Source organism: Canis lupus, chromosome X (assembly GCF_011100685.1).
Source record: "Canis lupus familiaris isolate Mischka breed German Shepherd chromosome X, alternate assembly UU_Cfam_GSD_1.0, whole genome shotgun sequence".
NCBI classification, from domain to species: domain Eukaryota; kingdom Metazoa; phylum Chordata; class Mammalia; order Carnivora; family Canidae; genus Canis; species Canis lupus.
This window is the reverse complement of record NC_049260.1, coordinates 38,297,424-38,556,076: the sequence shown is the minus strand read 5'-3', so window position 1 is coordinate 38,556,076 and position 258,653 is coordinate 38,297,424. Positions and strand designations below refer to the sequence as shown.

At 40.4% G+C, this 258,653-nt stretch overlaps 2 protein-coding genes and 2 pseudogenes across 3 annotated transcripts; 1 reads left to right on the top strand and 3 right to left on the bottom strand.

Annotated features, from left to right (window-relative positions):
- Positions 1-19,529: 19,529 nt before the first annotated feature.
- On the top strand, positions 19,530-214,837 carry EFHC2 (EF-hand domain containing 2). Of its 2 annotated transcripts, XM_038587226.1 has the most exons (15): positions 19,530-19,639; positions 51,409-51,597; positions 93,495-93,645; positions 104,791-105,014; positions 109,286-109,537; positions 112,451-112,564; positions 112,932-113,070; positions 119,737-119,902; positions 128,181-128,323; positions 130,965-131,161; positions 134,338-134,468; positions 181,647-181,844; positions 183,691-183,783; positions 197,187-197,292; positions 213,807-214,837. In XM_038587226.1, exons 1-15 carry the CDS (start codon positions 19,598-19,600, stop codon positions 213,906-213,908), a joined length of 2,247 nt encoding a protein of 748 aa, XP_038443154.1. In that variant the 5' UTR covers positions 19,530-19,597; the 3' UTR covers positions 213,909-214,837. The 2 variants fall into 2 exon arrangements, with proteins under 2 accessions (XP_038443154.1, XP_038443155.1); XM_038587227.1 differs by lacking the exons at positions 19,530-19,639; positions 51,409-51,597 and adding an exon at positions 82,657-82,850.
- LOC111094789 (putative deoxyribonuclease TATDN2) lies at positions 75,725-82,560 on the bottom strand. Its single transcript, XM_038587228.1, has one exon. It carries the CDS (start codon positions 81,991-81,993, stop codon positions 80,143-80,145), a length of 1,851 nt encoding a protein of 616 aa, XP_038443156.1. The 5' UTR covers positions 81,994-82,560; the 3' UTR covers positions 75,725-80,142.
- LOC119868636 lies at positions 120,915-121,008 on the bottom strand (annotated as a pseudogene).
- A 12,805-nt stretch (positions 214,838-227,642) lies between the features above and the next one.
- LOC100683689 lies at positions 227,643-228,299 on the bottom strand (annotated as a pseudogene).
- Between the last annotated feature and the right edge of the window lie 30,354 nt (positions 228,300-258,653).

Genomic DNA, 258,653 nt, shown 5'->3' with positions numbered 1-258,653 from the left:
CCCAGGGTCCTGGTCCTGGGATTGAGCCCCATGTCCTGGTCTCTGCTCAGGGGGGAGCCTCCTTCTCCCTCTCGCTCTGCCTGCTGCTACCCCTGTTTGTGCTCTCTCTCTGTCAAATAAACAAAATCTTAAAAAAAAAAAAAAGATCATGTTTTGAAGCAGCAGGTCCAGGTCACTTTGTACAGAGAATTTTCTTATGTTCAATAAATCTGGTCAGAGGAAAAAAATACACTGCATGTAACAGACTATTTCCTTAGCTCCAAAGCTTTCTTATTTTGTTATTGTATTGCCTTATCTTTTTTAAAAATAAATTTTAATTTTAACTCCAGTTACTTAACATACAGTGTTATATTAGTTTCAGGTTTATCACCTTATCTCGAGCTTTTTGTTTTATAAAGCTCTTCTAAAACACTCTTTGGGGTTGTGTGTGTTTCTCATGAATAAATAAAATCTTTAAAAAGTAAAAATAAAAAATAAAGCGCTCTTTGGGACTTCTCTCCTATTCCTTGTCATGTATCATTTATTTGCTGTGATGCTAAGTTCGATTTTCTAATATTTCATTTAAGATTTTAGCATCTATGTTCATATGTAAGATTGACCTGTAATTGATTCTTATTCTCTTTTCCTTTCTCTTCCTCACTCCCTGCTTCCCTTCTTTGTTTCATAGCGCTCATTTTGTCTGGTCTTGTCAGTTTTAGGTTATACTAGTTAGCATTACAGAAAGAAAACTGGCAATTTTTTTTTTTAAGATTTTAAAGATTTAACTAAAAAAAAAAAAAAAAAAAAAAAAAAAAGATTTTAAAGATTTATTCATTTGCAGAGAGAGGGAGAGAATCCTCAAGCAGACATCCTGCTGATCTCAGAGCCTGATGTGGGGCTCAGTTTCAGGACCCTGAGATCATGACCTGAGCCGAAATCAAGAGTCAGACACTCAACTGACTGAATTTCCCAGGCACCCCAAGAATTGGTAACTTATTAAGTTCATTAACAGTATAACAAGGGGGGGCACCTGCGTGGTTCACCTGCGTCTGCCTTCGGCTCTGAGCGTGATCCCAGGGTCCTGGGAACATCTGTTCTTTGAAAGTTTCTCTCTTTGGGCAGCCCTGGTGGCACAGCAGTTTAGCGCCGCCTGCAGTCTGGGGTGTGATCCTGGGGACCTTGGATCGAGTCCCACATCGGGCTCCCTGCATGGAGCCTGCTTCTCCCTCTGCCTGTTCCTCTGCCCCTCTCTCTCTCTCTGTGTCTCTATGAATAAATAAGTAAAATTTAAAAAAAAAAAAAAGAAAGTTTATCTCCTTGAAGAGATATCTTTTTTTTTTTTTTAAGAGATATCTTTTATTAAACTCTTGGGGCTTGGTGACTTTTGAGCAGTAGATCTTGATTATTTTTTACATTTCTTCAATGGTAGTTCGTTTATTCAGGTTTTCCACTTTTTAATTTTATAATTATCATCAAGTAAAATTGACTGTTTTTCTTTTGATGTATGGTTCTAGGAATTTTAATACGTGTAGATTTGTGTTAGTCTTACCATAATCAGCATACAAAACACTTGTAACACCCTCAACCTTTCTTATACTCCCTTTTACAGTCACACACTGCCCCCACCTCTAACACACACACACACACACACACACACACACACACACACACACCCGGCAGAACATAACTATTGTTATGTCTTTTCAAAAATGTCATAAAGGGACGCCTGGGTGGCTCAGCAGTTGAGCGTCTGCCTTTGGCTGAGGGCGTGATCCTGGGATCTGGGGATGAAGTCCTGTATCGGGCTCCCTGCGAGGAGCCTGCTTCTCCCTCTGCCTATGTCTCTGCCTCTCTCTCTGTGTCTCTCATGAATAAATAAAATCTTTTTTTAAAATGTCATGTAAATGTCATCATACAGTATAGAACCTTAAATCAGGCTTTCTCCACTTAGCACAATGCTTTTAAGGAACACCCAAGGTGTTGCATGGGTTGGTAGTTCATTTTTATAGGTGAGAAGTATTCAATTTTATGAATATAACACCATTAGTTTATCCATTCACTCGTTGCAGAACATTTCTGGTGATTTCAAATTTTAGCTATCCTGGCTAAAGCTGTTACGGACATTTGTACACAGGTTTTTAGCCATGTAAGTGTTCATTTCTTTAAGGTAAATGCCCAGGAATGGAGTTTCAGGGTCATATTATATGTTTAATTTTACAAGTAACTTTATAAGACATTTTCCAGAACAGCTATACCATTTTGCAGAGAGGGAGGACAAATGAAAGGGCACCTCTCTTTAGGAAGAAAATCAAAGTAATGAGCAAAGTGCTCCATAATTTGGTAGCTGGGAGCCAAGGGAGGGATTAGCTTGACAGTCTGCTCCTACCATTTTCTCTCCTGGAGCTTGCCAGTAATCATAGGTGAAATTGTTTTCTAATTGCATGTACCAAACCTTGGCTCTCTTTTTCCTTTTTCTTTTCTTTTTTTCTCAGATGCCAAAGTTGGTAGAGCATTGGAAATGGAGAACTTTTAGAAAAATATTAGGACAAAGAACATTTATTGTTTTAACACGTATGGTTATATATCCAAATATTACTCTCTCAGCCTCTGATCTTTCTGTTTGTAATACAAAAATTTAAGAATAAAGTGTCATTTTCCAGCAACAGTTATGTGCCTGCTACAATACTAAGCACCTTATGTATATATCTCATGTACTGCTCATGACGATCTTGTTTACTGATGAAAAACTAGAGCACAGAGAGGTTAAGTGGTTTCCCCAAGATCACTCAGCTAGTAATACTAGTAGCGGAGCTGGGGTTTGAACATATGTCGTTCTCTAAATCTTGCCATTTATATCAAGTCATTTGTCTTTATAAGATAGTAGCACTAGTAAAAGGGGCTGTTTTCCAAGATTTATTCCTCACTTCTCTGCTTTGCAACATTATTTCCCATCAGAGAACTCGTTTTCCATTTTAATAGTCATCTCCATGTAGCCTACTCCTAAACATTCTGTCTTCAATCCTAACATCTGCTTTAAATTTCTTTAAAAGTTAATATCAAAGATGTGGAACCGGATGTTGCTAATAGATATCAGCAGGCAGGGTTGCATAGTAGCCAAATGTAAAGGCCTTGGATGTGGACTGCCAGGATTTAAATGCTGTTTCTACCACTTGCCAGCTGAGTAACTGAGGTAAGCTACTCAAACTCTCTGTGCCTGTATTCTCCTGTATAAAAAGAGAGTAAGATAAGTTTGCTTTTATGTCTCAAGTACTTCATTTTTTCTTTCAAGCACATCTTCCCTCTTTTTAACCCCCCCGCCCCCCGCCATAAAAATTCGATCTGGGCTCTTTCTTGTTTCATCAGCCTCCAGAGCTCTTCCATGATGTGTTTTGAATCTATCCCTTTGTTTCCAATTTCTCTGCCACCACACTTTACCCTGTGTCTGAATGACTTCAAGAACCTTTGTTTTTTCTCTTCTTTCAGATTTTTCTCTTTTAATCCAGCCAGTCTTTTATTAATATAGCACACTTTGACTATTTCCTGCTTATCTGTGATTTTTTATTAAACTTTTTTTTCTGATGATGAATTATCAAAAATCCGACTTCTATACAACAGAAAAAATTAAAGACTCCCAAACTTCCTCTAGGACATGTTCATGATTTGATGCACATGTTATTTATTTATTTATTTATTTATTTATTTATTTATTTATTTATTTATCTATCTATTTATTTTTGAATGCAAATTTTAAATGCAATTTTTAAAAAAGATTTTATTTATTCATTCATGACACACAGAGAGAGAGACAGGCAGAAGGAGAAGCAGGCTCTGTGCAGGGAGCGTGATGTGGGGACTCGATCCAGGGTCTTCAGGATCACGCCCTGGGCCGAAGGCAGCACTAAACTGCTGAGCCACCCGGGCTGCCCAATGCACATGTTACTTAATACTGTACAGAACCATTATTAAAATTAGGGGCATATTTTCTTTACTATTATACATAACCACCGGTAACATTTTGGTGCATATTTCCACTGTTAACAATTTGTGCATATTGCATGTAGTATTTTCCATAATCGGTATTACTGTTTTGGTGCATATCCTATTTAATATGATACAGAAAGCTTTTCGACGTTATCTCTTAACCAAATGCATTGTTGATATATTCCCATGGTAGCGATATAGATGAGTATCATTGTTTTTAAAAAATGGATTTTATTAAATATTGTTTGAACACAAAATATTTATGAAGCACGTGTAAGGTATAAAGAATTTTCATACAGTGAATACTCATATTTATACCACCCTGTTTATGAAATATTCTCATTACCTTTGAATGCCTGTTGCCTTCCTTCTCAAATGTAAACCTTATTATATATTTCCATTTATCATATTCTTGCTTTTCATTTTATAGTGCATATATGTTTGTGTAGCTAAACAATATGTTTGCTTTTGCATGGTTTTGAAATTTATATAAACAAATCATTCAGCATACTGTCTTCTGCAACTTGATTACCCCCTCCCCCACCTCCCTTCACTCTATGTCTCTTTTGGGATCCTGTGAATGACAGTAAGGAGAATTGATATCTTCATGATATTGAGTCTTCCAGCCTATGAATGTAATGTATATCCCCATTTATTTGGGTCTTAAGGAATGCCTTCCAGTGTCATTTATCATTTTCTCCCTAAATGTCTTGCTCATCTTTTGTTAGATTTATTCCTAGATATAGATTATTTTTTGGTGTTATTCTAAATGGCTTTAAAAAGTTAGTTTTCTAACTGTTTGCTATTAGTAGATAGAATAGCAATTAATTTTTTAAAAATGAAACTGCTTATTTAAAATCTGGAAACAAAAAAACTTGGAAACAGGAAAGCAATACATTTATTGTTTATGTGACATAACTGTAGTGAAATTCTATAAATTTGATTGGGAATGATGGACACAAACTTCAGGATAGTATTATTTGGGGAAGCAGAAAGAATAGGATCAGGAGAGGCATAAAGAGGACATTAGTGGTATTTATAACATTTTATTTTTTTGGAGCAAATATGGCTAAATATTAAGATTCGTTTAGGCTGCATAGCAAGTATATGAGTGATTGTTTTATTATCTTCTGTGCCTTTTTGAAATATGTTATAATTTTAAAAATAAAATATACAATGTTGACTATATGCTTGAGATAAATCACTTTTATGACAGATGACCTCAGAATATATTACTTCCATTGATTATTCTAAATTGGACGTTGTAAAGTGGAGGCTGTGTGCTGAGTCCAACCTCCAGATGTGATTGTTTTTTGTGCTGAATGATCAAACTAATGAACCAGCCATGAAACACCAAAGATTTTACATTAGAATCTGGACTTCAGAATTCCCATAAAAAGTTAGAAAATCTGACAATGCTATATTTCCATGTGGCAAGAGTCAATTAGATATGAATAAGTAGTGGCTGTCTGTTTATTGACTGTTATGAAAAATTTCAAACATTCTCAAAGAGAGAGGAGCATAATGTGCTCCCAGACACCCATTGTTGAAATTTAATCATTATTGACTCATGGCCAATTTTGTTATATCTGTTTTCCTTGATCTTCTGACCCTTGGATTATATTGAAGCCAATCCCAGACACTTTATTATTTCATGTATTTCATGTATAAGAATTTTAGTATTTATTTCTAAAACGGAAATAATTTTAAAAAACATAACCACACTGTTATTGTCATACTTGTAAATATGTAACAGTAATTCCTTAATATAATCAAATATCCAGTTAACTTTCAAATTTTCCCCATTTTGTCAACTTTATTTTACAGTTTGTTCACCTGAGAACTCAATTCTTATAAATACATTGCATGTGCTTGAAATTTTATTTTTTTTAGAGAGAGAGAGAGAGCAGCAGCAGAGGGAGAGAGAGAGAGAATCTTAAGCAGACTCCATGCCCAGTGTGGAGCCAGATGTGGAGCTCAACCTCACAACCTTGAGATCATGACCTGCACTGAAATCAAGAGTCAGATACTTACCGAATGACCCACCCAAGTGCCCCATGCTTAACATATTTCTTAGATCTCTGTGATCTGGTAGTGAGATCTAGACCAGCACTGTCCAATAAAATCTTCTGCGATGACCAAATGTTCTACATCTGTGCTATCCAATGTGATAGTTACTAGTGATATTATGGCTATTGAGCACTTGAAATGTGACTAGTGCAACTGAGGAAACACATTTTTAATTTTATTTAATTTTAATAGTTAAAAATGTTTGCTAACAGCTTCATTGAGAAAAAATTTACGTACCTTAAAGTTCACCTTTTTTTTTTTTAAAGATTTTATTTATTTATTCATGAGAGACACACAGAGAGAGGCAGAGACATGAACAGAGGGAGAGGCAGGCTCCCTGCATGGAGCCTGATGTGGGACTCAATCCCAGGACCTCAGAGATCAAGACCTGACCCAAAGGCAGATGGTCAACCATTGAGCCACCCAGATGCCCCAAAGTTCACCTTTTAAAGTGTATAATTCAGTGACTTTTAATATATTCATAAGTTGTACATTGATCACCATTTATTCCAAAACATTTACATGACCACTCAAAGAAACTCATTAGCATTCACTTCCCATTCTTCTTGCCTCCAACTCTCGGCACCCACTAATCTACTATTTTTTTCTGTGGATTTGTATATTTTAGATATTTCACATGAGAAAATCATATAATACATAGCCTTTTGTGTCTCATATTTTTCACTTCACATAATGTTTTCAAGGTTCATCAACTGATACATTAATAATATGTATCAGTTGATTCATTCAATTTTATGGCTGAATAATGCTTCATTGTATGCATACGCCATAGTTTGGTTATCCACTCATCCATTGATAGACATTTGGGTTCTTGCTACTTTTTTTTCTTTTTTAAAAATATTTTATTTATTTATTTGAGAGAGAGAAAGTAGGGGGAGGAGGAGAGGGAGAGAGGGAGAGAGAAAATCAAGCAACTTCATGCTGAGCATAGAGCCCACACTGGGCTCAGTCTCACGATCTTGAGATAATGACCTGGGCCAAAACCAGTTACTATGAACATTCATGTTTAAGTTTCTTTGTGGACATATGTTTTCCGTTCTCTTGAGTTTATATCCAGGGATGGAATTTCTGGGTCATATGGTAACTCTGTGTTTAGCTTCTTGAGAAACTGCCAAATGGCTTTCCAGAGCAGATGTAATATTTTACATTCCCATTAGCAGCATATGCAGGTTCCAGATTTTCCACATCCTCACCAACACTTCTTATTGTCCATCTTTTTAGTGTAACTCATCTAGTGGGCCTGAAGTGATATCCCCTTATGGTTTTCATGTGCATTTCCTTAATAACTAATGATACTAAACATCCTTTCATATGTTTACTGGCCAGCTTCTTTGGATAAATATCTATTCAAATCCTTTGCCCATGTAAAAATTAGGTTATTCTTTTTTGTTGAATTGTAAGCATTCTTTATGTGTTCTCAATGCAAGTCTCCTATCATATATATGGTTTGCAAATATCTTCTCCATTCCTTTGAGTTGCCTTTTCACTTTCTTGATGATGTCCTCTGAAGCACAAAAGTGTTTAATTGTCCAATTTATCTATTTTTCTTTTGTTGGTCGTGCTTTAGATCTCATAGCAAAAAACAAAAACAATGACAGAAAGGAAGAAAAGGAAAAAAAAAAACTCGAAAGCTGAAAAATATTGCTTAAACTAAGTTGAAGATTTGCTTCTATATTTCCTTCCAAAAGTTTCATAGTTTTAGCTCTTACATGCAGGTCTCTGGTCCATTTCAACTTAATTTTTGAATATAGTGCAATGTCCATATATTGTACAGAGTATGATGTGCGGCATGTGTACAAATTCATTCTTGTGCACATGGTTATCCAGTTATTTCAGCATGATTTGGTGAAAAGATTATTCTTTCCCCCATTTAATTATCCTGACCCCCTTCTCAAAAATCAGTTGGTCATAAGTGTAAGAATTTAATTCTGGACTCTCAATTTTACTTTGTTAATCTGTTGTATAACTTTATACCAGTACCACACTGTCTTGATCATTGTAGCTTTGCAGTAAGTTTTGAAATTGGGAAGTCTGAGTTCTTCAACTTTGTTCTTTTCTTTTCTTTTCTTTTTAATTTTATTGATTTATTCATGAGAGACACAGAGAGAGAGAGAGAGAGAGAGAGAGAGGTAGAGACACAGGAAGAGGGAGAAGCAGGCTCCATGCAGGGAGCCCAATGTGGGACTCGATCCAGGATCCCCAGGATCACGCTCTGAGCCAAAGACAGACACTCAATTGCTGAGCCACCGAGGCATCCCTGTTCTTCTTTTTCAAGATGGTTTTGGCTATTCTAGGTCCCTAGCACTTCCATATGAATTTTCAAATCAGCTTGCCCATTTCCACAAACACAAAAATGGAATTATGATAGCAATTGCACTGAATTTTTTGATGAATTTGGAGACTATTGCAATCTTAACAATATTAAGCTTTGCAGTCCTTGAAGTATGTAACTTTCCATTTATTCAGGTTCTCTTTACTTCGTTTCACTGATGTTTTGTAGTTTCCAGTGTACATATCTTGCATTCATTTTGTTAAATTTATTCCTAAGTATTTTAGTCTTTTGGATGCTATTACATATGGAATTGTTTTCTTAACTTCATTTTGAAATTAGTCATTATTAATATATCAAAATATAATTGATTTCTTTTTTTTAAGATTTTTAAAAAACTTATTCATTCATGAGAGATACAGACAGAGAGGAAGAAACATAGGCAGAAGGAGACGCAAGCTCCCTGCAGGGAGCCTGATGTGGGACTCAATCAAGAGACCCTGGATCATGACCTGAGCTGCAGGCAGATGCTCAACCACTGAGCCACCCAGGCACCTCATGATTTCTATATGTTGATCATATATCCTGTAACCTGACTAAACTTGTTTGTTATTTCTAATAGTTGTGTATTCCTCTAATGTGTGTGTATTCCTTGTGATTTTTCTGTACACAAGATCACATCTATGAGTAAGGATAATTTAATTTTTCATTTCCAATCTGGATGCCTTTTATTTTATTTTATTTTAACCTAAATGCCTTGGTTAAAAACTCCAGAACAATGTTGAATAGGAGTGGAGAGAGTGAACGTCCTTTTCTTATTTCTGATCTTAAGGAGAGAGCATCTAGTATTTCACTATCAGTTGTGATGTTAACTGTGGTTTTTAATATATGGCTTTTGTTAGGTTGAGGAAGTTCCCTTCTTTTCCTAGTTTGTTGAATGTTTTTTATCAAAAAAGGGTGCTGGATTTTGTCAAATGTTTTTTTCTGTGTCTATTGAGATGATCATATGGTTTTTATCCTTCATTCTATTAATATGGTATATTACATTGATTGGTTTTCAGATGCTAAGCCAACATTGCATTCGTGGAATAAATCCCATTTGGTCATGTGTATAATCCTTTTTATAGATTGCTGGATTTGGTTTCCCAGTATTTTGTTAAGGATTTCTGTGTGTCTATTTGTAAGATATTCCTAAGTTTCTTTTCTTCTGATGCCTTTGTCTGATTTTGGTATTAGGGTAATACTGACCTAATAGAATGGGTTAGGAAGTGTCTCCTTTTCCTTTATTTTTTGGAAGAGTTTGTGGATTGGTGCTAATTCTCCTTTAAATGCTCAGGATGAGGACCTGAAATGTGGAAGTAACCCAAGTAAGCACAAAATAATGAAGAGTGTCAGCTTTCAGGAGCTCAGAAGAATGGGGCAATGCTATTTATGAGGACATCAGGACAAGGGACACCTGAGAGGCAAAGCTTCAATGAGGAGAAAAGGAAGTTCCCGCAGAAATACTGTAAAAGGCATTCCCTCCTGCTGCCAAGGGCTCTTGCATCTTGTAGAAAGGCTCTAGATTGCAGGGTGACCTCATTCCTCAAAAGAACTTCTCCAACTGGGCAACTATTTCCCTGTTCATAGGCCAGTTTGAGCTTGCTCAGAAATGTTAGCTCTGCTGGCCTCCCCTGTGCTTTCTTCATCCACGGGTGTGTGTAACACAGATTCTTTGAACATCAGTAACAGTTGCTGCCCAGCGCTGTTCCTGACATGCCCCAAAGTGTCTTAGGTTATTTCGGGGGGTGTCTTGCAATTCTAGGAACTAGTTTACTTTCAATTTATTTTAAAAAGTGATATCTGCCATTTCAGATGTTACTTTGTGGTAGATGTGTCAGGGGAGGCAGAATGGGAAGATAAATGTCATGGAAAGAAAACAAAGCAAAAAGAAAAAAAAGTTGCAAGATATAAAATATCGAGGCTATCAGGACTGGGGTGTTTAGAAGTGTTCACTTTGTCCTAACCACAGAGTTATACCAGTGTTTGGGAGAAGTTTTGCTACCCCGGAATAGATGCTCAACAAATATTTTTATTTTTTTAAGGGTTTTATTTATTTATTCATGAGAGACACAGAGAGACAGGAAGGCAGAAACATAGGCAGAGGGAGAAGCAGGCTCCTCCTGGGGAGCCCAATACAGAACTCAATCCCAGGACCCCGGGATCACAACCTGAGCTGAAGGCAGATGCTCAACCATCCAGGTGGCCCTCAATAAATATTTTTAAATGAAAAACTATTGAATCAATGAATGTAAGACTCAATGGGTATATGGGAGTGAAGGCAGTATTTGTGGAGTATCTAGAGAAATACAAAGGTGCAGGTATCAGTATGTCCCAAAGAAGAGGCATGTGTGAATGGCAGGGCAACAGATGGATGTGTGTGACAGACTCAGGAGTTAGATTTTTCAGACAGCTTTAATTTAACATATTTTGTTCTGTTACTCCCTTGAGAAGTCATTCATAATGGAGCTACTTTTCTGTTTGGAAAATATCCTCCTTGTTGAAGGCAGACACCTCTAGTGTGTGGAATGTGGCTGTGACCGGGCAGTGGTCAATGTGTGAGCTGTGCCATAATATAAGGGACACAACTTGGAATCAGTAGGTAGGAGTATCAGTTCTACAACTTGGCACATAGCTGGGATCACCAGAAACATTTATAAACACGTGAGGGAACTCTTTGCTGTGAAGGAAACTCAGCCAACACAAGAAAGAGAAGTAGCACCCCATGAATGTATAAGAGCAGAACTGTTGGTCAAGGACTCTAAACTAAGCATGTTTAAACTGATCAAAGGGATAAAGATAAGCAAAATAAGTCAAAAGTACAAAACAGAATTCCATTTAAAAGAAAGAACATGGGGGATCCCTGGGTGGCTCAGCAGTTTAGTGCCTGCCTTCAGCCCAGGGCGTGATCCTGGAGTCCTGGGATCGAGTCCCACATCAGGCTCCCTGCTACATGGAGCGTGCTTCTCCCTCTGCCTGTGTCTCTGCCTCTCTCTCTCTCTCTGTGTGTGTCTCATTAATAAATAAATAAAATCTTAAAAAAATAAACATACAGATTTAGAAAGAACAAATGAAACTTCTAGAAATAAAAAGTATACTTACTGAAGTTAAAATTTCAACGTATTGGTTATAATCACTGTAACGGGCACCTGGGTGGCTCAGTTGGTTATGATCTCAGGGTTGTGAGATTGAGCCCCACTTGGGCTCCCCACCCAGCATGGAGTGTCCTTGAGATTGTCTTTCCCTCTCCTTTTGCCCCTCCCACTGCTTGCATACTCTCTCACACACACACTCTCTCTCTTTCAAATAAATAAATAAATCTTTTAAAAATTTAATATTAGTTGGTAAAATGGAAGATGTTCAATTCTCTTAAAGAAATTGTAAGTATAAAAATAAATACTAGAAGATACAAGCCTTCCTAGATATCAAAAGTAATTTATTGATTACAATAGCAAAGAAAACATATCAGAAGTTACAAGAAACAGTAAATACACATGAAAACATGTGATTACCATGTGTATAAATATACAATAATATAAAATATAAAATAATGTATCAGAATTGAGATAAAAATGTCTTATTAGTAAATGTGACTGGGTTTAACCACCTACTAAAGGGAAAATATTCTTTTTTAAAGATTTTATTTATTTATTCATGAGAGAGAGAGAGAGAGAGGAGAGAGAAAGAGAGGCAGAGAGGCAGAGACACAAGCAGAGGGAGAGGCAGGCTCCGTGCAGGAGCCTGATGTGGGACTTTTTTTTTTTAAGATTTTATTTATTTATTCATGAGACAGATACAGAGAGAGAGAGAGAGAGAGAGAGAGAGAGAGAGGCAGAGACACAGGCAGAAGGAGAAGCAGGCTCCATGCAGGGAGCCTAACGTGGGACTCTATCCTGGGTCTTCAGAATCAGGCCCTGGGCTGAAGGCGGCGCTAAACCGCTGAGCCACCCGGGCTGCCGGGAAAATATTTTTATTGTGGTTCACAAAGTAACACTCACTTAAATGTGGTGTATAGAAGATACATCAAAATCAAAATGCTTCGGACAGGCTAAAAATAAAGGCATGGGCAAATGGAAATAACAAGTACTCACTTGGAGCCTGTGCTCCTTGATACCAGACAAAGTAGAAGTCAGGCCAAAAAATATATATATATATAAAAAAGGATACTTCATAATACTAAAAGCCAATTTCACATTGTAGGTATAATAGCTATGAGAATCTATGCACTAAATAACCATGTTTGAAAAGCCGCAAGTACAGATGCAAGGAGATATGGATAGAGACACATTAGTAAGAGGAGACTAACATGCCACTCCTAGTGCAGAATAGATCAAGTGACAGAAATATAAATAAGGATATAGCAATAAACAATATAATCAGTATAATAGATCTTATTCATCTATACTGAACTTTAGGACCTAATAATAGAGAGTATTACTTTTCTTCTTGATTGTTCATGGAATAGTCTCAAAAATTGATCAAATATTAGGTCACAAAGAAAGCATCAATATGTTCTATACTATGAAATATTATCATCAACATGTTCTTATCACAGCGCAGTAAAACTAGAATTTTAATTCTAGCCACAAGTACAAAAAGCTGTAGTTATAAGTACAAAAATCAAAAAGCTCATCCAACTAGAAATTTAAAAATCTTGCATCAAACAACTGTTGGGTGAAAGGAAAAATAAGCTCAAATTACAAATATAGAAAGAAAACCCAAAACTCTCAAACAAACAAGTAATGAAGACCCTACATATTAGAGTCTAATGGATACATTTAAAGTAGAGATCAGAGGAAAACTTAGAGCCCTAAACAGTAACATCAATAAAAATAAAAGAATAAAAATGAGTGAATTATATCAATCTAAAACACCTGAGAAAGAACAACAAATGAACCAAAAGAAAACACAAGGAAGAAAACAATAAAGGTAAGAGCTGAAAAATATGGAAGATTAGGAAGAGAAAGCAGTAGGGTCATATCTATCTATCTATCTATCTATCTATCTATCTATCTATCTATCTAGATATCTATTTATCAGAGGCTCCACATCCAATCTGGGGCTTGAACACACAACCCTGAGATCAGGAGCTGCATGTTTTCCCAACTGAGCCAGTCAGGTACTCTAAAAGCAGTAGATCAAAGTAATAAATCAAAATTTTGGTTCTTTGGAAAAAGTAACAAAACATGTAACTGCTAGTGAAATTAATCAAAAGAAAAAGTGGCAAAAACAACTTCAAAAGAAGAAAGAGAAAGAAGAAATAGACAAGAATGGCTGCCTTTGGCCCATGGCGTGATCCTGGAGTCCCAGGATCGAGTCCCACGTTGGGCTCCCAACATGGAGCCTGCTTCTTCCTCCTCCTGTGTCTCTGCCTCTCTCTCTCTCTCTTTCTGTCTATCATAAATAAATAAATAAATAAATCTTAAAAAAAAGAAATAGACAAGAATGGAGCAAGCAACTTAATGAGGAATAGGAATGGAACTGGAAACAGAATGAACCGAACTGTCTTTCAAGTAAGTAACATAACAGCAGGGGGAGGAGAGATGAAGGATTATCAAGCCTAAATCGTATTGGAACAGAATTTTGGCTAAATCCAGGAAAGTTAAAGAAAAAAAACCCCTAAAAACAGATGTTGAACTTTAGCTAATAGGTTTGTTTTTTTCACAATGACATCAGTTAGATATTCCGAAACTGCTTTTGAGGTCTTTTAGTATGAGCACATAAGTATACATTTTGAGGGTAATTGGAATCAGGTTTCTGACTGTGTGAGATAATCCTTACAGATGTGGAAAGGGGAACTCCAGCATGAACTCTGTTGCATTGATTGGAATTGGATGTATCAGTATAAATTCATGGGTTTTATTTTTTAATTTGTATTTTATTTATTTATTAGTGAGAGACACCCAGAGGGAGGCAGAGACATAGGCAGAGGGGGAAGCAACCTCCCTGCAAGGAGCCTAATTCTGGACTTGATCCCAGGACCCCGAGAGATCACAACCTGAGTTGAAGGCAGACACTCAACCACTGAGCCACCCAGGTGCCCCACTCATGGGTTTTAATACATCTTTTTATCAGAAACATCTTATGGAACATCCTTCTTTGCCAGTGTCAAGATAACTTAAAATTTGCAGTTTTGGGTAATAATTTGGAGGTTCTTTATTTGCATGTCAAAATGTTAATGCATGATTGCTAAAATTGGAACTGATAGTTCATGTGTATATGAGATTAATTTTCTTTGACTATATAATTTCTGTCTGTGATTTATCTTAGTTAATTGGGAGATACTCTGCTTTTAAAACACTTCAACTTTTTCATATTCTTATTTTAATTTCTGTATCAACTATGACTCTTCCAAACACTGCCAAAGATACTCCATGGCTATTGTTTATTAAATTAAATGTTATTTGTCTTAAATATATATATATACATATATATATTTTTTATCTATCAACAGAAATGGTAAGAAGTATAGCTAATGTGCATATCTATATCTACCTATATTTATAGATATCTCGAATATCTTGTAGTGACAGAGCACAGAGAAGTACTTGAAAAATGATGGTGATGTAGGAACAAGTTAGGGGCAAATGGGGCTAGGCAGGGAAAGATAAGGGAAAGGCCGAGAGTCAGGCCCCCAGAAATCTGTGGCCTCCTCTAAACCCCAAGGACACCAAAAGGCCCAGAGTCAGACTCCTACCCATCCCAAGAAAACAGAGATAAGACAGTAAAAACAGAGAAAAATAATAAACCTGGCTCCTTAGCTCCAAAATGTTAGGGAGTACCTCCCTTTAATGGCCACTAAGTAATAACAGAAACTCATCAGACCACAAGGAAATAATATATCATTAAGGTGCTATCAATAGTCCCTGCTCAAACCACGGCTGCACAAGAATCTCAAGGCCAGGGGATCCCTGGGTGGCTCAGCGGTTTGGCGCCTGTCTTCTGCTCAGGGTGTGATCCTGGAGACCTGGGATGGGGTCCCACATCGGGCTCCCTGCATGGAGCCTGCTTCTCCCTCTTCCTGTGTCTCTGCCTCTCTTTGTCTCTCATGAATTAATGAATAAATAAAATCTTAAAAAAAAAAAATCTCAAGGCTATGGACTCCCTGGTTAGGTTCTCGATAAAAGACTGCCACTGAAAGCCCTCAGTGGCATCCCTCAGTGACCCCTCTCACTTCTTTTTTTTTTTTTTAAAGATTTATTTTTATTTATAGAGAGGCAGAGACACAGGCCTGAGTCACCCAGGGATCCCCCACCCCTCTCACTTCTGAGAGTTTTCTCTGTATCTGTGCTTAATGAACTTTTATCACTTTGCTCGCTCTCCATTGTCCATGAGATTCAGTCTTCGACTCCGTGAGACAAGAACCAAGCTCTCCAGTATCAGTGGGACAGTTAAAAGGAAGGAGGAGTCAGCTTAGAGAGACGTCCACTGACCAAATGTAGGGCAATTTTCGCATCAAAATAAACAACAATAGGAACAGTTTATAATCCACAAAATAAAATAAGTATCTGTAGATCATTCTGATATAAATGAATGAAGAAATAAACGGAGAGGAAGGAAAAGTTCTTCCTTGTAGTAGATTGCCAAATGATATGTGCTGTATGGATGATGGAGTTAAGAAGTCACCATTTGGCAGCATCATGGTAATAAATACTGCAATAAATAAATAAATAAATAAATAAATGTAATAAATGATTTGGGCAAAATCCTCAACTGATGCTAGTAGTTTTTTTTTTTTAAGATTTTATTTATTTATGAGAGACAGAGAGGCAGAGTGAGAAGCAGGCTCCACGCAGGGAGCCCAACGTGGGACTCGATCCCAGGTCCCCAGGATCATGCCCCGGGCTGATGGTAGCGCTAAACCGCTGAGCCACCGGGGCTGCCCTGATGCCAGTAGTTTAATGAAGAACTTGGTATTGACATAGTTGAAAGTATCTCACAAAATTATCATTTGGGAAGGAAGAATAGTAACTACAGTGGAGAGACTTGGCATATACCACCGTAACCAAGTGATCACAATTAACCTCACCATTGATGGTTAAAATACTCATTATGTACCTGCTCTTTTGATGAATGAGAAGAACACAGCGTTTCTCTCTCTTTTAAGATTTTATTTTACAGAAAGTGAGAGAGAGAGAGAGGGAGCCAGGAGACAGCATGAGCAGAGGGGAGGGGCAGAGGCAGAACTTTCTTTTTTTTTTTTTTAAAGATTTATTTATTCATTCAGAGAGAGCAAAGAGAGAGGCAGAGGGAAAAGCAGGCTCCATGCAGGAAGCCCGACGTGGGACTCGATCCTGGGTCTCCAGGATCACACCCCGGGCTGCAGGCGGCGCTAAACCACTGCGCCACCAGGGCTGCCCCGAGGCAGAACTTTCTTAACTGTTTCAACAATTCTGGAAATTGTTTAGCAAGATCTAGTGAAGTTGGAGATGTGAACAATTCCACATTTAAACATGTTTGATAATCTCCAAACGGGCAGCCTGGGTGGCTCAGCGGTTTAGTGCCTCCTTCAGCCCAGGGCGTGATCCTGGGGTCCTGGGATGGAGTCCCGCATCAGGCTCCCTGCACGGAGCCTGCTTTTCCTTCTGCCTGTGTCTCTGCGCCCCCGCCCTCTGTATCTCTCATTGATAAATAAATAAAATCTTAAAAAAAAAGATAATCTCCAAAAGAACAGAAGAAGGTTGTTCATTGCAGCTAGTTCGTTTTACTAGGTCATTGATAACGGGTGAAAAATTGGAAGCAACTTAATTCTATTAACAGATGACATCAACAGATGACAACAGATGGATCAATAGATTGTGGTATAATCATACAATGCATTTAAAATGAATAAAATATATCCACACGTGTTAATACGTAGAAATCTCAAAAAAATCTTAGGTGCTGGTCAAGGCCGGTAGCAGAAATTTATAGTGTAAAATTTATAAACAGAACAATAATGTCTGTTGTAACAAAGAAAACAATGACCTATGTTGTGGAAATTAGTAAAGGGAAACCTCACTAAAGTGGCATTGGGAGGCTGGAAGAGAGAGGTGGTACCACTGGATGTCAATTACAGGAAGCATTGTCAATTACAGACCCTGCCAGAAGTCTCAGCAGAAAGAATGATCAATTACAGGCTCCAACAGCGAAAAGATACACATTGCATCTCCTGCAAGAAATCAACTACTCTGCAACGCAGCCACTGAGAAACCCTAAGCGCCCTGAGCTCTTGTTTTTCTGCAATGGCCTTTTTGTTCAGAACAACCCTCCCAACTTCTTCCTTCTTCCCCATAAAGTAACATTTCTCTCCTTTGTTAGACTTCCGGTTTTGCCATAGCCAGAATGTTCCAAAGTGCAATTCTCTGTGGATCCCGAATAAACCCGCTCTCGGTGATAAAGTAACTGCTTTATTTTTAAGTTTAACATGGTCTGTGAGTAAAAAAGGAGATGGAGTTCCTGCCCTGGAATAATGTGGTACTTGAAGAAAGTCAAGTGGGCATGATTACAATGATTACAGTGCAGTACCACTGAAAGCCATAATGAGACAGCCCTTAATACACCGGAGAAGGTGAAGGAATATTTTTCAGAAATGGCAAAGCCTTTTATGCCTCTTTCCCACATGGAACCAAGTCCTTAAAAATAAGGGGTTACCCAGGTGAAAGGGAGGAAGAGTGTTTCCAGCAGATAGTGACATTTGCAAAATCCACGGGGAGAAACCACAGAGCCCAGTTTGGAAACTACCAGTAGTTTCTCAGAACTGGAGGTGGGTAAAGAAAGCAATACCAGGAATTGGTAGGCAACCCCGGACATAGGTTCTGATGGCACTAAGGAGTCTGACTGCCTTTTAAAGGCTGTGGGGAGGGGCAGCCCGGGTGGCTCAGCGGTTTAGCGCTGCCTTCAGCTCACAGCGGTGATCCTGGAGACCTGGGTTCGAGTCCCACGTCGGGCTCCCTGCATGGAGCCTGCTTCTGAACCCTTTGTCTCCGCCTCTCTCTGTGTCTCTCATGAATAAAATCTTAAAAAAAAAAAAAGGCCGTGGGAAGGGTAGGAGACTGTTGAAGCAGGAGAGTAACAGGTGCATCACCGATTATAAATAAGAAGATGGCTTGGGAGGGAAGATCAGTTAGTTGAGTGGTTTGTTATCTTTCTTTTCTTTCTATCCTTTTCTTTTTTCTTTCTGTTGTGTTTTTTTTAAAGATTTATTTATTTATTTTATGATAGACAGAGAGAGAGAGAGAGAGGCAGAGACTCAGGAGGAGGGAGAAGCAGGCTCCATGCCGGGAGCCCGACTCGGGTCTCGATCCCAGGACTCCAGGATCGCGCCCTGGGCCAAAGGCAGGTGCCAAATCGCTGAGCCACCCAGGGATTCCCTCTGTTGTGGTTTTAAAGAAAACCAGGCAGGAAATAATGGGGCCTCAACTGAGCCAGAGGAGGTGGTGGCTGAGAGATACCAATGTGTCCACCTAGGACTCAGGGAGGGATTGGCTGTAGGTGCAGGGAGAGGATTCCAGGAAGCTCCTGGCCTGGGCATCTTGGATGCATGATGGAATGAAAGGGGTTGCATTTTGTGCCACTGACTCCTGCCCATGGCCTCCCTGATTAGACCAGGAACGAGCCCCTCACAAATGTTTATAAAGTTGAAGTATAAAAATGTACAGAGGAAGGGCTGGGGACGCTGGTTAGACCGAATGGGTTTTCACAGGGTGGGGGTGGGGACGTGTGGTTTTGGATTCATCTCCAACGTTTTAACTACAAAATAAAAGCTGAGGTAAATGTAGCAGTAGGCGAGGTTTCATTTCTGAGAGCACACGAATGTCACATTGTTTTCTGCACTTGCAGTTTTGGAACTAAATGTAAAAGGCAAATGGCCAAAGAATATGCTTAGAAGCAGAGGAGCTTGAGCTCTATAAAGGGGTTAAACCAGAAAGCGGCGGGGGCGGGGAGCGGTGCGGTTGTCAGTGTTTGTGTGCACGGCGGGTGTGCAGAGCGGAGCCTCCGGAGACCTGCACCCGGCTGGGTGGGTGAGGCTGGGCGGGGGAGGGGCGCGCGGGGAGCTTCCAGCCTGGCCCCGCCCCCGGCCCCGGCCCCGGCCCTCCGGCCCCGCCCCCTCCGGCCCGCCGCAGCTCCTCCTACTTCCGTGACGCCGCCTCCCGTTTCTAGGTAACCTGGGGGGGGGGGGTTTAAACAACGCGGCCGCAAGGCGGGCGCTGCTTGTGGGTCCTCTTCTCCGCCCTTGACCCTCGGACGCTGAGAGCCATGGCCCTGCCGCTGCTGCCTGGCAACAGCTTCAACCGCAACGTGAGTAGCGAGGGCGCCCGAGGTCAGAGGTGCTGGCCAGAATCTGGGGTCCGGCCGTGGCCACGTCCCCTGACCATACTCGGGCATCCTGTTGCTTCACCTCCTGTGCATTGGGAACAACTTGGACCAAACTTTGTGGGCCAGTGAAACCCTCACTTTCTGTCTCCCCTTTCCCTGTCTCTCCAACTGCACCTCCTACCTTAGCTACATTAGATAATGTAAGTAGCCTTTAGTAGGTGGCAGGACCTGGACAGGTAGCCGGCGGTGGTGACGCTGATAGCAATCATCGTTGAGCGTGTAAGGTGGGCCAGGTGCTGTGTTGTCGCCCTACCCGGTATTTGCTGTTTAGGTACTATTTTTATTCCCATTTTAGAGTTGAGGAAACTGAGGCACGGAGCGATGAGTCACTCCCTCACTGGCCAGAGCTACACAGCTTCTGTGTGAAATGGGGTTTCTTCCAGGCAACCAGGTGCCTAGTCCTTGTCCTTCATACATAGTATGAAAGAGAAATGTAGTTACTGTTACCTGGCGCTCTCGAAGCTGCAGGAGGCAGATAGGGAAGGGTTCCACCAGCCCCGAAAGTTTGATCCTAAACTTCCTAGGGCGAAGTGTCCGAACTTGGGAGTTTTTTTTCTTCGTTGAGGCTTTGGAGGCGTTCGTTTCAAAACAAGATGAAAGCACAAAACACACCACCCGACGACGCCAAAAACCCAGAGCACGAGAGAATTTTGCCAATAACAAGTAGCCCCTTATTTAAACACCAGCCGAAAAGCGATTTGTGCTTTTCCTTACAATGGTCTTCACTCTACTTGGGTTTGCCAGTTTCGGCTCCGGGAAGAAGGCCGGTGATACACTGGTGGGATTTAACTAGAGGGATGCCCTCGACGTGTTTGTGCGTGCGTGTTTGTGCGATCGTCGGGTACATTTAGAAAGCAGGAAGCGGATTGAATGAAGCATTTGACTTTGTGGATTCAAAAGTGTTCCCAAGTTGTTGGCCCAAAAGTCCCGATTTCCTCTGCAGCTTTTGGCCGCTGGATTCCGACCTCCACGGAGCAGCTGGCCGGACCAAGTTGCTTTGCTGAACACTGGTTTGTGCATTTTTCAGCTCATGGGTTAGAGGCGGGCCTTCCAGCCTAGCATTGCCCCTTGCTAAGATTAAGGCAGCCACACAAATAAGAAAGACCCCAGAGAGGCCTAGGACGTGAACAAAGATTGCAGAAGTAACGAAGTATGCTACATAAGAGTAATTTTGGGAAAAATCGAAAGTATAGCCTGCAGCATTCGGCCCAAACACTTCAGATTTACTGATGTCTGCCTCCTGCAGAAGTACCACAGCTCCCACATGCAGTGATTAAGAGCAGGAAGGAAAAGCAGTGCTTTGATGAGATCTTTACAATCTGCAAAGCTGTACAGAGTATACCTTTTTTTTTATCGTGAAGTACACATGTGCAGAAAAATGCATAATGGATGATCACAAAACGAACATCAAGAAACACACTCCAAAAACATCTCCCTTGTCTGGGGTTGCCAGGTTTAGCAAATAAAAATATATGTCCCAAATACTGCATGGGACCTACTTACACTAAAAGATTATTTGTTGTTGTTCTCAAATTCAAATTTAACTGAACATCTTGGTATATTATGTGGCAACCCTGCCTATCACTCTTTCCCCCTCTGTTCCTGTCCAGAGTTAACTACACCATTGAGGTTTTGCTTGCTTTTGAACTTTGTGCCCATGTAAATGTCTGGTGTTCTTTTGTGACTGGCTTCTGTTTAGCTCAGTATTATATTTGTGAGATTTGTCCTTGTGGCTGTCTGCAGAGGTAGTTTGTGCATTTTCCTTGCTCTGTAGTATTCCATTGCATGAGTATGACATTTATATATGCTTGTTTGGGGTTATTAAGAATAGTTTGCTGTGACTATGCTTGTTTATGTCTGCTGGTGGAATTGCTCCATCATAGGGTTTTTATACATTCAGCTTTAGTAGACACCATCAAAGTGCTTATACCAGTTTAAATCCCCAGCAGCATGTTCTAGGTTCCTGTCGCTGTGCATCCTAAGAGTTGATAAGGTTGGTCTTTTAAATTGTAGTTCTTTTGATCAGCCAGTATAGTGAAACTCTAGTTTCAATCTGTGCTTACCTGATTCCTAGTGATCTTGAGCATGATTTACACATTTATTGATCACTTGGATATTCTCTTTTGTGTAGTAATTGTTGGTCTCTTGTCTACTCTTTTCTACTGGGTTATCTGCCTTTTTTTACTTAGTGATATGTGGGAATTCTATATAGATTTTGGATATAACTCTTCTGTCTGGCATCTGTGTTGGTAAATATCTTCTAGTCTGTGACTGGCCTTTTTACTTTCTTAATGGTGTTTTTGATGAGTAATTGTTCTTTTAGATTAGTGGTTTTTTTAATTCCTTTTTAAGAAATTGGTCCTTAACACCAAGTTCATGATGATATTTTTCTGTTATCTTCTGGAAATTTTGTTATTTTTATCTTTCACATTTAGGTTTCTAATCTAGTATAAATTTGTGTGTGTGTATGAAAAGAAGTAGGGGTCAGGTTATATTTTTTCCCATATGGATATTCAGTTGACCCAGAAGCATTTTTTAAAGAATACAATTTAGCTGAGTAAATTTTAAAGATCCCACTGGCTTTATGCCACAGTTCATGAATTGACAGCATCTAGTTTAGCGGAAAAGAGCTCTGGACAGTTCTTACAGCAAGACATTTTATAGGCATGGGGGGGGCATTATACTAGGCAAAAAAAAAATCAAATTGGATTGATCACTATAAGGTTACTTTCCTTATGGGATATGGCAGGGGCTTTTTAGGCAGTTTACCAAACTAATGCTTATCAGGCAATTCATGATTGGCGATTCATGATTGGGACAGCCAAAACTCTTAAGTTTCAGTTTGTGACATGGGGCTTAGCATGATCAACTGCATTTAGAGCCTGTTGTCTTCTAAGTCGAGTATCCAATAGACGTGGGTCTGCTTCTAGATTTGTGTATGTATGTATGTATGTATTTATTTATTTATTAAGATTTTATTTATTGCTGAGAGACAGAGGTGGAAACCTTGGCAGAGGGAGAAGCAGGCTCCCTGCAGGGAGCCTGATGTGGGACTTGATCCTAGGACCCAGGGATCATGACCTGGGCCAAAGGTAGATGCTTAACCACTGAGCCACCCAGGTGTACCTTGTGACTGTATTTAAAAATATTTATTTACTTTATGCCTCAGACCAGTAGGAGTGTGTGTGTGCATGCGTGAGTGTGTGTATGAATTAGGGAATGACAGTATACTTATTAGATACCTCGGGCTGTCATTTAACAAACTATATATTGAGTGTCCTTTTATGTGCCTAAATCAGCTGCATTTAGAAAATTTTGTGGCACTAACTTTGGTACTGTGTTGCCAAAAAATTAATATTCTTTTAAAACCTTGTACTTAGTTAAAAGTGTGTTCTCTGGTGCACAGAGTAGTCAAAAAGTCAGTAGAGCCAAATCTGGCTTTTTTTTTTTAATTACCCTCCCCCCACTACCTCCTGCTATTAGAGAACCTTGCTTGCTGAATTAAATTATCAAGTGAAAAACCTTGGCCTCCTGGAGATAGCATAATTACTGGCTGTTTGGGTTTAAAATTATAACACAAGCTAACTTTTACTGCTTTTCTTAGAAATTAAAAAGGAACTGGTTTCTCCCTTAATTAGCTGCTGGTAGTCCATCATGAGCAATAGATTGATTTCTGCCCACAGCTAGGTGATGTGCAGCCTATACTTCTAGCTCTGAAATACAAGAAGTATTGTGCTTTCTAAAATATTAGCATTTGTACCAATGATGACATTAAAATTATGTTGATGTGAATTAATTGAAAACCTTAGGGAAAAAGGTCACAGCTAAATTCCAGACACATGGTATCTTTTTCCAACAATTTACATGCTGGATTTATTTTGAGCTTAAAGAATCTGAGGCATATTGTCAAAAATAATAGGATATTAAAGTTAAAAGGGACATTTCTAGCCAAAGCTGAAAATCTTTTCTACAGCATTTTGGACAGATGGTTGTGTAGCTGGTCCTGAATGCCCCTGATGAATAATGAGTACACTTTGTTATTTATGCCTTGCCACCATCTTAGGAGGGCTTGTTGTAAATAGTCCATCTCTAATTTATAGTGAAGCAACTGTTTCCTTAAGAAAAAACATTATTTGAATTCACAGCAGTAGGATAAAACAAATTCAGAACCTCTCTGCCTCTCTTACAAAAGAGTGTGGGCAATACCTTGACATTTATTTTTATCTAGACCAGTATAAGCCTCCTTACTAATATATAAAGAAATAACATTCTTTGGGAAATTTACCAGCAATTTAAATGATAAACAGCTGAAGGACATACTATGAGTAATACATAGGTGACATATTGACTTCATCAGGTGATGGTGGATAAATCAATTTAAATTTAGTTCAGTGACAAAGATAATGGTAAAACAATCACTTTATTCACAGGTTAGAGGTTTTTCCCAATCTTAAAATTCTGCTTACAGATTCTTGGTTATGTCCATAGTGGTTAATTCCATTGCCTTAAAATAACCTGCATTAGGTGCAAACCCCTCAACCCAACACCTGAGTCCATTAGAGTTTGCGAGTCACGGTAGGAGATCAATTTAATGAATCATGGTCAGCATAAAAAAAAAATAGTAAGAAACAAGATGGACTAGAAAAGAATAAAAAAATCAGAGTAATGTATGATGGCATGGGAACGGTAAGTGTTCTTCCAGGAACTTTTGTTTCTGTCACCTGTGCATGTGAACTGGGTTGCAGTAAAACCTGTTTGTTATCGTGGTTGCAGAGTGTGAAACACGTTCTCATTAGAGTCGTCTCCACCAGTTCGTGCCTTGGTTTTAAATTCAGAACTTTAGTTTCCTCCCAGGCCAGATCTCCTCTCTTACCCTTCCAGCAAATAGTCTCAACCGATCCTAGTAAGGTTTTTTTTTGTTTTTTGTTTTTTTTTTTAGTTGCTGTAAAATTCACAACATAAAATATACCACTAGCCATTTCAAAGTGTACCATTTGGTGGCATTTGGTACCTCCACAGTGTTTTGCAACCATCATGTCTCGAAGTAGTTTGGAGACCTTGATTGTCTTCATCCCAAGTCTCAGTCTTTTTATCCCAGAGGGACCTTTGAAATGCTTTTCAGCTCTTGGGGACCTCCTGTGTACAAGTGATTTCTACAGCCCATGGTACATTAGCATGATCCATGAGCTGTAGATGTAATGATCCAGTAAGAATTGTCTCTTCTGAGTAAAGACTAATAGGTTTCTGTGGATTTGTTAATTTTGCTTACCTGTTCTGTGTGGTTTTCCTTTCCTGTAAAGGATATCAACTTGGGGGGAGGGATGGGGGGGGGCGGCGAGTGGTGCATAGTTTTTTCCCCTTACTATAACATTTCCTACTTGATTTTTCCCCCCCTTTTCTTCTTATCCAAGTAGGCCTAAAAATCCTCTCATAGTCTCTACTATTGAGGGCCCTAGTAAGGTATGAAACATGGTATGTGGTATGAGCAAAAGGAGTTTTCACCCCTATTTAAAACTAAAAATGGTTTTTAGCCAGTTTTTCTTGAAAAGCAAAGAGGCAATCAAGCTTAGCTTACCTTTCTTTCCTTTTTATACATTTAAAAAATTCATAAGGCAGCAGAATGCAGTTCTGTTCAATAAATGTTTTAATCTAAGATGGGATTTACTTTTATAAAGTAGGCTCAGGTGATTTCATTTAAATAAAAGGTAAATTCATTTTAATTGATGCTGTTTACAACATGAAAATACATTGACAATGTTAAATAAGTTACTAAAACCATGTGGCAAAGCAATATGAATAAAAATATAGCCTAAGACTTAATTTTTCTTTTTTTATGTATATTTTTTATTGGAGTTCAATTTACCAACATATAGCATAACACCCAGTGGTCATCACCCAGTCACCCCCCCCCCCCCCACCTCCCTTTCCACTACCGCTTGTTCGTTTCCCAGAGTTAGGTGTCTCTCATGTTTTGTCACCCTCTCTGATTTTTCCCACTCATTTTCTCTCCTTTCCCCTATAATCCCTTTCATTATTTTTTATATTCCCTGTATGAGTGAAACCATATAATGATTGTCCTTCTCCAATTGACTTACTTCACTCAACAAAATATCCTCCATTTCCATCCACGTCAAAGCAAATGGTGGGTATTCATAGTTTCTGATGGCTGAGGAATATTCCATTGTATACATAGACCACAGCTTCTTTATCCATTCATCTTTCGATTGACACCGAGGCTCCTTCCACAGTTTGGCTATTGTGGACATTGCTGCTAGAAACATTGGGGTGCAGGTGTTCTGGTGTTTCACTGCATAAGACTTAATTTCATATGAGACTTAAAAGTTAAGCTTTATGGAGTGTCAGGGTGGCTTAGTAGGTTCAGCATCTGACTCTTGGTTTCCGCTCAGGCCATGACCTCATGGGTAGTGAGATGGAGCCCTGTGTGGGGCTCTGTGCTCAGTGAGGAGTCTCAATACCCAGTTAAATTCATTCATTTCATTTTGCTTTTGCTTTTTTCTCTTCTTTAAAAAATTTTTTTAACTTAAAAGTTAAGATTTTTATTTTATTTGAGATAGAGAACTCTCTCAAGAGGGAATTACAGGGAGGAGGATGCAGGTGGAAGAAACAGACCCCTTGCTGAGCAGGGACCCCATGTAGGACTTGATCCCAGGACCCCGAGATCAGATGCTTAACGTTTGGGAATAGCAATGGAATATTATGTCATTTCCAAAGTATGAATGGCAGCTTCAAGAAGTGGCCCAGTCTGAAATAACGGGATTTCAAGGACATTTCAATAGTTACTGGAAACAAATAACAAAATACTTTATTATTATTATTATTTTTAAAGATTTTATTTATGAAAGAGAGAGAGGGAGAGGGAGGGAGAGGGAGGCAGAGACACAGGCAGAGGGAGAAGCAGGCTCCATGCAGGGAGCCCGACATGGGACTCCATCCTGGGTCTCCAGGGTCACGCCCTGGGCTGAAGGCGGCGCTAAATGGCTGAGCCACCCGGGCTGCCCAGCAAAATACTTTAAATCAAAATCATCCCATGATGTGGCACCAGTAGACCCTTATTTCTGTCCTGTGATTCCTCACCACCAACTCCTTTCCTTGGCTGTTTATTTTCTAACAGTTTTATTGAGGTATAACTTATATATCATAAAGTTCACCCATTTACAATACACAGTTCAGCGGAGTTTACTATAATTACAAAGATGTGCAACTACAATCTAACTTTAGAACACTTTCATCATCCCAAAAAGAAGCCTCATACCCCATTAGCAACCACTCCTCATTTCATTGCCTCCCCAATATGGGCCTAGGCAACCATCATCTTTCCATGTCTCTAGATTTGCCTGTTCTGCACGTTTCACACAAATGGGCTCATACACTGTGCAGTCTTTTACATATTGTTTTTAGTACCTTCTTGAAGTTCGTCCATGTAGTAGCATGTAACATGAGCCGAAGGCAGATGTTTAATGGACTGAGCTACACAGGTTCCCCTAATTTAAAATTTAGGTAGTTAACATGCAGGGCAATATTGGTTTCTGGAGTGGAATTCACTGATTCATCACATATATCTTTTAGAACTTCTATTATAGTATAAAAATAAAACACGTATGTGGTTTCAAAGTCAAATTTACAAAGTGAGGTGCATTCAGATAAGTATAGCTTTTATCCCTATCCTTCAATCTTGTTATCTCTCCCCCTTTCTTCTATAAGTAGCTTAACCTCAAACTTTTTTTTTTATCTTTTCTTTCTCTGGTTCTGAAACAGCTAATTTTAAAATGTTTTCACATGACCTCTTATTAAACAAATGGCAGCATACTCCAGACATTCTCTTATATCTTCCATTTTTTCTTGTAACAGTGTATCTTGGAGATCTCTTCATTGTAGTGTACAGTTTTCCTCATGCCTTTGAATGTGTGATCCATTCACAGCTCCATAGTACTCCATTGTGTGGATATACCATAGTTTGTTCAACCCATCCCCCTTTGATATATAGTTGTGTTATTTCCTTTTTTTTTTAAAGATTTTATTTATTTATTAGAGACACACAGAGAGAGCGAGAGAGAGAGAGAGGCAGAGACACAGGCAGAGGGAGAAGCAGGCTCCATGCAGGGAGCCTGACGTGGGATTTGATCCCGGGTCTCCAGGATCAGGCCCTGGGCCAAAGATGGCACTAAACCGCTGAGCCACCGGGGATGCCCTAGTTGTGTTATTTCCATTCTTTTGTTCTTACAGATATTGCTGCAACAGATAGCCAAAGTTGTGCTTCAGAAGAAACTATTGAAAAAGTAAAAAGGCAGCCTATGGTATGGGAGACGATATCTGCAAAGTGTATTATCTGATGAGGGAGTTATATCCAGTATATATAAAAGTGAGCAAAGGATCTGAATAGACATTGCTCCAGAAAACCTTTACAGATAGCCACAAATACATGAAAAGATGCTCATGTCATTATTTGTTAGGAAAGTGCAAATCAAAACTCTATAGTCCATAGGATGGCTGTAACAACAACAACAACAAAAAAACCAGTAACAGGGGCACCTGGGTGCCATGTGCGTTCATTCCTTTATTGATTTAACAACTATTTCCTGAGCACCTCCCGGTGCCTGTGCCTGTTCCAGCTCTGGGGTGGAGCAGTGAACCACAGCAGACACGAGTCTCTGCTCTCCTGGGAGCTTACATTCTCATAGGCGAAAATAGGGTAAAGTCACAAACCAGATGCTAAGCAAAATAAATAAAATCACGTGGAACGTCTGGGTGGCTCAGTGGTTGAGTGTCTGCCTTTGGCTCAGGGCATGATCTCGGAGTCCTAGGATTCAGTCCCACGTAGGGCTCCCTTTTGGGAACCTGATTCTCCCCTCTGCCTATATCTCTGCCTCTCTCTCTGGATCTCTCATGAATAAATAAATGAAATCTTAAAAGAAAATAACAGGTGTTGACAAGGATATGGAGAAATTGGATCCCTCATGCATCACTGGTAGGGATATTAAACAGTGCTGCTATGGAAAGTTTGCAGGTTCACAAAAGTTTAAACGTAGAGTTACTATATGATGCAGCACCCCCAGGTATATACCCAAGGGAAAACATACATCCACAAAGAAACACAAATGTGAATGTTTTTAACAACATTATTCATATTAGCTGAAAAATAGAAAAAACCAAACTGTCCATCAACTGATGAATGGATAAATAAAATGTAGTATATCCATACAATGGAATATTATTTGGCCATAAAAATACTGATACATGGGGCACCTAGGTGGCTCAGTTGGTTAGGCTTCTGCCCTCAGCTCAGGTCATGATCTCAGGGTCCTGGGTTCAAGTCCTTTATCAGGCTTCCTGCTCAGCAGGAGAGTCTGCTTCTCCCTCTCCCTCTGTCCCTGCTTGTTCTTGGTCACTTGCTTGCTCACTTGCTTGCGTGCTATCTCTCTCTCTGAAATCTTAAAAAAGTGATACATGCTACAAAATGGGTGGACTTCAAAAAGATACTAAAAACAATATATAAAAGACTGCACAGTGTATGAGCCCATTTGTGTGAAATGTACAGAACAGGCAAATCTAGAGACATGGAAAGTAGATGATGGTTGCCTAGACCCATATTGGGGAGGCAATGAAATGAGGAGTGATTGCTAATGGGGTATGAGGCTTCTTTTTGGGATGATGAAAGTGTTCTAAAGTTAGATCGTAGTTGTACATCTTTGTAATTACAGTAAACTCTGCTGAATTGTGTATTGTAAATGGGTGAACTTTATGATGTATAAGTTATACCTCAATAAAACTGTTAGAAAATAGCCAAAGAAAGGAGTTGGTGGGGGATCCCTGGGTGGCTCAGAGGTTTAGTGCCTGCCTTGGCCCAGGGCGTGGTCCTGGAGTCTGAGGATTGAGTCCCGCGTTGGGCTCCTGACATGGAGCCTGCTTCTCCCTCCTCCTGTGTCTCTGCCTCTCTCTCTATGTCTATCATAAATCAATCAATCAATCTTTTAAAAAAAAAGAAAGGAGTTGGTGGTGAGGAATCACAGGACAGAAATAAGTGTCTATTGGTGCCACATCATGGGATGATTTTGATTTAAAGTATTTTGTTATTTGTTTCCAGAACTATTGAAATGTCCTTGAAATCCCATTATTTCAGACTGGGCCACTTCTTAAAGCTGCCATACATACTTTGGAAATGACATAATATTCTATTGCTAATCCCAGATGTTAATTTGGGGTTCAGAAATTAGAGTCCCTTGCCTATTCAGGGATCAAACACCTAACTTTGGTTGCTTTTGTAGTCTTAAATTTTATAGCTATGTCCTATAGGATAGACTTTTGGCTTTTAGTAACAGAATACCTGACTAATGGTGGCTTAAGCCAAATTGATTTTCTCATCAGAAGAACTGTAGAGGTGTGTGGCAGTTTCAGGTTTAGGCAGTGGCTGATGAATGTCATAAAGGACTCAAACTCTTTTGATATCTCCATTCTGCCATCATTAGAATGTTGGCTTTTCATCCTTAGGTCTGTGGCCTCATGGTTGCAAGGTGGTTGCCTCAGTTCCAGACATCACAACGTCTCATAACCATGTTCAAGACCAGTAGAAAGGAGAGGGGGGAAAAGGCTTTTGTATGAGAAGGTGAAGTGTTTTTCAGCACCCCCAGATTTCCCTCTTACATCTTACTGGCTAAAGTTGGGTCATGTGGCTCTCCTTTGCTAGAGGGGTATTGGGAACTTGATTTTTCACCATCTATTTTTGGAGCTGGGAAAGAGATAAGGCAGTAAATAATGGCTTTTGGGAGTTAAAGACTTGGCCACACCAGCCACAGACTTGATACCTGTGAGTCTAGATGCCTCCTCAGCATTTCTTTTGTTCCTTCTTCCTTTTTTGTGTGTGTGGGGGAGGGGCAGAGAGAGAGGAAGAGAGAATCAATCCTAAGCAGGCTACACTTGGCATGGGCCCTGACTGGGGGCTCAATGAGATCATGACCTGAGCTGAAAGCAGGAGTCCCATGCTTAGCCTACTGAGCCACCAGGTGCCCCAGCATCTCTTCCTTTAAAACATTTTTGTTTCTGTTTTTTTTTTTTTTTAAGATTTTATTTATTCATGAGAGACACACAGAGAGAGAGGCAGAGACAGGCAGAGGGAGAAGCAGGCCCCCTGCAGGGAGCCCGATGGGGAACTCAGGGGCACAGGATCACGCCCTGAGCCAAAGGCAGACGCTCAACCACTGAGCCACCCAGGCGTCCCTGTTTCTGTTTTTTAATATACAGACAACACATGAATATACCACCATTGTAAAAAAAAAAAAAAAAAAAAAAAAGGAAAGAAAGAAAGAAACTCAAATGACACTATTCTTTTTTACCAGTTTTCTTTTCCATAATGGAAAACAAGCTTAATACTCCAGTTAGGGATCCCTGGGTGGCGCAATGGTTTAGTGACTGCCTTTGGCCCAGGGCACGATCCTGGAGACCCGGGATCGAATCCCACGTCGGGTTCCGGGTGCATGGAGCCTGCTTCTCCCTCTGCCTTTGTCTCTGCCTCTCTCTCTCTCTCTCTCTCTCTCTGTGTGTGTGTGACTATCATAAAAAAAAAATACTCCAGTTAAACTGGCATACTCACTGCTGCCCTTTGAATATATTGTGGACTCTATTATTAAACCAGTCAATTATTGATTTACTTGCCTTCTTCCTGACAGCATTCTCCTGCTTCTCCCTGTTCCCAGCTAGATCTTAGCCTTCCTTTGAAGGGTGCCTCTACTCCCTCCTTCTCATTAAAGCCTTCCCCAATCATTTCAGCAGGAGCCTCTCTCTGTCTGCACATAACCCTGAACACACCTACATTGTCCACACCACCCATTGATTGGCTTATATTGCCTGTGCTGTGTTTTTGCGTTCTTTATGTGTGATTTTCTTTTTTAAAGATTTTATTTATTCATGAGAGAGAGAGAGAGAGAGAGAGAGAGAGGCAGAGACACAGGCAGAGGCAGAAGCAGGCTCCATGCAGGGAGCCCGACGAGGGACTCGATCCCGGGTCTCCAGGATCAGGCCCTGGGCTGCAGGCTGCGCTAAACCGCTGAGGCACCGGGGCTGCCCTTTTTGTGTGATTGTGACACTCCTCTGCCGACTGAGACACTGTGATTGATTGCCCTTTGGGTTGCTATCCCTGACCCCTGACAGGCCCTTAATAGGTGCCTCTTGGGTGCCGCTGTCCACCTGTGGCAGCTATCCCTAAAAACTAGGGGGGGGGGGGATAAACATAGTTCAGGAGAATCATCTCTGGAATTAATTTCTCGCTTGTATCTTCCACTGCCACGGTGGAGCAGAGTATTTCTTATTTTAGCAACAGTGAACATAAGAGAGGAAAAAAGTCATTTGCTTTTGTGGCTTAAATAGGTTATAAGCCTCTCAGGATGCATGGCTTACGTAAAGCATCTAGGATAGCATGAAGATGTCACATACAAGTTGTGACTCAAAGCCTCTTCTGTGGCCTTTTGTGCCATGCGGAGGGACATTTCTCTTTTCCTTGTTGGCATCCAGTTTGGCTCTTTCTGGAAGCAGCACATTTTTCTCTGAGCATTCATTAGGCAGGAGCCCCTTAAGAGACCAGTCTCCTGAGAACAGGATTCCAGATATGCACCAGTGCAAACGTAAGGGGATTTCTTGGGCCATTTCCTGAGAAGTTTATCCTCTTACTATAGTTGTAGAAAGGGCAGAGCCAACTCAGAGGGGGAGGGGGTCACCAAAGCAAAAGGAAGGGGGGAAATAGGCATTTTCACTCTCTCATTAGCCAGGCCCCAGGATGCCTGAATTCGATCTGTGACATAGTGACCAGACTGGCCAGCTGAAGGCCAAACAACCTTTTTACTTTCCTGACTATGCACTTGGCATCTGCAAAGAGGGGGAATGGTCACAATTGCTGGAGTTTGGGGGGGGGGGGTAGGGGGAACAGGTCCATGCACTTGGCTTACAATTAATTTAGACTACTTTTTCTTCACCACATGGATTTGGCAATTGAAACAGAGATGTTTGGTTTATCATTTATGCGACTGTTTCCATCTCATTTTTGTGACTCATTTATTGCTCATCTGTGTTCACATTTGTACTTCAGACTTTATAAAAAGCACCTGTGTGGAATGTCTCCTAGTTACCAAGGAAAGTAGACCCTCTCTTTCATTTTATCGTTAATTGAAATTTTTATTGAGAAAATGATAGATTCACATGGAGTTCTAAGAAATAATATAGAAATGCATGCCCTTTACTCCATTTCTCATTGGTACCATTTTGCAAAACTGTAGTATAATAGCACAACCAGGATATTATCATCAATATTATCCACTGATTCTATTAAGATTTCCCCAGCTTTACTTATACTCATTTGTGTGTGTGCATTTAGTCTGTATGGTTCAAGTGTGTAGGTTGCTGTGATCCACCCTGACAGTGAAGATGCCGACCAGTTTCAGCATCACAAGGATCCGTCCTGTTGCTCTTTTATAACCCCACCCACCTCCTTCCTAACAACTGCCCCCCTAAACATCTCTGACCTCTGGCAACCACTAATCTGTACTCCACTTATAAGTGTTTTAAAACCAATTTTACTTGTTTGCTTGCTTGCAAGAGTGAGAACATGCACAGGGAGCAGCGCAGGGAGAGGGACAAGCAGACTCCCCACTGAGCAGGAAGTCCACCTTGGGGCTCCATCCCAGGATCCTGAGATCATGACCTGAGCTGAAATCAGGAGTCAGACACTTAACCAACTGAGCCACCCAGGTGCCCCCTAAAATTTCATTACTTTGGAAAAGTTACACAAATGGAATTACATACAGTATGTACCTCTTGGGATTATTATTATTTTTCACTGGGCTTAATTTTTTTTTAAATTTTTATTTATTTATGATAGTCACACAGAGGGAGAGAGAGAGAGAGAGGCAGAGACACAGGCAGAGGGAGAAGCAGGCTCCATGCACCGGGAGCCCGACGTGGGATTCGATCCTGGGTCTCCAGGATTGCACCCTGGGCCAAAGGCAGGCGCTAAACCGCTGCGCCACCCAGGGATCCCTGGGCTTAATTTTTTGATGACTTGTCTAGCTAGTTGCATATATTAGTTGTTCATTTTTATTGCTAAGTAGTATTCCATGTATGTACCAGTTTCTCTCACTGTTTACTTGCTGGAGAACATCTGAGTGATGACTAGTTTTTGGCTGTTAGGGATACAGCTGCTTGGGCATTTCTATGTGGACATGTGTTTTCATTTTCTGAGATAATTATCCAAGATGGCAATTTTTGGATCATATGGGAATTACATGTTTAGATTTTTTTTTAAGATTTTATTTATTTATTTGAAAGAGAGCAAAAGGGCAAGAAAGCGTGAGAGGGGAGGGGCGGGGCAAAGAGAGAATCTCAAGCAGACTCCATGCTGAGTGCAAGGGCTCAACGAGGAGTTCAGTCCCATGACCCATAAGATCATGACCTGAGCCAAAACCAAGAGTTGGATGCTCAACTGACTGAGGCACCCTTGCATGTTTAGTTTTACAAAAAACGTACCAAACTACTTTTGAGAGCGAATGTACCATTTTACATTCCCCAGAGCCGCGTATGAGTGATCTAGTTTGTCCACCCTAGTCAGCATTTAGTGTTGCCACCATTTTTTATTTTAGCTGATAGGTGTATAGTGATATCACATTGTGGGTTTACTTGGCATTTCTCTGATGTCTTATGTATGAGTTGAATATCTTTTCATGTGCTTATTTGCCATCTGTATTTTCACCTTGGTGAAATGTCTGGTTATATCTTTTGCCTGTTTTTAGTTGGATTGTGGTGTTACCATTGAGCTTTGAGAATTCTTCATATATTCTAGATACTAGCGCCCTTTGGCTAAGATGTTGTTTGCACATATTTTCTCCCAGTCTGTAGCTTGTCTTTTCATCCTATTAACTGTTTTTTGCATAGCAAAAAAGTTTCTAATTTTGATGAGGTCCAGTTTATCAATTTTTCCTTTTATGGATCGTGCTTTTGATGTTAAGTCTAAGAACTCTTCTGCCCAGGTCTAGATACTGAAGATTTTTTTCCTCTGTTTTTTCCTAAAATTTTCATAGTTTCACATTTTATGTTCAAGCCTGTGATTCATTTTGAGTTGATTGTTATATAAGGTATGAGATTTAGGCCAGGATCCATTTTGTCTATCGATATCCAATTACTCCAGCACCATTTGTTGAAACAGCTATCCTTCCTCTATTGAATTGCTTTTGCACCTTTTTAAAAACTTATTTGAGCATTTGGATGGTCTTTTTTGTTGTCTTCTGTTCTGTTGGTCTACATGTCTGTCCTTCTGCCAGTGCCACACTTTTTATTACTATAGTAATACTGTAAACCTTAATATCTGGTATAGTGGTTTCTTCCACTTTACTTTTTGTTCTCAAGATTCTTCTCTGTCTAGAGCCTGTGCCTTCCATGTGAATTTTATTTTATTTTATTTTATTTTATTTATTATTTATTTATTCATTTATTTATTTTTCCATGTGAATTTTAGAATCTGCTTGTCTCTGTCTACAAATAACTTTGCTGGGGTATTGATGGGGTCACACTAAACCTCTAGATCATTTGGGGGGAGAATTGGCATCTTTATTATGTAGAGTCTTCCAACCCATGAGCATGATCTGTCTCTCCATTTCTTTAGGCCTTTTTTGATTTTTTTTTTCATCAACATTGTGTAATTTTTAGCTCACAGATCCTGTACCTTTGCAGTGATTGTAAATGATACCGTGCTTTAAATTTCAGTCTCACATGTTCATTGTTAGCATATAGAAGTGTGATTTGACTTTTATTTGTTGATCTTGCATCCTGTGACCCTGTTGAACTCAATTATTAGTTGTAGGAATTTTTTTTTGTGAATGATTTTACATAAACAACCCTGTCACCTACAAATAGAGGTAGTTCTTTTTCTTCCCTTCCAATTTGTATCCCTTTTATTTATTTTTCTTGCCTTACTGTAGTTAGTAGGACTTCTAATAATGTGTTGAATAAGAGTAGAACAGACATTCTTGCTTTGTTCCTGATTTTGGGAGAACATTTAGTTTTTCACTATTAAGTGTGATGTTAGCTATAGATTTTTTGTAGATGTTCTTTACCAAGTAACTCTCCTATATTCTTTTTGTGGGTCTTTATCATGAATGGGTGTTGTGTTTAACAAATGTGTTTAACCTGTATTAACTGATAGAATGATTTGAATTTTCTCCATCTGTTGATAGGGTAGATTACATCGATTTTGAAATGTTGACCCAGCCTTGCATAATAAATCCCATGTGGTCATAGTGTATAATTCTTTGTATATAGTGCCAGACTCAACTTCTTCATTTTTTTTTTTTTTTTTTTTTTTTTGGTGGAGGATTTTTGCATCTATGGTCATGAGAAATTTTGGTCTGTAGTTCTCTGTTTTTGTTTTTTCTTTTAAAGATTTCATTTATTTATTCATGAGAGAGAGAGAGAGAGAGAGAGAGAGAGAGAGGCAGAGAGGCAGAGATACAGGCAGAGGGAGAAGCAGGCTTCCTGCAAGGAGCCGGATGCGGAACTTGATCCTGGATCCCAGGATCATGCCCTGAGCCTAAGGCAGACTCTCAACTGCTGAGCCACCCAGGCGTCCCTGTAGGTTTCTGTTTTTGAATTGTCCTCTCTGATTTTGGTATCAAGATAATACTGACAATAAAATGAGTTGGGAAGGGGAGCCAGGGTGGCTCAGCGGTTTAACACCTGCCTTCGGCCCAGGGCGGGATCCTGGAGACCCGGGATCGAGTCCCACGTTGGGCTCCCTGCGTGGAGCCTGCTTCTCCCTCTGCCTATGTCTCTGCCTTTCTCTGTCTCTCTCATGAATAAATAAATAAAATCATGAATAAATAAATAAAACCTTAAAAAAATGGTTGGGAAGAGTTCCCTCTGTTTTATTTTCAGGAAGAGATTGCATAAAATTGGCATTAATTCTTGTTTAAATATTTGGTAAAATTCTTCAGTAAAGCCAGCTGGGCATACGGATTTCTTTTTGGCTTTTAGTTATAAATTGAGGTTCTTTAAAGGTTACTATTCAGATTATTTCATCTTGGCTGAGTTTGGGTAGTTTGTGGTTTTGAGAAATTGGTTCACTTTTTTTAAGTTGTTGAATTTGTGTGTTGTCAAGTTGGTCAAAGTGTTCCCTTATTATCCTTCTAATGGCTATGGCATCTATAAAGATACTCCGTTTCATTTCTGATATTGATGGTTTGTATCTTAACTCTTTTTAGAAGTTTTTCCAGGGACCCTTGGGTGGCTCAGTGGTTGAGCATCTGCCTTCAGCTCAGGTCGTGATCCCACAGTCCCCGGATGAGTCCTGCATCAGGCTCCTCTGCAGGGAACCTGCTTCTTCCTCTGCCTGTGTCTCTGCCCCTCTTTTTGTCGCTCTCATGAATAAATAAATAAATAAAATCTTAAAGAAAAATAAAAGCTTTTTCAGTCTTACTAGAGATTAATTTTATTAGTATATTTTTTGAAGAACAAGCTTTGTATTTGATATTTCTCTATTTTCCTGTGTTTATCAATTTTGCTGATCTCTAAATTTTATTATTTCCTCCCTTACGCTTATTTCTAGTGTATTTTACTCTTTTTCTAATTTCTTGAAGTAGAAACTTAGGATATTGATTTGAGACCTTTGCTCCTTTTTAAAAAAGATTTGTTTATTTGAAAGAGAGAAAGTGAGTGAGAGAGCAGGTAGTGGGGAGGGCAAAGGGTGAGGGCGAGAGAACCTTACTTAAGCAGATTCTGCTCAACATGGAGTCTGATGCAGGGCTGGATCCCACAACGCTGAGATCAGGACTTGAGCTGAAACCAAGAGTTGGTCACTTAACTGTGCCACCCAGGTGCCCCCTTTCCTCATTTCTCGTGTAAAGTATTTAGTGCTAAATTTCCCCCTCAACACTGCTTTAGCTCACACATATTTTTTTTTAAAATTTATTTATTTATTTATTTATGATAGACATAGAGAGAAAGAGAGGCAGAGACACAGGAGGAGGGAGAAGCAGGCTCTATGCCAGGAGCCCGACGTGGGACTCGATCCTGGGACTCCAGGATCGCTCCCTGGGCCAAAGGCAGGCACTAAACCGCTGAGCCACCCAGGGATCCCCTGCATCACACATATTTTGATACATTGTATTTTCATTTTCTTTCACGTCCACCTATTTTTTAAAATTTCTGAGATTTCCTCTTTGACCCATATATAATTTAAAAGTGTGTTGTTTCATTTCCAAGCATTTGGAGGTTTTTTTCCTGTTGTCTTTCTGTTACTGATTTCTAGTTTGATTCCATTATCTTTTTTAAAAAAGAATTTATTTATTTATTCATGAGAAACACACAGAGAGAGGCAGAGACATAGGCAGAGGGAGAAGCAGGCTCCTGTGGGGAGCTGCATGCGGGACTTGATCCCAGGATCCTGGGATCATGACCTGAGCTGAAGGCAGATGCTCAACCACTGAGCCACCCAGGTGCCGCTTGATTCCATTAACAGAGAATATAATCTGTATGATTTTAATTCTTTTAAATTTGCCAAAGCTGCTTTTTTATGGTGTACAGTATGGTGTAGCCTGGTGAATGTTCTATGCACACTTGAAGAGAATATGTATTCTGATGCTGTTGGGTGGAGGGTTGTATATAGGTCAATTAGGTTCTTTTGGTTACATGTGTTCATTGTGGAGAGGATTGTTGAAGTCCCCAACTATAATTGTGGATCTATTTCTTCTTTAACTTTATTTTCTTTGCTTCATATATTTTGAGGTTTTTTTGTTTGGTAATACACATTTAAGTTTGTTGTGTCTTTCTGGTGTATTGATTCTTTTATCATTATATAATGTCTCTATATGCTCTAGTAATTTCCTTTGCTCTGAGTCTAGTGTATTAGATACTCACAGAGCCACTTTTGCTTTTTTAAAATTAGTATTTGCCTGGTATATATTTTTCCATATCTTTACTTTCAACGGACTTCTATCCTTAAATTCGAAGTGAATTTCCTGTGAATAGCATGTAGTTCCTGTGAATCACCAATAAGGTGATTTTTGGTGTGTTAATGCTTGCATCTGATATAGTACTTCTGTTTTCTGTTTCTTTCCTCTGTTTCTCTTTTCTTCTTTTCCCATGGATGCTGGAACATTTTTTTTAAGAGTCCATCTTGATTTACTTATAGTGTTTTTGAATTTATATGGTTTTTTAAAAAAAGATTTTATTATTTATTTGAGACAGAGTAAGAGCACAAGTGGAGGGGAGGGGCAGAGGGAGAGGAAGAAGCAGACTCCCCTGATGAGCAGGGAGCCTGACACCGGGCTCCATCCCAGGACCTTGGGATCATGACCTGAGCCAAAGGCAGATGCTTAACTGACTGAGCCATCCAGGTGCCCCGAGTATATATACTTTAAAAAAATTTTTTTTATTTTGGAAGTATAGTTGATGCATAATGTTATATTAGTTTCTGGTGTACAATATAGTGACTAAGAGGTATAAACTTCCAGTTGCAAAATAAGGCACAGGGATGAAAAAGTATAGTATAGGGAATAGAGTAAATAATATTGTGATAACCTTGTATGGTGACCACACTTCTTGTGGTGACAGTTACATAACATATAGGATTGTCAAGTCACTATGTTGAGTGTTTGCCTTAGTATAGCTTTCATAGTGGTTCTGGATATTACAGCGTGTGTGTGTGTGTGTGTGTGTGTGTGTGTGTGTGTATGACTTATATAGACTGGGCTGTAGCTTTCAGTGTTTTACTATAAATGAAGCCTGGAAACCTCTTTTCCATTTAGGTCCCTATACCTTTCCCACTATTAAATATTATTGTCACAAGTATCAGATCTTGTTATAATTTTTGTTTCAGTCTTTGCTTTTGTGGGATCAGGGACTGTTGATGCACATTTTCAGATTCAAGTCCTATGACACACTCAGCACAATTGCACAATCATCATCCCCTCCCACCTTTGGGCTTCTGTCACCCACTGTCCTCACAGCTATGAGACAAAGCTGCCTCTGTCCCTGTAAGTCTTAAGCAATTCACCAAGTATAACTGGAAGCTATGCTGCCCTTGTATCTCACCCCTCTACTCTGACCTAAGATTTTTGAACCCACGGGTATTCCCCTGAGTGGCCCATAGTCCTAAAGCCCACAGATTGCTGAGGGGAGAAGGAAGTCAGATGTGACTCTTGTGCTGTGCTTTATTTTTTGTTGCCATCTTCTTTGACCCTTTGCTTGCATTGAATACTATTCTAGCTGGTGTGTTATTATAGGAGTGCTGAACTTGGGGGTTAGGAGCTCATGTTCACTACCTACCCCTAGCATGCAGGCGCAGGCACACAGCCACACACACATTCATGAACCCCCATTCTGTAAACAACTCCCTGGTTTTAGCTTGAGGTAGACTTTCCTCCATAATATCCTTAAAGAAGGTACTGGTCCAGGCCATGGACTCCTGGTTTCCATCTCCAGAGACATTGACTATATGGTATACCACTCACAGTTGCCTTTAGCTTTTCTATTCTGGTCTTATCTGTAGAACCAGTTGCTGCTCTTCATAAATTCTAGAATTAATCTCAGGTTTCTTAAGTCAGTGGAGGTGATAAATTTTACTAGTATTTGTTGTGCTTGAGAGGAAATTTATTTTTGTCAGTGTATAAAGAAAATTACCCATTAGATCACTTAATCATCTTATTCTGTTTTTTTTTTAAAGCATTCAAGCACAGTTTTTAGAAACTAAATGCATTAGTAGAAAACTGTGAATAATGGAATATGTGACCAGTAGAGGCTTAAATAAGCAGGGATTTATTATTTTCACAAAACAGGAAATCTGGAACTGGGTGGCTACTGGCATACATTTAAAGGCTCAGCTTTGAGCCAGCATCTATGGGATCCTCCCCACCTTTCTGCTCACGATCTCAAGGTGGCTGCTGCAGCTCTAGGCATCACATATGCATCTCAGGGCAAGAAGAGGTGAGCTACGGGCAGCGTCACTTGCACTTGTCCCTTGGCTGAAGTGGACAAAAGCCTTTTCCAGAATCCCAGAACAGACTTCTGAAAGGAGACAGAGAAACAAGTGGAGTGTTTGCCGTTTTTGGCTTCTAAATGGAGACCGGCAAGGGAGAAGCAATTTGGAAATGGATGTACTGATCAACCACAATGAGCCAGTCATTTTAACTGACTTTGGGGGAGGAAGTCTTTAGACTTGTTTTCATTGATGGGTGCTTTGAACTGAATTATTTAGAGAAAAAAATTCAGTTTTTTGAGGAAGGGGCTGTGCATCTCTTTAGATCTTATTGACTTAAATTATATTTCCCACTCTACTGATTTAAATGCGTTACTAAATATATAAAACCAATCTTATTGTTACATTGAGCTGATGGCTGAGAATCATGAGCACAATTTTCCAAGTTATGTTTGGAAAGAGAATTAGCTGAAAAAATGTTTGAAGGTTTCTTTGACTTGGCTTTTTTATTTTTACATCTGGGCTTTCTTTTTGAGTGGTTTAGTTTTATTAATAAGTAATGATAGCTTTCATGCTCTTAGAGTCCTGCACTTTAAGATCCCACTATATCTGAGGCAATTTTGTTGTTATTTTCTCTGGGAGGTTCATAGCATCTACTGAGTGACTTCTTTTTACTCTATAAAAGTACAGAAAAGAAGAAAAGAGAAAGTGATTCCTAAAATAAATATGATATGAAGGGAGAAAAGAAAAACTATTCAGGGAACAGAAGCCGGCTAGTCCCAAACTTGGTCAAGCAGGAATATCTGCGAATGATAGTTTTAGGTAATTCTATAATCATTATTTTCCATTAACCTCATAATGTAGTTCGAAAAGTCAGTTGTCATGAATGTCCATGGAAATATTAAATACAAACTGACTCTCTTTCATCCTCAGGTTTCCAGTAATTGCTGGTAACTGGGAAGAGCTTTCTACAGCACTAATAGCTGTCCTGCTTTTAAGGAAGGGGTGGTGGTATCAGCTATTAATATTTTTTTAAAGATTTTATTTATTTTATTCATAGAGACAGAGAGAGAGAGAGAGGCAGAGACACAGGCAGAAGGAGAAGCAGGCTCCATGCAGCGAGCCTGATGTGGGACTCGATCCCGGGTCTCCAGGATCACACCCCGGGCTGCAGGTGGCGCTAAACTGCTGCGCCACCAGGGCTGCCCTCAGCTATTAATTTTTAGGCCCCTTTATCTACTCTGTTCATGGTCATGGTGATCATTTGCATTAGTATATTTGTCCAAAGTAAAAGTATTAATTCAACCTTGGTGATGTAAACAGGGGGGAGGGGAATCTAGCACTTTTCTCTAAGAGATGCAAACAACACAAGGCCCCATGTTTAAAGACACACATTTGAGTGTGCATCCTGGATTAAGCAGTTAACACTAGCTGAGTGACCTTGGGCAAATGACTTAAACCACCTGTCTGAGCATCCTCATCTACAATATGGGAATGATGACAAAGCATACTCTGAGATTTGCCTTGAAATGAAAAGGATTGTAGCCAGAACAGCTAACATGCCCAGTACCATCTTACATACTTTGAAAGCATCTGGGCTTTACCTGGCAGACTAAAAAGAAATGATGAGGGCGCCTGGGTGGCTCAGTTGGTTGGGCGTCTGCCTTCAGCTCAGGTCATGGTCTCAGAGTCCTGGGATGGAGCCCTGTGTTGGATTCCGTGCTCGGTGGCGAGTCTGCTTCTCCCTCTTCCTCTCCCTCTGTGATCTCTCCGGCTCTTGCTCTCTGTCAAATAAATAAAATCTTTAAAAAAAAAAAGAAAGAAAGAAAAGAAAGAAAAGAAAGAAAGAAAGGATGAGATTGATGTACTGGAGCTCTGAAGGAGAGATTAGGATAAACAACTCTCGGTGCTGAGGAGTAGAGCCTGCTTCTCAGTTCGACTTAGCTTTACTTATGGCTTCTGTAGTGGCCCTGACAATTGACTGATTATTCAGTAATCAATCTGAGCATGTGATAAAATTACTCTTCCAATTTTTAGCAACAAGGAGAGGGTGGTGGTATCAGTGATTAATTTGATGTAAAACATCAAGTGGAGTCTGGAACTGGCTGCCACCTTTCCACCTGTTCTTATAAGGGTGATGGGACCCAGGGAGTTGAGACACCGAGGAGCACTGGTTCTGGGGATAGTATATCCTCACTGTGTCATTCACTGAGATGTTTGCCTAATTTGGAACTGTGATGGAGTGCCATGTCACAGTCACTAGGGAAAGGGACAGGTCGTCATGTGGTCCTAAGGGATTACAAAGGCAAATCTCAACTGTGTCTATATGTGTGTCAGGAGGGGTGAACACTGGAGACAAGTGCCCTGTGGACTTTTTACCTCATATGGAACAAATCCTCAAGCAATTAGTTTCTAAGGTATACAAGTCTGAATTGAAATTTCAAACTAACACTCCTAGTGCAGAAATGGAATTTCACGTGCTATGCTGATGAGAATAATAATAGAAAGCAGCATTACTAGGGGTGCCTGGGTGGCTCAGTGGTTGAGCAGCTTCCTTCGGCTCAGGTCGTGATCCCAGGGTCCTGGGATCAAGTCCTGCATCAGGTTTCCCACAGGGAGCCTGCTTCTCCCTCTGCTTATGTCTCTGCCTCTCTTTGTGTATCTCTCACGAGTAAATAAATAAATAGAATCTTTAAAGCAACAACAACAAAAAGAAATCGGCATTACTGAACTTTAAGGAGGTGTGTGTTTCATTCTTTTGGATTTGAATGTATGAATTCACAACCCACAAGCCAAGACTTCTGGAAAAATTTTAGTAATAGTTCTTTTCATACTAGAAGTATTCTTTTTAAGAATTACATCTGGCTGATTTAATTGTATTTAGCAAAAGAATTGGAAGTATTTAACAGGTATCTAGCTGCTACTCTTTGTCAATTTATCAGGAACTTGATTGACTGAATTTATGTATTGTAGTTCCTCAGTTTTCACAGCATTGGTAGATCTTATGTATAAATAAAAGGCTTTTGGGGCACCTGGGTGGTGCAGTCAGTAAGGCATCAGACTCTTGGTTTCAGCTCAAGTTGTGATCTCAGGGTCATGGGATCAAGCCCTGCCTCAGGCTCTCCACTCAGCATGGAGTCCCACATAAGTTTCTGCCTCTCCCTCTGCTCCTAGCCCCCAAGAGCACTCACTCTCTCAAATACGAAAATATACCTATAAAATAAAAGGCTCTGTTTTTTGGTATTTTTAGTTATTGTCACTAGCTGGACAGGAACACACTAGCAAGAGTTCATAGCAGTTGTGTATGTGTATGTGTCTGAGGGTAGGTAGCAGGTGCACCTCCTCTGCCCTTCCTCCTTCCAGCTCATTTCTTCCCCTTGTTGTTGTGGTGGTGACTGGGAAAGGAAGGACTAGACTCATTGAAAGTGCTTCAAATTTAATCCACTGGTTTAGTTTCCTCCAGAAATGTCAGAAATGAGAAAACCAGCCTATGCAGTTATAACCATGCTTGAGAGTGGCAGCAGTGTGTAAGCTAAGAGAAGTACTTCATCCTCTTTAGTGCTTTTCCTCTCCCATCTTCTGCTCCCCACCCCTTCTAAAGTGGAAGTGAGGCTGGCATGAAATTCTCAAGTCACCTCCCCTCGCTCTTCCTTCCTTAATACATCCAATCACAGATGCTGGTTTCTTTACCCGATGCCTGCTGTGGCAGTGCTCCTTAAAGTATGGTGCCCATTTGTTGCACTGGGAATCTTCAGAAGTTTATATAACAATTTGACATTGCTATGACATCCAAGGCTGTGATCAGTGGGCTTGTAAGGTCTTATGTCTTTGTATTTATTTTAATTTCTTAGAATTAATTTTATTGTATATTGCAAAAGTATCAGTCTGAAATGATTTTGGGAAAACAGTCAAACTTGCCCTTCCTCAAAGATAGTTTGAGGGTCCTTGTCCTATCTAAATATAGGATGTCCCTTCATTCCTATTCCCCTTGTCCTTACCCTTGTGAGGTCCTTTCTCACCTTTGTGGCTGCTCTGTGCTTGAGCAGCTTACTGTGTCTGCCTGCCTCTCACACCTCATTCCAATCCATTTTTGTTTTCTTGTTTGTTTTTTAACATGACCTAAGCCAAAAGCAGACGCTCAACTGACTGAGCCACCCAGGTGCCCCTGTTTGTTTTTAATGTCCAGTGCAAAGAAGTGAATTCATTACATTCCTCCAATTTTTAGTATATGTGCTGCCAAAGCGAGTACTCATTATATTTCTCCATTTCTGGCACAATATCATCATTGACTTGTGCAAGGTGTCTCTCTGGTGTTATGTATTTTTATTTCTCATTGTTCTTGATCCTTAATCTCATTCCTTCTCCACTTTATATAGGCTTACCTATAAATATCTCTGATGTGCATTCTGGAATCTAGATGTGTCCTTGCAAAATATGTAACACTATTTGTATGTGTATTTTAAAAAATACAAATATAATTGTGTATTATGGGTAATAATTTTTAAAGATTTTATTTGAAAGAGACAAAGGGAGAGCATGAGCATGGTGTGAGGAGCAGAGGGAGAAGAGGCTCCTGTGCTGAGCAGGGAGCCCCATGTGGGGCTCCATCCTAGGACTCTAGGATCATAACCTGAGCAAAAGGCAGAGGTTTAACCAACTGAGCCAGCCAGGTGACCCTAGATAATAACTTTTTCAATCAACAGTGTTTTTAAGGATCTGCATTGCTGTATGTACATTTGGTGTTATGGACTGAAATATGCCCCAACCCTTAGTGTGATGGCATTTGGAGATGGGGCCTTGGAAGGTAATTAGGTTTACAGATTTAATTTAATTTATTTATTTGAGAGAGAGAGAAAGAGAGCACGAACAGGGGGAGAGGCAGAGAGAGAGGGAGAAGCAGACTCCCTGCTGAGCAAGGAGGGCCCCAGTTGCAGGGCTCCATCCCAGGCTCCTGGGATCATGACCTGAGCAGAAGGCAGACGCTTAACCAGCTGAGCCACCCAGGCGCCCAGGTAATTAGGTTTAGAGGTGGTCATGAGGGTGGAGCCCTCATGATAAGATTAGTGTCCTTTTAAGTAAGAGACACCAGAGAGCTATCAGTCTCTTTCACTGCTGTGTGAGGACACAGTGAGAAGTCAGCAATCTGTAAGCCAAGAAGAGAACCCTCTATGGGTAACCAAATTGGCTTAGCAGGCTTGGACTTCCGAGCCTCTAGAACTGAGAAATAAATTTCTGTTTAAACCATGCAGTCTCTGGTATTTTGTTATGGGAGCCTGAGCTAATGCATCTGGTTTATTGCTTGGTTTATTGCTTTAAGCACTGAGGTAAAATTAACATCCACCAAAGTATACTTATCCATTAAACAATATTTTGTTGCTGAGTCCATAAATATAGATATCTAGGTTGCCTGCCCACTTTCCCAAAATACCATGACACCTTCTTAACACTTATTGACTGCTGTGAGAATTTTTCTGAGATACGTATCCAGGGGTGAGATTCTGGATTCTTTTTTTTTAAAGTTTTAATTTAAATTCCAGTTAGTTAGCATGCAGTGTTATGTTAGTTTCAGGTGTACAATATAGTGATTCAGCACTTCTTTACAACACCCAGTGCTCATCACAAGTGCCCTCCTTAATCCCCCTCACCTATTCCCCCCCCCCCAGCCCCCCTCCCCTCTGGTGGTAACCACCTGTTCTTTATAGTTAGGAGTTGGTTTCTTGATTCATGTCTCATTTTTCTCCTTTGCTGCTTTGTTTCTTAAATTCCACATATGACTGAAATCATATGGTATTTGTCTTTCTCTAACTTACTTTGCTTAGCATAATACTCTCTAGTTCTATCCATGTTATTGCAAATGGGAGATTCTTGATTCTTAAATCAAATCCCATTGCTTCCCAGAATGACCGTTTACTCTCTCATCTGAACAATATTAAGGTTGCTTTTTTCCCACCTCCTCTACAAACTTTGATATTATTCGACTTTGTTTTTTTAAATTTTTATTTAAATTCAATTTGCTGGCATATAGTATAGCACCCAGTGCTCATTCCATCACGTGCCCTCCTTAATGCCCGTCACCCAGTTACCCATTCTCCCCCACCTCCCCTTTTGTAATCCTTTGTTTCCCAGAGTTAGGAGTCTCTCATGGTTTATCTTCCTCTCTCATTTCCCCCCACTCAGTTTCCGCCCTTCCCTTATGGTCCCTTTCACTATTTCTTATATTCCACATATGAGTGAAACCATATGATTATCCAGCTTTCTAATTCTTGCCATTCTGATGGCTATAAAATGGTTTTCAGTCCATCTGGACCATTGCCACCCCAGTCTTTGATTATATTTCATCCTTGCTCAAGGAGAGTTTCAGACGTATACAGTAGTTAAACGTGAGGCTTTCCATAATATAGATCTCCTTACATACTCTGCTGTCTTACTGTCCTTCCAAACTTGAACTTCTCTTTTTTTTTTTTTTTTATTAGACTAACCACTTTCTTGCCCCTCCCACTAGGCACTGTCAGCTCAGCTGCAGTGCATTACTTACTACCCTTGCCTGTCTGCTACTGTCTGTCCTGAGCCTCTCTGCCAGGACAGGATCTGTTTACCTGCAGGACCTCAACGCTACTCCTCCAGCCTGGCTGACCAGAGCTTGAGGTCACATGAACTTAAGTTCAGATGTAGGTTGCACTAGCTCCAGCGTAACTGTGAGTGTGCTAGTCTTCCTCTCTCTACTTTGGTTTCCTCCTATGTTTTATCACCTCCATTTTTACCAATCAGATAGTTTGGTGGTGGTAATGTATATAAAGCCCTTCGTAGTCTATCTCATAGTAAGTGGTTAGAAATGGTATCTGCATTGCTTTCTAGTTCTCTGTTTGCTTTACGGATCTAAATCTTAATCTCATCAGCAAGATTGTGGATTTCTTCTTCAGGGCAGGGGCTGAATCTCTCTCTCTCTCTCTCTCTCTCTCTCTTTTAAAAAGATTTTATTTATTCATGAGAGACACAGAGAGAGGCAGAGACACAGGCAGAGGGAGAAGCAGGCTCCGTGTGTGGAGCCTGATGTGGGACTCGATCCCAGGACCCAGGGATCACATCCTGAGCCAAAGGCAGATGCTCAACCACTGAGCCACCCAGGTGCCCCTTGGAGTGGCTGAATGTTATGCTGATTTTTAACTAGTACATTTGGCACACAGCTAGGAATATAGTAGATGCTTAAGAAACATTTGTTGGTTTGACCTGAGGTGAGTTTGTGATTGCCTGAGATTACTTGCTTAATTTTATTTATTGTTGTCTTTTTCTTTTTTTCAAAGAGCAAAGGGACAACCAGTTGTAATACACAATTCAAGGCAGAATGGTATAAGAGCTGAAAGGGGGTTGTACAAACATGGAGTGGCCACAGGAACTCAGAGCCAGCTGAGATTTCTTTTCTTTTCTTTCTTTTCTTTTCTTTTCTTTTCTTTTCTTTTCTTTTCTTTTCTTTTCTTTTCTTTTCTTTTTTTTCTTTTCTTTTCTTTCTTTTCTTTTTCTCTTCTCTTCTCTTTTTTTTTTCTTTTTCTTTTTTCTTTCGAGACACACACAGAGAGAGAGGCAGAGACACAGGCAGAGGGAGAAGCTGGCTCCTCACAGGGAGCCTGATGTGGAACTTGATCCTGGGATCAGTCCCTGAGCTGAAGGCAGACGCTCAACCGCTGAGCCACCCAGGCATCCTGATTATTTGGTTTCAGTGAGAGAACAGTGTTAGACAATTCTGTTACTCCACCATTCATTTTAGCCAATCCAACTTTTGCTTTGCTTTGGTGATTTGGGATTGACTTGTGGTAACCTGAATGTGTATAAGTGTCAGGAGGGATTGGGAGCTTGGTGGCGGTGGTGACATTGGATTCCCTAAGGGACAGAGCCAGGCTGTGGCCCACCATCTTAACCACTGCCTCTGGCCTTCTTCTCGTAGCCTTTGAGTTGGGCTGCTCATCTGCCCAGGACAGCTGTTGGGACCTTGGCTCCCCTGGGTAGGGCTGCTCAGGCCATTCTGGATTCTTCTAGGCTGCCTTCATTATAAGAGGAAACGAGGTATTTTCTTTTCCTTTTAATATTGAGCCTTTTATATTTTTATTGAGGTATAATTGACATACTACTTTTGGGTGTACAAATGATTCTGTATTCGTATATATTGTAAAATGATTACCACAATAAGTCTAGTTAGCATCTGTCACCACACATAGATAAAAAATTTTTTTCTTGTGATGAGAACTTTTAAGATTTACTCTCTTAGCCACTTTTGAATGAACAGTACAATATAGTCACCATGTTGTACATTGTATCCTAGGACTTAATTATAACTAGATATTTACACATTTTGACCCTCTTCACTCATTCCCCCTCCCACTCGCACCCCCACCCCACCTCTGACAACCACCAATCTGTTCTCTGTATCTATGAGCCTGTGTTTTTTTTTATGTTCTTAAGATTCTGCATGTAAGTGAGATCAGATGATATTCGTCTTTCTCTGTCTTGTTTCCCTTAGCATAATGCCCTCAGGATCCATCTCTATTGTCACAAATGGCAAGATTTCATTCTTTTTTTACAGCTGAATAATACTCCACATGTGCATGCGTGCGTATCCTGATTTCTCTATCCATTGATTCATTGGTGGACACATAGGTTTTTATGTCTTAGAGGCTATTTTAAATAATGCAGTGAACATAGAGGTGCATATATTGTTTTGAGTTGTGTCTTCTTAGGGTAAATACCCAGAGGAATTGCTAGATTGTGTGGTAGTTCTATTTTTAATGTTTTCAAGAACCTCTATACTGTTTTCCACAGTGGCTGCACCAATTTACATTACCACCAACAGTGCACGAGGCTTCCCTTTTCTTCACATCCTTGCCAGCACTTTGCTATTTCTTGTCCTTTTGAACAGTAGCTGTTCTAGCAGGTGTGAAGTAATACCTCATTGTGCTTTTGATTTGCATTTCCCCAATGATGAGCCATTTGTGGGTCTTCTTTAGAAAAATACCTGTTTAGATCCTCTGCCCATTTTTTCATTGTATTGTTTGTTGGTTTTTGTGTTCTTGAGGTATAGTTCTTCATATATTTTGGATATTAACCCCTTATCAGATATAAGATTGGCAAATATTTTCTCCTGTTCAGTAGGTTGCCTTGAAATTGAGGTCTTTTCAAACCTCTTCTCAGACTTCCTGACCAAGGCGTTATGCTTTTGCAAAAGGCTACTCCCCTGGCTATATAGAATCCTGGCAAAATGTTAGAGCTCAAGCAACAAATTCAGGGTAATGGTTACCTTTGGAGAGGCAGGGAGGGCACAAGAGAGGTCTCATTGTCATCTTGAGTTGTTTTATCTTTTATTCAGGGCTGTGGATGGATGTTCATTCTGTGATATGATATACACAAATATTTGCATTTATTATATATTTATTTATTATTTATATTTAGCTCCTGGTGCACAGGGGCAAAGGATATTTGGAAATGGACTTGCTAGGCCATAGGGCATACATACTTCTCACTTTCCTAGGTATTGCTAGATTTCTCTCTTTTTTTAAAATTTAAATTCAATTAGCCAACATATAGTACATCATTAGTTTCTGATGTAGTGTTCAGTAATTTCTCAGTTGTGTATAACTTCTCCCTCTTCTCAGATGACCTGGTACTTTATGTGGAAGAACCCAAAAGACTCCACCCCTAAATTGCTAGAACTCATATAGCAATTCAGCAATGAGGCAGGATATACAATCAATGCATAGAAATCCGTTGCATTTCTATACACTAACAATGAGACAGTAGAAAGAGAAATTAAGGATTCAATCCCATTTACAATTGCACCCAAAAGCATAAGATACCTAGGAATAAACCTAACCAAAGAGTCAAAGGATCTTTCTCCAAAAACTACAGAAATCGAGGGAGATGCAAAGAGATGGAGAAACATTCCATGTTCATGGATTACAGGAACAAACATTGTGAAAATGTCTATGCAACCCAGAGCAATCTACACATTCAGTGCAATCCCTGTCAAAATATCATTGACACTTTTCACAGAGCTTGGAACAAATAATTCTAAAATTTGTATGGATGTCTCTTCAGAGACATCATCTCCTTTACTTTTCTGTAGCATTGCACACAAGCAGCCACATCTTTGCCAACCCTTGGTAGTATCATCCAGGCTTTTCTCTCTCTGCCCAGATCCCAGAAAAGATGGGAGAGGAGTGAGGGAAAGGAATGGCAAGGTTTTAAAATTAGGATGAGAATGTCAGCTCTGAGGAATTTTCTGTTACATTGATTTTTAACGAGGAAAAGATTTTATTTTCTGTGTTGGTGCAAATAACATTTAGGCTTATGTGGGAAAACTGTTAAATTTTTACTCCGAAGGAGAGGACTCTCCCTCCCCCCACCTCCCATTTGCGTTCTTGGCAAATAAGTAGAATAGGCTAATTAGCAAGCTAATGTTCTAAACGTTCACTTGCAGTAATAGTTATTTTTAACCGTTTTCAATAGCATGGAGCTTTGGGTTTCTTCTTGCTTTTCAAAGTTGTGAATTTGCTAAAATGAATGGAATTTAAAATGTGACACCACTTTATGGATAAAGGTTGATCGTAATCGTTTGCCACTCAAATGTGCATTTTGTAATGGGAAAAATAAACGATGGGGATGTGTTGCCCTTTTTTAAAAAACCAGTAAGACACAAAGAGCAACTTCAGCCATCTTACGTGGTCTCCTGTGTTTGTAGGTGGGAAAAGAGAAGTTCCACAAATCTCAACATTGGGGCTTTTGCAACAACGTTGGCATGCTGGTGAGTGAGGACAAACCTGGAATTGGTGGAGAGCTGCTTCTCGGGCAAAAGACAAAGCCTAAATACAGTGCGTTTCCTAAAGGAATGGGAAGCGATGCACCATCCTGGGTAGCTTTTGATAAGCAGGTAAGTTGCATGTTGTTGGGGAAAAATGCGATCTTCAAATGTTACCTGTATGATATAGTAAGCATTTGAGAAAATTAAGAGTCCTCAGTGTAAATGTTAAGGCAGGTTCTTTTGAAAAGACACATTCAAGGGCACCTGGGTGGCTCAGTGGTTGGGCGTCTGCCTTTGGCTTGGGTCATGGTCCCGGGGTCTGGGGATCAAGTCTCACATCAGGCTCCCTGTGAAGAGCCTGCTTCTCCCTCTGCCTATGTCTCTGCCTCTCTCTCTCTGTGTTTCTCATGAATAAATAAAGTCTAAAGAAAAAAAAACAAATTCAAGAAGAAAAGTATCCTGACACTCCTGTTTTTGATCAGGCCCATTGGTTGCAGGACACCACATGTTTATCTTTCTTGGCTAATGCTTATCAACCGTTCTCTCCTCTCCTCCCCTGGACAGGATAATCTGTCCTCCTCTAGACACGTAGAGTCTGGGCAGTGTCATTTTTTTGCTTAGAGAGTTGCCATTAATGAGATCATTTTGTTTGATTTGGAATGTGCCATTAAATAGCAACAGAAAGACATCTTCTCTTTTCTGTGTACTGATTATGGTTCCCTATCCCTGAGAACCAAAGGGTGACATGGCATGAATAGTAGAAGTAAAGGAAAGAGGCACCATTATTAGACAAGAGCCTGAACTTGACATATATATTTGTATACCTAACACACACATATCATGACATATTGATAATTGAAAAAAGTAATCCATTTTAATCTTTTTTTTTAAGATTTTATTTATCCATTCATGAGAGACACACACACACACACACACACACACACACACACACACACACACACACACACAGAGGCAGAGGCAGAGGCAGAAGCAGGCTCCATGCAGGGAGCCCGATGTGGGACTCGATCCTAGGTCTCCAGGATTATGCCCTGGGCCGAAGGCGGCGCCAAACCGCTGAACCACCGGGACTGCCCCATTTTAATATCTTAAAAAGGGACAAAGATCAAAGTGAAAAAACCCAGCAAGGTGACCAGTTATTTCCTGTAACACAGCAGAAGGGATATGTTGTGTTTATGAGACAACCCTGTGTCATGGCCTCATGTTCTGTTCTCCAAAAAGGAACCTATTAATAAATTACTTAGATTCTGTAATTAAAACATAATTCAGGACTACGGGGTACCTGGGTATCTTAGTTGAGCATCCAACTCTTGGTTTTGGCTCAGTTCGTGATCTCAGGGTCATAGGATCAAGCCCTGCGTTGGGCTTTGTGCTGAGCGAGGAGTCTGCTTGGGATTCTCTCTTTCTGTGCACCTCCCCCACCTTCCAACTCGAGCACACGCATGCTCTCTCTCAAATAAGTAAGTAAATCTTAAAAAATAATCCAGGACTAGATAAAGCATTCAAACCTTAATACCCTTAAGTTTACCAGGTGGTTTCTAGCAGCCTTAGCATGGATTAGTTGGCAATGCTTTGATTCCAATTAAAATATCTTCAAATTTGGTAGAAGTGACATATTCTGTGTCATCTGTGTTAGGGTTGATCAATTAGAGCACATTTTTTTTTTTTGAAGCCCAGTTCTGACGCTTATGGAGATCTAACAGACTGCAGGGAAGCTTCTTTCCAGGGAAACCATAACTACTTTGAACATGGACCGTTATTTCTTTCTCTTCAAAAAAATTTTTTTAAAAAATTATTTTCAGTACATGGCCCAGTGCTGGACCCAGAGTTCAGAAGCAATTTCTGGGCTAGCTTACTTGGATGGATCATGCATGGTTTCCTGTTAATATCAATCTTATAGGTGCACATCATCATTCTAGAATATTTAATTTGCAAGGGACAAAGAAAATATTCTATTTTTACTTCTTGTGTCAAAAAGAGGGTATTGACAATAGTTTAAACTAATCCACTACTGAATAAGTAATGTTGGAGGTGACAATATATTAAACTATTCTCTTGCACTGAAAGCTGAAAATTCATTTTATTTCATGTTTTTCTCAATATTTAATATGTGCCTTTCAAACCCATTTTGCAGCCCTTTAATTACTTATAATATTTTGTAGAATATTTCATGAAGTTGGAATAATTTTAGCTTCCAACTACTTGAGAAAATGAAGAGCTTGCTCATTTTAGGCCTAACTAAATGCAACATAATTCTTTCAGTTATTTTGTTGGTCAACTTCAATTAAATATTCATTGAGCTTTAAATGAGACACTAAGACTATGAAATATTTACATGCTCTGATGAGATTGTGAACTACAGACTGGGTCCTGGTTAATACCCAGAGCCAATTATAAAACGCTTTCTCCATTCGTGGTGCAAACAAAACAAGTCAACACCTGTTAATCATTTTTCCTAAAAATGAAACATCTTTAAACTCATTGCCAGTTCTCTAATAGCTTTTAAATCATAGCAGTATATCTAGGGTTATGGTCTCAAACGGTACAAAATAGAAATAAAGGCAGTTCTCTGGAAAGTGTATCAAAATCTGATGTTTGTAATAGATGCCCCTGCTGCCCACCCAGATCCACATTTAGGGGTGGGGCACCCAGCCCCCTCCCGCCCCCCACACTGGAGCATGTGCTTTGGCAAACCACTCACACCTGTGACCCTCTATGACATGTTGCTCTTGGCTGATGGACATTGCACTACCTAGAGAACCCTGGGCGGTTGCACTGGTCCCATCAGCACGAAAGGAGGCAGCAAATGGCCAACTGATTTGTCAAGGGTAAAGAGCTGAGCTGCTTCAAGGCTGGACAACTCTGTATTGTGGATTTAGGCTAATAGCCGCTTGAGTGTCTGGCCCAGACAAAAACTTTACGGGAGATTGTGTCCTTGCGTCTCTCATTCTTCTTCCCTTGGGTGCTCCCCTCAGTCCTTGCAAGCTTCTCCTAGGAGTGTGCCCTTAATAAATCATACGCACCCAAGTCTCTGTTTCAGGCCCTGCTTCTATGGAGCCCAACCTAGGACCACATTCTGGATTTTATCCGTAATTTTAAAAGTGACCATAAAAATGCTCTGCCCAGGCAGACCATCAGATTACAAGCAGAGAAGATGCTATTTGCAATCACCAAAGAAGAGCCAGCATTTGTGATCCTGCATGGCCCCCACGGCAGCCAGTTCTAGCTGCTTGTCTTTTATTCACTCTCCCCCTCCATTCTTACTGTGGGGTGGAACACCATTTTTATTTTGGCAGGAGATGTGCCCACTGAAAAGGTGTTCAGCTGCCTGGGCTCCTTGCAGCTAGGGTGGCCAGGTGATTTGCTTCTGGCCTGTGATATATGGTGAAGGTTTATTGTATGAGGCTCCCGGGGAAAGGTTCTGTTTTTTGTTTTTTTTTTTTTCTCTTTAGTTGATAATGTGGGTTTGTTTGTTTGTTTTGTTTTTGCCCTTTGCCCTACTTTTGTTTTTCTTTCTGGAACTAGGACCTAATTCTGCAGCCGTCTTGTGAGCACAGCAGGGCTCAAAGGAACCTGGGGCCCTGCTGGCATCTTAGAGCCACTTGTTTTAGGCTGGGCTGCCTCTCTCTGGACCTCTTGTTTTTTTTTTTTTTTTTTTTTTTTTTTTTTTTTTTTTTTTTTTTTTTGGACTTCTTGTTAAAGGAGAAAAATCAGGTCCCATTTCAGAGAGTCTCTGAACCCAGAGAGGCCTTTGGAAATGTGTGCAGGTGTTTTGGGTTGTCACAGTGACTGGGAGCAGCACCTGCTTAGGTTGAAGGGCGTGAGGGCCTTAAACTTCTGTGCAGAATTTACAGGGCACCCCAAAACTTCCGTAATCAAGCAAGATAGTGTTTTAATGAACTCTCTTAAAAGAATGAAAATTAGGGATGCCTGGGTGGCTCAGTGGTTGAGTGTCTGCCTTTGGCTCAGGTTGTGAACCCCTGGGGGTCCCAGGATGGAGTCCTGCATCGGGCTTCCGGCAGGGAAGCCTGTTTCTCTCTGTGGCTCTCATAAATAAATAAATAAAATCTTTAAAAAATATCAAGATTAATGCTGACATTGATGATGAACACAATATCAATATTTTAAATAAGGACAGAATCATTGAACTGCCATGCTGGGCCATATTGGAGGCTGAGGCAAAAGGAAAAAATCAGTGATACTGATTCCATCTTTATTTAACATCTTGGAATTTTGATGTTTTGTTTCTCATAGGTTTTTTTTTCTTTTTTGCATTCATTTGGATGCTTCCAATTGCTCTGCCCTTGGGCAGTCCCCGGTCTGGAGGAGGTGCTGCTCCTCCTGAGTAAATGGGGGCCAGCTGTGTATTTTTACATCCTGCAGTGTGGGGAGGCCCCCCCCCCCCCCCAGATTGGGGAGAACATCCTCCCTAAAATGCCAGCCCTGCTGCTCTGGAGAAACACAGCCCTTCTGGCACACACTGGGAGAATTTACGCAAACGGCCATTTCGTGTGGTACTGCATCCACCTCTCCCCACAAAGACTAGTTATTTCATCAAACTCAATTGAATACAAGCAAGCACATACTCATTCAACACCAGTTAGTTCCAGTGACCATCCCAGCACCTCCATGAGGAAGAAGCAAGCGTGGGTGATTGTTCTCACTCTAGAAATGAGTCATTGGTAAGAAGTGCGGCCGGGACCAGGGTTCAGAGGCTGTGTGCTGGGAGGCTCTGGAACTAACTTGCTGTGTGGCTGTGGCTTTAGTCGCTTTCCCTCTCGGAGTCTGTTACCTGGACCTCAGCTGGCTGATCAAAGTATATGCTTTGACCTTTTACCTCTAGCAGTTTATGATTCAGACTGTAGTCTTAGCATATGATCTTTAGTCTGTGACTAAAGGCAAATTCCGCTTGTTCATCCTGGAACTGAGACCAGATCCTGGATCTCCTGGACTGGGATTCTTTCTAATTGCGCCAGGTGCCTACAGTACTAATTGATACTTGGCATTTAGTAGTTTATGATATGCTGCTGTTGTTATTATATATAATCTATTATTAGCCGCTTTTATAAAAAGACTAGTTAGAAATACCCAAATAACTGAATGTTTTTATATGACTTTTATCTGGATGTTAAGTACCATTTGCATTGACTCTATAATTATGCTCTCTTTTCATTTGGCAGTGGCTCCTAGTTAGCCTAATTTGTTTCCTATTTTGCAAATGACTCTGTTCCAGTAAATGGCAGGATAAAGGTTGATCCTATGGGGTATATGCATGCATTTAAAACTATTATTTCATTTTTTTCCATCTTTTGTAAACATAATTACAATCAGAGCTACTGGCCACAGAATTAGAATTTTTTTTTCAGAATTAGAATTTTAATAACTTTGTATTCATTTACATTGGGTTTGTGGTAACCTGATTATATAGTACTCTGTGAATCTTTATGCTTTGGACAATATAAATACACATTTTTAAAACATAATTTGATCTCTTGGGTCACCTTGATTTTTTTAAAAGAGTTTAAAGATTTTTATTTATATTTTATTGATGTGTAGTTGACATACTAAGTTTTGTTAGTTTCAGGTTGACAGCATAGTGATTTAACAGTTACATATATTAGGAAGTGATCACCATAATAGATGTAGCTACCATCTGTCACCATACAGAATGTTGTAATATTATTAATGCTGTTATACATTGCATCCCTGTATCTTATTTATTTTATAACTGGGAGTTCATACCTTTTAACCCATATTCTTTATTTTGCCCATCCCTCTACCCCACCCCTCCTCTCTGGCAACCCACCAGAATGTTCTTTGTATCTATGAGTGTATTTCTGTTTTGTATTGTTTGTTCATGTGTTTTGTTTTTTATTTTTATTTTTGTTTTGTTTTTTAGATTCCACATATAAATGAAGTCATGTAGTAATTATCTTTCTCTGACTTATTTCACTTAGCATAATGCCCTCTAGGTTCATCCCTGTTGTTGCAGATAGCAAGATCTCCTCCTTTTGTATGGCCGAGTAGTATTTCAGTCTTTATATACACGGGCATCTTCTTTATCCATTCATCCATTGATAGATACTCAAGTTGCTTCCATATCTTGACTATTCTGAATAATGCTGCATTGAACATAGGGGTGCATATATCTTTTTAAATTAGTGTTTTCATTTTCTTCAGATTAATATGTAGGAGTGGAATTGCTGGATCATATGGTAGTTCTATTTTTAATTTTATGAGACTCCTCCGTGTTTTTTTTTTTCATAGTGGCTGTACCATTTTGCACACCCACCAATGGTGCACAAGGATTCCCTTTTCTCCACCTGCTCACTGGCACTCCTAATGTGGGACTTGATCATAGGACCCTGGGATCATGACCTGAGCCAAAGGCAGACACTCAACCACTGACCACCCAGGTGCCCCTGAAGTGATTATCTCATTGTGGTTTTGATTGGTGTCTCCCTGATGATTAAATTGAGGATTTTTTTTCATTTGTCTGTTGGCCATCTCTATGTCTTCTTTGGAGAAGTCTATTCAGGTCCTCTACCCATTTTTACATTGAATTATTTTTTATGTTGAGTTATCTGATTTTTTTTTTTTGTACTTTGGATGTTAACTCCTTATCAGTTACATTATTTGCAAATATTTTCTCTCATTCGGTAGTTTGCCTTTTTGTTTTGTCAGTGGTTTCCTTCACTATGCAAAAGCTTTTTAGTTTTATGTGATTCTATTTATTTTTGCTTTTGTTGCCTTTGCCTGAGGAAACTCATTCAAAAAAATGTTGCCCAGGCTGATGCCTAAGATTACTGCCTATGTTTTTTTCTAGGAGTTTTACGGTTTCTTGTCTCACATTTAAGTCTTTTGTTTACTTTGTTTTGTTATTCTTTATCAAGATTGCTTTGGCTATTCAGGGTCTTTTGTGGTTCCAAACATATTTTAGGATTATTCTTTTTCTGTCAAAAATGTATGATTGGTATTTTGATAGGGATTGCATTGAATCTCTAGATTGCTTTGGGTAGTATGGACATTTAACAATATTTATTCTTCTAATCCATGCCATAGTATGTCTTTCCATTTATTTGTGTCATCTTAATTTTCTTTCATCAGTGTCTTACAGTTTTTAGGCTATAGGTCTTTTACCTCCTAGGTTAAATTTATTCCTAAGTATTTTTCTTTTTTTTAAATTAAGCTTTTAATTTTAATTCCAGTATAGTTTTGACATACAGTGGTATATTCATTTCAGGTGTACAATGTAGTGATTCAACAATTCTATATATTACTCAGGGCTCATCATGAGGAGTGTGCTTTTTTTTTTTTTTTTTTTTTTTTTTTTTTAAAGTAGGCTCCATGCCCAGCATGGGGCCCAGTGTGGGGCTTGAACTCATGACTGAGATCAAGACCTGAGCTGAGATCAAGAGTCAGATACTTAACTGACCAAGCCACCCAGGCGCCCCATAATGAGTATACTCTTTAATCTCCATCACCTAGTTCATCTATTCCCCTACCCCCTTCCCTCTGGTAATAATCTGTTTGTTCTCTGTAATTAAGAGTTTGCTTCTTGTTTTTTTTTTCTCTCTCTCTTTTCCTTTGCTCATTTGTTTTATTTCTTGAATTCCACATATGAGTGAAATCATAGGGTATTTGTCTTTCTCTGACTTATTTCACTTAACATTATATTCTCTAGCTCCATCCATGTCATTGCAGGTATTTTTTTCTTTTTGATGCAATTATAACTGGGACTGTTTTCTTAATTTCTCTTTCTGGTAGTTCATTACTAGGGTACAGAATGTAACAGATTTCTATGTATTTTATATCCTGCAACTTTACTGAATTATTAGTTGTAATAGTTTTTTTGGTGGAATCTTTAGGGTTTTCTATGTAAAGTAATATGTCATCTGTAAATAGTAGCACTTTTAATTTTTCCTTTCCCATTTGTTTGCCTTTTCTTTCTTTTTCTTGCCCAATTGCTCCAGCTAGGATTTCCAATACTCTGCTGAATAGAAGAGGTGAGAGTGAGCATCCTTGTGTTGCTACTTATCTTAGAGGAAAAGCTTTCAGCTTGTCACCATTGACTGTGATATTAGCTGTGGGTTTGTCATATGCCGCCTTTTATGTGGTATATCACGTTGATTGATTTGTGGATATTGAAGTATCCTTGCATCCCTGGACTAAATCCCACTTGATCACAGTGTGTGATCCTTTTTTTTTTCCCAAGATTTTATTTATTCATTCATGAGCAAGACAGAAACATAAACAGAAAAGCAGGCTCCTTACTTGCAGGGAGCCTGATTCGGGATTTGATCCTAGGACCCAGGGATTACAACCTGAGCCAAAGGCAGATGCTTAACCACTGAGCCACCCAGGTGCCCCAGTGTATGATCCTTTTAATGTATAGTTGATTCAGTTTGCGGATATTTTGTTGAAAATTTTTGCATTTATGGTTATCAGGGATATTGACCTGCAGTTTTCTTTTTCTTTTTCTTTCTTTTTTTAAGATTTTATTTATTTATTCATGAGACAGAGAGAGAGAAAGAGAGAGGGGCAGAGACACAGGCAGAGGGAGAAGCAGGCTCCGTGCAGGGGAGACTGATGTGGGACTCGATCCTGGGTCTCCAGGATCACGCCCTGGGCTGAAGGCAGCGCTAAACTGCTGAGCCACCTGGGCTGCCCCAATTTTCTTTCTTTCTTTTTTTTTTAAATTTTTTAAAAAAATTTATTTATGATAGTCACAGAGAGAGAGAGAGAGAGAGAGAGAGAGAGAGAGAGAGAGGCAGAGACACAGGCAGAGGGAGAAGTAGGCTCCATGCACCGGGAGCCCGACGTGGGATTCGATCCGGGGTCTCCAGGATCACGCCCTGGGCCAAAGGCAGGCGCCAAACCGCTGCGCTACCCAGGGATCCCCCCAATTTTCTTTTTTTATGGTGTTTTTGGTTTTGGTATTAGGGTAATGCTGGCCTAATGGAATGAGTTTAGAAGTGTTTCTTCAAATTTTTTTGAATAGTTTGAGAAGGGTAGGTATAAACTCTTCTTTTAAATGTTTGGTAGAATTAACCTGGGAAGCCATGTGGTCCTGGACTTGTGTTTGTGGGGCATTTTTTTTTAAATTACTGATTCAATTTTATTACTAGTAATTGGTCTGCTCACATATTCTAGTTCTTGATTCAGTGTTAGAAGACTGTACATTTTAGGAATTTATCTGTTTCTTCTAGATTGTCCCATTTGCTGGCATGAAATTGTAGTAGTCTTACCCTTTGTATTTCTATGTTATACTTCTCTTTTGTTTTATTTATTTGTGTCCTCCTTTTTTTTTCTTGATGAGTCTGGTTAAAGATTTATCAATTTTGGTTCTCTTTTCAATGAACCAGCTTGTAGTTTCATTGATCTTTTCTATTCTTTTTAGTGTCTATTTCATTTATTGCAGCTCTGACCTTTATTCTTTATTTTTACTAACTTTGTTTCCTGCCTACTTTGTCTCCTGTTAGTCTTTGTTTTAAAGTCTATTTTGTCTGATAAGTGTTGTTACCCCAGCTTTCTTTATGTTTCCACTTGCATGGAATATCTTTTTCTATCCCTTTACTTTTAGTGTCTTTAGATCTGAAGTCTGTCTCTTGTAGGCAGCATGTATATGGGTCTTTTTAAATTCATTTAGCCACCTTATGTCTCCTGATTGGAACATTTAGTCCATTTACATTTAAAGTAATTACTGATAGGTATGTACTTACTGCTATTTTGTTGATTATTTTTCTTGTTCTTTTCTATCCTTTTCTTCTTTTAGTCTCTTTCCTTGTGGTTTGGTGACTTTCCTTACAGTTATGTTTGAATTCCTTTCTTTTTATTTCTTGTGTATCTATGATAGGTATTTGGTTCGTGGTTGCCATGAAGTTCATACCTAACCATTCTATGTATATAGCCATCTGCTTTAAGTTGAGGCGAATAAGTTTAAGCATGTTCTAAAAGCACTATATTTTGATGACTCTTGTGTTCTATTTTTTTTTAAGATTTTATTTATTCATGAGAGACAGAGAGAGAGAGAGAGAGAGAGAGAGAGAGAGAGAGAGGCAGAGACACAGGCAGAGGGAGAAGCAGGCTCCATGCAGGATCCGGTCCCCAGGATCATGCCCTGGGCTGAAGGCAGGCACTAAACCACTGAGCCACCCAGGGATCCCCCCTGTGTTATATTTCTGATGTCAAATGTGTCCCTTGACTAATTATTGTAGGTTTAAATGATTTTACTATTTTTGTCCTTTAACCTTTATACTAGGTATATAGTTGGTAAATCTACTACTTTTACTATATGTTTACCATAATCAGATTTTTTTCTTTCATAATTTTCTTATTTCTAGTTATGACCTCTCCTTTTCTATTTAAAGACATTCCTTGGGACACTTGGGTGGCTCAGTGGTTGAGCGTCTGCCCTCAGCTTAGGGCGTGAATCCCAGGGTCCTGGGATCAAGTCCCACATTGGGCTCCCTGCAGCGAGCCTGCTTATGTCTGCCTTTGTCTTTGCCTCTCTCTCCGTGTCTCTCATGAATAAATAAATAAAATCTTTACAAAAAAAAAAAAAAAGTTCCTTTAACATTTCTTGTAAGACTGGTTTGATGTTGATGCACTCATTTAGCTTTTGCTTGTCCAAGAAACTCCTTATCGCCTTTAATTCTGAGTGGTAACCTCGCTGGGTATAGAGTATTCTTAACTGTAAATTTTTTCCTTTCTCCAGTTTGAGTATATCATGCCACTGTTGTCTTCCGTGTAAAGTTTCTGCTAAAAAAAAAATCAGTTGAGGGATCCCTGGGTGGCGCAGCGGTTTGGCGCCTGCCTTTGGCCCAGGGCGCGATCCTGGAGACCCGGGATCGAATCCCACGTCGGGCTCCCGGTGCATGGAGCCTGCTTCTCCCTCTGCCTGTGTCTCTGCCTCTCTCTCTCTCTCTCTCTCTGTGACTATCATAAATAAAATAAAAAAAAAATCAGTTGATGGTCTTCTGGAGGTTTCTTTATGTGTAATTTGTTTTCTCTTGTTGCTTTTAAGATTCTCACTTTAACTGCTCACATTTTGATTATAATATTATAATCAAATTTGGATCTCTTTGAGTTCGTTTTGTCTGGGACTGTGCTTTCTGGACTTGGATATTTATTTCTGGCACCAGGTTCGGGAAGTTTGCAGCCATTATTTCTTCAAATAGGATTTTTGTCCCTTTCTTTCTCTTTTCTCTTTCTGGGACTCCTAGAATGTGAATGTTAGTACACTTGATGTCATCCCAGAGGCCTGTTTAAACTATCCTCATTTAAATTAATTAATGGGCTGTTCTGCTTGGGAGTTTTCTACTACTCTGTCTTCCAGATTGCTAATCCATTCTTCATCCTCTAATCTGTTGATTCCGTTGAGTGTTTTTGTGTGCTTTGTGCACCCTCTTGGTGGTGCTGGGTTGTGATTATTTGAGGCTTGCTGGTGTGTGGGGCTAGCTATGAGGCCCATCTGGGATAGCTGTGGGAACACTGCTGTAAGGGGCAGGCCCCCTGAGGTGGAGGCACTTGGGAATGGCTCCATAGCCTGCCAACTGTGCCTGCTGAGTGTGATGGGTTGAGGAACCTGTTGGGAGGAGCTTTGATATTGGCAGAGTGCATCCATAGAGAGTGACAGGGAGGGGAGCTGCTTGGGATGGACTCTTAGCCAGGGCAGGCCTCTCGGATGGGGTGAGTCTGCAGTGGAATGTGGTGGAGGGAGTGGTGCTAGCACAGTAGATGGAGAGGTAAAGAAAAAAAAAAATAGCACCTGCCAGTGCCTGGCCTGCTAGATAGAAGGGGATTAAAAAAAATATATGGTGCTTGCCAGTGCTTGTGTTCCCAGGGAACATTCCAACAGATCCCTGCCCCTTCAGGACACACCCTACGATTAGTCAGTGACTCTTCATGGGTCACCCTGGTGCTTTTTTTTCCTTTTTTTTTTTATAAGATTTTTTTTATTTGTTTATTTATTAGAGCAGAGACAGAGCAAGAGAGAGGGAACAGGAGCAGTGGGGAGAGGCAGAAGGAGAGGGAAAAGCTGACTCCCTGCTGAGCAGAGCGTGCCATGCGGGGCTCGATCCCAGGACCCTGAGATCATGACCTGAACCTAAGGGAGACACTTAACCGACTGAGCCTCCCAGGTGCCACTACCCTGGTGCTTTTCAAACTACCGCCTCTGTACTGGGACATGGAGTCAGTGAGCTTGTACATTCCCCTTTAAGAGGAGAGTCTCAATTTACTTCTACCCTCTAGGCTCTCCTGGACAGAAGCCCCACTGGTTTTCAAAGCCAAATATAATGGGGGCTCATCTTCCAGGCCAGGTCCCCAGGACTGTGGAGCTTAATGAGAGGCTTGGACTCTTGGTTCCTGGGGGCAGGCCTCTATGGTTGTGAAAATGCTCCTGCTCATGGGCCACTGCACTGGCAGTGTGGGTTCTGACTGACCTGCATCTCTGCCCCCTCACCTTTTTTGATGTGGCTTTTTCTTTATATCTTTTGTTGTGTATGATCTATTACACTTGTCATCAGTTGGTTCACAGGGACAGCTGTGCTGTGTGTAGTTGCAGATTTTGGTGTGTCTGTGGGAGGAGGTGAGCTCAGAATCTTCCTACTTTGCCATCTTGATACGGTCTCTTGATTTTGCTTTTAATTGAACAAGTTCCTTTATTACTCATGGCAGTGAAGGAAAACACATACCCCGAGTCACCGTGGGATGTCTAAGTAAGCAGGTGTTGGAAAAGATTTACTATAGGATTTGGGTTTGTATTAGTTACTTTTGGGGAGGGCTTAAGGAAATGGAGTCTTGTTCTGGATTGGGTGCTATCAGGAAGCCAGGGTACTTTTATGAGTGTGTAGCTTAATAAATTTGATTTATAATGACAGCAGGCTATACTGAGGCTACAGATGTAATTGGGAGAGAAGCCGCCATCACTCCTATGATCGAGAGGAGGATGGTTGGCATTTTGTAGTTTAGATGATGTTCACGTTCTGGCCGTGTTCGGATGTAATTATAGAGTGGGCTTGCTTTTGTCTTGATCCATCACAGACAGAGTGGCCTTGTCTGAGGTTGGTGTTCTCTGAAAATTGTTCTCTGGAAGTGTTCATGTTCAACAGGATGACACAAGGCCTAGCTGTGGCTGCCAGCCCAGCTTGTAGCAGCACCAAAGCCAGCTGACAGTGCCAAGCTCGCTCCTGGATGTCAGGGGCTGCTTTTTCCTTCTCACCCAGTGCCAGCCAAAATTTTTAGTTTTCCTGCAGGGTGATCAAGGAGCGATCAAGCCCATTAGAATTTCATATGATTAGCAAAGAACAACACATGAATACAGATTCTCGAAGTTTTGCCTAAAGTCAATTAGGAACGTTAAAACCTAGAATTAGAGTCTATAAAAATAAAACACCGTTTTAAAAAATACCTGGAAAATGTGTCAGATATTATACATTTTAACCATGCCCCAAATTTCAAAGGAAATTTTTCAATAGGTGTATGTAATTTTCAGAGTATCTGAATCCTGTTAGAATCGTTGCAAAAAAGACATCAATATGTATAATTATAGCACAATGTAATTATAATACATTGCAACTTAAATCCCATGCTTTACATCACAATTACATTAATCTTCAGCCATTCTTCGGAAAGAAATTAAAAGGCTCACCTGACATCAAACATGTCCTACCCCAAATTCCCAAGTATGTATTCTGCATTTATCATTAAGTGTAAAACAAAAAATTACAGTCTTTAAATTTATGTTAAAGTGATAGTTACTAATTTCATCATACAATATGGGTTTCTCTAATCTTTTGAAATGCAAAAGACATTTAATAGCCCCCCCCCCCCCCCCCCCCCCCCCCCCCCCCCCGCCAAGTTTAGAATAAATGGTTTGGGAATAAAATCAATGAGATTCACAAATGTTTCTCTTACTAAAGAAGAGAGTTCTTTTTCCCGTCTTTTCTAAAACCTAGAGTAATAATTATTATTTATAACAAAAATTATTTATAATAATTTAGTTATTAGATAAAATTTTAAGACCATCCCTCAGGTCTAAACTTTTTATCAGTAATGAGGCCTATGGCTTATTCTCATTAGCCCAAAGTTAAAATTGTCTTTTTGAGCTTAAACTTGCAGTAACTACCCACACATTATTTAGGCTATAGTCTAAAGGGACCAACAGTACCAAGTGTTGGCAAGAATGTGGAGAAATTGGCACTTTCATATATTCCTAGGAGGAACGTAAAATGATACTGCCATTTTGAAACACAGCCTGGCAGTTTCTTAAATTGTTAAACACACACTTACTATGGTACTCCATAATTCTCCTATGTATCTATCTTTCTAAGAGATATTAAAACATAATTAAACAGTATGTGAATGATTATAGCATTATTTTTTAAAGATTTTATTTATTTATTCATGAGAGAGAGAGACAGGCAGAGGGAGAAGCAGGCTCCACACGGGGAGCCCGATGCGGGACTCGATCCCAAGACCCCAGGATCACAACCTGAGCCAAAGGCAGACACCCAACCACTGAGCCACCCAGGTGCCCCTGATTATAGCATTATTATTAATAATAGCCCCAAACAGGGAATAACCCAAATGTTTGTTAACTGGTGAATGGATAAACAAAATATGGTATAGCCATTTGGTGGAAACTGTTCAGTAATAAGGAGAAACCACTGATAGATATTACAACATAGATGAACCCCAAGAACATACTAAGTGAAAGAAAGTAGATACAAGACTTTATATTGTATGGTTTCATCTATCTGAAATCCTAGAAAAGGCAAATATCTCAGAGAAAGCAGATGAGAGGTTGCTGGGACTGGCGGTGGGGGAGGGAACTTTTGGTGACAGATACGTCCTGAACTAGGTGGTGATGATGATTAATTATACGACTCTGTCAGTTTACAAAAAAATATACAACTGTATACCCGCAAGAAGTAGATTTTATGGTATATAAATTATAGTGTAATATATTAGTTTGCTAGGATAGGACTGCCATGACAAAATACTATAGACTTGGTGCTTTAAACCACAGAAGTTTATGGTCTCTCAGTTCTGGAGGTTAGAAATCCAAAATCAAGGTGCCATCAGTGTTGGTTCCTCTTAAGGCTTTCTCTTTACCTTCAGATGACTGCACTCCCTTGCTGCCTCTTCAGTGTGATTATCTTTTGTGCATGCCAATTTTTTTTAAACATACAATCTTAGTTATATGTAATATTTTACTTCACAAATTAGGAACTGATAATTTCCTATTTGGTTTGTTGATTTATATTTTTTGCTGATTTTTATTTTGTTCCGATTTTTCAATCTGTTGAAAAATCTCCATTTATGTACTTTCTCCCTCTGAATACAGACTAGCTGCAGGTATATTGGAAACATTCATGAAATTACTTACCTCCTGCATTTTTGTATTTGCAAGATTATGCCCTATAGTAGGATCACTCTTTTGGAACACTGATGGTGGGTTATAGTCGAAAATACAACTATATAATTTGTGTTCTTTTTTAAGAAAATTTTTTTGAAATAATTTTTGACTTAGAAGATATTACAGAAATGAAAATAATTCTTCTGTTCTCTCTTCCCAATGATAATATTTTATATAGCCATAGTACATTATCAAAACCAAGAAATCGACATTGGTATAATACTAAACTTATGGACCTTATTTTGAATTTCACCAGTTTTTACATGCACTCATATTTTCTTCTTATTTTTTTAAAGATGTTATTTATTTATTCATGAGAGATGGGGAGAGAGAGAGAGAGAGAGAGACAGAGACATAGGCAGAGGGAGAAGCAGGCTCCATGCAGGGTGCCTGATGTGGGACTTGATCCCGGAATTCCAGGATCACACCCTGAGCTAAAAGGCAGACGCTTAACTGCTGAGCCACCCAGGCGTCCCTCATATTTTCTTCCTAGTTTTTAATTCTCTGAAGTTTCATCACATGTATAGATTCGTGTAACAGCCACCATAGTCAGGATACAGAATAACTGTATTTCTTTAAGATTTGTTGTTTGAGTCTTCATTTTAATCAACTTTATTGAGGTAAACTTTAATTTTTAAAAATCAACTTATTAAGGGAAGTATAATTTATATGTGATATAATGTGCCCATTTTTAAGCGTAAAGTTCCAGGAATTCTGACAAATGTGTGTATCTGTGTAACCCCAGATACCTTATAGAATATCTCTATAACTTCTGAGTGTTTCCTCATGTTTCCTTCCCTTGAGCCCTCATCTATTGCTCTGACTTCCATGAGCATAGATTAGTTTTGTCTGTTCTTAAACTTCATATAAATGGAGTCTTACTGTATTTCCTCTTTGGAGTTTGACTCACTGTTTGGGATTTAAGATTTGAGGGACAGCTTTGAAAATATAACGTATGTAAACAAAGTGCTGCCAATTCATGTCATCATCCACCTTGATGATCCCTGGATGTTTGTATAATCATTTCTCATCGTCTAGATTGATGGGCCTTTATTTTTAACCATGCTGGTTTTATATTTTCAAATAAATTACTCTTCCTAACCCCCTTCAGAGGTTTTTAAACATTTTGAGGATTTAGGATTGTCCATATCCTTCTATTTATTTTAATTACACTCCTCCATTTAAATTCTTGTTCCGTCTATGAAATTCACTATGCTGTTTAGTGTGGTAATAGTTCTTTTAATAAAGAGGATTCTCCAGGGACACATGTCATTATCATAAACCTTTTATCAGAGGGTTAAGTAACTGGGGAAGCATGGTGGTTTCCAGGACATCAGAAATGGGGAGGTGGCAGGGAGGGCCTGAATGCCACATTATGCAAAAGGAGGCGGGGATGCTTATCTCCATTCTTTTTTCAATGTTGTCTGATTTGCTTTTCTTTTGTCTCCTCTCTCAACGTTTTCATTCCTTTCTCTTCCATTCTTTTGATCTTTTCTCTTTCTTTTATAGGAGTTTATCTCTTCCTTCTCATTCTCTTTACTTTGATTTATTTTGATTTCTCTTACCTTGTGAGGGTTCCATGTAACCTTCTTCCCTATCCCTACCTTGTCTTCCTTTGTTTCAGCCTTGCAATTGCTGACTTCTTCCCTTAGGAGAGTATAACCAGTCACTGTTGTCATTGTCGTCATCATCCTTGTTATGCCAGGTCTCTTCCCTCCCTTTACCCCTTGGATTGGCCCCAGGGGGTGTATGTCACCCCAAATGGAGTGTCTGAAATGAACTCTGTGTATGGGTAATGTATCCCTTGGGAACATGGTGTTCCTGCAACCCTTCTCCCCCACCCCCCCGTTTTTTAAGATTTTATTTATTGATTCATAAGAGACAGAGGCAGAGCCATATGCAGTGGGAGAAGCAGGCACTCTGTGGGGAGCCCAATGCGACACTTGATCCCAGAACCCTGGGATCACGACCTGAGCCAAAGGCAGATGCTCAGCCACCGAGCCACCCAGGTGCCCCCTGCAACACCCCCATAATGAGAGGCTCTTTGGTGTAGTGGAGAGAGCAAGGCTTTTCAGTCAGACAGATGAGTTCGGAACTTGGATTTATCATTTATTACCTATTTCTTCTTGGCTATGTTTTTAACCCCTCTCGGTTGCAGTTCCCTTATCTGTTAAGGAAGACTTAACAGTCTCACCTTAGAGTTGCTGTGAGCATCAGATGGACAATGCATGTCAAGTGCCCAGCTCATAGTAGACAGTCCAGAAAATTTAAGTCCCCTCCTTTGCCAAGATTTGGCTTCTTTTCTTTCCTTTCCTTAAAAAAAAAAAAAAAAAAAAAAAGATTTATTTATTTTTATTTATTTATTTTAGAGCATGTGCATAGAGGTGGAGAGTGAAAGGGGAGAGGGAGAGAGAATTCAAGCAGACTCTTCTGCTGAGCATGGAGCTTGATGGGGGCTTTGTCTCATGAGCCTGAGATCGTGACCTGAGCTGAAATCAAGAGCCAGATGTTTAACCAACTGAGCCACCCAGGCACCACTGCTTATTTTCTTAACATGGGATAGAGGAGATGATGTTCCAAGGGGAATGGAAGCATAAACTGGAACTATGCCAGTCATCACCTGTGGTGTAGGATTCTTGCATTTTTATTTGGCACAAATTCTGGTGTATTCCAGAAGAATGAGTTTGGAGTTGCTGCCAATGAGACCAGGGAGTTCTAAAAAGTGACAGTTAAGCTATTGGTACATTGCTCTTCTCATTTGTATCCTAGTGTTCATTTATGTTCTGGGTATTAGGATAGTTTTATTGAAATATAGAAGACTTTTTAAGAGATTTTATCATGTCTGTTCTATTTTATCAAATTTACTTCATGGTCTTTTAGGAGAAAGGTGATAAATAGCTACCTTTATTATTTATTTTTTCATTATTCAGAACTAAAGCAGTCAATCCACTACAACTGTGTTACATTATGACTATTCTGAATTTATACTTAGAGATCTTAAAACCATCATCATCTAGGTTGTAGAAACTTCCTACAGGCCCTTTATTTCTCTTGCAGTCTACCCTGTTCTTTTCTAGCTTAAAATATGAAACCTGTTTTGAGTGTATGTTAATTTTTCCTCTCTTTCTCTCTCTCTTTCTTTCCCTCTCTCTCTCTAGTTCTACATGTTGATTTTTTTTTTCCTCTAGTATTTCTGGGAATTTACTTTTGCATTTGTGTTTGAGTATCAAAAAATAAAACTATTTTCAGTTCTGATCTAGTTGACTTTCACAGTCAGGTTTATTTTTTATTTTTTTAAACATATTTTTATTTATTTATTCATGAGAGACACACAGAGAGAGAGAGAGAGAGAGAGAGAGGCAGAGACACAGGCAGAGGGAGAAGCAGGCCCCATGCAGGGAGCCCGACATGGGACTCGATCCCAGGTCTCCAGGATTACTCCCGGGGCCAAAGGCGGTGCTAAACCGCTGAGCCACCAGGGCTGCCCTATAGTCAGATTTATTAATTGAAGCTTTGTTTCTCACCAGTATGTAATGAGGATAATACTCTTTTTTTAAAAAAAGGTTTTATTTATTTGAGAGAGAGAGCATGTGAGTGTGAGTGGGAGGAGGGGGTAGAGGGAGAGAATCTCAAGGCGACTCTGCCCGATGCAGGCCTGATTCCATGACCCCAAGATCATGACCTGAGTTGAAACCTAGAGTAGTCGGACGTTTAACTGACTGAGCCACCCAGGTTCCCTGGGATAATATTCTTAATGTGTGCTCCCAGGTTTCTCTTTTTTCCCTCACACTTTGCATGCTGAACAAAACTTTGTCTTTGCTCATTCTTATTTCCCCCTTCCTCCATCCTCTGAGGAGTCTTCTGAGTTTTTCAGTTAGATTCTCAGGCTTTGGGGGATGTAAGAAAGGAAGAATCCTGGAGTTGAAGGTGGAGGGAGAGAAATCATAGAGCTACTGGTGAGGAAGTGGGAGACTATTGATAATTACAAAAGAAGAGAAAAAAAATTACAAAAGAAGAGGAAAGGCATTTTTAGGGAAATCTTAGAGGTAGAGCATAAATTGTATCACCTGTAGAATTTCTTTAGAGTTTCTTTAGAGTTCTAAGATGAGATGGACTTTCCAATAGCTAGTGTTTGCCCAGTCTTTGAATATACTACCGTGCTAAGAGTGGTGCACATTTGGCTTCTTATTTGAGTTCCATCTAAATGTTAACTCACTATGTTATGTATTTTTGTTTATGTTTAAACAAATAAGTGAATCACCATTATGCTCCCTTTGTCACTGTTGACCTAAGTCCCTTCTCGTCTCCCTCTGAAATCCTGATTCCATCAGCCTCTTTTCCAAGGCCACTGCTGCTGTCTTAGTTCATGTCTCTCACCTTAGAGCATAGCCTCTCCAGTAGCATCCCTGCCTTCCAGTCTGATCCTCTTTATCCACTGCCCATGCTGCTGCAGAGTTAACTTGTCAAAATGTTTACAGTCCTTTGACCTAACTTTGTGTGACCCAGGGACCACCTGTTTTTGGCTTTTGTGCTTTGCCAATCTCCTCTCTAGTGCTCTTCCTTTCCCATTCAGCTTCCGGCCACACAGAATAACTTGGACCCCATGTATGGAGCACTACCATGCTCCCATAACTTTGCACATGCTTTTCCCTCTGCAGAGAATGCCCTTACCCACTTGTTCATATATATGGGCAGTTTTCCCATCTTTCAAACTTGAAGACCCATTTCAGATGCCACCTGTACTGTGATGCCTTCCTCTTGATGCTCCTAGGTGTTTTGGCACCTCCTTCTCCTAGTGGAGCATTTTTTAAAAAAGATTTTATTTATTTATTCATGAGAGACACAGGGGTGGGGGGCAGAGACACAGGTAGAGGGACAGGCAGGCTCCATGCAGGGAGCTCGATGTGGGACTTGATCCCAGGTCTCCAGGATCACGCCCTGGGCTGAAGGCGGCGTTAAACCACTGAGCCACCTGGGCTGCCCAAGTAGAGCATTTTGAAACTCCTGTTAGAATAGCCCTGTTATGCTTCTCTGGGTCCTCCACCAAGCTGGAGTGTGGTGGGGATTTTATAGCAGCTTGGGAGATAATGGTTAGTTGGTGGCCTCTGAAGCTAGGCAGTTTGAGCTCTGATCCCGACTGTCCATTTCTCTTACCTTGAGACCTTTGGTAAATTACTTAACATTCTGACCCTTGATTTCTGCAAAACCATAATCATGATATCACCTATTTTGTAGCTGTGTTGTGAGGGGTAAATGAGGTAGAGCGTAAAAGCATATAACACATTGTCTGACTCCTTTCAACTATTTGGCCAATGTTGGCTATTTTCATGTATCTTTGACTCTCTGAGTCTAGCACAGTGCCTGACACATAGCAGTGTACACCGATTGGGATTTTAAAAATATTGTTGAATCTTTCCTAATGGTTTTTAGCTTTATATCCAGTGCATTATAATTATTTGGAGATACCATACCCCATTTTTGGAATTGTTTGCATATAGTCTAATTGTCCTTACTTGACTATACAACCCTTGCAGCTAGAGAGATTATCTTTGCGTGTTGTATGCTTCACACCCAGCTTTGAATTTGGGAGGTGCTTTGTAACTGGGTTGGTCTGTACTACTTCACTGTTGATAAAGGAAACTTTCTGTACTGAATGTGCATTTTGTGGTCTCAGCTGTTGATGTATTTGTGGCAGTAAATGACCAACCTTGAAGCCAGGAGGGCAAAACAGTGTATTGGGGAGTCCAGTTTACTGGGCAAATCCTAGAATTAGAGAATGGATTATTGTGATTGGAAGAAAATCTACAAGTCATCTTATCTAAGCATCTTCTGACTCTTTCAGGTAGAATCCAGCCTTTAAAATAGTATCTCAAAATGGTGGCATGAGGGAGTGTGTTTGCCTTGGTTCTCATATTATTCTCTCTGGAAAAAAATACATATTTGATAATACATATATTTGGTAAATTACATATATATGTTTTTTTACCAAATATATTTTTTCTTTATCGCTTATATTATAGGTGTTTTTCTTTTGTATCTTTTATACTGAATATTTCAATATTCAGTTTTTTTCTGTTCAGTTTATGAAACTCCATGATTCACAAAATGATTTCTGTTGGATGAGGTGATCCCTTCTAGTTCTAATTATTTTTTCAGGAAGTCTGATTTTAAGCAGTGGGTCTGAACCTATTCTCTTAGTAATGTCAAGTGTTTTTTTTAATTGCCTTGCTCAATAGATTCCATAAGGATGTGAAAAGACTATTTTAGATGTGGTTTTGACAGTATTTTTAAGCTTCCAGCTTTGCATCCTACACTGATTTATATGTTATTCAGTATTTTTATACATTCATTTTCTCTCCAGAGCTCTGTTATATATACATAATTTTCTTAGTCCTTTAAATAGTGCTGTACTGTCCTGTAGTTAGCAAGTATTGATTTTCTAATTTTTTTTGTTGAAAGGTTAACTAGCAAGCAAAAGCGTTTCAGTGGTGTGCACCAGTTATATGGTTAATTAGTGATAAAGCTACCAGAAGAATGTTCTAACATTTTAGCCACATCTTTTTTCCCTTTTATATATCATAAAATCAGGTCTTAAGCAGCGGCAGATCAGTAAAAATAAATTAGATGGATGCTTACGCTGTCCATATAGGTGTGTTTCATCTTAAACCCTAGATTTTGTAATGAAACATGTGAGCACCAATTATAAATAGATTTATGATGGTAATATTTTTTTTTTGATGGTAATATTTTTGTAATAAATTCTTTGGAAGTCATCCCTATTTTGTATTTTTTTGTTATCCATTTATTCAACTTACCTTTATTGACCCTCTCCTATGTTCAGCAAGCTAAATGAGATTCAGATTTGTAGAAGTTGAATTTTCTTAAAATAAGATAGGCCTATTTAAACACAGTATCCATAGGAACATAAATTTATCAAAAAAAAGTGAGAGGAAAAAAATGGGAATTTGGAGTGAGAGTTTAACTTGAGCATTGATAATTTAGATGGACCTCTTCACCTTCACAATCCCAATTAAAATGACTGCAGAATTTTCAAATACGGAGAAACCATTTATTGGTGCTAGAGGCCAAGGTGAGGTCCATTTTTATGCTGAGAACTTGGGTGAATCTCCACTAGGTGTAGTGCAGATGGGATCATATTGAAGGAATGTACTAAAGCCAACAACTTGAAATTTCACTTCCTAAAAAAGTGACAAGAAATGAATTGGGGGAGTGCTGTTAGGACAACCTGTAAGGGCTTCCACGTGGCTTACTTTTCCAGCTCTTGATGGCTTCTGAGCATCACGAGGAGGCCCAGGAATCGTTGCACCAAAAGAAATGCAGCAGGCCCTGCGTTGGGGCATCGCTCTGCCACTGCAGGCAGTGTATAGGAAAGACTGGCTGCATAAGCCCTGTTCCTGGAGAGTAGACGTTGGGTCAATTTAAAAAATATTTATATGGAAAAGGGTGAAGTTCTTCCTGCAGGGAACTCTCCATGGCCCTACCCCCCCCCTCCTCACTTCTCTTAACATGATCCATAGGACTTTCTCTCAACCAGCCTCCCAGTGAGAAGAGGAATCAACACATCAGAATGGCTGGGGAAGGAAGGGAAAGGGAACCTCCCAACCCTATTTTGGGGAACACAGCAGCCCGGATAGACGGCTTTTTGTTCAAGGATGAACAAAGAAAGCCAACACAGGGTTTCTGAAAAGACTGCAACATAAATGGAGAGCAGAGCATTTAAGAGGCAGAGGAAGATAAATATTTTCTGTAGGAAAATGAATGCTTTCGATAACAATTTGTTCTGTGCTTTCTATTGAGTGCAAGGAAGTAACAAAATGAAGTAAGCAGTGAAAGCCAAACTCTGTGAAGTGAAAGCTGGAGGGAGAAAATAGAGCAAGAGAATAAATTTAAAATATTGCTGAACGAGACTCTAGGCAGAAAGGCAAAGGGAGCTCGCTGGAGAAGGAAGAAATGTGAGGGAACTCAAAAATGCATTACATTAGTAAAGGAAACAGTGGAAGTTGGATAAAATGAGATGAATGTTGGGAAAGGCAAACCTGAGAAATTCTCTCAAAATGTGGAGCCAGAAGGTCAGCTATCAGACCACCGAGATTGATAATGAAAGGCTGGACAAAGGGTGGAGCTCTCATATACAGAGTTGTTCCTCAAGAATTAGAAGCTAGATTAAAAGCAGCCAGATCACTTAAGCATATCCCAAGAAGATAATAAAAACAAAAGCAACCTTCTCGACTTCAAAAAGACACAGATCTGAAGATTGAATGCTTACCCACAGATCTGAAGATTAAATGCTTACCCGTGTACCAGAGAACATAACAAAGAAGAAACCAATAATTTGATATATTGTAGCATTTTTTTCTGTTAATTTCTAGGATAAAGCAAAGGAATTACCAAACATCCTGACCAGAAAATGTAGTTTAACTCCCAAAGAAGAAATTGGCATCAGAATTCTCTGCATTCGATGCCAGAAGACAATAATGCAATATCTGTAACTTTTAGGGGAAAAATGTTTGTGACCGAGAAATACTAGACTCAGCTGAGGTGTTATTCATTAGTGTAAGCAGGGGAAAGATGTTCTCAGATAGGTAATTTCTCATAAACATGCCATCTACATACTTTTCCTGAGGGAGTTGCTTGAAGATGCACTCCAGTCAACTATAAAGCAAATTAAACAGTTCAACCACAGGGAAGTCATGAAATAAAAGGATTAGTGGTGAGCAATGGAAACAACCTTATGATTATAAAATATAAAGTTCAAAACATAATGAAAACATTTTAAAGTTTATTGGAAGATAAAATAATAACAATAATGAAATGAGCTCCAAATACATTATAGGGAGATCAAAAGGAAAAACATATTACTTTACTTAGGTAAGTTTCAGTAGATACTAATTTTTGGCATTAATACTTCAACTGAAAATTCTTGAAAAATAGGGAATACAGTGAAAATTTTCTCCCTTAATCAAGAAAAAAAGCTTATCTTTATATATCATCTTTCCCTAGGACCTGGACATGTTTTTTCTTTCGCTTTGCTTTAAAAAAGTACGTACTTTGTGTTTCTAGCTATGTTATATATATATAAAAAAAATCACAAATAAAAATACACTAGAATATAAATAAACACTGTATATTGATTGGTGGTGGGATTTTATGGTACATAGATCTTCAGTAAGTATGGGCATGAAACCATATGGATTTTTTACAAATATGTATAATTTGACATATTCGGGAAAACATGACTTTTTCAAAAGTATATATATAATTTGATATAGCTATATAATCACAGTTACCTTAAGGGAAATACATTAACAAAACAGTAGCCTCTATGTAGGTAGTAGAAAAATCCTGCACTTCTTTCTGTTTCTGTTTATATATTTGTAATAGGTATTTCTACAGCAGAAAAGTAAAATTCATGAAAATAAAATTCTTCAGCTAGAATAGAGTTAACAATCTGTTTTTATAAAAATAAATTTGTGGTATCAGATACCTTGTTGTTTCTCCTTGAAAATAAAAAATAAACTAAGCATTTACCTTAAGGCATTAGGAAAAGTACAACAAAACAGACCAGACCATCCCCAAGGAATGAAGGGGAAGAAAAAAAAAAGCAGTATTTTATAAATTAGTAAACAAGAAATTTGAATAAAAAGTTTAAGAGTTACATCTTTTTTTTTTTTAGTTACATCTTTAAAACAGGTAACAGAATTGGTAAACTTCTATCTTGTTTGCTCAGGACAGCAAACCAAGATACATAAAATGTTAAATTGCAAATTCAGAGAAAGTAAAATTTCTATCTTATGCTAATTGTGAAGTGACTATCCTAGTAAATATTAACTAGCAAAACAAACTCAGGGACTACAGTACTGGACTTGGCCAAAAACTATGGGAATATATCAAGAAGACTGCCAAGGAGCCACTCCAGTTGTTAAAGTGATGTCTCTAGGTATTATGGACTATTTTTTTTATCCCACTTTGTGCTCAAAGTCCAGAATAAGGTACTAATTTTGAAGTTATATATGAATAAAGACTACCTGAAACAACCACATCTTCCTCTCTCTCTCAAGACAGAGTAGGCAGTTTGTTGTTTTCGAGCTTTCAAGGTAGAAAGAGCTGCCCTTCTAAAATTTAAGAGAAGCAAAATATTGGCATGCAGTAAGAGGAGTGGAGTGCCAAGGTTCAGGGAGTTTGTTAATGGGCCCGAGAGGCCTTGTGACTCTGGGATGACCAATGGCCCAGGGACCACTAACTGGCAAATTGAATTTCTAGATCACCGGTTGCCTTCATGGCTCTCTGAAGCCTCTAGAATGTGAGAGTAGATGCACCAATTTTGAAGTGCCATGCAAACAGATGAATTCTAATCATTCTTTGAGGTTCAGTGGAATATCTATCACTAGAAAGCTATATACAGAGTGCTCCAAATTTTGCACATCTCCATTGCAAGGTTTTATTTGTTCGTTTTGTTTTTATGAGTAACTTGAAGAGATGAAGTGTTCTTTACTACATTTATGAAACTAGTAGAGGAAGATGACAATTTTTGATTTAGGCCACTCTGTATATACTACATTGCTCACTCTCATTCCTGATGAAATAAAGCTGAATTATGGCAAGGAGCTCTCTTTTGTGTCAAGAAACACTGCAGAGTATAGTCCATGCATTTGCCATAAAAATGTAGCAAGAGGAACAGTATGAAAACTATTTTCTCTGTATACAAAGGAGATTATTTCTTTTTTGGAGAGCAAAATTAATTACTATATATATATACATACTCTCTTTACCTTGTGTAATGTGTACTTACAGATGCAATTGTTTGTTTACACCCGTTTTTAAATGCCCACTTGGTAACGTTGCTTTGTTAGGACCAGATAAAGGACATTTTGTTCTCCTTGGATCTTATGTAGTGGGAGAGGTAAATGAAGGAGGGTGTGGGAATGTGAGGAGTAGAGGTGGTACACAATGTGACTAGGGGACAACAGTGGAAGTGTGACTTGAGGTCATGTTTCCCAAGCTCGAGTTTCTCCAGTTGTTGAATTGTACCTCAAATTAATCAAATGAAGTAACTTTGAGAAACACCCTTTTGGGGATCTGTGGCTCACATTAGCATATCAAAGGGCATGTGAGATCCCCCAAATTAAAAAACAATCTGTGGAACATTGTAGAACTCAGTTTTTCCCAAAACGTGTCCTCAGAACCTTCTTTTTCTGCAGTCCTTTATAAAAAGGTCAGGGCTCCTGGGGGTTGAGGGACACACTCTGAACATTTTTGTACAGTGTACATTAAATGGGAAACAGAAAAACCTTCTTAAAACATTGGCTTCACTTTTGAAGGTTTTCTGTCCTGAAAATTTAATCAACTTGCATCTTTCCTATTGCACCAGTGTGTCAGTTGCATCAATTGCAATAGTGCATCAAGTGCATTGCACTTTTGGTCCCAATAAAGCAAAGTGAAACACTTAAAGCTTTCTTAAGGCTTCCTTCTCCAAAATGGATCCCTAGCAGAGGGGAAAAAAAACTATGACTTACTCAGTATTATTTACAAGAAATCTAAACTGTCAAGTTCCTGGGAGGACTTGACCTTATTTCTCTTACTATGGAGAACATCTAAACAGCAGAATATAGCTGCCTTTTAATCCTTGCTTTTCAAGTTAAGGGGCACTAGAAATCTGATGGTTTCTCTCTTCTCTCCCTAAAATCTGTCCCCTTGCCCAAATATTGTCACTAACTCCCAAGTGTCAGTGAAGTACGTTGTTCACTCGTATGATATGTAACTCAAGAAATCTTTGCAAAGTGCCTGCGCTGTCTCAGGCACCATTCTAACACTGGGTGTATGTACAGGGTGTATGTTCATAGGGGATGAACAGAACTGACAAGCTTATAAACCTAGTGGGGAAAATAACCAACGGGCACATAGTAAAAACACAATTGTAGTCAGTGCTGAGCACTATGACTAAATCAAAACAGTAAGCTCTAAGGAGTTTTTCTTCTCAGGTGAAATGAGCACTGTGCACGTGGTAGTCAAGGAGGCTTCCTTGTGGACAAGACTTTTGAGCTGAGAACCACATGGTGAGGAGCCAGCTGCTTTTTCTGGATCTAGATAAACAGGCACCTAGGAAACGAGAAGTCTGGACTATGCCGGGCCTATTTTCATCAATTTAGTTTTCAAGAATAAAGGAGATTTTTCCATTTTAAAAAATGGCACTTATTATCCAATAATGAAACTCCTGGATTTATGTGTGGGCTTTGGCTGGCAAAGTTAAATTTCGGAACTCAAATATTTTCTTTAAAATGTGAGTTCCTTTTAATCTTGCAGGGAGGGTGGCTGTTTGCCAGGTAGGCACCTGAAGCTTTTCTCTGTTTCTGCCCTTTAGGGGAGCAGTATTTCTAAGTGGTATACAGTTGGGCCTTGTTAAGAGTCAGAGCAATCTGAATAACAGCTGCTGTTAATATACTGGTTATGTGAGAGGCTTGGAATTATATAAGCTTGGGGAGTTCAGTTCAGATTTGAAACTCATCTCAGCACTGTTCTCAAGATCCAATTGATCTGGCTCCCATCACTTTAAGCTCCTCTATAGAAATGTCCTCACCCTCCAGCCCGTTCTGAATATTAACAGACCAACTTTTACCTAAATCGATTTCCTTTGAGATGAAATGCTAGTGTTGCTTTATCTTTAGCAATTAGAAATCACAAGTTGCACAGTCACTGAATTATGAATTTAACAACAAACCGTATGGATTATAGAATTCCTATAATATCAAATACGTTTTGGGAATCAACAGAACAAATTACCTAACTCACTTTGAAAATTCAACATTCCTCTTCATTTGTTTTTTTAAAGATAAGTAGGAGGGTGACTTTATGCACCAACTGCTCAAAAACTCAGGCTGCAGAGAACAGGGGTGTGGAATAGCCAGCTCATTGACCCTATGGAACTCTTCTTTACTGATTACCCCGGCACAATTTGGCTGGGAGGAAAAACCCTGATAATGTTGGGGGCAGTTTCCTCTATCCTCCTCCCATTCTTTTGCACCGAACCCTACCAGCCAGAAGCAGAAGTCTTAGGAAGAGGTTTTGGGGAAGACATCTTGTGGTGGTCTCTTTGTGTTCTGGTGGACTGGCTAAACACTGCCTTGACCTTGGGACACAGGGAGAGTTCAAACCAAGTCTGTGCTGTCAGGCCGCTGGTCTCCCTTTTCTGGAAGACTCCGGATGATGCCCTTTGCTTAAAGATTGTAGAGGTGGCTAGTGTTCTCACGCAGGATGGCCAAGGTGTGAGAGAGCGGCTGACCTTTGATCCTGGCGATCTCTCGAACTGTATGCAGGGCCAGGCCTGGGTGGGCAAACTGGCAAAGGCTTTTCGGAACTCCACGAGGCAGGAAGTAGGGAGCATCCGTTTCCACGACGATTCTCTCCAAGGGGATCATTCTCAGAGTTTTGCGGGTCTCCCAGGCGGAAGGATACGTCAGGACTGCTGTGAACCCCACGGACATGTTGGGGAAGTACTCCAGGAGGGGCCTGATGACTGGGTAAGTGCCCATGAAGCAATGCCTGTGGATCTTGTAGTCAGGGGGCACCCTTCTTTTCATGATATCCAACAGATCTTCGTCAGCTTCTCGGCAGTGGATCACCAGGGGCTTCTTTAGAGACACGGCCAGCTGCAGCTGTCTCTCGAATACCTTGTGCTGCTGTGGCACAGGTGTGGTGCACTTGTAGGAGTAATCCAGGCCCATTTCTCCAAACGCTATGGCCTTGGGGTGCCGCAGGGCTTGCAAGAGCTTGCTTTCTTGACTGTCATTGTAGTAGCGTGCAAAATGGGGGTGACAGCCAAATGCCCCCCAAACCAGATCATCTTTCAGCAGCTCCTCCCATAGGCCATCCCTTAGTGTATGAGGATTGCAGAAATCAGAGATGCAGCCCTGAAATTCCTTAGGGAAGGAACAGTTATACATTTCTGTGAACTTGCTAAAGGTCCCTTTGAAGGACAGCTTGGAGTAGAGAATGTCCAAGTGACAATGGGTATCAATGAAACCCTGCTCTTGGCGCTCCCAGTGGTCCCTTGGCAGGAAACTAGGTGCATGCTCTCCAAAAGGATATGATGGTATCTCCTCCTGGACTGCTCTCTCCTCCTCCATTTCTAGATTTCTGGAGAAATGAAATGGATGGTAATTCTGGGATTGATCTTCCTCTGATGCCTTCCAGTCTCTGGACCAGTTTTGGAAGCGCACTTCTGGGTTGGAGGAAGAATCACTGAAGAAGCTCCAGCTGTTCCTTGTGGCCTGGGATGCGCTGCTGCAGCAGCTGCCCGTGGACAGATAGTGAGAAGGCTGGGGATTACTTGCCCAGTGGCTGCTATAGACTTGCTGGGGACCCCGGTACAGAGGAGGCTGGTCTATGGCACAGTCAGCACTGAAGAGTAAAGGCTTTGAACCTCTTGAGAGACCCGGTGGCATTGGTCTGTCCCGAGGGAATCTGAGCGCAGAGAACTCTTCCACTGTAGACCAGTGACTTCCTGGAAAGGGGTGCTCGGCCATGGCTTCCCTTTCTTGATACTTTGGTAGGATTTCTACACGAGGGTCACAGTTGTCTAGAAATTTCAGGACCGGAGAGTCTTTTTCAAAAATGATGACACTTTCATCATCCAGTGGCTTCATAAAGGCTTTCTCATGAGGCCCAATAACCACTCTCCTTTCACCAAAAGTGTTGATCTCTATTGCCATCTTTTCCTTCTCCACTCTAGGCTCTGGGGCTGAGGGTTGATTTAGGTGCTGCGCAGAGAAGGTGACAAACCTGGCAGGTCTTGGTCCAGGGATGGGATGCTCTCTCACGATGGGTTTTACACTAGTGGCCACCTCCCCTTTTGGCATCAGTTTCCCCAGGATGCCCTGGATACCCTTCACGTAGATGGTCGAGGAGCTCTGGTCATGCAGTGTAGCCCTGTTTCTGTTGGCCATATGTGGTTCCCCAGCCTTATCATCCTGACCCTCAGCTGGGTCGGGTAATTCAGAGTGTGTGGGGTTACGGGAACCAGGCTTGGGATTGATCCTAAAGCGGTAAGCATCCTCTAAAGACGCCATTTTCCTTTAGAGAGGAGTTGGCTGAGCACAGAGGAATTGGTGCTAAAGGGATTCCACCAATGAGAGAAGCCCCGAGCACTCCCCACCGAATCAGGTAGTCTTTAGAGGCTCCACCCACACCTAGGTCCTTAAAAACGGCGTGGTGGGGGCTGGGGGAGGAATTTCCCTGGCAGGCTGCACCCTTGTAGCCTCGTGTGAAGGCCGCAGGTCCTTTTTCTGTGTTCTCAGGCGGCTGGGGACGGTGGCCTCTCTTGCACGTGATACAGAGTTATAAGGTGGCCAGTTGGAGGGGGGCACGTCAGTGGGCTCCCAGAGGCATCCACTTTGACCGGAGGACCCTACCTGAGTGTTCCTCTTAGCAATACTTAGTCTTGGGCCGCTCTGGCATCTTATAGGCCTCGTTGCAGCCTTTCAACTGCCCATAACCGTTCTCAGTGTTCCAGAGATGTCAAAGTTCTGCTACCGAGTGTGAGAGTCCAAAGAGCTTTGGAAAAATCGCAAGGATCCCAGATTCCTGAAAGGCTCGGTCTGGTATCCACAACCACACGTTATGGTTCTGAGATCGCAAAGCGCTTTCTTATTTGGGGAGAGCTACTTCCGGGGGACATCAAAGCACTTCCGGGGCCACAGGGCTCTTCCATTTGGTTTGGAATACAAGGCCCTTCAGAGACGTCTTAGGTTTGAAAAGACTTGAAGGTGCTTCAGGGACGGCACGTAGGGTTTTATGAGCTGGGCTCTGAGCCTAGAAAGGTACAGCTAGAGTCCAGCACACACTGGCAAGGAAGGGGAGGCTCACCCCACCCACTGCTCTTGCCCACCGGAATTCCTCACACCCCCCTTCAACAGGGGCACCTTGGGTAAGTTAGCCCCCGCCCCCACTTGCCACGTTCGCCTTGCTTCCACGTGGCTCAGAGGCGCAAGAGCGCCCCACATATGTGGCCCAGCCAGGCTTCTGTAGGAATTGCCATCCTCGGTTGCTGTTTGTCCCCTCCCCCACTCTTAAAAAAAAAACATGGTTTTAAAAACATCTTTTAAATATACGTGCTTTTAAAAAACATAGTTATAATTATAGTATATTACCATTTTCAGTTCTGTGTTTTTTTCCCTGCTCAACATTTCTGCGTATCCTAAGTATTTTTCTTACTGCTATATAGTTTTCGAAAACATCATACTAGTGCCTTCATAATATTCCACAGAGTACATAGATGTGCCATAATTCACCAAACCCTTCCCTTTCTGTTAACTTTTTAGATTCCCTCTAGTTTTTTTCTACTAAAAAAAAAAAAAAAAAGAAAGAAAAAAAAAAACGCTGCAAAGAACATCTCTGCACATATGTTTCTCCATATTTTGGTTTGTTTCTTTGGGCTACATGCCCAGAAATGGAGTTCCTGAGAAGAAGTATCGGAATTTAAATATGGCTCCTCATAGCACCAGATTGCCCTAGAAGAACTGTAGTAGTTTAAAATCCCATGCATGATGAATAATCCCACCAGGCCCATTTTATAGGAGAAACAAAACCGCTGCCTCTTACTTTAATTCGCTCTTATCTGATACATTCTTAGAACAAGCATTTTTCTTTTATTTATTGACCCTCTGGTGAATTTTAAGCCCTTTTTTCATCTTTTTTTTAGGGTCTTTTAAAAGTTAATTAAATATGTTTTTATAAAATAGACTCACGTTAAAGTTTTTTGTTAGTACATTTATTTTTATTTAGATTTTATTCTTTTGAAGTTATAACTTGTTTTTATACTTAAACCTTATTTTTTTTTTTCACAATTTTGTTTTACTCCTAAGCTTGGAATGGTCATCCTCCCTTTCAGGGCTTTGAGAGATACGCGCGCACACACACACACACACACACACACACACACACACACGGGGAGTGGGCAAAGGGCTTGATTTGTTACATTTAAACTGATAGTCCATCTGGCATATATTTTGGGTTATAATTTATTTTACATTGGGATGTACTTGATGCTATTCCAAGTTAGTACTTTTTTCATTTATTGATAGGTGGTTCCTTTTCCATGTGTTAAAGTCCTATATGTAATAGTCTATTTCCAGACCATTTTTCTTTTTCACAGACTAGTATGTTTTTTGTTACTGTGGTGGTATACTATTTTAATAATTGAAGCATTGAATTATACTAAGATATAAAATATGGGAGAATTAGGTCCCTTCCATTACCATTAATTTTTACAATTTTCTTTAATAGGCAGATTTGTTTATAGCATCAGGTGGACCTAGAATTATTTTTTTCAAATTCCTCCAGAACACCAGTGAACTTGAAATATGTTATTTTAGTCTGCTTATCTGGAATATATTCCACCTATTCATCAAGTTCGGCTGTATTTTTGAGTGTTTTTAGACTATTATCTGGGTCACAGAGTTTTCATTAAAACTATTTTTGGGTGTTTTGTAAGCTTTTGTTTCATTGTGAACATTCTTTTTCTCCTACCATATTTTCAGCTGGTTATTGCAAGTACACGATAATATTTTTTATTACTTTTTTCTTTTTTAAATTTAAGTGAAGCAGGGCTTGAACTCACTGCCCTAAGATCAAGACCCGAGCTGAGATCAAGAGTCAGTCACTTAACTGTTAAGTGACAGACTTAAGATATTTTTGATTCGATTTGTGGTTATGCTGAAATCTTTTTTTTTAAAGATTTATTTATTTATTTATTTATTTATTTATTTATTCATGAGAGAGAGAGAGAGAAAGGCAGGCAGAGACACAGGCAGAGGAAGAAGCAGGCTCCATGCAGGGAGCCCAATGTGGGACTCGGTCCAAGGACCGTGGGATCACACCCTGAGCCGAAGGCAGACACTCAACCACTGAGCCACCTAGGCGTCCCATTTGTGGTTATGCTGAAATCTTTTATTTATTCTTAGTTATTCAGCCTTTGCTTATGCCAATATTTTATCAGCTTATAATACTTTTGTTTTTTTCTTGCTGATGTTTTTATTTCATACCTTTTTTTAAAAAAGTATTTTTTATTCATGAGAGACAGGCAGAGACATAGGCAGAGGGAGAAGCAGGATCCATGCAGGGACCAGTGTGGGACTCAATCCAGGGACCCCAGGATCACCCCCTGGGCCAAAGGCAGGCACTAGACCACTGAGCCACTCAGGTGTCCCTATTTCATACCTTTTTACATTGTCCAGAACTCCTCAAAACAACTAAATAATGTTGCCAGTAGGGGTGTTTTTGTTACATTCCTGTTTGTAGTAGATGCATAGTTTAGCTAACTATAATGCTGCATATTTAGGCTATTGTTTTTGTTTTTAGTAAAGATTTTATTTGTGTGTGTGTGGGGGGGAGAGAGAGAGAGAGAGAGGGAGCACAAGCAGGGGGAGCAGCAGGCAGAGGCAGAGGGAGAGGGGAGAGCAGAGAATGGATCCCAGGACCCTGGGATCATGACTTGAGCCAAAGGCAGATGCTTAACCCACTGAGCCACCCAGGCGCCCCTAGGTTTTAAAGCAGATGCTTTTCAATCTTGTTTAAGGACTTACTCTTGTCTTTTAAAATGTATGTGGTAGGAAACAGTCTGAGATCATTACAGTTTTGCTCTTATTTCCTAATCTGGAAACATCTTTGCATCTGTGAAGAAAATGCTGTGCTTTATGCAGATGGCTGCTGAATTCTGTTTGCTTGTATTTTAAATCATAAGTAGTGAAATTGTCAGGAGCAGTTCTCAACCTTGGCTTGCACACTCCTGTCACCTGGAGAGCTTAAAAAATCAGTAATGGGCAGTCCTACTCTGAAAGATTCTGATTTCCTTGTGTGTGGTATATGTACGTGGGCGTGGATGTGGCCCAAGCAACAGGAGTTTAAAAAGCTCTACAGGTGATTCTCATGTGCAGCTGGGGTTTGGACTGCTGCTCCATCGTTGACTTTTTAATGGTATGTTTATCAGGCATTGGAATTCACTTCGTGGCTTTCCATCTGTTTTGATATCCAGGGGAGTTATGTAATGGGGCAGTTTTCTTTTCCTTGAAAGTTTGAAAGAATCCATTAGTAAATCATCCTGGTTGGAGCTTTTTGTTGAGACAATTTTTTGGTGATTTTTTATGCTTCTTTCTTGGTTATAGTTCATTTGTTGCATTTTGAGGATTCACAGTTCTTACAAAAATCATTTTTTTAAAATTTTCATAAAAGATTTTATGCTATATTAAGATGATTTATATCTTATAATTTATTACATTTTTATGTCCCGCAGTATCTCATTTCTGACTTTATACTTTTTTGATTATCTTTGCTAGAATTTTATGTTTTATTAAACTCTTGGACCTATTTATTGCTGTTGATTCTTTTTCCTTTCAAATTCTTCTATTTAGGCTCTTATCATTATTGCTTCCTTCGTGTTTTCCTAATAACAGATTTTTACACTTCCAAAAATTTTGCTCAATTTATTGCTCACCGAGTCAAAACTTTTGACTACAGACTTTCAGAATTACCTGTGGAGCTTTTAAAAAATACTAATGCCCCTCTTACCTGATGTGATGTGGTGCAAAAAAGATATATTTTTAAAATATTTTATTTTATTATTTATTCATGAGAGAGAGGCAGAGACATAGGCAGAGGGAGAAGCAGGCTCCATGCAGGAAACCCAACGTGGGACTCAATCCCGATCCCGATCCCAATCCCGATCCCGGGACTCCAGGATCATACCCTGAGCCTAAGGCAGATGCCCAACCGCTGAGCCACCCAGGTGTCCCCCCAAAAAGAATTTTATTAAAGCACCAGGACAGGACCCATGGGCTGGAAGAACTGCACTGGGATGGTGAGGAGCAATCAATTATATGCTTTGAAGTTGGGAGGGGCAGAAGCAAAGGATGTTTCTGAGAGGATTTTTTTTTTTTTTGAGATTTTATGTATTCATGAGAGACACACAGAGAGAGGCAGAGACACAGGCAGAGGGAGACGCAGGCTCCATGCGGGGAGCCGATGCAGGCCCAGGACCCCGGGATCACGCCCTGAGCCAAAGGAAGCCCCTCAACCACTGAGCCACCCCAGGTGTCCTTGAGAGGATTTTCACGTGTTAGAGAAGACTTCTAGGATCCTGGAGGTCTGGCTCTTGTCAAGCTAAGATTGCTTTTTGCCTGTAGCAAAGCATTACCATTAAGGCAGTGAGTTCCTGGAGGAATGTCACATTCTGCCTCAGATATTTTTCAATAGGCTGCAAATTGTAAGGAACCTTAATTTTATCTACGTTTCTTTTGCCTGTGTTCTCATCATTACCTGCCCCCAAGATTCTGATTTTAGTTATTTAGGCTTGGGTCTGCTTTATTGATGTTTATTTGAAAGAGAGAGAGCCAGAGAGCCTGAGCTTGAGCACAAAAGGGCAAGTGGCAGGGGCAGAGGGAGGAGCAGACTCCCCCCTCACCAGGGAGCTGCATGTGGGATCCTGGGATCATGACCTGAACCGAAGGCAGATGCTTAACTGGCTGAGCCACCCAGGCGCCCTGGTCTTTTCTTTCTTTTTTTTTTAAATTTCATAATGTAGAGCTGAGGCTGAGAATAGCTGAGTTAGAACATTGAACTGAGTAAATTCTCTTTAACTCTAAATTCTTGTATGTAATAATCTAAACCCAATAACTCACCCAAGATTACAGATTTGCCTAAATTTTATAGGCTTGCACGTTTTTTAGATTTTATTAGATTTTATAGTTATTTTTTGCATTTTAAAATTTACTTTTAGCACAGTAATTATTACGAGTGAGGACTTTTGTTTTGAGTTACATACTACATTTCTCGTATTGGTGATTAATGACTAGAATTTACGTAATTTCTATATTTTCAACTTCTTAAAATTTTTCATAAATTAGCCTATGTCAGGGAGGAAAAAATCACTTTCCCTTTGCCCTTCTAGGTGCTTAGCTAAGATGCCCCTATAATACAACACAGAATAACAAAAAACCAAACAAGTTTAGTAGCATGTATACCTCCTGTGTATGTGGGAGAGACCCAGGAAAACTGAGTAACTCCCACAAATGGCCCACGCCAGCCCCTTAAATACCATCTCCAGCTAAAGACAAAAGACCATGTTGAAGGTGGGGAACCTGTTCTGGGGAGTTATCGGGCAAATGCAGAGTAAACAAGGGTAGGGTTGTTATGCAGATTTAAGTCCCTGCCTTCTCCACTGATCAGTTTCTAGAGATGTTTGCTCCTCTCCTTCCTGCTACAGGGAAGGAGACACCCTTATACATATAAATGTCTCTTACAAAAGGGTCACTTTACTTGAATTTCAGAGCTTCTCTCCGGTCTGCTGTTTCTTAAAAAGAACCAGTTAAAGAGAATTCTTGGCCAAAGAATCGCATTTTGGGGTGTCCTACTCTGCTCCATTGTATGTGTGATAAATGTCTCTAAAATATCCCATTGTCATATCTAAGTGAGCCATCCTTAATATGCAATACCAATCTTTTATGGTTTATTTTCTAAGAATTCTAAGACTCTGTAATCATAAAAGAAATATCACTGGCTTAATCACAGCTTTTTCAGGAAGAATAAACAACGCCACATTAAATGCACAGAATTTGTGTTGTCTACTAACCTATAACAGCTTGCGTTTATCCTTACTGTTATACACCTTCTTCTTTAGGACTCCATGATTTGTCTGAGCCGTTTTCATCAAATAGAACCTAAGCATTTTCAACTTAGACTAGTGATGCTGGTCTCTTTAGAGACTGTTAAGCCTTATCGAACATTACTGGTGTTTCATCTCTTTGCTGACAGCTTCTCTAGAAAGTCAGCTGTAAATTTTTGACACTTAGATGCTGATTTCTGAGTAATATAGACTTTATGACTCACGCATTGGTCACACCTACCTCACCATTTTAAAAAATTCTCTGATTTATTCAAGAGACTCGGCTCTGGCTTTTGCCTCAGGATTGCAATGCCTAGCCTGCGACGGACAATCTTCCATGCACAATTATTTTGTGTGTCAGTGCTGCATCAGACAATAATCATTTTGAAAACAATTTAAGTGGAAATTAGGAACCCAAATCAATGTTCAAACCCAGCTATTTGGGATATGCAATGCAAAGTGAATAGCTCAACTGACACGAAAATAGGATTAACTCCTTCTGTACCAGGCAGAATTCACACTGTACATCCTTTAAAACTAGGTGTCCACCCCTCTGAAACACACTCCTGACTGCTTTGAGTTTCTTTTGCCTTTAATTGTAAGAAGATCCCGATTTCAGAAACCTTAACGTTTAATATTTTCCCTTTATAATGAAGAAATACCCTGTATCTATTATTTAAGACTAATTGATTTCAGATTTTATATCCTCTAGGCTGGCATCAAAAATTCAAATTGCCTTGGGGGATCAGGCGGGTAACCTTGTATCATACAGTGGGGCTTGCAGAAGCCCGTGGGGAACTGAAGATCACATGCCCTGCCAAATGATATTTACATTCCATTTTCAAGAAAATTACAGCCAATTACATCCTCTAGGACCTTATTTATCTAATCTCTGCTTGACATCATAAATTATGATGAAGCCCTGTATCATAATTATGTTTCTATAAATTGTTATTTCTAGCAGTTTTTATTTTAGCTCCTTCCCTCTGGAGTCTCTGGTACCTCAAGTTCCTCTGTGATTAGGCGTTTTATCTTTGTGAGATCACTTTTAAGCTGTTTGGTGTCTCTTCACTGGTATTCCACTTTGCTGCATTTTACAGTTTTTTCCTCTCTTCCTTTTCTGTCTTTCAGTATCACTCTGACATGCTCTCCACCTTTTGTAGGGGACGAAAAATCATATTCCCGCTACCTTTCAGGTTCTCAGCTGAGACACCCCTGTAATAAAGAGACAGATTAAAGGAGAAAAAACAAACAAAAGCTTAATTAAACGTGCACATGGGGGAGAACCAGGAAGACTGAGTAACTCCCCAGATGGCCCAAGCCACCACCCTAAATCCAAAAATAAAGAGAAAAGGTGTTGGGGGGGGTAGGGGAATCAGTTGCAGGAGGTTACCTGGAAAGGTATAGTAAAGAAGAGTAAAGTGGTTATGCAGATTTTTAAAAAAGATTTATTTTATTTTATTTTATTTTATTTATTTATTTATTTTTTTAATTTTTTTTTTTTATTTATTCATGATAGGCACACAGTGAGAGAGAGAGAGGCAGAGACACAGGCAGAGGGAGAAGCAGGCTCCATGCACCGGGAGCCCGATGCGGGATTCGATCCCGGATCTCCAGGATCGCGCCCTGGGCCAAAGGCAGGCGCCAAACCGCTGCGCCACCCAGGGATCCCAGATTTATTTTATTTTAAATTTATTTTTATTTTTTAAAAAGATTTTATTTAATCATGAGAGAAAGAGAGGCAGACACCTAGGCAGAGGGAGAAGCAGGCTCCATGCAGGGAGCCCCACGTGGGATTTGATCCGAGGTCTCTAGGATCACGCCCCGGGCTGAAGGCAGCACCAAACCGCTGGGCCACTGGGGCTGCCCTGGTTTTTTTTTTTTTTTTTTTTTTTAAAAGATTTTATTTATTTATTCATGAGAGAGAGACACACACACAGGCAGAGGGAGAAGCAGGCTCCATGCAGGGAACCTGATGTAGGACTCTATCCCGGGACTCCAGGATCATGCCCTGGGCTGAAGGCAGGCACTAAACCGCTGGGCCACCCAGGGATTCCCCCATTAGCTATTTTAAAGTGTGCAATTTAGTGCCATCTAGTATGGCCACAGTGTTGTGTAACCATCACTTCTAACCAGTTGCAAGACATTTTCATCACCCTAGAAGGAAACCCTATACCCATCCAACAGCATCTTACCGGAAATGTTCACTCAACACAAATAGGACAGCAATTCTAGAAGTGGTTTACCCTATAACTGGAGGCAGGCTAGATGAATTTTCCAAGAAAGCACCTGAAAATAGGACCATTTTGGAATGAAGCCAAAGATGCTGTTTTGAAAAGGAAGAGATTTTTAGGTTCACTAGTTTCCTAGAAAACCTGTTCCAGTAAGGACCATGCCTTGTCAGTATTTGTAACTGATCCATTCATTTTGAATACAGTCATTTAACTACAGCTCATTTCTAACATCCTATATGGTAATTAACAAAGTTTCTTGTGTTGATCAAGGATAAAATCCTGACGCATTTTGTCAACCACTTCTGAAGTGTGAGCTTCTGATAGAAATTTGCTGCTCCTGGAGCACTTATTCCCAATTAGGGTAACTGACCACCCTTAGAGGGTGGATTATACCTAACAGACTCCCTCCTATATATAGCATATTGCCCATGTTGAATTACCATAGTCTTACATCATATACATTATTAACTTTTGCAACTCTAATTATAAAAAATTGATTAGAAAAATGAGAGCAGAAGGAATATTAAAATGGAATGCTCCAGGAGCACGCATCCCAGGGCAGGCTTGAAAGTGTGATCATGTTGCCATGTTGAGAGTGATTCCAATGGTTAAAGGTACGCATTATTCCTACAACATGGCACCTAAGCCAAAGGAAGCTATTTCAACTGGCCTTCAACTGAAGAGGCAGTCGTCCTCTGCTTTAACATGGAAGAAAAAGAGGCTGTGTTATAGTTACTGAGAGGTCCTGTTTTCCAAAATGGTTAAGGATTTTCCATGGGCGTTTTTGACCATGTCTGATTTTTACTGTAACAACTTTATTTTATTTTTTTAAAGATTTATTTATTTGTAGGGGGGCATGAGTGGAGCAAGAGGGAGAGAAGCAGACTCCCTGTGTTGAGCACGGAGCCTGATGTGGGGCTCAACATGGGTTCCCTAAAAAAACAAAACAAAACAAAACCCATGGGTTCCCTTTCACAACCCTAGAATCATGACCTGAGCTACAGTCAAGAATCAGACAAGGGCAGCCTGGGTGGCTCAGCGGTTTAGCACCGCCTTTGGCCCAGGGCATGATCCTGGAGACCCAGGATCCAGTTCACATGTCAGGCTCCCTGGGTGGACACGCCTGCTTCTCCCTCTGCCTGTGTCTCTGCCTGCCTTTCTCTCTCTCTCTCTCTCTCTCTCATTAATAAATAAATAAATAAATAAAATCTTTTTTTTTTAAATAAATAAAATCTTAAAAAAAAAAAAAAGAATCAGACACTTGGGGCGCCTGCGTGGCTCAGTTGGTTAAGCATCTGCCTTCAGCTCAGGTTGTAATCCTGGAGTCCTAGGATTGAGCTCCATATCAGGCTTCCTGCTTGGCTGCTTGGCGGAGAGTTTGCTTCTCCTCCTTCTGCCTCCTCTCCTCTGACTCTGCTCCTGCTTTCTCTCTCCCTCTCTCTCTCCTCAAAGAAATAAAATCTTAAAAAAAAAAAAAAAGACATTCAGCCAAGTGCCTTTTACCGAAATTACTTTAGAATCCACCTCTGCAGCCTGAGGCCCTCTCCAACACTCCCCTCCCCCCAACACATACACAATGTAAGATGAGACTGGTTGGCTTTAAGCTAGGCTTTTTGAACTTCCTGGACAAGTTTAAGGTGGACTCCCCGATGCACTGGAAGAATTTCAGATCTGCCTATTGAAAGGATATTCAGAAAGAATATTATTTTGTCTGTATAGTAGTTTCCCCTTCCCTCCCCATCCATGGGGTATATGTTCCAACCCCCCCCCCCCATGGATACCTGAAACCATAGGTAATACTTTACACTATATATAGTGGTTTTTTTCCTGTATATACATACCTATGGTTTAATTTGTAAAGTCAGCATGGTAAGAGATAAACAACAGTAAGTAATAAGAGAACAGTATACTATAGTAAGTTATGTGAATGTGATCTCTCCATGAAAATATCTTCTACTGTACTTACTCTTCATGTGATGATGTGAGATAAAACACCTACGCGATGATTTGAAGTGAGGTGGATGATGTAAGCATTGTGATGTAGTGGTAGGCTCATTTTGACCTGGACATATGGCAGAAGGAGGATCATCTGCTTCTGGACCCAAGTGAGTGCAGATGACTGAAACTGTTGGAAGCAAAACCAGAAAGCTAAGAGGGGGGGGTCCCTACTGTAACCCACATCTAGAATCCCATTGTGAAATTCCAAAGACAGAAGCTAGTTCACTTTATAGTAGAACTGATTGATGGATTTGTGGCTTGAATATTATTTCCTTCTTTTTATTTTTTTAAAGATTTTATTTGTTTATTTGACAGAGTGAGAGCGAGCACAAGCAGGGGGAACAGCAGACAGAGGGAGAAGCAGGCTCCCCACTCAGCAGGGAGCTCGACATGGGGCTTGATCCCAGGACCTCAGGATCATGACCTGAGCTGAAGGCAGATGCTTAACTGACTGAGCCACCCAGGGGCCCTTATTTCCTTATTCTAAACAGATACTGATGAAAATATAATCTGTATATGATAACCTAGATTGTATATCTGTTCTCAGAACAGATGTCTGGAATGTCTTTGTAAAAATCTGAACTTTTTGCTTTACATTAATAAATATGCAGGCAGTTGTTGCATTGATTCTAAGTTTGCTGAAATGTTTTCATTTCTTAGTTTCTAATTATGATTCCAACAGGTATTATCTTTTGATGCCTATTTAGAAGATGAAGTACCTGATAAAAGTCAAGGAAACTATAGAATAAGACGCTATAAAATCTACTTCTACCTTGAAGATGACACAATTCAAGTAAATGAGCCAGAGTTGAAAAATAGTGGAATGCCTCAAGGTATCTATTTAATGCAGAGTTATGCTTCTTTTACTTGTGATTCCTGCCTGTCTTTCTCTAGCTTTTTAAAAGATGCCATGTACTACTTAGGTGTTTAACTTGTTGGTGACAGCGAACATAAACATGCTGTTAGCTGCCGTTTGCTTCAGCCACCCTCTCCTCATCCTCATACCTGTTAACTAGAGACTTTGATGGTTCCTCTGCAGAGAGTCATTGCTCCTCATCCCCCGTATGCCAGTCATCTTTATCCATAGTCCATTTCAGCCAGACAAGAGTTAACCCTGTGATGTGGCTACCAGAGGAGCTAATCCTAAATTGCATTAATTAGAAGTAGGGTGGAGATTGAGGGAGAGGACTGATTTCCTCTGTTTGTGCTGTGAGTCCTTCTCTTGGGACAATGTTGAGATCTGGATACCTTCAGGAGATAGCAGCCATGATGGTAAAAGGACTGAAAATTGTCCTGTGTGAGGCAGAATAATGAAAAGGGATATTTGTCCATAAAGGGAAGACCCAGGTGTGCCTGGTAAATGTCTTCAGGAATCTGAAGGGCTGCCATGGGTTGGAAGGGTGACCTAATTTTCTGTATCTTCAAGGATAGGACCTAGGGGGTCAGAATTCAGGTCAGTAAGAAGAAAAATTTTCTGGCAGAGAGCTGCCAGAGGTGATAGTGGATGGGTCTGGACGAACATGGGGGTCAGGGTCGGGTGAGGGGAGGAGAGGAGTATCTCGTATTTGCTTGGTCCTTGATATAGACTGATGGCCCTGCTTAAGTAGCAGTAGGGGTGAGGTGGGGAAGTCATGTGTTTGCTTGGTGGGTGGTGTAGATGACCTTCTAAGACCACTTTGGGCCCTTCGGAGCTATAATTCTTAGGAATGTTTATTGTCTCTTTGTCTTTTCTGGAGTTTGCCATCTCCAATATCTTAGGCTCTGAGATTGCCTTCTCAACTATAGTCTCTATTTATTTGACATTCCCTATTTGTTCACACCCACCATCCTTGTTCTCCATTCTGCTGGCAAAACATAGCCTGAATCTATGTCTCTCTATGCCCTTTGCTACCATCCTAACCCACGCTACCTTCATTTCTTTTTTTTTTCCTAAAGATTTTATTTATTTATTTGAGAAAGGGCCCATATGAGAGAGAGTGGAAGAGCAAGAGAGCACGGGTGAGGGGAGGGGCAGGGAGAGAGGGAGAAGCAGACTCCCCACTGCGCAGGAAGCGTGACATAGGGCTCAATCCCAGGACCCTGGGATCATGACCTGAGCCAAAGGAAGACTTAACTGACTGAGCAACCCAGGCACCCCTAAGCTACCTTCATTTCTTGACTAGAGAAATGGAATAACTGCCTGATAGGTCTCTCGCTATCCATTTCTGCTCCTCCTACAACCTCTTCTCTACACAGCAGCCAGAGTATTGTGTGGGGTATTAGCTCGGATGCAGTGGTGGCCTCCAAGAAGCATGCTTGCAGGCTTTCCCAGAGGCCACAGAACAAAGCCTCATGGACCAAATTAAAATGCATCAATCACATGATGCGTTAAAACAATTCAAACTACACAATGAGAAGCAAGGGGAAAGACATGGGTAAGTTCACAGACATAGGACAATGTACAAGTGGGTAGAAGGATGACTCTGCCTAAATCCTAGGGTAGGCAATGGTCCTGTCTGTCTTTGCTGTGTCAGCCTTTCTGGCTGATAGTGTGATTTGGAGACCAGGGTTGAAGTTAAAGCGAGGGGGACCACAGACAGAGGGGACCTTGGGCTAATGTCACATGCTCTGTTGGAGAGACAAGGGGATAAGTGGGCCTGGCCACAGCTGTAGTTCACCAATAAGCCTGCTTGAATAGTCCTGGGTTTTGTTTCTTGGGGAAAGGACACATGGGGCCGGAATTGATGTCACCAATGAATGAGTGGCTGAATTAAGGCCTCATGAATATTGAGTACTCATGAATATTTACTGCCTCTTGTATATTTAGTGCATCATGAATATTTAGAGCCCAGGTGCCTCATATATATTTACTACATATGGAAAATTAATTATCCCCTGGTCTTTCTGTCCCCTTCTTTCTGTGTTTGACATACACGTGCTGTATTTACTATCTACTTATTGTTGTTTAACACATCTTACGATTTTCTGCCTGTGTTGAATAAACTGTTTTCCTTATTAACTCCTTATCTGGGCCCAATGCCTCCATGTTGTTATACAATAGTGGGTTCTATGGGGAGAAGCAGGAATTTCAGGAGACCATGGGCCTCTGAGTATAAAGTTATGATGAGGCAGTATGCAGAAGACTTTCTTCAATGCTCATGAGATTGAGGTTATTTTAGCACATAGCTCCATTGTGTTTGGATGGTGAATTTGGGGCCAGTCAACATTGCCAAGAATTGTCTGTTGAATATCTAGTCTGTGCCAGGCACTGTGCTGGGTTTTGGGAGAATAGACAAAAGTAAGAAGACCTCCATCTCACAGAGCTTATAGCAAGCAGGTTGGAGATGAAAGGGAGGGAGCAAGGTGACAAGTTCAAGAATTTTGCAGTTGAAACAAACCAGTTAGAACAAACCGGGATAATGAGGGTAGGAATTGAAAACAGAGGAAAGACTACAGAGACATTTTATTGGCAGACTTGATAGGCCTTGACCAACAATTAAATACAGAGAGTGAGGAACTGTTGAGATATTAGGGAATATCTGGTGATAAAGAAGTATCTACTCTATCATTATCTCATTTACTCCCCCCACCCCCAACAAGCATCTAAAGTAGGTCATTGTCACTTTTTACGTAAAACAAACAAACAGGCTTCAAGAGGTAATTTTCTTCATCTAAATCTTAACTAATGGCCTTGAAGCTCACTCTGGTTGAAAAGACAGTGATCTGTCAGTAAAACCCAGAAGCATGGAGCAAGGAGCAACACTGGGGTTGAAGTTGGGGTATGTTTGTTTGGACACATGAGGCCTTTGAAAGTGGGTTAGGGCGTCTGTATGGTGATGCCCACCAGGCAGGTAGACTCTTGGGGTGTGTTTTCAGGAAGAAAGTCAGGACTGGAGATGTGGACTGGGAATCAAAGGTAGGTACTTAGATCATGAACGGAATCAGGCTTATTCTCCCAGGTTGGAAGAGAGGCACTGCTGAGGTGGTGGAAAAAGGAAGAAGATTGGATTTAATGTCTGTACTTGGTTTTTTCTAGTGGAGGGGAGGAAGTGAGAATTGACGGGGGGGTGTGTGTGGGGGGGAGATGATATGAGCCGTCCTCATTATTCTTTGTGCTCTGACATACTCTCCGCTCCTGGGCCTTTTTATTTGGATGGAATTATGACACTTTGTAAAAGGTCGAGAAGTCTTCAGACTCTTTAGGGTCATTTTTTTTTTAATAAGATTTATTTATTTGAGAGAGTGCGAGTGAGTGTGTAGGGGGCGGGGCAAAGGGAGAGAGAGAGAGAGAGAATGTCTCAAGGGGATTCGGTGCTGAGCTCAGAGCCCTACAGGGGGCCTCAGTCTCCCGTCTTTAGGATCATTTTAAAGATCTATAAGGCAGTTTTTAAAGATTGAGAGTAATGTATTGGGAAATGTTTGAAGAATTACTTCTGAACAGAAAGAAAATTCACAACTTTTGAATTCTATGAACATCTGTTTTACTTAAGTGTGTTTAATTATGTAAGCAACAGTATTGCCTTAGCAAAACATATTTTCTCATAAATACTTTTATATTAATAAACATTTATCATACTTATATTTACTTAAATGCTTTACTCTCATATTCCCTAACTAAGCTTTTTGCTTATTTTTTGATTACCTTCCTCACATGACACCCAATTTACACAGATGAGAGACTGGGGGTCATGGGACATCCTGAACATTTAACAGTGACTTGAATTGTTTTTATTATTATTTTTAATTGAAAGCTTATATTGCTGCAGCTTACTGCCCCCCATCTAGTGAGTCTTTAGTTCTGTTAAACCATCCAAGAAGAAAAAGGAAATGCAACCTCTATGAAGCTCTTGGAAAGGCTTTTATAAGACTTTTCAATTCTCTCAGCCTCTTGATTTCAAACCTCACATCGGCAGATTCCACAGGCAAACTGAAGTTAGTCATAATAATTTATTTGAAAATAATTTTTAGGTGAATAGGGGGAAATGTTAAGTCATAAAGACTCGGCATGGGGTGGGGAAACACAGCTCTGAGTAAAAGACAACTTTAAAGTCTCTTGAAAGTTTCAGAATTTCTGATTGGCTCTCTGATCAGTTCAAGGGATATATTCAACACAGTCATCTCCCTGTGAAACAAGACCGAATTTGTCAGCAGAGCTACCTGGCAGGCCATAGCAAGAAGTGCGGAAAGCAAACCCAAATAACCACTCTATCATCAAGCTTTGTTTATTTAGCAAGAAACTGGTCTTTCTTGAAATATTTAATATGATAATTCTTGTTAAGGAAGGTCTGTTTGGATAGAGGATACTTTAGAAAATCCCTTAAACACCTTCTTCAGGCTTTCCTAAATGAAATGATTGGGGGAAAAAGAACAAACAAGCTTAATGAGCCAGTGGCTCAGACTTCAGTGGGACAGGGTAGTTAGTGTTTATTTCAGTTGTGTCTTGAGTGGCCTGGGACTGCTGCTTATGTACCTGTGGGCCTCGGGAAGGGGTTAGGTTATATTTAGGTGATGCACACGGATAATGTTCCTGTCGCTTCCATAGGGTTTCTCTATTTTCCAAGTGAAATGGGAAGTCAGATACATTTGTTCTTTTGTGGAGCTGACTATTCAGAAATTAGCGCATCTGGAGGAAGGAGCCTCCTTTTTAGTTGCCTCTCCTGTCATGTGATTTCTTTTTTTTAGGGGTACGGGGAGGAGTTTGGAATAAGCCAGAAACAAAAGAGGCATGATGCCAAAATAGGCATTCAGTTACATGCAGCTTCTAATCAGAACAACGTATTTTTAATGTTGACGAGTCCTTGCTGGCAGAGAGATCTATGTACGTTATAAGTCAAGTCACTGTTGCACTTCAAGCCTTGCTTTTCTTTCTTGCCATAACATCACTCTCTTTTTGGTTAGATGTGTCATATATATATAGAATTTGTTGTTTTGTTGGAATGTAGTTAAAACAGCATTACACCAAGCCAAGAATGTCAGAGGTTAATCCCAGTAGTTTTACTTCCAATTGTCTAACAAAATCACTATTAAATACTACCAAGTCCACACTAATCTATGCTAAAGAAAGGCTAATGGTTAGAAACCTGTCATAAATTTCTGGTGAGGTGTCTATACCAGTTGTTGTCAGTTGAGAGCAGTCATCAGAACCTCCTGGCCCACTGCAAGAATTTCTGGTTCTATAGGCCTGGAGTCAAAAACTGGCTTCCACTTAGTTCTTGGTTCAGAACACTTATTTCCACTAGTGACTTGTTGGGGCTTTCAACATCATACTTTTTAAAATATGTTTTTAATACTCTAAGATAATCGATTCAAGCACAGGTAATTACCACATGTGACATTCATATGTCATTCATTCAAATTGGACATATACTACATCTAAGTACTGCATCCTGTAAAGTGGAGGCATGGTGGTAAGGTTCCCAGATAAATACAAGATGCTTAGCTAGATTTGATTTTCAGATAAGCAGTGAGGCTTTTAGTATGTCCCCAAATATTTCATGGGCCATACTTATACTAAAATTATTCACTGTTAATCTAGAATGCAGACTTAGCTAGGTATCCTGTATTTCAATGTACTAAACCTGGTAGCCCCAGAGGGTGGACCCTGGCAAAGGGATTGTCATTGAATGGAGCAGAGTAGAATATAAGAGTGGAGGTAAATCAGTGGCCTGTGAAGACAGGTGTTTGGGTGCATGGTGGCTACTCAATAAATATTTGCTGAAGAAAGAAAGGAGAGAAGGGAGGAAAGAAAAAAGGAAAGGAAAAGTGGTAGACAGTGTCTGTAACATAAAGTAGGCATCAAGGTACTTTGAGGGATGAGAAGGAGAAATGCCAGTATCTAGACAAGAGAAGAAGTCATTGGAGTGGTACCTCAGAATTTCCTCCAGATAAAGATGGAAGAGGAAGGCATATTAGCCAAAAGGAACAGCATGAGAGAAAAGGGTGGGAAAGTGGGGGGAGAGGGTGTGCAGAGTTGGGAGATATTTGGGAGCAGATCCTAGGGTGTGTAAGGAAAATAAGGCAAGAAGGCAATAATGCAAGAGGATGTTAGAGTGCCTAACATGCTAGCATTTGAGGCTCATCCAGTGGCTAGGGGGAGGACACACACAGTATTAGTCTTTCTTTTCCTTTTAAAGATTTTATTTATTTATTCATGAGAGATACAGAAAGAGAGGCAGAGACACAGGCAGAAGGAGAAACAGGATCCCCACAGGGAGCCTATTGTGGGACTTGATCCCAGGACCCCAGGATCATACCCTGAGCTGAAGGCCGATGCTCAACCCTTGAGCCACCCAGGAGGCATCCCAGGATTATTCTTATTATGATCAGAGGTGTAAGATTTTAAATTTTGTATTTTTTTAAAGATTTTATTTATTCATGAGAGACACAGAGGGAGAGAGAGAGGCAGAGACACAGGCAGAGGGAGAAGCAGGCTCCATGCAGGTAGCCTGACCTGGGACTCGATCCCAGGTCTCCAGGATCACACCCTGGGCTGAAGGCAGTGCTAAACTGCTGAGCCACCGGGGCTGCCCTTGTATTCTTTTGCTACAAAATAGATGTCAGGCTATCTGTATGAAAAGTTATTCTGGGCAGCCCCGGTGGCTCAGCGGTTTAGCGCCGCCTTCAGCCTAGGGCCTGATCCTGGAGACCCCGGATTGAGTCCCACGTCGGGTTCCCTGTATGGAGCCTGCTTCTCCCTCTGCCTGTGTCTGTGCCTGCCCCCCCCCCCCTCTCTCTCTCTCTCTCTCTCTCTCTCACTGTCTCTCATGAATAAATAAATAAAATCTTTAAAGTTATTCTTATGAAGCCAAACCTCCAAAGAGGACCTTTTATAAAAATGAAGATGGAAGTCATTTTATTTTTATTTTATTATTTTTTAAGATTTTGTTTATTCATGAGAGACACAGAGAGAGGCAGAGACACAGGCAGGTGGAGAAGCAGCCTCCAAGCGGGGAGCCCAATGTGGGACTCAATCCCAGGACTTCAGGATCATGCCTTGAGCCAAAGGCAGGCGCTAAATAGCTGAGCCATCCAGGCGTCCCTGGAATAGTCAGTTCAGCAAAGGAATAGTTGTAAATATGAGAAAAAAGGGACACCATAATGGCTCAGCAGTTTAGTGCCTGCCTTCTGCTCAGGGTGTGAGACAGGGATGCGGGATCGAGTCCCGCTCAGGCTCCCCGCAGAGCCTGCTTCTTTTGCCTATATCTCTGCCTCTCTCTCTCTCTCTCTCTGTGTCTCTCATGAATAAATAAATAAATCTTTAAAAAAACAGGAGAAAAAAATACTCTATCATGTCTGATCACAGTGAAAGGTCTTAATTTTTTGGGGTTCTAACATAGTAGTCACGGTAACAAGTGGCAATTCCAATTGAATGTTTATTCACCTAACAAATACCTATCTCTAGACTCGATGTATCCTAGGTCTGCAGTGTTACTAAAATGAATGAAACATACTGAAAACTAAGATAGAGGTAAGAGGTTGGAGTCTTACTTCTGGAAGGTGAATTTCTAAAAACCAAATTGAGTGGTATGAGCAAAGATCTAAGGTAAGTCCCAAATGAATGAACTGCAAATGCATTAAACATAAATGGATATATCATCATTTTGATTTAAACCACAGGGACATGCTAGAAAGTTAAAGCTTGCAGAGTATAATCAGATAGGAGGGCCTTTAAAAAGAGAGAGCTATAAAATATGAAGATCAGGAGGAGCTTAAAAGCAGGCACCCAATGCCTGGACATCTGCCCAAATTGTCTTTATGGGGCAGTCAAGAAGGCAGACGTTTAAAAATTTAAAGGGCAGATACGGTACTTTCGTTCTTGTTTTTCCATTTTATAGCATTATTTTTATTTATATACTTTGATGATCTCAGGTGCTCCACAGTGTGTGCCAAAGACATGACATCCTGCCCCTTTCTTTGATACTCCAGAACAAATTCTTGCAGGGGGAGTTTCTGCCATTTATCCTGGAGGACTTAAGAATACGAAAATATCAATAAATAGAACTTTTCAACCCCCCAAAGGACACAGTTGAGAGATGCCACGAATACATTATTGAAAGCTCTTGGACAACTGTCCATTCCCAAAGGCCCATGTTAGTTTTCTGATTAATGTGGAGTTGTGACGTTGGATTTCTTGTTATTAAAAATGTTCATGTTTAGCATTAGGCCTGTCTTCTCTTCTCAACCCATGAAAGGTGATGGCGCTTCTGTGTTACCACAAATTGCTTCTCTGGGCTCTTTGAAGAACCATCTACAAGAGAAGTGTGGGATCACAGATAAGGAAGTGTGAGAGTCTGGGATATGCAGGCCCCTGAGGGGAAGAGTGCAGGGAATGAAGTGACCTTGGCCCTGGAGGGGGCATTGCTGCAGCAGGCAAGTGGGTTATCTCCAGAAAATTGCCTTTAGAGGACAGTGAGACTGTTCTTTTGGAAGAGTAGCTCCATCTTCTCTCTCTCTTCTCCCTGTTTCTATCCGGTTTGGTCTATAATGCTCCCTCCGCTCCTTCACTTAAGTAATTTATGGCTGGAGTTCAGTGAGATATAGTTTTGTGCAAACTGCAGAAAGTACTGGTATTTATTTGTTTATTAAGAGTTTACTTTTAAGTAATCTTTACATCCAACATGGGGCTCAAACTCACGACCCCGAGATCAAGAGTCACATGCTCTTCTGACTGAGCCAGCCAGGTGCCCCAGAAAGTGCTGGTATTTACTTAGAGCTTCAAAATTCAGATCCAAGATCTGCCATTTGTCAGAGCGTGACCTTGGGCACATCACTTGACCACACTGAACCTTGCTTTTCTCATCCATAAACAGAATATTTATATTTCGTGCATTATCTACCTCACGGGATTAGTGAAGATTAAATGAGAAAATGTATATGGAAGTGTATCCTAGTGTTCTGATGATGATTCTGATTATTATTATTTGAAAGCTCTGTAGGTGGGCCGATTCTTTCCACCTAGAAAAATAGAAGAGTCTTATTCAAAGTCTTGCTAAACAGAAATCAGCACTAACTTGCTTATTTGAATTTTTATAATGAAGTACAAATGCAAGATAGATGGAATTTCTGGACAAGCTCCTGGCTGTTGAATAAATTTTATATTTATATATCTTAAAAACTGTCACAATATAAGTATTTTTAAAGAGATATATAATAGTTTCTGAAAATACCTGAAATGCCCATGCTTTTATAGATGTTTAAGTATGCAATTTGTTCTAAATGTCTAATCTTGAATGATTAAATAATTTGCATACTGTTTTCAGTGGCATGAATTAAAGGCTAATTGAAGTATAATTTTTTTGCAGTAAAATTATATCATCTTTTATGTAGTACATTTAAAAATATTCTAGGCCAGTTCTAATTTTATAGTTTTATTATTTTAATTTAATGTACCAAGTAATTAAAAATTGCTACGAAGAAAAGAAGATGAAAATGATTTTAGTTCATTTCCCCTTAACAGAGTGAAAAGATGATTAGGAGAAAAATGGAACAGAGCTCAACATAGTTCCTGGCACATGAAGATATTCATTAAATGCTTCATAATGAATAGGAATGGAGAATTTCTCAGTGTTTCTAGAGTTCAGAAAAAGGTGCCGTTCTCAGTGTTATATAAAATATGAAGAAGATTGCTTGACATCTTTATACTAAAATACTTCCATACAGAGGTCACACAAGCCACTTTGACTTGAACCATTAGTTCAGTTTGCCCTGCTCACCTTTTCTCTTTCTTTTCCCTTTACTCTCAGAGTAGATTCTCAGCCCAAAGTCAGTCACAGATGTTGAGAGACCCTTCTCTATGAGTACCTTGCATTGAGAGATCTTGTAAGCAGAGGCACCAACTGCTCTTTGTTCTTGGCTGTTTCTTCAAGGAAGACAAAGATGGTCTCTCCCTCTGGAGCAAAGTGCAGGTTTGCTCATAGCCTTGGAAGATAGAGTTGGTGTCTCCTTCCAGAACAAAGGAAGGACATGCTTACGATCTAGTCTAAGAAAGCTAATGCCTCCCTGTGAGACAAAAAAAGCAGGCATGCTTATTGTCCATTATAAAAGATTTGGGTTCCCTAAACTGAGGGTTCATCTCCTGTAATATAATCCACCACATGGGCAGGATTTACGTGGACCTTGTGAGCTTGCAAGTAGGATAAAATCTCAAACCCTAAACAATTCTTGACAACAGGTTTCAGCAGTATTTGGGAAAGTCGACAGGTATGGTATGGTGTAGTTGGTATACTCATCTAGGAAGTGAACACTCTTACCGCCAGTGGCCGACCCCATTTTGGGTATACTCAGGGGACCCGGGCTCATTCTCAAGAGGAGATGTGTATGGGCATCATAGGGTCAGAGGTAAAAGATGGAATGAGATCCAGAACCTTTGGCCCAGAACACTGTCTAAGATGATGAAGCCTCTAATAAGCATTGCTTTGTAGAGGTGATTGGGTGGAGGGAGAAATGTTTGGTAGAGGAAAGAAGATTCCATGAAGTTTCAGAGTAGCATGAAGTCATTCATGCTTATGGAAGCTATAAATCGTGGTGTTGACACCTGCCATATTGAAGCTTATTAGCTAATTTTTTTTGAGCCAAGAATATGCATTTTTGTGAGAACTTTGCTTTGACATCTTACTGCCTTGTTACTTGTGCTCACTTTGAGTGCTAGTGGGTGACAGTGAGCATGCTTGTTCTGGAAACAGACATGATGGTAGTGTCTGGCACATTAGGTCACTGTGTGTTTGTGCCCTTCTTCGCTCCCTAATCTTTATAGTTTATTAAAATATTTCCCTAGTGCCACTTAGGCAACATTAATAACATACAAGGCTGGTCAATAACTGTGGATCTCAGAAGTCTCCGCTCCCTTGGGTACCCTCAGAATTGAACACATGAATGCTGCCTCCGAGAACCTGTCCTTTGCCCACTGCCCTGTTGTGGGAAAGCATTTAGGGTTGTTATAGAGATGTGCTCTGACGTTGTTAGCCACCGGTGAAACAGCTGTATTTTGTTCCATACCATAGGGACTTCTATCCGGCGTCAGCGGATTTCTCTCCCACCTCCTGATGAAGATCAGTTTTATACTGTGCATCATTTTAATATCAACATAGACATTATCTTTTATGGCCGGACATTCAAGATTTATGACTGTGATACATTCACAAAAAACTTTTTGAAGAAAATTGGAGTCAAATTAAACCCCCCAGGACAGTGTCCAGAAGATCCTTACATGAAGATACGAAGAGAGGTAAGAAGTTATATCCATGAGTTCTTGTGTTCAGAATGAGAATCCATAAAGGAGGGTCAATAAAGGGTATCTATACTCCTGATGCAGATATGAAAGAACTTTTGGGGTCCTAGTCACTGGAGTGGTCCTGTTCTCCTTTGGGCTAGAGGGAACTCTGGGTGTTGACATCAGGGCAGGAAAGTCTCACTTGCTGCCCCCGCCCCCACTTCTTCCCTTGGAGAGTGTACCTTCCAGACAGTAGGGAGTCTGCAGTGAGCTACTTACATGGGACAAGTTCTAAAAGTCACAATTGGCTTTGTGGTCTCTAACAGTATGAGTTAGGTCCACTCTTACTTGGTCTCTTTTCTCATTTTGGTTGTCTAACTCTGGGACAATTTTTGCTTTTGTACTACTGATTTATTGTACCATGCCTTGGGGGGTATACCTTTTTCCTTCTTCCTCAGAACTCCCAGCTGTAGCTATGATGGCATCAGATGTAGAGATGTTCTAGGGGAGTGGAAAAGGACCATGAGTCTGATGTACCCCATTATAAAAGGGTGTTTGTCTTCTAAGTCTGACCCTAGTTAGTATAGGGAAACAAGAACCGGTGTTAGTAGTAGTATTGTTGTTTTTCTAAAGATGTCTTTTTTTTTTTTAAAGGATCTGTTGGTCCCAATTTTATACTTTTTATGGAAGAATCTGAACGCACAGAAGGGCAAGTGTCCTATGGAAGGTCACATACCTAGCCAGTCTTCTTACTGGGATTTCAACTTAAATCTTATACTTCTTACCCAGAATTTCATTATTGTTGTTTTCTTTTTTTATTGAAGTATGATTAGACAGTTAAAATACACAGAAATTAAGTGTTCAGTTGGGTGAATTCTTTTTTTTTTTTAAAGATCTTATTTATTTATTCATGAGAGACACAGAGAGAAAGAGAGGCAGAGACACAGGCAGAGGGAGAAGCAGGCTCTATGCAAGGAGCCCAGTGTGGGACTCGATCCTGGGTCTCCAGGATCAGGCCCTGGGCTGAAGGTGGTGCTAAACCGTTGAGCCACCCAGGCTGTCCAGATGGGTGAATTCTAACAAATGCATACACTCATGTAATCCACACTCAAATCAAGATACAGAATGTGTCTATCTCGCCAGAAACTTCCTCTTGGTTTTTTCCTTTTTTTTTTTTTTTTAAAAGATTTATTTACTTATGATAGACAGAGAGAGAGGCAGAGACACAGGAGGAGGGAGAAGCAGGCTCCATGCCGGGAGCCTGATGTGGGACTTGATCCCGGGACTCCGGGATTGCGCCCTGGGCCAAAGGCAGGCGCTAAACTGCTGAGCCACCCAGGGATCCCCCCTCTTGGTTTTTTCTAATCGCTCTTCCCACCCTGGGATAGATAACCACTGTTCTCATTTCTATTCCTGTACATCAGTTTAGTCTCATTCCTATTGTCTCTAAAAGTTGTAAGTAATTTCCTTGCAGAAAGATAACATGAAATTTAGAATAAAGTTCTCCTTTGATTCTTTTTTTTTTTTCCTTTTTCACATTTTCACCTAAAGTCTAGTTAGCTAATATACAGTGGAATATTGGTTGCAGGAGTAGAATTTAGTGACTCATCACTTACACATAACACCCAGCACTCATCACAAGTGCCGTCCTTAATGCCCAGCACCCATTTAGCTCATCCCCCACCCACCACCCCTCCAGGAATCCTCAGTGTGTCCTCTATCATTAAGAGTCTCTTATGGTGGGTAGCCCGGGTGGCCCAGTGGTTTAGCGCCACCTTCGGCCCAGGGCCTGATCCTGGAGACCTGGGATCGAGTCCCCCATCGGGCTCCCTGCATGGAGCCTGCTTTTCCCTGTGCCTGTGTCGCTCATGAATAAATAAATAAAATCTTAGAAAAAAAAAGAGTCTCTTAAGGTTTGCTTCCCTCTTTCCCTTTTTCCTCTTTCTCAGACCTATGTTCATCTCTTATTTGTCTTTCTCTGACTGACCTATTTTGCTCAGCATAGTACCCTCTAGCTTAATCCATATTGTTGCAAATGGCAAGATTTGATTATTTTTCATGACTGAGTAGTATCCCATTTACTTCTTTATCCATTTATCAGTCAGTGGAAATTTGGGGACCTGGACCCTCTTTTTTTCCATATATATATATTTTATGATTTTATTTATTTATTCATGAGAGACACAGAGAGAGAGAGAGGCAGGCAGAGACAGGCAGATGGAGAAGCAGGCTCCATGCAGGGAGCTCGATGTGGGACTCGATCCCGGGACTCCAGGATCAGGCCCTGGACTGAAGGCAGCACTACACTGCTGAGCCACCTGGGCTGCCCCATATATATATATTTTTAATTGAAGTTCGATTTGCCAACATATAACACCCAGATTCTGTTTTGATATCTTTTTTTAAAGCTAAGTGTAGGGTCATTCATCTGTTCCACCTCCTGACCCCAGTAGAGTTATTCTTTAATGTTGTAAGCATGCAGCCCTCCTGAAAAATATATATTGTTGATCCTGGAATATTTAAGGTGAAGTCCCTGTGGAATTATACCTGTGTATATTGGCATATGAACAGATTTATAGTTTGGGTTTATTTTTATTTTTTCCAAATGCCCTAGATGAAAGAGCCTAGATAAACATAGAGTCTTTACAATGAGAAGAGAGAACCTAAAAGAATGGATCCATATGAATTACCACCTCTTGCATATGGCTGCACTCATTCACTCACAGTTGGTATTATATGATAGCGATTACGGATGATGATGCATTTTATTAAATACAGAGAGCACTGTGCCATTTCATAGGTTTATGAAGAAAAAAAATCTTTTGTGCCAGGAATAGAGAATAAATACCAGGAACAGCCAAGAAATGTTTTAACTAATTTCCTTTCAGGTTGGGAAAATAATTTTTGCATTTAATCCCTCGGGGAGAAAGCTCTTCAATAAATATAGCAATCTGTGGAAAATTAGGAGTTTAATAAGAGGCTTTTATATTGACTTTAATGCATTTACTTCTCCAATGTTTGCTACCTTCAACTATAAAGTTAAAATTAAACAATTTAACTTAAACTGAAAAGAGTCCCAATGGTATATAATCAATAATGCATTCCTTAAAGGCCTTAGAATGCCAAAGAAATATTTTTCAGTTGATGAAAGTAGAGGTGCCATAATTTCATTTAAATATCCAGGATGTAGAAGAAGGGTAAGAGCCCCTGGAAGGCCACGATGTCTCCCCCAATCTTGCAGTTAGTCTGTACCCAGACTGCCCTGGACAGATAGAGGATTCTGAGAATTGACAGATACGATTACATAAGCTGACAGGGGACTCCTTCCTTGCCAATGAGCACTTATATAATGATCCCGTTTGGCTACATCAGATAGAATGAGGGCAGTTTTGCTCCCAAGACAGGGCCGAGAACATGCAAATAGAGTCACACCAAGAAGATCATAGAAGTAGTGGTACCTAGGCTGGGCGACAGAACCCATGCAGCGGTTCTGGGTGGCTTGGGAAATTCTCCATTTGCTCTGCTCCTGTCCTTCCTGATCCTTGATCTATAAAGCTTTGGAGTAAAATAAAACTGTGATTGTGTTTCTTCCCTTTTACTTTTACAAAAATCTTTGGATGAATAAGAAGGATATACAGATAGGAATTCTCAGCAAAAAGATGAGCAGGTTTTTTTGGGGGGGAGGGGGTTGAGATATAATTAACATAGACTCAGATGGATAAGTCTTAAGCATTAGATCAACAAGTTTTGGAAAATGTATGCAATTTAGTAAGTGACAAATCAAGATATGGAATATTTCCATCACCCCAGAAAGTTCCCTTCTCCCCCTTTCCGGTCAATCCCAGAGGCAATTACCATTCTAATTTCTGTCACCACACATGAGTTTTGTGTGTTCCTAAGAATTTTAAGTCTTGGAGAAAAACCAGTTTTCAAAGGCGTCATAGAAGTGTATTTTAGTGTATTAAAACACTGCTTAATATATTTTTTATATAAATTTATTTTTTATTGGTGTTCAATTTGCCAACATATAGAATAACACCCAGTGCTCATCCCATCAATGTCCCCCTCAACACTGCTTAATATTAAAAGCTTCCTACTACTTGACTGTAATTTTAAGGTGACAGCTGGCTGTAGATGTATATATATCTATGTCATTAGTCAGTTGACCTTTAAAAAAATATCACAGAATAGTTAGTGGGAAAGGTATCTTTACGTTCTTTGATTGCTTGCATCCCAGAAGTGATCATGCACAACTGCTGTTCTTGACTTTTTTTTTCCCTTTTCAGACTCTAGATTGCATGAAGCCTTTACGCCCCTATGAGTCCTTTGACACCCTGAAGCAGTTCCTTGAGTATGATAGGAAGGTTTTACGTTTCTTCTGCCTATGGGACGACTCAGCTACCCTGTTTGGGGACCGAAGGGAGCTCATTCTGCATTACTTTCTGTCTGATGATACCATTGAAGTCAAAGAAGTGATGCCACATAACTCAGGCCGGGATGCTATGTCATTATTCCTCCAGAGGAGAAAGCTACCCAAGGTGAGCAGCAGACCCAGAACCCCTTCCCGAGTTTACCTGTGGGCTGAGAGACTCTCGCCACTCACTGTCCAGAATGTTATGGGTTATGACTATGTCATGACTATGTGTCACTTATCATATATGAGTACAGGTGTTTAAGAAACCTTCATTTTGTGCTATTAATACACATCTATGAAAGTACCATAGAGGATATGACAAATCAGGGTTGGAATATTCTGGGTTTAATCAAGGCAAGTAAAGGAAAAAAGTGAAATGCAAGAGAAAGTGCATATTCATCGAGTTCATAATCAGTCTTCTGAAAGTAAAAGATTCTCTAGTTAATTGTTTGTGGGGCACCTGGGTGGTGCAGTCAGTTGAGTGACTCTTGGTTTCAGCTCAGGTCATGATCTTGGGGTCCTGAGATCAAACCCCATGTCAGGATCTGTGCTCAGCGCAGTCTGCTTGAGATCCCACTGCCCCTGCCTCCATAAATACATAAATAAATCTTAAAAAAAAAAACTGCTAATGCTCTTGAGTAGTGCCCTGGCCTCTGGCCTCTGGCCTCTAAAACCTACTGAGGAGATAGCAGTGGTTTTGGTCTGGGTTGTGAATGTACAAACACACATAGGCACACATGCACACACGCACCCCTGTAAGTGTATGTACAGGAATGACTCTTAGGAGAGTAGCCACCAGTCATTAACTAGTCACTGGCTTGCGTCAATGACAGCTTTTACATTTTTCTTACTATTAAAAGACAGTTGTGAGACTGATTTCTACATGTTTATGGCCATTTGAGAGCTAAGTAACTTGAGTGCAGCAGAAACAGCACAGAGACTAGAGGACCTGGGTTGGAATTATGGGTCTGCCACTTAAAAGCTGTGTGACCTTCAGCAAATCACATAACTTCTCTGAGTGTATTTCCCTATCTTTAAAATGCTGTTAACAGAGTATCTCTCTGGAAGTAACTGCAAAAGCTAAATGGGATAATATAGTAAAAAACAAACAAACAAAAAAAAACAAAAAAAACCCCACTAAGAACCTATGAACACTTAAAAAAAACAAAGGTCTTTTCACAGCTCTGTGTTACATTTCACTTGTTATTTGGATAACATTTTTTAACATTCTTCTTTCTGCTACTGAGGAGGTTACCAGAACACTCATTTCTGATTCAAATGACTGATGGTTACTTGGTCCTCACAGAAGCTCTCCCAGATTCTCTGAGCCCACCACCAGAAATCTTACTGTGCTGCCTGGGCTGAGGGGAGGAGGCAGGATTTGTCCCAGAGGGGGTTCTGAAGTATGCACAGCAGGTGGCCAGGAGGGGAAGCCTGTTTTTAGAATGGCTTTGACCGATACGCTAATTATAAAATAATAATGATGCACCTGACATTTGCAGTGTGTCTTGGTATCAGTTGCCTCATTTATTCATTCTTTCAGCAAATATTTATCAAGTGTCAACTGTGTGCCAGCTCTGGGGTTAGAGTAAAAAGGAAAATGGATTAAGTCCGCTTCATGGAATACATTCTCACGGGGGAGAGGAAAAATAGCAGTAGGTATTCCCTTGACACTCAAACATACTTTGAGAAAACAAGGAATCAGGACTATTATTGCAGCTAGCTGACAAAAGTGAAGTTCTCAGAAGGTAAATATCAGGCTCCAAGTCCTGTAGCCAGTAAGTGGCAAAGACAGAATTTGCTCCAAGTGTACTGTTTTTCTGTTACATGGCTTACTTATACCCCACACTTCATGAATTCACACATTTGAACTGGCATTTTATGTCACACGTATCAGGGATGATTCAGATTTCTCATCTGTATGTGATAAACTGATCACTATTGACTCACACAAGTCAGTTAGGATATTTCCTGCAGCTCATGCAACTGCTAGGACCACCTCTAGTGCCCAGAACTGAGGAGTATCCTGGATTGCTCTGGGCCACGGTTTCTGGTAGAGGCTGCCTGCACTTTTTTTTCCCCTGCCCCACTGAGTAACTTCTGTTGGCCCACTAGTGCTTCCTTGAGCTCAGGATTGGGCAGGATGCTAAACTGAGTAAAGAAGGCAAGGCATGGTTTCCTCCTCGGGTCATTTCGTAGTTCAGTGAAGAGAAAAGATGTCTGCTTATATGAGGCATTTAGAGAACCACCAGGAGTGGTTTAACCGTGTGGTAGGTGCTGTGCAGGTGTGGACTGGGGACAGGCCAGGAGGATGGGAAGGGTCACAGGAACGATGGGCCTTTATCACAGCCTCGAAGGATGATTGTGGAAGTATAGGGAGAGGGAAATGGAGTATGATGGCAGAGAAGAACCCTATTAGGGGCAGGGTAACCAATTCCCTCTACCCTTCTGGGCTCTCGGCTGAGACCACCTCCCACCCCCATAATAAAAAATTAAGAAGTGAAAAACCAACAAATGCTGAATTACATGCATACCTCCTGTATACATGAGAGAGACTCAGGAAAATGGAGTAACTCCCTGAAATGGCCCAAGCTCTACCTCCTTAAATACCATCGCCAGCTAAAGATGAAACAAGCTGCCAGGGGAGGTGGGAAGAAGGGTAGTTATAGGGGGTCACCAAGAAAAGCACAGTAAACAAAAGTAAGGCTGTGATGCAGATTTAGGTTGTCATCTTTTCCACTAATCAGAGGTCTTAGAGATCTCAAGTCGTCTTTCTTTTCGTGGTACACAGAGGGAGACACTCTTATAAATTTAGATTTCCTTTATCCATGTAAATGTCTTTTACAGAAGAGTATTTCAGCTTCTTCCATGTCTGTTGTTTCTTAAAAAAACCCAGCACACCCAAGAGGCCTATTTTGGGGTGGTGTGTTTGCTCCCCTTCACATACAATGCCTATTTCCCACTTGAGCCCCTCACCATGATGGTTTTTGTGATTAGTAGGCCATCTACCAGACCTTGTATGGATTTTGTCTTCCAGTATGGCCCACCTGGAGTCTGTCAGCCAGGCCAGGTAACAGATCGAACAGTTCTTAATATTTATGGTGGCTTGAAAGAGAATCGAGTGGATGGCTACCTGTTGGATAAATACAAGGTGAGGAACCTTCACATTTCGTTGCTGCTTCCAGAGTGACTTTCCTGGAACGTGAAATGTGCAGTGTGAGTCACAGATTGTCTTCTGAGATTAACTGTGAATGAAGTTAACGAATACATAAATGCACACATTGTACTGCTGGCTGTCAACACTAAACATGCTTAAGTGCTTGCTGTTTGCAAGCACTATACGACTAAAAGATTTTCCAAATGTTGACAGCAACTAGTTGTCTTGGTTTGATTTAAAAAGTTCTGTTATAAATGATATAAGTGAGTGGGTTTTTTTAGCAATTTTTTGGGGGGGAAGGTAATGCCTGGGTCTTTGGAGGGTCTATGATGCCAATACTTTGTTCCTTTGTTTTTATTAGCTAGGAAAATTAGATCAAGAGTTTTACAAAGATAGTGACCTATTCATAGGAGCCACCATCAATGTATGGGGAAGGAAAGTACTTCTTTGTGACTGTGATGAATTTACGAAGACTTATTATAAGACGAAATATGGAATTGGTGAGTGATACATATGTACATTAGAAAATAATATTTAAAATTTAGAATCTTTATTCCCTACTTAAAATTTTGCTTTTGAGTTTTAAATGCTCCTAAGAGCTACCATTTATTGAGCATTTGCTCTCTGTTGGACATTTGTTGTCTTACTCGTTACTAACAACGACCCGAGGCTTATTCATTATTCCCATTTTTGAGATGAAGAAACTGAGGCTTAAGAGGGCTAACTTGTCAAAGATTATGCAGTGAGTAAAGGGTGAGCTGAGATTTGAACTTGTCCGCCTGATGCCAGAGGCTTCTGTTTTCCTTTATAAAAGCCAGCCTCCCACCTTACTGCAATATAGGGTCAGTGTTTTCTGGTTGAGCGACTGAAATGGGAATCTGAATGCTTTTCTTTTCACTGAATTCTTGCTAACTACAATGGATATACTGTGTCTTTGAGTTCTCTGGGGGAATTCTCTTGTGCCAGTTTGCTCTACCTTTTTCTGATGAAGCCCTGCTATGTTTCCAGCTTTTCTCTCTTCTTAGGTATTCTATTCAGATGAGTCCAGTTCAGAATGAAAACAGGTGATTTATTAAAAACCTACCAGGCACAGATTATTGTGGTAGGACTTAGGAGCTACAGAGTCAAAGAGTTTCTTAGGTGGGAAGGAGAACAGAAACCTACAGCACATTGGATGGTGTTATGGGAATCATAGAAGCAGGGAAGGATCTGATACGAAACCTGAAAAACGAAACCTGAAAAACAAACCCTTCATTTGTGAAACCTGCCAGCCAGCTCTGCCCTCATCCTGGGCCCTGCTCCAGGCACCTGCTGGTGCTAGGCTAAGTACAGGCTGGTGGGACTTGCCAACCTCCCAGGTTGGGATTTGGCTGGGGTGGGAGTGCTGCTTACTCCTGCACTCCTCTCTGAACATTGGAGTGTTCATATGAGCACACTTCCCTGAGGGATGAGATAGAAGCCAGAAGCAACCAAAGCTTCTTAAAAGATAAGGTGCTTTTTCTCTAGAATGAGATGAGCACCTCTTGTGTTTCGGTGTCCCATTAGTATTCCTGGCTTCCTGGGAATCTCTCTCTCTCTTTTTTAAAGATTTTATTTGTTCATTGATTAAGTGAGTGATTGCACAGGGGGAGTGGCAGAGAGAGAGAGGGAGAGAATCTCAAGTAGGCTCCATGTCAGTCGGAGCCCAATGCAAGGCTAGATCCTAAGACCCTGAGATCACGACCTGAGCTGAAACCAAGAGTCAGGTACTTAACCACCTGAGCCACCCAGGCACCCTCCCTCCTGGGAATCTTTACATCACGGGAGAAAGCAGAGCACACACAAAGGATTGGAATAAAGAAGACTTTCAATTTCACTCCCTTTTTTTAAAGATTGTATTTATTCATGAGAGACCCAGAGAGAGGCAGAGACCTAGTCAGAGGGAGAAGCAGGCTTGCCATGGGGAGCCCGAAGTGGGACTCGATCCTAGGACCCTGGGATCATGACCTGAGCCAAAGGCAGATGGTCAGCCACTGAGCCACCCAGGTGACCCTCACTCTTTGGTTCATTAAGGGAAGTTGTTCCATTGCATCTGTATGGCAGATGCGTTAAAATACGTGGGCCTTGTAGGTCCACATTGGTGGTCTCTTATTTTCTAACATTTATCCTCTTTCGTGGACACAGTTGGGAATACTAGTTTTGGGGACTGTGAACAAGAGGCAGCCAGGAATGTGCATGTGGTAGCTATTATAGAGAAGTTGCTAGTGGGCTATATAGGTCTTTGGGAGGGAGAATTTGGTTTTTAATAAATGTCAATACCTGTTCAGAGTAAATAAGTTGTCAGTACAGACTTAAAATTTGAAAAAAAAAAAAAAAAGAAAAGATAAGGGAACTGAAAGTATGGACTCAAGTCATACTGAAAGATGATCATAACATAAAGGATGGGGCAAAGTTTCCAAAACATCATGTGATCCCTTCAATGGAGAGCCCAACATTTGGTCCATGATTGTCCATCACCTTGATTTTGAGAATATAAAGGTGGCATTTGGGAAAATGAATATGATGATGGTGAGACATGGTACATTGTTAGTCTCTTAACAGGTTTGCAGGGAAGTTGCAGAGGCAGAGTGAATTCAGTGGCATACTCTAAATCTAGCCATCCTCAGCAAATGAATCCGCTTCACATGCCCAAGGATCCATTTGTGTTGAGCCCTAGTGTTTAATTCCTTTCTGCTACCTTCTTTTGTTCACTCTATAGGATTATGTATTATGTAAAAAAAAAAGTGGTTTGTGCCTTTAAAGCTAATATAACACGAGCATTATGCATTTAAACAGAAAATTATGCAAATGCAAAATTATGATGCATTTTATAGTCACGCTGACTTTTTAGATTTCTCATAACATATGTTAAAATATTCCATTTAACAGACACTATTATTACACAACATTTCTTAAGTAACAACAGTGTACTTAATGTAAGTAATGACTAGAAATTACATCCGTGATGCAGCGGAGGCGGGGGGTGGGTGGGTTGTGAATCCGTGTTCCCTGATAATCTTTACGTTGCCATTTCTGACTTTTTGGTAAGGTTAAATTAATGTACTTAATGTTACTTAGATACAGTTACTTCTGACATTTTAATTTTTATTTAGACTTCATCTGCTTCTATAAATTCATCAGACCAAATTTTATACATCATACTTGGGTACATTGGAGCTCAAACCAGAACAAATTCCTGCTAATAACTGCAGTCCCATTTCCTTCCGTGTCAGTAATTGTGGTCAGTAGAATACCTAGTGTCTCCACTCCGCAGCACCACAGGAAGGAGATGACAGGTGCTAACCACACAACTAGGGACCTCCTAAGGGGAAGCCAGTGGGGAAGATTCATAAATGCAGCCTTCGTGCTTTTTCCAAGAGGTATTGGTACCCTGTTGTAAAACCCAGTTTGTCTCCTAAGAAAGATAAGATTTTTTTTGTGTGTTTAAGGATTCCAAGGAGAAAGCAATTCCATAGACTTCTTGCACAAAACATTCCAATGTGACTCTCCCCCCTAGGTCACTTGGCCTTCCTGCTGGCCCTGGCTCACCTGCTGGGCTGTAGCATGTCACTCCTTCATTATTTCATGTGGATGAACACGGACTGGCAGATGGAGGCCTGTTGGACTTTCCTGTAGCATAAAGGTTAGAAAAGGCTCCAGGGGCTCCAGCATGTGTTTCTTTCACTGAAGGAATGGGGACGTGAATGTAAAATGTTCTTACCTTAGAACTACTGCCTTGGATTATTATTTCTTTACTATAGGAGAACTTGCTATCATCTATTCTTAGTGGCTGGGAACCAAACTAGTAAAAGACCAGCCATTCTCACTGCTCTTGAATACTTATTAGGCTATACTGACATTAAGGATGAGCAAATTCTTTTAAAAAAAATGATTTTATTTATTTATTCATGAGAGACATAGAGAAGCAGAGACATAGGTAGAGGGAGAAGCAGGCTCCCTGCAGGGGAGCCTGATGTGGGACTCGATCCCAGGACCCCAGGATCAGGACCTGAGCCCAAAGCAGATGGAAGAACAAAATTCTTAAATCATCTTTAATTTTGTGATGTTATTTCTGGCCTCTTGATGAACTCTGAACTCTTGGTGCTGGAAGCAGTGGGACATCCAAGATAAGAGTTTTAATGATCATCTGAGCAAATTAGCTATCTTAGGCTGCAATAATGGAGTAGACTTTGCCTCTCGTTGCACCACATGACCCCAATGGATCTAACATTTTTTCCTCTTTTTCTTCCCTTATGAAGTACAGAGGATTGAGGAATGGATGATCCCTAAGGATGTTCTAGCTAGAGCTCAAAAAGTGTGTGATTCACTAATTATTTGACCCAGAAGTGAACATCTGACTCAAATCATTTGACCTGGGTATATTGGGTACAAGCAGAAAGGGGGATAACTTTGATATTAATGAACTTAATGAAGCTTGAGCTTTAGGGTTCTTCCTTTGCAGGAGCCCCAGTCAAAGGCCCTGGATCTGATTTTGTCATAATAATTTGGCATTCTTTGTGTTGAAGATTTCCTCCCAAATTATGTTATAGGCTCTAGACCTCTCCAAGTCCGGGTCCATATCTGGGTTACTAGAATATACAAGATGAACGTTGAGGTGATGGAAGGCTTTCTCCAGCACTGTTTCCAACTGAGATGGCAAATATTAGAAGGGGCATTAAGATTCCTTTTATTCCTTTTATTTTTATTTTATTTTTTTTGTTTTTTTTTTTTTAAGATTCCTTTTAAAAACCTAGCACCTTTCTGTAAATTTGTTGGAATCTAGTTAATCGTGGATAGACAATGGTATATATGTTTTTGCAAGTCACTGGGAATTAGAGGAATCAAACCATTGGAAAGACAGATGTGTCTCAGGGTTCAGCAGAATGCTGCTGGAGAAGATGTTTGGGAAGATGCTGTGTATAAACACACATAATTTTTCACATAGCCAACAAATGGTTTTTAATACCTGAAGCATGCAGGATGCTGGGATGATGGAAAACCAAAGGCAGGAAACATTCTGGTGCAAGCCTGAAGCCTTGCGAATGTACACAGTTATCCAGATTTCTCTGGATCTTGGGCCAGAGGATCCAAAAAGATGTACGTGGTACAAAAAAGTCAAGCATGATGGAGTGGGACAATTCTCGGCTTTTATACACTAGATGGCACTGTGGGTGCAGAGGAAAACTCTAAATTGGTTCTTTTGTTACTTAAATCTGTTGCAAAAATTATGTAGTTAAGAAAAACAACACTGTTATAAAACCTGTAATTTGACGGGGAGGTATAGAATGCATTCTTAATTACTTCGTGATTCAGTATGTGTCTTCTTTTGGTTACACTGTTCAGATTAGTATGGAGAGAGTTGTGTGTGTGTATATGTCCCCTGTCATAAGAAACGGATCATGGCCCAAATAATTTCCTAATAATCATGTGGAGCTTTCCCTGCCATCCTATGGTCCTTTACCTGAAATGAAGGTTCCAATCAGTGGCGTGTTTAATTTAATGGTCAGCAATGATAGGGTCTGCTGTAGTTCAAGCCTAATTCCAAGATCTGAACTTTCCTCTTCATTACCAAGGTTTTAATTGCCACAAAAATAGCAAGAGGGGAGGCTCTCAAGTCACTTCTGTATTGGCTGCCTGGCTGCTCCCTTTCACTGAGCCAGTGAGAAATCTTTGATGGCATTCTCTCTGCCAATATGTCTTCTGTGAACGGTTTCTGTTAGGGTAGAACAATACTCTTTTGGGGATTATGCTTGAGGGGATTTCGTGCAAAGGCTAAGAAATAAGGAAGTCTAAGGAAATGCAAAAGTTGAAAATGTCTTCCAATCAGAGTTAGAAATAGCTTCAAACCCTTTGCCTTTCTTCGATCCAGCAGTAAAACAAAACAAAACAAAAACAACAAACATGCACAAAAAACCCCTCAATTTTAAGAATTAGGTTGCCTTGGATGACAAACTGATGCACGTTTCCAGTTACAGAGGTGTGCTCTAAATCTGTACTCTTGATTCGGTTAGAACTTTGACAGAGGAAAAGGAAATCTTTGTTCATATGGAACTACTCTTGAGTCACGAATGGCAGCACCTAGGGGACACTCAAGGTTGGAGAAGTAGAAGTTCGATTCCATGAGTTGTCTTGTGTTTTGCTTTCGGGAAGATCCTGCCATTTTCTTTGCCCTTTGGATAAACATAAGTAAGTGACTTGGAGCCATTGGTTCAACATGCTAGTCGCTCTGGAGAGCATACACGCTTCTCAAAGATTATACAGCCTCACAAATGAGGGCCTGAAAGCTCCCAGGCTGTTACATAAATGTCCTCAGCTCCCTGTCCATCTCTCCCTCCTCGCAGATGAGAAGTACGTGAAGAAAATCAATAGTATTTCCAAGTAACACGCCCTTTGAGTGAGTCGGCAGAGGTGATTTTTAAAGTTTCGTGTATTTGTTATCGGTTTTATTTTTGTTTTTTGGGCGGGTTTTGGGTATTTTTGCTTTGTCACATTTTAGTACAATTTCCGTCTTTTCTTGGACAGTCACAAGAGCAACCTGGAGCGGTGGCTGGTGAGAGGAACTTTTAGTTTTGTTTTGTCACTAGATGGGGAAGTGCCATGGCCTGGCGTTGAGGTAGAGGAAGGAGAGAGGCCTGAAAAAGTGGACACAGGAGGGAGGGGACAGTGGATGGGGAAGGTAAAGGCAAAACAGTCAGGAATCAGTCCTGTTTAGAAAGGAATTTGATTAGTGGGTGTTGGCTGAAGTTAGGAGAGGGCTGGGTCGCAGGTTAAAACAGGCTATGGGTGGCAAAAGGTTCCAAGTTTGAATTTTCGTTATCATTGGGAAAATCAGAAAAGAACGAAAAATAGTCAGACATGGGGATGTGATGACAAAAGAGAAATGTTTACTTATTTGACACAGGCAGTTTCTTTTTTTTTCCTTTCTTTCTTTCAAACCAATGGCGATTATTGAGTGAGTTCTGTGGTTTTTATAAACATGATTGAAACCTACCCTCACAGGGTTTTGCTGTGTTTTGTTTGAAAGAGTTTAAAATAGTCCACACAAAGCTCTCCATGTCCATCTTGAAAACATAACAAACCTTTCAAAACAGCCACAATCAGGGCAAAAAAAAAATATTGACGTTTCATTTGCCTTTGTTTTGTTATAGAGAACTTTACCTCGATTCCATGCAAGGCTCCACCTCTTCCAAAAATAGAAAGGAAATTTCCACCTTACACCGGCTTTGGTTCTGAAGAGGATTCTCTCCGTTCCTGTATAGGCCTCGTGCCCACACCTCATCAGAGGGACTTCAAGAAGTTCATGGAAAAAGACAGGTGCTTGAGGGAACCGTGATACCAGTCTGATCTTTCCCAAATGCGTTCAGGGTTTATAGTGTAGCCCTTGTGGCCGAAGACATGACACTCAGCTCGTATAATTAAAAGTCCAGGCACATACCATTATAGCTTTTTAATGAAATTGATTAACATACAAGTATTAAGAGGTCCTCAATTGAGTGGTTATTTTATTTATTTTTTGTCCCAGTTTCATTGAGGTGTAATTGACCTATAACATTATGTTATCTTAAGGTGTGCAACCTGACTGGATATGTATACATTTTGAAAAAACGATCACCACTGGAAGATTAGATCACATCAGTCACTTCACTTAGTTAGGATTTTTTTTCCTTTTGTGATAACTTTTAAGATCTACTCTCTCAGCAACTTTTAAATATACAAGAGAGTATTGTTAACCACAGTCACCATGTTGTACGTTAAACCCCTAGGACTTCTGATTTTATAACTGGCAGTTTATACCTTTTGATCCCCTCTACCCATTTGCCCACCCCCTACCCCCACCTCTGGCAGCCACCCATCTGATCTGTTTCTGTGAGTTTGGTTTTTTGAGATCCCACATGTAAGAGAGATCATACAGTATTTGTCTTTCTCTGACTTATTTCACTTAGCATAATGCCCTCGAGGTCCATTTATGTTGTCACAAATGGCAGGATTTCCTCCTTTTTTATGTTTGGATAATATTCCTTTGCGTATGCGCATGTGGCATCTTCCATATCCATTTATCTGTTGCTAGACGCTTAGGTTGCTTCTATGTCTTGGCTATTGTGCGTAATGCCGCAGTGAACACAGGGGTGTGGGTATGTCTTCGGGACAGTGATTTCATTTCCTCTGGATATATACCCAGAAGTGGAATGGCTGGATCATATAGTGGTTTTAATTTTTTCAGGAACCTCCATACTGTTTTCCAAAGTGGCTGCCCCATGCATTCCCACCAACAGTGAATGAGGGTTCTCTTTTCTCCACTTTCTTACCATCGATTTGTTATTTTATTATTTTTATTTTTTAAAACACGAATTTGCTCGCCATCCTAATGGCACAGGAGCCATGCTAATCTTCTCTGTATTATTCCAGTTTTATTTTATTTATTTATTTATTTTTAAAGATTTATTTATTTATTTATTTATTTATTTATTTATTTATGATAGAGAGAGAGAGGCAGAGACACAGGAGGAGGGAGAAGCAGGCTCCATGCTGGGAGCCCGACGTGGGACTCGATCCTGGGATTCCAGGACCGCGCCCTGGGCCAAAGGCAGGCGCCAAACTGCTGAGCCACACAGGCATCCCCTTATTCCAGTTTTAGTATATGTGCTGCTGAAGTGAGCACTTGAGTGATTATTTTAATGTGTAATCTGGAAGCCCTGAAAGTTTTATTATCCCCAAATTATGTTGCCTTTCCATACACATATCTCCTTAAGATGGTCCCTAGGAAGTGGTATAGAGTAGGGGTCAGTAAAATGTTTTGTTATGGATCAGATCATAAATATTTTTGGCTTTGTAGGCATTGGGCCTCTGTTACAACCACCTAGCTCTGTCATCATAGTGTGAAAGCAGCCAAAGAGTCCATAAACAAATGTGTGACTGTGTTCCAATAAAACTTTGTTTATGGACATTGACATTTGAATTCCATACAATTTTTTACACATCACAAAATAATATTCTCTTGATGTTTCCCAACCATTCAAAAACGTGAAAGCCATTCTTAGCTCATAGCCCAGACAAAACCAGGTGGCTGGCCATATTTGATCCACATGCTATAGTTTCCTACCCTTGGTATAGAGGCTTTAGTGACTCTTAAGTATTTTTCAGAATAATACTTGACAATTATTGTTTTCACTTGAGAGGTTTGAGTTTAGTAACCATAGATTATTCCTATGGCTGAATATAATTTCAAAAGATGGACTTTCAAAGGTATTCCTCATATATACAAGGAAAAATCTGCTGCTCCATCATGTGTATAGAATGTGGGCACTACCCATGGCTCCTTTTTATTTCTGCAGGGAGAGCAGACCCTGGAGAAGTTAAGTTGGGGAAAAAGTGGTGGGAGAATGTTGCAAACATTTGAATAAGATGCGGGCTAAACATCGAAGTCCTATGCGAGGGGAAATACTGAATCAGGAGAACTGGTGATGAAAAATGATAAAGGAAACATGTAGTAAGACCAGAAGAAAGAGATGAAAAAGCCTCCAGAATTTGATAAAGTTAAATGGGATCAGATACAATTGTAGAACATTTTGACGTAGACAGAAGAAGAGTTTTGCTCTATTTGTAAAAGTGGTGAAAACATATTAAGAATTATATAGAATACATAGAAGGTTGTCTTGGCCATGACATGAAGGCTTTTGCCTTTTTTTTTTTTTAAGATTTTATTTATTTATTTGACACAGAGAGCTCAAGCAGGCAGAGTGGCAGGCAGTGGCAGAGGGAGAAGCAGGCTCCCCACTGAGCAGACAGCCTGCTGTGGGGCTCAATCCCAGGACCCTGAGATCATGACCTGAGCCAAAGGCAGATGTTTAACCCACTGAGCCACCGAGGTGCCCCTGGCTTTTGCCATTTTAAGAAATAATCCTTGGGGCGCCTGGCTGGCTCAGTTGGAAGAGCATGTGACTCTTGATCTCGGGGATTGTAGGTTTGAGTCCCATGCTGGGTGTAGAGATTAGTTAAAAGGAAAATATTTTTTTAAAAAATCCCTTATTTTTAAGGATTTTAGAGTTCTGTTTTTTAAGTTGTAGAACTGATGGTTCTACAACTGGTTAGAAATACTGCTACTTGTGCCTCATCCTAGACCTGTTAAGGCAGAAACTCTGGGGGTGGTAGGACCTGTACTGTGTTTTAATCAGCCTTCCAGGTGGTTTTGATGCACACCGGGCTTTGAGAACCACTAATTCCAATCACAGAAGAGGGACACTAACTCATACTCAATCCTCCTTACAGATAAGAGTTTACAGGGCAGGACTTCTGATGGATACTTTTCACTAACTGCTGCTTTTTAGGGCAGCCACCCGAAGGAGGCAGGCAAGAAGAATGTCCCTATTGTAAAAGGAGAGGGAATTTTTCTTATAAGTAAACAAGATGAAATATGATCTAGGGTGTTGCTCCTGGAACCCCGGGAAGGGGGGAACAGCTCCTTGTGGGTCGTTGCCTTTAGTCTCTCTTTCTGTCTACACCACATCAACTTGCCCACAGGACACTGACTGTAGACAGCATTCCACCTTCTTGTCCTGCTGCCCTGGCTGGGCCATTGGTGGTACAGGCACAAATGTGTCTAATTTTGGTTTTTTCTGTCCACTGCTTGTTCCATGCTAGGAATACACTTCCCTCAAGCTCCTCCTACACAGTGACCTTGTTTCCATAGTAACTGGCACATTCAGCTGGAGATTTACACATGAGTGTGAATAACTCAAGGTTTTAAAACTGTGAGAACCTAAGGAAGATGATCTCAGAGAGCATGCAGAAATGGGTTCTTAATGCAAGTACACTGTGGATTGAGATGTACGGTTGTGTGTGACATATGTTGGTTATATGTACGTTGCTGTTAAAAACTTCCTGGGTACTAACTGTTGTATGAGGTTAATGGTGATCAACTTTGAATCGTTTGAGGAGGAAATAGTTCCAAATTAGAGCACATCAGGTTTTTGATGGAACAAAGGCCTTCATCTTCTGGGTACAAATTCACTGTGGTGGCCTGCTGAGCAGATTGTCTAGTCTGACTTGGGAGAACCAGAATATCTTTTCTGGCTGCACTGGTGGAATTACTTTGTTCTGTGTGTACCCATAGTACTCTACTGGTCATACCTTTAGGAGTAGTAGTAATAGTAGTAGTAGTAATAGTAATAATATTACCACTACTAACAAGCAGTTTATGGTTATGGTGTGCTAACTACTTTATGATACTTGAGCTCATCTATTCCTCAAAACAATCTCATAAAGTAAATAATACTGTGGTACCCATTCCTCACATGAGGGAACTGGGGGGTCAGAGATGATACGCAATTTGCCTGAGCTCACACAGCTAATTTTTAGTTGAACTAGAATTTGAACCCAGAAAGGCCTGTCTCTTGGAGCTTACTTTCTTGCCACAGAGCCTGAACTTCCCACAGTGTATGGCAGTTACTTGTTTATGTAATCGTGGTGTTCCCCTGGTTCAAGAGCACCATGAGGGCAGGGACTGGCTCTGCTGTGTCCCTCAGAGTTAGAACAGCGCTGGCTACCTTCTTGGAGCTCATTAAATATTTTGTCCAAGAAGAGAAGCAATGGATAAATAAGTAAGCAAATAGAATAAGCTTCACCCTTCTCATTCTTATGGATAGAAGAGACAGATGACTTCCCACCAGGAAGGCTGTTATCCCAGAGTTGTGCTATTCATAGCTATAGAGCATCCAAAAATTCATGGTTTAATCTTAATCTCTGCCTTGCTTCAGATGTTGTCTACCTGCTGTCACCATCAGTCATGCTGTTTTCTCTTAAAAAGTTTTTTTTTCTCATCCATAAAAATAAGCCTTCATCTCTCTTCCAACCACAAGAATACAGCTCTTGCTGTTTTTGTGGTCTTCAGGGGTTACATAGCCCTGAGCGAGCCATTCATTTTCTTAGTCAACAAATATTCACAGAGTACTGTGAATACCTGTGTGCTGAACACATCTAGGGGCTTGAGATCCATCAGTGAATGAAACAGACACATAACCCTACTCTCATAGAACATACAGTCTGGCTGGGGGAGGCAGACAGTGCATGCTACAGATAACACCTAAGGGCATTCCAGAAGTATGGAGAAGTGTGAGAAGAATAAGGAGGATCTGGCAGGGCAGGGCTGAGGAACACCCTCGGTTTCATTTTTAAAAATAGTGTGGTCTGGATGGACCTTAGCAAGGAAAGGAAACCTGTTGTAGGCAGAAGGAGCAGTTGGTGTAATGGTCCGGAGCATGAAGCAGGCCAACATGGGTAGAAGACGTGAGTAAAGGGCAACAGAAACAGATTAGGAGAGGTAGTGGGGGATCAGATGCTACAGAGGCCTTGAAGACCATTTTAAGGATTCTTTTGACTTTGAGTGATGAGTGGAGCGGTTGAGAAAGACAATGATGGGAGTTAGAACTAGTTCAGAGACTACTACAGTGGTCCAAGAGAAAAGTTAGGATGACTTGGATCTGGGTGGGTGCTGTGAAAGCGATGACACATAGCAGATTCTGGAACTATTTTGAAGGTCGAGCTAATGGGATTCCCTGACAGCTTTGGACATGAAATCTGAAAGAGAGGCATTAAGGATGACTCCCAAGGTTTTGGCCTGAACAGCTGGAAGGATAGGGTTGCCGTCTATGGAAAAGACTGTAGATAGGGCAGGTTTAGGGGCACCTGGGTGGCTCAGTGGAGCATCTGCCTTTGGCTCAGGTCATGATCCTGGGGTCCTGGGATCAAGCCCTGCATAGGGCTCCCTTCTCAGAGGGGTGCCTGCTTCTCCCTGGGCCCCTCCCCCTCACTCATGCTCGCTCTCTCTCTCTCTCTCTCTCTTAAATCTTAAAAAAAAGCAGGTTGGGGCAAGAACAGAAGTTTAATTTGGGCACAAGTGAAGTGTGAGATGTCTATTAACTATCAGATGGAAATACTGAGTAGAGTTTGGGAGAAAGATCTGAGTAAGAAATAGAAGTTTGGAAGTCCTCAGCATGTAGGTGGTATTTAAAGGCTTTTTTTTTTTTTTTTTTGTATTTAAAGACTTGATCCTAGAAGAGATCATCAAGGGAGTGAATATACACTGAGAAGTGGATGACCAAGTGATTCTTTTGGAGTACTATGTTTATAAAACAACAACAACAACTCATGTATAAGTGGACCCAGGCAGTTCCTTGTGTTGTTCAAGGGTCAACTCTATGTCATAGTCAGTTATGACAAGTAGCTGTAGGTGTATGTGTTTGAACCTGTCACTGTCCCAGAAAGCCATATGGAGCGATATGAGGTGGTATAATAGGAACCAGAGAAAATGCTAGTTTTTTGAGTGTGAGGAGTATTGTGATAAAAAGAGAGTTTAGAGAATTTTGATATTAGCTTACTAGTCAAGGAAATAGCTGAAGATACTTGCAGTGTTTTTCAAAGTATGCTCCAGGGACCACTTCATCAGAATCTCCTGGGAGAGCTTATTAAAAATGCAGGTTTCTGGAGATGCAAGCTAACTACTGAATCCCTATCTCTAGGGGTAGGACTGGATTCTGTATATTTAACAAGTTCCCCAGGTGACTTTTAAACACAACAAACTTTGTGAACTGCTGCTCTAAGATTTTGTTTGAGTAAATTATTCCTGACTGACGAGCTCTCCAGAACACAAGACTTAGGTGAAAAAATGGCATTTTAAATGTGAAAAACCCATGCTTAACATACACACTTCCAAATGTATGTAAGTTTTAAGAAGCTACATTTACAGTAGTGTTCATGTGGCCTGATGTTAAATCTTCCTCAGTTGTTTCAGTGATATTTCTGGCGCCTGTGAAAGTTAATGGGTCCTTCTTGAGACAGGGGTTACCAAATCTGTTGCTTATAAATCCAGTTAAGTACCAGACAAGATGGCTGACAAGGTATAGCTGCCCCCATGCTTTCTGAGGTCTGTCTGAAGCCAGAGAAAGTAGGAACTAAGAAGACAGAGCTTGTGGAGCCCTGGCTGTTTTGCCCTCGGTTTTCTCTGAGGCTAGCCCCCCAAGCTGCTACTTTAAATCTCCCATGAGGCCTTAAACCCATGTAGCTGGGAATCTTGGCACCATGCTTTTTTAGCCCTACTTCCTTGGGCAGTTGGAGAGGGGGACAGAGAAAAGCAAGTCAGAAATACAGGTTCTGTTCTGTTTTGTTTTGTTCTTATTGTTGTCGTTTTGTTGTATTTTCATCGCTGTGACCACAAAGAAAGAATGAACTTAGGCATAGGAGAATCTGAAAGTGAGGGCCTCCCTGCTTTGAGTCGTGACAAGGAAGTGATGAAGTCCATGGTTTATTTTACTCTGTGCCTCCTTGGGGTAATGATTTTCATTACCAAAGCCCTCCCCACAGGTTTAGTATTTTACAAAGGCCACCATTTACTAGCTGATTTCCACAAGACATGCTTCTGCTGATGGACCATAAATTAATTTCTTCAGTGACCAGGCAGTCAACTTTGGGAACTTTGCATTCTAGAATTTGATCCCTTCTTCAATCTTTCAGGCTATTCTATTCATGTGTAGAATTCTGAGTGCAAATTTGAATCTATATGGATCTTCTAACCACTTCCTGCAAACATTTAGCGAGTATTTATAATGTAAAAAGTACTTTGTATCAGACAATGATTAATAAGGCACCATCCTTGCCCTGGGAAAACAGACCAGTAATAGCCACTCACAATATGGGTTATAAGTGCTATGAAGGAGTAGGTCTGTAATATTTAATACAGCATTTGAAAAGGAAGAAGTAATTTTTCTCTTAAAGAGAGTTGAAGGGATGCTGGAGAACGGGGGCGGGGTGGCTCAGGGAGGAGAGGATGTGGGGCTGGAAGGGAGCAAGGAAATGGGCCTGAGAATGTAGGAGGTGAACATGGGGGAAGTGGCTCCAGGCACCGGTGGGGCACATCCTCTTGCTGCTGGACCAGTAAGGGCCAGATGCCTGTCCTTCCTGCTGATGTGATTGTTGTGGTCGCTGACCAGCCTCGTGAGTAGGAAACAGCTGTTCGATGTAGCTGGTTTGAGGAGTGTGTTTATGACCTTTGTTTTGGGTACATTTTCCCAGTGGGTTACCCTGGACATCTAAAGAATAAGAGATATTTTAATAAACTGAGAATAACTCCTCTTCATGTAGATTTAGAGCCTTAAGAGGGTGGTTGAACTTTTTCAACTTTAGAGAGTGCACGCTACTATCTTAAAACCATAGCACACCTGGTGGGTAGGGGAGGTGGGGGAAATGGGTGAAGGTGTCAAAAGGTACAAACCTGCAGTTATAAAATAAATCCTGGGGATGTAATACACAGTATGGCGTTTATAGTTAGTAATACTGTATTGTGTATTTGAACGTTGCGAAGAGAGTAGATCTTAAAAGTTCTCATCACAAGAAGCAAAATGTATAACTCTATGTGGTAATGATGGATGTTAAATAGATTTATTTCAGTGATCCTATCGAATCATGTTGTACACCTGAAACTAGCATAATGTTGTAAGTCCGTTATACCTTAATGAAAAAAAAAAATAGCACACCTTTTGCAGGTTTTTTTTTTTTTTAAACATTTGTAATAAGGCTGTAACCCTCATTTCTCTTCATTTAGCTATGGCAACATAAGCAATACACTCCGGTTTTTTGCAAAACTCATCACACACAAATGTGCGGATGTGGACAGGATGTTTGTTATTTCATACTTTCTCAGTGATGACACGATCTCAGTGTTTGAACCTATAGAGAGGAATTCAGGTAAGAGACAGCTCTTACAGCAATTTTCTCAGAACAAGTAACTGTCTTTCTTTTGAAAGTTAGAGAGTGTGGTCTGATTTTATGGCCTAGATGACTAAGATGGTGGCTTTCTTTTCTCTTTTCTTTTCTCTTTTCTTTTCTTTCTTTTCTTCTTTTTCTTTTTTTCTTTTTCTTGTAACCACTGGAGTTCATTTTATAAAGATCTCTTAAATGGGAACCCAGACTTGTAAAATGATGAAAGAGGAACAGTTTGGTTGGCTCAGGGCTAAGGGACTCTGGATGCCTCCTCTTGGCTGTGGCCTCTGAGGTTCCTCTGTGGAATCCGGGGGTTTCAGAATCATGGTCTGTCTACCACCAGTTCCCTGCAAAGAGAGCAAGACAAAGGAAATCTCTATTTTGGATAGTACCACTTACAAAATGTTTCCTTAACTATAAGACAATCCCAGATTAACAAATTTTAATCTTCAGAGTCTGTATTCCTCTGGTTTGTCTGTCGAGGCTCATGCCAAAGTTCCAGCACTCAGGCCCACAGAATGCCTTGCTGTGGCGTGCCGATACAGTGGACGTTGCTGAGGAGAGCCATTGATTTTGACTTCCTGAATTATGGAACTTTAGGGCTCTGCTCTTTGTCCTGACATATTTAAGACTGTTGTCTGTGCTGAAGACACTTTTGGGAAGAATGGTCAGTGGTGTGCTGGTGAATTGGCTCTCTGAAAAAAGTTTTAAAAGCCCTGATCTATAACACTTGCCAGTTGTCACAGTGTAGATGCCTCACCATAGTCCATTTCAAGCAAGTAACACTAATGACTGGCTTGCAAAATCCCTAAAAATTTAGGTCAGCTCTTACGAGCTGATGGGAGCCACTCTGTGCACCTAAGTCAGGCTGCATAGTGATTTCAGTAATGAATCAGATCATAAAATATGAAATCAAATAGGAGTAAATAGAAAGTCATGCTCTTAAAGATCAAAAAATCAACTCTGGGAGTGCCTGGCTGGCTCAGTCAGTAGAGCGTGTGACTCTTGATCTCAGGGTCGTGTGTTCAGGTCCCATGTTGGGTGTGGAGCCTACAGGAAAAAAAAAATCAACTCTGTACATCTAAGAATAGGGAAAATTATGGCCAGATGACAGCCTTTATAAAACAAGGTGATAGAAGTCAATTACAAGCTTACTAGTAATAATAGCAGCCACGATTACGTATTGTTACCTTAGAAAAGCTTCATGACATTAAATTATGACATTAAATTTTGTGTTAGTGTAGATCCTCCAAGGGGTGAGCTCCAAGATGGGACTGAATATACAAAAGATGCATTAGGGAAAATGTTGGCAAGGGAAATTGTGGAAGGAGCCAGAAGAGGCCAGGAGAGCCGTTGGACTGCTGTGTATATCTGACTCCTGTGAAGGATAGCAGGAAGGAAGGAAGAAAGTCTTAGATTGCAGGGAGAGTCTAATCACATTTAAGCAAGGCTGACCAGGAACCCAAGAGCTGAAATCACTAGTTCAGGAGCCTCCATCTTGTCGGAATGGGCCTGCCTTGGTATTCTTGCCTTATCCAGGCATTTGTTGGCAGCAGCCTGTGGGAAAGCATGACCTCAGTCCAAATCCAGGGATAGGTGTCAGAGCATAACCACTAGGACCTTTGTCACCTGTGTTCCCCACAATAGGTGATCTGAAAGGCACATTTCATCACTCCTTACAAATTTTATTCCCATTTTACCAGTGAGTATTCAGAGGGATTCCGAGAGATTTAAACTCCTAAAGATCATCCAACAAGCAACAGAGCCAGGATTGGCCTCCAGCTCTGTTTGGCTCCAGAGCCTCTGTCTTTCCACCACCTCTAGTTTTTGAATGTGGCAGGGGTGTGATGAAGCTGACCCCCAGAGCTCATCTGGCTTCAGGTTATATTCAGATGGCTGAAGGTTTCAGTTCAGTATCAATGAAAAGATACTGGAGATCCATCTTCAGTTCTGCTTGCTGCTTTCCAAGAGGCAAAAACAAAACCAAAACCAAATAAACAAAAACCACCCACCCAGATAACCCACGAAAGAGAGCAGATGGAATGGTCAGAATTCTGGAAAGCAATAGATAGATATTAATTAACAGATATTTAGCCTGTAGAGGAGAAAAAGTTGTGGGACTCGCAGATTTATCTTCAAACCGTTAAGTAAGCTCCTTTCTAGAAGGAAGGCATCTTAATCTTACACTTAATCTGAGTGTTGGAATAAATTTAAGACCTCATCGGGGACAAGAAGGTGGAAATAAGCTCAAGTGGGCAATTTTCCACGTGGTACTGTTCAGACGTGCTCTGAAGCAGAGTATCTTCCTAACGTCCTGGTTCTCTGTATGCTGCTGGGCATATAGCAGGCGCTTACTGTTTATTTAAGTGTTTGGATTGGGAAGGGAGTAGAGAGAGGAAAGAAAAGGCTGGAATGCCATACTTTTTTTTTTTCTTTACACATTCACCTAGGGAGCCTATTGTTCCCCCACTGCCTCATTCTTCCCTCAGGTCTGAGAAGAATAGGCAGTGTGAGTTCACAAGCTCACTTGCCTGGCCTGTGTTTGAGCATGAAGGAACTCTAAAGGCAAGTTGTATGGTTCTTTGAAGAAGAAAGGCTACTCATTAACTTTTCTCTTTTTCTATAGGGATTACTGGTGGGAAGTTCTTGAAAAGAATTCGTGTTAAGAAGCCTGGACAAGAGGTCTTTAAAAGTGAACTATCTGAATATATCAAGGCCGAGGAGTTGTATATTGGGGCCACAGTGAACGTGAATGGCTACCTGTTTCTTTTGCTCAACGCCGACGAGTATACCTTAAACTATATGGAGACGAATTCTGACATGGTGAGCTGTGTAATTCTCGACTTGCCCCTTAGTGCCTGCAGTCTGTGTTTTTCTTTCTCCAGGCCTTTTTGTCTTCATCCTGCCACCAGTTTTACATTGTGCACTCACACATGTGGCCATGAATAATGGATCTGCGCGAATAATGGATCTGGCCCCAGGTCCCGGTCTACTGTTTACCCGCAGGGTCCTCGGGGCACTGCCCAGCAGCACAGGGGTGCCAGGCACAGGCAGGAGGCAGAGCCCAGGGTTGAATCAAGTTTCCTGGTTTTTTTGCTGACGCTGACAGTGCTTTCATAAAGAAATTCAGCAGCTATAGGAAAGGAAGAAAATCTGGTGCCACACACTGTGCTGTCCCTGTTAATTGGCACAGGCCTACACGGAAGACCAAGCGCTAAACAAACAGAAACCCCAAGGGAACCTGAGAATTGCTGGGCTTGCAGCTTTCCATAACAGGAGCTACCTGAGGCCCGAATAAGAGTTCAAGGACAAATTGGCAGCAGTGAGCTCAGAGAATTTTTTTTTGTTTGAAACAATATGGCAGATGGGTACTGTTCCTAAAAGCACTAGTATGGTGTTGCTGTTCTGTCAAACTAATGTTTCGATAAAATCTTGAGTTTTTTAAGTGTGGACCGGTTTGGTGTGCAAACATGTACATTTGAGAGATATTGCCTAATAGTGAAAAATCCACCTAGAAACAATTATTTTTTTTAAAGATTTTATTTATTCATGAGAGAGACAGAGAGCGAGGCAGAGACATAGGCAGAGGGAGAAGCAGGCTCCCTATCAACCGCTGAGCCACCCAGGCATCCCTAGAAATGATTTATTTTAAAAGTCTGCCTCTAAGTAATAATATTTATGTGCCAATTATATCTATACTTCTATATCTATATATCTATATCTATACACAGTACCAGTTCTGTTTCATTTTTATATAAAATGCTCAAGGGTAAGTTGCTAAGATCAGTCTCTCTGTGTTTATCATATCATCCTGTCTGGGTCCTCTGAGCAGCAGGTACCAAGGCTGAGTTAAATAAACAAGGGATGTCCTGGGAGAAATGCATATGAAGGATCAAAGAGGAGGGAGCAAGAGTAGGTGGGGAGCCTGAGATGTAGGTCTGACTCCTGAGAAAAGAGAGGGAAGGAAGGAGAGGTGGGTGCAGGAAAGGCCTCAGGACAAGGAAGGAGAGGTGGGTGCAGGAAAGGCCTCAAGACACGGTGCAGCTCTGAGAAAGTGTCAGTCAGGCCGATGGGGAGGTGGAGCCTGGGAGCAAAGGCTGCTCACGGAAGTGCCGGAAGTGCCATGTCAGGCTAGAATGGCTCAGCTCTGGTGCCCCTGTTGCACTGTCGTTGGGAGGAGAACAGCCTGGGCAGAGTATGGCCGAAGGTATGGCAGGTGGGGGCCATCAGCTCTTCTCTGCAGCCTCTCTGGATAGTAGGCCCAGACAGCACCTTCCAGCGCCGCTGCACCGATTGTCCTTTCGCAGGGTTAGGACTTGGGCTTGTCGTAAAACCGTGAACTGGTAGCCCTTCAAAAGCACTGAATTCAGTCAAGAGGTTCAATAATAGGGCAGTTAGATTGCTGGAGACCAGCAGGCTCGGCTGGGAAACGTGGCTCCACGCTTCCTGGCTGAGAGGCTTGAGACCCATATTTTCCCTGAGCTCCACTTTGCTCATCTCTACACAGCTGACCCGTTTCAGAGAATTAACTACGAAGAGGAGATGCAGTAATGTGTGTGAAGCACTTAGCTCTGGGGGGCCCATAGCAAGCTTAGGGTACAATTTGCAATAGCTATTGTGAATTAGGACTCGATTTTCAAACACAGGGTGAACCTATGTGTTAACATCCGTGTGTGTGTGTGTGTGTGTATATGCATATACGTACTATATATGTATATATGTATTGTAGGTGTGTATTATATATGTATATATGTGTTATGTATATACATGCAAATGTTAACATACTATATATGTTCTCGTATAGTTTATATAAATAGTGTGTGTATATGTATATATATATGTGTCTATTTGATATGAAGGGCTTTTCTCCTTTCAGAAAGATAAAAGCAGGGTAGGACATTATCTGGTATTAGCATCTCAAGTGAAAACTGCATTATTTTAAAACTACCCTTAACAAGGGCTTTCTAAGCAGAAAAAGATTAATACACTCTTTTTTTTTTGTTTTTTTTTAAGAGATAGAGGCACAGAGGTAGAGTGAGATAGAGAATATTAAGCAGGCTCCAAGCCATAAACTGAGCACGGAGCCTGATGTCGGGCTCGATCTCACAACCTTGAGATCATGACCTGATCTGAAATCAAGAGTCAGCCTCTCAACCAATTGAGCCCCCCAGGGACCCCAAGATTAATATACTCTTTAATATCTTTGCAAAAGAGCTAATAGATCCAATCACGGAAATAGATGAAAGGCAATGCGGAACGGTGGGGCGGATGGGGGTCTGTGATAGGTCTCAAACCCCCTGGTGGAAGAGAGACCTTTATACTAAATTAACATCAATGTTTTTAATCTTTCATGTGTAATCTTCTCTCTCTCTCTCTCTCTCTCTCTCTCTCTCTCTCTCTCTCTCTCTTTAAGCTCTTAGCTGTAATTATTTACAAGCTTATACTTTACTGGATTGAGTAAGCAGTATTTTTACAGAGTCTAAAACCTAATCACATGGTAGGAGACAGGAACTGGGGGCTGCCAGAGAGTGAAGGTCGGGGATTCCAGTGCATATGGATCTCTTGACACCCAGCTGTGCTCTGTTCAGTGCATCATCTGATGGCCAATAGTCCCCAGGGGGGCCCACTCTTGAGATCGGGAGAAAATGAGGGTCCACTTATCCAATTGTGAATCCCCATCCTCTCCATTAGGGTCTCCCAACATAGTCCAAGGGTTCAGGTGAGAAGGCTGAGGGATTGTTTTCTGATTCCTGCAGTTTACTGTCCCTTAAGCTCATTTTTCTCAGATCTGGGCCTATGCTGATGTTGCTCTTTGTCCTAAACTGCAACTGAAGAGATTTAATTCTAGTGGTATTTCCTCTGCGTTGGTCTCTATGGACAGCCATGCCCAGCTGTGCTCAGGTTCAGAGTGTGAAGTCTCTTTGCTGGCCATCAGAAAGATTGGGCTCCCTATGTCTCAGGCATGTTTTAATATCCTTCCTTTCCTTTCCCCCTTCTAGTTTCCCATGAGCAGCATTGAACTTATCTTACAAAAGCTGAAAGAAGAAGAATCAAAATCCAGAGAGATCAAGCAGGTATTTACAGCCGCTGACTGCAAGCACACAAAGATGGTGGATTATAATACATTCAGGTAAGCCAGATGCTGCCAGCAATACTCTGTTTTCCCTTCAAGATTGTCTAAAGAGCAAAGAACAATTTCTTCCATAGTGCTGCCTAACTAATTTACTACATGCTTTTTATTAGGACTTGACATTTCTTTGTGTTTGTACTACGTTGTGATCAAGTTCGGCCCATTTCTGGTAAAGTTTTTTCATTTGCATATAAAAGAAGCTTATAGGCAAGAACAGAGAGACAAAAGCATAGAAAGTCAGTTCTCCTGGTCTCGTGAATCATGGTATTGAAGGCTCCAGGAATGCTGGGAGGAGTGCATCCGGGTGAGAAAGGCAGAAAAAAAATGCAGCTAAGGGCACCCTTCTGAAATCTGGGGAACAAAGGGAGAACAGCTCCCTAGGAATGTGACCCATTTGGAGAAGACTGGAAACTTCCCTGATTTTTCAGAGAATAGGTGATATGTATGCATCTGGGTGTAGGTGTGCTTATACACATCTGTGTGTTTTGAAAAACAAAAATACAGAAATCGAAAGAAAATAGATGACAGTAGTTAGAACTCTAATAAGAAATCATGAGCTTTGCTGTTTTTTCTCTAAGGTAGAGTTGAATTCTGGGACTGTCCAGTGGCTGACCTGGGCAAATTGCCAAACAGTGGAAACACAGGGAAATTCAAATTCAGGATCTAGTACAATTGTGAGACTTCTTAGCCTGAAAACAAAGTGAATGGAGTGTTCAGGAGAATGTAAATTAAATCATGGATGTGAGGACAAAGGGGACTTTCTCTTTAGGCTGAGAATTCTAACTCCTGAAAACAGTAGTGGCCAAGAGCTATATAGGAAACTTGCTGGAGTCAAGATGTGGGCTGACCAATGAGGAATTGACCTCAGGAGAGGGGGGCAGGGTGGGGCTGTGTTTGAGGGGGTGTCTTTCCAACTTTGTGTCTGGAGTTGCCTGTTCCATCAATACCTGGTGACTTGAGGCCACCATCAGGCCCGAAGTATACCCCAAACTCATTTGTTTTAACAAAGCTCTTTTGTGTCTCCAGAATGTTCTTTTGAGAGAAACAGGACATATTTTTATTGTTTCAAATTGCCAACCTTCTGGGATCAATAAGAATTTATAGCTCTTTGTTATTGTTCATGGTTGTACACATGTTCATGGCCTTTTGGAAAATACGTGGAGACAGAGGAAAGAGCAAAGACAATTGCTCAGGCTGGGGTCTAATGGCAAGCAGTGGAGGAGGAAACAAATTTCCATCAGAAATGAGGGAGTGGTTTCATTTTGTTATTTTGTGTCCTTTTACAAAAGCATCCATTGGCCAACACATCAGTGCAGTCTGTTGGAAACACTTTAGGGAGTTTATGGGACTTTCTGGGAGGCACGTAGGCCGGGCAGGAGATCCAAGGAGGAAAAGTTCTCTGCAGATGGAGGCCTGACCCTGACTGTGGGTGGAATAAAGGGCCACCAGGCTGTGTGATTGAGGACCGCCTTAAGGCAGTGCCTGCTCAGAAAAAACCAGCCCCTCACCCCCATCTTTAGGCCCTCTGCTGGCCAGGAATTCCTTAAGATGGAAACCAGATCGGGTCATGCCCAGCCTGCAGAACCCTTCAGTGGCTTTGGTGCAGCCGGCTGAGCCCCAGTGATGTGACTCTGTTTGTGTTGCCAGTGTTAATCACTTCTTGTTCCCCAGCCTTGGCCTCTGGCCCTGCTGGCTGCCACTCAGTTTCCCAAATGTGTCAAGCTCTTTCCTGCCACTGAGCCGATGCACACACCCTTCCTTCTGCTTAAAATGCCCACACCCCAGTCGTTTCTAGGGCAAATTCGAAGGCTCACCTTCAATGGCACTCCTCCCAGCCCACTCCCCAACAGAGGCTTGCTTTCTGCTTCTCCTGCCTAAAGTGGATCACTCCCTGTTATCTTTAGCCTTTTGTTGCTCTTTTTCACAGCATTTAGTACATCTTGCAATTGCTTTATTGAGACATTGGTGCCAGGGGCATTTGCACCTGTGTGTCTCCTGTTCGAACAGGAACGGCCTGAGGGCCAGGGTCCTCCTTGGAACTGTTCGAGGGCCCATCCCTGGCACCTAGCCCTGGGCTCAGTGACTGTCTCAGTTTCCAAATGGAATGAGGAACTGCTAGAATTATTCTTGGGCAGGGGTGGGGGGGTTGAGTTTGGAGGTGGTGGTATTGCCTCCAGATGAGAGTGTGGGTCAGAAGTCAGGACATCCTGGTCTACGTGACATGTTGGGGTCAGGCACTGTGCTTTCTGTCCTTGGCCCTGGCTAGTGGGGTCCCTAGCTCAGAGTCTTCACCTTTCTCTCATGCTCCTTACACCCTTTCCCCGGGGAAAGGCAAAGGAGCCATACCGCTGGATGCCGTCACACCGCACCAGGTTTAGCACTGGGTGCTCTCCCTAGCTCCTGGTTTCCTTTTCTTTTAATTTTCGTGTGCGTGTTCGGTGTACTCTGGCTCTTCTCACCTGATCGTAGCCTCTTTGAGAGTAGGGACCCTTGCCTTCTTTTCTGCTTTACCCTTCCCACTTCTTACAGAGCCTGACAAACAGTAGGATCTTAATGAAAATTCATTGAGTGGCTACATCTTACCAGCCCTTGCTGCTTTTGACTATTACCTGGGGGCTGACTTCTGCATATTCGTTGCTCAAGCTCAGACCTTCTTCCTGAAGTATAGATCTGGAAAGACTAATGCCATCAGGATGCCCCCTCTGCCCCCCCGGAACCCTTGGATGTCCCTTAGGCATCTCAAAATAACTTTATCTACATTAACCTCATTTTTTTCCTCCCATAAAGTTGTAGCCCGGGAACCTATCTTGGTAAAGGCCACCATACATATCCTACCATTCACGTGGGACTCTCTTGAGAACCGTGCAGCTAACTCTCCTTTTCTTTACCCCCATCCACCCACCCTACCCCCCAGTTTTGCCAGAGCGACCTTCCTACAATCTGATGATTTCTTTCCTCTACCCTCAACCCTGCATCCTCATTGTGTCCAGAGATAATCCCATTCTCTCAGTATCTGTGTGAATTTGGTCACAGTCTGACCCTTGCCCACCCCTCCCCCTTATATTTCTATCTTACTAGAAGGCTTTTGTAGAAGCCCCCAGTGATCAAGTTCTTACTGTGGGCCAGACATGGTGTTAAATGCATTTCATCTCCTAGCCATGGGTTCCCCTCCGCCCCATTGAGTTGTAGACTCCCTGGCCTCCACTGTTGGCTCCCTCCGAGTTCTGTGGATGTTTGTTGAATCATCTAATGAGTGGTCCTGTTTCTCAGGAATGTTCCATCTGTTGCAAGTCTGCAGTGAGCAAGCAAATAATTGACTGCCTTGCACTGGGGAAGGGCAGGCCGTCTCTGACTGGAGGGGAGTCGGGAGCTAGGCCTGACCCTCACTAGCCAAGCAACTTGGGCACCTTGCTTTGCCTACCTGCACCTCCCTTTTGCCCATATCATGGTCTCTATGGCCCTTTCCAGCACTGACATTCTGAAGCCCTCAAAATGTCAGTTTATAAATGCACTGGTAAGGTGTTTCCCTTCGGCGAATATGTGCATTGCAGGAATAGGCAGGCAGAGACAGGACTCTGCTGCCAGGCCTCCAGGCTTCACCTCTGGGCCCCAGGTCTCTCTCCCCCGCGTTGGCACCTGGCACCCTTCTCGCACACCTGGGGACTTAGAGCCTCGACCTGTTCCGGGGGCAGCGGTCCAAGCTTTTCCCTGTCTCCTTGGAGCTTTGTGCCTCTCTCAGGGGAAGCCAGGGCATGGGGGCTAACCAGCCACTTCAGCAGGAGATGCCTTGACTGATAACAGATGAACAGAATCACGTGGGGGCCTTCTGGAATGACCTGAAGGGATGCGGAGACAGGTGGGAACAGGAGAAGGTTGGGGAGGAAGTGTTCCTCTTCTGCCTTGCGGGGGTCGCCAGTTCTGCCTTTCCCGAGTCCGTCATCCCAGGACCTATCTTGGTCCCACCTTTACCAAGATAGGTTCCTCGGCTACAAGATAGGAGAGTGCGGAGAGCCTTCTTCAGAGCCTCGATACCTCATGAGCAGATCTCATGGGCAGATCTTGGCAGGGAGGTGGGCAGGGACTAGGCTTGGCAGGCCCAGTGCTTTGTGCAACTGGGAACATGGTTGGGTGAGGCTTCCCCATGTGGGCCCTGGATTCTGAACTGTAGGCTGCAGCAATAGCAGCAAGAACCCCATGCCAGGGAAGATGTCTTGGCCAACTCCTCTCTGGCCACCTCCCCAAGCCTCGAGCTTCAGCTTAGAGATGACCCCTACCCCAGGTAGCCTCCATATGTTTCGGTTTTCTGCATGCTTACCTTTTCTCCCCACTTGGGCAGAGTTCCCAGAGGGCAAGGCCTACACCTGGCTCACCCTGGTGTCTTTCCCAGCTCCCTCCTAGACTCAGGGTCTCAGGCCTCAGAACACATAGGAAGTTACCACATAGTTCTTAGATGCCCATCATCAATTGTAGGGTCTGGATATTTCTTACAAATGTCTATGTAATAAATGTCTTCTAAGATTTAGAGTCTTGAGAAATTTTTTTCTCTTATAAAAGTAAAATTCTTCCTGGGAGAGGTAGTACACTATAAATGCATCTGATTTTGGACATGCTGTCCCAAATCCAAATCTCAGCTCTACTATTTGTCACCTTGGCAGCCATAAGTTGCTGAACAATGTTTTCACCTGTAAAATGGGGGTAATGATATCCACTCTGTAGAGCAGTTGTGATGAGTAAATCTGATAATGTATAGAAAGTTCTTACTGTAGCATGCTGTGGTGTATAGTGGATGCTAGAAAATGAAAACCCTTTGTCCCAATAGTTGCCACTTCGTGTTACCAAAAATAGCGATAGAAATCTATGTCCTATTTTTGATATTTCAATTAAGTTATAGGTTTATCTATGATGAGGTCATTGAAAACATTCTTTAGGGGCACCTGGGTGCCACAGTCCATTGAACATCTGACTCTTGGTTTTTGTTAAGGTCCTGAACTCAGGGTTGTGAGATCGAGCCCCGTATCAGACTCTGTGCTCAGCACAGGGTCTGCTTGAGATTCTCTTTCTCTCTGCCCTGCTCCTCCTGCTCATGCTCTCTCTCTTTCCCTCTCAAATAAATAAGTAAATATTAAAAAAAACCATTCTTTAATATATGAGATTGGAAAAAACTCTCAAAAATCTTGGAGGCCATAAAGGTGGAAAATAAACATCATTGTTGGTGGACTGAGATTGGGAAACATTGTTATAATCCACCCCATTACTGTCCTTTACTTCAAGGAAGAAGAATATAAATTTAGTGCTTAGAATATTGTAATGATCTCATCCTGATTTATCTCAGACAATTCTCTCTCCCTTTATGTGGTTTTGCTCTATCTTTATTTGAATAACTCTGTGTGTGTTGTTAGGGGCATTTTTGTTGGAAGTCTAACATCTCATAAGGAAGCCACTAGGCTGTGAATCTATATGAACAAAAGCAAAAACTATGACAAATTCCAAAAGTACTTAAACATCTATTCTCATCACAAACCAAATAGACACAGTATTCATAGCATATCTTTGAGATGGGAGCCTCGGCAAATGTTTTTGGAAAACAGCGTCTTGAACCTTCCTAAAAGCATTAAATATAAACAATGTGATGTCATAGAAAAAAACACTGACCTGGGAATCAAAAAGACCAAGATCTTTGATTTGATTCTGTCACTGCCTGATGGTGTTCTTTGTATTGGTAAAGCCTTAGTTTTAAAAAGCAGAATCCTCTCTGGCTAGCTAAGCAGAAAAGGAGTTTATTAAAAGGATCCTGGGTGGTTCACAGTATCATTGGAAGGGCTGGAGAAATAATCCTGAAACTAAATTCTAGGACCAGTGCCCAGAATTGGGCTGCAGAACTTGTCTGATGGGAAAATGGCCTCTGTTACCACTGCACCAAACACGACTCAATGCTACATTTCCACTGCTGCCACGAACTCCCCATTTAACCACAGCCATCACTGCCACCCCTTCTGGCAAGCTCACATCCTATGCCACCGCTGAAAACTGGATCCCTCTGGCACCAAACGTGGTCTACACCTAGTTGGTTTCCCCTATTAATCCCTTCCAAGTCAAAGTCTTAATACAAGCTTCCTTGATTGGCAGAGCCTGGGTCACGTGCATGTTTCTAACTGTAAGGAAGGCTGGGAAATTAAGCTCTGACTTCCATGTTGAGTGATAGGGGGTATAATGTGAGAATTTCCCCCCAAATAGAAGGACAATTTATTTTTTTTTAAGATTTTACTTATTTATTCATGAGACAGACAGACAGACACACACACACACACACACACACATACAGGCAGAGACACAGGCAGAGGGAGAAGCAGGCTCCATGCAGGGAGCCCGACGTGGGACTCCATCCTGGGTCTCCAGGATCACGCCCTGGGCTGAAGGTGTGCGCTAAACCGCTGAGCCATCTAGGGATCCCCTAGAAGGACAATTTAAAAGGTACTCTTTTCAGGGCACCTGGGTGGTTCAGTCAGTTAAGTGTCTGCCTTTGGCTCAGCTCATGATTTTGGGGTCCTGGGATCGAGCCCTGCATTGGGCTCCCTGCTCATTGGGGAGCCTGCTTCTCCCTCTACCTCTCTCCCTGATTGTGTACTTTCTGTAGAATAAATGAATCATTTAAAAAATAAATAAAGGGCCGCCCTGGTGGCTCAGCGGTTTAGCGCCACCTTCGGCCCAGGGCTGATCCTGGAGGCCCGGGATCGAGTCCCATGTCGGGCTCCCTGCATGGAGCCTGCTTCTCCCTCTGCCTGTGTCTCTGCCTCTCTCTCTCTCCTCTCTGTGTATTCTCATGAATAAATAAATAGAATCTTTAAAATAAATAAATAAACAAACAAATAAATAAATAGTACCCTTTTCATTTGCTATAATAGCAAATCCAAGCCAAGATGAGCCAAACAGAGAACATAAAATATGGATAGATAGGGATTAAACTCCTTGTCTCTTACCAAGGAGTTTGGTACATGCAAAACACTTGCCTAATCTTATCACTTTGTAAATACTGTTCTGACCCACCAAACAGCTAAACAAAACACAAAGCCCTCACCTGCAGTCCACTACTTTCGCAATCTCTGACATACCTTTCTGAGTTTAAATTGCCTTAAATGAAAGTATTGGTTTAGCTTCAGTGAAGTTTCTAGATTGGAAGCTAGCAGTTGTATTTAGTTTGGCTTTTGTTTAATGTTTTTTAAAGTTAGGAATTTAAACAAAAATCTATATTATTTAGCGCCTCTTGAAATATAGGAACTAAACCTACATTCCTCGTGGCAACAGTCAATTGGGGGAGACTGGCAACTGTCCTCTTTAGATACAGCCTGTTCTCTGCATTTCTTCTCAGTCTCTACAATTCCTTATTGTCTTATACCTTCTCCCATTTATCTTGTCTGTGTGTCCCAGTGGGTGCTTAGCTATATAACCTTTGGATTAGATCACTATAATGTCCCTTCCAACCATAAAATTCCATTATTTTATTACCCTAGATATAGTGGAAATAGGCATTTAGGAATCATTGTATTAAGAGCCCAAAGTAGAACTGAAGGCTGATTTTTAAAAATTTTTCATTATTTTAACTTTTTTTTTAAAGTGAGCATGTGAGCTGGGGTGTGGGGAGGTGGGCAGAGGGAGAAGGAGGAAGACTATATTTTTTTAATGTATATATGTATGTATGTATTTATTTATTTATTTATTTTTATTGGAGTTCAATTTGCCAACATATAGCATAACACCCAGTGCTCATCCTGCCAAGTGCCCCCCCTCGTTGCCCATCACCCAGTCACCCCAACCCCCCCGCCCACTTCCCCTTCCACTACCCCTTGTTCATTTCCCAGAGTTAGGTGTCTCTCATGTTTTGTCACCCTCACTGATATTTTCACTCATTTTCTCTCCTTTCCCTTTATTCCCTTTCACTAATTTTTATATTCCCCAAATGAATGAGACCATATAATGTTTGTCCTTTTCCGATTGACTTTGTTCACTCAGCACAATACCTTCCAGGTCCCTCCACGTCGAAGCAAATAGTGGGTATTTGGAGGAAGAGAATCTTAAGCAGGCTTCATGCTCAGCACAGAGCCCAACATGGGGCTCTCACGACCCCTAGATCATGACCTGAGCCAAAACGAAGAGTCGGACACTTAATTGACTGAGCCACCCAGGCGCCCCATAGCACTGAGGATGGGTTTTTAAATTAGAATCTGTATATGATTGTGCATCTAAAAATCCAAAAGGCTAAATTTAAAAATGGTTAGAACTATGAAGAGTATTTAGGAAAGTAACTAAATGCAAGAAAATGACACTAAAAGCAGTAGTTTGACTTTGTACCAGTAAAAACCAGTTAGGAAATGTTCTGCATGGGAGAATACTATTCACTGTGGCAACAAAAATTATTAAGTATTTGGGAATGAACTGGACAAGAATGTGTAAGACTAAAATGAATACAATTTCAAAGCTTTATTATATCTCTGAATGGGAAGACATCATTGTAAAAATTCTAATGTGTGCAAATTAATCTGCAGATTTGAAGTAGTTCTAATCAGAATTACAATGTGAGTTTTTGTTGTTGTTAGATTTGGTATTGTTTTGCAGGGTTAGGGGAGAGAAATTAGCTCATTGATTATGAAGTCCCTCAAGAAAATTAAAGGATTGAGAACATGTTGAAAAAGTAGAATATTTAAAGTCTAGGTACTAGACTTTATATAATGTGTAGATATTTGAAAACGTTGTAACATACCATAGTAGAGGCATAAACCCAAATCAGTAAAATACAGTAGAGTTCATAAAAGATCCATTTGTTTTGAAGATTTCACCTTTTTTTTTTATTTGAGAGCAAGAGAGAGCAGAAGCAAGGCGAGGAGGAATGGGAGAAGCAGGCTCCCTGCTATGCAAGGATCCCAATAGGGGACTCCATCCCAGGACCCCGGAGATCATGACCCAAGCCAAAGGCAGACACTTAACCAACTGAACCACCAGGCACTCCTAACTAAAAGACCCAATTTTATGGGTTTTATTGTAAGATATGGAGAACTTTTCAAATCAGTAGTGATAGAATGGATTATTAATAAGGATATTAGTGACAATTGGGAAACATTTAATACATTTTTATTTTGTGGTAGGGCATGGTTTCCAAAAACCATAAAGGAGAAGTTGACTGTATTGACTACAGGAAAATTTTAGGTTTCTCTATAGCAAAAGATGCAATAAGCAAACTTAAAAGGTGAGGGACAGACTGAGAGAAAATATTTGCAACTAGTATAAGAACCAAGGAATTAACATTAAGGATTTATGAAAATCTCCCATAAAAATCAGACAAAAATGGGTTAAGAACAGGAGAATAGACCATTCACAGAATGGATACAAATAGCCTTTATACCTATGAAAAGATGACCAATTATGGTGCAAGATGAAGCAACAATGAGATCTAATTGCCACCTATTATACCAGCATTGTTTTTAAAGAATTATATAACTGACTCCTGATGAGCACGTAGGATAATTGATGCTGTCATTTTCTGTTGATCTAGGAGTTTAAATTGGCTCAGCATTTTGGAGGACAGTTAGCTGTATCTGGCTAATGTTTAGAACCTTTTACCTAGTGATTACATTCTCAGAAACTTTATATTCAGAAAATATTTCACAAGTGGATTGTAATAGATCTTTGTGTGTGTATGTGTGTGCTTGCACAGGTGCACATGCACGCAGTATTTATTGTAGCAAACTTTGTAATAGCAAAGATTTGGAAAAATCAAATGTCTAACAATAAGATAATAGTTGGATACATCCTACCACGTTAATTTAAGGCAGTACTATTTGACTATCGGAAAGAATGAGGTAAACAAAATATGCACACCCGAAGAAATACTCAGTGTATTAGGGAGGAATAGCTAAATAATGCTGCAGGTTTATTTGAAGGTTTACTTCTTGCTCACTCTATGTATCCACTGTGGTTGTTGGGGGAACTGTGTTCATAGTAGTCACTCCGGGACTGAGGCTAACAAAACACCCACTACCTTAAACGTTGGCTGATCACTGTGCCAGAGAGAGAATGTTGGAGGGTCCTGACCAACAGATTTTCAGCTGGGCACAAATACATATCCTTTACACTCTCAGTGCAGTGACCAGTACTTGCCAAATGGCTCTACCCATGTTTTCAGAAGAAAGAGAAACTAGGGCGGCTCCAGTGGCCCAGCGGTTTGGCGCCATCTTGAGCCCAGGATCCTGGAGATCCGGGATTGAGTCCCATGTCAGGCTCCTTGCAAGGAGCCTGCTTCTCCCTCTGCTTCTGTCTCTGCCTCTCTCTCTCTGTCTCTGTGTCTATCATGAATAAATAAATAAAATATTTAAAAAAAAAAAGAAAGAGAAACTCTGTATACAATGGAATATTCCCCAGCCATTAGAAATGACAAATACCCACTATTTGCTTCGAAGTGGAGGACCTGGAGGGTATTATGCTGAGTGAAATAAGTCAATCGGAAAAGGACAAACATTATATGGTCTCATTCATTTGGGGAATATAAAAATTAGTGAAAGGGAAAAAATGGAAAGGAGAGAAAAGGAGTGAAAATATCAGTGAGGGTGACAAAACATGAGAGACACCTAACTCTGGGAAATGAACAAGGGGTAGTGGAAGGGGAAGTGGGCGGGGGGGTTGGGGTGACTGGGTGATGGGCAACGAGGGGGGGCACTTGGCAGGATGAGCACTGGGTGTTATGCTATATGTTGGCTAAGTGAACTCCAATGAAATGAATGAATGAAAATGAATGAAAGAAAGAAAGAAAAGAAAAGAAAAGAAAAGAAAAGAAAAGAAAGAAAGAAAGAAAGAAAGAAAGAAAGAAAGAAAGAAAGAAAGAAAGAAAAAGAAAGAAAACTAGATATTGGTGAACACTACTGGCTACCATATATATATGTTGTGCTGTTTTGTAGAGAAAGCCAAATTCAGAAGTTTGTTTCATATGATCATATTTAAGAAAATATTGAAAGGTTATGTGTCCATTTATATTTATGTAAATATTTCAAGGAATGTATATCCTTTGAAGAAATTCTAACAGGATACACACCAAGCACTTTGAAATTGAGCATGCCTCATTCTTTGATACTTTTTTTTTTTTTAACAATAAGCAATTTAAAAAATTAAAAAGAAAACAACAAATAAAACCCCAACGAATAAACCAAAAATCCTGGGCAAAAAACACTGAACAGTTTTCTAGATATGTTTCCTGAGGCAAGAGAGATAAAAGCAAAAAATAAACCATTGGGACTACATCAAAATAAAAAGCTTCTGCACAGCGAAGGAAACAGTCAACAAAACTAGAGGGCAACCTGTGGAATGGGAGAAGATATTTGCAAATGACCTATCCATTGAAAAGTCAGTATCCAAAATATATAAAGAACGTATATAAATTAACACCTAAAAACCAAATAATCCAGTGTTTAAAATGGGCAGAAGCAATGAACAGACATTTACTCAGATGACCAACAAACACATGAAAGGATGCTCACCATCACTCATGGTCAGGGAAATGCAAATTTCAGAGGCTCAGAATCACAGAGCAGGGTGTGAGCTATTCACTTGATCCTCTACTCTGATTATTGATTAGAGTTGAATAATTCTCATGTGCTCACTTAAAATTCTTATATCGCAGGTCAGAATCTTATATTGCATACCAGAATACTTATATTCTATTGTAGAAACTCTAGTGTTTTAAGATTAAATTTTGAGATAGAGTGATTTTTTATAATTTTTAAATTCTTAACAAATTAGCAATGAAGTCTTACCCATTTATTTCCCCCCAATGTTTTTGAAAAATGTTAAAACACTCAGAAAATTAGAAGCGATTGAAGAATGAACATTCATAGACTCACTGTTTAGGTATATTGCTAACATTTTACTATATTTGCTTAATCACGCAGCTCCGTTCATACATCCCTCTGTCCATCCATTAATGCATCTTCATTTGGTGCATTTTGAAGAAAGTCATGGGCATCAGTTAACTTCTCTCCAAACATTGTGGCATGCTTAACATTTATTTATGTTTTTTTCTTTTCATATAAATTTTTGTTCAATAAAATGCACAAATCTTAAGTGTACATTTGGTGAGGGTTTTTAAAACTTTAAAAATTAAGCTTTAATTATAATTCCAGTATAGTTAATATACAGTGTTATATTAGTTTCAGGTATACAATAAAGCAATTCAGCACTTCCACACATCACCCAGAGCTCATCACAACAAGTGGACTCCATAACCCCCATCACCTATATCACCCATCCCCCCCATTTCCCTCCCCCTGGTAACCATCTGTTTTTGTTTTTGTTTTTTTTAAGATTTTATTCACTCACTCATGAGAGACACAGAGAGAGAGAGAGGCACAGACACTGGCAGAGAAGCAGGCTCCATGCAGGGAGCCCCACGTGGGACTCGATCCCGGGTCTCTAGGACCACACTCTGGGCTGAAGGCGGCGCTAAAGCGCTGAGCCACCCGGGCTGCCCATCTGTTTATTCTCTATAGTTAAGAGTCTCTTTCTTGGTTTGCCTCTCTCTCTCTTTCTCTCGTTTCACTATGCTCATTTGTTTTGTTTCTTAAATTCCACATATGAGTGAAATCATTGAATATGTCTTTTTCTGACTGACTTCACTTAGCATTATACTCTTTAGCTCCATCCATGTTTTTGCAAATGGCAAAAGTTTCTTCTTTTTTTTAATGGATGAATAATATTCCATTGTAGTTATCCATCGAATCTTCTTTATCAGTGCATCTAACAGTGGGCACCTGAGCTGCTATGTAACTTGGCTGTTATAAACATAGAGTTGCATATATTCCTTTGAACTAGTGTTTTTGTATTTTAGTGGTAAATACCCAGTGGTGCTATTACAGATCCTTAGGGTAGTTGTGTTTCTTTTTGAGGAATTTCCATTCTTTTTTCCACAGTGGCTACACCAGTTCACCTTCATACCAATAGTGCAAGAGAATTCTCCATTCTCCACATCTTTGCCATTTTAGCCAATCTGATGAGTGTGAAGTGATCTCTCACTGTATTTTAAAGATTTGCATTTCCTGACGATGAGTGATGTTGAACATCCTTTCATGTGTCTGTTGGCCATCTGAGTCAATATCTGTTCTTTTGCCCGTTTTAAAAATTGGATTGTTTTTTAGGTGTTAATTTCTATAAATTCTTTATACATTTTGGATACTGACTCTTCATCAGACATGTCATTTGCAGATATCTTCTCCCATTCCATAGGTTGCCCTTTAGTTTTGTTGATTGTTTCCTTTGCTGTGCAGAAGCTTTTTATTTTGATGTAGTCCCAATGGTTCATTTTTGCTTTTATCTCCCTTGCCTCAGAAGACATATCTAGAGAAATGTTGCTATGGCTGATGTCAGAGAGATTACTGCCTGTGCTCTTTTATAGGATTTGTATAGTTTCAGGTCTCACATTTAGGTCTTTAATCCATTTTGGTTTTATTTTTTGTGTATGGTGTAACAAAGTGGCCCAGTTTCATTTTTTTGCTTGTAGCTGACCAGTTTTCCCAACATCATTTGTTGAAGAGTCTTTTTTTCCCACTGCATATTCTTTCCTCTTTTCTCATAGATGAATTGATCATATATAATTGTGAGTTTATTTCTGGATTTTTTGTTTTGTTCCATTGATCTGTATGTCGGTTTGTTTGTTTTTGTCAGTACCATACTGTTTTGACTATTACAGCTTTGTAGTGTAACATGAAGTCTGGAACTGTGATACCTCCAGTTTTGTTACTCTTTTTCAAGATTGCTTTGGCCATTTGGGGTCTTTTGTGGTTCCATACAGATCTTTTTTTTTTTTTTTTTAATTTTTATTTATTTATGATAGTCACAGAGAGAGAGAGAGAGAGGCAGAGACACAGGCAGAGGGAGAAGCAGGCTCCATGCACCAGGAGCCCGACGTGGGATTCGATCCCGGGTCTCCAGGATCACGCCCTGGGCCAAAGGCAGGCGCCAAACCGCTGCGCCACCCAGGGATCCCCCATACAGATCTTAAGATAGTTTCTTCTGGTTCTGTGAAAAATGCTGTTGTTATTTTAATAAGGATTGCATTAAATGTGTAGATTGTTTTGGGTAACTTAGACATTTTAGCAATATTTGTTCTACCAAACCATGAGCATGGAGTGTATTTCCATTTCTTTGTGTCATCTTCAGTTTCCTTCATCATTGTTTCTTAGTTTTCAGAATATAGGTCTTTCACCTCTTGGTTAAATTTATTCCTAGGTACTTTATTATTTTTGGTCCATTTGTCAATGGAATTGTTTTCTTAATTTCTCTTTCTGCTGCTTCACTTTTAGTATATATAAATTCAACAGATTTCTGTACATTGATTTTGTATCCTGCAAATTTACTGATTTTATGTATTGGTTCTAGTAGTTTTTTTGTGAAGTCTTTAGGGTTTTCTATATATAGAATCCTATCATCTGCAAATAAAAGTTTTACTTCCTTACCAATTTAGATGCCTTTGATTTTTGTTGTTGTCTGATTGCTGAGGCTAGGACTTCCAGTACTATGTTGAATTAATGTGGTGAGGGTAGACATCCTTGTTTTGTTCCTGACCTTAGGGGAAAAGCTATCAGATTTTCCCCCACTGAGTATGATGTTTGCTGTGGGTTTTTCATATAAGCCCTTTATAATATTGAGATATTTTCCCTCGAAATCTACTTTGTTGAGGGATTTTATCATGAATGGATGTTGTACTTTGTCAAATGCCCTTTCTACGTCTATTGAAATGATCAGAAAGGTTTTTATCTTTTCTCTTATTGATGTGATATCACATTGATTGATTTGTGAATATTGAACCACCCTTGCATCCTGAGAATAAATCCCACTTGATGGTGGTGAATGTTTTTTTTTAATGTATTGTTGGGTTTAGTATGTTAGTATTTTGTTGAGGATTTTTGCATCTATGTTCATCAGAAGTATTGGCCTGTAGTTCTCCTTTATTGTGATGTCTTTATCTGGTTTGGGTAACAAGGTAATGGCCTCATAGAACGAATTTGGAAGTTTTTCTTTTCTATTTTTTGGAATAGTTTGAAAAAAATAGGTATTAACTCTTCTTTAAATGTTTGGTAGAATTCGTCTTTGAAGCTATTTAGCTCTGGACTTTGTTAAGAGTTTTCTGATTACTGATTCAATTTCCTTGCTAGTAATCAGTCTGCTCAAATTTTCTATTTCTTCCTGTTTCAGTGTTTTAATCCATTCCAGGAATTGATCCATTTCTTTTAGCTTATCCAGTTTGTTGCCATATAATTTTTCATAATATTCTTTTATAATTATATTTCTGTGATGTTGGTTGGTACTTCTCTCATTTGTGATTTTGTTTGCATCCTTTTTCTTTTTGATCAGTCTGGCTAGAGGTTTATCAATTTTACTGATTTTTTTTTCAAAGAACTCCTGGTTTCATTGATCTATTTTTTTTAAGTTTCTGTATCATTATATTTGGACCATTATATTTTTTCATTTGTTTCCATATAATTTTTTTTTCTTCTTTGATTTCTTGGTTGACCCATTCATTGCTTACTCACATGTTATATAACCTCTATGTATTTCTGGTCTTTGCAGATTTTTTTTCTTCTAGTTGATTTCTAGTTTCATGACATTGAGATCAGAAAAGGTACATGGTATGACTTTGATCTTTTTGCATTTGTTGAGACTTGTTTTGTGGCCTAAAATGTGATCTGTTCTGGAGAATGTTCCATGGACACTTGAATATGTATTCTGCTGTTTTAGGATAGAATGTTCTGGATGTTATCTGTGAAATCCATCTGGTCCAGTGTGTCATTGAAAGCCACTGTTTTCTTATTGATTTTCTGTTTGGATGATCTGTTCATTGATGTAAGTGGGGTGTTAAAGTTCCTGACATATTGTTACTAAGTTTTTTATGTATTTGGGTACTCCCATGTTGGGCACATAAATATTTATAATTATTATATCTTGTTGGGATTGTCTGCTTTATTATTATATAGTATCCTTTTGCTCTTGTTACAGTCTTTGTTTTAAAGTCTATTTTGTCCAATAAAAGTATTGCTACCCTGGCTTTCTTTTGACATCCATTTGCATGATAAATGTTTCTCCATCCCCTTACTTTCAATCTGCAGGTGTCTTTAGGTCTGAAATGAGTCTCTTGTCAGCAGCATATAGATGGGTCTTGTTTTCTTTTTTTTTTTTTTTAATGCGTCCTGACACCCTATATCTTTTGATTGGAGCATTTAGTCCATTTACATAAAATTAATTATTGATAGACCTGTATTTGCTGTCATTTTGTTTTACCTTGTTTTATGGTTGTTTTTGTAGTTTTTCTCTGATCCTTTCTTGTCTTTCTGTCTTTCATGGTTTGTTGGCTTTATTTAGTGATATACTTGGATTCTTTTCTCTTTATTCTTTCCATATCTATTACGGTTTTTTTTTCTATTACTGTTTTTTTTATCGTGTCACTTTCCCAGTGGTGTCCTTTGATGAACACTTTACTTTTTCAGGAAGTCCCAGAAACTGGGAGGAAAGTATTTGTGAAACACATACATGACAAATGACTAGTAGCCAGAAAATACAAGAAACTCCTACACCTCAATAATACACCACCAAATAGCTGGTAAAAACTGACAAAAAAATTAGAAAAGACACTTCACAAAAAAAGGCACACATACTAGTCAAAAAAGCACTTGAAAAAAGCATTCAACATCCTAGGTCCTCTGGAAAATACATACTAAATTACAGTGAGACACTACTACATATCTACCAGACAGTTTAAATTAAAAAGCCTCACAATACCAACTATTGGCAAAGTTGTGAAGCAATAGGCTCCTCGTACGTTGTTAGGGGGAATGTAAACTGGTACAAATACTTTGGTAAAAGGTGTGGCAGTTTCTTTTCCTTTTTTTTTTAAGATTTTATTTATTTATTCATGAGAGACCTAGAGAGAGAGGCAGATATACACAGGCAGAGGGAGAAGCAGACTTCCCGTGGGGAGCCCGACGTGGGACTCGATCCCGGGTCTCCAGAATCGGGTCTTGGGCTGAAGGCGGTGCTAAACCACTGAGCCACCCAGGCTGCCCACCTGGCAGTTCCTTAACCTCCTTCTGAGGCCAGGTCAGAAAAGATGCAGCTTCTGTGTTGTCTGCTGTGACCCTTGCTTTTGGATCCCTGACCTACTATATAAGAAATTCTGCCACCTTGAGGCTGCCATGATGTGAAGCCCAGGCTACATGGAGAGACCATGTTTTGGTGGTAATTTAATTGACAGCCCAAACTGAGATCTCAGGTCATGGCTTTTGTCATGCATTGGACTTGTGAGCAAAGACCTTCTCATAAATCAAGCCACCAGTTCCAGAATCTTCCAGGTTGAAATCCCATACATTCTTCATGCCTTGTCTAAATTTCTGACCCCCAAAATCCATGAACATAACAAAATGGTTGTCTTTTATTTTTAAGATTTTATTTATTTATTCATGAGAGGCACATAGAGGCAGAGGGAGAAGCAGGCTTCCTGTGGGGATCTTAAGATGGGACTCGATGCCAGGACCCCAGGATCATGCCCCAAGCCAAAGGCAGACACTCAACCACTGAGCCATCCAGATGTACCACAAATGGTTGTCTTAAGCTGTTATTTTTTAGGGTCATTTGTTAAGCAGCAGTGTTAACAGGAGCCCCATGCACCAACACATCCCAGAGAATTAAAATGCTAAAAATACGTAGTCCTCAAACTATTTAATTTTTAATTGTTTGAGAGATAGTTTGATAGCCTATAGTGCCTCAGAGTTGTGGCTTTCCAGTTCTTTAATTGCAGAGATTGAGAAATATTATACCACATCTTGGAGGTTACTCTTTTGAAAATATCTCCACATTTAAATAGAATGCAAAATATGCCCCCCAAAATGATTCTGTGTACTTGTATTCTCCACCTGGAAGAATAGTGAACTCTCTTCCTTTCACCTGAACTGACCCAGGTGAGGTAGGGGCTTTTGTGAATTTAGATGTGTTTTCCATCTGAAGAAGAAAACTGTGATCTCATTTTCCAAGACTGCATTTGAGTTTTTGAATTCTAATTTATTTTAAAATGTACATACAATAAGATTTATGCATGTTGGTATACAGTCCTAATGATAGTAACGAATCCCCAGAGTTATGTGACTACCACTACAATAAAGATACAGAATAGTTCCATCACTTCTGCTTCCCCACAAAGAAAGAAAAAAAGGAAGAAGAAGAAAGAAATATGCTTTCTCCTGAGTAATACGTAGGAAAGGAATGGGATCATATGCTAGGCATATTTAATTTTGTGTGAAACTATTAAACTGGTTTTGTTGGTTTTTTTTTTTCTTAGAGGTTTTCTACATCTTTTGTTAGATTTTCCCCCTAGATATTTGATATTTTTTGGTCCTATTATAAATGTTACCTTTTTTTAGTGGTTGCCCCAGAGTTTGCAATATATATTTATAATTAATCCAAATCCACTTTTAAATAACTTTATACTATTTTATGGGTAGTGCAGGAACATTATATAATAAGATACTCCTAATTCTTCCCTGCCATCCTTTATATCATCATTGTCATTTATTTCACTTATACAGAAGCACATGCATATTACATATATATACCTAAGTGAATATATCATTGCTGTTATTATTTTGAACAACCTGCTGTTGGATCATTTAAGAATAAGAAAAATCAAAACTTTTATTTTCCTTCACTTATTCCTTCTCTAATGCTTTTTCTTTATGTAGATCCAAGTTGCTGACGTATATGAATTTCCTTCTTTCTGACGAACTTCTTTTAACATTTCTTGGAGGCAGGTCTGCTGGCAACAAGTTCTCTCAGTGTTTGTTTGTCTGAGACAAAGCCTTAATTTTCACTTTTGAAGAATAGTTTTGCAAGATACAGATTTTTGGGTTGGTGGGTTTTTTTTTCTCTGTGTTTTAAATATTTCACATCCCTCTGTTTTTGCTTACATGGTTTCTGAGTAGGATATAGTTCTCTTTGTTTCTTAGAGGTAAGGTGACCCCCCCCCCACCTCCAGCATCTTCCCATCATTTTTTTTATCTTTCGATTTTCTACGGTTTGAATATGACATGCCTTTGTGTAGTTTTGGGGTGGTGGTGGTGGTATTTATCCTGCCGAGTGTTCTTTGAGCATTCTGGACCTGCAGATTGGTGTCCGACATTAATTTGGGGAAATTCTCAGTTATTACCGCTTTACATATTTCTGCTGTTCCTTTCTTTCCTTTGCTTTTAATATTCTCAATAAACCTTTTGTAGATGTTACCAAGTTCTCAGATATTCTGTTTTTTGTCTTTAGGGCTTTTTTAGTCTTCTTTTCTCTTTGCTTTTCAGTTTGGGATGTTTCTGTTGACACATCCTCAAAAGCAGAGATTCTTTCCTCAGCTGCGTACTAATGAGGCATTCTTCATTTCTGTTACAGTGTTATTTCTAACATTTCTTGATTCTTAGAATTTCCATCTCTGCTTGTATTCGTCGGTTCTTGCATGTTGTCTTCTTTCTCCAATAGATTTTAAAATTTCGTTTTAAATTCATAGTCTGGTAATTATAACATTCCTGTCATATCTGAGTGTTCTCATTCTTGCTCTGTCTCTTCAAACTGTATTTTTTGCCTTTTAGTATGCTTTGTAATTTTTTGGTTGAAAGCTGAACATGATGTACTGTGTAAAAAGAACTCTGGCGTAAATAAGCCTTTAGCGATAGTAAGGTATGGGCAAGGGGAAGTGTTCTCTATTGCTATGATTAGGTATCAGTCTTTTAGTATGCCTATGTCCCTTGTGAACTTCACAGACACTGTCCTTTTTCTCTTTTTTTTTAAGTTTTATTTATTCATAAGAGACGCACAGAGAGGCAGAGACATAGGGAGAGGGAGAAAAGCAGCTCCCTGTGGAGCCCAATGTGGGAGTCAGTCCCAGGACTCTGGGATCATGACTTGAGCCAAAGGCAGATGCTCAACCACTTAGCCACCCAGACACCCCCACAGACACCTTTCGTTTTCTTCTCTCCTCTCCTTAGGCAGAAGGCTCCAGGGGGCTGGAGTTGAGTAATTCCCTTGCCTCAGGTCATTTAGGCTCTGATAAAACCCCAATAGGTTAGGTTCTGGTAAGAATAGTTTCTCTTGAGGGCAGACCTTGTTATGAAGCACAGAATGTTCTGGCATATTTTAAAATGGTTTACTTTTCTACCTTCCTGCCATAAGCCAGAGGGGATTTTTCTTTGATCTTCACCATGAGAACCTAGTTGAGCTCTTGGAGATAAAACTCAGAAAAGTATGTGACTTGATGACTGGCTTCCCCTGGAGTTTTTATCTCAGATTTGTCCACCCTGAGCCTCCAGAGATTATCAATTACAGTTCAGATTTTCTTACCCTGCTGCCGGTTCCCATGGATATTTCTGGCTCTGGTAAGTCGTGATTCTCTATATCTACCTGTATGTCTGTCTTTTCCAATTTGGAGGGAAGAGGTTTGCACTGCCACCTCCCTCCTCTGTCAGATCTAAGAAGGGTTGTCGATTTTTCAGTTTGTTCAGCTTTTTTACTTCCTGTATTGTTTATTATTATTATTTTTTATTTTTAAAAAGATTTTACTTATTTGTGAGAGAGTGAGTGCAAAAGCAGGGTGATTGGCAGGCTGAGGGAGAAGGAGAAGCAGGTTCTCCACTGAGCAGGGAGCCCAATGTGAGGCTCCATCCCAGGACCCTGGGATCATGATGACCTGAGCTGAAGGCAGATGCTTAACCCGCTGAACCACCCAGGTGCCCCCCTATATTTTTTAAAGTGACTGTATCATTTTCTGTTTTTACCAAGAGTCTTTGAGAGTTCTGGTGCCTCCACATGCTTGCCACATGTTATATGGCTTGCCTGTTTAGTGTTAGCCATTCTAACACATGTGCATTAGTATCTTATTATAGTTTTGATTTGGATTTCCTAGTGATTAATGATGTTAAACTTCTTTTCAAGAGCATCTTTGCCATCCATGTATCTTCTTTGATAGGCTATCCCCAAGTTTTTTTTCCCCAGTTTTTGGGTTATTTTTTTCTGAGTTATGAGAGCTCTTTATACAACTCTTTTATCAGATATATAACTGCCACATGTTTTTTCCTTGTGGCTTGTGTTTTTATTCCCTTAAAAGTATCTTTTAAAGAGCAAAAGTTTTAAATTCTGATTGAGTCAAATTTATCAGTTGTTGCTTTTATGGATCATGCTTTTGGTGTTGTATCTAAAGAAATCTTTATTAATCCAAGGTCACAAAGATTTTCTATTTTCTTTTGGAAGTCTTAGAGTTTTAGGTTTTACATTCAGGTCTATGATCCACTTTGAGTCAGTTTTTTTGTTTGTGATGTGAGGAATGGATTGAAGTTGTATTTGTTTGCATGTAGATAATGTTCTTCCAGCACCGCTTGTCGAAAAAAATGATCATTTCTCCACTGAATTACTGTTTTCAATTACTTTGAACTGTTGTTGAAAATCAGTTGCCCATATACGAATGGGCCCATCTCTAGACCTTTTTTTCTGATTCTTTTTTTTTTAAGATTTTATTTATTTATTCATGAGAGACACACAGAGAGGAGAGAGGCAGAGACACAGGCAGAGGGAGAGGCAGGCTCCATGCAGGGAGCCTGACGTGGCACTCGATCCCGGGACCCCAGGATCAGGCCCTGGGCTGAAGGCAGACACTCTACCACTGAGCCACCTGGGCTGTCCCCTTTTTCTGATTTTTAATCATCTGTCTTGTCACCAATACCACACTTTCTTGACAGTGTCTTCATAAGAAGTCTTGAAATAAGGTAGTGTTAGTCCTCCAACTTTGTTCTTCTTTTTCAAAGCTATTTTGGCTATACTCGGTCTTTGTATTTCCTTTGGAATGTTGGAATATGCCTGTCAGTTTCCACAAAAACCCTATTGGGATTTTGATTGCTATTGCATTGAATCTGTAGATAAATTTGTGGACAATATTGAGTCTTCTGACTCATGAATATGGTATCTCTCTCTGTTTGGGATTTCATTTGTCTTAGAAAAATGCTTTACAGTTTTCAGGGAACAGGCCTTGCATATCTCTTGTCAGATTTATTCCCAATCATTTCATTCATTTTGGATGCTTTTGTAAATTTTGTTTTTAATTTCAAATTCTACATTATTAGTATATAGAAATAGGATTGATATTTGTATAATGATCTTATATCCTGCTACATTGCTAATAAACTTGCTTTTAGTCCTAGTAGCTTTCTAATTCCATTGGGTTTTCTACATTGATAGTCATATCATCTATGAATAAAAGCAGTTTTACTTCTTTATTTTTAAACTGGATTTCTTTGATTTCTTTTTCTTGCTTTATTGCACTAACTAGAAGTACCAACCAGTACAATGTTGAGTAGAAGGCGTGAGAGAGAACACTGTTCTCTTGTTCCTAAAATAGAGGGAAGGCATTTGGTTTTGCACATTGAGTACAATGTTAACTAAGAGTTTTTGGTAGATATCTTTTATCAGGTTGAGGAAGTTCCTTTCTATTCCTATTTTGTTGAGTGTAAAATTTTGTCAAATCCTGAGATGCCTAGGTGGTTCAGCAGTTGAGCATTTGCCTTCAGCTCAGGGCATGATCCTGGGATCTTGGATGGAGTCCCCCATTGGGCCCCTTGCAGGGAGCCTGCGTCTTTCTCTGCCTATGTCTCTGCCTCTCTCTGTGTGTCTCGCATGAATAAATAAATAAAATCTTTAAAAAAAAATTGTCAAATCCTTTTCCTATATCTATTGAGATGAATGTATTGGTTTTCTGTTTTAGTTTATTAATATGGTGACTTACATTGATTTTCAAATGTTAAACCTTGTATTTCTGAGATAAACCTCACTTGGTTACGATGTCTTTTAAATAATGTTGTATTTAATCTGCTATAGTTTTGTTTGGAATTTTTACATCTCTTTTCATTAAGCCTCATAGAATGAGTTGCCTGCCTGTCATTGGCAGATCACTTTACCTGTTGAGATTTTATTTGTAAAAGAAAGAGCCTGGATAAATGATTTATCCATTATTTTCTATTATAATGGAAAATAGTCTTTTCTATTATTCATATTTTTTCATGGTTTGCATTTATCTTAATCTTTTAAAAATCATTTTACATTAATTTTATGATACATAAAAGAATTGTAGCATAAGTATATTAAGTGATAAATATACATATATTGAGACTGACTGCTCAAAACATTTTAAACGAAAGGGTATTTAAGCAAAAACTTCTGGAAAACACTGCTGTATATAATTCTCCTGACTAGCAGGGCTAGGCTTTCTCAAAAGCCTCAGTCTTTCCCACCTGGGACACTTTGAGGTTGAGGCTGCATTGGATACTTAGATAAAACCTCATTTCATCCTTAAAATAACCCTGCAAGCAGACTCATTAGTTAACTCAAGGTCACAGAGCTAATTAAGGGGAGAGCTAGAATTCAGACCTAAGTTTGATTCCAAATCTGATACTCTGTTTTTTAAAACTTAAATGAGGGGTACCTGGTCATTCAGTCAGTTAAGCATCCAAATCTTGATTTCAGCTCAGGTCATGGTCTCAGGGTCCTGGGATCAAGCCCCCTGTTGGGCTCCACAGTCAGTGAGGAGTCTGCTTGAGGATTCTTTCCCTCTCCCTCTTACCCTCCCCCTCAATATAAATGAATAGATCTTTTTAAAAAAATAAATGAGTAAATAAATGAAATCATAATTATGAAAATCTTACATATACCAAAATGTATGGAAATTAGAAGACACTATATACCCACTACCCAGAAGTAACAAATGTTAACATTTTTCTACATTCTATTTGTATCTTTTTAAAAAAAATAAATACAAAGTGGAAATGTAGCTAAAGCCCCCTCCTTCAGCATCTCTTTCCCTTACCAGTATCAATATGTATATATGATCCCCATGCTTAATTTTTTCCACATATGTATGTATCCAAAATAACTTAGGATATTGTATTGGCCACTTAACAGCATACATAGTGATACAGCACTATATGTGTGTGTGTGTGTGTGTGTGTGTGTGTGTATCCCTTTGCATCTTGCTATTTCCAATCACCATGATTTTGAGATATTTCCATGTCAGTATGTATAGGTCTAATTTGTTTATTCTAGTTGTTTTATGGTATTCCATTTTATGAATAAACTATAGTCTATCAATGTATTTTTAAATATTTATTATAATTTTTTATCATTTTATTTTTTTCATATGATTAAGTATACTCTTTAATCTCCATCCCATATTTCACCCATCCTCCTACCCACCTCCCCTCTGGTAACCATCAGTTCTTTATAGTTAAGAGTTATCTGTCTTGGTTTCTCTCTCATTTTTTTCCCTATGCTTCTTTGTTTTATTTCTTAAATTCCACATATGAGTTAAATCATATGGTATTTGTCTTTCTCTGACTGACTTATTTCACTTAGCATTATACTCTTTAGGTCCATCCTTTGTGTTGTTGCAAATGGCAAGATCTCATTCTTTTATATTGCTCAATAATGTTCCATTATATCTATTCATCTATTTTTTAAATAAATTTTTCAACACTCATTTATTTGAGAGAGAGCAGGCGAGTGAGTGGGCGAAGGAGCAGAGGGAGAGGGATAAGAGACACCACCCTGAGTGCAAAACCCCATGCAGAGTCCGATCTCACCATCTGAGCTGAAACCAAGAGTTGGATGCTCAACTGGCTGAACCACCCAGGCATCCCTAGTCATTCATTTATTAATGGACATTTGGGTTGCTTCCATAGTTTTGTTATTGTAAATTATGCTATCATTTTCTTATTGTATTAGTTTCCTGTGGCCAACGTAACCTACTACCACAACTAAGTGGCTTAAAACAACAGAAATGTACTCTTACAGTACTGGAGGCCAGAAGTCTCAAATCAGTATCACCAGGCTGAGATCAAGATGTCAGCAGGGTCATGCCACCTCTGGAAGTTCTGTGGGAGAACATGATCCTTGCTTCTTCCAGTGGCTGATGGCATTCCTTAGCTTGTGGCCACATTACTTCAACCTCTGCCTGTGCCTTCATGTTACCTCCTACTACTGTGTGTGTGTGTGTGTGTGTGTGTGTGTGTGTGTGTGTGTGTTTTCTCTCTCTCTTGCTCTTTCTTTTAAAGATATATGTGGTGGATAATCCAGGATGATCTAGGATTTAAGATCCATAGTTCAAGATCCATAAATTAATCACAACTGCAGAGACTTTTTTTTCCAAATAAAGTAGTGTTTACAAATTCCAGAGATTAGGACCTGAAATGTTTGGGGGTCATTCTTCAGTGCTCTCCTACTTATGAACAATTATATTGCTATTACAAATAGCCTTGTACATGTCTCTGTAACTATGTGCTAGTTTCTCCAGAATAGGAACCTAGAAGTAGAATTGCTGGCTTCATAAACTGTATCTTCAACTTTACTAAAGAATGTTAAATTACTCCTCAGAGTGGTAGCACCAATATGTATTTTTATACTTTGCATTTTACTCATTTTTCTGTTGGGATTTAAGTCTTATTACTTTGTTCTTGATACATTTTGGATGTGAGTTGGCTATATGCATCGCAGACACATTCTCTATCTGGATTTCTTTTTGCACTTTTGTATGGAGTCTTTTGCCATGTGGAAGTTTAAATTTTTTATTGTAAATCATTTTATCCACTCTTTTTTTCCTTTATGGCTTATGAATTTTGTATCCTCTTTAAGAAACTATGAATACCAGGACACCTGGGTGGCTCAGTGGTTGAGCGTCTACCTTTGGCTCAGGGCATGATCCCGGGGTCCTGGGATCGAGTTCCACATTGGGCATCCCGCAGGGAGCCTGCTTCTCCCTCTGCCTGTGTCTCTGCCTCTCTCTGTTTGTCTCTCATGAATAAATAAATAAAATCTTTAAAAAAAAGAATTAAAATTCTCCACACACACAAAAAAGAAACTATGAATACTGTATGACTTGCCAATTGTCCCAGCACCATGCAGTGAGTAAATCTGTCCTTTTCCCAGTGGTTTGTATTGACACATCTGACATGTTTCATGGGCCCGTATCCATATGAATCAATTTCCAAGCTTTAATTTTGCTAAATTCCCCTACCTGTCTAGCCCGAGGCCAATACCACTGGTTTTAATTTGTTACTGTAGCATCATGACAAGTAGTGATATATAGCAGTGTTCTAATTTTTCTGCTGACTATTCCTAGGCCTTGAATTTTCCATATCAATTTTATGACCACTTTTTCTGTTTCTTTTAAAAAGCCAGATTGGATTTTGACTGGAGTTGTGTTGAACTTATAAATTTACTGGGAGGCATAATTGCTATCACTCTGAAACAGAGACTTCCTACTTGTGAATGTGGTACACTTTGTTTTATAATACAGTTTTGTTGTTACTGCGAATGTTGTCTTTTTACTTTAAAATTACATTTCTAGGGCGCCTGGGTGGCTCAGCGGTTGAGCATCTACCTTTGGCTCAGGGTGTGATCCCGGGGTCCTGGGATCGAGTCCTGCATTGGGCTCCCCGCAGGGAGCCTGCTTCTACCTCTGCCTAGATCTTTGCCTCTTTCTCTGTGCCTCTTATGAACAAATAAATAAAATCTTTAAAATTAAATTAAATTAAATTTCTAATTGGTTGATGTTGGTATATATGAGTAGTACTGATTTTTGTATTTGATCTCATTTTCTCTTTAGAGTTCTGTAGATTCTTTTGGATTCTATTTTGGGCCATATCATATAAACTGCAAATAATGACAGATTTGCCTTTTCCCTTTTAATCTTTATGGTATATATATAACATATATATCATCATATGATATATATGTGATATATTTATATATCACCTAGGAGCTACAGTGTAGTATATGAGAGACGTAGTAATAGCGCATATCCTTATCTTTTTTCCTAACTTTATTCTAATACTTCACCATTAAGTATTCCACTTGTCATAGGTTTCTAGTAGATGCAAACCTTTTATTTCAGTTTTTCACATCTTTGTTCACAAAGGAAATAGCCCTAATACTTTTTCTTTCTCATACTGGCTTTGTCCATTTTATATATCTGTGTTTCATAATATTCTCATAAGATGAGTTTCAGAACATTCACTCGTTTTTAGTGCAGTTTGCAAAATGTAGGTATCATTGGTTCTATGAAGGTTTTGTAGAAGTTGCCTGTAAAACCATATATCCTTTCCTTTTTTCTGTGGGTAGATTTTTAATTAGTGCTTCACTTTGTCTAAGGATAATACATCTTATTCCAGATTTCTATTTCTCCTTGGGTTGGAAAATTATATATTTTCTAGAAACTTCTTTCATTCTGACTAGATTAAAAATTTTATCACCTTTTTTGCTCTTGTGCTGTTGATCTGTGCCTTTTCCCTTCATTTAAAATCAATTTTACTGGAGTTTTTTATTTGACTAGTTTTATTTTTTTATTTTTATTTTTTTTATTTGACTAGTTTTAAAAGCGTCAGATTTCAGTTGTTAACCCTCTTTGTTTTTGCCTTGTTTTGTATTTCATTATTTCCTCCTCTTGTTTTTTATTATGTCCTTTTTTGTATTTTCTGTTGTATTTCTTTTCTAACTTCTTGCATTAGACATTTGTTTCATTGATCATCAGTCTTTATTCTCTGAGAAATACAGTTAAGGCTTAGTGTTTATTGGTCTTCATATGTAAATACTGCCTAATTTGGGCCAATTAATTATTTTTTTAAAATTTCCAAATGTGTATAAGGTTAGCTTTTAGTTCTTGATTTCTCTTTTTATTACATTTACTTAGAGAATATGGTTTGCATGACACTGATTCTTTGATATTTATTGAGACTTCCTTTGTAACTCTGGGGCTAAATGTTATTTTCTGAAATTTATTTTTTTGTTTTGAAGTTTAACTGGATTAATACTTCTAGATTTATAATTAGCTTCCCTTGACCTTTTGAAGATTTTCCATCGTCTTCTGCCTTCCATTGTGGTTATTGGTTAAGTCTCTTGTTAAAATAATTGCTCCTCTGTAGTGGTGTGCCTTTTTTATTCTCATGTTGCCTTTCTCTTTGTTTTCGGTGTTCTGTGGTTTTGTTGCTATGTATCTTGGGACTATTCGTAACTGTTCAATTTGAGAATTATTGTGAGCCATTGTCTCTTCAAGTATCTTCCTTTTGTTCATTCTGTTTTCCTCTTCAAACTCTCAATCTGTTCTCTTTGTCTCTTCTTGTCACACTTCTCTCTCTTCTCCATGTCTTTTAACCTCTCATTTATTCTTTTCACTTATTTTTCATTCTGTGCTACATTGTTATAAATTTTTTTAAAGATTTTATTTATTCATGAGAGACACAGAAGGAGAGAGAGGCAGAGACACAGGCAGAGGGAGAAGCAGGCTCCACGCAGGGAGCCCGGCGCAGGACTTGATCCCGGGTCTCCAGGATCATGCTGCGGGCTGAAGGCAGTGCTAAACTGCTAAGCTACTGGGGCTGCCCTGTTATAATTTTCTTTAAATCCATCATCCAGTTCATTGATTCAGTGACTCTACCTTATAGTTCCTTTAAGTGCTTATTTAGTTGTGTGTGTGTATTGAATATATTTCTGTTATTTTTCATGGCATCTCGTTCTTTATGGTCTCTCTGTGTTTTATCTCTTTAGTAATTCTTTTCTTTTTGGGGTGCCTGGGTACCTCAGTGGTTGAGCATCTGCCTTTGGCTCAGGTTGTGATTCCAGTGTCCTGGGATTGAGTCCTCCATTGGGCTCCTCACAGGGAGCCTGCTTCTCCCTCTGCCTGTGTCTCTCTGCCTCTGTGTATCTCATGAATAAATAAATAAAATATTAAAAAATTATTTTCTTCTTAAAGATTTTTATTCATTTATTTGAGAGAGACCAAGCATGCATGCATGCACAGGAGCAGGGGAAGGGACAGAGAGCCCATCGTGGGAGCTTAATCCCAGTACTCTGGGATCATGACTTGAACCGAAGTCAAATGCTTAACCGACTGAGCCACCCAGGCACCTCTCTTTAATAACTCTAAACATAATAATTTCATAGTCCATTACCAATTTTTATTCTATTGCCCCACATGCATGGGGTGTTTATCTTTCCATTTATCTGCTGACTCTCACACATGGTTGATTATTTCCTTTTATGTTTTCTAAGCTGTCTTAAACTGACTTCCTTCCCACACTACAGTGTTCCTTTGCTATTTGAGTGGGTCCTTCAGAGTAGTTTTGTTTCATTTTGTTTTGTTTTAAACCCTCTTATTTTGAACTAACTCTAGACTTACAGAAATGTTTCCAAAATATTACAGAGAATTCCCATATACTCCTTGCCCAGCTTCTCCTGATGTTAGCATCTAACCATAGTGCAGTTATCAAAATCAGGAAATTGACACTGGGACAATACTCTAAAACTAAATATCTTATTTGAATTTCACCAATTTTTTTTCACTAATGCCCTTCTTCTGTCCCAGGATTCTATCTGGGGTCCCATGCTGCACTAGTTTTTTCTTAGTTTTCTGTAATGTATAATGTTTCTTCAGTCTTTGCCTTTTTTAAAAAAGATTTTTATTTATTTGAGCAAGCGAGCGAGCGAGAGAGAGAGCATACAGAGGGAGAGGGAGAAGCTGACTCTCTGCTGAGCAGGGAGTCCAACATGGGACCTTATCCCAGGACCCCGAGATCATGACATGAGCCGAAGGCAGATGCTTAACCAACTGACCCATCCAGGCACCCTAGTCTTTCTTTGTCTTTTATGAGCTTGATATTTTTGAAGAGTATTGATCAATTATTTTGCAGAATATCCCTGAGTTTGGAGTTGTCTAATGTTTTCCTGTGGTTGGACTAAAATTATACATTTTTGGCGAGAATACTACAGAAATGATGTGCCCTTCTTAGGGTATCATATCAGGGGGCTCATGATGGCAAAATGTCTTACTACTGGTAATATTGGCCTTGATCACTTAAAAGGCAGTGTTTGCCGGATTTCTCCATTGTAAAATTACTTATCTTTCCTTTTGTAGTGAATGAATACCTTGAGAGAAATGATTTGCGACTATGCAGATCCAGCCTTTCCTCAAACTTTCACCTACTAATTTTAGCATCCAGTGCTAGAACTTTCAGGGTAGTTTCAGTTTTATCTCTCTGGATTGGCTTATAAACTGGACTTAATTTCATCTTAATTTTGATATTAATTTATTGCTTTGGCACTTTCTACTATAAATGGGTAAAATAAATTTATAACTCCAAATTTTTATTTGGCAGAATATTGGCTTTAAGTTCTGCAAGATAACTTTTTTTTAAATTAATTTATTTATTTTGGGTGCTCAGAGACTCAGCAGAGAAAAGATCCATTGTCATCTTTCTTGGCCAACAGGCAGAGTTTATGAAGCCGTTTACAGTTTTAGCTTTGTGCATAGGTTTTGTGTGTAGGAGTTCCAGATTGTTATCCTCCTTGGCCAGAGGCCTTGTCTCTTGTGCCTGAATGAGCATTGAAATCTAGGCTCTTACCTGTTAATAATGTTTGATTCTCATCTCCCTCATGCAGCACCCTATTAGCTTGTACTATACCTTCCCCTCTGGCCATCAGCTACCTCTTTGCCTTGGTACCTGCTACATTTTCTCTCCTTTTTCACAAGCTCAGCCAGGAGTTTGAGTTTTAATTGCTGCCTTGTCTACCATTTTGCCACACACAAACTCTCTGCCATGCCATATGGACTCTCTAAAATTACACTAGAGAAAATACTGACTAGACACATTATTATTAATACCTGTTCTGAAGTGGATTTGGCTTTGCTCATACAGGCCTAGTTAAAATCAGCTCCACTATTTAAAAATCTTAATAACTCTCAGGCTTTTCTCTTTCTATTTTGGAAGCATATCCATTCTTATAGCCTTGAGTTTTATGGGATGCTAGAAAAAATTCTTGGCATTTTAGAATAAATAAACCATATAATGTTGTGCCAAAACAGATAGACTATTTCTTATGTTTCTAAAGAGTGGAAAAAGGACCAACTCTTTTTCTGAGGTTTTATATATACATATATATTTATACTGTGTTTCTTTTATTTCTTTTTCCATGATTATATTCTTGTGGGAGTGGGTAAATCATTAACAGTGAAACGACTGTTTCATCCAAAATTCAGTGTTCTAATGGTCTGTTTTCTAAATGAAGTTTCTATGAATAAAAGCATGGCAGCTATGTGGTCATCTAGTTGGTAACAAATGACCAGGTTAGTGCCACCCAAGCTTTCTTCTGTAATTAGAGTCCAAATTTTTTAAAAAAGGAGAACAGTAACAAAATGATAATTTTTTTGTTCCACAGAGGACAATTAGGATATAAAAATTATGATAAACTGAGAGAATACTGCAGAGTAGGGAGGGAATGACACTTGGGCCTCCATAGGGCATGCCTGCCTGGCCATTTTTCATCCACGTAAATTTTGCAACCCAGTATCTTGAGTGTGGAAGGCACGCCTCAGTGTAGTGTTTAAACATGTATGTTTATCATTCATTCCACGAGCATACTTTAAGCACTTACTCTAGTAGTGCTAAGGCCTCATGGTGTGTGATGGGGCTCAGAGGTCAGTGAGCTGCACCTGGAGAATGCCAGCCTCATCTCTGAACCTGTCACCTACCATGGAACCTAGCACTGTTGTTTCTGGGCTGCCCATTTTGGGTCATTCTTTTCCCATACTATGTTGGAGAGGAGGGGGCCTCTCCTCTGCTGTCCAGCTTTCTCCCACCCCTGAAGACATGGTTCAGATTACTGTTCTTCTCTTAAGGTATTCCCGACTCCCAGCCATCCCTGCCTCTTTGGTCTCGATGCATTTATATCGAGTGTCACTCAGCACATCATTTTCTTTCCTCATGCATGTTAGTTGAATAAATGAATGGATGAATATATGAACAAGAGCAGTGCCCTTCATTTGGATTCAATTTTCACTCACTTAGTAGTTACCATCCCCTTGAAAGGGTGTTCCTAGACTGATTTTGGCCTTTCTCGATGGACAATTCATTCAACCACCTACTAATAATTATATGATACCAAATACTTTCATGCTGCTGCCCATACAACAAGTGCTGTACTAATTGCTTTCTGTGTAACTCATCCAATCCTCCCAGCAGCCCTAAAAAGTAGATACTGATATTAGTTTCATTTTACAGATGAGGCCACTGACACACAGAGCGCTTAAGGCACCCACCGAACATGGCTTATTAACTTGCAGAGCTGGAATCAGCACCAGGCAGTCTAGCAGTTTCATCATGAATTAAGATTTAGAGTAAAGCTGGCAACATGTGACTCCTTGTTCTGCCCCTCTAATGCCTTATGGTCTTCACCTGTGAATTGAGAATAATTCAAGAGATTACTGAGGTGGAGAGATTGAATGAGTTAAAGATATGCTGCTCAACACCAAGCCAGTAAATATCCAGTGATGGTAGTTCCATGGACTTTTCCTCACCACTGGCCATGTGGAACTTAGATGCTGGGCCTGGAAACCATGGGTGTGCCCTTGAATGGCCCAAAAGCTGTCTTTCACCAACTTTGAGATCTTTGCTCTCACTAATTGAAATCTTTTGCCTTGCCTCCACCCTTTCTGGAAGGCTCTCCTCCAAAATGGGGCAGTGGGGTTAGGATTTAAAAAACTTCCTGGGTATGTAACCCTTCAGCTTTTTTCTTCTGTGAGATGTGGTTTTTTTTTTTTTTTTTTTTTTACGGATTTATATTCTGTCTTGTTTCAAAAATGGATTTAGGGTGAGTTACTAAGCTGCAAACAATTCTATGACATAATGTGGATATACATAGGATAAAAGTGAGAGAAAACAGTAAAAGAAGGAGAGAACTATGGATCCCCAGGATAGGACTGACACACAGAGCATATTTTTTTTAAAGATTATTTATTTATTCATGAGAGACACAGAAAGAGAGAGGCAGAGATACAGGCAGAGGGAGAAGCAGGCTCCATGCAGGGCGCCCAATGTGGGACTCGATCCCGGAACTCTGGGCTCACACCCTGAGCCGAAGGTAGATGCTCAACCGCTGAACCACCCAGGCATCCCCCATGGAGTATATTTACAGACTCTGAAGTCCTGGACATTTACTAGATGTCAGCCAAAGGATGGCTCTGACCTTCTTAGAGGTTGTCACCGAATGGGAGGCTATGAGCCTGAAGCAACAGTAAGCCAGTTGCTGAGGAGAAGGAATCCTAATGGAGGGCCCAAGAAAGATTCTCCACTGGCAATTCACATGGGGGGCCCTCTGGTGAGTGTGTATGAAGTAAGCATGAAGTGGCTGTGGTTGGCCGCTGGTACTGTACATCAGCCCCGGGCAGACTGGAGTCTGGGAGTGACCACCGTGTGGCCTGGGAGGGACTGTGCTCCTGTGCCTGCCCGAGCAGCTCCCTCCTGCCTAGAACAGGAACCATGGCCCCTGAGGCAGCCAGGAAGTTAGGTTTGTGACTAACAACCAGCTTCCCTGTGTGGTTTTGACTGATTTCCTGCTCATTTTTCCTTTATTTCTTATAAGTCGAAATGTCAGACTCTTTTTTTTTTAAAGATTTTATTTATTTATTTGAGAGAGACCAGAGAGCACAAGCGAGGAGGGGGGAAGGAACAAAGGAGGAGGGAGAAGCATCCCCCACGCTGAGCAGGGAGCCCAACTTGAGATTCGATCCCAGGACCCCGGGATCATGACCTGAATTGAGGGCAGATGCTTAACTGACTGAGCCACCCAGACGCCCTGAAATGTCAAACTTTTAATAGATTAACATATTTGTTTGATTTTTTGATTTAGAGCCATGTATGCTTTATCAGCATATGGATTTCTTGTATTACTTTTAAAACTGCTATATTTAGGCCTGAGTTCTGTGGTTACGTGCTAGGATCTGTTACATAATTTAAGCACGGGGTGTTTAAAACAAGAAGCCAGGAACAAGTTCTCATTATATTATCTGGATTAGAAATGATTTTCTCACTGACGTTGCAAAGTTTAAAAGTTCTAGCCGCTGTCAAAGTGTAGGTGGTAAATCGCCTCAGTTGGATCCATGACTTATGATTAAGATAAGTGATTTAATTGTCATCCCAGTGCTGCTGCTCCCAAGCTCAGAATTCTTCATAGAAGACCAAAACAAATCCAAAAATAGGCCTCTGCAATATGTAAAAAATTTTCCTACTTCATATTTGGATAAGGAAGTAAATCATTGTGTTCATTAATATACTTCTTTCTTTTTTGATTTATTTCCTGGCATGAGAGATCCAGTTGCCTTAATGATAATCTGTCCATTGAGCATAAGCCAGAGAGTCTCTCCCAAGGCTTCTATGTGACTAAGTGGTACTAGGGAAGGGCCACTGTAAGAATAGTATGGATTGGGACTTGTACAGCTCTCAGGGGCACCAAGCATGGAGATCCTCTTCTGGAGTCCCTCTGTCAGTGGTTGGGGTATAGGGACAAGGCTCACAGCTTTTCCTCTGCCACTTAGCCTCTTCTTTCCCTATCAGCTCCCCGCCCCCAATTTGGTTTCTTGGTCTCCAATCAAAAGCTTGTCTTCCTCCCCTTCTTCCTTCTCCCATCTTTCTTCCCTCCCTCTTTTCACGTTGACTTGAGAACATTTGTTGAGGGTGGATATGACTGGATCTGTCCTTTCCTTCATGGCTGCCTTCCTCCCTCCCCAAGATACATACATGCTCTGTGTGTGACAGAGCCTACAGAATTTGGAGAAACACAACCACACACCAAATGCCCAGACTGTTCTAGAGGCCTCTCTGTGATTGCATAAATGGAGGGAAACTAAGCTCTACAGTATGGGAGAAGCCATGCAGATTCCCAAAGTGCTTTATTTTATCAAACTCGTTTTAATTATTTTTAGAAGATCTTTATGGTCACAACCAGATGTACAGTGGTCTCAGCAAGAGCAGACCATTTTGAGAAGCAAAATTTTCCCCAAAATAGGGAAAGAGTTGTATTAAATCGTACAAAACACATTTTTTTTCTGAACTAAAAATTAATCAGGAGACAGTCATAGGAGACTGGACATTGCAGAAAACTCCCTAGTAAAATCAGAGAACTATCTTTAGAAATACTCCCAAACAGTTGGAAAGTAAGAGAGGGATTAAGAAGATAAAAAAGAAAAGCAGGTTTGAAGGGAGAAGGGGAACCAAATGGAATTAAAGCAATAACCAGAGATAATTCTTTAAGAAAAACCTTTTCTAAGCTAAAAAAAAAAAAAAAGTCTGGAAATTAAGAGAATTCACTCTGTTTAAAACAAAATACATGAGTACAGATTACTAGATACCCCCTGGTAAAAATGTAAAGGTCATATATAAGGAAAGAATCTCATAAAGAACATCGAAGCAAAACATAAAGCTTAAAAACACCACCACCAGCAGCAGAACCAGTGACTTAAAAACCAAAAAGATACGGCTTCAGGTAACAGAATGAATAGGCAATGGAATAAATCTTCAGTGCTTTGAGAATAAACAAATTGGGCACAATTGAACTGTATGTGGGGACAATAGAAATGTTTTTAAACCTTCAAGAAAACTAAACAGAGTTTCTTCAGTAAATTATTCAAAGTCATACTTTAAGACATTACTGGGGAACATGACAAAATCAAAATTCACAACTCAAAAAGTTTCACGTACACACACACGATTATACATCTCACCTCCAACGTAAAACTTTACTTCAAGAGGTGAATGATATTGTTACAAAAATCTAAAAGGATGATGGCATGATTTATGCCACAGACAAAATAGCCAAGTCTCAGCAAGAGGGAGTGGGGAAACGAAGGGCTGAATTCTTCACATTCCATCTTGAGAGTAAAATCTTATATTTCATCCTTATCTTTGAAAATTAGGTAGATCTAAGTTTAAAATATTTTTGGGCAATTTCAACTTCACCAAGATAGAATGGGGGGGAAGCTAATCATCATTTCACAATGTGTGTGTATTAAATCATCATGTTGTATGCCTTAAATATATATAATTTGTCGATTAGCTCTCAGTAAAGCTGGGGGAGCGGGAAGGAATTCTGGGGAGTGGGACCAGAGATTGGGGTAGTGAGGAGATTCATTATAAAACTTGTTATACTTTTTTCATTTGTACCATGATGCATTCATTTTATATTAAAATCTATTATTAAGAAAAAGATACAGACAAGCATTTTTTAAGAAAAAAATTTACAGAACTGAAGAGCAGAGTTAGTATGGTCTTTATTGCAAAAGACAAGTAGCAGGCCTTGGGTGGCTCAATTGGTTAAGCATCTGCCGTTGGCTTAGATCAGGATCCCAGGGTCCTGGGGTCGAGCCCCACATTGGGCTCCCTGCTTGTGCTCTCCCCCTCTCTCTGTCAAATAAATAAATCAAATCTTTAAAAAAAAAAAAAAAGACAAGTAGCAACAGAAGTTAATATTAATGATACATGGCAAACTGAAGCTAAAAAGCAAGCTGATAGGGCAAGTAAGTCCTAGGAATGCCTTGACCATCGGTGTACACTCACTGATCACCCTTGGAACCACTGTAACCTGTTCTACCTGCTCAAGGTTGGCATATGATCACACTTATCTTTTACTTTCCCCTTCAATTTCTTGAGGTCTCATGAGCCATATTACCAGGAATTCCTCTTGAGGAATGAGCAGTGTATTCCCCCAGAGACCGCTTCTCTCCCCCTTCCCCCTTAGCTGTCCAGGAACTCCAGGAGGGTTACTTTGTCCAAGGAGAATCAGACCACTGTCAAACACCAGTGCTGTGGCTGCTTGCTGTAACAGGGCTGGTGTGGGGTGTTCTGCTAGGCTAATGGATGCCATTTAGCTAGGTAGAAAGTCAAAGGTTCAATTTTTAAGTTCAGAGAGACCTGATCATATCTGTAAAGCTTCAGGGAAACAACCCGTAGGGACCACGAAAGCGAAGACACAGATGATAAACTGGACAATTGATGGGTCAGTGAGCAGTTAAGGATGAAGAAGCAGTGAAGGTTGGGTCAAGACTTAGGTATGCCTTTTGTCATTCCCTCCAACAGATGTTTCAGACTCACTCACTCACTCTTAAGCTCTTAACATCACTGTTAGCCTCCCTCTCATAGTACAAAACATGTCCAGGTTAACAGAGGATGTAGAGGTCCCTCCTGAGATACAAACCTCCCCCATATCCCTGGATCCACAACTTGGCACTCTTCCTTTTTCATCTCAGTAGAAAAGGTATCCCCTCTTGCCCCCCGATGTCCAGAGCTAGCTTCCATGATGGTCTTTTCTCAACAAGAGCCCTGGAGCCCATCCTTGGCTCCATCCCCTTGCCCCATTCCCTCCGCTCCAGCAGCCCTCCCTGGTATGCCTGCCTTCATATTGCTGAGTGCTCTGACATCCAACTCTCTGTTCATGCTGCTCTCTTGCTCAGCGCTTAGGAGATTCCTTTCACCTGCAGAAGAAAACCCAGATGCCATAACATGGCCACTCATGTGCCTTGATTGCCCCCCCCCCCCCCCCCCCCCCGTTAGCTCTGTTAGTTCTTTCACTTCCCTGTTTTAGTTATCCTAAGAATCCTGACCATCTGGGTTCAGATCTTGGCTTTACCACTTACCAGCTGTATACCCTTAGGCAATTTGCTGAAGCTCTCTGGGCCTTAGTTCCTCATCTGTAAAATGGGGATAATCAGGGGTGCCTGGGTGGCTCGGTCAGTTAAGCATCTGCCTTTGGCTCAGGTCGTGATCTCAGAGTCCTGGGATCGAGCACCATGTCGGACTCCCTGCTCAGCAGGGAGTCGGCTTCTCCCTGTGCCCCCACCCCTTATGCTCCTATGCACGCTTGCTCTCTTTCTCAAATAAATAATTTTCAAAAAAAAAATGGGGATAATCAATGTTCCTGCTTAAAGGGGTGCTGTGGGAGAGATAAGTTCCTGCTTATGAAGCACCTGGATTAATGAACACCTTTATGTATAAACAGGAATGTATAGTTAACCACCTTATGCAGTCTGACAGCCCAATTCAGTAGAACTGTCTGAACACTAGCACTAAGCCCTTGGTAAATGTGAGCTCCTGTTATTGATACTTCGTATAGCTCCTCAGATGTATCATCCTCTTGTTCTTGAATCTTTTAAGGATATGGTTCTTTCTCCTATTCCTCCACTCTCTTTCCCCTCCTTGCCCTACTTCTGACTGGCAGATTGTCTTTCATCTTCAGGGTCTGCTCTATTACCACCTCTGTTAGGAAGCCTTCCTGGATTTCCCCCTACATGTATATCCATGCCAGACTTGATGAGGGGTACTTTCTCTAAGCTTCTAGACCTATCTTTATTGCAGCTCCGTTCCCCCCCCCCCTTTTTTTACTTTGTTGACTTGATATTTTTTTCTGGTCTGTGACAAACTCTAGGGTGCAGTCATTGAGGGCTAGGGATCAAATCTAGTCCATTCCTCTCTTATTCTCTTATCAGTTGCCATTGCCCGACATGGATTAAGTACTCAATTAGCATTTGTCAAGTGAATGAATGAATGCATAGGTAAGGACATATTCAGAAGAACGCAGTAGAAGATGCACAATTTCTTAGCCAATAAGAGATGGTCAAGCTTATTAGTAGTCAAATCATTATTGATTAAAATGAGACATCATTTTTACCTTTGGAGTTAGGGGATGCTTTTAAAAATGGCATCTGTTCCTGTGGACACTCAACTCTCATTGCTGGTGGGAGGGTCAAAGCAACTTAACACCGTGTATCAAGATTTTTTTGGCCACCTGATCATACTTCTGGGACACTATCCAAAGGAAATTTATTGTACTCCAATGTTTCTATATATATTTTAAAGATTTTATTTATTCACAGAGAGGCGGAGACACAGGCAGAGGGAGAAGCAGGCTCCTCACTGAGCAGGGAGCCTGATGTGAGACTCGATCCCAGGACACTGGGACCTGAGCCTAAGGCAGATGCTCAACCACTGAGCCACCCAGGCATTCCAAATATTTACATTTTTAAACAGGAAAAAAAATTTAGATGTTACCTCAAAAGCCTGTGAGGAGGGTACATAGTTTTTCAAAATTATTTTGTGAATAAACAAGCCAAAAAAAAAAAAAAGATGACTGCTTCTTTCTTTCCCTTTCCTATTCCCCACCCTATACCACAAGTTAGCCAGTCTGTTCCTTCCTCTGTGACCAAAGGAAATAATTTCAAATACAGACAAATGTTTGCACATGAAGATGTTCATCATGACATTACTTATGTAAAATTTGAGAAAAGCCCACAAAGTATCTAATAATAGGATGGTTTAGCATTTTCCTTTCAGAAGAGTATGTGATAATATGAAATGTATTAGTTAAATGAAAAAAGCAGGCCATAATATATGTTCACAGCTATTAAGAAGAACAGGCAATTAAATATCTGTGGATAGAAAAGAGACTTCAAAGAAGTATATACCAAAATGTTTAATTACTTGGTTATATTTGGGCAGTGGGAATGTATATGGCTTTTTTCCTCACTTTTATTATTAACCAAATTCTCTCTGTTTAGACATGTGTTCCTTTTATAATGGAGTAAAGCCAATAAATTCTGTATTTTAGAGTGAGTGTTCAGGAAGAATTAGGACTGATTATGTTTTATTTGATATGTTTTGATATTAGTAAGCCTTGAATTAATAAATTCTAAACACCTGGAAGGCACAGACCTAGTCTCATTGAGGCCATTGTTTGATCAAGAAAGACCTGTGGACCTATATGGGGTGGCCTTCCATGTAAGGTCCATCCCCCACTCCCATTGTCACAGGGGCCAAGATGGCCTCTAAAACATCCGGCAACCAGTGAGAAAGAGTTAAGAAAACCAAACAAATGAGGTTGGCTTGGAGACAAATAATCCTTGAACACAGGATGGTTGTTAGCCAAAAGGAAGGTGCTAGAAAATGAATAGCTCTGCTTATAAATGAAATGAATATTCATTCCTTTCTGCCCACATTGCAAGTTAAGCGCCATCATCCACACTTTTCATTTGCTGCTACCAAAAAAATCTTGACATAATTTAAAAACCAAAAAACCAAAAAACACTGTTGTCCAGGCCTCTTTAAATGTCAATTAAATGGTACTGTACCAAACTGTAGAAGAATTACAGAAGAGTGGCTTTAAAGGGTTTCTAAAATTGCACCTCTTTGAGGAATATTGTTCATAATACACAGGAATTACTCTTAACTACATGAGAATCTCTCATTTTTTGCTTGGCTACACTTACACAGCCCCAGAGTCGAGTGCACCAAGATATACTGGATTTCAAACTAAATAAATCAAAATTACCATGTGCATTCCACTACATGTCAAAACAGGAAAAGCCATAGCATTTGATGTGAAATGAAGATTAGAACAGCCATAGAGAGAAAACTAGAAGTCTGCTTACGTTTGGAATAAGAGAACAGGGTCAGTGATTTTCAATGCAGACTTTCTTCTCCTGGAGAAAACATATCACAAAATCAATTTACAATGCAGATGAATTTGGCAGTAATTATGATACTGTCAAAAGATTCTTTAGTTTTCAGAGGACTTATTTCAGAGTCCAGTATGCTTGCCTGTCATTAAGAACTTGACAGGCATCAGAGGAATTTAAAGCTAAGGTGTTAGGTGCCATTGCCCTTTAAAAATGACCAAAAAGGGGCACCTTGGTGGCTCAGTCGGTTAAGCATCTGCCTTCAGCTCAGGTCATGATCTCAGGGTCCTGGGATTGAGTCCCGAATTGGGCTCCCTACTCAGCAGAGAGCCTGATTCTCCCTCGTCCTTTCCTACTTGTACACACGCTCATTCATTCTCTCTCTCTGTCCAATAAATAAATAAAATCTTAAAAAAAAAATGACCGTAAGGAGGATAGAGCATCTCTATATGTAACAGAGAATGAAAAGGGGCACCTAATTTGATTGCTAAGAGTTAAGCATTTGTGCAGCTTCTCAAATGCATTGCATACATTATATAAAGAAAGGCATACCTGGAGCTTATTTACTTTATCACTTCAGACTTAATCCTGAATATGACTTAATTAAAACAAGTGTACCATGCTCCTTTTACATTCTGGGGATAAATTCTCTGATTTTAGTTATCAGAAACCTTTCACATTTTTTCCAAGATGAACTTGCTTAAGAGAAGTAACTCTTTCAGCTTAATACAACTTGAAACTATCTCCATTGTGGGATGAGGAGAGTAATACAAGTCATTATTATTCATTGGGCATTCATTGTGCCAGGCACTAAGCTAAATATTTTTTACACCTTGCTAACTTAACCCTTAGTTTTCATTTATTCAGCCAACTATTTATTTATAGAGCACTTACTGTGTTCCAGGGGCTATTCAAAGTGTTGGGGATTCAGCAGTGAACAAAATAGCCCTGTCCTCTGTGAAGCTTACATTCTAATTGAGGGATAAAGATGATAGAATAAGAAAGTAAATGATACACCAGATTAGCGTGTGATGAGTGCCACTGAGGAAAAGAAAGCAGAGGAGTGGTTAGGGAGTGCCAGACTCATGGAGGGAGGGGGTCACATTTTTAAAAAGAATGGTCAGAGAAGGCCTCACGGAGAAGATGACACCCAAACAGATGTGAAGATGTCCTATAGGAGGTGAAGGACGAAACTGTGTAACTGTCTTTGGGGAAGAACATTCTAGGTAGAGGGAGCAGCAAGTGCAGAGATCCTAGAGCTGGAATGTATCGGGCTTATTGGAGGAAAAGCAAGGAGTGCAATATGGCAGGTACAGAGGGAAAGAGGGGATGAGGCCCAAGAGGTAGAAAAGGGGACATCCCATCAGACACCACATCATGAGACTTTTGGGTTCTACTTCGGGAAAGAGGGCAAGCCCTCAGAGGGTTTTGAACAGAGGCCTGGCATGACCAGCAAAGCAAATGGTCTTGTCCATTTTCACAGGTGAGGAACAGAGCTTTGGAGAAGTAATTTACCAAAGTTCCTATTTGTTAGTGAATTAGTGGGGCTGGAATTTTAATCTAAGTCTGTGTAATTCAAAAGCTCATACTTTGCCCACTAAACCACACCCACCACCTCCCGATTGCAAAGAGGTTTCCGACCCAGGCCAGAGTAGATGATTCTCTTAGTCTGAGATTGACCTCGTGTTTCTCTTTTCTCTGGAGTCCTTTGGCTTCTCTGGCAAGGCCACCATGTCACACAACTCCAGGGGACACCATTTATACCATAAGTCTATAAATGTCCTCCCCAGAGTACTGAGGGTCTGGGCAGTGTCCAGACGAAGTGGCTATATATGACTTTGTTCACCACTGAGAACATACATGGTTTTGAACTATGGTTTAGGCAGGTAGCAAAATCCATTTGTTCAGATGTTTGTCCTGATCCTATTTTGATGTGTCTTTCTGTCTCTCCTTCCTCTGACACGTATTCTACCAGCTGTCTCTGTCCTGCCCACTGGAAGCACGCTGGTCCAGTAGTGTGGCAGGCTGGGATGTCAGTGCTGGTGAGGGAGGATTTCCTGCCCTGCGTGGGCAGCTTAGGCCCACAAGAGAAGACCTGAGGGAGTGTAGGATGTGAGCAGATAGACCTGGCTTCTGATTAGTAAATTGTCATCAAAATTTCTGCTTGGCTTAATTTAAGCGCAGCCAGATTTTCTTGTAAGCCTCAGAGCCCAAAGCTTGGATTTTTTTTTAAAGATTTTATTTATTTATTCATGAGAAACACACAGAGAGGCAGAGACACAGGCAGAGGGAGAAGCAGGCTGCCTGCGGGGAGCCCATGCGGACCCGATCCCGGGACTTGGGGATCATGACCTGAGCCGAAGGCAGACGCTCAACCGCTGAGCCACCCAGGTGACCCTAAAGCTTGGATTCTTGAGCCCTTGTTTATGTTAAAGCTAATTTTTGTAGTTGGTAGGAAAGTTATTGCTTAGACTATAGCAATTCAGTGTGTAAGACAATACACTGAGATTCCAAGCTTTAAAGTGAAGTTTTTATTCATTATTACTTGAGTGGGTGACTTTAATGGAATTATGTCTTGTAAAACAGCTTAGCATTTCATGTTTCAAAATTCTGCATGGTTACTTCAGTGCCCTAGAGCAGTTTGGCATTAGTTTTTGACTCTTATGACTTTAATTACAAAAACGGAGAGAAAATCATGGCAGCATCCTTTATAAGATTAGCTAAATAATACCGCGATGATCCGTGTAAAATATTATTGCCAGGAACAGAGTACAATGTTGAGTAAAGACGAAGATATTGCCATTTTGAGTGTTAGCGATTAGCACTAGTAATCACAGAACACCAGATCAATGCAATCAAAGCCCCCTTTTAAAATGAATTTTCATTTCCCTTAAATGAAGGTGCAGGAAGCCCCAAGATCAGATTTTGCTCTCAGGTGGTATTTCAGGTTCACTCTGAAGGTTTAAGTGAGGAAGGGGCTATATGTGGTAAAAGCTGGATCATTGTTTTCGTGGCTGCTGCTAGCAAAAACAACATGCAAAAAAAACAGTTGGATGGGTCCTCAGTAGATTAAATATAGAATTCCTAAGTGACTCAGCAGTTTTACTCCTGGGTAGATAAACCCTCAAAATTGAAAACAGGCATTCCAACTAAAACTTGTACATGAATGTTCACAGTGGCACACAATTTACAAGAGCCCAAAGGTAGAAGAAACAACCCAAACGTCCATCATTGCATTAATGGATAAACAAAATGTGGTACATTCATCCAGTGGAATATTATTCAGCCCCCCAAAAGGAATGAAGTATTAATACACGTTACAGCATGGATGTGAACATGAAAACGTTATGCCCAGTGGAAAAGCCAGACACAGAAATGGAATGCTGTACAATTCCATTTATATGAAATGTCCAGAACTGGCAAATCTGCAGAGATGGAAAACAGATTAGTGGTTGCCATGTGGGGAGAGGGCAAGGAGGAAGGGAGAAAGCAGAGTGACTGGCTTCTTCGAGGTGACGAAAATGTTTTGGAGTAGATAGATGCCTAATGTTGTGAATGTGCTAAATGCCACCGATGGTACACTGTGTGTTCTGGGTGTTTTATTACCCCAGTACAGAAAAGGCGGGGTGAAAAGATCCTCATTCTTTGTGAAGCCCATTCAAGTTTGGGTGGGGTGAATTACATAGAAGGGATACATGGCAAACGGAGGGCAAAGTAGTGGCAGCCACTTGAGGTCTGCTTGACAAGTCTGGCACTTCCTGGTTGGGATCCCCAGTCCTGGGACCTGCCTTGTGTAGGCGCAGTGGGCACACTGGCCACACCAGCCTCTGCTCCGGGGGCGCCTGGTGTCTCATGTGACTGGAGACAGTTTTAAGTCTGGGGCAGCTTGTTTGAAAGCCTCACTGAAAGACGTTGGAAGCGGTGGGATACTGAGCCGTTTAAAACCCAAGCATGCAGAAATCCAACAGAAATTCTAACTGCAGTGAGGCCAGGACAATTTCAGTTTACCCAATGAAAAGGAAAATAAACTTTTATGACCTGGTGGTGCTAGAATAAGTTTAGTTAAAAGTGCGTGGAGAGTTTCTAGTTACTGCCACACACGTTCTTTTCCCTTGTCCTTGGGAGTGTGCCACTGTTCTTCACACTGTTTCTACCCTCAAAAGAAAAAAAGTTTTCAAATGGTTTTTCTTTATGATGATGAAAGTAGTATTTGTTTATTACAGAAGTTGAGAAAAAGCAGAAATTCTCTATATATGCGTCTGTGTATATAAATCTCAGAGATCAGGGATAAGATTGTAGATGTTTTGGCACGTATCCGTTGTCCTTTTATTGTTTTAAATTTTTTATGTAAATTCCAGTTACTTAGCAAAGTGTTATATTAGTTTCAGGTGTATAGTAGAACGATTAGCCACTTCCATACATCACCTGGTACTCATCAGGACAAAAAGCACTCCTTAATCCCCATCACCTGTTTTCGTCCATGAATCTGTAGGTACCAGTATCTTCAGTTTCACTAGGATCGTATACTTATCGATATAGCATGGGCATCTTTGGGAAATACTGATTTACACACTTTTTGTGGTTGCATAGTATTCCATTTTACACACATTGTAATGACTGGTGTCCTAAATGAGCAGGGGGCTTTCCTTAGAGTGGTTCCTCTGTGGTCACTTAGCCCTCTGTCAGAGATGGTTGGTGACTCAGGTTTCTGAAATTATTTTCTATTATTTATGCTGATCAATGGTAGCCTTCAAAGCAGAGGTCATGGATGGTAACGGGAGTAGAGATCTATAAACAATCAACTCCAAAACCTATAGCTTTTAGGAAACTTTCCCTGACTGAGCTCCATTCCATTCAGTAATTCTGTCTTCTGTGTCCCAACAGAAGAGGGACAGAAGACTATGCAAGGGCATGGGCTTTGGGGCCAGACTGCAGGGGTTCTCATTCTGGCTTTCATGATGTTGGGCAGATTCAGTGTCTCAGTGTTGTCATCTGTAAAATGGGGATAATAGTCCCTATCAGAGTTCCTGAGTGGCTCAGTCGGTGAAGCATCTGCCTTTGGTTCAGGTCATGTTCCCAGGGTTCTGGGATCGAGTCCCACATCAGAGGCTTCTGCCTCTACCTCTGCCACTCTCTTACTCTCTGCCAAATAAATAAATAAAATCTTAAAAAAAAGGTCCCTGTCCTCTAGGGCAGTTGAGATGATCCATGCCAGAAGTCCCTGGTGCACAGGACCTGGCACCTCGCTAAGACTCCATGAATGGCAAGGGTTATTATCAGTATTTGATTCGTTCAAGCGCCCCTCCCAGTCTGTGGCATCAAGAGCTCATTGTGTATGCTGGGATGGCTGTAATAGGTTATAGACTCTGAAAAGCTCAAATGCCAAAGTGATATTACAGCGTTTTCCACACAGTGAGCCCCCAGCTAATTGTCTGACCCAAACCGACCTGCTGCAATTGTAGGGTCCTCTTGGTTGAAGTTGGTGTTCATTTCCCATTAAAAAAATAAATAGGGCAGCCCGGTGGCTCAGTGGTTTAGTGCCACCTTCGGCCCGGGGCCTGATCCTGGAGACCTGGGGTCGAGTCCCATGTTGGGCTCCCTGCATGGAGCTTGCTTCTCCCTCTGCCTGTGTCTCTGTGCCTCTCTCTCTCTCTCTCTCTCTCTCTCTCTCTGTATGTGTGTTTCATGAATAAATAAATAAATAAAATCTTAAAAATAAATAAATAGATAGATAGCAAAACCAAACAGAAAACCCAGAAACTCTGAGAAGTGGATAGAGGTGAAATGCAGTTTCCTTTGATAGGTCAACATCATGGCTGTGGGCTTTCCAACACTCTTATCTAAGGAAATTCTTGACTAGGAGAGCCCAGAGATCTTCAATGATTATGATAACAACTAGAAATACATCAAAGAACAAAAAGCCATTATTCTAAAAAAACGGTCTATAGCCGAAGAGCAAATAAAGTCTTGTCTTCCATCACTTATTTGGGATTCTTGGGAACTGAATTATTCTCAGTAAGTAGATTTTCTAGATGGCAAAAGCTCATTCATGTAACCACTGTAACATTTGGCATTTTAACTATTTTGATGTACTACTTTCTTTACCCGTGCTGAATGGTTTATAGCTTTGATACAGAGAATATATTGAAAACAATCCCGCCAGTTTGTTAGGCTTTGAGTTTAATTGTTAATATGTTGTTGCTGTCCTTTGTTTTTTAGCTCTGCCCCATAATTTTAATGCCATTTGCCTTCGAGAGACTCAGACAACTGTAACTCTGCCATGCTCTTCACTTTTTACTCTTCTCTCTCCCTTCTTTCTCACTGGCAGGGTGTGTTGGACTTAGTTTCTACTGCAGAAATGTTTCTAATTGCTTTCTCCAACTCAAGAAGACCTTTCTAATGTGCTGATTTATAAAATTGTATGCCCTGGAAAACCAGAACCCCAAGTCTGTTACTATTTTGTGTAAAGTAAGATTAATAGGCATTGAATAATATCATGTATTCTGTGACAGGTTTTTTGGCCATTCAGGGACTTTGAAAGATTTGCTTTCTGGTCACAGGCTATTATCTGGTAGAGATTTGACTCTGGGCAAGATGCCACTTTATTTAGAAACTGTAGTGCTTATGGTTTTCCATTCTAGCCCTGGTGCTTTCCTGCTGCTCATACATGAAGTCGCTGATGAAAGAAAAATAGTCCCCTGTCCCCTGCGCAGTTGATAAAAAGTTTTATAATATGGAATTTGGATATTTTTAATAGAGAGTACAATATCCTTAGATGGAATTTCATGTGTGTTTTCTCATTTTCTTTACAGAGACATAATTATGAGTCTAACTGTTGGGAAACTCATAGACCATGAACTTATAACTCTTGCACGTCACTACAGGGTACCCAAGGACCCATGTCCTGATATGAGTGTCCTAATGGCACAGGCCCATGAACAGCTCAAGAAAAACACTTTTGAGAATTTTGAAAGTCTCATTTCTACTTGTGTATACCAAGATCGAGAAAAGTAAGTTTTATCGATGTTAGTAGATCATTTAAGTTTCTGTGGACCCATGTAACAAAGGAATTTATATCTTATCCAAAAGGGCTAAAAGAACACTGAGATGTTCCATCATACTCCATTACATAGCAAAAGAACTTTAAATCATTTTTGGAAAGTATCTGGGTACCAATATTTTGTAGTGATGATGAGCTTTGTTTTTTGATGGAATGGGAAAGTCCCTTGTGTCTTCAAAAAAAGATAAGATACCCCTTTGCATTTCCTTTTTTTTTGGTTTCTAGAGGCTTTCGATGGAAACATAGTAAGTCCAGATGTTAGAAGGTTTAATTCTCAGATGTCTTCTTCTTACATTATTCTAGTGATAGCTGGGATTTATAAATGTGTCTTTTTTTAAAAGATTTTATTTATTTATTCATGATAGAGAGAGAGAGAGAGGCAGAGAGGCAGAGACACAGGCAGAGGGAGATGCAGGCTCCATGCAGGGAGCCTAACACGGGACTCGATCTTGGGTCTCCAGGATCACGCCCTGGGCCGAAGGCAGGCGCTAAACTGCTGAGCCACCCAGGGATCCCCAAATGTGTCTTTTCTAATACAGAGAACAGAGAATTTACAAGTGAACTTCCTATAAAATTTCTTTGAAATTATTTCTTCTTGAAAATAACAAAGTTCAGCATAATTAATTTCTAGTACATTTGCCATGTTTCTATTGATCTTTACTAAGTCATTTTTATAAACTGGAGCCCCATCTTAGTGTTTTGGTGTTCATCTTACCCATAGACCTGATATTGTTGGGGAAAATACTCACCGGGAATTAGAAAATCTTAGTCCTAACTCTAGCCTCTGATTTTGTTACCACGTACCACTGCCATTTCTTTGCCCCATGATTTAACCCATCATTCCCAGACCTGAAGTTCATACCCAAGTGGCTGGCTGCATAAACTAAGTATCTTTGGAGGTCCCAGAGTTTATCTTAATGATGAGCATGATTTATTTTCCTAATCCATAATACACTGTTGTTGAGTTCTTGTAGAGATGGTATTTTCCCTTAAGCTTTCCTGAGCCTCTGGAGGTTGTATGGCCTGAGTTTTGTGTGACCCTGGCCACCACCTCCTGGGAATGATGGAGCTGCTTGATCAGATGGCTCTGAGGTTTTTCCAGATCTGACCAGCTTCAATTCTAGACATTCACATTCTCTCATTGTCTTATAAACTCACTGTGAATACAGCAGCTCCCTTTCCTTCCTATTGGTTCTGATTTTGCCTGGTGCCTAGAAGAGCATTGGCTGAATGAAAACATTGGACAAGCATTTCTGTGCCCCTGGCAGCCTGGGGAAAATCACTGTTGAGCTGCTCTGGAGAAGTCATCTGACAAAATTGAGGTGGATGTGAAAGCACCAGCTGAGGCTTCCAGGTTACAGATTTGGGTCCAAGGAAAAGACTAGAAAAACACCCTCAGGTCATACAATACTTGCGTTGGAGGGTCTAGATGCCTGTCAAATGAAGAGGTGTTTTCAAATATCAGAAAGTTTTGACTAGTGGTCAAGAATGCAGATCAATTACTTAGAGCAACACTCATGGCTGCAGCCTTAATATGCTGTACTATCACCAACCAAGAGTCTGAATCTTGATGGAAAGGCCTTTGGAAGGACAGAATCTGATGACTTCTGAAATGGAAAAAGTTGGTGAAATGCAATATGACTGTTTTTCCTTATTGTGAATTCCAATACCAATTTTTATACTCGTTTCCATGTGCAGATTTTGAGGACGCATCTGTATTTTCTTTCCTATAGCATGTAATTGTTACTTGAGAAACACAAAGTACATAAAGACCTGTTTACTTTGTTTTAATGCAGAAAAAAAGTATTACCCAGCAAAGACATCAGAAGGCTGTGCAAGTCCTTCAGGTTACCTTTGTCTGATGATCTTCTGGGATCCATACTGTCCGGGTAAGTGAGAGTTCCACCCTTCATGGAGTTTGTCCTGCATATTTTTGTTTGGGGGACTATTCCTGGTTATACATTCACCTCTAATTACCCTTGGTTTACCCTTGACTGTTTCCACTATATTATTGATGACACACGTCCATGTGAGTGTCACAAAAAGAAATGTTAGTTATGATTTTGAATACTGGCCTGTTACGAACTGAAATTTTATCTTTTTAACATTAAGATACACACACATACACACAGATTTCTGAGACAAAATGGAAACATCTGATTTCATTGGTTATGAGGGTATTAGATCTAAAATTCAGGGCAGGTTTTTCAAAGCTGTCATTCATGCTGGTTAAAAACATGCAGGAAGAGGGCCTAGTGTTATTAGCACAGGACTCTATCCTACTAGAGCACCAGATGTAAAGTGTGAAGATTATGAATTTGCAAAAGGAAAGCACAGAGAACCACTTTCTAAAATACCTGGCTCTCCTGCTGATTGTTTACTTTTGACTTCTGGTACCACCCTCCTAGCTATGCAGATTCTGGTCATCTTTTATGTTTCCTGTGGCATTATCCCAGTCCTGACTCTGACTCACTTATCTTCATAACTCTGACATTTTGAACTGTGTTCTAGGCAATGTCATCATTGCTCTGAAGACATTACCTCACTGTTTTGTGAGAATGACTTTGGGAGTCACAACTATGATCCTCTTTACGTGATGATGCTGAGGTTTAGAGAGATGAGATATTTTTGCCCAAAGTCACATAGTCTAAAGGAAGAGCTGTAACTTAATCCCTGAACCTTTCAAATGCACATCCCCTGCTTCTAACCATTTTGAATTACTGCCTACAAATATCCAGTAGATAAGAATGTCCTGACAGTTCTACCTCCTTCCTACTCCTTGCATCCACTCTTCCCTCTCCATTCCCACTATCTTCACTCTTGTTCTGACCCATATTTCTTCTTGACTATTACGGACCTTCTGTGTTGGTCTTTCTCCTACCAGTTTCTTAATGTTTAAATCCATCTTTATATACAGCAGCTTAATACCTTCTAAGAACAAAAATGTCATAGTGCTGCTCTTCTGCTCACAAACTTTCTGTAATGCTTTAAGGGAAGACCACAGTCATTAGCTTTGAACTCCTTCTCCCCCTTCTCCATCGGGGGGCTTTGGGCTGTTAGAGTGTTGGTCTTAAGCAGGGGCTAGAGTGGAGAGTCCTCATCTGAGACAAAAGGAACGGATAAAACTAAATCCCATGCAGGACAACTGGGGTCTGAAGTATCAGAAGGGAACTGAGGAGAGCCAGTCCAATTGGATGTGTGCATTGGATTGACCTGGGATATTTTCTGGACTATCAGCTCAATTTGCTTTTATTTGCTAGCATCGGTGTGAGGGATAAGTAGGTCAGACTTGAGATGGAATAGGCAGGCCTAAGAGTCCGCTTTCTTTAGTTAGCACATTCCCAAAGCCACATGGGCTAGCTAGCTATTTATTTACTTATTTATTTATTTAGCAAGCATGAGCAGGGGGAGGGGCAGAGGGAGAGAGAGAATCTTCAGCTCTATGCCCAGCACAGGGCTCGATCTCATGACCCTGGGATCATAACCTGAGTGGAACTCAAGAGTGGGGCAGCCCCGGTGGCACAGCGGTTTAATGCTGCCTGCAGCCTGGGGTGTGATCCTGGAGACCCGGGATCGAGTCCCATGTTGGGCTCCCTGCATCTCTATGAATAAATAAATAAAATAAAATAAAAAAAGGAACTCAAGAGTGGATACTTAACCCACTGAGCCAGCCAGTCGCCCCTCCACATGAGCTCTTTAACATTTCGCATATATACCTCCTGCTTCCCACTTTTTTTTTGCCTTTTCTCTTGCTATTTCTCCAGTAGAAAATAGCCTCCAGTTTTCTTCACCTACTGAAAGCTTGCTCTTCCTCCAGGACCCGTTTCAGTTAGTACCCCATCCATGAAACCCTCTTAGATTCCCTTGGCTGGCAGTGATTATCTCCTCTAAATGATTCTCACAACTCTGTGTTTCTCTTTTTGTCTCTTACCTTGTAATAAAGATTTGTGACTTGATATTTGATCTATTCAGATGCAGACCTGCTTTCAGCCTATTTGATTTATCATCTATAAACAACCAGTCAGTTGTCAAATCTTGGTAGTTCCACCCCTGCCTTGTCTCTCGTATTCTGTGAATCCATCCACCTGCTAGCTGTGTGATCTTGTGCAAGACTTTTTTTTTAAAGCTTTATTTATTTATTTGAGAGAGAGACAGCACACAAGCAGGAGGGGCAGAGGGAAAGGGAGAAAAAAATCTCAGGCAGACTCCCCGCTGAGCACAGAGCCCAATGCAAGCCTTAATCCCAGGACACTGAGATCATGACCTGAGGTGAAACCAAGAGTCGGATGCTCAACTGACTGAGCCACCCAGGTGGCGCTTGTGCAGAATTTTTGAGCTGCCTAAACCTCAGATTCCTTACTTCTTTTTTTTTTTAATTTTTATTTATTTATGATAGTCACACAGAGAGAGAGAGAGAGAGAGAGAGAGAGGCAGAGACACCAGCAGAGGGAGAAGCAGGCTCCATGCACCGGGAGCCCGACGTGGGATTCGATCCCGTGTCTCCAGGATCACGCCCTGGGCCAAAGGCAGGCGCCAAACCGCTGCGCCACCCAGGGATCCCAGATTCCTTACTTCTGAAATGACATAATACCCACTTCCTGGCAGTTCTGAGGGTGACTCGAAATAACATATATAGAGTACTCAGAGCAGCACCTAGTGCTAGGTGGTGAGTGGGGTTGAGGAGAGAAGTTAAAGTCAGGGACCACAGACCACACACTCTGACTTAGAAATCAACTGGAAGAAACTTGTGTCCTTCGACATAGAGGAAGCCTTGTTTTCAGACAGTTGGATCTGAAGGCGTTTCGCACATTAAGCTGTCTTCCAGTCAGGAAGCTATGGATATTTATTAGATTATCTCTTATGGCCCCGGGGATGAATTGTCCTGGAGAGTCCAGTGATGTGGGAGCCTGGCCTCTGGAGGACCTCGATGTTTCTTCTCTAGCACTGAGGCCATCAAGTCATCATCCTCTCCTTTTCTCAGCGGACTGTTTTGTCTTTGCCTTTATGATTTAACATGAAAGGCAGAGGATGACTGTTGCGCAGCTTGCTTCGAAGACGTCTCAGGCTCAGCACACATCCGCCTCCAAGCTCAGCTCAGCTTTGTGGAGGTCATCCCTCTGAATTGTGAAGCAGACTACGTTCAGTCTAACTCTGCCTCTAATTGTGCAGTGACCCTGCCCCTCACTCAGGGGAAACTTTAGACTAGTCAGTAGAAAGTCTCACATTCCCAGTCCCCTCTCCCTCCAATATGCCCTGCCACGATTTGGGTCACATGCTTGGTGTTTTGCATCATCTCCGCAGATTCCTTTCAAAGACGGCCCTAATTCCTAATGGACCCATCAGCCTGCAGCTTACATTTATATTCTGCATTCTTATTGTTCCCCAAAGACTCCACAGGGCTTTCCAGAGCCTTGACCAGACTCTTTTCTGCACAGCCCTCCTGTGGCACGCTAAGCCAGAGCCTCTCTGACGTCTACCATCTCCTGTGGGAGGCAGGCCTGGAGTTTGCTGTTTTGGTTCAGTGCACGCTCTGCCCAAGGGCAGTTTTACCTGCCGTGGGATGCAGCTGGGCAGCTGTTGAGCAACTGTATAGCCCTGCTGGGTGAATTCAGATCTGGAGATGGAAAACAACATGGCTAAAGATTGGGCCGATTTCTTTCATGCAGTGATTGTTACTCATGTGTTTTTCCTAGCCTGTGTTTTGGTATGAAGAGTTCCCTGTACTGCATTTCCATTTGTCTCTTGTGATTTCAGTTAGGTCTTTTCCTTATTAGCCCCTCGAGCTGGGACCAGACTTCAAAATCATTTCACATCCGGTTACCTGAGCCCCCACCAGTTGGTGCTGTGGTAGCTGGTATGAACTCACCTTAGTTAGCAATCAAATTCATTTCACTAATACATAGAGCAGCAGACTTAAATGTCCTAAGTTGTAGTAGTAATGGGTAACACGTTAATAATGGGACTGACACTCTGTATTGACATAGTGCCAGGGGCCCGAGAATATTTTGTAAATCCTTGAGCACTTTAAAAGGTACATTCTAGTTGAGGGTAGGTATGATTCCTCATTTTCTGAGCACAGACACTGAGGCATAAAGAGGCTTTGTCACTGTGAAAGAGCATGCTGCAGACCAAGATGAGTCTCTAACAGAATTAGAACAACAGTTCCCTAAGATACCCTAAACCTTTGTTTCTATCTGAGCTCCTAAGCATCAGGGCTATGTCTCATTCATCTTTGCGGCCCCAGAGACTTGTCCTGTGCTAATACACTGTGTGTGGGGAAGGATGGGGGGACACGTGCTTGACATCCACCAGACCTGCCTCCGAGCTCTGCCAACTGCACTGCTTCCACCCATGTGATCCTTGTAAATGGACTCAACCCCTCTGAGCCCTCATTTGGATTTTTTAATGTTTCCTCAGTATTAATAAGCAAGAAAGACTGGTTCTCAAACGATCAGGAAGTGGAGAGTATTCTGTGGTCATTCTATTCTGTGTTCTGTGTGGGGCTGGGGAGTAGGGGTAGCCTCCTTCCCTAATTGTGGCCTTATGAATCGACACATGGAATAACTGGAGATTCAGGCACAGCTCTTTCCCCAGCAGCTCTGCCCCAAGCTGGCCTTTTACAGCTGGCTTTGGGCTCCATGGAATGCCTTAGAACTGGCCTCCCAAGAGAGCGGGTGCCTCATCCAGAAATATCAGTTAAAATGGAAAAAGTTAACAGGGCTTTAAAATCATCTCGTTATACTCTCCCCAGCCTCGCCCCCTGCCCCCTTCCCAGAGGCATGGTTTGGACTCCCGTGATTTCACCCAACAATACCTGGCAGTGAGGCAGAAGGACAAGGGTCAGGCCATGTGGCTGCTACTGTTGCAGGGTTTGGTGCACTGGAAGTTTTGGAGAGAGCCCCACCTCCTACATGCTTCCTGTGTTTTCAAACCTAAGGTGATTTGTAGTTTTTAAGAACTCTAGAAAAAGATTCCAAACCCATGTGGACCAACAGAGCATTGACTTTTGTATATGATCCTTACTTGGTTGCTGTGACCTGCCTCAACCAGGAAGGTGTGTGCTGGAATGAAATTAGAATTTCAAGGCCTGGCTGTCTAGAGATAACCAGAGCTACTCACTGATAACTTGTGCCATGCCACCTTGCCTGCTCTGAGGGTTTATGACCAACTGATGCAGGGGTCCAGAGCTCTCCTTTTTTCTCAACTGTATGGTCTTTAAGAATCTCACCAGGTGTTCAGGTGTGCGCCCCTGGATTTGTTGGGTAATGAACTGAAACCAAACATGACCGAGTGAGTCCAAAATGTGTCTTCACAGGGGCGCCTGGGTGGCTCAGTTGGTTAAACGCCCGGCTCTTGATTTCAGCTCAGCTTGTGATCTTAGGATCTTAAGATTGAGCCCCAAGTTGGGCTCTGTGCTGGGCATAGAGCCTGCTTAAGATTCTCTCTCTCCCTCCCTGCCCCTCCACTCCTCTCTCTTTCTCTCTCTCTCTACCCCCTCACCCCCCCAAAAAAAGTGTCTTTATTGCCTTTCCTCCTTTCCCGCCCCAGGCATGCAGCCCGCCCATTCCTGTATGTGACAAGATGGCCCTCGCAGCACAGGGGAAGCCATGTTACTTTTCAACAAAATACAGCTGCCGCTGCACCTTTTACCTCCACAGATGGTGGAAATAAAGCAGATCAGCTTTATTCCCTGTGGCAAGGAGATAGATGGCTTCTGCAGTTGTAGAGCCATTTATCATTTTTGGGAGGGAGAGCAAAAGCACCCGTCAAATGACACATTAGACTCATTTCTAAGAACTCCCACCTAGCAAGGCATTGAAAAGCTCAGGGGTCATGATTATCTAAAGAGGAACCAGAGAAATTGCCTTCCCTCCCAGTTCCTCTACAAACATGTCCCTTAATTTGCAAAGGGAAGGAAATGGTGGCTTGCCCAAGTATCAAAGGGAAATAGGAATTTATGGAGGTTTTAGGGAAACACTTTAGCACTATGAGCTAGGACTTGAAAGTAAGGAGGCTGACTTTTTAACAAGCAGAGAAACATTTTAAAAGCCAGAATTAGTGTTGCCCTTTAGGACAGTCACCTTGGAAGACTGGGCACTTATTTCTACGATGTTGCCATAGAAAGTTCTTCTTTGGAATTGCCTTCACAGCTGTTTTGAGAGAATTTCCTTCAGGGTGGCAAAGCTTCATCCTTTGACCATGGATCAGAGTCTTAGCAAGAGCCAAATGTCATTTGGAGAGGAGCAAAGTAGAGAATCAGGAGGCTAACATTTTTTATTAGGAGCACAGCATGCCCCCTAAGTCAGGATATACACTTTCTATACGATTCATAGGCTTTTCCAAAATATTTTGAAAGGATGGGTAGGATTTGATGGATGATGACCCATAGTCATGATCACGAGGCAAGGAGGATGCCATGATGGGTGACTTGGGAGACAGTATCCAGGGGTATATGCAGGTATTGACCTACACATTCCCAGTCCCCTGAAAGTCAAGCCCTTCTGCATCTCTGAACAGCCTCCCTTTGTTCCTCTGCCTCCAACTTGAACTATCTTTAGAACTAGAGTTCTCCTTTGTATCGTCTCTCTTTCTCTCTCTCACAACCTTGTCTAACAATAATTTATAGTAGATTTGGTATGTGTTATATAGCAGAGGAGGGCATCAGTGGTCTGGGAGAGGAAGCTGTGTACAGAACTTTGGAGCAAGGAGGAAGACTGGAGACTAACTCCTCACCAGTGTGCTCCAAACTAGTGGCACATCTTCCTTTCCAAGTCTGACTTGTAGGAGTGCACCGCCTTAGAAAGCATGTTTCAAAGTCTCTCATCTGCTATTTATGCTCTGTAAATTTGTGTTTATATCAAACTGATACCTGCTTATAGTAAAAAATACTCAAATAATCCTAAAAAGCTTATTCCAACAATAACAGTTTCCAGCTGCACCCTTCTGCACCTCCCAGACCCATTCATGAGAAGCAGCCTCTCTCAGCCCTTCTAGATGTCTCCATAGACATGTAAATAGCACACATATACTAAGGTTTCTGTTTCTCATTTTTAGGTACCTAACTTCCTGTTTTGTTCCAGTTCCTTTAGGTAACTAACTTCCTGTTATGATGCTTGAGAGTTTAACATAATATCAATTCCCATTATTGTTCTTTCTGGATACTCTGAGGATCTTTGCTTTATTCCTAGTGTTCGGGATCCCTGGGTGGCGCAGCGGTTTAGCGCCTGCCTTTGGCCCAGGGAGCGATCCTGGAGACCCGGGATCGAATCCCACATCGGGCTCCCGGTGCATGGAGCCTGCTTCTCCCTCTGCCTGTGTCTCTGTCTCTCTCTCTCTCTGTGTGTGACTATCATGAATAAATAAAAAATTAAAAAAAAAATTTATTCCTAGTGTTCTGGAAGTTCATGATGGGGCCTCGTGTGGGTCGCTGTATATGGTTTCATTGTGTTTAACACTTTATAGGCCCTTTTGATCTGGATACTCTGTCCAGTGGTTCCAGGAAACTTTCCATTAACTTGTAATAATTTTCTCCTTTCCGTTTGCATTTTTCTCTCGTGAGAACTCCTGTCATTAAGATTTTGGATGTCCCAGATTTGGATCTCTTCTTTCCCCAATTTTCTCTTTGTCATAATGATAGACACACTAAGGAATTTTTTCAACATGATGATCGGCTTCTTCCACTGCATCTACTTACTATTATCAGATGCTTTTCTTTATTCCAAGAGTACATTTTAGTTTGAATGTTCCTTTTTCTGCAGTCTTCTGTTCTTTTTTCATGGATATACTATATCCTCATCTCTCCTCTTTCCCTCTGCAACCTGAGTTGTCTTTGTCTTTCTGATTCCTTTTTTTTTTTCTGTTGCTGTTTTGGCTTCTGTCTTTAATGTTGAGAGCTCTTGGGGAGGTAGATCTTGTTGATTGGTGGGTTTCGCTGCCCAAGTCTATGTCCTAGCACCTCATTTTCATTAGGTGATCTCCAGAAGCTGGAAGCTGGAGATCTTTCTGGGACCACTGAGAGGATCAAGAGAAGAATATTATCTTTTCCTGCTAGAATAGGAGGGGGGTGGAATGGGGGAAAAGAGGGTCACTGAAGCATGGCTATTGGTGTTCTAGAAATGGGAGAGGGGAAGTAAGGAGGCTGATGGGCTCAAGTTGAGTGTGTAATGCTCTCCTCTGCCCTTCATTATGCTTCAGCTCCCCCAGACTGAAGCTCTTTTAGTTGAATTTCTTTGGAAGAGGACCATGTAGTGGAAGATACTTGGGCCTCCAGCTGCCCTTGCCTTATTCAGGCTTTGAAACAGCCCTTGCTTTCATTGCCACACCATGTCCTTGCCTCTTTTGGCACCTAGAGTCTGCATTTGCTGAGCATCTTGGGAGTTTTGCCATCTACATTGGCTAATCTCTTAAGGTGGCCCCTGTCTTCAGACATTTAGAGTTCAGCTCCCCTTCCTCAGTTCTGCCAAGTCCGTTACCAGTCTTTAGTCTGCTTTCCATTGTGCAAAAGATTGTGAGATTCTTGTCCACTGTTGTCTTTTGTCCACAATTGTCATTGTGGGTTATTACCTATTTTTATTCCTTTATTTTTGTTTTGGTGAGCTTTTGGTGGGACAGGGAGAGAAATATATTTGTGATCAATCCATCATAAGTAACTGCAACTCTGTCCCCTTCCTAAGAGCAGATAATTCTTCCAAGAAGCACTGGCTAGTTTTATCCCTTTTTAATTGAAAGATTCTTTGTTCTTTTCTCCCTTGCTCCTTTTGTTGGGATTTCCATATCCATTGAGATCCTCCAAGACAGAACTGAAAAGAAAAACTTGGAGTATTATACCACATTAGCTCAGCTCTTCCTGCAGCCTGACTCTGGGTCTTTGCAAAGATCAAATCTTTGAAACATTTTTCCTCAGGAAAAAAAATGTTTAAGATTTTATTTATTTGAGAGAGGAGGGGGGAAAGAGAGAGAGCATGTGTGAGCGCAAGCTGAAGGGGGGGCAGAGAGGGAGAGGGAGGAGAGAATTTGAAGCAGATGCCACACTGAGTGCAGAGCCTGGCAAGAGGCTCAATCTCATGACCACAAGATCATGACCTGAGCTGAAACCAAGAGTCAGACCCTTAATTGACTGAGCCACCCAGGTGCCCCTTTCCTCAGAAAAATTGTATACATTTCTAAGCTCTGTACTCTTCCATCTACAGCTTTTGATCTTTCCTGAATATCATTTGATTCAGGAATATCCTTTCCAGATAGCCTGTGAAATAGGTAAATGTTTAGGTGTGTTGAGTCTGACATAATCATTATTAGTTGGGCAGGGAAAGTGGCTAGGGCCCTAGGGTAACAGGTAGGCATGATATAAGACATATTGGTAGCAAGGTGTAATTTTATAGAAATTGTTCTATAAATTTCAATTGCCATCATCCAGGGCAAATGCAGATTTAGGCAGGGGGACTCGGTTAGCCAAGAGGAACTTCAGAACGCCTTTCTGAAGAAGCAGCACTTGCATTGAGGCTTTCCAGACAAAGGAACTAGAGGGTGCAAATGCTTTGCATTTCTGGGAACAATCTTGGCATGCTCAGAGAACAGGAAGAAGGCAAGTACACCTGGAATGTCACAAACAGAGAGTTTTCAGATGAGATCAGAGAAGGCAGCAGTGGCCAGATTGCATTAGGGTTCACCTTGTGTTCTAAGTGGATTGGGAAGCCATTGGAGAGTTCTAAGCAAAGAAGTTATTGATCTGGTCTATGGTTTAGAAAGCTCATTTTGGTGGAGAGATGTGTCTGCAGCCAGGTCCGAGTAGAAGCAGCCAGACCAAGCTACCAAGCTGTTGTTATAACCCCGGTGGGAGTTGATGGTGGCTTGGAATTAGTGAGCGGTAAAGGGGGTAGAGAAAGAGATTTGTTGTTGTTTTTAAAGGTTTTATTTATTGAGAGAGAGAGAAAGAGAGCAAGTACAGTAGGGAGAGCTGCAAGAGGAGAGTGAGAAGCAGGCTCCCCAGGCAGGGAGCTTGATGTAGACTTGTCAGTCTACAGGACCCTGGGATCATGACCCAAGCCAAAGGCTGACACTGAGCAACCCAGGTGCCCTGAAAAAGAAATTTGTGATCTGCTATGGTGGTAGAACCCACAGGACTGGATAGTAAATTGTATGTGGGGGTGAAGTCTGACGGAATCCCAGATCTGTTTGGTAATCTTTTACTGGGTCCCAAATTACTGGGATATTAAACTTCTGAAACCTCTAGGATTAAATAAATGTCTCCTGTAATTGATGTAATGGGAGTTTACCAACCATTAAATTCTGTACTGTAGGAACAGATAGAGAAAATTAGTTCATTGGTGATCTCATCCAGTCTCCCGATCTGGTGGCTTTCAATACCATCTATATGCTAATGGCTTCTATATTTCTATGTTAACTTGAACTTCTTCCCTGAATTTCAGACTCCTATGTCCAGCTGCCCCCTTCCCATCAAAATGTAACATACCCAACAAAACTCTTGATTTCCCACGCCACCTCCCAGCCTGTGGCCCCTGCAGTCCTTCCTCTCTCTGTTAGGACAGCTGTATTTTTCCAGTTGGTCAAGCAAAACCCTTGGGGTTGTCCCAAGTCCATGCATTCTCTCTGTCTCTCTCTCTGCCTCTCTGTCTCTCTCTCTCACTTTTTATAATCCTTTAGGAATCCTCTACTTGGGGATCCCTGGGTGGCTCAGTGGTTTAGTGCCTGCCTTTGGCCCAGGGCATGATCCTGGAGTCCCGGGATCGATATATATGATATATATATATATATATATGATATATATCAAAATATATTCAGAATCAGGGCATCTGGGTGGCTTAGTCAGTTGAGCATCAGACTCTTTGTTTTGGCTCAGGTCATGATATCTAGGTTGTGAGATCAAGCCCTCACGTTGGGCTTTGCACTCATCAGGGAGTCTGCTTGATTCTCTCTTTCCTCTGTCCCTCCCCCACCCTCAATCTCTCTAAAATAAATAAATCATATATATATATATATATATATATATATATATATATATATATATTCAGAACTGACCACTCCTCAGTGCCCTCCACTGTCCCCACCAACATCTAAGCCACCCTTATGCCTCCTCTGGATCACTGCAAAAGACTGCTAGCTGCCCCCCCCCCACCACTTTGGCTCTGCCCCAGCATTCTCTTCCCAATATATCAGTGAGAGTGATCTTTAGAAAAGATAACTTCAACCCCGTTAACTGCTCTGTGTACAGTAGGCTCCAGTGGCTCTTAGTTTTCCCCAGTATGAAAGTCAAAGGCCCTCCATGATCTCATTCTCTGACCTCAGCTCCTACTCAGAGTATTAGGGAATACTTGTCTTCAAGGCTCCACGCTAGAGGAAAGTTTCTTACAAAACATCTTTAATTGATTGAGTTTTAGTTCTTCTCCCAAAACACACACAAATAAAAGCCATAATGGTCCAGCATTTTGGCTACAAAGATTTCCATAAACAGAGCACGTCCTTTCAAGGAGTTCAGATGGTGAAGAAGCCAAGATCTCGAGGATAAACAGCAGTAGGGGGCAGCACATTGGAGTTGTATCCCAGAATCCTTGGCCAAAGAAAATGTACACAAAAAAATGACTGAATTCCCTTTCTCCTTTTCTGATCACTCTGTTTATTCTCCTTTGTGTAGATTGATGAGACTATGTGACTTCGTCTTGTAACATTTAAGTTAAAACTGCTAATTTGTATTAGTTTATAAATAGGAGCTGTTATTTTCTGTAATCCCAAGGACCAAAAAAAAAAAAAATAGTCTTTTGACTGGTTCTGAGTATATGTTATTTTCCTGTGTTGATTATCACCAGGTTTTCTTTTAATTTATTATCCCCTGTTCATCCTTACAGCAGAATCTTGTGCACTTCACTTGCTGACTGGAGGGGCATGTTGAGTTGAAGGTCCCGAGAGGAGCAGGAACCCTGGCAGGGTGCTTGGGAACCATACCTTTGTCTTTTCTTTCACAAAATGATCTGATATGACCAGTGTATGTTTAACCTTAAAAACTGGCAGAGTGTGGTCAGATTAAGAATAGGTGGCATTGAGGTATTCTACTAAGAAGTAGTTTGCTTGTGTTTCAGTCATGCCAGCAATTGTGTTGAAATTACTTGTCTTAATGGCCAAAACTCTATTACAGTTAAGGTTAAATTTATGCCAGTGTTTTCTCTTAAGTGAAAATGGGCTTAATATTTTTTCTTATAAATCTAAAAACAATTATGATGATGATACAGAGAAGCCTAAAGCAAAAAGCAAAAAATGCGTTTCTCTTCCCAGAGATAGCTGTTTTCAATACTTCCGTGTATTGTTGCTAGAATTTTTCTTTGCTTTTTTTTTTTTTTTTTTTAAGTAGGCTCCACATCCAGCATGGACCCCGACATGGGGCTTGAACTCATGACCCTGAGATTGAGACTTGAGCTCAGATCAAGAGTCAGATGTTTAACTGATTGAGCCACCCAGGCGCCCCCAGCCTTTTTATATAAATACATACCTCAAGTGAGATTATAATTCTACAGACTATTTTGTAACCTCCTTTCTGCTCAACAATATATCATGAACATATTTCCATGACAGCATATGTGGATTTGAATAACCCTTTTTTATTCTCTTGCGGGGGAGGGGCAGAGGGGGAGGGAAAGAGAGAACCTTAAGCCAACTCCCTGGTGAGTGCAGAGCCCAATGCGGAGCTTGATCTCACAACCCAGATATCGTGACCTGATCCAGAACCAAGAGTCAGATGCTTAACCAACTGAGCTACCAAGGTGCCCCCCCCCAATAACTCCTTTTAATGGCTAGATAATAAATGATAAAAATACTTTTTTATTTTTCCTAAAAGTATCTTAAACAAAATGAATCTAGGCTCCCCTTAAAAATTTAAAAGGCATGCAATTTAAGAAGCAAGATTTTATTTTACTGACCTAAAGTAGCAACCGTATTAAATTAAGAGGGCCCGCAGATACTCTGAACAAAATGGTCTCAGTTACTGAATAAGCTCATTTGTTTCTGTGGCAACTGCAGCACATCTTTTATTGAGCAACCTACTAGGTGCCAGCATGAATCTAGGTGCTGGGGACACTGTGGTGAATTAGCTGCGTGTGGGTTCTCTGCTTGCAAAGAGTTCACACTCTTGAGGGTTAGAATCTGATAATAAACTAATAAGAAATAAGAAAAATATCAGGTATTGAAACATGCCTGACATTATGTTTTCACGGTGGCATTTAAGCTGACATTTTGGTCCTGAATTCTGTAGATTGAGCCAAATTATATATTATAATTATATTTTCAGGTTTGAAGACAGCGAAAAACAAATAAATTATGAGTCATTTTTCTGTGCCCTGAACTGGAGGATAAATCCGATGCCTGAATTGGAAGCAACGTTGTACACTAAAGAGGTAAAATGAACACCTGTTTTAAAAACCAGCTGTGACTACCTCCCTTACATTTTTAATGTCCTTTATCTTAAAAATTATTTTTCAGCATAAGACATTAACGTCAGTGCTTTTGGAAAACACGGATGTATTTCTGGGTATTTGTGTTAAAGACTAATTCACTTTCCATGCTGAGCGAACATCTGCTCTATAAGAGCATGACTTTTCTTATGCAGCTGAATTTTTTTTAACCTCAGTCGCATCCAATTATATGGAAAATAGGATAATAAGTTACAGTTATAAATAGATATAAACACTGTTATCAAGGGATTCTGCTAACATCATCATGAGCAAATCTCAAATGGTGCATATGTCAAGAATCCCCAGTATGTCTGTGGCTGTGCAAACAGGTTTGCCTTGGGTGAAACAGTATAGTAGGGGGATGCACATTTCACAGTGGAGCCAAATTTAAAATAAAAATTCAGTAGAAAAATGCTTGGTTAGGGAAAACAAAGTTCATGTGATCGGGTGGTGCTCTCAACATTGTGGAATTGTCTGAATTCTCAAAGATCTCTTTGGACCAATTGTCTTTTAGGAGTGGGTGGGTGGATGGTGGTTTGTTTATATTTTAACATGCTCCAGAAATTGATTTTCTTGGGAAAGTCCCTTGATAAAGCAAATGTCATGTGGTGACTCCTAGAAAGGAGGCATTTATTCCTCCCAGTCTCTGCTGACCAACTCATTCTGGCCTGAACTGGTCTGGTGCCCCAGGGGAGTTCCCTCAGGCATGCAACTATTCTGGAGTGTCAGGCAGCCTTAGAACTTCCAGATGGTTGAGAGACAGTGGTGGCCTTCGGAGTCAAACATAACTAGGGTTGAATTCTGACTCTGCCACTTACATAGTTGAGTGACTTTGGGTTATTTAACTCGTTCATTTATAAATTTAATTCTCAGACAAATCATGAATAAGTATCCACTCTCAGCAGGTCCTGTGCTCCTTGCTGGGGTCCAGAGACGAAGGTCATTGTTGCTACCTTTGCCCCCCGCCCCCACTAATGGCAGAACCAATACATTCATGATTTGGAGTATGGCATGATACAGCCTGCATGGGATGGAATAGGATGAGGAAGGAGCTGTTGGGGTTGGGTTTGGGGGAGACAGGAGGTCTTCTCAGGGGAGGTGATGCTTGAGATTTCAGTGATGAATAGGAAGAGTCAGCAAGGGATAAAAGTGGCATGGTATAGAAAGGGATTCCCTAGCAGAGGCTCTGGGACAGAGGACAGCATGGCACTTGTATAGAACCAGAAGGAATTCGTGTGGCTGGAATGAAGGCACAAAGGGAGGAATAGAGAGGGATGAGGCTGGAGATACCTTCAGGAGTGAGGTTTGAATATTGTCCTGCAAGGTCTGGAAACCCATGGGACGGATTTCAAGGAAGACAGTGACATGATCAGGTGTACCCTGGTCCTAGAGTTTGTCCTGGCTGGATGGTGGGCACTTTGGAGAGGTGCCATGGAGACAGGTCTGTGCCCATTGGGAAGCTCTTGGTGTACCATTGTCACCATGACAACTGCAAACACTTAAAGCATGTGCGAAATGCTACCCTAAGACCTGAAAATCTATTAGCTGGTTTAATCCTCGTAGCAACCCTGTGAGATAGGTACTCTCATGATCCCTATTTTAGAGACGAGGAAGTTAGAGAAACAGCTTCAGTGTTTCTGTGTGATAAGTGTGATAAAGAATTATAACTCAGGTCTGTTGTACTACAAAGAATAAGAAGAAAAAAAATTCTTTTTTAATGTGATTATGGTTAAAGATTCTAGATTTCATTAACTAAAATCCAAGATACCATCACAAAAGCAAATCAGTACTGTCCTTTGGTAACCTTTTAATTCTCATCTATGCAAATATTTAATGTTGTATATAAAAAAGAAAAAGGATAGATGGAGTTTCTGTTCTCCCTTCTCACCCAATATCATAGTATTCTGTGCCAGATATCATCCATTTGTCCCATTAGGACTTTTCTCCAGCTCTTCCTCCCCTGTTCCGAGTCCTGGGCCGCTGACCTTTATGGGCTGAATCAGTGGTCCCCTAACCCCCTGGCCTCCAGTTGGGTTGGCCAATGGGATGCACCAGCAAGAGAGTAGAGGGGGATGGGAGGGGAGAGAAATCCTTTCCTCCCTGCTTGTCCCAGAAATTGACTGCCTCCTCCATAGAGCTGCCCACCATTCTAGGTTCCAGTAACCACCCTCTCTTGCCCCTTTAGCCCCCGGTGGTGGCACTGGCTCTCTGTTGCTCTTGTCCTTGAGGGACCAGAGGATCCCCTGTTGGTTTTCCTAACCGCTTCCCACAACTTTGCAAATCGTCACTGTATTAAATTCTTCTCAACTTACGCAGTTTGCTCATGTCCTCTATTTCCTATGGCACCCCAAATGATGCGCGGGCTGCCACTTGCAAGATGGCAACTGCCTCTGTTGTATTTTTCCTTAGTTCCTACTTCCCTGCCTTTCTGTTCCACCCAGCCCACCACCCCTATGTTCACCCATATGTTGGGGGCTTCATTCCTGGTTGTACAAAAATATAATTCTACCACATGCATTTATTTATCAACGGTGTGTTTTTCTTACCCCACTACATCATGGGCAATCTCTCTAGTTTAATATGTATAGACCCGAGCCATTCTTTAATAGCTGCAATATGGATATAGAATGATTTATTCATCCAGTTTTCCGTTGATAGGCATTCAAGTGATTTTTACATTTTTGCCTTTGAAAACGTGGGAGTTATTACTTTAATTTTTATTTGCCTGCTGACTGAATTTGAATGAAATTTAATGACCTTTGGATACGACAACCTGCAGTAAGATACTTTTTTCATAGCAACCCACTATGCACAGATACAGTGGAACCAGAGTTTTGTGAAACAGTACTATTCTGACTGCATGTGTGTGGCATAATGTGTGATCTTGTCTTTCTTTCTCTTTTCCTTCCTTTCTTTCTTCCCTCTTTTCCTTTTTTTTCTCTCTTCCCCCACACCCCTTCTTTCTGTCTTTCGAATGTCATTTGTGAACCATTAAGTTGACTTTAAGGGCCCACAGAAAAATCACCACCCACACTGGAAGAGGGGTCACTCCATGGGAAGGTCTAAGATCCACTTTCCCCTTAGCCGCCTCTCCCCCATTTCATCCCTTGCATGCTCTGTGACTGGGACATGAATCGGAGTTCAGATCCTTAGCTCTGTGATTGACCAATTGGCTGACTTTGTGCAAGTCACTCAACCTTTCAGGTTTCCTTCCCTCAACAGTGGAGATAAGAATAGTACTTCCGGGGCACCTGGGCAGCGCAGACGATTAAGCTTCTGACTCTTGATTTCGGCTCAGGTCGTGATCGTGGAGTTACGAGATCAAGCCCTGGTCAGGCTCTGTGCTCAGTGCAGAGTCTACTTAGGACTCTTTCTTCCTCTGCCCCTCCCCGCTGCATGTTCCCCTGTATGTGTGTGTATGTGTGCGCATGCACACGCACACTCACTCTGTCTCGTGCGTGTGCATGTTCTCTGTCTCTCTGAAAGAAAAGAAAGAATGAATAGTACTTCCATCGGGGTAGTTGTGAGGATTGAGTTGATTCACGTGAGACACCTATCACCACATCTGTCCCTTAATAAGAGTTTAAATGTTAGCTATTTTGTAAAATAGAGAGGTCTTACTTCCTCAGCTGAGGCAGCCAGGCCTTGAGCAGACACCTTCCAGGGCTAAGATCAACAGGAGTATAGCACCAGAAAAAGGGCCCATGCTTCAGCAGTGGGTTCTTCCAGTTGTTAGTCATATTCAGTGAGAACTTTACACTTTGGGTCTCTTATCAGCTCTGCTCACCAAGCCTCAAAGCAGTTCAGTCTGTGAGAGACGTTTGGAATGGGCCATTTCTTTTTCGCCAGTTTAAGAAAGAAAGGAACATAGGTATAAAATGGTACCGATTTAACTTAATAATGAGAACGTAACTAGATCCCAGAGTCTCCAGCACTCTGGTATTCCTCAGCTTGTTATTGTTTCATAAAGAGGATATAAGATAGCTTGGGAATGTTACCAGTGAGTCTATAATCTCATGTGAAAATATTTAGTGGGAATGGGTTGAGCGTAATATTGCAGAGTTGATACTGTACAATCAGTAGTGAAAAAGCACAGTATCTCCTGAACCATGCAAGTTAATGTCTGATGATGCGCTGAGACACTCGAGTCAGAGCCTGTCAAATTGATTGGGTTCTCCAGGAAGCAGGTGGAGTTTTACATGCAGGAGGTTTATTTGGGAGCATTCTTGGGATCAATATCTGTGGAAGGGAGAGGAAGGACACGGGAATGGACAGAGGGAGCAGCTGATGCAGCCCCACAGAGAGCTCTGGAGCTCGATGACCTTTCAGAGCTGTCCTGAGATGGACCAAAATGGCTAAGCCTTTATTTCCATGGGTTGCTTTAGGAAAGGGTATGACCTTGGATAACGTGACTCTTTGCAGCCAAGGCAGCTCTGTAGCTGAGGCGATCCCTGAAGGGGACTCTCAGCAGCCAGACAGCCACGTCCTTCCTCAAAGGGATCCAGGATGGTGCATAATAGCTTGGCAACCAGCTGTTCTTGACGCTCTTGGTTTTTGTTTTTATTAAGGATAATGAATATACAGTATTGTATTAGTTTCAGGTGTATAACATGGTATTTTATACACGTTGCAAAATAGTCACCCATGTACCTGTCACCATGCAATGTTATTGACTGTATTCCCTCGGCTGTACATTACATCCCTGTCTTAGTTACAACTGGAAGATTGTACGTCTTAATTCCCTTCACTATTTCATCCATCCCCCCCTTACCTCTCTCCCCTTTGGTGACCATCTGTTCTCTGTAGCCGTGTGTCTGTTTCTGTTTTGTTTGGTTGTTTTTTTAGATTCTACATATAAGTGAAGTCGTGACAGTACTCGTCTTGTTCTGTCTGGTGTATTTCACGCAGCCTAATGCCCTCAGGGTCCATCTATGATGATGCAAATGGCAAGATCTCCTTCCTTTATTATGGCCAAATAATATTGTATTGTATCTCTATGCCACAGTTTATCTGTTCATCCATTGTTCATCCATCAGACACTTAGACTGTTTCCCTATCTTGGTTTTTTTAATAATGCTGCAGTGAACATAGGGATGCATATGTGTTTTTGAATTTGTGTTTTCATTTTCTTATAATAAATACCTTGAAGCAAAATTGCTGGGCTGTAGGGCCTGTTTTTAATTTTTTGAGGAACCTCCATACTGTTTTCCACAGTGACTGCACCAGTTTTCATTCCTACCAACAGTGCATTTTCTCCGTGTTCTTGCCAACACCATTATTCCTTGTCTTTTTTTTTTTTTATAAAAGCCATCCTGACAGGTGCAGGTGAGGTCTCATTGTGATTTGCATTTGCATTTCCCTGATGGCTAGTGATGTTGAGGATCTTTCTGTGTACCTGTTGGCCATCTGGATGTCTTCTTTGGAAAAATGTTTGTTCAGGTCCTCTGCGCATTTTTTAATCCAACTGTTTGGTTTTTTGATACTGTGTTTTAGGAGTTCTTTATATATTTAGGATGTTAGCCCCTTATCAGATACATCATTGGCAAATGTCTTCTCCCACTCAGTAGGTTGCCTTTTCATTTTGCTGCTCATTTCTGTTGCTGTGGAGAAGTGTCTTAGTTTGATGTAGCTTGTTTATTTTTGCTTTTACTGTCCTCGAAGCCTTTGTTGATCATTCTTGGTATCAACTGGGGGCCTGACAACGGGGCACAAACGCCTCCCCACCCCTGCTCCTCTGTCATCACCTGAGCTTTTGCCTGTGGTGGGGAGTTGACAACAGAGTGGGTATGCTGCAAGAGGCCACAGGAGGAGCCAGACCAGATGTATAGGTCTGTGGGGGCCCAGTTGGGTAAAGAAAACGTCTCACTTAGCGTTTTGGAGATTGCCAACATTTGGGAAAATTTGCCATAGCCAAGAAGTCACACGTGAGACTTCAGGACAAGATCCACCAGGTTGTAAGAGTGACCTAGCCCTGAATGTGACACAACAGATTAAAGTCCTGTTGAGAACAAGGAATAGCAGGCTGAAGTCCAGTGTGGAAGCATGGCCCAGGTGGAGGCCAGGGGTTGGGCAGCCGCATGCTTCCTCTAATGTATGAGCTGGACAGGCTGGCTCTGGCTGAAGTTCCAGAGATGCTGCAAATAGCTCTCTAGAAGTTACTACAACCAGCCACTACTTAGAAGCTGGACATCTTTACTCCTGTCCTGAACGTCGTCCTCAACACAATCTCTTCCCTTAACTGGGGATCTTACTGAGAAATTAAAAGGGACCCCCTGGCTGATGAAAGGTGAGTGGACCTCAGTACTAGATTCAACACCAGTTATGTTGGTTTCAGTATTAATGGACAGGATGGATGGTCGGGGTAGGGGTTTGAGACACCTTCCCAGTCTAATCTCATTAACTGTAGTGTATGGGGTGATCATGGAGGGGCCAGACCAGAGGAACAGGACTAGTGGCTTCAGCTACCTAGTGGCTGAGTAGGAGGCAGGTCTGGTACACCGGACATGGGATTGGAAAGGCAGGACATCTCTCCAAAACAGGTGGCACGGTGATGGGTTATCAGTCCTTTAGTTAGCACTTATTCAGCAGTCAGAGAAAGCCAGTTAGCAGGCTTGAAGTAAGCCTTTAGCCCCACTCTCGGGGACAGAGCTGGCTAAGTCCCCATACCAGTGAGGTTCTAGTAGGAAACATATACACACAGAACAGTCAAAGGAGTCAGGGATACAGATTTAATGGGACTGTTGACAGGGGAGTGGGTAGGATGAGTGCAGTGAAGCACTCAGGCACCAGCCAGAACAGGAAACCATTACCATCCATAGGTCTCAAGAAGCAGAGAGGGGCCAATAGTAGTGGAGCCCAGTGGAAGAGCTGGAGCAGTGGCAGCAGGTAGAGGAGGGTAGCCACTGCCAAACCCTGGCCAGGCAGTGAGGGGACAGGGGGGACAGGAGGTGGAAGCAATACCCTGATCTCTTGCTGCTTCTCATTGACTGGACCCACCCAGCAGCCAGAGAACAAGGAAGCTCGGTGAATAACAGAGTCCACAGAACTTGGCTTACTCGGGCGGTGAGGCAGGGGAGGAGAGCAGAGAATGACTCTTCTAGGGGCAGAGAATGACCCAGCATGGTCTGTTGCCAGAATAAAAAGCTGGGCTCAAGTACACAAACCTCACAGCCAGGGTGTCAGACCAGGTCCAGGTGACAGCTCCTGGTGCTCGGTCTGCTGGATGATAGTCCCCCAGTCTCAAATGGGGCTCCACTACATGTAATGGTTAGGTGGTCTCAGCTAATAGAGCGGGGGTCCAATGACAAACAAGATTTACAAGGGGGACCGTGGTCTGTAGCCAGTCTAGCTTTTGATTAGTCCTGCTCCCCTTTGGTGAGAGATTTCCCTATGTGGCTGGGCGTAAGCTGACTGTCACCTACCATATGACTCTTGACTGTGGCCTGTAGCCTGAATTCTCAGGAGCTCCCTTGGCTGGGCCTCCACCTGGCTCCTGCTGCAGCCCATGCTGAGCCACTGGGGTTATGATTTACCCCCACTCTATTATGGGACTATCTACGGTCCCAGCGTGTTGCCCTGGCGCTGTCAAGGCCAGGAGACCCCATTTCCATTCTATTGTGCTCGCTCGCAGATGGTAGCTGTAAAACTGGCAAAATAGGTCCCGCTGCTTAGAGCCTGTCTGGTTAATCTCAGAAGTCACATTTTAAAAAATAACACTAAATCGGTTCTCGTATAAACTTTATAACTGGCACTGTGTGACTGGCGTCTTATCTTTTGACATTTCTGAGAAAAATTGGATGTGGCTTCATTTTATGAGCACTGAAACTGCTGGACCATTAGCAATTGGCTCTAAAGCCCTCTCCTGCCACAACAGGATGATATATGGCCTCAACAGTGGGGAGGTGGGGGCAGGTGGGGTGCATCTTGGGATACATCTTAGGACACCCTACTTGTTGAGGATCTCCTTTTGGTATTTAGAGGGTGGAATATCTTATGACATGTTATTGTCCCGATCCTGAGAGAATTAAAGATCATTCCCAATTTATAGACAGGAAGCTGAGACTCAAAGGCATTCCTAAAGGTAAAGATTATATAGTCAGGGGCTAGTGCCAGCTCTTTAAATAAGCAGTTATTTCTAGGATTTGAGGTTGAATTTAACAGTTGAAATAAAAGACTATTAGTCATTCTCATTAGATTTTAAAAGTAGCTGATAAACACATACCGATTACCTAACACCAAACAGTGACCTAGTAGGGAATGATTCTGCCGGAATCCATTAAGATTCAAAGCACTGGGTGATGTCTGCTTTAATTGTATGCAGAAGCCTACCACTAAAGCTCAGCAAAAATCCTTGTTTTCTTGAAAACTTTATTTACCCTGGAAGGCAGTTTCAAGGAAAGTTCCCTGTGTTCTAGCTACACTCACTCGGAAGACAATTCTGTTGAAACTTTCTTTCTATAGGGGAGTGGGAAGCAATTGGGACATATTGGCATTACAGTAAAGATAGAAATAGATAGGAATATAAGCAAATCTCCAGGTTTTATCGATGAGCTTTTCCTTATGGCATCAGTATGCTCTTGATTATCTCAACAAGTATTTGCAAAATTTCTTCCCCAAGTTAATGGCAATTTGATTCACGGAAATTTAATTGCTTTTGCAATTTTGTCAACTTAATTTAATTATTTCTGAGGTCACATCAACCTATTAGAAGGCAGTAAATCCAAGGAAACCACAGTTGCAGTTCTATACACCCTATTGGACTTGTCTACAAATTCGTAGATATTTCTTGTAGAAATATCTTTTTTCTTTTTCTTTTTTTTTCCTTTTTTTTTTTTTTTGCGTAAGTAGAGGGAATAACAGAGTGAAATCACTAACATGACTCCATCAGCCTTACATTTGGGAGGAATAAAAATAACCTTGTTTCAGTGAAGCGTGGAATTTAATTGGCTCCCGATCTTTTCCCCTCATGCATCTGGTGGCCAGTACTACAGTAGAAAATTTTAAACTAGAAGGAGACATAATCCAATTAAATTTCCTTTTAAAAATGTCAAAGCAAATAAATCCAGAGCCCATGAGCTCACACACAGCTTTTCTATTCTCACTGGGCAGCTGCTGTTTACTGGGTTCCCAGCCAGTACCATCTTTGCTTCAAGGGTCTATGATTTTACAGATCAGCAGCTACATTTTTTCACCGTTGATGAACAAGTAATTTATTGCCAACTTGTTTGACATCGTCAGTAGCGTTAGTCAAAGCCAGCTTGGAAGATGCCATGGGGCTCTCTTGCAGACAATGATTCCCAGCCATTTTAGAGTCGTGATTGTGCATCATTGTTGAATTCACTCTGTATTTTGTAGCCCTTCCTTCTTCCAGAAAATATTGCATATGCTCCAGATGAAATTGAATTTGATTTGGAGATTTGGGCGCCGTCTCTTGAATTATCTGGAAGCCACATTCGGAGACTCTGGATCCATCCGCCAGTTTGTCAGGAAGTTGCTTCTTGTTTCAAGCTGTGCTGTGACTTCCATAGACATTTTATTAAATATGGTAAATCCAGAATCGCATAGTATCTTTGTTTGACTTCCTCTAGAAGGCAACTTGAAGACAAGAATTTGAGTATAGATGGATTGTGCAGGGAGGTTGAAAAGAACACTATTCTGGGAGTGGGGGATGAAGAGTGGAAGGGAAAGGGCTACCACAGGGCATTTTCTCAAATCAGTATCACATTTGGTGACGGGAGCTTAATGCCTCTGGGAAAGTCAAGGATCCAGTGACCTAGATGTACCTTAGTATTTTCCCACCCAGAGTGCAAGGGGGTTGCAGTATTCATCCATCAGTTCCCTTCAGTCATGGATGAGGGTGCTTCTGACGTGGGGGGAAAGAATGAATTCCCAGGCATTTGTGGCGTGTCACAGGGACAGCCAAAGTGGGTCTCAGAGGCCAAAGAAAAGCTTTCAGGAAGAGGAACGCAGATGCTGGCAGTTGGAAGCCAGGCCGATGAGCGCCAAGATGGAAAGGGTGAGGGGACTGGCAGGGGTGCTGGCAAAGCCTGCCACACACAGACATTTAAGATGCCATGTATGTGTGGTCAGGGGGCTGTTTTACAGAACCACTAGCAGGTTCAGCCTCATCTGGAATGGTAAGGATCTGCCACGGATGAGCTCTCCTGTTGTAAAATTACCATGCAGTTATCTCCATTTAAAATGTACGTGCAGGAACGCCTGGGTGGCTCAGCGGTTGAGCGTCTGCCTTCGGCTCAGGGTGTGATCCTGGAGTACCGGGATGGAGTCCCACATCGAGCTCCCTGTGTGGAGCCTGTTTCTCCCTCTGCCTGTATCTCTGCCTCTCTCTGTGTGTCTCACGAATAAATAAATAAAATCTTAAAAAAAAAAATAAAACATACATGCACTGCTAGGAATACAATCTGACCTGGACTTTTCTCATTTTTGTAGTGTAGCATGAATAAAAAGGTCTGTGAACACAAAGAGTATTCTTATTCACTGCCCAGATTATCATAAATATTATATAACATAGAACATTTGTGGATTTATTAGAACAATTAGGCAGTGGGAGTGTGGGATTTCTCATGTCCCCAAAGACTTCTTTATTTTGCAGAGACATTGCCCATGTGACTCAATTTACATGGACCCAATTACAGCCCAAGCTGTGAAGAAGATACCTTTCTCCTCTACTTTATTGATGCCTCCCCTCCCCTGATTTTCTTCGATCTTACCTCCTGCTTCCCACCCTCCTTTGGATCTCAATTTAATTTCTGTTAGTCCGTTTAAACTAGGACCTAGAAACCTCTCCCTAAAATTAGGGGTCAGTTGGACCCCTAAAATCTCTCCCTAAAATTAGGGGTTGGCTATAATCCTGGTACCAATGCCAATATGTGGGGTGTGCCCCCCAGCCCTGCACACCAGACAACTCTGGACATGTGCTTGAGCTACAGTTCGACCCAGTTTTTTTTTTTTTTTTTTTTTTTATGATAGTCACACACACACAGAGAGAGAGAGAGAGAGAGGCAGGCTCCATGCACCGGGAGCCCAACGTGGGATTCGATCCCGGGTCTCCAGGATCGCGCCCTGGGCCAAAGGCAGGCGCCAAACGGCTGCGCCACCCAGGGATCCCTCCACCCAGTTCTGACATGATTTGTTCAAGGGAGCATCTCATCCCACAGGGTAAAAGGGCTCAGGCCCCAAGACTGCCCTCCTCACCCCCCTTTCAGACACCAGTTTATCACCTGTGCTTCTGTTCAACCGGTTACAGATGAGAGGTTCCCATGACTCCCTTCCTTGGGTTTGATTAATTTGCTACAGCAGCTCATAGACTCAGAGAAACATTTTACTTACTAGATCACTGGTTTGCTATAAAAATGTAGGACTCAGAATGGCCAGGTGGTAGAGATAGATGCATAGGGCAAGGTAGGGGGAGCGGCGGGAAGCTTCCATCCTCTTTGCACACATCACACTCCTCAAATGTCCACGAGTTCCTACCAACCCCAAAGCTCTCCAATCCCTGTCCTTTTGGGTTTTTAAGGAGGCTTATTACAAAGACATGATTGATTAAATCATTGACCATTGGCGTTTGAACTCAGACCTCCAGCTCTGTCCCAGGAGGTCTAGCGGGAAGGGAACTGAAAGTTCCAGCCCTCTAATTACAAGGTCAGTTACCTTAGCAACCAGCCCCCCATCCCTAGGTGCTTTCCAAAGATGTCTCATTAACAACCTAAGATACCTTATCCCTCTCATCATTTAGGACATTTCAAGGATTTCAGGAGCTCTGGGCCAGAAATAGGGACAAAGACCAGGTATACTTATCTTTATTATGAATCACAGTAGCGTATTGACAATATGTGGATCCCAGGTTCCTCAACTACTGCAAATATGCCTGTGGCATTTATCAGGAATAGGGCAGAAAAAGTCACTCCCACCTGAATCCTGGAAAATAGTGAAAAAGGAAAATCAAATCCAGGGAAGTAGTATTGATTCTAGAAAGAATATAGTGGGACTGGAGCAGTCCAGAAAGCATTACATGAGCCATCGGGTTTAAAGTGATTAAGCTGTAAAGAAATGGACTCTCGTCTTTTCATCTTAAATTATCCTTCATCTCAAACCTCAAGGTATTGCATTTCATTTTGTCTGAGTCTGGCTTATTGCTAATAAATTTAATTCTCATCTCCAAATTCTTGAGTCATCATTATTCTGACACGAATCCCTCTGTTTCTTTTTCTTTTATTGCTAGGGGTTAAATCATGGCCCTTTGCTCAAAAACAGCAAGAACTTTTGCTGTCTAATGAAGCTGTGAGGGAAGGACCTTCTAGAACTGGCCTGTTTCATAAGAGAATCCATTCTCCAGATAATTTCTTTGTAATGATATGAATTGTATAATGTATTTTATTATTTTTGTATTGGAAATTCTTATTTAAAAAAATTATCAAGGAAGAGTGATTTTGAGTATATATATTTGTATTATATTACTCTATAACATGATCAAATTTTAAAATACCTCTTAAGAGCAAAAATAGTAATGAAATTTCTGAGGACGTGTTGAATGACTATTGATTAAAGTGTATAATTTTGTGCATGTACATATATGTTTGTATATATGTATACACACACAACTATCTATTGCCTCTTGGTGTAGGAAGGACATTTCACTAAGTTCCATGTGATACGAATACGCCCTAGGAGTTGGTTTAGGCTTCATCCATCTGAATGGCGTTTCCTTCTTTACACAGCTGGTTGGTGGTTTGAGCTCAACCTCCAATGTCTGGCAGGAGGCATTCCTTTTTGAGAGAGAGAGAGAGAGAGAGAGAGAGAGAGAACATGAGTGGAGTGAAGGTGGAGCAGAGGGAGAGGGAGAACAAATCCTAAGTAGGCCCCATGCTCAGCGCAGAGTCCCACTCGGGTCTCAATCTCACAACGCTGAGATCATGACTTAAGCAGAAACCGAGAGTCAGATGCTTAACTGACTGAGTCACCCAGGTGCCCCAGGAGGCATTCTTGAAAAAGAAAAGGTGTGTCACTTCTGGAACCACATTGTTTTCTACTCAACTTTTCCTGTTGACAATGATAGGAACAGATGTAGCTATGTAGGATGAGAGCCGGCTGCTTCTAGATTGGCCCAATCCTCTGTGGGCTTTGGAGGGTAGCTCGACAAATGAGCAGAGCTCTGGAGCCTCACTGCTGGGTTTATAATCTAGGCTTCGCCACTTAACTGGCAGTTTTCTGGGCAAGCAACTTAACCCTTCTATGCCTCAGTTTCCTTTTCTGTAAATAGGTATCATAATAATAGCCACCTCTTAGGGTTTTCTGTGATGATTAAATAACTAAGTACATGTAAAACATATAAAAGCATACATAGTAAATATCTAATAAATTGATTAGTAGGAGTAGTATAACCATCACTATTCAGCAGTATAAATCCCATAATACAACCAATTTGTTATCATAAATCATCTGTTTAATGCCTTACATAGAGATGCCAATACTTGGTGTTCTTCTGATTCTGTATCAGTGTTCTTAATTATCAGAGTTTTACATGTCACCCATGTTTCAGTGACTTCCACATCTTTGCAGTTCTGGACTCTAGCTCTGTGCTACACAGAACCCTATTCCTATGTGTTTACCAGAATCTTCACCTTGATGTCCTGTGGGCACCTCAAATTAAATAAGTCCCACATTGAACTTAGTTTTCCAACCCCTCTGATCCTTACTGCCACACTTAAAAAAAAAGTTAAAACTTCTCTTCTTCCTGATTTCCTTATTTTGCTTATAGTGCCCTGGGTTGAGTATTATGCACCTAACCCCTCCCCATTCATGTCTATCTGGAATCTCAGAATGTGAACTCATTTGGAAGTGGGTCTTTGTGGATGTAATTAAAAGTTAAAATGAGAAATGAGAGTATACTGGATTAGGGTGAACTCTAAAGCCAGTAATTGGTGTCCTCATAAAAGAAGCCACATAAAGACAGAGGCAAATGCACTGTAACCATTGCTGTCAAATACCAGAAGCTAGGAGAGGGAGCACAGAACGATTCTCCCTTAGAGCTTCCAGAAAGAACCAACTCTGCCAGTACCTGGCCTTCAGACCCCCCCATATAGTGACAGAATGAAGTATTGTTGGTTTAAGCCTTTTGGTTTGTGGTAATTTGTTACGGCAACCCTAGGAAACTACTGCAAATATCATTGATATTATTATACCTAGAAGTCTTAGAACTATCCTTACCTGTATTAGTTTATAAGGATGCCAGGCCTACTGGAGGAAGGACCCACCCTACTCTATCATGACCTTGTCTTAACACATTACCTCTGCAGCAGCTCAATTTCCAAATAAGGCCGTATACTGAAATACCAGAGGTTAGGACTTCAACATATTCTTTTTGAGAGGACACAGTACAACCCATAACACTACCCCTTTTTTCTATCACCACTCTAAATCGATCACCTTCCAGGAATATGTTCTACTGCAGCAAAATCTTTGAGATATAGCTCACACTGACCCCAACTTCAGCTACCCGGGTTATGGCACAGTCCTCTCTTTCTCTAGGATTCTTATTGCAGTAACCTCCAAAGTGATTTTCCTCCTCTGTTTCATTCTTCATATATCCAGTGAGTGAATCTAGTTAATTTCTAATCAAATTTCTCTGGTGGTGACCCACCAGTGGCTTTTCTCAACTAAAACATTGAAGTCTACACTAGCATGGGGAGCTCCAAGTTTGGCCCCCATCTTTTCTTTCCAACCACCTCTCTTGCCACTTCGGACTATGTGTCCCAAACCACAACTGGGCTAGCTGTTCACTCTTTCTGGAAAATAGATTTTTAGGTCTGTGGGCCTTTGCTTATGCTGTTCCCTATGCCCAGAACATCCTTTATCACTTCGGGCCCCTGCTGAACTGTTCCTCATCCCATAAAGCTCAGCTGAAACAGTACTTAAACAGGTTGCTTCCACAATTGTATAACAGAATTATTGAACCCTTACCTGTGTTTCTGACATCTTATGTTTCTGGATACTAACGTAACACCAGGAAAGATATTGTACCTCTTATATAATAACAATTAACCTTGACAATAGAAACAGCCCCCAATATATGGACTTACCCACACCCTGTTGATATTGAGCATTGCAACATAAATAAAAAAAAATGTTTGTGTATGCGTCCCTGTGTGTGTCTAGATTTCTATCTACAAGATTTTTTTTAAAAATCTGATATGTGTTACTGCTTATATGTTTTGTTGCAACCCACCTCAACAAAATACTCTTTTTTTAAAGAGTTATTTATTTTAGAGTAGGAGGAGGGACAGAGGGAGATGGAGAGAGAAGATCTCAGACACCCTGCTAAGTGTGGAGACTGGTGCAGGGCTCGATCTCATGACCCTGAGATCACAACCTGAGCCAAAATTAAGAGTCAGATGTTTACCCGGTTGAGCCAGCCAGGCACCCCCCAAATATTTGTAAACCTCTCTAGAAGAGTAAAGATATTTATTTTCTGCAATTAGAAAATATATAAGGGTGCCTGGGTGGCTCAGTGTTGAGCATCTGCCTTTTGCTCAGGTCGTGATCCCTGGGTCCTGGGACTGAGTCCCACATCGGGCTCCCTGTGGCGGAGGCCTGCTTCTCCCTCTGCCTATGTCTCTGCCTCTCTCTGTCTCTCATGAATAAATAAATAAAATCATTAAAAAAGAAAATATATATACACAAATATACATACCATATATACTATATATGCAGTATATGTGTGTATATATCGATACATATATATACACATGTGTAAAGTACATATATAAAGTAGTTTACCTCAGGAGCATCCTGTGAATGATTCATTGCTCTTTTCATTGTTAGGTTAAAGAAACAGCAACCAAGCAATCAGTGTGACTAGCAGTTCAGATTTTAATAACTGAGTTCTTAAGAAAGCATAGGGGGAGTTATCACTGTAATAATGCATAACAAACACGCCTTCGACCCCAAATTTCACTGGTTCTCAACAACAGACATTTATTTTTCTTGTCTGTGGGCTTACTCCACCTGTGCTATTTTGGGACCAGCAACACCTTGGGAGCCATATTCTCATGGCAATGACAGGCACAGCAGCCTAGGCCAGGTCATGCCCGGACATTAGAGCCTCTGTTCGTGGTACATCTGCTAGCATTACATAGGCCAAAGCCAGTCATATGTTCCCATATCAAGGGAACAGGAAAGTAGACTCCGTGGGAGGGTCTGCAAAGTCAAATGGCAAAAGCCATAGGTGTATAATTCTAATAGAGGGATAAAGAAGTGAGCATAAGAACTTAGTCTACCACAAAGTCCCTATGATTCGAAGATGGACAGTAGAAATGCCTGCCTTGAGAATAAGCTATTTATCATGAGCTTATATAACAATAACAATTCGATGTTGCATTTACAGAACTGCACTTTGAAATGTGGTTATAATTTATATCCATCTTTGTTTTTTTTTGTAGAGATGTGAAGATGAGTGGCTCGGGATGCCATCACCTATTCCCGTGAAATACATTAACTACATGAGACTTCTAAAGGATGTGTTCGGCTTAGAGGAGGAGTAACCATATGCCAATTTTGGTCAACTTTCTTTGATTTCCTGCTCTAATTTTACTAGGTTTATTTCAGTAGATATAACTTCATTAAAAAAAACACAGGGTTCATTTTGAATTGAAATCCACAGACCAAGTTAATTCCCTTTTGTCGTTTTAGTTTCTCTGAACATCGTATTACAGTGCTGATGTGCCAGCATTATTAAAAATGCCATTTAAAGAAACGTCAAACATTTTTATTACATGTATGATTTATTAATACCAAAGAATCTTATGGTAATTTTCTATCCAACATAATTTGATTCATTACAACACAAAAGGAAAATTACTTTTGACAGCTATACATGACAATATAAAATCAAATTATATCTGAGCAATAAGTTGTGATTCTATTAAACATTTTTTGAAATCTTTTTGACACATGTTTATTACTTATATAATTAAATTTTGTAGCAACCCACCTTATCAAAATAATCCTTAAACCTCTCTAGAGTGAATGTATTTGTTTTCTGAAATTAGCAAAGCTATGAGAAGGACTCCTCCCTTGCCCCACAACACACACACACACACACACACACTTTGGGAGAGAAATTGAAACATATGCAGTGTTTATATTTTAATGTCCTTTTTCTACCTAAAGTTAGGTGTTAACTTAGGGATATATATGCATGTATATATAATTATAGTATGACCAAAAACGTGTGATGTCTAAAATATTTAGGGATGGGAACACTGAAGATTTTGAGAGCTCTTTTTTTTGGTTCATTCTCCACATACACATACCACCCACCCCAGAGGTTTAAATATTCTAGAACTATAACATGTTTCCCTCCTGCTTTTCTCTGGTTCTATTTTGATTTTTCTTATAGGCCTATATGTTATGAATCTCAGCAGAACCTTTGTCATGTAGTGTATATTTGATTAAAACTCATAACCATGGACCTCTGGGAATTCATTGTGAGAAGTTTGTCCCAATCTACCTCAGTCTCCAGTGTTAGATGCTACGTATCATAAATCCATTTGCCTGGTGTTCTTAGAGACGGTGGAAGCCTATGGAAAAGGGGGTTCAACATCTACCTTTTGGGGACTGCTTTGAGGAGGGAAAAAGGAACTGATGACATGTCAAGGCCCCTTCCACCTCATTATTCCTTCACTGCACATTTGTGGCATCTTGCCTAGAAATGAACAGGCCTCTTGGCACTCAGAGGTACCAATATGGTTGACAACAATGGCTCTTTCTTTTAAAAAAATTTTTTTTAATTGAAGCTAATCAATAAACTATTTCTATTTCTATTATTTCTAATTATAAACCTCGGGTAATTCTACATGTGCCATTGTTAGAGCCCATAGGACTTTCCAATAAACTCGAATACTCAACTTATATACTAGGACCATTTACCCATAAAATCTAATTTTGACTACTTGATTTTTATTCCAGGTTTTTTTTTTTTTTTTTTAAGACAACTGACAGTGCCAAGCCATTTTGTCACTTTAAGATTTTTCATTCCCCAGAGAGCAAGCTTTTAAGGATGACACTTTCCTGGAACTTTTCAGGCTGACACATTTGTCACTTACCTATTCAACTCTTCAGTCAGTTGTCTTTCCCTCAAGATTTTAAATACATGGATAATTTAGCCCGTGTACAGGCTTGTGATGCAGTTCACTTTGAGAAGTGGGAAGAGAAGAGGAAAAGCAGCAAACCAATGACATGTTCCTGAGTTTGTAGGATGACAACCGCTTGTTCTATCACATAGATGTGTGTCGCTGCCCTGGTTATTTGCAGTTCAAGCCCGTAATTAGCAATTAAATGGCCATTATAGGAATCATGCCGATAAACATGATACATTGCAGCCATACAGACTCTTTAAATAATTATTTTTTTTATAACTAAACCATATACTGAAGGAGATTTATAATTTAGAGATAATATCCCCATTAGTAAAGTTTATGACCCAATAAACAGCTCCCACTAGTTAATAAATGCCAAAGCCATAAAAACAAAGACTATTAATGTAATAGAATTTCTGTACCTCCCTCTTTTGCTGGTGGTCCCAAGTCACTGAAGGGAAATGCTATCTTAGGGAAAACATTTATTCTTGTTATGTAAATATCAATGAATTGTCTTAGAATCCATCTGGAAATCTCCCAGGCCACCCCACTCCTAGGCCCCAGGTGGTCCCCAAATGCTGATGTGTTCTGCTTAGGTTTCGGGCAGCAGATAACTCTGGTTTTCAGCACAAATGAACCCTTTGACTCAACTCTTTGGGGGAGGTAGTGAAGACCAGCTGGAATTTCTGCCTCTTCATTTTCCCTCTGAAAAGGAGAAATCCCAACTATTACCATTATTCTGGAGGGAGAACTTTGAAAAGTTTCCCACTTTTGGCATACACTTATATTTTTAGCTGCCTCTTCTTTTCCCTGTGAAAAAGCGAAATCCCAACTATTGTCATTGTTCTAGGGTAATCATTTTTTTTTAAAGTTTCACAACCTTTGCATCTACTTATATTTTTAGCTGCTCACATTTTCTCACTCTGATGGAAAAGCGAGTGCTGCCTGTGGATGTCTGGGTAAGTTGAAGATTAATACAGGCAACCTTTTTGTATTAAGAACGAACTGTTTTTTCATATTCCTGCAACCGTGGGAATGATTGATCAAGTCATTTGAGAGCCCAGATCACATTGTGTCTTTTCAGAAGAAACTGATTAAAAGCGGTTGAGGTTGGCATGAGATGGTTTGCTGAGTCATTGTTACAAAGCATGGGTGTTGTCAGCAGGTGACTACTACATTTCAGTGTTTATTTGCCTCTTTCTCCCTTTTGGGGGAAAGATTTTATATATTTATTTGAGAGAGCATGAGCAGGGGGAGAGGGAGAAGCAGGCTCCCTGCTGAGTGCAGAGCCCTGACAGGGGGGCTCAATCCTAAGAAAATGAGATCGTGACCTGAGCTTGACCAACTGAGCCACCCACGTGCCCCTCTTTCTCCCTTTTTAACCTGTTTACCATTTGAACCCAACCCCTTGAAAAGTAATGTGGGTACATCTATTGGTTGACTTCAGTGCTTACTAAAATTGTAGACAGCAGAGAGGAGATGAAGAGCACTGTAAATTTCAAGCATTTGGGATAGTTTTAACATTTTGCCTACTTTGTGTATTGCCTCTGATTCAATTAATGACAAACATAACATTGTTGGTCTTTGCTTTTTTTATGTTATTTGGAGTTTGTTTTGCGGGAGTGGGGTGGGGGGTGTTGTAAAGCTGCGAGGCTTTGTGGACACCACCACTGTGAGTTTGGGATATTTAAATTGTCCTTCCTTTCAAATAGCAGGGAATTCTTGATGAAGAAGATGAAATTTCTCCCCTCCCCCTACAAAAACAACTCTTGCCTTTCCAACGTGGATTTATTTATCTTGAGTGGGGACTGCTTTAGTCTTTGCCACTCGTTCCTCATTTCCCTGTCCTCTTCTCCCATATGTTACGATTTTGCTCTTAAGTTCGGCAGTGGGAGTCTTCGGTGATGGCTTGATGAAATGGTAGGGTTGTCCACAAAATATTTATGATGCTTAATAATGCAGACTCTGTTGAATAATGAACTGTCACGTTCCCAATTACATGTACATTCTTTTTAGTTAGGAATATAGTTTCCTGAGTTTTGACTGTTCTTCAGAATTGGTCTGGAACTGACCTTCCAGACAAACAGTTTTCAAATGATGGTAAACATTACCCAAGTGCTGAGTCTCTGTCCTGATCCATGTTTGGGCCAAGTTTGAACCCCTTCTGAGTTGAAGGCAGGTTAAGACCTTTTCAGAAATGAGGCTTTTCAAGTTGACTGAGCATCTGCAGCGACACGGTGTTTCTCAGTTCCCAAGAGAATGTAATGTGTCAGAATGGAAAATCCACCAAGGCGAGATCAATGAGGCTATTTCACAAAACAAAACCTGCCCCGATCATGAAGCAAAACATCATGATTACAAAAGGCAGTGCTGACTGGATAAAGAGCTAGAGAGAAATCGGTAGTCGCCTCCACTCACCTTCTCTACCAGGTTCTATAAAATTAAACGTTTCCACTCAAGTCAACTAAGTTCCTGACAACCACGGGTTCTGAGGTTAGGATGTGCATCTTCTTTGCATTTGGTACCCAGCAAAATTCCTTCCAAGAGGGACTTGCGAGCCCATTATGTGCCTAGTGCAGGAGCATAGGCACTAAGGGTCAGCACCACTGCTCAGAAGTAACTGGCGATGGCTGAAAAATGCAGCCAATGCAAAACTCCACGGTGGCTCAGCAAGTAGAGAATTAATGACTGGCTGGAATCAGTAGGAATCTTTACTTCTAAATACTCATTAGTTTAAGCAGTGAGGCCTGATGTTCTGCAAGTTAGACAGGAAACAGGGGGCCCGCTCCTCCCCATTGTCTCTTCTGAACAGAATATGCACATTTAACTCAAAGTAGTGAATGGTTCAAATACATCAAACCAACTATTCATCAATCTCCCAGCTTCCTGGGCACCGCTTTGCATCTGTGTAAAGCCAACAATGGAGGAAATGCTTGTTATGACCCCACTATAATATTAAAATCCAGAGGGGCGGGGATCGTGGTGAAAAACACAAAATGTGGCCTCCTTTAGAAGAGTTCCACCAAAATCATCTTTGTTTCCTTTTTATACTCTGCCAATATGAGAATATCTGAATGAAATAGGAACTTGGTAAATTTACTTTTGCCTGCTTTCCCCCCCCTCACTTGCTACCACTGCTTTTCATTGTTGCTGTGAGGCTGCTCATTGAATACGGAACAGGAGCTGAAAAGCCATTTCAGGCTGCTGCAGATTGTCCACCCTCCCTCCCCACTACCCCCCCCACCCCATTTTAACTATGACTGGAGCATGGATAGTGACAAGGGAAATGGCAAGAGGTGTGACAATTGCAGAGGGGACTCTGGACAAGAATAGAGACTCCTTTTGTGTGTGTAATATACGTTATAAAACAGTTTGAACTTGATCCTAAAGGCATGAGAAGTTACTGGAAGATTTTAATCGGGAGGATGAAAAGATGATGTCTGTATTTAAAAAGCTCTGGTGGCTGTGTGTGTGTGTGTGTGTGTGTGTGAGAGAGAGAGAGAGAGAGAGAGAGAACTACAAGAGTGAGTTTGGCAGCCAGAAGGCTGACTGGGGAGGCTGTTGCCAGAGAAGTGATGGGTGGTTTGGATTAGTGTCAGTGAGGTGGTGAGGTTGGTGAGAAGCGGATAGACTCATGACACATTAAGGATGTTGGAGATGAAAGAGAAGAAATCCAAATTACATGGGGTCATTTTAACAGCTGGGGAAGTGGTGGTGTCATCTGTTGTGCCAGGATACACCAGGGAAAAATCCAATTTGCAGGAGAGGTATCAACAGTTCAGCCTCGGGCATGCCAGTTTAGGGGGTCTGTAAAACAGATAGGTGGAGATGTGGATCAGGCAATCGGATTGACCGGTCCGAGTCGTAGCAAAATGGTCTGGGCTGGAGAGGCCTGTTTTAAACCTATCAGAGTATGGATGGTAAATGTAAACTTAGAGAAGATTGCCCAGAGGGAGCAAGTTGTCTGAAAACCATAATGCTTGGTATACGACTAATTTTTAGAATACAGCTTTCATTGACACACAGTGAACTGCATGTATTAAAAGTGTACAGTTTGATAAGTGGACATATGTATACACCTGTGAAATAGCATCCCAATCAAGATAATTCATATATTCTCCCAAAATTTCTTTGAGGTCCTTGGAAAGCCCTCCCTTCCACACATCCCCATTGTAGGACAGGAAAACTACTTTTTTCTGTATCCTGAGTTCTTGGCTGAAACCCCCATATTAAAAGATTAACAAGAGAAGAACAAAAGTTGAGCCACATGAGTACCTCATACATACATGAGAGAGATACCAAGGAAAACTGTGTAATTTTCCAAGGTGACCTAAGTCACCACCTTAAGTGTGTGTGGGGGAGGGAGGGAAGGGAGTCATTCTGGGGGATGCAGGAAAAGCAACCAAAAATGGGTAAGTTTGTTAATGTGGATTTAAATCGGTACCTTCCCCATCAATACGTTTCTTTTTCTAAAAAATATTTATTTATTCATGAGAGACACAGAGGCAGAGGCACAGGCAGAGGGAGAAGCAGGCTTCCTGCAGGGAACCCCATGTGGGACTTGATCCCAGGACCCTGGGATCACAACCTGAGCCAAAGGCAGATGCCCAACCACTGAGCCATCCAGGTGGCCCCCCATCACTAAGTTTCTAGATGTTGGGTTGTCCTCTTTCTGGTACAGAGTGGGAGACCTACTTAACTTAACCAATGGAGATTTCCCTTATAAATAGTCCTTACAAAAGGGTGACTACTACAGAGCTTCTCCTGTGTCTGCTGTTTATCTAATTTATCAGCTCAAAATAATCCTTATGTCAAAGAGGCATATTTTAGAATGGCATATTTGCTCCCCTTCACCTTTCCCCATACACAGGCAACCACTGAGCTGCTTTCTATCACTATAGAAGTTAGCATTTTCTGGGATTTCATATCATTGGAATGATACAGCATGAACTTTTTTTGGTCTGGTTTCTTTCATGCAGCATAAGTCTGTTTTATCAATCTATGTTTATATGGATTTTTCTGTTGGTGTTATATCTAATAAATGTTTGCCTAAACCAAGGTCATAAAGGTTTTCTCCTAGAAGTTTTATAGTTTTAGGTGTTTAATTTAGATCTAGGATTCATTTCTAGTTAATTTCTGTTATGGTACAAGTTACGGTTCCGTGTTTATTTTTTCGCATATGGATATCTGGTAGTTACACTACCATTTATTGAAAAGACTATCCTTTTTCACTGAATTGTCTCTGTACCACTGCTGAAATATACGAATATATACGTAGGTCTATTTCTGGACTTTCTGTTCTGTTCTACTGATTGATGTATATCTTTACACTGATACCACACTGTCTTGGTCACTGTAGCTTTCTAGTAAGTCTTGAAATCAGTAGTGTTAATTCTACAATTTCACTTCTTCTTTTGCCTAGTAGTTTTGGGTGTCTTACATCTTTGCACTTCCATGATGAATTTTAGAATAAACTTGTAATTCTAAAATCCTGGTAGGTTTTTTTATTGGGATTGTGCTGAATCTACAGATCAATTTGGCATCTTAATAATACTGAGTCTTCTGACCCATGAACACAGTATATATCATCCCATTTATTTAAGGTTTAAATTTATCTCAGCAATGTTTTGTAGTTTTTATTGTATGAGCATTGCACATATTTGACAGCTTTCTCCCTATATTCATGTTTCTTAATGATAATGCAAATGGCAATTTTTTATATTTCATTTTCTGATCATTGGTTACTAGAGGCTAAAAATACAATGGTTTTTTGTACATTGATCATTGTATCTTTCAAACTTAAACACATTTATTAGTTTATGGCTTTTTAAAGATTTTATTTGAGAGAGAGCACGAGTAGTGGGAGGGGCAGTAGGAGAGGGAGAAGCAGGCTCCCCGCTGAGCAGGGAGCCCTACTCTGGGCTCCATCCAAGGGCTCAGGATCATGACCTGAGCCAAAGGCAGATTCTTAACTGACTGAGCCACCCAGGTACCCTAGTCTTGTGGCTTTTTTATAGATATTGTCAGATTTTTTTTACATAGATATCCACATAGATGATTAGAATTTTAATACAGATAGTATTAGTCTATGAATAAAGTTTTATTTCTTCATTTCAAATCTGAATTCTTCTATTTCCTTTATTGCACTGACTAGTACAGTGTTGAATAGAAGTGATGAGGATGGACAGCCCGTTCTTGTTACTGAATTTAGGGAGAAAGCATACCGTCTTTCACCATTAGGTATGATGTTAGCTATAGGGTTTTGGTAGACACTCTTCATCAGGTTTATGAAGCTCCCTTCTATTTCTATTTTGCTGAGAGATTTTATCAAGAATGGATATTAGATTTTGTCACATGCTTTCACTAGATCTAATGAGATGATTATATGATTTTTCTTTTAAAAGTTTGGTAATATAGGGGTGCATGGTGGCTTAGATGGTTAAGCGTCTGCCTTTGGCTCAGGTCATGATCTTGGGGTCCTGGGATGGAGCCCCACGCCTGGCTCCCTGCTTAGCAGGGAGCCCGCTTTTCCCTCTCCCTTTGCCCCTCCACCTCCCCCTACTCATGCTCTGGCTCCCCCTATCAAATAAATAGATAAAATCTTTTTTAAAAAGTTTGTTAATATAGTAAATGACATTAATGTTTTTTAAGATTAAATTCTTATAAAATTAACCATCTTTTTTTTTAAGATTTTATTTATTTATTAATGAGAGTCAGAGAGAGAGAGCAGCAGCAGCAGAGGGAGAAACAGGCTCCATGCAAGGAGCCCGATGTGGGACTCGATCCTGGGTCTCCAGGATCAGGCCCTGGGCTGAAGGCGGCACTAAACTGCTGAGCCACCCGGGCTGCCCCAAAATTAACCATCTTAAGGAAAGAAATCAGTGATACTTAGCACATTCACAATACTGTACACCCACCACATCTTTTTAGTTCCAAAACATTTCATTACCCCCAAAGGAAACCCTATACTCATTAAACCATCACTTCTGGTTCCAGCCCCTGGGAACCACCAGTCTGTTTTCTGTCTCTGTGAATTTACCTATTCCAAATATTTCATGGAAGTGGAATCATACAGTATGTGACCTATTATGTCTGACTTCTTTCACTTAGTCCAATGTTTTTGAGGTTCACCCATGTTGCAGCACATATTAGAACTTTGTTCCTTTTCATGGCTGAGTAATAGCCCATTGTATAGATACACCACAATGTGTTTATCCAATCACCTTTTGTTGGATGCTTGTGTTGTTTCCACCTTTTGGCTATTGTGGATAGAGCTGCCATGAACATAGCCATGTATTTGAGCACTAGTTTTTAGTTCTTTTTTTTTTTTAAGAGAGAACACAAAAGTGAGAGGGGCAGAAGGTGAGGGAGAGAATCTCAAGCAGGCTCCACGCCTGGTGTGGAGCCCAATGCAGGGCTCAGTCCTGCAACCCTGAGATTATGACCTGAAGCAAAATCAAGATTCAGGCACTCAACCCACTGAGCCATCTAGGTGCCCCCCATTTTTGGTTCTTTTGTTTATATACCTAGGAGTAGAATTACTAGGCCATATGGTAATTCTGTTTAATTTTTTGGAGAACTGACAAACTTTTCCACAGCAGCTGAACCATTTTACATGCCTACCAGCAATGTATTAGGGTTACAATTTTTCTGCATCCCTAGTAACACTTGTTATTTTCCTTTTTTAAAATTATAGCCATCCTAGCTGGTGTGAACTGGTACCTCATTGTGGATTTTATTTGTATTTCCCTAGCGACTAAGACATCTTTTCATGAGCTTGTTACCATTTTTATGTCTTCTTTAGAGAAATATCTGATCAAATCCTTTGCCCATTTTAAAATTGGAAATGACATTGATTTTTGAACGTTAAACTTTGCATTATGGGAATAAACCTTATTAGGTCATGATGGATTATCTTTCTTATATATTGCTATATTCACTTTGCTAAAGTTTCATTTGAATTTTTCTTCTATGTTCATGAGGATGTTGATCTATAGTTTTCTCATATTTTGGTCTGATTTTGACTTCATGGTAATGCTGGCTCATAGAATGAGTTGGGAATATTCCTTCTTTTTCAATTTTGTAGATGAGGTTTTGTAGAACTGCTATTATTCCTCCTTCAAATGTTTGATAGATTTAACCAGTGCTGCTTTCAGTTTGCTTTATGGGAAGGTATTCTTTTTTTTAAAGGTTTATTTATTTATTTGAGAGAGAGAGAGAGAGAGAGAGAGCGCGCACACGCCAGTGTGGAGAGGTGCAGAGGGAGAGAATCTTCAAGTGGACTCCCCGCTGAGTGTGAAGTCTGACTCAGAGCTCAATCCCACAATCCTGACATCATGACCTGAGCTGAAATCAAGAGTCAGATGCTTAACTGACTGAGCCACCTGGGTGCTCCTATGGGCAGGTATTCTTAAACTACAGTCTCAATTTCTTTAGTAGATATAGGGCTATTCAGGTTATATATTTCTTATGTCATGAGCTTTGATAGTTTGTCTTTAAAAGAATTTTCCCATTTCATCTTGTTGAATTTATTGGCTTAAAGTTGCTCATGATATTCAGTGCTTATCCTTTAGCATCTGAAGAAGCTTTAGTGATGTCACCTCTCTCATTCCTGATACTGGTAATTATTCTTTTTTTTTTTTTCCTGATCGGTCTGGCTAGAGATTAATTAATTTTATTGATCTTTTTAAAGAAGCAGTTTGTTATTTCATTAATTTTCTCTCGTGTTCCTCTTTATTTTATTGTTTTCTGCTCTGATTATTATTATTTTTCTTCTACTTACTTTGGGTTTAATGTGCTCTTTTTCTAATTTTTTAGTGTGGAGGCTGAAGTCATTGATTTAAGCCTCTTTTTCTTTTCTAATGTAGGCTTTTAGTGCTATAAAATCCTTCTAAATACTGTTTTAATGGCATCACATAAATTTTGATACATTGTTCCATTTTCATTCCATTACTTTCTTATTTCTCTTTGATTTCTTCTTTGATCTACAGGTTATTTGAAAGTGTCTTATTTAGTTTTAAATATTTGGGGATTTTCCAAAGATCTTTCTAACAACCTAATTTAATTCCCCGTGGAGGATATACATGTATGACTTGTATCCTTTTAAATTAATTGAGACTAGTTTTATAGCTCACAATATGGTCTACCTTGGTAAAGTATCATGTGCACTTGGAAATAATGTGTGTTCTACACTTCTTTGGTGGAATATTCTATAAATGCAATTAGGTCAAGTTGTTAAAATCTATATCCTTACTGATTTTCTATCTACTGGTTATGAAAACTATTAAGAGAAAGATACTGAAATTTCTGCCTATAATTGTGAATTTGTTTATTTTTCCTTACAGTTCTATCAGTTCTTGCTTCATGTATTCCAAAATTGTAGCTATATAAGCATTTAGGACTGTTAAGTCCCCTTGATGAATTGACTCCTTTATCATTATGAAGTGAATTTCCTTATCCCTGGTAATATTCTTTGCTCTGAAATCTACATTGTCTGATAATAAAACCATTCCAACTTTCTTTTCATTTGGTGTTACTTACCATGGTATATTTTATTCTTTTATAATTTTTACCCTATATGTGTTTTAATACTCAAAGTATCTTTCTTACAGGCAGCATTTAGTTAGGTCTTTTTTAAATCAACTTGACAGTTACTTCCTTTTAATTGATGTATTTAGATTACTTATATTTGATGTAGTTATTGATAAGATCAAATTTAAATCAGTTGTCTTTCCATTTGTTTTCTATTTGTCTATTTTTTCTGTTTCCATTTTCTTTCTTATTTTAGATTAATAAAAAAAGTTTGATTCCATTTTATCTCATTTGTTGGGTTAGTAGCCATTGTCAGGGAGGAAAAATGTTTCTTTTATCCTCTTCTGTTTAAGACTTGGAGGCCTACAAATTAAAATAAAAATTTTAAAAAGATTAGTAAGAGAGAAAAACATTTAATTATACCCTCACACAAAGAAATGTGACTCAAGTTGTTGGTTAGAATTTTGAGCTCATTTACCATCTTAACTGTGGATGGGGAGGGGCACAGGGGCACTTTTGGGACAACAAATGACTTCTTAGAAGTAGGGGTGAGGAGAAAGAGAACGTGAAGAAAAACAAATGACTTTTTGGAACGATAAATAGGCCCTTAGGAGAATAGATAGGAGATATGATAGTTTTGTTATAATCTCTGTGTGGGTGTGGTACTGACTTCACTCCAAAAAGAAAAGATTAGAGTTGTTCCTGGGAGGGGATTTATAACAATTGAGTTCTTTTGGAAGGTTTTGTTTTTAGGCAAATAAGGGATTTCAGGAACTCAAATGCCCTTAACTCAAAGGAATTTTTTATGCTACAATGGCTTATTCTGGACTACTTTACTATAACTCAAATTTATTTTATTGGTTGGTTTAGGGTTTACAGTATACACTTACAACTTGGTACAGTCTACCTACCAGTGATGGTATAATACATATCATACCGTATTGGATGGTATAAAAATCTTAAAATAGTATACTTACATTTCTCCCCAACTAAGCTTTGAGCTATCATTATATACTTTACTTTTTACATATGTTATAAACTCTGTACCCTATTGCTATTTTTAACAATTATCTTTTAAAGAGCTTTAAATAACAAGAGAAAACCCATATATTTATACACACAGTTACCATTCTGCATGCTTTTCATTCTTTTGTGCAGATTCTTATTTCCATCTGGTATCATTTTTCTTCTGCCTGAAAGACTTCCTTTCACAGTTCTAGTGTGTGGGTCAGCTAGTGATGAATTATTTTGCTTTTGAAAAAAAATGTCTCAGAATGACTTTTTTTGGCCTTCATTTTTGAAAGATATTTTCACAGGGTATAAATGCCTAAGTTGAAAATTTTTTCTTGCTGTATTTTAAATGCATTACTCCCCTCACTTCTGTATTACTTTGTTCCACATGAGAAATCTGTCAACTTAATTTTTTCCCTTTTCATGTAATATATCTTTTTTTTTTAACTAATTTTAACATTTTTTATTTACCACTGGTTTTAAGAAATTTGTTTATGATGAGACTTGGGTTAGTTCTATTGTGCTTACAAGTTCATTGAACTTCTTCGATCTATAGACTTACATAGTTTCCATACAGTTTCAAAAATATTTTACCATGTTTTCTTCAAATGTTATTTTGGTTCCCATATCTCTCTCTTCTCCATTGGCAGCTCTCATTACATGTGTATTAAGCTTTATAAGTTGTCCCACAGCTCACTGATGGCTCTGTTCATCTTTTTAATGTGTTCTTCCCCTGTATGGTTCATTTTGGATACTCTCTTTCCAAAAATATTTTTTTTGTGATATCTAATCTGCCATTAATCATATCCATTATATCTTTTATCTCATGTATTGTAGATGATGTTGGATTTTGGTCTTTTTAGATCTTCCATGTCTCTCCTTAACATGTTAAATTTTTTCCTCTAGCTTCCTATACTTAAGGAGTATAGTTATAATAATGGTTTTAATGTACTTGTCTACTAATTCAATCATCTATGCAATTTCTGTGTCAGTTTCAGTTGATTGATTTTTCTTACCATTATGGGTAATATCTTCTTGCTTGCTAAGTTTTTATTAGATACCAAACATTTTGGCTTTCAACTTGTGGGTGCTGAATATATTTGCGTTCTTTTTTTTTTTTTTTTTTTTTGGATTTCTCAATGATTTTAATGCTCAGTTTTGATAAAATAAGTTTCCATCCAGTTCTTTTATGTAGAGCAAAATGTACTAGCTTCAAAACATATGCATTCTTCAGCTTTCTTGTATACTTTCTTGCCTATCTTTCAAAACTGAACACTGAGTATTTTTAACATAGGTAATGTGATGTTATATGTACGTTTTAATTGCATGTTTTAAGAATAACGTAAGTCCGTACTTTGGTAACTCCAGTAATGTATTTATAAAATGAAAATCTTTCTATCAAAGTAGACTTTCCACTGGGAAAAATAAAATAAAACAGGCAAATGGATCTACACAAAGTAAAAATTAACTTTGGTAGATTTCAATGCAGGACAGTCCATAACAAGCCCATTTGCCCTTATTCCCCCAGAGCCGCTACATCTTCTGAGTTAAGATTTTAAAAATATTTTTCATTGAGATTATGTTGACATTTGTTTCTCATTCCACATCATCTTCAGCCAAGCTCTGAACACTTACGATTTCCCTAATTGTTGGAAGCTTGGTCAGAAGCATCTGGAACATTGGTGGTGGAAGTTTGCTGTAACATTTGCAATAAGTGATGTGGCTGTCCACACACAGCAACTGCATTTGTCAGATGATCTACACCCTTCTCATATTCACCTTGAGCTAGCAACTTTTCAAGGAAGAATTTCTGAACAGCTTTGACATCTTTAAGGTCAGGTAACTTGGAAAGTCCAGCTCTCTCCTTAGTAAGCTTTTGTTTCTTTGTTCTCAAAGCCTGTTCTTAAGCTGGGGCCACTCCATCTCTGGTGGTGGAAGTAAATACAGTACCCGATGAAAAGAGCCCTGCAGGGATGCCTGAGTGGCTCAGTCGTTGAGCGCCACCCTTCGGCCCAGGGCATGATCCTGGAGTCCTGGGATCCAGTCCCACATTGGGCTCCCTGCATGGAGCCTGCTTCTCCCTCTGCCTGTGTCTCTGCCTCTCTCTGTGTCTCTCATGAATAAATAAATAAAATATTTTTTAAAAAGAGCTTTAAAAAAAAAAAAAGAAAACCTGTAGACACTTGCAGCAATGGTGCTGTTCTGGCCCAGCACCTTCTCTTGACTGAGAAGCAGGAGTGAGCTCAGTGGCATCAGGATCCACGTGAAGGAGCAGTAGGCTGCAAACCCTCAGAACAGGCCCCACTATTCCCACCTGATGCTTGCCATGAGAGATGCAGAAAGATCTATATTTGTGATCTTATAAACAGTCTTGAGCTTTGTTCTGAGGTTAAGTTATTGAGAAATGTTTTTATCCTTTCAAGTCATTCCTTTAAGCTTTGTTAGGACAAAAGCAACCCTTGGTTTAGGGCCAACTTTTTCACAGTACTGAGGCAAAAACACTTCTGAGTACTCTACCCAATTCCCCATCATTAATGAAGTTTTCTACCCTGACTGGTGGGAATAAGAATGTGGTAGGTGGAATTCTAAGATGCCTCCTAATAACCCATACTTTTATATGATCCTCTCCTCCATGAGTGTAGTCCCTCCCAGAATTAAGTTATATTATACTGCATAATTGATGTCAAGAAAGGCTGATTACTCTGGGTGAGTCTCACCTAATCAGATGAGCCTTAAAAAGGACTGAGTTTTTCCTCCTGACAAAAGAAATTTGATGCACAGGAGGGACTGAATATGGAGGAAATTCTCCCTTGCTGGTTTTGAAAATGGACAGGGCCACATGGTAATGACCTGAAATTAACCTCTAGGATGAGAGCAGCCCCTACTGACAGTGAAAAAAGGATATCTCAGTCCTAACAACTGCAAGGATCTAAATTCTCGCAACAACAAATGAATTTGGAAGTGGATTGCAGCCCCAGAGCCTCCAGAAAGAAAGCCAGCCCATTCCAACGTTCTAGCATCAGCCTGTGAGACCTTGAGCAGAGGACCCAGGTAGCCTACATTCAAACTTCAGAGTTCAAGAACTGTGAACTTATAAATGGGTATCCTTTTAAGCCTCTAAGTATATGGAAATCTGTTACGCAGCAGTTGAAAGAATATAAGGAACTATTCTTGGCCTGTGTGACCTCTGAGAATGTGTTTCATGTTACTCTTTTGGTTTATTCCTTTCCTGGCCTCAAATGTTTCTCCATGTGCATATGTTGGTCAATACTTGGTGGAAGACTGAAGTGGGATCTTCTACATATCTTTGGAGTTCTATTTTGTGTTTTCTCCTTTCTAATACTCTGTCTTGAGGACTCTAGTCTCCTTGACCCCTCTGAACTCCAAGCTTAGTCTACTTAATTCAGGCAGGCTGCTAAGTTCTGCCTGAGATCCTTCTTCTTGCACTTTTGAAATTTTCTCCAGGCTTAAACTGGGAAATAATAGAATCTGTCTCATTTGTTGTTGTTCAATTTTAGCTAGGCTCCAGGCTTAACATGGGGCTTGAACTCGTGACCCTGAGATCAAGAGTCTCATGCCCTGCTAACAGAGCCAGCCAGGTGCTCGGTCTCATTTGTTTTCTGTCTCTCAGAGGTCACTGCCCTTTGTTGGTTGATGTCTAGTGTCTTAAAAACTATTGTTTCATATATTTCATCTGTTTTATTTTGTTGTTTCAAGACAAAAGTAGAAAATCACTTTTTTAGTAGTGTTGCATATATATATATATATATATATATATATATATATATATATATATATATATATATATATTTAGTTAGTAGTGTTCTAATTTGTATTTTTAAAATAAGCATCCCGGGAGGCCTGGGTGGCTCAGCGGTTGAGCATCTGCCTTCGGCTCAGGGCATGAGGATCCAGTCCCACATCGGGCTCCCCACGGGGAGCCTGCTTCTCTCTCTGCCTGTGTCTCTGCCTTTCTGTATCTCATGAATAAATAGATAAATTCTTTAAAAAATTAAGCATCCTGCTTAATATTTTTCTCTTTGGTTCCACATACATCGTACTTCTTGCTATTTTTCAGTGTTTGCCATGATGCCTTACATATGTTAAGCACTCAATAAATGCTTGACTTGGTTTTTAAATTTGACTTTTAAAAACTTACCACTGATTTGCAGTAACCTTTCAGAGGTATTGTGGATAATATTACTTGATTTCACATTAGTTATCACAAGTATCATTGCATAACTACACCAAAACTGGTTATTACAATATATTGATATATACATGTAAATATATGCTCTACTGTCTTAGTCTGGCTTCCCCTAAGAGCAGATTCTAAGATTAAGGCTTGTGGGTAAGTAATTTATTTAGAAATACGATTTCAGAAAGCAGATGTGCATAAGAAGGAAATAGAAAAAGAGGAAAAGAACCAATCTAAGTACAAGTAAAGTTGACCACCATTGTAGAAAATTAGTGTCTAATGAAACTGGCATCTTTTGAAAAATGTGAAAAAATGAACTGTTCAGGGATCAAAGGGGAAATCATTTATCTATTGTCACCTGTTCTCCAGTGGTCAAGAGTGGGCCTATGTGTATTAAACTCTCATATTTTCTGGTTGTCCATGTGTGAATGCAGAGGAAGTTCCTACTGATAGAGTCAGGAAAGCATCAGGGAAGGAAATAGAACATGTATGACACTAACCATGGAGAGACAGTCTCCAGTTGCATCTGTGCAAAGCCAGCCCAAGTCTGAACACAACTGGTCATTGCAGCAGTGGCAGGAGTAAGCCGAGAAGCCAAGAGGTTTTTGGAATGGTATGGAGGGCTTGTCTAATACACATAAAATTCTGCAAGTTACTTAATGATATAATTTATTACTGGTTTCTAACAGTCTGAAATTGATATCCACACAATTTTGAGTAGCCTCAAGCTATAAAAACATTAAGAACCCCCAAGAGGTAATAAGGAGCCACTGAAAATAATGCACTCGAATCAGCAATAATATTCTTGGAATAATATTTTTTCGAGCTCTATTGAATATATAATTGACATATAGTGGAAGTTGAAAGTGTTAATTTGATACATTTATATATTACAAAATGATCACCACTATAGCATTAGCTAACACCTCCATCATATCACATAATTACCATTTATTTTTTATAGTTAGAACTTTTAAGATCTACTCTCCTGGCAACTTTCATGTATATAATATGCTATTGTTAACTATAATCACCATGCTGTACTTCAGATCCTTAGAACTTATTCATCTTATAACTGTAAGTTTGTGTCCTTTGACCAACATCTCCCCATTTCTCCCACCTCCTCTCCCCTCATAACCACTACTCTCTGCTTCTACGAGTTCATCTTTTAAAAATTCCACATATAAATGAGATCATATAGTATTTGTCTTTCTCTGTTTGACTCATTTCACCTAGGATAATGCCCTCAAGGTTTATCCATATTGTCACAAATGGCAGGATTCTTTCTCATAGCAAGTGATATTACATATATATATGTACATATATATATTTGTGTATATATATATATATCTCCATCCATTGATGGACACAGGTTATTTCTGCATCTTGGCTATTGTGAATAATGCCATATGTTGTGAATGATACTGTGAATGATGTTGTAATGAACATGAACATGCAGATATCTTTGAGATCTTGCTTTCATTTTAGAGTAATAATTTTTAAAATCATTACTGTTAGAGTTCTGTTTCTGGCCAAAATAAGTAACAGGGTCCAGATTTAACTTCCTGTCTAAAACAACTAAAAAAAGGCAAAATACACAAAACAATGTTTTTCGAGACACTGGGTTTTAGGCAATGAAAGAGTGATACATGAGAGACAGGAAACAAATGCAGTGACCCCCACCATTGTCTCACATTATTACCTTGAGAGAGTTTTGGGCCTATGGCCCAGGAAGAGGGAAACTAAGTAGAATATGGGAGACTTCTGGACTAGAGGAGATGGGGATGGGAGTCCAGAAATACCAACGGAGCTGGAATTTACATGACGGAATATTTGAGAGAAGAGAACTCTGCAGGTTTGGAACTTCAAAGATCTTCAAATTGCCCCTTGAGTATTCAACTGAGAACTGAGCAGTGCATATGTACAAGGAAACTATCCAAAGTTGGGGAAAGAACCATTTGAAAGGATTAGAGGAAACAGTACCTAGGGTTCACACAGAGCTGGTAACAGTACCTGTGCTCGATAACCTGACTGCAGCGTCTCACAATTCATGGAGTGTTGTTTTCAGAAGGTCTTGCCTCAGTAATGAGGAATAATTAACTCTAGATTAAACATGCTTCTGATTTCCCCTAACAATTTTTATAAGCAAGACCTAAAAGAATCAAACTTTTTCCAAATAATTTAGCTATGTCCCAGAAAAAAAGTTTAAGAGTATTTATAAGAGTACATAAATATCCAGCACCCATAAAGCTAATGTTTACCAGGTCTTGCATCCAATACTTTAAAGATATTGGTCCTTTATGATCTTGCTTGCATTATTTCTGATGAAAAATCTGCTGAAATACTTATTGTTCCTCTGTGCAAAATGTGACATTTTTCTGTGGCTTCTTTTAATATTTTCACTCTATGTCTGGTTTTGAGACATTTATGGTGTTTGGTATAGTTTTCTTCATATTTATTGTGTACAGGGTTGGTTTTTTTTTTTAGAGTCTTCCATCCATATGTTGTTTACATAAAACTTGCAATTCTTTAGGCCATTATTTCCTTATTTTTCTTCTGCCTTTGCTTCTATAATTACACATTAGAGTGCTTTAAGTTGTCCCGTCTCACCAATGTCCCATTAACTTTTTTCCCAATCTTTTTATTCTCTGTATTTCATTTCAGATAAATTCTATTGCTCTCTTCAAGTTCACTAATCTTTTCTTCCGCAAGGTGTAATTTGTCATTAATCCCATTTATTACATTTTTCTTCTCACCTCACACATGATAGTTTTTATCAGTAGAAGTTTCAGTTTCATCCTCCATGTCTCTCAACTTCTTGATCATATGGAAAACAGTTCTAATAGCTGTTTGATTGTCCTTGTCTGCTAATTATAACATGTGTGTTGGTCTGAATCAGTTTCTATTAATTTCTTTGTTTCTTCACTGTGAATCAATGTTTCCTTTTCTTTGGATGCCTGCTAATTTTTTATTGGATGCAAGACCTTGTGAATTTTAACTTTATGGATGCTGGATATTTGTGTATTCTTATAAATATTCTTTAGCTTTTGCTCAAAAAAGTACTTATACACAAATGTGTATAGCAGCATTATTCACAATAGCCAAAACCTGAAAACAGCCCAAATATCCATTAACAGATGAATGGATAAACAAATTGTAGTATGAACATATAGTAGGATATTATTTGACCATAAAAAGGAATGAAATACAGGTACCTGCTACAAAGTGGGTGAACCTTGAAAATATTATGCTAAGTAAAGAACGCAAAGACAAAAGGTCACATGTTGTAGGATGCCATTTATATGAAATATCTAGAACAGATAAATCTATGGAGACAGCAGAGTGGGCTGGAGGGAGGGAGGCATGAGGAGTAGTTGCTTAGTGGATACAGGGTTTTTTTTCTGGGATGATGAAAATATTCCAGAACTAGGTAGAGGTGGTTGGGTAAACAATGTGAATGTGTTAAATGCTACTGAATTTTGCACTTTAAAATTATTAATATTATGTGAATTTCACCTCAATAAAAATATATCACTTGATCATGGACGAGAAACCAATGGATTAAAAGTATGAATTCTCCCAAATTGATATACAGATATAATGCAATTTCTATCAAAATTTCAGTAAGAATTTTTGTAGATACAATATTATTCTAAAGTTTATATGGAAATGGAAAGGAACTAGAATAGCTATAACAATTTTGAGAAAGAATGAAGTGGGAAGAGTCTATGTGATTTAAATATTCAGTACATAGCTACAATCATCAAGAATGTTTGGCATTGGTGGGAGAATAGACACATAGATCAATGGAAGAGAATAGGGAACCCCGAAATAGACCCATATAATTGTAACCAACTGATCTTTGGACAAAGGTACTAAAGCAACTAAGTGGAGGAACAATAGACTTTTAGCAAATGGTGCTGAAATAATTGAACATCCATATGCAAAAGACAAAAACAAAAAAACCAAAAAAATAAAAATGAAAAAAAGCTTTGACTTCATCCTCACACTTTATACTAATATCACTTCATAATGGACCATAGAAATGTAAAATGTAAAGTGATAAAACTTTTAGGAAAAAAAAACCAAACAGGATAAGATATTCAGGATAAGGAGTAAGTGAAGAGTTCTTCAGCTTGATATCAAAAGTGTGATCCATTAAAAAAAAGATAAATTGGACTTCATCAAATTTAAACATCTGTGCTGCAAAAGACTCTGTTGAGAGGATGGAAAGACAAGCTACAGACCAAGAGAAAATCTTTGCAAACTATATATCTAACACAGTACTAGTATCTAGAGGGGCACCTGGGTGGCTCAGTTAAGCATCCAACTCTTGGTTTTGGCTCAGGTCATGATCTCAGGGTCATGGGATTGAAGTCCTGCATCGGGCTCCCTGCTGAGCATGGAGGCTGCTTGGGATTCTTTCCCCCAGCCGTCTAAAGTAAATAAATCTTTAAGAGAAAGTACTGATATATAAATATATAAAGAAATCATAACAGTAGACAAACTATCCACAACAAAATGGACAAGACACATGAACAGAGATTTCACTAGTGAGGATATGGAGATGAAATATCAGTACATGAAAAGACATTTGACATCATTTAGCCATTGAGGAAATGCAAAGTCACAGTGCACTATCACTACACATCAGAGTGTCTAGAAAGAGTGACAACAACAAATCTTGGCTGGATGTGGAGAAGCTGGATCACTCATACATTGCTGGAGGAATATAAAATGGTTTGGCCACTCTACTCTGTAAAACAGCTTGGCAGTTTCTTAAAATCTGAGCATATAGCTACAATATAACAGAAATTTCACTCCTGGGCATTTATTCCAGAGAAATAAAGACATATATTAGCACAGAAACCAAAAACAGTCTCTCAAATAAATAAATCTTAAAAAGTGGGTTGGGGGAGCTTTTTGTGGCTTGGTTGAGTGTCTGACTCTCAGTTTTGGCTTGGGTCAGGATCTCAGGGTTGCCCCACATTGAGTTCCATGCTTGGCGGGGAGTCTGCTAGAGATTGGATCTCTCTCCCTCTGCCCCTCCCTGCACACTCTTCTGTCTGTCTCTCTCAAATCTTTTTTAAAAAAATCCTACATATGGATATTTATAGCAGCTTCCTTCATAATAGTCTCAAACTGGAAACAACCTATTGTCCTTTGATGAGCTAATTGTTAAACTATAATATAATACCTCAGTACTGTGGAATACTACCCAGCAATAAAAATAAACAAACTATTGACATATGCAACAACTTGGACCTGTGTAGAGATAATTATATCGTGTGAAAGAAGCCAGTCCCAGAAGGTTATAGACCATATTATTCTGTTTATATAACATTCTTGAAATGAAAAATATTACAGAAATGAAGAACAGATCGGAGGTTGCCAGGGGGTAAAGGGGCGAGTGGGGAGGGTGAAAAGAGGAGAAATGGGTATGGCTACAAAAGGGCACCATGAGAAATCCTTGCGATGGTGAAAATGTTCTGTATCTTGATTTTTATCAATGTCAATATCCTGGTTGTGACACAGTACTGTAGTTTTTAGGATGTTACTATCAGTGGAACTGGGTAAGAGATACAGGGGATTTCTCTATTATTTCTTACAAATGCATCTGAATCTACTATTATATAAAAATTAAAGGTTTAACTTGAAAGCTTGGGTTTTTTTTTTTTAAGATTTATTTGAGAGAGACAGAGACAGTGGGAGGAGGGGCAGAGGGAGAGAGAGAATCTCAAGCTGACTCCATGCTCAGCAAAGAAAAAGATATTTAAAGGAAAAGAAACTACGTATCAATGTTCCTCATAAATATAGATGTAAAATTTCTTTTTTTAAAAAAAAGATTTTATTTATTCATGAGAGACACACAGAGGGAGAAGCAGACTCTTTGTGGGGAGCCCAATGCAGGACTTGATCCCAGGACCCCGGATCATGACCTGAGCCAAAGGTAGACACTCAACCATTGAGCCACCCAGGCGTCCCTAGTTGTAAAATTTCTTAACAATTTTTGGAAAATTAAATCCAATAATCTATACAAATAATACATCATGACCAAGTAAGATTTAGCTCAAGAGTGTAAAGTTTAATACTCACAAATCGTTAATATGCTGATAAAGAAAAATCAGGGATACCTGGGTGGCTCAGTGGTTGAGCGTCTGCCTTCGGGTCAGCACGTGATCCTGGGATCCGGGATTGAGTCCGGAGTCGGGCTCCTTGCTTCTCCCTCTGGCTGTCTCTCTGCCTCTCTCTCTCTGTGTATCTCATGAATAAATAAATAAAATCTGTAAAAGAAATCAGATGATCATTTCAATGGATTTAGAAAAAAAATCTTGACAAAATGTAACATCTCCTCCTGATTTAAAACTCCTAGCAAAGTAGGAATAGAAGGGGACTTCTTCAACATAATAAAAAGCACCTACAAAAAATCTACAACTAACATCATACTTAAAGTTGAAAAACTGAATGCATTTCCTCTAACATCAGGAAAAGACTAGAATGTTCACCCTCACTGTTACAAGTTTTCTTTTCCTTCGGTGCCCGTGGTTCGTGGTCACACTGCTTCAAAGAATGAAGAGGTAGACCAGACAAAGAGTAGTGGGCAGCAAAACTCCCAAAGAGAGAGGGGACCCAAGAGGGTTGCCACTGGAATTTTTAAGTGTAGGGTTCTTATGGGCCTGTTGGGCTGTTTTAATCCCATTATCCCTCCCTGCACCTGTCACGTAATCAGGTATTTGTCATCTACCTATCATGTGGGAAAGGGTGGCATAAAATCCATTTAAGGGTGGTTTCCTTATAGGGCAGGGGGGCCCCTTGTCCCTGCCTGCTTTTCTTCCACTTATCCTTCAGTATCACCATTTCTGTTCAGCGTTGTACTGCAAGCTATACAGGTGACAGGTAAGCACATGAATGGTTTAGGAAAGTAAAAATTAAAACTATAACAAGGGGGCGCCTGGGTGGCTCAGGTCATGATTTTGGTCATGGTCTTGGGCTCTCTGCCCAGTGGGGAGTCTGCTTCTCTCTGTCCCTCTGTGCTCTCTCTCTTAAATAAATAAGATGTTTAAAAACATTTTTAAAAATATAAAACCAGAATGGTATCTATATATACCTAATAGAACATCTAAAATTATATCACGGCAAGTATTAGCAAGACTGTGAAACAACGGGAACGCTGCTTGTGCGAATGTAAACTGGTGTGATCACTTTGTAAAATAGTTTGGTAATTTCTTAAAAAGTTAAACATGCATCCTCACAGCCGTGCTATTCATAGGTATTTATCCAAGAGAAATGAAGGCATATGTCCATACTAGGGCTTGCACGCAAACATCAAAGCAGCTTTATTTATAGGAGCCCCAAACTGGAAACAATCCAAATTTCAATCCACAGGTAAATGAATATATAAGCGTCGTATATCCAAAAAGAATGCACTATTTTTTTTAGCTTTATTGAGGTATGATTGAGAAATAAATTGTAAGATATTTAAGGATTGTATTTATTTTAGAGAGAGAGCATGCCAGCGTGTGTGGGTGCATGTGTGGCTGGGGGGTGGGACAGAGGGAGAGAACCTCAAAGAAGATGCAACCTGAGCATGGAGCCCGATGTGGGCCTTGATCCCACGACCCTGAGATCACGACCTGAGCCAAAACTAAGAGTTGGTTGCTCAACTGACTGAGCCACCCAGGTGCCCCTGAATTGTAAGATACTTAAAATGTACATCGTGGTGATGTGCTGTATGTACACATTGTGACGGGACTCCCCTCATCCAGTTAATTAACACACCCACCATCTCACATGTTTATCTTTTCTTTAAGGCATGAAGTATTGGCGCAATAGATCAACATGGATGAATCTCAGAATAAATATGCAGAATGTAAAAAATCAGATATGATCATATATATACTATATGATCCCATTTACATAAAAGTCTAAAGAATGCAAATCTATCTATAATGAAAGTAAATGAATGCAGTTTATTGTATATCAATTATACTTGATAAATCCATAAAGAAAAGTATGGAACTTACAGAATATGAACAGGGTTGTTTTTAGAGGTCTGCAGTGTTTTCCAACCGACAAACCAGTTCTCTGAATCTCTGACACAAACTGTGTGTTTAGCAATTCAATTTAATTCTGACACTACCCAGAGTTAGTACAGACAAAGGCTCAATCCCACAAGACTGCCTCTGTTTCTTTTTTTTCTTTCTTTTTTTAAAAAAATTTTATTGGAGTTCAATTTGCCAACATATAGCATAACACCCAGTGCTCATCCCGTCCAGTGCCCATCACCCAGTCACCCCAACCCCCCACCCACCTCCCCTTCCACTACCCCTTGTTCATTTCCCAGAATTAAGTGTCTGTCATGTTTCGTCACCCTCACTGATATTTTCACTCATTTTCTCTCCTTTCCCTTTATTCCCTTTCACTATTTTTTATATTCCCCAAATGAATGAGACCATATAATGTTTGTCTTTTTACGATTGACTTATTTCACTCAGCATAATACCCTCCAGTTCCATCCACGTCGAAGCAAATGGTGGGTATTCGTCGTTTCTAATGGCTGAGGAACATTCCATTGTATACATAAACCACATCTTCTTTATCCATTCATCTTTCGACGGACACCAAGGCTCCTTCCACAGTTTGGCTATTGTGGACATTGCTGCTATAAACATCGGGGTGCAGGTGTCCCGGCGTTTCATTGCATCTGTATCTTTGGGGTAAATCCCCAGCAGTGCAATTGCTGGGTCGTAGGGCAGATCTATTTTTAACTCTGCCTCTGTTTCTGATGCCAGTCACAAGTCCTGGGCTTCCTATACTTCTGACCAGCCAGTTATAAATCGGCACTTTCCATGATCCCCTTCTCAGGTCTAAGAATTTGCTACAAGGGCTCGCTGAACTCAGAAATGCACTTGACTTCGTTTTCCAGTTTATTATAAAGGATATTGTGAAGTGTACAAATGACCAGCCAGGGATGCCCGGGTAGCTCAGCGGTTGAGGGGCTGCCTTTGACTCAGGCTGTAATCCCAGAGTTCCAAGATCAAGTCCCACATTGGGCTCCCTGCATGGAGCCTGCTTCTCCCTCTCCCTATGTCTCTGCCTCTGTGTGTGTGTGTGTGTGTGTGTGTGTGTGTGTGTGTCTCATGAATGAATAAATAAAATCTTTAAAAAATCCAGATGACCAGCCAGATAAATAGGTGCATAGGATTGAGGCCCTGAAGGGTCCCATGCACGGAAGTTTCCATCTCCATTGAGTTGGGATGCACCACCCTCTTGGCACATGGATGTGTTCACCAATTTGGAAGCTCTCTGAACCCTGTCGTTTAGGGGGTTTTATGGAGGTTTCATCACATAGGCATGATCAGTTGTTAACTCAATCTCTGGCTCCCTCCCACCCTCCACCTTCGGGAGTTTGAGAGGATGGAGCTCAAAGTTCTAGGTTTCTAATCAAGACTTAATCTTCCTAATGACAAGTATCCTCCTGAAGCTATCTAGGGACCCACTAAGAATTGCCTCATTAGAATAAAAGATGCCCCTGTCACTCAGGAAGTTACAATGGGTTTAGGAGCTCTGTGGCAAAGACCAAATGTCTTTTTATGATACCACAAGAGGTAAATTCATAGCCTTAGGTTTATAAAGAAGTCTGTATTAATTAACAAAATAAGTATTCGTTTAAACAAATTAAAGACCGAAAGTTATCAAAACCTGGAGGAAGAAAAGCATGAATTTAAAACCAGAAATAAATCAGAAATAGCAGTCAATAAAATGTTGTAATAAAATCCACAAGTCCTAAAAAATTACAATATGTAAAAAGTACATATATTATAATTACAATATTAAGTAACATATAATGAAAGGGAGAATCAGGGGATCCCTGGGTGGCTCAGCGGTTTAGCGCCGCCTTCAGCCCAGGGCATGATCCCGGAGTCCGGGATCAAGTCCCACGTCGGGCTCCCTGCGTGGAGCCTGCTTCTCCCTCTGCCTGTGTCTCTGCCTCTCTCTCTCTCTCTCTCTCTGTGTTTCTCATGAAAAAATAAATAAAATCTTAAAAAAAAAGAATCATACTTGCAATAAAGAATATAGGCAGGAGTTTAATTAAATTATAGGATATTATGTACAAGTATATGCTAAGAAATTGGAAAAATCTTTTAAAAAGGGAGAATTTACATAGTCCCATATCTAAGGAAGAAAACAGAAGTTGTGTTAATATTAAATAATATAAGCAGATGAAGACCCAAATTTGATCAGTGAGTTCTATTACATTTTTAAGAAAGATAATTTTTTACTATTTTAAAGGTCCTATAATAGATTAAAAAAAAAAAAAGCAAAAGTTAGTCCCTTACTTATTCTGTATCAGGCAGGCATTGTTCTTCAGCCTCTGACATATATTAACTCACTTAATCCTCTAGTATACTTTTCAGATATATTTTATATATATAAATAAATATATATAAAAATAAATAAATATATATATTTAGGTATTCTATCATGTTATGCAATTGAGAAAAATAAGGCACAAAGAGGTTAACTGGATTCAGACCTAGGCAGTCTGGTTCTAGAGTGTGTGCCCTTTAACCACTACACAAAAGATGGTACCCAGCTTTCATTTTGTTTGGAAAAATTGCATAACATTCATTCCGTAATTGGTAAAAATTTGTGTGAAAGGGAATATGATATTCAGTATCACATAGACATATATAGGAAAATATCTTAAGTAAATAATCACAAACTCAAATCCAATAATATATTCAAAGAATAACTTGTTCTAATCAAGTAGGTTCCATCCAGCAATAAAAAACAGTTGATCGGGCCGCCCGGGTGGCTCAGCGGTTTAGTGCTACCTTCAGCCCAGGGTGTGGTCCTGGGGACTGGGATCAAGTCCCCCGTCAGGCTCCCTGCATGGAGCCTGCTTCTCCCTCTGCCTGTGTCTGTGCCCCTCTCTCTCTCTCTGTGTCTCTCATGAATAAATAAATAAAATCTTATAAAAAAGTAAAATTAAAAAATAAAAAACAGTTGATTTTTAGAAGTCAATTAACATATCGTATCCTTAGATGGTTTAGTCGGCTTGGGTTGCCATAACGAGATGCCACAGATTGGGTGGTTGAACCAATAGAAATATGTTTTCTCACAGTTCTGGAGGCTGGAAGTCCCAGATCAAGCTCCAGCAGGGTCAGTTTCTGATGAGGGCTGTCTTCCAGGCTTTCAGAAGGCCATCTTTTCACTGTGTCCACACTTGGTGGAGAGAGAGATCCAGAGTGTGCGCTCTCCGGTGTCTCTTCTTATGAGGACACTAATCCTAGCAGATTAAGTCCCACTCTCACTTAGCATTAAGTATCTCCTAATGGCCCTATCTCCAAATACAGTCACAGTGAAGGTCAGGCTTCAACATATGGATTTTGGACAGGATTCACTCTTTAGCATGAGACACGTGATCTGCTTATTGAATGCTATCACTACACTAGGTAAGCTCTACTTATTTTTTTTTTATAAAAGTACTTCAAACATTATCAGTGTATATGAACACTTTCTTAGCAAATAGAGAAATCCATTTCAAATTAATAGCTAACATCTTGATGAAAAATGAAAAATATTCATGTTAGATATTATTTTTTTTAAAAGATTTTATTTATTTATTCATGAGAAACACAGAGAGAAGCAGAGACAGAGAGAGAAGCAGGCTCCATGCAGGGAGCCCGACATGGGATTCGATCCTGGGACTCCAGGATCGCGCCCTGGGCCAAAGGCAGGCATCAAACCGCTGAGCCACCCAGGAATCCCCATGTTAAATCCTATACAAAGCAAAGGTGACCAGTGTCACTATTATTGTTTGATATTATTTAGGGGGCTATATAGCAGAAATCATAAAATATGGAACAGAAATGAGAAGTGGTACTACCAGATTGAATAAGATAATTCTTTTATTTTTCTTTTAAAAAGACAATTTATTCTGGAGTTCTTATATGAAACATTAATTAGCTAGTAATTTATAGAGAGGTTTTTGCAATTCAGCAAAATCCTTTGAATTTTAATTTCTTGCTCTGGACTTTCAAATAAAAGTTGTTACTTACGGGATCCCTGGGTGGTACAGTGGTTTAGCGCCTGCCTTTGGCCCAGGGCGCGATCCTAGAGACCCGGGATCGAATCCCACGTCGGGCTCCCGGTGCATGGAGCCTGCTTCTCCCTCTGCCTGTGTCTCTGCCTCTCTCTCTCTCTGTGACTATCATAAATAAATAAAAATTTAAAAAAAGTTGTTACTTACAGAATAATAATTGCATTTAAAAAGTCTTGAGGTATCTGGGTGGCTCAGTGGTTGAGCGTCTGCCTTTGGCTCAGGTTGTGATCCAGGGGTCCTGGGATCAAGTGCCACATCAGGTTCCCCATGGGAAGCCTGCTTCTCCCTCTGCCTATGTCTCTGCCTCTCTTTGTGTCTCTCATGAATAAATAAATAAAAATCTTTTAAAAAATCCAAACCATAAAAAATTGTTTACTAAGTATACTCTGAATGGAGAACTTTCCAAACATAAGAAAAATTGAAAGCAACAGGAAAAGATTAATAGATTTGATAATGAAATTAAAAATTTGGAACCTCAAAACATAACATTAGACAGGAAATATTTTAAACCGATACAACAAATAATGGCTTATCAGCTTTATCTTCAATATGATAAGGAATATTCCAGAACTAATGGAAAATAAGTGAAAAACTCAGTCATAAAATGGAGAAATAAAACTGGTTGACAAATCTAAAATTATTATTTAACCTTGAATGTAATCAAAGAAATAGAAATAAAATACTTTAATAAGGTTCTATTTCTATGAAATCAATGTGATAAATTTTAAAAAGTCGTAATTGCCCTATTGCTGAGGAAAATAGACAATCTGCTTTCTTTCATTTCTGGTGGTACAACTTTTCTGAAAAGCAATTGGAGAATATCTGTTTAGAGCCTTAAAGTATCCATACTCTCAGTAAGGCACTTTTAGGAAATAATCAGGTGCAGACCAGATTTTTTCACTAAGTAAATCTTTATAACATTATGTAAAATAGGGAAGACCTGGGAATAATAGCAGGAATGGCCCGCAATTAGGGGGTTGATTAAATTCTTTTCAGTACATACAAGGAAACAAGATGATGCAACTATTAAGAAGCATTATGAAGCATATTTTAACAATCTGAGTAAGTTACTTAAGATATAAATATTAAAAGGAAAAATCAGAGATCAAAACTTTATATCAAGAATACATCAATTTTCACTTTTCCTTTGTACTTTTATAAATTCTTATTTTCTTCAGAATATATGTCGTACCTATATTTGGAACATTGACAGCATTGTTAAAAAGAATTGAGATGTGGAGGCACCTGGGTGGCTCAGTGGTTGAGCGTCTGTCTTCGGCTCAGGTCATGATCCCGGGGTCTTGGGACCAAGTCCCGTATTGGGCTCCCTGCAGGGAGCCTGCTTCTCCCTCTGCCTGTATCTCTGCCCCCCCCCCTCTCTCTGTGTGTGTCTTTCATTAATAAATAAATAAAATCTTTATTTTTTTATTATTTTTTTTAAAATTTATTTATGATAGTCTCACAGAGAGAGAGAGAGAGGCAGAGACACAGGCAGAGGGAGAAGCAGGCTCCATGCACCGGGAGCCCGATGTGGGATTCGATCCCAGGTCTCCAGGATCGCGCCCTGGGCCAAAGGCAGGCGCCAAACCGCTGCGCCACCCAGGGATCCCTAAATAAATAAAATCTTTAAAAAAGAGAGGATTGAGATAGTTCTCTCTGCTCTCCACTGGGGAAGGAAAGACTACTTAAACCTGGCTGGATGGGCTCTGGAACCACCTAGTCCAACTTGTCACTTCAAGATTCCCTCTTGCAGTACCTCTGCCCAGCGGTTCCTCATGTGCAGCAGCACTTGCTGGGCTGGGGGCAGGTGGGATGTGCAGAGATATTCTGTGGCTACCCATTTACTACATAGATGATTCGGATCATTTGGAAGCTTCTTGCCATTGAGCGGCAATTGAGATCTCAGAAGTGTATTATAGCTTCCTCTCATTGCCCTTGGGCCAGTTGAGGGTGAATGTACTACCTTCACCTCCAGATATCCCAAACCAGCCCCAGTAGGTCCCGACCTCAACTGTTCTTCCTGTGTCTCAGTGTTCAGACCCTTCAAGATCACAGGTACCCTTAACCATGCTACTCAAAGTGTGGTCTGTGGACCAGCAGCACGGACATCGAGAGCTTATAGGAATTCAGCATCCTGAATGGAATTAGCATTTTGACAAGCTCCTCTGGTGGTTTGTGTGCACATGAGAGTGTAAAAAGCCCTGGCCTCAAGGAGGACACATTCTCATTTGTCAGCATTTCATTTAATAGACACTCTCCTGACCGAGACTGTCCCAATATTCTTGAGGTGTACACAGTGATTGTTAAGGCTTTTGATATATCCATTCATCACAGAAACAGTTATGGAGCTTGTTGCCTCATGCAAGCCACTGTTGTCAGGCGCTGTTAAATCACTGCAAAGATCTCAGTTTCAGGCCCCAGTGAGAAAGTTGTCCTAAGACATAAGTAATAAATCGACAAAAGGATGATATAGACAACAGTGGCTATTGAGAAGGAGAAGAGGAAGAGATGATCTGTGAACTGGGAGGTTACAGAGGAATGAGCTGGGATCTGGGCATGTAATGATTAAATGCCACTGTGGAAGATGCCAGGCTGTGGTGAGCTCATTCCTGGATGTGGTCATGGTGGATTTGTGGTCTGGGATGAGGATTCTCTGACACTAAGGAGCATCAAGTGTGCCCTGGAGGGCTTATGAAGACACAAATTGCTGAGTTTCTGAAATTGTCTGAGTTTCTCATCCTGTGGATCTGGAGCAAGGCCTGAAAATGTGCATTTCTAACTAGGTCTTAGGTGATGCTAATGATGCTAGTCTGAGGAACTGCTAATTTAGAGGAAATAGCATGGGTCTTGGAGCCAGTTTTGGTTCAACCACTTACTAATTTAGGTGGCAAGTAGTTGTTTCTTTTTTTTTTTTTTTAAGGATTTTATTTATTTATTTGAGAGAAACACACAGAGAGAGAGCACAAGCAGGGGGAGCAGCAGAGCGAGAAGGAGAAGCAGGCTCCCTGCTGAGCAGGAAACCCAACATGGGTCTTGATCCCAGGACTCTGGGATCATGACCTGAGCCAAAGGCAGATGCTCCACTCACTGAGCCACCCAGGAGCTCCTCTTTTTTGAGGTTTCTTCTTGAGAACTAGAGAATTCTAATACCCAACACACAAGTGTTTGCGACAAGTAAAGGAATAATATGAGAAGGAGAAACTAGAGCTTACATTCCATCAGGGAAAGAGAAAAATCCATTTTTATTTTAGAACTTAAAATTCCAAGGTGACTCCTTTAGTTTGTTTGTTTGTTTGTTTGTTTGTTTGTTTGTTTGTTTTTTAGAATTTCAAGCAAGCCCATGTATTTGGAAGAATGTGAATATAGACCATTCTCCTTTCTCTGACTTTTTCTTCTCTGATTTCAACACCATGAAGAAAATGATTTGGCAACTAAACCTGTTCAATTTGGGGGGGGGGGACCTGCTAAGAGTCCTTAAAACACTGAGGTATTTTTATTTTGGTTACTCACTGCCTTCAGTGTTAGTATCCACACTAACAGGATACTAACTCCCATGGAGAAAAACAGGACCTTCCTATGTGACATGCATGCAAATGGAAACTGGAAATTGATGGGTTCTCCCTGTACCGCTGTGAGTCCTTGACTCGTTATGGGAATTTGTTTATTAGATTATAGATGATAGCTAATTAATCACAGAGCCAACTTTTGGAGATTAAGACAGAAAACAAGTATGTTTTGGTTGATGTGGGGGAAAGAGGAACGTTCTGATGCAGGAGTCATTGCTGGTTGAGTTTGGGACACTTAGGGGTCATCCTCTGGACAGCAGGCATCTGAGGGAAGGAAATCAAGCAGGAGAGTGACATAGGAAAGGGGACAAAGTTTTCCCACTCTGCAGTCTCACTTGAGGTTTCTAAACTAGACTTCTTGCCTATTCCTTTCTCTTTACCCTGAACTTTAACAGAGAAAACGTGTCACCTCCCATATTATGTGTCTTTACTGGCTCCACTGGTTGCCTTCTGGATCAAATTTAAACTGCCTATTTCAAGAGCAGCCAATATCCCTTCACTCTAGTGGTGCATTGTATAAATAGCCATCATGGGCAATTAGTGTCTCTGATTTTTTTTTCTTTCTAAATAATGTGGTTGAGTGATGTTTCATATATTTCAGTTTTTCTCTCCCCAAATCATGTCAAGTAAATTATATTTTCTTATGCCTTGCAAAGTTCATGCATATATCACTTCAACTGTGATTAAAAAGGATGAGGGATTAAAAAAATAAGGATACAAACTGGCCATTCACTCACATTTTATGAACATAGACTATTCCGGTCAGAAGATGTCCTTAGGAAAAAAAGTTCTTTTTTTTTTTTTTTTAAGAGAAGACCATTTGTTTTTTATGTAGTGCATATGAAATTACTGTATAACATTAAATGGATTTTTTTTTGTTTTTATTATTCTTTCGTGCCCACCTGTGTGCATCAATGTTATACACATTTGTTGTCTAAGTCACTTTAAGCTACCCATAAATCTGTATTCTCAGGACCCCAATAGTAGAAAAAGAAGTCCATCTGAAAATCGTGGCAGGAAGGAGAGGGATCTAACCGCACTTGGAGGGGCAGCACTTCACCTACATGCCAGGTAGAGTCTCAGTGACCACATTCATGAGTGAGATGTAGGTTCTGCTCCAGCCTACAAGCTTTAAGACTTCCCATTTGGCAATGGAATATTATTCAGCCTTGAGAAAGGAGGATATCCTGCCATTGGTGACAACACAGAGCTTGAGCACATTGTGCTAGGTGAGATAAGTCAGGTGGAGAAAGACAAGTAGTCTATGATCTCATATGTGGAATCTAAGAAAGTCAAAGTCATTAAAAAATAGAGGATAAAATGGTGGTTACTCAGGGAGGGGGGAGGGGGATAAAATTGCTGCTGTTTAAGGATGCAAACTGCAGTGAGTAGTAAATAAGCCATAGTGATCTAATGCACAGTATAATGAATATGGACAACAATGTTGTACTCTAATTATGTAATGTGATAAATATTGATATAATGGCCATCATATAATACAAAAGTATATCAAAGTGACACATCGTACACCTTAAATTTACACAATATGTCAAATATAGTCATTTAAAAAAAGACTTCCCATTTGAGCCATACAATGATCTAAGTCTATGATTTTTTTACATTCTATTATGTTTTGGGATCACTGTAGGGCAGGTGGCCACCACTGGCCTAGAGAAGGCAAAACGGCTCAAAATTTGTCTCACAGGGTAACTTCAGGAGATTGTGCTTGCAGACACCCCCTCTGCTGCTTTGTCAGCGCCACAAAACACCACCCCACCCTGGAATATCTTTTCCTAGTGTTCATGGCCCTCTTGGTCCTCCTGTTTTTACTCACCACCTGCCCCCAGGCTCCTTAACTTCATCTGGTCACACAGACTTCTATGTGTTGAGCCAAGGATTACCCAGGCTGCCGCCCACCCAAGCTCCAAGGAATTGCCTCAGCCCAGTCCGAAGTTCTGTCTTCCAGAGAGCCAGAGCAGAAGAAGGCAAGCCTGGGCCCTTCTGTGTGAAAGAGCAGATGTGTGAAAGAACTGGGCTTTAAGAGGATGGGTTGGGTTTAAGGATCAGAAGCTGATGATGCCCCCTGGAAGAACCCTCAGCCCTCACCATTCCCTTGCACTCTGACCTGATGGCTTCCTACTTCAAGTATGTAGGCCTCTGCTTGAGGGTTTTCTCTGGCTTCTGGAGTGAGCTAGACTTGTAAGGGGGTGTGCTGGAAGTGACGGGCTGTTAATAGGTCTAGAAGTAGCCATCAGCCAGTGATGGGCAGAAATTAGTGGGTAATACCTGAGGTCTCTCAACCTTTGGGCAGGGTAACTCTGAGGTGGCAGTCTTCCAGAGGCCCCCAGTGACACTGAGTCCCAGCTGCCCATAGCAGTCAACTTCTCATTAACTCAGCCTGTATTGGTTTCCTTCTCCTGTCTCACTAACTGCCTCTTGTGCTATTCTTCCTTGCATGACCCTTCCAATCCTTGTCTCAGGGTTTGCTTCTGAGGGAACCTAATCGAAGAGCTAGAACATGGGATGTGGGAGGCTCTGACTGCACACACCAACTGGGACCACATTGTGGAGGCCCTAAATGTCATGTGGAGGCCAGAGTTTATTCCACGGTGACTGGTTGCTGAGTATTTTATTAGATTCCAGTGCTAAGGGATCATTCTGGAACCAGAGATTAGAGTGGATTGGAACAGTGGCTCTTAAAGCATGGTCCCTAGATCATGAACAGAAGAATCATCTGGCAACTTTAGAATAATGCAAATGGTTGCCTGTACCCCAGACCTGCTATATCAGACAATCTGAGGTTGGGGCCCAGAAGTCTCTGTTTTCATGTGCCCTCCACATGAATCTGATTCCCCTAATCTTTGAGAACTACTAGAATACAGTGTGGAGGAGAAGTTGGTAGCATGGAGACCAGTTATCAGGCTACAGTGAGAGCCTGGTGAGAAACTCTAAAGGCCTGAGCTGTCAGTTTTGATTCCCATCTCCTCGCTTTTTTTGCCTTGGCCCTGTGTTCTGCGTGCAGTGTACTTAATAAATATTTTGGCTTGATATCTCCCGTCCCATTATCTAGCAAGAGGGAGTGGTAATAGGGATGGAAAGAGGCAGGGTCAGGTGACTTGGTTCATACGAGGTTCAGCCACCCCTGACCACGTGGCATTTTGAGCACTATCCCTTCTGCAGTTCCAAGGACAAAGTCTTTCCCCAAAGAAATTGGGGCATTGGCCAAATCTGATGTCTTCCTCAGGAGACAGCAGCAGCTACTCCCCCTTCAGAAATCAAGATCCCATGGCTTATGTGTGTGGAGCCTGAGAAGTATTATAAATCTGAGAATGAAATCCCCATAAACTGGGTAATAAAAGCCTTTTTAACAGAAATTACTTCCTGAGAAAGAGAACATTGTGTGTGGACAAGGGGGAGGGATTCAGTCTGGGAAGATGGAGAGGAGGTCTCCTGCTAAGTGACCTAAAATCCCAAATTAGTTTGTGTTGAGACCTAATCTGTATTATTATTATTATTATTATTATTATTATTAATCTGCTCTTACTTGAAAACCTTTGCTTTTTTATTTTCAGAGTCAGCTTGACCAGGGTCTTTATAACTCATGAGTTTCAGAACCCCATAATTATGCCCTGTAACCTTGTCCAGTGACATCCCAGACTCTCAACGCCTGCTTATGGGCCTGTGGGAACTCAAAGTCCCCCAACGGTCCCCAGGGCAAGGGTGGGTGAGGGAGACGTGGTTGGCAATGGCCCATCCCACCGGGGTACCAGCTCCCAGAACAACAAGGCCTTTGACTGAGGCCTTCACTGGAAACTGGATGACATTCTCTGGGCCAAAAGGAGCAATTGGAAAGGTAGTTTTGTGGGTTGGCTTCCAAGGCAGAGTTGAAATTAGGCTGTAGCAAAGTCTGAAAGAAACCTGGCAGAGGAGGCAAAGGCCCTCCGTGCCAGGAACTGCATAAACCCATGACCAATCAAACAGAACCAATGTGGTGAGGAAATATTTCTGACTGGCAAAGATGGCTTCACCATTTAGTGATTTACCGTAAGTGGTGCCGGCCAGCGTCCTGCTTGGTGGAGTGTGGCCTGTTGAAGGAGAGCCTGGATGGAACGATTTCTGTGTTATTTATCTTTGATTTTGCGGTGGGGGGGTGGAGGGGTGGGGGTGGGGAGAAGTATGCATCTCGAGAGGAACTGAAGAGGGGAATCTTTTGTGATGGCAAGACCTTAGAAGGGCATTGTAATGCCCTTCTTCACTGGAGGGATTGAAGTATTGCTTGAGCTATGTTGCATAAAATTAATGAAAATAAAGATGTATATGGATAAGAATTTACCAGACATATGGATATTTTTCATAAACAAAGAGAAATAATTAGCTGGAAGCACAAGCTACTGTTGACTATGCCAAGGGACTTTTCAAGTCAATGAGGGTTGCTTTATAGATTAAATATAAAGCTGTTAAAAAATGAGTAAGCACAAAACCTCATAGCAGATAGAAAGAGTAATGAGGCCAGCTCAGCCACTTTAAAACTCCTGTAGCAGAGGGGCCTCAGGCTGTGTCCATTTGTCTCCACTGACTTCTTGTTTTTTGCAGCAATGTTTCTGGTTGTCATAACAACCAGCTGTGGAATAATCGATCTAGACACTGAGTGACCTAATCAACTCAGTCATTAAAAACATAGATTTTGAGGCGCCTGCATGGCTCAGTGGTTGAATGTCTGCCTTTGGCTCAGGTCGTGATCCCAGGGTCCTGGGATGGAGTCCCGCATCAGGCTCCCCAGAGGGAGCCTACTTCTCCCTCCGCCTATGTCTCTGCCTCTCTCTCTCTCTGTGTCTCTTATGAATAAATAAATAAAATATTAAAAAAAACAGCCATAGGTTTTAACTATTTTGGTGAGTTGAGTCTCATGACTGACATATACAAATCTGGCAGTGATTGATTGGCTTGATTGCTTGGTTATCAACATGAAGGTGGTCAAAGAACCTGGAAAGGGACCTAGAGATGGGCTGGTCCAACTTCTTTTTCCAGAAGTGAGGCCCAGAGGGGGAAAGTAACACCCAAGTCCCCTGGGTAGTATGTGCTAGAACTAGAATGAGACTCCCAGACCAGAGTTTCCCATCTCTCCCCACCATCTGGTCAACGCACAGCACCTACTATTTATTCACAGAAGTAAAACAAAGCTATTTTTTAAAAAAAAATTCTGCTTTTTCCTAAAAGAAGTTAATCCCCAAAAGACCTATCTTTTATTTATTTATTTATTTATTTATTTATTTATTTATTTATTTATTTATATTTTATTTTATTTTATTTTTTTCCAAAAGACCTATCTTAATTAAGATGGCATAAGAAAAATTGCAGCAATAAAAATGATGCAAGATAAATATGGGCATTCTTTGCAGCTTAATTTATTATGACTTTAAAAGGGTTGCAAGAGCTTGCCTTGCTTCTGTGAAACATAGTGCATTTTTGCAATTCCCCACAGTTATAAATTAATATAGGCCATTAGGGATGAGGCTAATGGTGGATGAAGACTATCTCATGGGGACTACTCAGCACCTGAGAAAATGAACAGCTGTGGTGTATGGACCTCCAGCCAGTCCTACAAATGATACAACTTGTCACAAAACTAGTCCCCACAGAGGCATATTAATTTCAAATAAATAAGCCCAGTCACTTTTTTTAAAAAATTGCTTTCCTCTATAAGCACATTCCCCTGTTACTCTACACAGAGTAGTTTCAGGCTAGGTATCATGGGGCCTTATGGGCCCATCTTTGGCCAACCCAAGTGAATGCTCTATGCTGACACTTGGCTATTCCCTCTTGGGAAGTCAAAATTCACAGCTGAGATTATGTGCTAATAAGAAAAGCTAACATATTTGCAGGCTGCTTAGCTGTTATCAGCATATCCAAAAGTTCCCCTTTCAGAAATATAAGAAAGCCTCAGAATCTTTCTAATTCCCAGTGCAACAAAGTAAAATCTAGGGAGCTTTAGGAAAAAGAAAGATTAGACAAAAAGAATATATCAGAAGTTCCCCCTCCCCCCGATACCACCCTCCCGGTTTGCTGAGAGGTTTGAAGAAACTTAGTAACTCACTAGGGAAGGTTTGAGATAAAAATGCAAACCTTATGCCCCTATAGATTTCTGATTAGAATCGTAGTCACTTTGAAACTGGAAAACCAAGGCCAAGTCTTACACTTAAAATGGCCTCATGGAGTCAGAAAAGCAAGGTAGTATGTCTGAGGATTGAAGATGTGTGCTATTTCCTATGAATTGAATCAATCTCTAGGCGAGCCATACTTGGGCGAATTCTTGACCTCAAAGACCCTATACCCCTACCCCCCCATCTCCATCCCCAGTGTGGCTTTGTTCTTCCTTAGTACTTTTGCTCAGGAGACTTAAATGTCCAATCCTGCCTTTCTTAACCTAGGAAAATAAACATAGCCTCTCTTTGTGTGAATAATAATAATAATAAGCCCTGCAATAAATTAATGCAGGAGGATGAATGTGCATCTGGGTGTTAGGGATTTTGATTTATCATAGCAGTCTGGGCTTCCAAACAATTCCAGCTGCCTGTTCCTCTCTCTCTTTGTCTCTCTCTCTTTCTCGTGCACATGCATGCGTGCATACACACACACACACACACACACACACACACACACTCATAGCCAAACAGAAGCACTAAATGATTGGAGGTAGATGGACCCTTGGAGAGCAATTCTGTCCCAGCCAGACAGTTGTGGGTATCACATCATATTGGGAGATCATGCCCAGAGTCTTTGAGCATGAAGGGAACTGCCATTTGAAATACCTTCCATTGAATGGAAAGTTAGATTTTTTTTCACTTTATTTCAGTAAAGGCACAATTGACCAGATAATCAGTTCATGATAAATCACAGTAAGCACCAATGTACCCAGACTTGACCCAGTCCTGTGGTGAGGCTGATGTAGGACAGAAACAACACGTACAACTGGTTTGCTATAAATTATTTTTTCCCTAAAAAAGGTCAATGTCTCCCTGAAGGAAATCTCCCTGTTTTTAGAACAACTGTGGCACAGCTTTCAGAAAATGGGATCAAGACATAAGTAAACTAGCAAGTCATCATTTATGATCCCCAGAAACACAGGGTGGTGTCTTTCAGGGGTAATTTAACATGGAGTGTGGTTTTCTCTAAGCAAGAGGAAGAATAAATAAGAAGGAGTTTATTCCTTCAAATTCATTGTTTCTTTATGACAGGTTATAATTCACATCTGGGTTGGAAGGTACTTCTGATGCTAATCAGGTGATTGTGGAACCCATTAACCATTTCAGTGCATTAAGAAATAGAAAGGCCCACTGAGGCATAACCCCTACCCTCAAGAAGCATGAAAAGTTATCGGTAAGACAAGACTAGCATCGTATCAGCATGTGATACGATGCTGAGTTGTGCAGCAGGAAAGGGGAGAGAAAAGCCCCAGTCTGATGAACCCAAAGTTTTTATATATATAATCTAGTTATTCCTCGCAGCAACACAGATGAGGCAGTTGTGTTTATCCTGATTTCAAAGATGAGGAAATGGAGGCTTGGAGAAGTGAAGTAGCTTCTGTAGTGAAACCAAATTTACCACCCCAAAATATGTCTCTTTGGCATGTGAATTATGTTAGGATGATGATGATTACTTTTTTTAAAGATTTTATTTATTTATTCATGAGAGACACACATACACACACAGAGAGGGAGAGGCAGAGACACAGGCAGAGGGTGAAGCAGGCTCCATGCAGGGAGCTCGATGTGGGACTCGATCCCGGGTCTCCAGGATCACACCCCAGGCCAAGGGTGGCGCTAAACCACTGGGACAACGGGGCTGCCCTATGTTTTTAATTTTAATTCCAGTATAGTTAGCATGCGGTGTTATATTAGTTTCAGGTGTACAATATAGTGATTCAAACTTCCACACAACACCCGGTGCTCATCACAAGTACACTCCTTAATCCCCATCACCTATTTCACCCATCCCCTGACCCACCTCTCCTCTGCTTAGGCTGATTTTTTTTTTTTTTTGAGAAACAAAAGACTCAAGTTTTTCTTTTTTTTGCCTTTCCTCTAATTGCCAAAAGGAATTTAGATAGAGGACTTGTTCCAGAGAGGGAGCTATCACCATAGATAACTACAGTATAATATGAATTAGGTGTGGTAGACAGAGAGGAATCTAGCAAAGTCTGTTAAAATTCCTCTCTGTGTTCTGTTGTTTCTGGATAGCCCAGCAAGCATTTGTTTACCAAATGTCTACTCTTTTTCATTTTCCTGTGCAATGTTCTTCTTCCTCCCTTCTTTCCTTCCTTCCACCCTCCCTCCCTTCCTTGTCCTAGACCCCTATCCTTCTCCTTAGCTCCAGATGGCATATAAACCTTAATTACGTGACTGCGTGTGGGCTTCATATTCTTATGGAGCCCTTGTCTGTAACTTTATTTTTATGTAAAGTAAATGTTATGTAATTTAAATTTTATTTTCTCCTGTTAATCTGTCTCATGTCTTAGACCAACCAAAAGAATCTTGAAGGGTAGAGGATTTTCTTTCTCCCCAACACATCCCTAAGTTCACTCAGCTAGCAAATGGTAGAGCTATAATTGAAGTGCAAGCTGTCTCATTCTGGAATTTAGGCAAGCTTCACTATACCATTGCCTTCTGTAGCTTTGCAGCACAGGCCATGTGAATCAGGGGACTTCAGAGGGGAGGGACTTCCCTGAGATTTAGAGTACTATACCCAGGAGAGGTTTCAGAGAACAGAGGGAATCCAAGTTGGTTCCCAACATGGATAAGCAGAGGAGAGAATACCAGGTGAGGAAACAAAATGGCAAAGGTGGGGATGAGCTACGCTCAGGAACTTCATTGATGCTTTCCACTTCTTAGGCACTCTGTTCTACCCAGCATCTCACTTAATCCCCATCACAACGATCAGAATTATCCAGAGGCAAATTCTCAGTCTTGATATTACTTATTGGCAACATTTGACCTAGTGGATCAGTCCTTCCTCCTTGAAACGCTCTTCTTGGCATCCAAGACACTTGGCTCTTTGAGTTTTCATCCTCTTTCTGGTTATTCCTTCTCATTCTTCTCCATTTCCCTGACTTTTAATTGGAGTGCCCAAGGCCTCAGTTCTTGAACATCTTTTCTACCTAAACCCACTCCTTTGGTGACCTCATTTAATCTGGATAATTATTTCAATATCATAAGTATCTAATCCAAGTGATTGAAATATCGTAAATATCATGCATGCATACGCACATGCATGTACACATGAATAAAATTCCCAGAACTTCAAGGGCCAGCTAAGATGGAGTAAGCTCACTTAGTCTATCTGTCTCACTGATTACAACTGAAAATTCTGGACAAAATAATACAAAGCAACTACCTGAGGAGTTTGGAAAGTAAACAACAGATGGCATTGAATCCTGAAATGATATTTGAACCACTGCCCACAGAAAGTGGAACAAAATTTGTGGTCTTAACCTCACTGGTTTGATTTCCTGCTAAACAAACAAACAAACAAACAAACAATAAAATCTGTTGACATACCATTCTCAGGGGGATTTTAACAGAACCTAGTCTCATAGCAAAATATCAATATGCCTAGAATGCAATTGAAAATTTTTCAACATACAAAGAACCAGGAAAACCTGACCAATTCTCAGGGGAAAGGACAATAAACAGATGCCAACACTGCAATGATCCAGATGTTGGAATTAGCAAAGACTTGAAAGCAGCTATCATAACCCTGTTCCATGAACTAAAGGTGAACATTCTTGAAATGAGTAAAAAGATAGAAATGCTCAAGAGAAAAATAAGAACAATAAAAAAGAACCAAATTGAAATTCTAGGATGGAAAAATATGATATCTTAAATTAAAAAAAATCACTGGATGAGTTCAACAGCAGAATAGAGATGATACAGTGAGCTTGAAAGTAGATAATTAGAAATTATTCAGTCTGAAGAACCAGGGGAAAATGCTAGAATGAAAAAAGAAGGGAGAGAATGGAAAAATGAACAGAGTTTGAACAAATGATGTTGGAACAATTAGACACTCAATGTGCAAAAAAAAAAAAAAAGTACCTTGACTCTACCTCAAGCCTTATGCAAAAACTAACTCAAAATGGTTCATAGACCTAATGTAAAACATAAATCCATAAGACTTTTTAAAAGAAGTTCAAGGAGAATATCAATGAGACCTTGAGTTAGGCAGTGGGTTCTTGGATACAAAACCAAAATCATGATCTATAAAAGAAAAAAGTGATAAACTGGGCTTCATCAAAATTTAAAACTTTTGCTCTGCCAAAAACACTTTTAAGAGAATAAAAAGATACTACAGGCTTGGAAAATGCATTTATGAATCACATATCTGATGAAGGATTTGTAAGCAGGATTTGTAATATAAAGAATTTTCCATGCTCAACAATATGAAAACAAATAGCCCAATTAAGAATGGGCAAAGATTTTAATGGACATCTCACTAACAAAGATGTTTGGGTAGAAAATAAGTACATGAAAAGAAACTCGTCATCGTTAGGGAAAGGCAAAGGAAAACCACAATGAGATACTACTGCACATCTATTAGAATGATTAAAAATAAATTTTAAAAAGTTTCAAATCTGGTACAGCTAGTATAGATATAAAATGGTACAGCTTCTTTGAAAAACAGTTTGTAGTTCCTTATCAAGTTAAACATACACTTACTCTATGATCCAGGAATCCTACTCCTCATTATATGCCCAAGAGAGCTGAAAACTTTTGTTCACACCAAAAAATTTTAATGTTTATATCAGCTTTATCATAGCTGCTAAGAAGGGGAGACAACCCAAATATCTTTCAGTGAGTCAGTGGGTTGACAAACAATGGTACATCCGTATAGTGGAATACTACTCAGCAATAAAAGAAATGAACTGTGGATAAACATGAGATGGATGAATCTCGAATGCATTATACTAAGCCAGAGAAATCAGATTCAAAATGCTACATACTATATGATTTTATTTATAAGACTTTCTGGAAGAGACAAAGCTGTGGGGACAGAGAACAGATCAATGGTTGCCAAGGGACTGGGGATGATGGATGGGTTGGATTACGAAGGCGTGGTATGAGGAAAATTTTTAAGATGATGGAATAGTTCTCTATCTTAATTATGGTGGTCGCTGTATGACTACGCATTTTTAAAAACTCACAGAATTGTACAACAAAGAGGAAAGATTTTGCTGTAAGTTAAAAGATCAATTTAAAAGTTCTTCCAAATATATGTCTCTGGTTCAGATCGGTCCCTGTCAGTCATATATCTATCTGATATCTGCACTTGGATGTTTAATAACTGTCTTAACCTGTCCTAAACCAAACTCCTGACTTTGCCCCCACATCTGTCCTACATGCAGGCTTCCCCATGCCAGTTGATGGCAGCTCCATTTTTCTAGTTGTTCTGGCCAAAATGCTCAGAGCCACTCTTGACCTCCTTCTTTATCTTATATCTCACATCCAATCTATCATAAACGCAGTTTTCTTTATCCATCCAGAACAAATTCAGAATCTCATTACATCCACTCCCACCAACCTGGCTGAAGCCATCATCGTTTTTGCAATGATGTTCTCACTAGGCTCACTGCTTACGTTGGGCCTGGAGATGCACCACCCAGCTGCCTCTTTCAGAAAAGACTTGCTGTCAGCAGAGCACCTCAGCTGTTAACTCCTTCAAAGTCTGCTTCAGCTGCCAAGAGCCCCTTCTTTCCCTCTACCCCAGACATGCAGGCATCCTTGCTCTTTCCCGAGCAGACAGGCAAAAGATCTGCCTCAGAGCCTTTGCACCTGCTGTTCCCTTTGCTTAACCACTCTTCCCTTAATACCCTCCATCTTCTTGGCTTGTGGCTGCATCCCTCCAATCTCTGCTTCCACCTTAATGTGGCCTTCTTCTCTGTTGTCTGTGTCTGTGATCTCATCTTTCTGCCATTGGATTTAGGGCCCACCGGGACAATCCAGGATGATCTCATCTCAAGATCTTTTTTATTTCTTTTAAGATTTTATTTATTTATTCATGAGAGACACAGAGAGAGGCAGAGACACACAGGCAGAGGGAGAAGCAGGCTCCCCGCCCAGAGCCTGATGTGGGACTCGATCCTAGCACTAGGGGATCACAGCCTGCCTGAGCTGAAGGTAGACACTCAACCACTGAGCCACCCGGGTCTCCCTCATCTCAAGATCTTTTACTCACATCTGCAAAGACCTTTTCTTTTTCCCCAAATAAAGCCACATTCACAGGTTCTAGGGATTAGGAAATGGACATAACCTTTGGGGTGGGGGAGGCTGCCTTTGAACCCACCACACCCTCTTAACTCTGTCTTTCACTTTCAAAGATGCCATCTCAGCACGTGACCTTTCCCCACCACCCTACTTAAAATGGAAGCTTCCCTACCCACTTCCCCCTGCCTAATGTTTCTCCGCAGCACTTACCACCATCTGACAGGCTGTATATTTTACTGCTTTATCCTTTGTTGTTACAATAAACCCACCTCCCCCATTAGAATCGGCACAGGTTTTTGTCTATTGTATTCACTGCCATATCCCCAGCGCCTAGAACAATGCCTGGTGTGGTAGTAGTGTTGAATGAAGGGTTTTCTTCATTTTAGGAATGCTTAAGCAGCCGTGGAGAGATCAAGTGATTTGCCCAAGTGTGGCATTCAAAGTAAGGCTTCTCACACCAAAACGCATGTTCCTAATTGT

Coding starts and splice junctions, on each gene's coding strand:
- EFHC2 (XM_038587226.1), top strand. CDS start 19,598: ATGGCCCTGCCGCTGCTGCCTGGCAACAGCTTCAACCGCAAC. Junction 93,646..104,790: donor AAATAGTGGAATGCCTCAAG/GTATCTATTTAA, acceptor TCCATACCATAG/GGACTTCTATCCGGCGTCAG. Junction 113,071..119,736: donor TAAGACGAAATATGGAATTG/GTGAGTGATACA, acceptor GTTTTGTTATAG/AGAACTTTACCTCGATTCCA.
- LOC111094789 (XM_038587228.1), bottom strand. CDS start 81,993: ATGGCGTCTTTAGAGGATGCTTACCGCTTTAGGATCAATCCCAAGCCT.